Source organism: Euwallacea similis, chromosome 9 (assembly GCF_039881205.1).
Source record: "Euwallacea similis isolate ESF13 chromosome 9, ESF131.1, whole genome shotgun sequence".
Classification (NCBI taxonomy): Eukaryota; Metazoa; Arthropoda; class Insecta; order Coleoptera; family Curculionidae; genus Euwallacea; species Euwallacea similis.
The window spans coordinates 2,500,762-2,789,119 of record NC_089617.1 but is presented as its reverse complement, the minus strand read 5'-3'; the positions used below and the strand labels follow the sequence as shown (position 1 = coordinate 2,789,119).

The window sequence follows — 288,358 nt, the reverse complement described above, 5'->3', positions numbered from 1 at the left end:
ATCTGGAAACAGGCTATGGTCCAGTAGAAAGAAGGGGTGGTAGAAGACATCCCGAAAAATATGAGGAGGAAAAAATCTGTTAAAGATTTTATTGAAAAACTGCAACCTGTTGAGCCCCACCACTGCAGACACAAGTCAACAAGAAAATATCTTCCTTGAGAACTAAGCATCCGAAAATTTTGGAAATTGTACTGTACCTCCGTTGATCCAAATCTTGTAGTAAAGTATAACTACTTTCGACAGATTTTTATTTGTGAGCTCAATCTTAGTTTTAAATGCCCCAGTGCCGATATTTGCTGTGAATGGCAGTACCTGAAAGAAAGAATAAAGAGCAAATTGTTGGAGGAAGAAAAAATCAACTCATGGTTGCGCTGAGAGTGCACAAGTTAAAAGCAAACTGCTTCACTGAAATGATTCAACGGGAATCACCAAACGCAATAAAGTTTTCCTTTGATTATCAAAAGAACATGATTTCACCAAAAATTCCAGTTCAAGAAGTCTATTATTTAAGGCAAATGTACTGCTACAACTTTACCATTTGTAGTGGGGGCTCAAAATCTGCACAGACACGCGATATTGTACGAGTATATACATGGTTGGAAAATGAAAGACCTAAGGGATTCAATTAAATAAGTTCTGTGCTAAACCATCACTTAAGGACATAATTTTAGCGACAACGATGGAGTAATTGAACTGTTTTGTGATGGATGCCCCGGACAAAACAAACATTCGACTCTCCATGGCATATTAGGGTTCTGGTTACGGACGCAATCACCACCTAATATTATTGAAGTAAAAATAATGTTTCCGGTAGTTGGACACTGTTACTTGTCGCCAAATCGCGCGTTTGGAAGAATCAAAAAGGAAGTTCGTAGAAGAAAAGTGATAGTCAAACCAGAAGATTATCACTTGCTATTTGAAGAACAAGGAACGTTTCAAAAACTAAGCGATGCCTAGTGTGTTGTGAGTGATTGGAAAAGTGAATCATTCCGTGTTACGAGAAATACTTCCAGTTGGAATTTTAAACTGTCCCACTGTAAAAGAATATCGCTGAAGAAAACCATCAAAGGTGATATTGTCGTTAAAGAAGTGCATTACTAGTCGGATCTATCGACCTACAAAAGTTTACTGAAAAACGACTAGTCTTACAATAATACACAATCGGAACGTTTACCGTTGGGATTCCTATCAAAAAAGAAAAAAATACCGACGTTGAAAATCTACTAAGTAAGCATTATATAAGGATGGTATATTCGAAGAGGAAGGACTTCATTTCAAGAATTTGAGTTTTTTTTACCATTTTTACTTTTTTACGAAAATGTGATTTTGATGAGTTCCTGAATAGGCTTTTATATTTTTATTATTATTAAAATATAACATTTTGTTTATAATAATTTTATTTTAGCCTAATATTAATACTGAATAAAATGTTTATTATTATTATAATTCCGTTCCTCTTTTATAATAAAATGGCTTTGTTTAATATGATTTTCGTAACTTTTATAAAATAATATAAATATCCAAGTTCGGATGCAAAACCACTAATATTTGCATCTTGCTGCGGCAAACGCCATTTTATCCGAATTACTTTCGTGTTATTTTTCTTTAAAAAGAGAATAATAATTACTATTTCTAGTCAAAGCACATGCAAAATAATTATTCCACTCATTGGACATTTTTTTCGTTAAATAGCGCTTGAAACTTTTGCTAAAACAGTTTTTGTGAATTATATCGAAATTAAGTTTTTGGGATAAGGCGGCTTTTGCAATTTGACGCCTAATTTATTTTCTCCGGAATATAATGGCCTTTAAAATGTTATTCCCCTATTACACATCAGGTCATAATTATTGTGTTCCAGGTACTTAGTATTCAGGAATCATTTTAGGCAAATAATTAGAGCTTCAAATCATTGGTAAATTTTGCTAATCTTCAGATACCTAGAGCTGTCTTCTTCCCTACATACCTGCCAATAACAAAAAATAATCATTTAAATACTTAAATAACCAATATTTTTTTGACATTACAATTTGCTGCTGCGAGAACTGCTGCCGATTTAAATTAAAGAAGTAATTTTGAACTTAAAATGTTTTTCCGGGAGGAGGCGAAAAGATGTAGGATAATTCACCTAGTTTTTAAAATGCAAACGACGCCTTTGGAGTATGTTGGGCAAAGGGCCAAGAATTTCGCCAAGAATTTCCAAGATGTATATAAATGACAACGTTTTAAATAACAAATCGCCCTTTTCGTTCCTAGACATAAACCCTATGTAATTAACTTTAAAATATTCAATGGAAGCTTGAAAGTTCCCGATATAAATTCTGTACTATGTAAGAACTCGAAGTAATAATTAACAGGGCCAATATTTGAAGTACAAGAACCAGTTTTAATCCCTTTGTAGGTAAGAAATGTAATTGGGCTTTGCTTGTAATTAATGAGAAGTAAATTACCCTGAAGATTAAGCTTCGAGTTTTAAATTAAGGAAAAGCTAGACAGAGTTCGCGATTTATTTGAGAGAAATTTATCGTCTGTGAATTATAAAGGGCAAATTCAGTCAAATTAGTACAGAAGACTTGATTTACTAACTTTATGGAAGTCATAATGGATGTAGATGATAAGAAGATACTCATGAATTCCTATTCAAGCAACCAGTTTTGTCATTTCTAGAAATATAACTGTTCAAGGAGATATTTCAGGGTAATTCTTAGAGTCAGCGGGATCCAAGAAACTCTCGGCATAAAGGGTTTCTTCTCATTTTTCCATGGCAATCCAGACCTCTCCTTAAAACGACGGCACAATCAGTGTAGGTATGTTGATATAAGCTACTGGAAAAGTTCTCGTATTTGGGTTTAGGAGCAAGGCGGGTGTCAGGAAAACGAATAGGATACTTTGAGAGGATTTTTCGATTTCGAGGTATACAAGTGATTGGAGTTCTTTCAGAAACTGTCGAAGGATATCTAAGCTAGGATTTAACAATAACAAATTGTGTTAACAAGTGTGGTAGCTTCATATATGCAAAAACCATAGAGGGTTATAAATTGTAAACTAGAGTAATTAGTATTGCACGCTATGAATCAATTTATATTAAACCCATTATCTTTGGAGCAGCTGATGATGACGGGTTACTTCAAGAATCGATTACTCACTAATCGAGAACTATTGTGTTATCCCGAAGAAATCGCACCGATCACAGAGTCTTAAAATAGCTTAACTTGTGAAAGCACAATTTTTCTACGAACATCGTAGAAATGCGAGCTTTCCTCACTTATTTGAGGAAATAGCTTTTTTGCTCGCCAGGAAGGAACATTATTTTACTAATTCATAATGTTCTGGCCGGTAACGGCCCATTTCACGTTATGATGTTACTCAGTACATGTTCAGGACAATTAATAGTACGCAAAATCTCTAGCTACAAAAAGATACTTTTTAGAGAACAAAAGCTTATGGATAACAAAATAAATTTAATTTGTTCACTTGCTGTACGTTTTGCTACAATTTTACCAAAACTGCTATGTGATTTATATTAAAATTGAAGTTAAAAAATCCATCAGAATTCCATTAGCATAACATTAGCCCCCAAAAGGCTGTTATGGTCACGTGAATTTTATTCGAATAAATCAATTCTCTAACTTTCCAAACCGGTTGCCAATATTCAATATGAAAGTTTTTGTTATGAAACTGAGAAAGATTCAAAAACATACTGTTCGCGTTTATTAAACTGTAGTTTACACAGCAAGCAAAATGAGTGGCCTTTTTGCTATATGAAGAACACGCCTTCGTTCTTTAAAAAGCCCCATTTCGTAGAATTGATGTACTATTAAACCCCCCGAAAGACATACTTAGAAAATCCCAACCGAAAATCTGTCGTCATCCGCCAGACTATAAGAGGGTAATTCGAGAATAGAGAGATATTACAAATGGTTTTAATTTGGTTGATCTTATTAAGTCAGCTTTACAATGGTGGGTATGTGCTCGTCTGTGATTTATGATTTACCAACGGACACACAAGATTTATGAAGTTAAATGTGAGAATAATTTATTACAGATGCAGTAATGGTTTACGGTCAATTTAAATCTTTTATCTAGCATCTATCATTTATGAATGTTAGCTTGAGTAGGCTATAGAAAAGAACATAAACCATTTATATGTTGGGTGATTGATAAGTCATAGATATTAATTATTAACGCATACGCATACGCATACGCATACGCATAACATACGCTCACCTTTAGGCATTGCTTATTATTTTCATAAACAAACCGATAGTGCAATTGTCAGTTTTATTTCGACTTTAAAAATCAAACTAAAGGATAGCTGAAATTAAGATAACTCGTCCGTGAGGTGTTCGTGTTTTCGAACCTTTTGGTTTAATTCGTGCCGATTGTTGTATAATATAACAAGAAAATTAAAGTTGACCTTATATCCTTCGAAACAAGAGACGACTATTTAGTTACTCTTTATTTCAAGTTTCTCCGAAAATTTCCAAAGAGGGAAGGTACCTACTTTTTAGTACATTTCTTAACTTATACGCTGACGTCTAGGGAACTCGTGCGGCAATCACCTTAAATATATAGTTTAAATTAGCCAATGTGCCCTATACACCTGCTCTAACGGAGTTGCAAAATCTCTTTTAGTTTCTGAGGTCTGATATATTTAGTACTTATTTTTGGGATTTTAAAAGTATCCTAAATTAGGGTCTCTAAGAACACTTTTTTAAGGATTCAACTCATCAATAGATATCCAGAAAACATATTAAAAACATTTCGAAAATTCTTTAAAAAATTCCAAAATACTGGAGAGGGGCGAGGTACCTATTTATTTTGCTATTTTTCGAATTTTAAACGTAGATATTTCGGGAAGCCGCGCACAGCTATCATTATAAGGACAACGTTATTACTGCAAGGACGCGCAATATCTCTCCAATGGCTGAAAACTCCCTTAACAGTTTTCTTCTTTGCAAAATTTTGTAAAGTCGTCATTAACTTTGATTACCGAAAATGGCGATTTAAACCAATATTTAATCCTTTTTACAGATGCTACTTCATATCCGGTTTCTCTTTAACATTGCAAGTTGAATGATGAAATTTCGATAGAATCTTTGAAGGTAGGAATTAAACCTTGGAAACAGTACCAGGCTGCTTCTCTAATACAAATATTAAAAGCTTTAATTTCCTCTACACGAACTAGGAAACTCAATTTCAAAGAGCGATAAATAGAAAATCCAAAAAGACTTAAATATCATGATAAATATTTCTGTAGGTACCGAGGAAACGTTTGATCCTTCACTAATGAGATAAAGTTCTTTTAAATTACGCTATACTGGTAATAAATTTCAACCCGAGTAATATTTCATGTTTAAATGCATAAGCTTTCGCCGCGAAAAGTTCCTAAAAGAAATTTATAGTATTTTTAGCATCAAAGTTGCCCTTAAGATGGACTTATCGCTAAGTGTAATTAAAAACCTTTCGTGGCAATTAGTCGTCGACCATAATTTATGCCCGGCTTACATGGAACTGTAGGAAGTATAAAGTACAAATTGACTAGAATTATCCAGCACAAAAGCCGAATTATGCAGTGATCAAGGTGAGGTAACACCTCGGAATTAAATCGACGGAAAGGCTTTTAAAAAAGCAGCCGCCCTATTTTCCGGCCCTTGTAGAGCAATTTCCGCGATGAATAATTCACCGACAATTTCAGAATAAAGCCCAGCCCTTTTAACCCAGAGGATAATCGATTATTATATAAAATATTGCCAAGGCTGATTGGAAAACAAAAAAGTTGCTTTCGGAGTGTTTATCGATTACGTCCTGATTACGAAATCCTTTAGGGTGCTAGGATTTTAAACGAGATTTGCTTGTGTGTTGATTTTAAGGGATGAGTGTTTGGGAAACGAGGCTCTTGTAATTAACAATTAGTTCGCTAAATTTCGAAAATTCTTATATGTGTAATCATTTCGAATTAGGGGGTCAATCTATTTCCGGTGCAGAAGAGCTTAGACGACGATATGCCCGAAGAATTCTACAATTTAATTTCTTTCGCTTAAGCGCAAAAAAAGGAATCATCCTTCAAAAAGCTTACATAGGACTGAATGCACTATATAACCATTATAACTCGGTGCTCCGTTTTATATGTCACACAGTATAATAAGATCGATGAAGGCTATGAGTTTTCTCATATTCCCGCAAGATTTCATGCGCCTTCAAACAAAAAGAAAAGAGGAAGTTGGGCGACACGTATTTCTATGTATTGGCTTCGTCAGGAGTGTGCCCAAAGAAGGTACACACACGTATCATGGAACACATAGCCGAAGACATACGGCCATACAGTTTAAAAAAAGGAAAAAAATAAATGGATATGCCATTGACATGGATAAATAAACGGCATAAATTTAACGAAACGTTCGTTGTTTGCCAAAAAAGGTAGAGAACTTGAGCTTCGATAATTCTCAAATTAATGTATTTTGAAGAACCAAACAGACAGAATAAACCTTACACTTTATGGATAACGTATAATAATTTAGAAATTTTGCTAGAAATTAATTAAAATAGGCCTGGGGATCAGGGCAGGATGTAGGAGTGAAAAATGAGGGTGAGATGTATTTACTAGTATGACATTACTAGACATGTGATGAGTTGGATAATATCAACATTACGCGTATGGTTGTAAATGAAATAAATGGAAACCACAGCAGGAATCAGCTCTGCCATTTTGTGGGTTCTCTCAAAATGTTTCCATTTGCTGGACAGGGAATCCAGATACTTCCTTGTTTGAAACTTCCCACGATTGGTTAACCACAGCAAGTGTCCATGACAATTATATTGTAGCTAGTCCGTCCCTGTTGAACCAAACTAGAAATTTATTTGAAATGTACCGTTTCAAGGGATCTTAACTAGAATCCATCACATTAAAAAAATATTAATTTGTGTCCTCTAAGAGCTGACATTTTCTAAGGATGTGGGACTGTAAGACAATGACGTCTAAATAGGAATTTTCCATATAATTCAATGTATTCTTTGCGAAACATGGAGATTTCCCACATACTCTGGGACACCCTGTAGACACACTAAATTTATAAAAGAAGGAGAAATGCTATAACAGGTACTATAAATGCTGAGGCAATTAGAAACGGTTTCGGATCTGAATAGTTTGCAAACGAGTCCATCTTGAGGACAATCTGGTAATGTTTGTTTTTCGAGGAGCATTCGTTGAAGACGACGAATATAATTCATTAGTAATAATAATTAAAATGTAACAGGAGGGGAGACAAAAGTAGTCGTTATATAAAGAGCCGCAATCAACAAGGTCAAATTATCCCATTTCCACCAAAACAAAGACAATTTCGCGCAACTTGGATTAAGGGAACCAGTTTTAATTACACCTTTAATCGTGATTTTGTTCCCTTTTTAGGCTTAAAAATTCATCCCCGTTTGTTTGCATGTTTTTGCCGAGCATTGTCGTCTAAATTACCCCAAGGGAATCGTGCTGTCGGTCGAGTGTCAATCAAGATCAACCGAATAAAGGGGAACAAAGTAATATCAAATGTTTTTATTCACCAAACCGAATAACGTTTAACACGCTTAATGGCGAATAGGAGGATTTGCCGCTTTCTAACCATTTATCATCCGTTTTTGCTTGGGAAATAGCTATTTTAGAGAGTACGCGAAATGTATAAAATACTGCTCGGTGCTTGTTTAAATTCCTGCACAGTAATCGGTGGGATTCTCTTAATACCCTTGTCAAATACCACTGCGAAGGATTATGCGGCGAGGCGGCATGGGGAAGGTTTCTCTTTTGCCTGTTTTCAATGAAAATTGTCCCCAAAATAGGGGCACATTTCCAAATAAAATAAGGATTTTATAACACATAAACTTTCAGGTTTCATAAACTTTTCAAAACCACATCTGAAATCACTTTTATTCAGAGATAAAATAACAGTATACGTGGGAGCTATACAATGGTCACCCTTTGGAGGAAAAATGTTAAAATAACGACACTTTTTGCAATGTTGAAATTAGAAACATTACATTAACGTTATTTTTCTCTATCAACTTATAACGTTACTAAATACCACAAATTTATAATACATATTTTTAAAATTTCTTGTTTTGAACCTCCAGACATCCATTCAATTCTCCTTCGGGACTAATGTCGCACTTTGTTGCAGAATTTTAGTAAGTTTCGGCGTTTGCAACCGTTGGGAGTTGGGTTCTTTTCTTGATGGTTTACTAGTGCTGCTAACTGGCGTTTGAATAGGGTATGAATCCACATTTCTTTATAATAATATTGTGATTTTAGGAATTTATTAAGTAATATGGTAGTAGATTTTCTGAAATGTATGAAATTAAAGGAAATTTGAAAAGCCTCGGTCGGACCTGGACAGCCGGGATTCCTCGCTCGAACCTGGATGGCAAGTATTTTAACAAATTGAAGTGAGATTTAATTATAGTGTTTGTTCGCTATGGAATGTACATTGACTGAATAATAGAGGTGAGAAATTTACCACATGCGTAACAAAATTTGACATGGGCTCAATTTCTAACTTCACTCATTTGTCAAATTCAGCCAATGTCACTATCTATTACATACATATCTACATTATTTATATAGGGGACAACATCAGAGATTTGTAATGAAACAGCGGTTGGACTGGACAGCTGGCCATGGAAATTATTTTCAGATTAGATTTACCCCTTAGGGAGTCCTAATTTTCAGCTCTATTGGTGCCAATCGGCTCTAAAATATGCCAACTAATAAATTTTAACTTTTATGAACGCGTGCTCGACTTATTTTGATTGTTTTATTTTTTCATCTGCAGCTGATTTTGATGGAATAAGGGAAATAATCATCTTCATCAAGAGCCCTCATCATACCACATGCCTGAGAATAACTTTCACTGCATCCATCGCAACATTTGTAAATTTACCTCGAAAACTAAACTGTCATTTATGTCCGAGCAAACAGATTTAAATTTAAATTATATCAATGCGATTTTAAATAATGGATCACATTACATCAGCTTTCACTTCCTCGTCGTAAAATAGATAAAATAAATTGGCGAAGAATCCATCAGAAGGCACTTTCAAGCAAACTAAATTTAGCTCCTAATACCCTTGAATGTTTAAAACTCGTCTTCTCAGTCTTTTTCCTATAATCCGCAGATAAGTTTGTCACTTCTTTTTAGAAAAATCCCGGGATTCATCGAAGTTGATTACCATCTACCGCTCTTAAATTATTGCCTGGCAGCAATGGATGGCCCTGGAATTACGTGTATTGGTTCCGCCCGAAGTTAGTTTGGTTTGATGTGAATTTTATTGAAATACCAAATGAAAACTGGACAAAGTCAAAATTATTTACTGGTGGTAAAATTGACATTATTGGAAAGCTCAATTCATAATAAAAGCCATCTTAAAGGTGATTGGTTATATGTTGACAAGGATTCAATGATTTGAGGCCTATTAAAGCATATTACAACTTAGACACTATGCATTAAGCCTTTCACGTTTGATTTGGTCAAGATCCAATAAAAAGAAACTACAGATGGCGCTGGCAAGATATTTTGCTTCATGCGCACACATATTTGCCGTTAACATTGCCGATTTCTGCCTGCACTTAATTGAACAATTCGTCCTATAAAACTAGCTTAAGAAATACAGCTTGGCAAATGTGCATGTATAGTCCAGAGGTGACAATCTTACGAAAAATATTACGTCCAGCTACATAAACAGTGTTTAATAGTAGAAACTCTATATAAATGTATAATTATGGTAACCACATTCACGTTTAGTTCACTGGGGGGGTTAGGATTTTTTAATAATATGATTTCTTTAATTTCAGCGTCGTAAATATTTTCCCTTTGTAAAATATGTTCCGATTTTTAATTCAGTTTTGTTTCATTATGTAACAAACCACTTAACGAACTTATTTCTACGATTCTCAAAGACAAAACACCAAAGTTACTCCCAAAAAAACAAAGGAGGTAAATTTCTTAATTAATGTCCTCGACGAGAATTTAAAAGAAATTTAATTCAAGAAAACTTTACGGAGAAAAGTCTATTGGTGGGGCAAGAAAGAAAACAAATCGAAAACTTTCGGTTGCAAAGACCAAAACGAAGAAAATGTTTGTTTTGACCGGGAAACTTTTTGAGGGCTTTTATAATTACGGCTACTTAAACTCTAAAATATTTGTTTTTCATGGGGCTTTGTAAATAATATGTAGTGCTGTAGTTAGTCTTAAAAAGGGATGGATCTTGTAATCAACTAGGCCCTTGGTGGCTAATAGGATTTTCCAACTTTAGGGCACTGCCGGCGTCGAAGATAAGGCGAAAACGAAGCTGTAACACTTAAAAAGAAGAGTGTTTAAGGTATCCGTCAAGAATTCAGTAAGATGTGTTTCTTAGTTAGTTGCTAAGACTAACAGAATTTACTTACCGTCCCAGAACGGTAATTAAATTCCTTCCTCTTCTAGGGTTTTGCTTACATTTTACGGTTCTAAAACAGTAAGTTAAATTTAACAAAAAAACAATATTATCGGTAAAGAAAATGCTTAAAACGTTTACATTCTATATACTTTATAATATTTTTTAAGCTTTCTTGTTGGATCCGAAATAAAATCAAAAACATCCTTCAGCTAAACCATACAGCATTGTGATTTATTATGGAATATATCGAAAATCTTTCGACTAAACCGAAAACGGTAAAAGATAAAGCAATATGTAAACCGGATAAAAGTTTCCTATAAAATTATCTTAAACTTCCCCCATTTAGTTGTTCCGTATCTTTTACAGTTTCCAAGACCCCAATATATGTATGACCAGTTTTGACCACGCTGTATGTTTTTTACAGTTATTATTTACTATAGCTTGATCTTGTCTCGCAAACTATAAAATCTTCTGTTTTCGGATGTAGCTGCTCATCTTCCAAAAATTTGTATATCCTTGATTTATCTATTTGGCATTGGTTCGCAATCTTATAGTGCCTTTCATGCAGCTGTTTCGCTTCCCATTTTGTTTTCTTTATATCTGTCCCATTTTCCAGTGCTACGTGTTCCATTTTGATTAGAGTTAGTGAAGTACAGTTGCTCTATAAGGCACATATGACTTTGTGTAGTGAATGATTTTTATTACGAAAGAATGTTCTAATCGACTTTATTAGTTCGGAGTCATTACATCGTAATTACCATTATAACTATCGTCACTGTTACTATTACTATTATTATTGTTTGTACTACTCCTCACTGTTCCCATTCTGTAACTGACTAATATGCAAAATTGCTAGATAAGGTCAGATCAATAGCAAACGTTAATTGTGTATTGTCGCCTAAATTGGGTCGAAGACAATAGCTGAGAGCCAGTTGAGCGAGCTGCAACTATCGTCCACATCCAGTCTCATCTTATCGACAAAATCTTAGTGGAACTCAACATCCTTAAACCGGAGATAAGTATGCCAGAAAGGGGAAGCCCACGGCAGCGTCTATAAAGGCCAGGGTGCCAGGTGCTCCAGGGGGAAATAATCCGATATTTACACTATCCATTTAAGTTACCTACTAAGCTCATTTAAAAATCCGGTTAACCGTTTAGGATTTTCCAATTTGGGACTAAAATTCGATTAGTTCATTTTCTTTGGTAACGTATATATTTACTTGCTTCTATATAGAATCACTGTCAATTAACTCAAATAAATGGAGGTCCTGCTGATTTAAAAAACATAAATTTCTCCCAAACATGCCGGAAAAATTCCCATAGGAACTGGGGCACGGCAATTACTTTCCAGCAAAAAATCATCCCCTATGGGACACACAACAAAACATAACTCATCGTAAATGCGTCAGCTACCTTTACATCAAAGGCCCTATAGCAGCAAAAGGGAGAGTTTTTGTTGAGATTTATTTATTAAAAGTTCAATATTCGGGAAATAATTCATTCATAGGTTCACTAATATTCTGCCAATTTTAAATGTATGATAAACTGTGTGTCAGCCATTTTCGAGCTCGTCCAATTTCCCCAGAACAGCTTCATTAAACCCCGTAAACCTATTAACACAACACCCGCCAAGATCCATACAACATTCAACACCTAAAACAAATTTCGTGTTGTATCGACCAGACTATAAATCGCCAGTTTTGGATCTGGGCCAATTTCCATACCTTCAACGGCATTGGGGGAAAAATTTGGTTTGCGATTCGGTTAATGGGTCATTGGGGAGATTGGATGTGATGAAATCTCAATCAGCTCTCAATTGTCGATAGAAGATTATAGTGAAGAGTGGGTCGTTCGGAGAATGAGATTTGTGATAAGGATTATTATTGTTTTCGTGAATATGTTTATTAATGGAAACGCGATTTAGAATTTGAAAATCTGGCTTTTACGCTGCATTCAATATGCTTTTTCCCCAGAATTATTAATTCCATTGAAAAAAAAACTGATGAAGATTTGAATCTTCGCTTGGGTTCGCATAAAAATGAGGCCTACGTTTCCTCGTACTTTTTAATTATTGAGCTAAAGTAGATTTTTCATCGTAAAGACTAAGTTGTATTTGCGGAACTTAAAATGGAATAATTTCCTGGAATCGACTATCTGATTGAAAAGTTTAATTTATTTTTCTGGGTAGCGTTAGACCTGAACATACTTATTGTGATTCGGAAACTCATAAATTCATAAAACGAATTAAATCAGGACTTCACCATCTGACCGATTTTTATCGCTTTTTAGTTCATTTTAAAAGGTCTGATCCAGACTAATATCTATCAGAAGTGCTAATGCAATTAAATATTTTGCAACGTATTCGTGGGAATATAATCGTGGAATAAACCTTCAATTAATAAGCTGGATTTACGCTTCACTCCTCATGCAATTAAGTAGCTCGTAGTGGCCTGAGAAACGACTGTATAACTTTACTTCGACACAGGGATGAATTAGACAACTTCAGCGTGTTACTTCGCTTATTCAACAACTCTTGATTTATAATACAGGCCAAGTAGCAGGGTTTGCAGACACAACTACAAAGATGATTAACTATGAACAAGGAATCACGGGGTAATTGATCGAATGTAGTAGTTCGCTCCGTTTACCTGCTAGAGGTACATGAATTTACCGGCTCTTTTCTGATAAACTTCTATGTTAGCTCGAATACAATAGAAAGAATAACATCGAACTAGTTTAAGAATACTATTCGAGCATTCAACACACCGCCTGCGGTAGCACAAATAGGTATAAAAGGTGGATTACCTCTTATACAGTACATGTAAAAAGCATTACAACACGGTTATAACTTTCACAAATCCGATATTTTTTAAAAATGTTTAAACACGTATAATTTTATTTTCAAAAAGTCATTTATAGCATTATTTTCGATGTTCAAATTTTTCACCCCCATCCAGCTACCCCTACCAACCTTTTATTTTCAAATAGAAAGGTACCAATTGTAATATATCAAATGAAAGGTAATTTAATAAAGGATATAACGGTATATTCAGAACTAAAATTGGATCTACAGCTTCCTAAAAAAACAAAAAAAAAAACTCTATATTCAAAAAAATTTTAAAATTTTAATCTTTACTTTCCAGATAGATCATCTATTTCTATTTCACTTCCAAAGAGACTAAAAAAATGACAGTAAGACGTAGAAATTCCAAATCGTTTTCAATGTAAACAATTTTTTAGATACAAAATATTTTGGTTTTCACAGAATTCATTAGTAGATGAATTCAATGGTTAGGCATCTACCATAGTAAAAATTTAAAAAATGGATCGGTTATCTGAGAAGCAAATAGTTGAAATTTTAATCTTTTTGGGATATGGGGATCGCAAGAGACCTTACGGAGAGGTGTGTCTCATACTTAATAAAAAATGTCCTGACCGACTTATTGGTACAAGTGTAATTTGTCGAATTAATAAACAAATTCAACAAACTGGAATTTTGAAAGCTGCTCCAAAATGTGGAAGATCTTGAACAGCTACTGTGTTTTGATGAGATTTTCTTTAGGATATAGATCGGTAGAAGAGGTGCAATAGAATGGCCGCCACGATCTCCAGATCTTACGCCCCTCGTTTTTTTAGGGTTTAACTTAAAAAGTTTCGTTTATAAAAATAAATAATGTAATTTAGATGATTTATATTTTAGAATTCAAACAGAATTAGAATTAATAACAGAAGCAACATTGGATAATTGTATAAAAAAGTTCGAAGAGCGACTGAGTCATTGCCAAATTGTTACTAAAACTCAATTTGAGCATTTATTGTAAGAATTTCAATTTTGTTTGATCTAATAGTGAGTTATTTTATTTTTTATCTAATAATTTAATTGTTTTAAGGAAACTAGTTCAATTTTATTTCTGAGTATATCATTGTATCTGTTATTGAATTACCTTACATTTGATATATTACGATGGGGACCTTTCCATTTGAAAATAAAAAGTTAGTGGGGTAGTTTGATAGGGGTGAAAAATTTGATCATCGAAAATAATGCATAAAATGCTTTTTTGAAAATAAAATTATATGTGTTCAAGCATTTTAAAAAAATATGAGGTTTATGAAGGTTATAAACGTGTTGCAATATTTTTTACAAGCGTTGTATATGTATCTAACAGAGATTGATCTCTGCAATAACCACATCGATTATCGTCCAACTTTTGTACCTATAGACTAATACATGATTCTAGAAGAGGTTCTTTTTGGTAAGTTTACAGCTCTGCTAAATCTAACGTTTGCTTGGTTCGGTAGTCCAGTGAAATTAGAACTTACATCAGAACATTTAAATTCTACAATTCTTATTCCTCTTGATCGACGTTTCTCCAGAAAAACAAACCAAAATCATTCCAATTCTTAGATTGCACAAAATAAACAAGTATTAAAAGACAGCAATAGAGTCTGTGAATGTTCCGCTAAAACCATACACAGGACGACATTGCTAGCCACAATATATCACAAGTTGCAGTGGATAGCTGGTGGATATCATCAGAACGGAGATCTCTTTATCGTTACAGTCGCATCAAGTTACCTAAATATCCGATAATAGACAGTGATCTACTAGCACAACTGCTAAATTATTATACATAATAAATCTTGAGCCAGCTTCAAATACACGCATCACACGTTCCTGAACGATTGTTTGACGTCCTTTCTTAATAAAGCATGAACGAAGCGCCCCTGTTCAATTCTCGAAAACGATTTGTCGTGTAAGTTATCTGTTTCAGTGACACGTTAGAGGCATTTAATTTACTTCCCAATATGTAACTTTATTAGAGCATTCCAGGAAAGGGGATTAGAATTGGGGTGCACATATACTATTTGTCTTGTATAATGGGTTACATATTAGTTTCCATTGCTGGTAAAAAAACTTCCTCAACACGTTTATTTGGATTCCAAAGTCATTTCTCATTGTGAGATGTTTACACAAATTCTTCGATGTAGCTATGTATTATATTTTCAGTATTAATAATGTTTCTCCGTGCTTGAAACGTCTAAAAGAGTTTGAAAAATTAGTATTCACAAAATACTTATTTCCCCCTTCTACCATATGCAGTATATTTCACGACACTAGCGATATGAAAAAGAGTATGCTTCCGCGCATGTCCATTTATAGTTTACTTCGTTTTTAGTGTATTATAAATGGACATGCGCGGAAGCATACACTCCTTCATATCCCTAATGTCGTAAAATATACTATATATTTTAATAATAAGGGAAGAAACATTTTTATAATGTCGATAGTGAACGTAGCTCCTATATGGGCAAGTTTTAACGCCTCGGGTTACCAATTTTGCGGGGCCGGTAGACTTACTCGCCTCCACCTGCAAGGATAAGATAATAACAAAATTCGTCACTGACACTCTGAACATATTGGACGACCCTCTCGGATCTTTCCAATATTACTCTGCCTTTAACATATGTACAAACAAAGACGAGCCTTTTTTCATACGACCCTATGGGATTTATGCAGATTGCTCAATTTCTCACAAAGACTGGTGGAACTGTTGCTCCTCATTCTTCATCAAACCTTTGACTGAACTTAGAGCAGAAGAATTGCGGTCTTTGTTACAGCTCGATGTAATAAATAGCAAAAACTCCCAGCTCTAAAGTTTGTGGCAACAAATTTACACCGAGAACTCTGGAAGAGCCGCATGTTTCCCATGTAAATAGCGCCTCTCCCTTTGTTTAGCCTACACACAAGAAGACCCGGATACTCTTCGCTTCTGTTTGAATATATGTGTAATTAATTTGACTTTCAGACTGGCTGAAAAACATGTTGATGAAATTGTTTTGTAAAGAAAGTTCGCACTCATAAATATCATGTCGTGATTATAAGGATTTTAATTGAGTTTTCAGAAGCTGCAGCAAGGAGGAGATTTAAAGTTACTTGAAATCGGGTTGTTATTAAGACTCTAAAGGCAAACTTTTCGTTCGCTGTTTGTTAAGTTTACTAGAACGAACCATGGATAGTTCCAGTGGGAAACCTTCCAGAGTTTAACACGTCTTATCGTCTAGAAAGATGTTGAGTGGGTCAAAGTTAGGGGGATCTAAATATACTTACTTATTCAATATTTCTTGAACCGAAAGTAGACAGATTGATTATTCCAGTTCTATGCAGTGAATTGCTCGCTTTGAGCAGGAAAATTTGTTGTACGTTTTTTAGCTATAAGGCTTGTAATTATAAACTCATTATTGGTCTGCTTTCAATATTCCTTTTCCCATAAAGATAGTCACTCTTTCCTACGCTGCCAAGATGCTCATTTGCTGAATAGACTAAAAAAAAACCCTGTACGGTATATTAAAGAAAGTTTGGAGATTACTTTGCAAGTCGGTAATTTTCTAATTCAGATATTCTTTAGAACTAAAATAAAAACATCTACCCACCTAGAAATGTAATTTCCCGCTTCGAAATCCCGACTAATAAAAAATATTTACAGGTTCCGGTCATTAGTGGCGGGAACCGCTATGGCACGGTTTTAATACCACTTTCTTACCAAAATGGTGTATCGATTATCACTTTTCTTGGGCGTCTAATCGTGCCATCCTTGTCTTTCAGTCACAGCTTATACAGATTTGAATATCCTTGTTAGCTAGGATGATGGATGTTATGATATTAATTCGACAGGATCCTGAATTGATGTTATATCAGAAATGATATCTTTTTTTGTTCAAAGCTAACAAATTAAGTTGCTATCGTGTATCTGACAATGGGATTTCAAAATAAAGTGATTTAAAAAAAATGACCCCCGAAAGACCCCACTTAATTTGTCGTTGCTACTCTGGTACTAGACGGTAAGAGTAAGGGAATTGCGTTTTAATTTTTATTCAAGTTCAAGCCATCTTATTAATAAATCTTGTGAATATTAAGATTTCCTGCTTGCTAGTCATAACCCCTTTCAGGCGTAAGGCTAACACCAGCTATAATCACTGTTTCTACATTAAATTAGTTACTCGTGATAATAACTACACAAAATGTTCATGTTTTTATATTATTGCTGTTTTTATGAGTTTCGCGTGCACGACATTCCATTGCTCTCCATTTCCAACAACCGAACAAAATCGAAACAACATTCCAGAAGTCATTACGACAAGAAAGTTAGTAGCCAAAAGTTTACATCGAACAAATTCAAAAGGACCCACCCGCATATTTCCGATGTAAATAATACCTTCCCTTTTGTTTCGCCTTGAAACTTGCAGAAGAAGCAATTCATGACTTTGTTCTTGCCTTGCGTTTTGAATATAAAATTAATTCGACTTCCAGACGGGCCGAAAAACATGTTGTTAAAATTTGTAAAGAAAGTTGGATTTGCTTTCATGACGGCAACTCTCGGCTTTTAATTATTGCGTCGGTGATTTGAGGCACATTCAACAAAACAGCTTTAATTAATATTTTGAGGATGGTTTAAAGTAAGTTCAGTACACTTTGCAAAGGGTGTATTCGCTAAGAATAGTAGCGATAAATAATTGTCCATTATGCTAAAACCCTCGACAAGAAAAACGAGGATTTTTCATCGTCGAGAATTTATTCGTCGGTCTGGGCAGAAAACAACGAATTAAACTTTTTCACAAAGCAAATATTTGCCGCTGAAAGTTCCTCGTTCCCATTTGGAGCGAACGAATTATTTTTGTGCTTAGAGGAATTTCCTCAAAGGAATTTAATAATCAAGTGAATAAAAACTTCTGTGGTCTTACATAAGCACCGAAGCTTTAACGAGAAAATGGCCGCCTCACGCTTGAGAAATGTGTTTTTTTAAATCTTAGAAATTTCGATATTTGCCCAATCATTTATTGATAAGTGTGTTAGAATGATGAGCAACAATTTTCATTGCTATGCGTCAGGTACAACTCAGCTATCTCGAAAGAAATGCGTTTTCTATCTCTCACGGATCATAAAATTAATAGTTACTAAGGGAACTTATCATATAATTGTCGAGGGTATTTTTTTCAGTTTAGGTTAATTAGAGCCATACAAAACAAAAGGAGAAGCGTGTTGTCACCAGGAGTAGTCTTACTTTATGACAATGCAGGTCTTCATGTAGCAGTACAAACTAAAATACTGCTTAAGAATTTCGGATAGAAAGTATTTGACCATCCACCGCACAGTCTTGACTTGACACCAAGTGACTTTTACTTGCTCGCTAGAAGGAAAGTATGGTTGGGAAACGGAGGTTCAATACGACCGAGGGATTGAATTGGCTTAGTGCACTGGCGCCAATATCGTATCAAGACAATATGGAAAAACTTGTTCCCCATTACGACAAATGTCTTATTGTCCTTGGTGACTATGTCGAAAAGTAGTTTGGATACATAAGTAACTTTTATGTATAATAAAACATGTATTATTGACCTCATTTGTTTTTCTCAGTTCATCGGAACTTCAAAAAAATAGTCCTTGTATTTCGAAACTAAAAATGGAAATGAATGTGGAAAGAGTTAAACAATAGTTGTGGTACTTCAGACAGAAACGGAAATAGACAAAATAGAAACAGCTGATGACTTAAATAAAGACGAAAGTAAATATTGGTTTAGTTACCAACGTTCTTTGTATTGACGAACATACAAACAACACATATAAACGATAGAAAATCGGTAAGCGTATTTGTAGACATTAACAAGGCATTTAACAGCGGCAGGCACAGTGGGTCTACCATACAAATTCAAATGACAAAATGCGTATTTGATATTATCACAAACCCACTTTAGAGCAAACAACTGGAAGCACGAATTGACGGCATTTTTTCTTAAATGTTTTCTCTTGAATAAAAGTTTCCTTAGAAACCGCCGCTTTCACCCTCCTTTTGTAATGTATACTGCCATAATATATACAGCCACGGCTTACAGCAGAAAAAAACATACAAACAAAACAGCATGCATATTTCAACACATTGACAATGCTGTTTTTATTGTACATAATAAAACGACTGAGAAAGGGGTAGAAAATACTAAACAATACATACAAGCAACGGAGCAAATTGCATTAAGACCAATTACAAAGATAACGTACAAAGATAGGCCCATGCTCGTGCATGTAATAATGGCGGAATAATCAAATGGATGATATGGATAGAGAGTTACAAGAAAATTCAGTCTATAAAACACGTTTTTAATACAAAATAATCAAGCGAATTTATTTCGCAAAACTTTACTAACCCAAAGTCCAATGCGACTGACCAAGCACAACCTGAATAAAGCAAATAGGTGTGAATTCAAGAAAAGGGATAAATGTCGAGGCATATTTGCATATTAAACCAAATACAGCTTGAACGGGGCTATTAAGTTTCAGGCAACTCCTTGGAAAGCAATCAGGAAATAGATTAGTGCAAAGGTGAGCGTTCAGAGCATACAGAAAGTTTACTCAAAGTCTAAAGCATTATTAAATTTGGTTCTGAGAAATTGCCCTCAGTAAATTACTTATATTTTATATCTTTAAGTATGAATATGAAGAGCCAGGAGACACCGCTCAGCCAACAAGAGTTAGTTAAACTCGTGTTGGTTGTTAGCACGAGCTTAACAAACTCGTGTTGGCTGAGTTTGTTAAACTCGGTATAAGTTGCTTCGACGAAATACCGAAAAGTTACAATAATTTAGTTTAGTGCATTATAGAAATTAACAATTTATCCATTTCATAAGCACTGAAAGTACTTCAGTAAAGAGAATTTGAACTTTAGCTTTATTGCTTGACAAATGATTGCACATCGTAATTAGTTAACTTTAGTTTAGGTTAGCTCATAGTTGTTAATGACGGAAACCGACTATCATAAGGAAAATGGGAAATATTTTGTAACTATGTGTGTACCCGACCTTAGTGGTGAAATTTTCCCACTTTTACTCTCTTGAGCATAAGGTAGTGTTTTATGTGTCTGTTCGAAAATAAATAATTTAACACTGTAATATATATATTACAATATATATACAGGGTGTCCCTAAAAGATGTGTACAACGCTCTACCACGTAGAGTACAGTTCAAAATAAGTCGATTTAACTACACTTGCCTTAGTGCCTTAGTTAATAATAACCGAGATACAGGGCGTCAAAGGTGGAAAATTAAATCACATTTTCTTTAATATATTTCTACTGCTTCGAAATAACTTCAGGAAATTTTGTATTTCGGAATTTCTCGGGACCAGAAATCCAAATTTATCGTCGATTTCGTTGTATCTCCTAGGGGGCGCCACAAGTAGCTATTTCAATACATTTAAGTCGCCAATACTTTTTTGTGTCACGGTGTACGTCACTTTGAGTTTCAGAAATGTTTTTCCCACCTTTTTTACTTAAAAAAAGTATACCATGCTAATATCTCTAAAACCAGCCGTTTTCGACAAAATGGCATTCTAAGTTATAAACGCATAAAATATCAAGTCGTAATACATGACATTTAAGGCAGTTGTTGTTATTGCATTGTTTTAAATGGCACTTCGAAAGTTTCAAATCATTTTTTTTCTTTTTTATGTGATTTCCTGATATCTAAATAGTACTAATAGTAGTACGTCATTACAAAATGTCCAATGAAAGGTACAGTAATGCAGAAATGACGGATATGTTGTTAACATACGGGTTTTGTCGAGGAAATGGTCGGAAATCTGTAAGGACATATCATGATATGTTTCCAAACAGACGCATTCCAAACCATCAAACATTTGCAAGAATCGAAAGACGGCTTCGTGAAACAGGCAGTTTGGCTCCTTATATGGTTAATTGTGGACATCCTCGCACTATAAGGACTTCCGCTGCAGAAGAACAAATTTTAGAGCGAATTAATGGAGAACCGTCTATAAGCTGCAGGAGATTGTGCTTAGAACTAAACATATCTAAAAGTGTGATAAATCGTGTTACAAAGGATTACTTGCTACATCCTTACCATTTACAAAAAGTTCAAGAGCTTTTACCAGGAGATATCCAATTACGACTTGATTTTTGTTCTTTCATAAATGACCAGAGAACGCAGGATATGTTTTTCCACAAAAAAATTTTGTTTACAGATGAGGCGTGTTTTACTAGAACTGGAATATCAAATATTCATAATGAACATGTCTATGCCGAGGTAAATCCGCATACAGCCAAAGTACGACACCACCAAAAGGATTTTAGAATCAACGTTTGGGCTGGAATAGTAGATAATTTCATTGTTGGTCCTGTTATTTTACCTGATCGGCTTAATGGAGAAAATTATTTAAATTTTCTGAAAAATACGATGCCAGAATTGCTGGAAGACTTAACTTTAGCTCTGAGGCAAAAAGTATGGTTTATGCACGACGGAGCTCCTCCTCATCATTCTGTTAATGTTCGAGCCTTTTTAAATCAGCAATATCCAAACAGATGGATTGGCAGAGGTAACAACGCTCCAGTACAATGGCCACCACGCTCTCCAGATATGACACCTATGGATTATTTCTTTTGGGGAAGCTTAAAAGAAAAAGTTTATTCGACATCTGTAAATAATAGAGATGATCTGTGGCAAAGGATTCAGCAATGTACAAATGTAATTAGAAATGATAAAGAAGTTTTTCAAAGACTACAACTTAATTTCTTGCATAGAATTAATCTATGCAGGCGTCTAGGTGGCAGTCATTTTGAACCAGTTTTAAGGAAAGTTAATAATAATTAGTTATTTATTATAAATTGTAATTGAACTGTAATTAAACTGTTTTCTTTAAAGAAATTATTTTTAATAACTGATTGTTTCTACTATTAAATGTTTTGTTTATGTTTTATGCGTTTATAACTTAGAATGCCATTTTGTCGAAAACGGCTGGTTTTAGAGATATTAGCATGGTATACTTTTTTTAAGTAAAAAAGGTGGGAAAAACATTTCTGAAACTCAAAGTGACGTACACCGTGACACAAAAAAGTATTGGCGACTTAAATGTATTGAAATAGCTACTTGTGGCGCCCCCTAGGAGATACAACGAAATCGACGATAAATTTGGATTTCTGGTCCCGAGAAATTCCGAAATACAAAATTTCCTGAAGTTATTTCGAAGCAGTAGAAATATATTAAAGAAAATGTGATTTAATTTTCCACCTTTGACGCCCTGTATCTCGGTTATTATTAACTAAGGCACTAAGGCAAGTGTAGTTAAATCGACTTATTTTGAACTGTACTCTACGTGGTAGAGCGTTGTACACATCTTTTAGGGACACCCTGTATATATATATATATACAATAAACACTGTAAGGCTGCTTGGATACAAATTATTTTTTCTGTGACTATGTAAAAAGACCACTACTATCCTATTTCACCCCAATCGAAAACATTATCTACATTTCTAGAAGAGAATATTCCGAACATCAATTTCCATCTCTAAAAATGTAAGTTTGACGGTGAAACGTGATCGCATCCGCCAATCAAGGAAGTATCGTTGTAGCTTATTTAAAAAATTCAAACTCGATGACAGTGACTGAAGCATGACATGAAGCAGAATGACAGATGACAAGCGCTGAATATTTTATAACTTATCTCTGTCTGTTAGATAAGCGTCGAGTAGGAAAAGAATATAGCGGTGCTGTAATTATTTAGCAGTGTGTCTGTCTTGGCTGTCTAGAATAAAATCGTGCGCCATTGAAGCATAGCATGTGCGAGTGCAGTTGGCGTTATTAATAATAATTAAATTGTTCAATAATTTAATTGCAGTTTGTATGTATATGGTCCTAGAAAAAGTATAGTATTTTACTGGTCGAACATCATTTTATTTAATATTTAATTCTGCTTCAACTCGTTTGGTGAACTATTGGTTAAATTTACAGACTTTTGGTTAGTTAAAAATTGTGCCTTTTAAAGCTGATAGTAGGAAAAGTCCATTCAATGTACTCAATGCAATCGTCTACAGTTCGTTAAGTTAAATGTAAACGCCAACTATCTACTTGCATTCGCCTGGAAGCAACGAAATTAGCTTTACACAGTGAAAATGCAAACATCGGCTTGACACAGCAATTTTAAGGTCCAACCAAAGAGAATGGTCATTTACAGGGCACACATGCGGGCTCTTGTTCCTATATACATTTCCGGAAAGCACAACTTTTTAGCTTTTAGATCTTAAGCTAGAAAAGTACCCGCAGTTGACTTTTACATGTACACAAGTTATATACGTAGTACTTTATTTTCAAAAGAAGTTCCATTATTTCTCTTCGTAAAGAAAATTAGGTTCAGACCAAAACAAGTTGAAGTATTGAGGGTCACATTTATAATCGCCGCCCCTAGTATTGCGAATTTCACTCCTCGCCCGTTAGCAGAGAAAATCTTGAATAGCACACCTCACCTCGAGGGGTATTGATTTAAAGAGCTTCAGACTACTCATTCAAAGGTATGAGGAAATTTGAAATCGGTTAATCCATTCACGAATCAGAGGCAAAAATAAAAAATTACTAAAAACTATTTTTTATAAGTTGGGTTAATTGAGTAATGGGGGATGAAATCCACAATTACAAGGGATATCGATTTTAAACATCCCCTCGATGTCTCATTGTTCGACGCCTCAATTGTCGCGTTAGGAAGAAAAGAATTACGGATAGAGGTGGCTACTTTTCAATGAAAGTACCACCGCATGTGTTTATGACCTAAAACATTTTCTTTTTTTTAATAAACTGGATGGCATGCTTGTCACTTTTTTGAGTGATTGGTTGAAATCCCTCTAGGGCGCACGAAATGAGACCAGTTTGCCTTATGTGATATAAGCATTAGGACTTTTTCTTTGCGAAGTAATATTGCGCTCAAGCCCCCCTGGAGAACATGGAAATTTGCAAAATTGAAGCAATATGTTCAGAGTGTCAGTGACAAATCACCAGTATTACTACATTATTTCATAGAGACACATGAATCTCCTCAAGACTCCTCATATTTTATAAACTTATGTATGGTAACCCAATCTTTTAGTCCGTTCATTCAATTCAGAATTACTCTCTTCGACTTTATTATATAAATCGTAGCTTGGAAAGGTTTTTCGCTATAGTCGGTATTATATTTAATGCCCTTGAGGTATTGGAAAAGTTTCTGCATTTCGTGGTAGATCAGATGTCAGGGAAACGAGAGATTTGCGGGGTTTTATATTGGTAAGTTGGCTCTATTTGTGAGAGAAATCGGTATTTTTCAGGTCTGGAGCATCTAACTAACGCCATATCGGTGCTTCTTTTCATATTCGAAAGTTTTTGTCAAGAAAGGAGAAACACGAATTCAGTACCACAGTGCTGAACTTTTCTGAATGGAAAGCGTACTTGGACCACAACAAATTCCCCTATGGCGTCTTGCTGTTTGGTATGTGTTTATTTCAGGCGTAAATATTTCCCTACATCATTACCGATCTGACGTCGCATAAATTCAAATTAACATCAAACAAACTCATGGATTTCCAAACAAACCGTTCGTTGAACGCTCCATAAATTCCATCACTGTGAATTCGAAATTTGTATTTCAGAATTAATCATTTATGAAAATGATTTATCAGTCCAATTACTTCCGTCCAATAGAAATTGTCGCAATTTGAGCCTCCATTCCCAATGGATGTTCACCTTTCAGTCAGTTTAGGTTGTTACTTCGTTTTAATTAACTTTCTCGATTTTTTGGGCTCAATAAAAAATTATTATGTTTTTTCTCATTAAAAGAGTAATCCGGTAACTTGGGAATTATTAACAAGAGGTTTGCGAGTGGTGCTGGAAATTTGAATGGACAGGAAACAAACCATAGTCGTTTGAATTAATTATTTGTACCGCAATTCTCATAAATTTAAAAGTTTAAAATCCACAAAACGTTTTCCATCCGCAATTACATATTCTCTCTTCCCATACCCCGATCCAGATCGTCGTTGTCCAATTTTACCCGGAACATTGTAAAAACCATTGATCAATTGATTTATACTTGAATCGCAAATCAGCATCGATTGAATTTGTTACGCATACAACACCGACAAAATAAAAGCTCATTTTCGTTTCAATTTCATTAGAGACAATGCGATTTGATTGACAAAATTCGGAAAACCAATTTCCGGACAATAATAAAAAGAGATTTGCGAGTAATCATGACATTATTGTCGTCGAGGGGTATTTAATTTTCGTTCGAACTAGTGCTAAAATCAAATTTTTATGATTCAGAAGTCGGCTTAGATTGACAGATTTTTAAGGAAAATTAGGTTAATCAACTTTTCTGAAAACATTCGGCAATGTATCTAGTATAATAAAAATCATTATGTTTGTTCTGTTCAAGTCAGAAATGGAAAATCTTGTTAGCTCTAATTTAAAATGTTCAAATCCTCTCGAAAATGCAGCCAAATCAGAGGCTTAATTAAATAAACTAAGGGATGGCAGGATTGTGTCGTATTTTTTTAATTTTAATTAGGATGCTAATTAATTTGTATCCCTCTCCATCAGAGGACAATGTGGACTAAGTATCCTACAATAAAAAAGTTATTAGTCATTTATGAACTTGGCCATCATATTCCTTTAATACAGAAATTATATTCCAGCAGGATTCAGGGCAGGACTGAAAAATTTTGCAAACCAACTGCAAAACCTCATGCCATATGATCAAATATGACCAATGTTTATCTGATTGTAAATATACAGGGTTGTTTTTATATATGGAACTGAATGATTTTACATACAAACACAAGAGATTCAAGGAAACGTTACAAAATTTATAAAAATACCTTCGCTTCATAGAGGACTTTTTAGGTATAGAGAGTCCTCTGACAATAGAGGGTGTTTCAAAATAAGATGTATCTCTCTAAATTTCATATTTCAATTCCAATTCTCTAACTAATAACTAAATTGCTAGGTTACATAACAATTACGAAACTTAATTCCTATAAGGGGTATTTTGCTTTCAATCTGCGTTCTGTCATGAAGTAGTAAAAATTAATAAAATAAGCCGACTTTTTAAGAAAACATAAAATATATTATTAGCGAATAAACATAAAAGTCTTAAGGACTTAAGGTTTTTTTTTTCGTTTTTTGCAAAGTCCTATTTTTACCATGATCCTTAAGTAGACCTCGTGTATTAAAGTGCTTCAGAGAATACCTTCAAACCTACTAGAGAATCATGATCAAAATGGATAATTTTTTTGACACTTTAAAAAATTATGTAAAAGCAGGTAAGAAATATAAAAAAATGCAATAGATAAAAAAGTTATAAATTCAAACTTTTGTCTAATGAATGTTAGTGGCGTATCAGAAAAAAACTTACGGGAGCAAAAGTTAGCAAACGTTCAGAAAATATCATCCTGTAGATTTTTCAATTGGCTTTAGTCGTCAGTAGACTTCATAAGATGCTTAAAGTACAATCCCAGTAACTGTACCCCAGCAGTTTTCTGCAGGGACAAGGCAAAAAATATAGAGGGCTCGCTGATACCATAAATGATATTCAACAAATACTGTTTGGAGGAATATTTACTCTCTCATGTCTCATGTTGCAAATCTTATGTTTCACGTAAGTCGCGTGTCTGATCTGGTGTGAAATAGATTTAAATTTCTGTTACTGCATTTCAGGTGAGTATAGTCCAAAAAGCAGTGTCTCGGTAGAATTACCTTAATAAAATTAATAGTTTCTTTATGCCTTTAAAAAGACCTATTTACAAACAAGTAGGTACATTCAAACTCTGAAATAACAAACGGTCGACAATCATATACAAATATGAAATGGGAAATGTCTCTATGTTCAATCTTGAACATATACCTCATACACAAACAGAAAATCTTAAGTAAATAAGAGGTAGGTAGATATGTGCGATAGAAATAAAACCATGAATTGCTCGGTATTTTCCGAACTCAGCGATTATGCGGTAATACGTGAGGACGACACAAGAACTTTATCTCCGTAATATAATATCAACATGAAGCGATATTGTCGAAATAATTACCGTATATTGACACACATTGCCTCATTAATTACCAAACGTTGTCAGCTGATGTGTGTTGAACAATTAGTGCCTCTAAAAGGTATCTGTGTAAGAGCACCCTTAGATTTTTCGTGACTTACTCTCCGCTTCGAATCTCCAATAATTTATGGAAGTAAACATTTCGTGTTCCTCTTGTGTATTGTGAATAACTATTTAGGAATTCTTGTCATTTTTCAGGACTTCGATATATTGTTTAGTTAGTGTCCAAAATTTACACAAGTAAGACAGTTTCTTGACACGGGCCAAAAGCGAGTAGCACAATAACTTACGAGTGCAATTTTCACATGTGTTTCACATTATATTTCTTTTACGACTGCGGAAGGTATAAAAGATTTCTTTACAATTCCGTTTAAGTCTGTCCCAATGTTTTAAAAATTGGACCGAAATTGCTCATTATTTTATTTATAAAAAAACTTTTCTCTTTAAATGTTGGTATTGAGTTTGATAGATATCAGAATTTTATACAAATAGCGTTCATTATTTTTAAAAGTATGCCTAAATATATAATTCATAGGTGCCTAAAGTCCTTGCTTCAAGAGCATTGTAAGTCCGTCATGGGCTATTTCAATCCGGAAAGAGAGAATATCATTCGTTGATTAGCCTATAAAAAGTGAACTTGCATACTCCAGTGAGTGTACAAAATGAGCGCAAGTGTTCGTCACTACAAACATTTCTAGTAATTACCTTATCCATAACCAGTTTAATTTAAGGATTTTGTATCAAATCGGCCCTTTTCAGGACCAAAGAAATCGACAGTTTTAGTTTTTGATATGTTCAATCGTAAATTTCTCGAGACCTGTTGCGTTTAAGTATAAGACATGGTAATGAAACACACTTAGAATTTTGCGTAGAATTCAAAAATGAAATAAAAAAAAAGGTGTTTCCATTTGAAAAACAAAGTTGGTGGTAGTACCTGATTTTTGGACTACCCTGTATACATGAATTTATTATCAAAAAACCGTAAGAAAAAATAAAAATCGACGTCCGATAATTTTGGAAGCATATGTTCGACATCTTAGTTATATGGACTGTTCCATCCAAAACTTCCACACTGTATATCCCAAGACCACCTTGTAGTTGGATGTACACATGTACATATAGTATGTGTATTAATTGAAAGTGCTTAGTGTTCCGCTGTTCTATGATGATATAAATTCTTCGACAAATCTCTTACTGAAAGACAAATCTTAGGCTCTCCTAGAGAGAATTTCCTACAATTTGCCCCAGTTCAAAGATAAGAAAATTGCAAGAGCGAGGCCAAGACAGAGGCGACAGTAGTACAAATACCTTTCCATTAGTTTTATATATAACCCCAGTCCAAATAGATTTCACAGGGGGCCCGTTGTAATTGAAAGAATTTCCGGGCAACACTTTTTATAGTCCTCTTGGCTTCCGTCATCTGATGTGCTAAGTACTGTCGTTTATCATTTGATATTTGTGAAAACTAAACTCTCCAAATATCCCTAAACCTCACAACATTTGAATATTTTAACAAGGTTTCAAACATAATTATGCAAATTTTCAAAACTAATTCTCTATCATCAGAACATACGTGACATTAGGGCGTTGCCGAAAATCTAATCAAAAGTCCTTTTTGCTTTGTAAATTCCGATAAAAGCGACTCTCCAAGCAATTTGAATATGTATGATTTCCATAGGGTTTAACTTCCGAGTCTCGTCAGGTGTGTTTAATTTTTATCATTCCAAAGGGGTTGCCTAAATAATGGTTACGAAGGCCAAATTGTCAGTTTGAGACTTCCCTAGACCTAGAGAAAAACCAATGACATGCTTATACATAAAAAGTAGTGTAATACGAAATCTCAACCCTCCAGGCCTTCAAATAACGCTGATACAATCAACGTGTATTTTACCTATTACATATGGATGGCATGTTTGATTACTTATGGAGACGCCCCGGTATAAACTCACAGGACGTTTGCAACGCGCATGGATGACTGACATATTCGACACGATTCGAGATTTTTCTGGAAGTATCTCTATCTAATATATAAAAGAACGAGGCGCAATATGTTCGTTAGTTGAACTCGTCGGATCTTTTCTCCAAAACGGGACACTCTGGACCACACTGGATCGACATCATTCGACGTACAGGGTAATAGAAGCAGGACTACCTCAAAGAGCGGTACTATACCCGTTCATGTACAATATCTACGTGTCAGATCCTCCTAAGACAGAAAAAATACAAAAAAGACAAACACAATGACCATACGCCGACGATACGGCGATACTGGCTAGATTCTGGAACGAGCCAACGCTGGTCAGGTATCTGCAACAGGAAATCACAGATTTGGAGGAATGGTTTTCGAAATGGAAAACCGACATAAATCCAGAAAAGACCCATGTCATCATTTTCAAACAGAAAAGAAAAATCAGCACCGAAAACCAACTGGTGATCAAAAACGAACAGATACCGTGGAGCAACAAGGTCACGCACCTGGGTGTGGACATGGAAGAAAGGCTTACGTCGCAGCAACACGTAGCGAACACAAGGAACAAGGCAAAAATGACAAGGGCAAAACTGTAACCGATGCTAAGGAGGAAGTCTAAGCTGCCCCTTAGGAACAAGATCACGCTCATCAAAACATTCATTCAACCACAGCTAACGTATGCATCAACAGCATGGAGTTATGTATCCAGGGCGCATCAGAAAATTCTTCAGGCAGTGGAAAACATTGCTCTGCGGATGGCTCTGGGTGTACTTTGGTTCGTTAGCAATGAAACGATAAAGAGGGATCTCAATTACAGAACAATGACGGACGTCATCAAAGACCATGCAATCAAGAGGTTCCAAGGAACGGAAACACATCCGAATGAACTGATTAGGAGGACAACAGACTGACTCTGAAAAATGCCATGCCGCACAAGAGATCGAGACATCAGTTGCTGGAAAACGGATGATGAAGGGCATCTACCTTGACAGGACCAAACAAGTGAAAAGAATTGAATCAAGAATAGAAAAAGAGCCAAAAGGTAATCCCGCAATGATGGGAGGAAGGAGGCCAGATAGCCTTTCTGGTACTTCAACTTCATAATTGCGAACAGAAACCAACGAGGAAGACAGCCGAAGAAAAAAGAAGCGTTCAGAAGGACGGAAGAGGGTAGAAGAATCCCCTGTCGGCGGGGTGACTAAAGCCAAAGATCCGAGAAGCTGCTTTGACTAACCTCCCGATAAAGGCACGAAAAAGGCCTAGAGCGATGGGACAGTAAAAAGCGATAGTCCCGCTTGACTCTGTTATCTCACGCCAAACACCAAAAGCGGCACAAAAGCGCGATAGAGAACTCCGGGCACGGGCTCGAAATCCTCTGCAAGCACAGGATTTTTTAATGGGTGAAACATCACACAGGGTGATAGTATGGACTTCAGTACCGTTTTACCGACAAAATTTTTTATCCCCGGGGGTGATGTTCCCCAAAAAAAAAAAAAATATACATGTTCATTAGTTGCGTATGTGCCGCTGTAGTGCATAAAGAATTGAAAGTGTTTTAAGCACTTCAAAGCAATATTAAGACAATTTACGTATTATTAATTGTTGTATTTGGGTTTAAACAAAGTTTGTTGGGTCTCATAGAGTTTGAGAAGGAGTCTCACTTATCATGGAACCCGCGAGAAGTGTAACATAATTATTGAAATCCTGTTTCGAATAGAAAGACAAACTTCTCGAATTGCGAAGTTTCCAGTGCAGGCTTACTTAGTTACCACTTTCCAGTGCAAACAAAACTTCCTTCTCTTATCTACCTGTGCGTTCTCGACAATCTGTGCCATTTCTGTGTTTCTGCAAAGCTGGTATAGAAACGTGCATTCGCTCTGAATTGATGAATAGAAATTGAATGTTTTATCTATGTTATCGCGTTTGTTTTGTTATTATTGTCATTGTATTGATGTTGAATAGCAGATGTTCCCACGTAGCAGGTTTGTTATGTTGGAACTTCAGTAATAAGAGAGAAAAGCTGTGGCGTAGATTTCATTTTAAAGGTTGCTTATTTGAGGCATTGTATGCACGAACTGAAAACGTAGTCTAGATCTAAGATTAAATGTTATTTCACCAATAGATCATCTTCACGTCTGAAAGGCATTTGATATTAAATAAAACATCATAGTTCCTGTTTCCCGACCACACATTTACATATTCCGGGATTTCTTTATTGTCCAAATTCAATGGTGCTTTATGATTTGTTCTGTTGAATGAAAACCTAAAGGCCTTGACAAAACGTGAGATTCCCCTAGAGCAATAGCTTGAATAGGAATAGAGTAGGTGTTTGATTTCCTTTTGAGGTGTGAAGCCGTTCTTTTTAAATTGTAAAAATGGTCCATTTTCCCTTGACAAAACCTCGCTTGAAAAATTCTTATTATAAATTCAGGGCCAAAGTCTCAAAATGATTTTATCATTTTCGTTTTGCCCGTCAGTTCATTTCAACTCGAGTTTTTTCGTTATGAACGTCAACAAAATCTAAGCATTAGATTTCAGGAAATTCTATCCAAAATAATGGAGCATGAATAATCTAAGTCTTACTATATTTTAATAGTTGTATTGTAAGCACTTCTTCACAAGTCAGCATGGAAAAGAAATCTATAAATATCACACTGTTAAATAAATGGGAATATGTATCTCGTATTACTTTTTTCTGTTCATTTTGTCGTAATTTTGCGAAGTTGCATTAGCGGCTGTTAAACCCGTTTAAACTGTTTAGTTAATAAATCTAGGCTCATATCTCCCAGGAGAATTTCTGTACTCGCATATTGAATAGTCGGTTACGAACAAAGTTAAACTTTAAAACCTTTTAATTAAAAAAAAGTAGTTAAACCTTAATTTCGCTGCAATTGATAATCTAATTGTAAGAGCGAAATTTACGAGTGATTTTCTCCCGTCATCGTTGAGCATAGAGTCGCATAAATCAATACAGTCTATTAGGAAATTTATTTTACCTTCCGTACCATCCATTACCGGTGAGAGGCTCACTGTGCTTTTAAGACCAAAACCTGACATGATATCGCAAAAATTGTCAGATTCTCGAGGATTGGGTGTAAATTCGAATCGTACAATTTCTTAGTAGATCTTTTTAAGCTATTATCAACCAAGTTCTTCACTAGTTCAAGACCTTAAATAGGAAAAACTGCGTATATATTTGCTTTAACTTGTTTAAAAGCATTTTTCCTTTACCTATTTTACTTTGAGCAAGATCAGTTTTTGTACGTCCATTACTTGCTTTTACAATATATCTGCTGCTGACTATTATTGCTTAATGCCCTAGTTGAATTTTACTTTTGTTACTAAGTACCAAATCGAGGAAAAATTATATGAAGTTCTTATATTTCTTTCAGTTTTATTACAAAATTAAAACAAGCTAAACACCGTGATTACATGTAATATTAAATTCTTTTTATTACGCATGCATTATAATCGACGATAATAGCACGCTTCAACGTACATAAAAAGGGTCTTTATAAAACGTGTATAGTCGGGAGAGGAACAATTTAGAATATTAAAAAATTCCGCCTTTTCCGCCTTGACGCCTAAATGCGTCAATTAGTTACAATATTGATGCACGCGGAGTGAAAAAATATTGTATAATATTCCTGGATGAGCCTTTAAAGCCCACTTATGTTATAAAATACCATTACGGGCACTTTGACTTATTATTCCCTTTGCGATTTAGACTACCGATCTACATCATCGCCAATACGATCATCGTGCCTGCTTTTGCTAAGCTCACTTTTTACTACCGTATACCCAAAATTTAATTATGTCTTAAAGTTACGACTCACTCATGATGTATTTTTTGATGGATTATGTACGATATGCTATCATGAAATTTTGATTTATAGGTCATTCCTGGATAACTTCGAGGCTTCCCAATGTATTTCTCTTCTTACGGTCTATTCTGGTAAATGAAATACGCTCCTGCAACCATCACGATTACGAGAATCGTAATAATCCGAGGTAGTTTGTGGGCGAGTTGAGCACTATATAAAATAATGACTTCTGTGTCCCCTGTGACTTTTAAACACACCTTGAGCTTCCACTACGTAGGTTTTTATTAGTATTGTTTCAAAGTTATAGCTTGAATTATAGGATCCTGTTTTACAACCAATTTGAATATTTTTCTAAATGAACTGGGAATGTCGCGATTTAATGCAAAAATGATAGCTTTTCAAATGTATAGAGAATTTTATGAGGAATGCAAATGTGAAATAATATGCAAGAGTCCCATCATAAATATTTGCCTCGCTTTTGTGCAACACCCTATGGGGTCTAAACGATTCATTCTAATTTTGGCACTCCAAACGACAGTTTCCTTATCAAAATTGGGGACCTAATGGGATTAATATCGTAGCTAGTTACATAATGAAAGCAGATACCATAACTCATTTAACAAATTGGGCCGCTTGTCACAACGGATGCTTTAGTTCTACCTATATGGGCCGGGCCGCAACATGAATAAGTTTAAGTTGTGGCCTCTTTTTCGATTTAAAAAACCCAAATTCAACTTATTAAAATTCTATACAACTTTCGTACGTATTGCTTTAAGCTCCAACCGAATTTATATCGATTGCATAAGTTCTCTCTATAATCCATTGGCGTTTCTTTAAAAAAATATATTCTGAATTAAGTTTTCAAACTGACAGAGACCAATACGCCTCTGGGCTTAATTAACCCGAAATCGAAACAGCAGAAGCCTTATCTAACTAAGGAAAAGCGGAAAACGCCACGTTTTTCAATTACCGCCCCAGATTAAGCCAGATTTACTGGTAAGTTAAAACGTAATAGCTGTTTCATGTTTTTTTGGGGATCACAACCTTTTAGGGCCTTGAATTAAATATTTACGTCATTCGCAAACCGCCGTGGACAGATTTGATGGTCCCAAATCGATGCTTTGCCCGAGACTATCCCATCATGACTAACGTTATGGGGGCTTTTAGGCAAAATTTGCTGAATGACTTTTGCTTTCTTTTACTTTGTAATGGACAGTCGACACTCCCATGGGAAACGCCATAAATCAGCTTGCTAAAATAGAAGGCTCGTTAAAGAGACAGCCATTAATGGTTCCATGAAAAGATCAGTGTTTGAGTCGAGCTACCTCATTTCGTCTTGATACTGAGGACAGATAAAAGCATAGAAACAGAAATCACGTTTCAAGCAATATAAACAACGAGCTAAAGCCCGGAGATAAAAGCCCCATTAACCAGATTTCAACCCGCTTGAGTTGAAACTGGTATGTAACACACAGAATGCACCGTGAGCCGTAGGGATTTCAGTAGAATGTACTTGTAAACCATTTTTGTGGATTTTAAATGTTTTATTCTATTTACTTCAATATTTTGACTTTATATTAATTTGTAAATGTGTATGTTCTCTACCGTTAAGGCAGATTGTTAAATTTTTTCATTAATATTCAAGAAAAGTTGGTCTAGGAATGTGCAAGTGTTTGAATTTAGATTTTAAATTTGAACACGAAGCGAAGTAGGAAAAAATATCAAAGGACAGAAAATTTTAAATTTTAGTTGCTCGATTCGAAATAATTAATAAAGTGGGTGTTACCATTTTTGTGCACAATTCCGACAGATCAATCCTGTGGAACGCATCTAAAATTACTAGATAAACTTTAGTATATGTCTAAAAACACTCTACAAAGTGGTGAAAATTTGAACTGCGTTATTGCTATTGATAAGATATTTGGGAAACACCCTGTATGTATATTATAACTAATTACATGTAAATTAACATCGTGAATAATTGAACTTGGCATAGGATGTTGTGTTTATGAATTTCTAGTGCCATTTGCTGCACCCATCCATATGCATTATGCAAAACATTACTTTGGTAGAGGAGATCGAAAATTTACTTCGAGAAGAATTCTAAAAAGCGTTGGAGAGCACTAAAGAGAAATCTCTTTTTAGCTGCTTATTCTGTAAAGAAAACGACCACTTTCGTATTTAAAGTTTTTTTATCCTCCAGAATAAACAAGGTATGGAGTTCTGGAGATAAAAAAAAATCACCCTTATACCTTATTATCATGAAAGTGGCAAGTAGCAAGCCCTTCTTGTATTTCGTATTAAAAAATGCAACAAGGAGTAGGTTTAACTTCATGATGAATTAAATGATAACAATCAACGGAATTAATAGATGTAAGTAAAAAGTGAAAAAAATGTCAAATTTTAAAACATCAGTAATTGTGTTTTGAGAGACATTTTTTATTAGCAAAAAGCGGACGTTCTCAAAGTGACAAGGGTACAACGGTGGTTTACCTAAGACAAGTGACTAATTTTACTTAGGAAATGCGAATTTTTTAAAAAGGCTTTCCAGGCAAGGTTGGAACTTTGGGAATAGCTATGCACAAGTTTAAAAAGAAATAATTATGTGACAGTCGCCTTACTGCAGCCTCAATGCCTGGATGATTTTCCTCAACTACAGTATTTTTAAAGGCTCTATTATCATTAATAATTGCTGCTCCGTAAGTAAAAGAAACTCTCGTTATTTCTGTTTCCATTTAATTAAACGCAGAAGAGCGGTTCCTGAAAAGGAATGGCTCTAAGCTCCCATTATATCGGCCCTCTAAATTAACTCGTTTTATCCAGCCAAATATCAATTCTAATGAACGACACCATTAAGAGAAAATGAAAACCTCGAGCTCAGATAAAGGATTGCATTTTTAAATGATATTTTATCACTTAATTAGGGCAATTGCATCAATTTGGCTGCAAATAATTCAGATTGATGAGGGATGCGAGTTCTCCAACCCGACAGAATTTATATTTTGGTATTTTTTGCTCCAATAAAACGCTAATTAATATCGAAACTGAAATTTACAGTTCCGAAGATAATAGGGCGCTTCTTATTAATATTCCAGGAGAGTTTTGAGTGATTAATATCCGTCGATATCTGGCAGCGTGACAGCGTGAATATCCGGTTTAAATTTAAATTGCCATAATAATCATTTATCAGAGGCAACGCCTTCAAACGCTTCGTATGTAAAAGAGCCTACAATGTGCAAAAATTATTCATGCAGTGTATCTACATAGTGTGAGTGATGTGCCCCATTACGAGATGGGGGTATTGAGATGTGTTTCGATGATACGGAGCTGCGGATAGATTCGGGGCTTTGATAGATCTTGTTTATGACAGCCGATGTTGCAGTCTTAAAGTTTGATATTTGTGTACATCCAATTTCCCCTCCCTTTTCAGGAAGGTTTCAGCTAAGTTCAGAATTGATTCGTTCCTTTCTAAGGCAAAATAAAACTAAACGGTAAACGGAACCATATTTTACAGCCAACCTCCAACAAAGTGTGAAAATTTCCGATGTACGAGATAGAAAGTTTCCAGATGTTAATGAAAAAGTTTGCCAGAAAAAGATGAACCATAAAGTAGTTCTTTAGGTTAGCGAGTTTAGACTACGGTTTTTGGGGATATTTAAAATTAAATAGATTCAAATTGTTTTCGAGTCAGTAACAGTGTGACATTGTGACAGTTATTGACACATACAACTAATTTATTTAACATTTTATCGATAGCTACTCAACCAAAGTAATTACGAAATTATCTATCTAATTATTTGAGCATTATTCCAGCAGATATTTGGAAATTAAATCCCGCCGGAAACGAATCTAAAGCGCTTTCCTCTTGCATCCTCTGGCTGATTACTTGAACATTAAATCTCATGAATTACAATAATTTGAGTTAAAGCAAGTAAAATCCTAAATTTCAAATTACGGCATATTTTACTTACGAAAATTGGAGCAGGCGCTTTTAATAATAGTTCAGATCACACCAGGCATTTGATTTCGTTTTTTGAAGTATCAACTCATATTTAATAAAACTGAAATGTAAGGTTGTTTCTTATGAGTTACCTACAAAACAATTATCTTCATCATCATAGAAGTAGATGCCAGAAGGCATATTCCAATTCCGACCTGTACCAAATGTCTCAGCAAAGCAATTAGAGCTGCAACAGCTTCTCGAAACTCACACTTATAGGTTTCCAATATCCGAGAATCCTTGCCTTGATGTATCTCATAATTTACTAAGTATCTGGAGTTTGTATTCAAAGACCACGTTTTGTATCCAAATCTTATCAGATTTCCCTTCAAGAACTATTTGTACGAGTAGCATCCATCATACCTGATCACGTTTTCATCATAAGATATTTCCGTTGTTTAGGTTATCGATAAATGATCTCAGCTTTCAAATTTTAGCGGTGCTGATAATACTAAGCGAAAAAAGCAGATAAATCGCATAAATTGGAAAAAAAACGGTCGACTCGTCACAAATCGGAAATCATAATATTTCGCATATCTCCTTGGGTTTCTCATTAAAAACGTTTTTGCTCGTAAGACTTTGTAACCTGAAATAATTAAAACAGCCAAGAAACATCTAATTTTGTTTTTTGCGGTATTAGGATCAGGACAATTTTCTAAAAATGCATAACGTTGTTTCATCGATTAGGAATTTCATAAGCTCTGCATCAACTGATTTCTTAAAAAGCTAAACTGCTGAAAGTCCAACATATTCCGAGTAGTCACCTACAGAGAATCTACTACGAATATCACCAGATAGATTTCTTTGGATTCATTTGTCTTCTTATTCCGTAGATTAGACACAGATTGTGTTCCAATAAAGACACACACAGACAGTTTTACTCCTGATAGATTATGAATGTTTTCATCGTCATTCTCGTCACCTAAATCTTCGTCTTTTAGCACATTCGATTCAGGAAGTTCAATAAAACTGGCGTCTACATCATCGTTGTATGTAATTTAAAGTGCCTTTTTCGAAATACACCTTTCCTGAAATGTGAGAAGGAGCGTATTTTATGTTACAAAAAGCTCTTTTAAATGCTAAAAGAGTTCTAGTGTTACCGCATGTTAATGTAACTTTGTAAAAAAAATAAGCTACTATGTAACAAAACTATGTATATACAAACAGTGTGGAAATTTTGGATGGAACAGTCCATATAACTAAGATGCCGAAAATATGCGGCCAAAATCCTCGAGCACATGAATTTACCATTAAAAAAAACGCAAGAAAAAATAAAAATCGACGTGTCCGAGTATTTTGGCCGCATATGTTCGGCATCGTAGTTATGTGGACTGTTCCATCCAAAACTTTTACACTGTTTATGTATAAGCCTTATTACAGAAAAGAAAAAACCTCTCTAAGTTGTAGATATCAAACAGAATACTTAATCGAAATCCGCATTAATCGCCGTCCTATAAAACGGTTTTCTCCATCTCCGATCCATGGATTCCTTGACAGTTAGATCCGAACTGAACGTATCTGGCTGTGCCAGGCTAAATAAGTTTAATTTGCTGATCCAACAACCACAGACTGCTCAAAAGAGTCCTTTTTCGTAACTAGAATTTACGCACTATTAAGCCTGCCGATAGGCACAGTAAGTAAAATCACAACCGATAATCTGTCGTTATCTACTGGATTCCAATGAAGTGTATCCTAAGAAATCAATCCTATAGAGGGTGAATGATGAAGTTATCTTTCACGCTCGATAGCATTTGTTGTACTGAAGGGATTAAGATATTTTAAATTTTCTAATGAAACTGAAAGTGAAACAAATCGTGATATACTCAGAACTATTTAGTGCCGCAGCGACAAACTATTACTGAACTTTCACTAAGTTAGTAATGAAATGTTATAAATGGTTCGCTCCTGTTGCAGAGTTTTGTTGTAGAGAAAATTTGCTATAATCATAAACATTTTGAATAGAGATTGAAAAGACCTATCAAATTAGCGGCTCAAGCTGTAGCCGGCAGAAGTTTGCTTTCCTTATTCCCAAATTAAACTTCGTTCAAATACGTGCTTTTCACTTTGAAAATTTTGAAAATAGTTTGTCACAAAATTGAAGCAACTAGCGGTTTCAGTATCACCTTTCATTTAAGGTAAATTTCGTATTTATAAAATTACGACTAAGCTCTTCCCATTACATAATTTACGAATAAAAACAATAGAAAATTCTTTCTGAATTTTTCAATTTATTAGCTTCTAGAAATAACATCTCATCTCACGCAAAGACAAACAACAGCTTTCTTGAGAATATACGAGCCATACATCAATAAATGGGTTACGTTACCCATTGAAATTTGAACAACGTTTCGATAATACAGGGGATAAATGGCGCAATTCTACCGTATATAAATGGAGTTTGCCAAGTAATGTTATAAACTCGTATCCGGTATATTTGGATTCCTTCATGCTTCGTCAGAGAAGGGAAAGAATTTTGCTAAGCGTTTGTCACATTCCAAAAAATGGTTTTTGGATTTTTTTTTTTGAAAGTAAGAGAAAGTCTATATTACTAGAGGTCGTCTCAGACACAACTCCAGGATCGATAATCCAACTTCAGTCTTTGCTCACCAAACTTTGAATTGTTGGTCTTCGAAAGGTGATTTAGTTGGGAAAGTTACCTCTAAAAGTCCTAACAACCTGGCCAATGCCGTTCTTAAGAAGGATTAACAAAGTGAAAAGCCATATACAGGAACTGACATTGCACACGTGTTCAACATAGATAAGTCGCTGTACCAACTTCTAGGGTCTCTGTTGGCTCTATTTATATTGGAGGCCTGAAAAACAGGTGTGACCACGTATTTCTCTTGAGAGTTTAGGTCAAGCATGTGCACGTACTTCTGACCTGTTACCAAAATACCATATTAAACAGTTTTTTAGCAACAAAGCTATTTTTATCTCGTTACTGTTATTGAATCTAACAAGTCGTTATTAAGTCAGAACCTGTTCTCTTCCTCAGCTGCTAACTTCTTTTGATTAAGGATACGTTTAAGTAGCGCTTTTGATGGTTTTCAGCAACTTCCTATTAGTGCTGCGACTTTGAGCCTCAGGAGTGTGGGCACTTTTTTCTTCCTGGCAGGGATTACTCCTGCTAAAGAGGGTCCTGATGAGAGTTTAACAGCCACAATTCAGAACCATTAAGCTGGAAATACTTAAATGATCAGTGGTATCAGATTTATTTTTTCGGAGTCTATTGACTGATCTATTGTTTAGGAAAAGAAAGTGAACGCGTCACGACCGTCAGTGACTTGTTATAATAATTTGTTCAAAAACCCTATGTAGCAAATTAGTGGAAGTTTAAAGAAAAACAAACATAATAATGCAGTATCTACAGGGTGTATAGACAATTTGCTGATCGTTTATTATATAAAAAGTAGGTCTACCGCAGTTAGTAACTGGTTTCATGATTTTTTTAAGAACATCAATTAATTGCTTAAATAACCTGCAGAATTGATTCTGATAGGTCACATAAGATAAATTATAAATAAAATGTTGAATTAAGTGAAAGGGTCCACGGTCAAGGAGAAATAAATTCAGCGCCACTCTGCCAGTGAAGTGGATGATCTAATTTGCAGAACCACTCTTAAGTCCTCACCTGGTTTGGATGAAATACATTGCGAATCTTTCAAGTTCATTAAAGAGCTAATATGCTATCCTGAGCCAGCCATTAAGGATTTCAAAATATACCCGATATTTAAAAATGAGAAGTTTAAATACAGTGTTCTCAGTTACAGATCAATTTGTATACAGACTCGATTGTCAAAGGTTTTATATTTGGATTTTGTAAGGAGGTTTACACATTTTTTGGAGAAACATAATATGCTTGAAGGAAGTCAGCATGGCTTCAGAAGTAAGAAATCAACAAATACAGCAATATTGGATTGACTAGAATTTGTTTATGATGACGTTAGTTGGATAGACGTAACAGTCGATCTTTCTGCAATGTAAGTACAATAAATCATGACCTTGTTTAAGAAACTCGGGTCATATGGTGTCAAGGGTGTGTTTCACAGATAGATTGTATCATATCTCGAAAACCGATGGCAGAAAGTGGGTAAAAATGGTTTTAAATCAAATGAAAGCACAAACCCAATGCGAGTGTCACAGAACTCCATTCTCGGGCCTTCTTTCATAACATATTCATAAACGATATAAAAACAAAATGTATTTTTAACTAGTGGTGATATATGATAATGCAAAACTACCGCTGCAGGAAAGTAATTTGATGCCTCGGGTATGCAATGCGGCATCCTAGAATTTTGCTTCATATTGTAATGAGAATCTCTTTCCCAGGTTTCCAAACAGAACGTACTTCATGTAACATGCAGCAAAAATGCTGGAGCTCATTCATGACTTATTAATAAAAATTGATGCAAAGTCGATAAGTAGTATTCAAACGCTGAAGTTTCTTGGAGTAACTCTAAGCTAAAAACTTTCTTGGGAAGCTCATATTTTCTAACTGAGTTCAAAACTAAGTTCAAGCTATTTTTGGATTAAAAAAACTCCGATACGGCGTCCATAACATCATTATTAAAATAATCTATTATCGCATTATTTTTTCGGATACAATTTTCCCATGTAGAATAAATTTTTATAATAGAACCCAAAATCTTAAGATTAACGGCTGATGTGCCACTTGCAACACCATATAGAGACATACTTAAGACGTACAACATTCTTACATTGCAGAGTTGCTTGTATTTCAATTTCCTGACTGTGATATACAGAATGTTCATATGTCTTATTCTAGGCTCTCTGCTGGTCAAAATTCCCCTGTCTGTAAAATGCATGGACAGAGTACGGAAGCTTTGAATTGACCAATACGCAGTTCTGCGGGTTGAAAATGGAAATCAGAACGTGTCTCTGTGATAAAACATTTTACTTTGTTTGTGAATTTTTTAAGGATTAATTTTTAAATTTTTATCATTTTTTGAGGGAGATAAAAAGCCACAACAACTCAAGCTAAAACGTTTGGTGTAAACATTTTTCATTTAAACGAAAAATGTTTTTGTTTATATGATTTATCTTTTTTTTTTGGTATTATGAATTCGGAGATGGTGCGGCACGTAGTAAATCGTTAATTGCAATCACTTTCTAAGAAACAACAAAGTTTCTATATCGTCGATTTTGACTTGACAATACCAAATACATCAGCTCGATTCATACGAGTACAAATATATGAAAATCATATTTTAACCTTTATTAACTTCTGCAAAACGACTCAAAGGTCGATGTTAAGTGAGATGTAATTTGTCATGACTAACATTTGGAGCTTCATAATTTGGCCCTGAACCAATTATCATGATACGTTTGTCTCCCCAAATATTCTAAGCCTTGAATGGTTTCAGTCTTCCTCTTTGATAAGACTAACGAACAAGTCTCCTGTATTTCCTTGGTAGTATACATGTATTTTCCCTCAGTTAAGTAGCTGACTTCCCCTTTCTTACATGTCAATCATACAAAGATATTTGATATTTAAAGTAAAACGCTCAGATAAACTGTATGAGTATGAAAAGGAAGTTTTAATTAAATTAAACTTTCGATATGTATATTTGTAGAAGATTTGTTAAAAGTTTTAATTGGAAAACTTGTTTTGATTGAACCTTTCATGTTACTTTCCTATTAGGTACGTCTTCCTTTACTTTTTCATTAAACATACTTTTACCTTTGCTTGCTTGAAATTCATTCAATTTTTACTAAACAGTTTTTCCTTATTTGTTGATTTTTTACCTCCAGGCAGCTCCGAAACTAAATATCAACAGTAATATGTAAAATTGCCGGAGATCAAAGCTCAAAAGAGATGTTTGTTGCTCAGGCACAGCATTAACATTTTTATTATTGCTATTTGACTTCAAGTACCTGATACAAGTAAAGGATTCAATAGGAGAATTTCATTCATAATCTATCATGAGTTCTACGTAAAAATAAGGTATTATATTATAGTTTAACAACAATTTTAACTTCAGAAAAATACATCGATCGAAATCTTAACGGAATAAAATTTTTTGTCAGTACTTACTAGTGAAAACTTCTATAACAAATCCGTAACATGTCATTAAATTCATGAAATTCTCCTCCGAACATAACTAATTCATCGAAAATTCTAGATTTGAGAGAAAATTTTAGACCAATATTGATGCAATATGGATTGCATTGCCCTAAAATGTACATATCTATAATTTTCAATGCACTTATTTATTTATCAATTTATCTATAATATTCAATTCAATTATGTTATATTACATCGTGGGCAGTTTGGGATCGAAAGCCATTTGAAGAGTGACATTTGAACTTTCCAAGTGTGTTTATTGAAATCGGTGAGGCAAGAGAGGCCGAAGCAGTAGCATGTCAAAATTCAAATTGTTTTTTTTTAATGCGTTTTCCAAAAGACAAATTAAGCCCCCACGGGTCTTAAACGTGCCGAAACTTTTCCCAGTGGTAGATTTTGGGGATGTGGGTTTCTGATGCTTTTGGGTGGTGTACCGTTTGGTACAAGTACATGAAAGGGAGGTTAAATTTTCGAGCAGAACAGTTTTCTTACTCGGAGATGTAGAGAGACTCACCCTGTAGCACAGAAAAGGGTATTGTCCGGGCTACTTTAACCACTTTTACCAATTACCCGAGGGTGTCTGTTTAAGGAACGCAAATCTAAGTTGAAAATACCGATGTGAAAATCGATTTAATTTTAACCGCGTTTTCTTCGTATAGAGCTCGGTGAAAAAAAATCCTGCTGAGAAATTTCGTGTAGCTCTTATACTAGGTAAGTTATGTAATTGTCAATTTTTCACTTTTAACACGAGTTTGTGATTGTTTCATTGTCTTCTGCTCCATATCGCCCGAACACGACGATCTACAAATTTGAATAAATTTCCCAAGATGTTTCACAAATGATTGCATGAGCTTGTCAGAAATAGAAATAGTTGGATGAAATGTGAAATTATAACGAATTTTTCAATTTTATTTTGCAAAGTCTGTTTTTGTCCTAATTTTTGAATTTGCCACATGCGCTAGAAATGTTCATAAAGGTTCATATAAAACCTTCATATTTTTCTGTACTTAACGGATTTATGAGATTTCATCGAAGAATCGATTAGGAGTAGTATTTCTTATTTTTTAAAAATGCAAAATTTTTCGAAATCACAACCAAAAAATTCATGAGATGGTCGGGATCACTCTAACAATGATCCTGTCGGTTCACTCACGCATCTATATCATTTTCAATGAAATTTCGCTTCCGAAATTCGTTCATATCAATTCATAAAAAATTTACTTTGATCGTTGGTCTTACGAAAATGCGGTCCAAAATCAGATAAAAATTGGACGACGAACCAAAATTGAAAATTTTATGAAGGATTTCCAGGCAAATGCCGTGCCTTTTTCGTTCCAAGCCAATGAACTATAAACCTTTAAGTCTTATTTTTTGTTAAATATTCCTTTTTCAAATTTTTCATTATTGTTCAATGTTTTGGATAAAATTGATTTCTTTTTCCAATTTAAACTTATGGGCATTACGTACTCTCTTCGTTTGGGAAAGACCTGTTGATTGGATAAGGGATAGATTTTAACGGGTGTAATTAGCATAAACCCTGAACTTCTATGATCGAAATTATTATATTAATAGATTTACAGGTCAAATACGACGACTGAGTATGCCAAGCAAACTTCGAAAAGCCGCCCCATGGAATGATACGTACATATGTATATAGATATATCATCTGAAAACGACATAATTTAATACCTTTATCAAGGATTTCAATTATTATAAAAGAGCGGAAACTCGAAATACGAACGGGAAGATTTGTCGTAAGAATTGTTAAATGATATTCACAAATTTATTCCTTATTCCCCGAAAAGAGATTTTTCCGGATCATCCACAATCTTATTATTTTTATCGTTTGAAATGTTTTTTTTTTTAATTCTGTAGAGAATTTCATGAATCGCATTATTCATATAGAAAGAACGAAACAATATACATATACTTCTCCCTTAATAAAATGTAGTACACCATTATTAATTTTTTCCTCATAAATACTAAAATGAAAACTAACATCCGATAATAAGGTACCGGATAGCTGAGCAAATACACTTTGCTTATCGAAGCTTGAAATTTGAATAAATTCCATATGAAATTTTAATTGGAAAATTCTCATCAGGCATCATATTGCCCCAACATTTCTCTGGTGAAAGTTGTATTTAAAATTTTCAACTTTGAGGATATATAATATTTAAGTTCCCACAAAAAGAGGTATTAGTTTGACTTCCGTAGGTTTCGTATTCAACAGGCGTACACAGAGAGGAAATGTATGTCATATAAATAGAAACCACAGAAAACAAATGAGAATCCGGTTGCCCGCAGTTATGAAAAATAAATTTTGAAATAAAAGTGGTACAAAATTTGTTGCGGAAAAACGTGCCCTTTTAGCACAAACTTTAGAAAAGCATCATGTTGTCTTTATCGACTGTAAAAACAAGGAAAGAGAGTTCCATAAGCGAGTAAAATGGAGGTTTCTTGTGTTTTGCACTCCCCGAGGGGAAGTATTGCAGAGTTTTTTAAATTTCTTATACGTGGGTTGCATAGGATCTACTTAATGATCATTAGTTATTTTGAAGGTACAGTTTCTCAAACAAAACTAGTGACTCGTATTTTTGCATTTGAATCAGGAAACCGCAATATTATCTCCTTTAATAAGAAGTTTCTAACGAACAATGAAATTAGAATTAGTTAAGCGCATTTGGGAAACTTCAGGAATACTGATAAGGCACGAAAATAACTGGAGTTTCTTCTCCCCCATCCGTCTCCAAGAGCGATTAATTTAGGTCGATATTTGAAGTTGAGACAGGTTACGTTTCCACTTTACATTTAAATAATTCCCTTTCTTTTCAGTCTGCGAGAAAGGGGGATTATACTGAAGTTTTAATAACTCTAACAAGACATTTTGTCTAAGTTTATGTCATTAGTTTGCTGCAGGGAAAGTGGTCGGAAACTAGAGGGCCCAAATTGACAAAGAGACTGGAACTTACATTCAGAGCAGACGGCAAAACACGTTTAGTTTGAGTTTCTCAGACGTTCTGAAATAAATCAGGCATTATTTGTCTTCGGGAGGGATGATGTATTGCCCTCAATGAAATGTGGATTGGAGTTCTTGTTTCGACACTGCAAGTTATCTGCTTGCTGGGAATCACTTTGTTAAGCGCAATTTGTCCTCAATTAATTAGGTCTGTCCAAAGACACTTTGGTACAATTTAAAATAAATTCTTTTAATGGATAAAAAAGGGAGCCTGGTAAACAGGAAATTGGCAAATTTTCAATGGAAATCGATGTATGGGAGACTGACAATTACAAATTTCAGTGACTTTGCAGTCATCGTTAGAACAGAGCAAACTCATACAATACAAATATGAGAATTTGACATATTTGTCGAGCAAGGGCATTTGCGAAGGCATTTTAAAAATAATTTGTACTTAGATATGATAAAGAATATTCCTTCTTATTTAGTCTTATAGTAACTGTTGAGCTTTTTCGGAAATACCATGGTTTTTTAACACCCTATATTTTGGAAATGAAGGGATTCCTGACATAAGTTTATACGGACTTTATTTCTTATTTTAACCCAAGAAATATTTCCTGAAATCTGTGTCGCGTGTGCAGAAAAAAAACCGTATACGAACACAGTTTTTTTTCCTTGTGTTTCTTATAGACGCAGAAGTTGTATGTCATCTAAAGTAAATTAATATATAAACAGTCCTCCAGGGGTGACGAGGTATCTCTAATGGTAATAACAAAAAAGTCCATTATTAAGCAACTGCTACAGTTAGTGCTGCTCAGCTTTCAGAGTGGAAAGTTTCTAATGAGATTGAAGTTTGCAAAAGTGGTGCCAATTTTCACCATGGGCGATTCAGAGGCGTCTGAAAATTATAGACTGGTTGGTTCGGTTCAATTTTTTCCAGTAGGTTAGCTAGATTTTTTATTTACAATATTAGCGGATAATTGTGGGATAACGTCTTAAAAGTACCCGTAGTACCGAGCACTTTGTACCGGTTTCTATATCGTCTATTATATCTAGTGATCCAGAGATCTCGGACGTGGGATAACTTTTTCTTTTGGTTTTGAGAATGGCAATGGTATTTACATCCTTGTTAGTTTATGCAGTATTTATTATACCAGTTGCAGGGGAATCAAACAATCTAATTAATTTTCTATCTTCCTTTTCGAAAAAAAAGTCCCCTGACGGAGCCTTTTCTTCTTCTTTTTTATTTTGGTAGCCAATGAAAACAGGTACCTCCATTTCGTAACTCGGTCAACCAATAGGACTCGTAATAATGCTGAGTGTTGTAGTCCTACAGATACAGGGGTCAGTTTGAGTACATTAAGAATTTAGTTATTTTCCTGTGATTTATTTATTGTAGAACAACATTAAAAAAAGCTTATATGACTTATTACTTCTTACGACCCTCACTCTTTTTAAAAATTTACATATTTTTCGCCTCAAAGGATAGGTACTCTTAAGTAATCTTTATAGAGATTTTAATTATTCATTATACTGCTCGAATCCTCTGAACAAGGGTTCGTTTTAAATGTTTTTGAATACAACCTAATAAAGTAATGTGGAAAAAACTCCCCCTTGAGAAACCTCTTAACAAACAACTCCAAAGAAAAATAAAAACTCTCGAATAAGGAACAAATTTATTCCTTCAAAATCGCTCGTTGCCGGCCTGGAGGTATTTGGTACGGATTTTAAGAAAATCTCCAGATCAAAAGTTCGAAAATATATTAAAGTTCCAAACTAGTTTCAAATTCTCAATAGACCGTGTACATAATCGCCTCCGGGTCCCAATCCTAGATGTTATTGTGTTCGAAGAGTTTAAATGGGATTTCTACAAACTTCTCTGCATCGGACCCTTTATTTTTAATGACCGTAATGGAAAAGTTGCTTTGAAAAAAATGACACGAAATACATCTCGGATTCGAGCAGGGGAAAAAATGCTTTCCTAATACACTGTCGCAATATATCTCGGCTAAGGTCTACTAAACTCTTTTACGATTAAGAAGGTTATTTGTCACCAATCATCTGATTTATGTTCGTGTGCGATACTGTATCGTAAAAGTCCATTTTCGGAGACCCTTCATCGATTCGACAAATCTTTCTTTAATCGCGGTTTTTACTCTTGTCCTGCTTCAAGATATAATTCACCTCTTCAAGAAATTGCCTAAACTGCAGGTAATAGATTTTAAATAATTTGTCCTGTAGAAGAACAGAGAAAGTGTGCATTAGGTTCTCACCGTTGAAAAAAGAAAAATATTTCGAACTGTCCAGCAGCCCAAAATCGAACTTCGTTTCAAGTCAAGTTAGTACCACTTTTTCGACTTATAACTATCATGTTATTATTCATAAATTACGTGAGTTTTAATTCATAACGCGTTTTGATCAAATATTAAATCAGATTATTACTAGTTGAATAAACCACATAAAACAGTTACGCTCTGTATTCAAACATCTCCTCTAACTGACATCACACCTAAAACTTCATATTCAATTTCAATTCTCTTTTGCAAAGCATGGCACCATTTCAGTTGTAAATAATGTGAGCACTTATCCGTGACTATAGCATATTATACATATAAAGGATGCGATGGACTAATTATGTGAATAGTGAACAATTTCCAAACATATTATGCCCGCGTTCATTTAGGTCTATGAGAGAATATTTGGTGCATTTCATACGAACTTCCCTCCTTTTATACGAAGCAATTTAATGTAGATAAATTGCCAAATGAATGAAGAAAGTTCTTACTGGACCAGGCTCAAGGTGGGGTTTCTCAGGCAACAACTTGTTAGATTTATTTGGGTTTATTATAATTAATGATATGCGAGCTAGCTTAAAATTACATGAAATTCATCGGATTAATTTAATAATTATCTTAATTATGTGCATATTGCACTCTCTAACTAAACTCTGTTAACTATTGATTATTGCAATGTTAGTTTGTGTCGGGGTTAAGTCACAATACTAGTTACCTAACATTAGTTTAAGCAGGAAACATATTATTAATCTGCTTTACGTGGAAATCAGCTAATCACACCAATTTGCATGGCTATAGGCTAATTGGTAACATGAGTGGTGTGATAGTGAGCAAACAATCACCTGCATGATAGGTAAGTTGCATATATAATTAAGTTAAATCCAACTAGGATTTTTGCCATACGCAATAGAGAACTAGATGCACATATTTTCCTCCAAAGAAAAATTCTATTAAATATTTTTACATGGCTTAACTTGGACATATTGCTTAGACTTAGTTCAGTTCGGTAAGAGACTTTGCGTTCCTGGTCCGCAATATTAATGGCAAAGTTGGTAAAGCTTTAACTGCACGCCAACCTCCTTAAACTTCCAAGCTCCGAAGTAATGCGATTGTCCGTTGCGTTTGTGATCTAATAAGTTAATATACTCATAAAAAAAATAATACAGGAGGACGTTTCATGCTTCTCTAAATACATTTCTCTAGAGTTTCTGGGATAACTATTACTCAACGAGATCAAAGGGTTACACCTCAAGAAGCCTCGTCGCGGTTTTATTAAGTTGACGTGTAACCCGTCCAGCAACTGCACTTAGACGAAACGTGACGGGCTCAACAAAGTGGTCCATACGTGGTAAAGTCATTTCTGTGCCTCTGGCCTTTCTGCCATTGACTCATTCATTCAACATCGGAGGACACGTGTGGACTAATACTCTTACCAAAAAAGTCCTTGTGAAATATGGTTTGCATTTAACAATTTGCAAGATTGCGTACTGCTTGCAAATAATAATTTAATTCCGTACTTAGAATAACAAGCATTCTGTCCGCGATTTCTAAAATATTTAAAAATATTTTCTGCAACCAGTTTTAGGAATTTTGTCCGTCCCTTTATAAGAAACAAATCCTGCAATAAAGTCTTTTTTCCCATTAAATCTTTTCTACAGCAGCAGGCACATTCTAAATAAAAATCCTTCAAATCACCTATATTAAATTCTGTCCTTGCTGCCAAAATTCAATTATTGTGACTTTATATGTGATTTTTGTCTGGATTGTGAGAGTAGGAAGCGAATTCCAAGAATGCAGACTCAATGTATATGCTTCATTTTCGGTATGAACAAATTTGATAATATTTCTCGTTTGCATAAAGAAATTGGGCGGTTGAGGATGAGAGAGAGGAGAACTCTTCAGTTTTGTAAAACGTTAATTAAGTTCATTAACAAACTTGATGCTGCTTCATCTCCCAGGAAGGGTCTCATTTTTCGACATAATGTTCATGAGAAAAGTGGCAGCAACTTGAATGACTTGACTGTGCCGAGGAACAGGAGCGCCATGTTTAAGCGAAGATTTTCATATAATGCTGTTCATCGCTTTAATTTGCTTCCTCATGAGTTGAGAAATGCGGGAAGTAGTTCATTCAAGTATATGTAATATATAGTATATATACCTATCGCAGTATGTTGGTTATACATAATGATAATATGTGAAGTACATGTAAAGTGCTATAAATGAACGTCATATTTGAAGATATAAATTCTTAAATTTTCTACAAGGCTAATCTTTTTACAATAAAACTCTCAACTAGATTAGAGGATACTCCATTATGGGATTGTATAGTTACGAAAAGCAAACGATTACTTTCCTACACTCTTAATTGTTTATTGTTATTTCTGGACTTTAGTTTCCGCAAATTAATGGTTAATCGAGCGTTAAACTCCCAAGGCATTCAGGAACGGAATTGAAAAATTAAGGATAGCAACTGGAAAGCATAAGAAACTTCGAACTATATCTTCAATAATTATCAGCTTTAACTGCTGCTTCCATTTGAAAGTTTTAACAGAAATTTCCACACACTTTAACTTGGCAAGATGAAATTGGATGTTTCTCGGGGCTTTGGGACGACGTAATCAAATTTAACTGGGTTGTCTTAGAGTGGCAAAGAAATTCAGTCCCTCTAATAGAAGCAATTTTGTTGTTAAGTAATAAAAAATAGATTTCGCTAAACAATTCTGTAGCAATTTGGCAAAAAATTATTTATGAGAATTTTATTTGCCACTTGTTTTACAACAACGATCAGTTATATCATTATTAAATAACAATAGCAACCGCAATAATTAACATTGTCAACGCTTTCGAGTCAAAAATTATTTAAACGTGTCACAAATATCCATTTCGCTCATGAAGTTCTCCTTCGAGTACACTTCGCGCAATGCAAATTTTAAAGAATGTTAAATCAATATCATTAATGCAATCGGAGTCAGAAAAATCCTTTTTCCTGATCCAAATCTCCAGGCATCCAGATTGCCATTGGTCCACTCATGCTTTTTTCATCTCAAATACCTTTTATGCGCATTACCTTAAACTTCAACAATGATTTTCAGTGCACTTATCAAATTACATATATATAATTAAATGAAATGTTTATTTTGCGCCGGTGCATACTTTGTAAGTTGACTTGTTTTCAGGCGATACATCAAACGTGCATCATGCTCTATTCAATTATGTTAGATATTGTTAAATCCGAGTTTCAAGTATGGTTTTCATTAGTAATTCTCTACAATAACTATCTAGCAAACAAATTCCTTCTAAACTTCTCTTCAACTAAACGAAATAGTTTCCCTAAGAGCAACGTCTAATCTCGAGCACTCACCAGATAGAAGTGTGTCGGAATTTCAAGGAGATATCCTAAATGGGGTGGCTACAGTTAGCAACTTCAGACAATAATCCTTAATAACGCTGTTTACAAATATTCCCTGCTTTTAGTTCGAGCTCTTGAGTTAGCTCGCAGTTTATTTTTGGACTTATTGCTCACACAGAAAATGTAAACTGAAACAACGGAAAATCGTATGTCTTCTCTATAGAAACGCTACACATATTGTCCTGCTGGGTCCGCAGCAAGAGTTACAACCTTTGGATTTCACGAGGTTGTGTGGTTTGGCACGTTTCCATGTCAGTTTTATCAAATATTTTACGGCCGCTTGTTTTGCGGCCATTCGGGAACATTTTATGATGATCTACGATTATGCCAAGGGATTGCATGAATTCTACAAGCGGTAATATAGGAAACTGGATAATTATTGTGAATCGAACAAGTTACGAATACAGATCATTTAACCTTCTTTCCGCTTACTCGAAAAACATCCAATTTTAAACTTCTATTTTTGCGATGATAAATGCGGCCCTAAACATCAATACACCTGTCCTATTCACACCGTGTTCTCAACAAAAACAAACATCAACGATAACACAACTGCAATACGACCTCAAAGCGGCGCTATAATAACTAAATAATTATCACATCACCTCTACTTACTGAGAGCCAACTCAACTGTTTGGCAATCAGTTGATGACTGATTGTCAGCAACGCTACACGCCGCATTGCCGTTGTCAGTTGCGGTCTTCAGTTGTCAAGAACTACTACGTCATGGCGAACGCAAGAGTAAAATAGTTAAATATTTAAATACACCTCTGAAACGGTGACAGGTAAGTTAAATTAGAAAAGACTTATGTATTTTAATGCTCATTAAGAAGTCAAAATTTAAATAGGTATGCTTTATACAATAAGCGGCTATATTTTCGTCGTAGTAAAATAATAGCCGAAGGAAAAATCTGAGAAGATTAAGGTCCATTAGGACATTATGCGTTATTTAAGCTCTGCATTTAATTAATTCAATGTGTCAAGTTTTGTTTACTGATTACTTGGCTATCATATTTCCTCTAAATTGCCTTGAGACTGCTTAAAATTCAAGTCGAGAAAAGTTGGAATTTTGCCATTTGTTCAATCTGAAGAGATTTCTAGAGATCCGGATGACCACTTTTATCCACACCAGGTGTTTTCTGGAGTACTCGCATCTTTCATGTAAGAATTATGGTTATCAGATAATTCGGATGACAGTTTGATTTTATTGTTGTATTTACTCGACTCTGTTGTGCTTTCGAACGAAAATGCTACCCAGCAACAGAAGCTACCAAGGAACAGAAAAAACTTGATGGATGCATATATATGTGGTTTAAAGTCTTAGGAGTTCTCTGTTATATGCCCATACGTTGTGTTGTTTTTTATGAGAATTTCATATGTTACAGGCTCTTAGTCTTAACAAAAGCGGCAACATTTTCTCTTTAATTTATACTGTATCAAGCTTAATCCTACTTCTCGAACCGGAAGAATTTTTTTAAATGACCAAAAAATGGCCAAAAAGGCCAGCTGCAGGAAAGTTTACCATCATTTTCACTTAATGAATCTGTAATATATCAAAAATGCAATTTGAGTGGTCCAGCACAGAGGCCGATATTTCGATGATAATGTTAATTAGAGCTAGCAGATCAGCCATTGACCTAAGAATCATGTCGTTAGCAAACACAATGACACTACTCTTGATGTTCATAAGAATTATTAAATCGATATATATTTAAACGATTTTACCAATTTCTTACTTCTTCCAACAAGATAACACCACCCCTGAAACCCATATCAATTTTTTAATGGATAAATATTTAAACACATCAATTTCTTAGCAATTCCTGGAGGAGCCCCACAGGCGCTAGCAAACCCCTGGATTCTGTAATACACACAGTTATTACCTGTCCTTTGCCGACCGGCTACAAAACAAAACCCAAAGCATGACACCCCTGCTAAATCAATAAGGGACACACTTACCGTCAGTTCTTTATGATTCTCATCAAAAGGGTCAAAAAACAGAAAACTCCATTACGACCGGTTTTATGTATTTCAACCTTACATTCTTTCGAGAATTGGAAGAATAATGAACTTAAATTAACACACCTATAAATTTTAAAATTTTGATAATCAAAAAATGATATTCGTTTTTAGCAATACGATGTTTTTTACTAAAGCTCAATTGTATTCCTTTATATTAAACTTTATCTCCAGTTAAACTGGATTTTAAACTCCAGGTCGAGTTTAAAATTAAAATGTATAACTGAACTTAACTATTGGCTATACCAACACCATTCCGTGGTGTCAAAGACTAAGGCAATAAAGGAATTAGGAGACTGAGAATTATGTTATGAAAGGCGGCTTGAATAACATATAATATTAAGAAACTACTTAAGTATTAAAGCGATGAGGGTTGAGAATTTGCGAGTGACCAAAGTTAGTACTTTCCATTGTTAAATTTGTCCCATTAGAAATGTTTTAAAAGTTAGTTTATATAATTTATCCACTTTACTATTTAAAATCAAACATACAAGGCAAGACATTCAGTTAAATTTTATCGACATTTGTAATCACTGTGCGTTCGGAAGCAAGCCACCCAAGAATTTGATTTCTTTTCAAACTCTTTCATGAACTCTTCTAGGTTTTTAATGGGCTAATTGGTATTAACTTGACGACTGATCACGAATATTAAGTTGTTTCCATCAACTAATATTATTAATAATAAATGGTATATTTCTGGTATCTCCATAGTCGTACAATAATTTTGCCAACATTACTTTGAAATTTAACGCCAACAATTTGCGAAAGGGTAGGTACTTAGCCATAAGTATAGTCGTCTAAAATTAGATGACCGATACGTCCTCAAAACCCCCATCAGAAGCAATAGAACAAAGGGACATCGGACATGAATTAGTTGAGAAAATATTCCAACAGGGCCATTGTAACGAACAACGTTTGCAAAAGGGAGACATATTGTTTCGCCTCTATCGGAGCAATTTACAATATATGCAAAACGCAGAGCGGAACACACTTGCGGCCTGATAAAATTTATGCTGATTTTACGAAATATAACCAACAGAACAATTAATTTCTGGGAGATTATTTATGGGTGCGAAATGCAACATCTGGGAGGCCCACAATTGGGAATAAAGCTAAAAATTTATTACCGGGATTCGTATTTTTAAAATGCAGCCTAAAATGTGGCCTTGATGGGTGATTTGTATTATGTCGCAACTTCAGCTATGTGTTCTACTTTTCCGGTAAAAATTGCCATCGATGATGATTAATGGCAGCATGTACGTCTAGGCAGCCTTATAAATATCCTAGGCGATTAGGGGCAAGAATTTTATATCGAGGTAAAATTGAGGACTTCTGACAGTTATAGAGGTAGAGTCAGATTTCGCTGAGGAAAATTTAACAGGTGATAGAATTCACAAAAATAAAAAGAGAAATTCATTTGGTCTTGTATGAAATAAAGCTTCGCTAATTAAATTGAATCTGAGGTTATTTCGGATTAACCTAAATTTTTATTCAAGCTTATTGACAAAGCAAGAGGCCTTTTAATCATCGTGTCTGTAAATCGTGTTAGCCCTTATGCATTGGTTGATCTATTTTTAATGTTTTAGTACTTGAAAAGTGTATTGGTTACGGTATAATGTAATAATCAAGTTTGTATCCATCTATTGTTGGTTAGATAGAGTGGATGCTTAATAATATAGTTGCAAAGATGAATTATTGCTCTAAGTTCTCTAATACCTCTTACCCTCCAAATGCGACAGACTGCACTCAGTAGTATGATGGTGCTCCTATGGAGGTATTAATATTGAAAATATAATGCGGCTTGTATAGGACTATAGGTAAAAAAATGTGCCTTAGGTTTCGAGTGTCTGGACCATAATATTCATAACTCTCTTCAAATCTCAATGGAGCCATGCACGCTTTTCCAAATTTATCTCGTTATATTTTTTTTCTTGAAATGTTTCTACATAGCTACTCTTTGTGGTAATTGAAGACAATACGTATTTCTTCCAAGAGGAATTAAAAGCTCTAGTTGATAGAAATACAAAACAGGTTCATGGTACCTACTTTCAACCTATTGCTGCAGCTCTTAGAGATAAAGATACCAATTAGAGCAAAACGACTTGTCCCCATTAGCTGATTGCTGAAACTCTACCCAATGACTTATCTTGATCTGTTTACACACTACTCCACGTTGTAATTGTGTAAGTGGGTTTTTCTTACGTAACTTTTGACAGAATTCCATCGCAGGGGTTGGAAAGCCATTAAGAATTAAAAAGTAGCGTTGCATTTCCTAGATTAGTTGAAATTAACTGAACTTGTCCCTTTAGAGACTAAATTCATGGCACAATATCAAACACTCAAATGCCCGATTAACGTTCCTTCCTGTAGAACTGTCATATACAGCATCCGCTAAAATAAACAGTACCGAAGTCTAAAGGGCTGCGAATTGCCGCATATGCATTAATCATAATAATTGGCTTCATCTTAATATAACTGCAATTAATTTTGCAGCGTATCATTGCACTGTAACCGAAAATGGTGCTTTCAATTCGAGATAAAGTTTTTTTAAATAGAGCATTATACCTGTTTACATGGAATTGAACTGAGTAATGGCTCAAGTTTAAAACAGGTATCATAAAAATATCATCCACATTTTAACATGGCAGTAAAATCTCAGTAAAACCGTTTGGGTTTTGTTGAAAACCTGGAAAAGTTGTAAAAAAAGTATTTTCTGCATTTGCAACAATTACTCTTAATAGATGTGGCTAATGACTAGTAAAGCCACTATGCTTATATCTCAATAATGTACTGTTTTTTAATTATAACAAAAAATAAACTTAATTCTTAGTCTCGGTAGTATTTATTTTGGAGCGTACTGTATTTGAATGTGTAACTACCAATAATGACATTCATTAAAGGTGTAATTTCAAACTTTTCCAGCATAATTTAGCGAAGCTTAACTCTATTATAACTGCACTGTTTATACAAAGGTGCATTAAAAACGTATCAATCAATGCAAGCCGCCAACATCAATCCTCTAGGCGATGACGTAAAGACGTTCCATGTTGTTAAATGACCTTTTAAAATACATGCAACGTAATGAAGCCTTAGGTTTTTTCATTTTAGACTCTAGCAAGAGAGGTTTTTGGAATTTGTCAGTAATGATTGAATTTGCTCGTTTTCCCGGAAAACTACCGCGCCCCGCACAAAATGACTTTTGGTTTATCCAGGATGATGCATGTCCAGGTGGGTATCCAGATATACTAGAGGGCGTCATTTTAAAGGAAAAGAATACCTCAGACTTTTAGCACAGAGATATGAATAATTAAGGATTTCGATGGAAATCTTTAAGATGAGGCAAATATTCTTAGGCATTCTCTGACAAATCAATTTATTCTTTCCGTAGCGCTGAAAATGTGGCACATTTTTTCACTGTTCCACATTGCCTCTCGTAGCATGTCGTGTGCAAAATGAAAATTATAGTGTGCTAAATTGCTATAACGGAGACTGTTTGTAATACAGCTACAACGCTTATTTTAGTGCGTTAATAGTGATTGAACACCACCAACCATTGCGATACATAAAAGACGTTAAATCCAAAATATGGTCAGCAATGTTTGTTGTTTCAAGAAATATTTCATCACTCATTTTAAGTTTTTTCTATTATTATTTACAATTTAAAAATTATTTGCGCAACTAACACAGCGTGTGTTGTGGTGGTTGAAATTTCTTGGTTTAAAATTGATTTTAATATTTTGATGACAGAATGCTCTACAGCCACACTAAAAAAATCCATTCTACATGGCGTTTCGCAGAAGGAAAAACAGTTTGATTTTGAACGGAGTGATCATGGATTACTTTTAAGGCAGAAGAAAATGGTATATATGAGAATTTTAGTATTTTATTATATTTTTATATATTATTTCCCTTTTGCCAAAACCTTAAACTTCCTAGGGTGATTTGCAACTGATAGATTGTCGTAAATATGTTACTACCTACTAAATCTTCGAACATCCAACTTTTGCTTAGCCTTGAGTGCGAATTTTAACTTTGCTCCCCGAGATTTGCAGATGGTCGAAGTAATTAAAATCAGAGATATGCTGCTGCACTCAACTCACAAACCCAAGACAATTTTGCATAATTTAGTCTGGCAGATTTTAGCTTGGATTCCTTGCAAAGTAATTGATTAAGGATTCGCAAACTTATGCAAATCCCTGCTGATACCCCTTGCCGTGCAATTATATCGAGTCTAATTGGCGCTTTCAGGACGTTTGCGATTATATTCAGGGTTTCAGTGGTTGGTAGAGTTTTGAGTTTCCATGCATAATCACTCCTTCGGATTTAATCGAACTTTAACAAAGCTGCTGAATGTTAATGGTAAAAACCATTCGCTGTTTATTAGAGGCGCGCAAAATTTAATTTAAGCCAAATTTTCAAAACTTGTTTGGAGTGCATTAGCAGCCGTATTTTAAACGTAGTTCAGAGGTTTATGCAAATGCTCTTAATAAATGACCGCAAATCTAGTTGGTCAAGTAAATTTCTGCCCGGTGTGGTTGGAACATGAGCATTCGTAATCTCCGCAGAGGGCCAGCTCTTATTTTGCTTTAATTATGGGAAACCGTCTGTCGTAACCAGGGCAATTATGCTCATGATAAGTTTCTAGGATGCTATGCGCGATATGCCTGGTAAATATGTGCACGCTGTATATCCTGGGTTCATCGTATATATATTTGAGCGTAGATAAAACCAGAGTCATGAATATGATATTTTCAAGTGTTCAAAAATATCATCACCGAAACTAATAAAAGTTAACGCTCTTATTAGGGTTTCATTCAGGTTAGAGGTAAAGATTTCACCGGAACGACCAGAAGGTCGGCATCCACAAAAAGGACGAGTGCATGATTCAAAAACTACTTTGGCTTTATGCGATATGCTAGATAAATAGCTATTTATGTAACGAGTTAGAAAATGCATAGTTTTATGTAACGAGTGCGGGGCTGTGCGACGCCCCGTTTGCGAGTGAATAATGATAAAGACTGTTTTAATGCACTTTTAAAACTGGCTTATACAGCCCCTTTTAAGGCAAAATTTAATGATATTTCTCTAAGGAAGTACTTTTCAAACATACTATATTATAGCAAAATAGCATCATTCTTCCATGTAGAATGCGTGATTAAATTATGACAATTCCAAGTCGAGATACTCGATATAGCTCGGTTTGCAATGCTTTTCAATACCTTAGCTGTAAGAATGAGTTGTTAAACACTGCGAAATTGAGTAAATAAGGTTATTTGCGTTGATCTCAAACTCAGGAGTTTGGAAAATCGACCCTTAGTGTGTTTTGCAGAAACTTGCCTCTCTCTTCCCGCTAAAATACACTTACTTAACAATAGATATTTTCTAAACGAGAGTAATTTCCAGAAGCACGCTTATTAGCAAGTTAAAGCTAGAAACAGTACTAGTAATTTCATCAATATATTCCTACCTTGAACGGCTTTATGTAGTATATTGTGTATCTACAAGGAAATGTAATGTTTTCTCGGTCGACTATGTAAATTAATAGACGAGGTCCATTTGAAACAAGCATCAGAGCCTGAGAATATGATTTTCTTAGAGGATGTATATTACTATATTTTATTCAGTTCAAAATGAACTTCAAATATGTAAATTTTAAGTATTTATAGATATAATCTTTTCTATTCTATTATTTAACTTAATGGTAGCGTAATGGACATTGTGGGCCACATATGAAGAAAACCTGACGCTACTTCAAACAACGAATTTTGCAATGTCAAAACATACCAGAAAGTTATAACTTATACGGGATTGTAAAAAAAATATTTTGCCAATGAACGTACTTGGCAGTTTTACTAAACTACTTCTAACTTACTAAAAACTTCTAACTCTTAGAAAATAGTTAATATATCATCTTTCGTATCTGGTTCCATGCATGAATAGCCAGAGTATGGTGCAAGATGAGCCAAAAAATGTCCATTCTTTTTAAATATTTTTACATACTCAAATTCCTTTACATGTGATAAAATAGTGCAGCCGAAATAATGTATTTTCGATTTATTTTCTTATTATTTTTTTAATGCATGACATGTATTATAATTTTTTTTAAATATATAAAGAAGTCACTGTTCGTGTATGTAAGGACATATCTAGTAACAGGGTAGAGAAAAAGAATAATAATTAGCAACGGTGTAATATCTTGATAGTGATTATTTATCTAAACATAAAGATAACTCATACTTCGTCTGAACGCAATTGCTTTTGCTTCCTTAAGCATGAAAATGCGGACTACGTCACAATCATATTAGAAAGGTATAAAAAATTAGTCACTCATTTCATACGAAATCATAAAATATATTTTGACATACAGTAAAAAACAATTTAATGATCTATTTCATGCTATTAACGTTCTTTGATGAAATACGTTTATAAAATTCTTTAATGTCAATAGGTCCCTCTTTGTTACCAACGAATCCCATTGCCACTTTTTGAACCGTGATAACCTTCTTAGCAGTAACGGCAACAGGCTTCTTCGGGCTGCTGCATTTGCTAGAACTGCTTGAACTGCTAGAACTTCCAGAACTACTTGAACTACTAGAGCAATTTGAATCGTTTGAGTCCTTCGAATCGCTTGAGTCGCTTGAGTTGCTTGAGTCGCTGGAGTCGCTAGAGTCACTTGAATCGCTTGAGTCGCTAGAATCGTCATCAGGAGTAGTAGTAGTAGGAGTAGTAGTAGAAGGTTTTGTTACAGTAGTATGATGATGCTTCGTCGAGGTTTCTGTCGTGGGTCGCTTAGACGTAGTCGTTGTGTGAGATGTGGTTGTCTTAGGTTTTGAAGTCGTTGGAGTTGTAGATGTATGATGCTTTGTGGTTTTCGTTGGTTTTGAAGTTGTAGATTTATGATGCGTTGTGGTTTTCGTTGGTTTTGAAGTTGTTGGAGTTGTAGATGTATGATGCTTTGTGGTTTTCGTTGGTTTTGAAGTTGTAGATTTATGATGCGTTGTGGTTTTCGTTGGTTTTGAAGTTGTTGGAGTTGTAGATGTATGATGCTTTGTAGTTTTCGTTGGTTTTGAAGTTGTTGTCTCTGGGGCTGCAGTGGTCGTAATAGAAGGTGATGCTGTCGTTGGTTCTGAAGTTGTTGTTGTCTCTGGGGATGCAGTGGTCGTAATAGAAGGTGATGCTGTCGTTGGTTCTGAAGTTGTTGTTGTCTCTGGGGCTGCAGTGGTCGTAATAGAGGGTGATGCTGTCGTTGGTTCTGAAGTTGTTGTTGTCTCTGGGGCTGCAGTGGTCGTAGTAGAGGGTGATGCTGTCGTTGGTTCTGAAGTTGTTGTTGTCTCTGGGGCTGCAGTGGTCGTAATAGAGGGTGATGCTGTCGTTGGTTCTGAAGTTGTTGTTGTCTCTGGGGCTGCAGTGGTCGTAGTAGAGGGTGATGCTGTCGTTGGTTCTGAAGTTGTTGTTATCTCTGGGGATGCAGTGGTCGTAATAGAAGGTGATGCTGTCGTTGGTTCTGAAGTTGTTGTTGTCTCTGGGGCTGCAGTGGTCGTAATAGAGGGTGATGCTGTCGTTGGTTCTGAAGTTGTTGTTGTCTCTGGGGCTGCAGTGGTCGTAGTAGAGGGTGATGCTGTCGTTGGTTCTGAAGTTGTTGTTGTCTCTGGGGCTGCAGTGGTCGTAGTAGAGGGTGATGCTGTCGTTGGTTCTGAAGTTGTTGTGTCTGGGGCTGCAGTGGTCGTAGTAGAGGGTGATGCTGTCGTTGGTTCTGAAGTTGTTGTTGTGTCTGGGGCTGCAGTGGTCGTAGTAGAGGGTGATGCTGTGGTTGGTTCTGAAGTTGTTGTGTCTGGTGCTGCAGTAGTCGTAGTAGAGGGTGTGGTGGTTGATGCAGTGGGAGTCGCCGTTGTCGGTTCAGGTGTAATAGTAGTTGATGATGACCAGGGAGTATCTGTAGTCGACCATCCATGCCCAGTACAATTGGCACGAGTAGGGTCTATACAAACATGGTTAACGGGGTCAAATTCCAATCCAGATGGGCAATTGAACAAATACGGTTCTCCATTGGAGCATTCCCAGAATTTCGAACAGTTGATAGCGGCAAAGTAAGTTGGATCACCCCCATCATTCTGAGGGCAATCCTGAGCTGAAATCCAAAAACTCAAGTTGTAGCCATTCTATAATTTTGATTTTTATCTTCTAATCACGAAACGATGTTCATTAAATAATAGAGATGATTAACATGCATCAAAATGCGTCACTATTTGATATCGTAAGTTCGTCAGCAGCTTGAGAGTCAGTTTATCTTTGCAATAATTGTTATTTTGAAATAATAGATATCGTAGCGGAATATTTTACACAGATTTTTAATTCATTTTTCAACCCGAAATTGTTTGATGAAAGGAAACAAAAAACCTTGAGAACTTTTTAACGTAGAGTTATGTGTTGATAATACTCACGAATTGGTTCATCAGTGTCAAAAATTGGACTTCTGTGGACAACATCTGCAAAAATAAAATTTTATTATTATTTTACTAGTGTTACTAAAAGACATTTGCAAGATCAGAATGGTTATTTATGTAATAAGTGCGTAATGGAAGGTTTTATGACAGGCGTCAGTTTGTAGTCAAGAGAGTTTGTGGCGAGTATATAAATGAATATGTCGAATAAAATCTCATTATGTCCGCCTACTATAAAACATTTTATGTCCGATTTTATGCTAATTCGCTAATAATTTAACTTCAAGTGTGTAACTTTAAGTGATCAGCTGTTAAGAGAAATTTATTTGAATCAATCAATATTTGATCGTTACTAGTTCCACAGTAAATAGACAATATGTTACCTATTTTGTTCTTCTGGGATTAAAACTTTACATAGTTTATCGCATCAAGTTCATAATGAACAGTTTATGGTCCTGAAACAGTATCACTAAGAGCCTTTTATAATAAAATCGGACATAAAATTACTTTTTTGCAGAACTCACATGCATAGGACAATCCTAATGCAAATGCAGTTAAAAATACCAAGCCCTGCTTCATGGTTGAGTATAAGTTGGTTATAAGTCATACTACTCAAATTTGGCAATTATATATAATGCATTTAAAAAAAATTCACCGATATCAATTCTCAGACCGTTATTTACTTGTTATTTCATTTGAAGTGCGTTTTTTCCAATTTCTGTTTGAAGTGTCTGGATCTGATGGATACAGAGTTTTAGATAAAATTAAGTGATGATATAGTTCATTTATCCAAAACTAAAGGTTAATTTGATAATTTTGGGTTCGTGGACAAATCTGTAAGTGCATACAACATTTTTCTGAATCATGAAGGGCAAGGTCGATTAACGGATTCTTCATATTTCTCACTTAATTCACCGATAAATTCAAGATAGAACTCACGGTTCGGCAAATTTTCGCCCTACAAAAAAGAAACGTTTTACACTTGAATGTGTAATCTACAATATTGTTTACTGAAACAGGCGAACCTTAGTTGTTTACTTATGCCCTTACTTGTATATTGATTGTCCCTCGGTTTTTTATCCTTCCAATAAGTATTCATATGGTTGCAATACCCCTGTCTAGGGCTGAAAATGTCAGTTAGTCACTCGAAGGCTTCAAGCTGATTTATAGACTGAAAAATTGAAATGATTTTCTGTGGAGATCACAGGCCATTCTTCCCCGCAATAACTTTTTTCTGAAAAATGATTCTTGACAAAATAATGGTTCTTCAAGAGCCTCTTTCACATAAGATCTAAAGCAATCCTTACCATTCAAAGATCAGAAACCCTCGTACGTGTATATATACGTTCACTAATAAGGAAATCATCAACCTCAATAATGTCACTAAGGCTAGCAATTGAAACCTCAATAAATCCCATTATCAATCATAGTCCTTCAGGAAACCCTTCGAATCCCTCGCAACAAATGAGTTCTCTAAAGCTGAGGCCTGCGTAATTGGAATCTCTATATTCCTTAGGTAAATTCGATTAAAGCGACCGTTCTTGAGTGTTTGGCTTTATAGCTGAATGTGATAAATTCAAGCCACTTCAATAAAATGCTCCCTTTCGATGAAATAAGGGATGAAATGTGTTCACCCAATACATCCATCACATTATCAACAGTAACTTGACAAAACCTGGTTAGTTAAACTAGAGAACAAAATAATTGATTCACTACAAAACAGGCAGCTTCAATTTATCACTAAGAACAACACCCCCAGTCTCTATTTCGATAATTTATACCGGATCGTATTTCCATTGTATGCGGGGCTTCAGCATATCCTGAGGTAAATACGTAACATCAATCAAGCTTTTTGTCTGGATATTATGCAAGGGGAAGACTGACGGGTTTATCAAGGGGATTGTATTGGGTGTCATAAAAATCTGGTTAGGTAAATGGGTTTTTTGTGGTTTGTTTGCTGTCCTTCACACAATTTTAACAAATACAATCTATCGAATAATTTCACACAATTTGGCGCGCATTTTGCAACCCGGCTTGTAATTAAAAATTCAAGTTTTCTTCAACTTCCTTTCATAATTAATCCTGAAACTTTCCATTAAAATTCTCATTCTGGATGGTAAAATGCTTACAGTAATTCAACACTCGAGACTTTTATCCCGGTACTACATCTATATCCACGTAGCAACACCAAGGGGCAATATTTTTCATTAGCGAAATATTTTCAAAAGTTGTGCTATGTAAATACTGTACATCCGACATGAATATCTTGTGACCCGAACTAGAAATGTCTAGAAAAATGTTGAGACTTGATGGGTTTATAATTTACCTCTCCTATGACATATTCCAATTAAAAGACACATATTTTTAAAAAACCCACGCTGAATGTTGCTTCTGTGCGAGCGAGTCTTAATATTTGTCCAATTAAAAACGTCACACAAGTTGGCGGCGAAAATTCGGGCCTTTAAACTCACTGAGTCAGGAATAGTTCCAAATCCTCAAAGTCTCGAGAAATTTCTTTTCTACTGCGAAGTGTAAGTCTGTCTGGCAGTTCAATTATTACTATGTTACTTTAGACACGTCAAACACACCCACTATATCCAAATATCAGTCTAAATTTAACGTGATTGAATGGCAAAAGTGATTCATTTCAGATCTTGGAACTCACTTTAAGGACACTATATATTTTGCTGTCCAGAGAGTACTTAATTAGAAAATATCGTTTTGGGGTGGTATTTGCTTAAAGCAGTGTTTCGGATAATTTTATAATAGGGATTTCTCAATAATTTCACTTAATCTCCATGCACCCAGCAGGAGACAACCTTTTTCTGGAATACCCTGCAGGACGTCTCAGCTTCCAAAACTTTATTCCAGTATACGCAATTAAGGAAAGCTAATTAGCAACTGGTACCTTTCTAGAAAGTTTGCCAAAATTTTGTCTTAATACCACGTCTAAGCAATATTGATTACAGCAATGCTAATTAAAGGATATTTAGGATTAACTTCGGTATTATCCAATAGGAATTAGCGAATTGCTGAAGCTTTAAGCGCCATACACCAAAACTATCCAGGCAGCAGTACAGTGGCTGAGATTGAATCGGAGTTGAAGCAAATGAACAATTTCAGGTCCTGACGTCTAAAGGAAGGTCTTTGGAGCCAATAATGGAACTAGTTCATTATTATTGTTATCATACGCCAGTTCTTGGGAAACATGAATTGCGTTGTTTTGTTCCTTTGCTTGCATTGTTTCTGTTGGAGTCTAATTACTTTAGGAGCGGTGGAGATGGTTTCTTAGAACTTGACTTCGAGGGCTTCAATTAAAAAATATAACTTATTAGAATTTTTATCATGAAGTTGATCAACAACAATGAAACAACTTAAATTTCAATAAAAATTCGTGCACATGGAATGAAATATATTGCATGTGTATACAGCATAAACGTCTCGCCTTATTGATAAGAGTACTTTACAGTCTCATGTTTTGGAACAATTGAAAATATCAGTTTGAAATAAATACATCGAGCCAGATATAGAAAAGTGAAATTACAACAGTAGACGGCAACACCTCGTTTACCACTGGCTACAAGTTTTGCGAAAAAATTGTACATCGCAACTAAAAGCTAATAAATCCAAAATATGACTGGATATATGGAAACACATCTCGCTTGCATTAAGAGGGCAGAAAATCAGGGGCGATAGTGCTTCTAAGTGTAACTATGCAAAACAGAACAAACTAGGAATTGTCGAGGTAGCTGGCAAGTCTCTTTTTGCAGCAATATATTATACTCAATAAGCAAATAAAGTATCAATGAATTAATTTTTTTTATTAGTTTTAAGATGGGTCGTTAGGCAATGCTCTGCTTTGCCTGATATTGATAGCGATATTCATCAATGACCGCATTCAGAGAAGGCAACAGTTCTACAACTGTTAACTTTGCTGAACTCAGCCAATGAAGGTCAATAATAAAAGGAGCACCAGTAATATATATATTGACATGTCTTAGGGTATTTTGTAGATCCAACTGAGGTACAAAAAGTACCTTTTAAGGCGGTTTCTACTCAGATTGTTTCGCAACTTTCTAAGGATAAAAGATTCGGTTTTGGTAGCGATTATACCGCCCCCAAAAGGTCCTACACTGATCTGAAAGGGAAGGTACGATCCAGTTCATTATTGGTCTGGTACTCTTAAACCTAAAATTTTCCTTTTTGGTGTTATTGTTGCTTTAAAAAATAGTAAATCACTGATTATTATTACCCTCATAATAATTGAATGCAATTAAAAAAAATTGGATCTTAAGGCGTTTTAGACTTTACGCCTGGAATTGAGGGACCTTTTCAGTAACTCGATACAAAACTGGATTCGTTCCCGATTTGGAAAATTTGTCGTTCGTTGGTTGAAAGTAACAGTTTCGCACCCCGTTTACAACCCCGTTAACAAGGGTTGGTCGTGTTCCCACGTACTACATGGACGTTTAACGGTTAGCCCCACAAAAGGTCGAACATTCCGGTCAGGACCCAAACTTCGACTTCCACAATTCGGTTCGTTGGCTTCTAGAGAGACGATGAGCTTTCTGGAAAATGCAGCATATGAGTCAATATACGTATGGTTAGCGATCGCTTGTTATAACAACTAAAATTACAGATGTTAGAAAATGGAATGTTCGGTTTTCTATGAAAATAATAAGTACTAAAAAATATCTCCTGTTATTCTGACGTTCTAGAACCACCGGTTTCTTCAATTTATTTTCATTTAGCCTCTATCACGTTATGGCAGTCCTTGATAAAGATCGAGTGGCAAAAGCCACATCGACTTTCATCATAGAACAACATTTCTTTTGTGTTTTATTGGATGAAAACAATCTCCTTTATCCAGAAAAAAATAATCATTTTCCTTTCCTAAGGCTTTACGAACAGCATTTTCCCAAATAGTTATTAATACAGACAATTGTCCTTATTTTGCCACCCGGTTTATGTTGGTTCGTTCTTTGAAGAGTTAGTTCAGGTTAATTCACGTTAACCAAAAATCTTAAATTTTGACAAGGAAAATCAATAAATTTCTATTTGAAGCACCAGATGAAACTATTTTGATGTGCAAGGTAAGTGGATATTTGTTTAAATAGTTAGAAAAATACTATATTATTTATAAAGAGACTCAAGTAAGAATTTTAATCCCATAGCAAAGTTTGCTGTCTGACCACAAAGATCTTCACGTTTCCGGATTGGATGGAGTTGCCTGCGGTCAGGAACTTCACCCATCCCGGCAAAGTTCCTGACCGCAGGGACAGCCGCAGGCAATTCAGCACTTTATACAGGTGCTGAATTTAGTCCAAAGTCATGAATTTCACAGTGAATGAAACAATTCATGCATGACTTCATCTGTTTCACGCAACAAGTATAATACTTACAAAATCATCAAAAAAGTACTAAAATTAGTCCATTTCTTGAGAACTGAAGAAAAGAAAATAACCCGCCCAGTACAGGCCGAGAGAATTCTTCGATAACAAAAGACAAAAAGTGGTTTAAATCGAGAGCTTCACGCCGTTTTTTAGGAACATTTTGAATTTGTGATGTCACATATATTGCTCTAATCGATAGATATGAATTATATGTTAACTATGTTAACTCTGGATACTTATATTGAGGCCCGCGGACTTGGTACCACCAGCCGTGATTACATTATAACAGGTATTATAATCCAGATGTGAAATGGCTAGATGATTTTAAACATCGAATAGTGCATTTAGATGATAAGTGTGTCACGCTAAAAATCAAATTTAGAGATAGTCAGCTGTCTCTATCAGCTACGGCAAGTCTAATCCCTATAGGTGTTCGAGTCAGTCAGGCTATGCACCGCAGTTCAAATAGTCTACTAAAAATACAACGCTAGAACTGACACAACCAGAAATTAAAATTTTATTTCCAAACATTTCTGTTATTGCAAGAAAACCCGTTTAAACCTTCTTCGAGAGTCTCCATCGAAGACGATTACCAAACCGAACACATGCATGGATTCAGAGGGAAACGGTCCAAAATTGACTTGTTACATCAGCAAACAAAATGTTTTTAAATCGTTCCAGAATAAATCGACGATGCGGTAGAATATCGAGGCAATATATTTTATTCGCGATCCAGCGACAGTCGGGAAGCTTTACAAAAACTTCGTTATAGTTTCCGCTGGATTGGATCCATAGATAAGCAGTGATGTATTTTATTCTGGAGGATGTCGTCGATCCAATGGCAAGCAATATTAAAATATTGCCTTTGCCCTCATATCTTAGAAGGAAAGGACTGGCATGTTATACAGAATGTCCTATCAATAGATTGGAACTGATTGAAGAAAATTGCACACAAGAATTGTATAAAAATATGCTGCACATATTCTAAAATTATAGAAAAATTTATAGAAAAGTTATAAAAAAAATTATAGAAAAGTTGTTCAAAAAATATTTAATTCTAAAATTTTGTTATTTTTAATAGAAAATCTATTATTATTATGATCTTGTTTCTATAAACTTTCAGCTTAAAACTTAGATGTCATATCGAGTATACAATTGAGGGTAGACTTCTCTCAAGAAATTGTATCACAAATCTAAATAACAAAACGTTCGTAAACATCTCATTTTCCTCATACGATGTATAAAAATTTAAATCTTTTTTCATTTTTTTAAATTAATTTATTACTCTATATTAATTTAATAAAGAGCTTTTTATCCGCAATTGAACTATCGACTCAACAATATTACTACTAAATATTTTTATCTCATTCTTCAATTGTGCATTTAAATTTACCGAGTCAAAGCAGCGAGTAATTTTCCGAAGCTTGTTAGGATACTTTTCACCAATATGGTTTGAATTATGCAGTCCAACTGCCGGTCTTGAGAACTCTAAACGAAGGATATTTTTAAAACAGGTGTGAAAATCGCTTCGACCATCGTAAGTGATGAAACTCTACAGAATTTAAGAGGTTACGATACACAGATCTTTATTTGTTATTGCATAGTGGTAATCCTCAAATATCTAAATTTAGCAATTCAAATCAATTGGTGATAAGCAAATTCATCGTTGCACAACTTAAAATCCAGCGCTTAGCATCGTATTAGAAGACTTTTCAGCAGCTTTTACCGCCCACGGTCTACTTTATTACAACGCTGATAACGCTTTTTGTGACTAATGTAATTTGAATAGATTTTCCTTTGTCACGTCGCCTCTGCCGCTAAAGTACTTTATGGGATGCCGCTATGAAAAATTGAATGTACCTTCTGCTTTCCTTTCACACACATCCTTCGCCATCGTGTAATGTGGGTGAAAATATTCAATAGGAGGCGGTTTTGTTTGTCGAGGAAGTTGTTCAGAGGTGGTTTTTTAGGTTTGTTACATAAATTATCTCTTCCTCATTCTCAGTTACTTTTTCGAGAGTTTTTCGAGAGAGCTTCCAGCTACAGAAAATAGAGTTGGGAATTCGGTATGTTGGTGGATATTTTAAATTAATAGAGCATCGATGAAATTTGTTCAGTCATCGTTCTGATTGGAAACGAACGAATGCAATATGAGTTCAGACGGCAAACACATACTTTTCATGTACTTTCAATTCAAGATATCTAGGGGTACAGTAGGATGTATTACTTAAAAGGCTGATAAAATAAGAAATTTGCAATACACATTAGACAGTTTGAAAATAATGAGGCCCCAGGATATTAAATTTAATAAATTCAGTAATTTTGATTATCTAAAAATAAGTCACTGCAATCATTGGAAGTTGCTCAAGGCAACGGCTACGTAATAATTTATGTAAAAGCTCTAGAGTGTTTCAAGTTCAGGATTATTAATCCGATATACGAAAAAGAGAAAGAACTCTCCGAGGTTGATCAGTAGAACCATTTTCTTTCCAAAGTCGTTTAAAAACTGCTCACTCCCAAGACATTTTTGAGAAGTTCTTGGTACTTAAAATTCTATTTTTAGTCAAAAGAACTTTTAAACGGATTGCTGGAATATATCGCTTAAGAGTTTGAGCATTTACATTCTTTCTTCGAGTATGAAAACATTTTTTTGAAGAGTTTGTCAATCGATGTTAATTCACTGTTTTACTTTATTTTTACTCGTTTACTTTATTCGTTCCCCCCTGATGAGTCCTCGTTGTGCTGGCCTAGGAACCTATTCTTTCCTTCGGTTTCTAAACAGTCCATGAATCTTTTGGACATATATGACCTAGATATTTTATCGCACACATAGCGATTTGGCTTAGTGATCTTAGGGCGATTGAAAGATATATTCCATTTCGTTGTAAAGATTTTTGGACATTGAAATTCAAATATATAGCCAGTCCGGATATGTATTCCACGTCTTAAGATTGAAATGCAAACTTTGGTTGTCCATATCTTTTCATTTTAGATTGAATCTCAGTTTAAGGTGTGCTCTTTGACATGAAAACACGCACTTTTGCTAATAAGCAAGGAAAATAAATCGTTTCGCGGACGTAAGTTTTTATCGATATTCCGGTCGGTAGAAAATAAGTGGGCAAGGAATCACCTGTTTGCGTGTCCAAGATTTCTTCACATAATAAATGCCGTTGCTGTAGTAGATTAAGCATATAAACGCTAAAGAGCACTTTAAACGGAAAGGAGATCGCAGCTTAAAGCCGCAGATGCAGCTTTAACATAATGGTGACAAAACTGTCATAAAATTCAGGAAGAACTCGGGTGCTTATGGTCGTAACTTTCCCCAGACATAAATTCGCTCTTTACTGAAGGCAATTTGTAGTCATTTACTAAGCATTTATGTGACCTAGTTGGAAAGGCAACACGACCGGCGAACGATCAATCAGGAAAGAACAGTTACTCCCATTCTCAGCCCGACGCCTCATTTATTTTTTTAAGAGATTTAATCCGCGCGTTCCTCTTGTTTTACTTTTTTTGCTCGCGGGAGGGCGCTGCTGTGATAAATCTCATTCCGGTGCGTGACCTCATATTTTCGCTTATGCGGACAAGTTTTTCGGCTTTCGCTTATTACCGGAGGTGCGGACGAAAGCGATGAGTCATGGTGACGGGTCCTCGTTTTCGCAGTTTGAAGGTGTATCGTGCCTTAATGAGTTGTGGAGAAGATGTGGGACTGAATATTCAATGGAAAGTAACGAGTTTTACTCAAATAATTTCCGCTTCAGGAGTGCTTTTAAAAAAAAGTTATTTATCTCGCGTACTGAGGTCCCCACATTAAATTCGACATCCACTTTGACACATTTCATCAATAAATGATGAATTAATATTCAATATAAAACACACGTTCGCACATTTGCTCACGGCGCACTTGACAAAATGGCGACAGAAAAGCGATGTAGCAGCTTAAAGGTATATCGTACTCTATCGAATTATGAGTGAAATGTGAGGCTGAATATTCAATTGAAAGTAACCAGTTTTATCAAAATAAATTCCTGGGCAAAAGTGCTTTGAAACAAATTTTTTTTACTGCATGCAGCTAAATTTAGCCTTAACCTCATTATTCAGTTCGACATATTTTATCTATAAATAATGAATTAAAGTTCGACATACAACTTCATGGTTTTATATTTTTAATGTAATAAATATAAGTAAAGAGAAATTAATATTTCTTGGAAATATATTATCCAACGAGTAAACACGTGTTATTGAATCTATCTCGAAAGATAATATTCTGGTATTGAGCCAGGTGGTGCTTTATCCATTAACTCTGCTTTTATGGTTTTTCCTAGGAAAAGTAAATAGAGGTGGGATAAAGGAACCAACAAGATTTATACAGAAAACCATTGTCACCAGGCACCTCTTCCTGCAGTAGTTATTGAACCAACTTGTTGATTTCCGTCTAATATTTTAACGGAGTTAAACGCGTTAAAATTCCAGGTTTGTCAACGTTGCACGCTCTAGAAGGATTGTGTTTAATTTTATCCACAACAGGCAAATTTATTTACATTTTCAAAGGTAAACCCTTTAATTCGAACAAATGTCTTGTGGTTTTCTCAACGATAATGTTGAATTGGGTTTAAGAAATCCTTTTAGCTATTTTTTCCCAGAAGACGCATTTACCTGGGAAAATGGTTGGCGAATGCCATTTCTCAAGGCTATTTCAGAGGCTTTTAATATGACTAGTTCCTATTTCGCAAAATCGCCTTCCTAGCTCTAAACAATTGGAAACTAAACCTGCTCCATTTCGCTTCACAGAACAAAATTTTATTAGTTCATTTTGCATAATGCTTAATGGTAGTTTTAGGAACATCAAACACTTCTACAGCTTTAATGTACCCTATCTCTGTATTTCTTATTGCTTTAACTACCAACATTATCTTCTCAGCGTTCCATTGTCTATCCCTTTTAATTCCCGGTACATTTATTGTCTGAAAGAAAAAAATAATCAGGTCTCTAATTTCGGATATTCGAAATTGGAAATAGAAATTCTAATTTCGGATATCCGAAATTAAATACCCGCCCCAATCTGAGATTAAGGAACTTAGAGCGCTGAGGTTACGAAGAGAATATTTCTTTTTTTTTAATTAAATGAAATTGTGGAATGGAACGTACAGCACAAACTCTAGATAAACTTACCCCCCAAAAAAAGTTGTTTAGAAATTTGTTCACCTCGAAGCAACAAATATATCCCCAAATCTTATTTATGGAGTAAACCTAATCACTTTAAAAGGAAATTTAATTACAGGCACAAGACACAAAAACAACCCCCAATTGGAAGAGATAAATTTCGTTGTAAGACGTTTTAAAGCGGCCCCTAACAATGCCCGATTTCGGGATAATCGCTCTCGAAAAAAGATCTTAAGCGATTGGTTTTATTTATCGAAAAATCCGTCCCGATATCTTCGGGATAAGGGTTTGTTTGTAAGCGGGAAGATTAATGGACCCAAGCGGATCTTAATTAGTTAAACATATATTTTTGCTTGTTATTAATTGTCTTTCCGGTTGGGCATGCCTCAGTTGTTTACTTTTTGTTCGCTGAAACCCATCACGGGTGTGTGAAGGACTGTATTTCATAATTTTTTGACGTATGATACACAAGTGTTTTTCATTAATTGTATTGTACTGGCTGAATATATAAGGACGTTTAATCTTCTAAAAATAGGAAATAATTTAATAATATAAGGCAACCTCTAGTTTCTCCCTTAATGTTTCATGTAATAGAGCAATAAAAATATATATAGTATATATATATATATACACCAAGTATTCGTCATCCCGCCCTATTTCCTCATACGTGGAAGGCAATTTCGCTCTGAGAAACATATTAAACCCTCAATCTCTCAATAAAATCTCACGCTGTCAAAGCAGGTAAACGTCTGCCTTTAAAATATCTGCCTTGGCGGCTCTTAGATTTCGATTTAGCAAGCCGTCTTTAAACGTGATGTATCTCCTTCTAGCTATTATCCGAAGCAATGACGTTTCTCTATATTGAGACGAAGATGTAATTTAAACGTTTATTGTCAAGTTAATTATGCAGAATGCTCTTGTTGACTAAGGAATCCAAATATGTTAACAGCCATTAGAGAACAATCGCTTAAACTAAACTTTCCACCCAAAGCAAGCGCAGGTAAATCCCTATCCGCCTACAGGCAATGAAAAAAAAGTTTGCCACTGTTTAATTTTCTCAAATCTTTTTTAAGTAAATTATCTTGTAATGAAGATTAAAGCGCTTTTGCTGTGGCCCGGCTTTATTGCGAAAGTTTTACGTCCAAGAAAATGTATTAACTCCCAGTAGACCTATTTTTATTAAACAACACCCCTAATCCTGCGAGATTAGAGAAAAATTTATTACATGCAGCCTGCAGCTGCATAATGAGACAGCAACTTGTCATTTTTTGAAAGAGAATATAGTAGTTTTAGTGGCAAAGTTTTGCATTGAATCAAGAAGATTCGCTGCTTTGGAAAATACGACTAAAACTATCTCCTACCCTGGCTTAAATTAATAGTCGCTTAACGAACAAGTGTATTCATGGCAGCTATAAACAACTGAGATTTAAACGCGCGAGCGTTAAAATTGAAATGAAGATGGTAATGAAAATATAGATTATTAGTCGCTCTTTAATATGTATACGCGTGAGTTACATAGTTCCGTTGACTACTTTGCAAGAAACCTAACAGCAATGACATTATAAATATTCCTAATTTTGTTGAATTTATGGAATTAAAAAATCACTCTATTAACTTTACCTTTGCACTTTCGACAGAAATTGAATACTGAGTTCATTTTGCAGGATAATTTAATGGCAAGTCCACAAAAGAAATGGAGCATTCAAGTAAAAATGGAAAGAGGATGATGGTCAATCCATCAGATTTCTAGTTATTGGCATCATCAAGCATGGGGGCGTACGAAACAGGTTACTTATGTTGACATATGCGTACGTCTTCTTCGGACACGCGTAACATGATGTGGGCATACCTGATAACAAGAGTAAATAAAAACACAAGCAGAGTTGCCTAACATCCCCTTTCAATTTCTACTTTTTGCGAATTTGCTATTAAGTTTTCCTAATTTATATTCATCCCCCCCATACATATACCTTCCGTACAATTTTGGAAATTGATATTCTGATCGATTTAGAATGTCGAAACCTGTACAGCAACAAGCTTTCTTGAAGGCGCTTACTAACCATGACGGTTGGAAGTTTGAGCCATAAAAAGTACAAAAAATGCCATATTTCGAAGGTGATTATCGCGAAAACTGGTACAAAATTGAAAACAATCCAAAACTGCAGTAACGTAAAGAGTGACTTATTTATTAAAAATAGATTGTTTATGTTCAGTTTTATTGCGATGCTCTGAACATATTTCACAAAATGATACTGAAACGTTTCACAAATTATATTCGCAAAACACTCGGAAACTCTTATAATAGGAACTCCACATTCCAACGAACCTCGGCATAGATTCTTTAGGTTAAAAGGCTCAATTTGTACAAGTGCATCTAACCCCCGAGGGAAATTTGCTGTCCGAGATTTCTCTATCTGGTTAAGGATCCTTGTCCTGGTTGCCCCAGCCCTGGTTAATATTCCCCGATGGTCAAACTCCACCAGGCTAATATTGGCGTGAAAGTTAATTTTTTTTAAACTTTAGTAATTTTCCACATAAAATGTAAACAATTTTCTCAGTGAAATTCACCAGCTCTTTCAACTTAAATTTCCAGTTAATATTGGCAAACATGTTGAAACCGAGCATTGCTTCCAGAGTTATGTGAAATAGATTCCAGGTGGAGCGAAATGGGGCAATATTCTAATACGTAGGAAACGTGCTTTCAAAGTATTGGTCGTTTATCGTTCCTTGTGCAAGTATTTTCATTTGTAATGTATGGGTACGTATATAAGGATTTCTTTTCTAAATTTGAAAGCTGCAAGTGCTGGAAAGGAAATATTATCGACCCCAAAACTCGAGGGCGAAAATATCATATTTCTCTTTAAATAATTGTGTCTATGTGATATATTTTCAGCAAATAAAATCCTATCAAATGGCAAGAAAACGTATTTCCCTCATTGAAATGCAGCCGAAGGCTCCATCTACATGCTAAAAATATACAGATTCTCGACAGAAAAAGATGTTCTCATGTTTGACAGGGGTAAATGAGCATACGTTTCATTCGAAGATTGCGGGATGTTTAAAACCTGCGGAAGGAAAAACATTCTTAATGTTTTTAGAATTTTCGAGTGCAATTTTACTAAATCTCATGCATTATGCAACAAATTGCTCAGTCAATGTTTTACGGCCTCAATCCAAGAAATAAATATTTAAATATAGTCGAAACGATGAATTATTACTTCATCGCTTTCGGTCGCTTCGCAACCCTCATTAGGAAGTGCGTCATTACTCCTAATATTTTGCGGTGTGTCAGGGTTTTGGAGATTTTAGATGGAAATAAACCAAGCTTCCACAAGATGTAGCGCAGCTACCGTTTAAGATAGCAAATTGAGACCGATTTAGGTTTTCAGCTTGATTTGGGAGTTTTTAATTAAGTAGGAAACTGTATTTGTATTAGAACGGGTTCTAGGCCTTACCTATAAATACACAATTTTCACTTGCAATTTCACTAATTTAGGAGAGCTACTAATTAAACCTGCGGAATTTCAAGATACTAATTCGAGCAAACGTGGTTTTTGGTAAGTAAACTCTAAATTTTTCAAGGATCGCTTTGTGAATATTAAGGGAATATCGTGTGGTTGTTCTGGTATGCACTAATATGTACATCTGTATAGTCACTTGGTGTGATATAAAAGATATTAAACTAATTCCGTAAAAAAAAAAATAATGATAAATCTAAATGAAGTTTTCCCTGGAAAGAACTGTTTAGTGGCCTGACAAATTAGAAGTAACGCCCCGCTCAATAGGCCCTGAAAGTCGGGTGGATTAAGCGCCTCTGATTTTAACAGATAAAAAATCAGAAATCTCCCAAAGGTGTGAGCCGAAGCTCTTTTCGGGTTCACAGCTATTAAGGCAGAAAGTAAACCTTCGAGAATTCAGTAAAAGGAGGCCAGAAAAATTGCTAAAGATAGTATTTAATTTGTGGCTTTAAGATTTAATCTTATTCAATAGGGAAGAGAACAATACAGAAAAATTGATTACGCAAATAGGTAGTACTAAATAGTAAAAAATCCATGGCAATGAACTGCTCAAATTTTACAAAGCAACATAACATACCTATTCCGCATTTTGATCAGACGATTTTTCCATCAGATCCCGCACATTTACTGGAATTTCAACAGAAAACACAGGTAGCAACCCAACTCTCCATATTTTGGTTCATCCAACAACTCCAAAAATAAGTTAGTTTTTTATCCATTTATTCCATATCGTGGCATTGACTCAAATTTCAAAATCAAATCTCATTTTTTCTTAATTTCTTCAATTATCTGCTTTATTTTGTAGGTGTGTATGTTCAATTTTTGTTATATTGTATATGCGATAGTTGTATTTATGACTAATAGAGGGGCAAATACTTTTTCTCCTTTAGAAGTAAAGGTTCTTTCCCTCATAAAGAGCAAGTGCTGTTTCATTTTTTTCTAAGTCACAGAAAAAAGTACAGTTTTTCTATTTCCTCGAGTCAAATAAATTGTTCGTAGCCTCAAAAGCATTTTTGCCGTCATTTCAAAAAATTTGTAAAATCGATGTGGCCACTCTAAGAAAACTAAAACTAGATGACTGTTCAAGAAAACATCTTATTCAAGTTTCAACTTCACAGGCCTATTCCATTTAAAAGATTATAGGAAATATTTTTACCAATTTTGCTTAACTTCTAAAATAATTGTTATTGGTTTTGTCAAACTTTCCCAAAAACCTGACCAGTTACGTTATTAATAAATTTCCAGAAGTTTCATTATTTAACTTGCTTTCCAACTCAAAAAGTTTCCGATATTGTAACACATGGAAGTCGAATTTGGGATATACCGTACCCATATTTAGGATTTGCTAAATTTGAATTCATATGTAGCTGGGGGGCTCGGCCACGCGTGCTACGTGTGCAGCTGCCCTTGTACGACACGGAAGTCAGTCACATTCTACTTGTCACATATTATCTAATCGAATATAATTTTATTGAGTTATGAGCAATAACTACTTCATCTTTACATTGCTAACCTCTTTTATGTTTAGAAATCTTATTTCGGCTTGGAAGTTTCATCAGAAATCCAATACAGGCCTTTGCCTTTCAGACGGCCCCACATCACTTACGTTCGTGACCTGTAAGAAAAAGAACAACACAAGGCCTAACTTCTTATTATATCAGACGAGCAAACACTTTGTGTAATTTTCCTCTTTTGTTTTCCCCGAAGGCAAGAGCACACAGCTCCGATTCTTTATTTAGTTTTCGGAAAGGGAATGTTTGTTGTTAGACGAATTAAAACCTGTTGATTTATCTAGGAGTGTTAAAGATGAAGAAGCGAAACTATTTCTCAATAAGAAAATGTCTCGTTATTTGAAACTGTTTTGCTCCTAAGGCGCAGAAATCCGGAACTGGAACATCAAAGCCGGATCTATAAAGCGGCCGCTCCTTTATATACTCGCTGGTTCCTTTTTATTCTTTACGATCGTAAAAAGCAATTCAAATCTTGTTTATTTTTTCGAAGACCAAAGAATTTTATCGAACATGGGTTGGCTCAATGAAGAAAACTTCTTCTCTAATGTGGATCAGTTCTTCTGATTTGTTGAGGAATTAATTACAGTTAGGAAAAGGCGACACCATTAAAGCTCTGTGAAATTTCATGCATAATAATAATATACGAATTTAAGATATGTGTAGCTGCTATATGATGATCATCATGTTTATAGGTTTCAAAATGAAATCTTATGAACGTATTTTGAATTTTGTGAACCTTTTCCTTGCAAACATCGATTAGAGTATAGTAGCCTGCACTACAGTAATCCACTTAAGGCAATAAGAGAGAACCAGTCGGTTTTATTTTTGTGTTTATAGGTAGTAAATACTTAAATGCACATAAACTTTAATTTAATCGTTATTGGCCACGATTTTTGCGAGAATTGGCAATTAATTTATTGCTCGTAATTTATTAAGAATTTCAATTTTAACTTTTTTGAGAAGATTTGTTGTGATTCAAGTTTTCCAAATTCGCGGAAACTCACCAGATTGCAAATATTATTATACAATTTTCAAATATTGAAAGCACTACAGCCAATGGAAAATAATACGATATCACGAACGATGTTGTCAATACCTATTGGTTTCGATGTTTGAAAGCTTTATCAACATCAAATTCCGAAATATTCCGAAAGGAAAATGCTTGAAGATGCATGTCCAGTCAAGCAACAGATGCAAAATGATCCTTGATGATATTAAGATTTTTAGATAAATATTTTAAATTCAGATCTACAGCTTCGAAATGATCGCAGTCCAAGGCAGGTTTTTCAGTACTAAAAGAACGTTAACCTCAGTGCTCGAGTGTATTGATTTATATCCGGGGACATTAAATCACCACGCCGAAGTTATTGCGTGTGAGACGCTGTGCCCAGCACGAATTGGCATGCATTTGCATTGTCACGAAAATATAGTGTTGCTCTATAACGTAAAAACCTGTTTTGGTTATTACTAATGTGATAAGCAGCAGCAAATGACGTGAATTTATACTTAGAAATCCCATAAACTCGTAAAAAATAGCGGAATCCAACTCGGAATGGTTTTGGCGCTGAAGAGGATACATTCACTCGTGATATAGCGTTGATTGTCCTTTCATTCCAAATTATTTTCAGCCCTTCTTTTTTTTTGTTGAGCACACCCTAAAAAACGAAAAAAAAGCCCACATGTTTAAGCTCTATCCACTATTCTAGAGGTTATTAGGCGAAAAGCGAGTTTCAAAAGATATATTAGAAAGCAACTTTTTTCCAAAGGAACAGACAACGTGCCTGGGAAAGTTTCCTTTAAGGCTCACAAAGTTTTAGGGCATAATAATAGGGAGGATTGAAAGGAAAAATCTTGTGGGTACATTATTAAGGTAGTCTGAAACTTTTTTATGTTTAGCAGGTCAAAGATATCGTTTGAGCTTGGATAAGTTGAAAGGTTTTGCGTGATTGAACGATGGATATCGCTGATGGATGGTCTGCTGTTTGTGCAATGTGTCATTTGATATTCTGATGTAAAATTTTAATTTTTAGCGCCTTTTAATGATATATAACTAATAATATGGGAGAATTCTAATTATTTTACGTCATGTGAGAATCTCCTAGGGAGATTTGTGCATCGACAGTTGTCTAAAAGTATTAAGATTCCGTCTCCCTTCATTCAAGGCGAGAGGTTTCTTCAGAACTCCCTAAGTTCGGTTTAAAGGAGGTTTGTCACTGAGTAATAAATCCCTTAATGGAGGTGTCCCGCTTTCAAGTGACTCATACTGTATATGGAAATCTACCAATTGTACTGAAAATAATTATCGTCTTGCAAAACATGTTCCAAACATCAGGTTGCAAATCGTCAAAAGAAACAAAACATTTCCGAACATTAACATATAAGGACAAGGGGCCAGCACTAAAACTGACTGACTAAAACCACTGTTAGACTATGGACACATCCTAAGGATAAATTCAACAGAAAAAACTAAACGATGTAGCCAAACAACAGAACAGATTGCGCAAAGATTAATTAAAAAAATAAGACACCTCGAAAACCCGTTACACAACTCATTCAACCAATTACTATACGAACGCACACACATGACAAAAACCCAAAGATTAATATAACTGCAGAAGAACTAGAAGGACAATCCCCACAACTCAACTACATTAAAACCGCTTTGCTTAACAAGCCAGACAAGACAATCCCGCTTCGTCTTTCCGTCGATCGCCCTGTTGGAACACTTCCAGATCTAGATCATAAGTTTGGTTTGTAATAATATTTAGTCTAAGTTAAGAATATGTACCATGGGCAGAAAGTCCAGGTTGATCGATAGCCTTTTTCCGAGAAGATAAAAATTATTGATTTGTTGTTGAAGAAATTGACAAAAAAATAGTTATTTTTATACTAAGGATATCAATGTATACGCTCGCAGCTGAAATGTATTGCATCAGAGCAGTGCGGATTAAAATTTTACATCAATGGCACGAAATTTCATTATTTTGAATATTTTTGCTTCAAACTGTGAGTATCATTGTCGTTGATCCGGGGTACCGGCTTCATTTGTCGTTGTTGATATTTAAACATGTTCCCAAGACGCCTTCTAAAAATGAAGTTAACGGAATTTTTTGTGATTTTTACGCCTTAGGACGTAAAAGTGCCATATTACGTCCGGAAATGGAGGTGTAAAATTGTATTTTATGCCCGGGCGTACAAAAATATTATCTTTTAGCTCCAAAGTACGCTAAGATTAGTTTAAAACGAAGACTTTTGATTAATGCAGGTAGTTAAAGTTGCGGCGCATTGGCCTAAACGAATGTAGCTAATCGTCTAATTTTATACATTTCACAAAATTAAAGTTAATGAACCTCATTGTCTGCTGCACTCTTCAACTTTACACAGTCTGCTGTTTCAATTTATAATTAGATAAATCATCACCCCCGCCGATTTAGAATTCTGTTAAATTCCCAGTGTAGTAGTTAGTTAATTATTGGAAAATGAAATATTGCCTCCAGTCATTACTCTGTTCACTAACGACTTTCGGAATTTCCAGCCATTTTAAATTACAACCACAAGAGATTTCATCATTTCTAAACCTCAAATTAGGTAATTAGGCCGAGCTCAACTCGAAGCTTTTCAGTTTGTAAATAAACAGCCATTTCTCGAAGTTAACACTCGAACCTAAATCGTACGTGCTCAGCCGCCTGAGTAACGAAAAGTGGACATCGCAACCCAATTTACTTGAACGTACCTATGTCGAATCGAAACCGAAAACCGAATACGGTCTTTTGGTTACAACATGGAGCCCTTTACCTTAATTACAAACCGCGAAATGTCTCGGTATGGTCCACACTGGGGTATTACTACATGATTCCACTACGTGGTAATTTTGATGTAGCTACTCGGGTTATTTTCGAGCACGAGATGGGAGAAACGTTCAAAAATGAAAGAATTCAAGAAGAGAAATAAATAGCTTCATAAAATGTGTCGTGCAACTGCTGAATATAGTATTGTGTGTAAATGTCTTTAAAAGGGGGACGGGTGATGTATGGGGCCAGCTTTTGCAGTCGGCACAGTTCGAGAGTTACAGGCAGTTGCTTAGTTTTGTGAGTATAAATTTTAATTTATTTTCTCTCTTTTTGCTGGTGGCCAGTATTTTTTATTTTTATCTAATCTTTTGTTCTCAGACTCCAAACCGTTTTAGAGCACTTCGACACTTTCATAAATCATAGGAATAGTACTACAATAAGTGCAAAGAGAAGCATCGAGAGTTTTTGTGAAATTTGCACAAATGCAAATTAGGTTGAAAAAGACCCCTTACTCTCTCTCGGGTTGGAACCCCATTCTCGTCATTCCCGACTTGGACCCCGCAGATTAAGACTAAGACCTTCGCACCCGGTTTACATGCCTGTTAATCATCATTTGCTCTGTTCCCACATGCCCCCAAACATTAAATTTTAGTCTCTGACAACTCGAGCGTCCTAATTTTTGAACCCAACTTAGAGTAAAGGAAATAAAAAAATCTGATTTATGTAAAAGTTCTCCCTCAGTTTGAGCTGATCTGACACTCTTCGATTTACCCCAGCTGAATTTGTTCAAGGTAGAAATTCTTATTTCGACAAGACTCAAATTCATTTTCATAGAACGTTGCATAGGTAATGCTTGGTAAATATTATGATTTGATTTCAATTGAATTTCAAGCATATTTCGATTTTGAATTAAAAAATATACATAGCAGTTTAAACAACAACAGTTGATACTAATTGAGAAAAATTGTAAAATGACATATAACATTAGCAAAATCTAATTCAATTATGTAAGAGTGATGTTCCAAATCTCTAATTTCTATCGGTTATAACAACTGACAGTGACTGTGTACGTTGGAGTTATTCACCCGGTATTGTGCTATCGTTACCTCGCCACCCACACTTTCAGCAGATTATATTAATAAGGCAATACAAGATTCCTCCCATATTAATTAAATTAAGATTCTAGTCCAACAATCTAGGCAAGGCTAAGCCAGAAATTAGATTTGTCGTGACGATATCACCAAATTTAATTTCGCTATATTACGGAACACGCTTTAGGCAACGAAATGCTTTAGAACCAGAAGGAACTTTGCCTCAAGACCAGGCAAGCAAAAACAGGCATATATGAAGGCAGATAATTTATTAATGCTATAGTTTGATAATTAGTTGGGAAACTCCTCGGTTTGTTTGCTATAGGTTTTACATTTCCTCTTGCTAAAATGTACCCGGGTTGAAGCAGCAGTTTTACCGAGGCCTTGTGTGAAGTTATAGGGGATTCTGTAATGTTGGAGTTTGAAATAATAACAGTGTTTAAAATTTATAGATGAGGATCTGCAGTTAAAGCTAACCTACCGAAGGTTGTGCCTTTGATTTCGCAGTTTGCTCCAACAACTTCCAGAATTGTGTAAGTACACGGCATTAACTTTAAAGCGACCAATGAAAAATATTCTCAAATTTCCCTACTTTCCGGTATTTTGTAAGACAAACATCAGCCCCGCGAGACGTAGATTTCCCAGACATGCACTAATTTCATTAAAATGCCTCACCCGGAAAGCAATTCCGCAATGGCTGCCTTCAAATTCTGATGTCTTTGCCTTATGGCCGTCCGTAAAATAAACTTTACATGGAGAAAATTCGAGCAGGTATTTTGTCAGCAGTTCAGATTTATTGCCCCAAGTTTATATCTTTAGCAAACTGAGAATCTTTTACTTCGTTACGAGGTTGGTTTTAATTGAATCCCCCCGAACGAAATTGATTTGGGTTTATAAGGGAATTTAATTAAGGTCTTAATTTTTCTCTAAGAGGCACTTCTCTGGTAAGTTGGGAAAAAACTGGGTCGCCAGTGACGTATAAAGTTTTTGCTGTTGCTCTTCTTGCGAAGTTGTTATACTTGTAAAGTTTACGAGATGTAGGAGGTTTTGCGGGCTTTTATTTGCTCATGCTAAAGGGATGGAAATTTCACTTAAGTGCCGCTGAGTCGTCCGTGTAAACTTTCATGGCCTTAATCTAAATCCAGCACGAGTGATGGGAAAATCTGGCAGTTTTAACTCTTTTTATTTGATTTTCAAAAAGACTCGATCGCTTCCTGAATTCTGCAACTAGGTTTTTGCTGGCCCTCTCAACTGTTAAATTCACCGTTCAAGTCAAATTCTTTGAAATCAATATTGCCCATGGCCATTCTCCGCGGCACTGCCCGTTCTGGAGTGCAACTGTCCATTTTTCCGAACAGTTTATTCTGCAAGACCTGTTTTATATTTTACAATACTGCCTCCGACATCAGCTTACGTGTCTCAATAAAACTTTTGTCCGGCAGCGGAAATGGAATTTTTCCCTTATCGATCCATCGAAGCCTGCATGGCTATTGAAACAGGGATATATCGTGAGGCTACTTCCTAAAATTATGCCGAAACATATTTTCCAAAGATATCCCTAATAAGACCAGTTCCGTGACAGTGGAGACAAAAATTGACTTTATCTGCCATTTCCGAGTAATATAATTTTATATCTTGCTATTAAAGGACCCGAATTTCTTTGTTATTATATCCCATATTGGACTCAGCTACTATTAGAGTCAATAATGTTGGCAGCAGAGACGCTTCCTGCGCTGAATGTGTTCTTTTACTTATGTCTTAGGTTACAATAGTGCCGTGTTTCAATTCGCATTAAAATAGAAGAGGGCAGTAGGAAAGTTTAAAAAGTTTGAAAACTCTTGTCCGATATCACTCTATTAGCTTCAACTACCCTATTAATAAATATCCTACTAAAAACGTTCTTGAACCTAACGAAAAAGGTTTTGCATCATGGAGGTACATTTCTCTGCATAATAAATCATAAAACCTGATGTAACCACTTTATTTTGTATGATTTAGAAACTCTATTCCTAAGAAAGCACTGTTGCTTGCAAATGGTCGAGATTTTACTACCGTATTATCTTTAATGTACTACCTGATAACTCAGATCTAAGAAAGAACATTACTTCTTTAAAGTAAATTTGGTTTATTAATATTATAATAAGTTACAGATAATAATAGTAAGTTTATAGAAACTTTTTGCTTAAAATAAAATGTACAAATAATACATTGTAGTATATGCATTTCCTCTTGCAACACCCTCTATAAGTAACAAAATTCTCATAGATTGTTTTAAAGGAAAGTAGTCTAAAACTTGTAAGGAATAGTAAGTATATCCCATATTCGTGAATCCATAAACCTCGCCTTCGGCTCGGCCTACCAACTTTTCGCTAGTGCGTAAGATTGTCTATTCCACTCCATGTCTATACTACATCTACTCCATGCGATATTTATTGTTGAAAATTGTATGTCATCTTTTCTTTCACAGAATTCTATAGTAAATTTCAGTAATGAAGAGGTGTTCCAGGAGTCACTCTTGACCATGGAGGACTATTTAACAAACACACATTTATCAATAACCAATAGATGTCTATACTTTTCTCTATTAGCAAGTGCTTTAATGATTTATTTCTTCATCTGCCAAATACAAAATGATGTAACAAGTTACTAAATTTTCACGAAAATTAATTTTCCCAAGAAATTGGACCGTTTTTTTGGATATTGTCCCCTTTTTCGTAAAGCCCTTTTTTATATAATCTGGTACCGACCATTCTCGCATCCTGTTGCTTATCAAAATATTGCTATGCTCTCAATTTCGTTTATAAAAGTGTTTCATTAGCAATAAATGAAGGGCTATTGTTATTATACTTAAGTTGCTAAGAATAAAAACCATTTGTTCAGTAATACCCGTTAGCATGTTTTCCCATCAATTTGCTTAACAGGTGTTTAATAAATTGCTGTTGAAAGAATGGAAGGGATTTAAAGATTGCTTCATGCAAATTGTGAGATTTACAGAGGAAAAAACCAAGACGGATATTTCGCTTTTAGTCTCAGTCAATTTCCATGGATATACAACATTTTAAAGATAGTCTATCTAAGGAAGTGTTAAAGAGCCAATATAGAACACTAAATAAGGAAACTGACTCTGAAAGCCAAAGTCTAAGGTGTCATCTGTATACAGGGCGGTTTCAGAAAGTGATAACGTAAGAATATTGGGAAAGCAACGGCAGTGCATGGTGGATGGGGATTATTTAGAGACGAACTTTATCTAAAGTTTTATTAAAGCTTCGTGTTATTGAAACTTGCAGCTCTTGTGTTAGAGCACCCCGTAACTCCAATTAAAATTAACTACTTAGGGGGATTAAAGTCAGAAAAAAGACGCGCAACGTTGTTCTCTTTGAAATAATGTTCAGATAAACAATTGTGCAAAGGGTGGGATTTTCACAAAAAAAAACGAATATAGTGAATTTTAAATTCATATGACCGCTTCGCCCGTCCCGCAACATGACAAAAGTTGTATAAAATAGCAGCTTTTGTGCTTTAAAAAAAATGGAAAATTATTTCCTTTGATCATTCTATGCTCTGCCTTGAACTCGACATTTTTTACCATTGACCACAGCCTCAGTAAAGCTGTCCTTTATAACATAAAGAAGGGAAATATATGGGGAGGTCCAAAATAGGACCAAACTGCGTCAATCCTGAGGGTTCGTAACGACGGCACATGAAAACGAATTACCCATAACCCCAGATAACGTTTTCCGTGTGCAACCCCGTCGTTTACATGCCTCTGTAGTCCTGTGTGTTTGGTTTTGTGCTCTAACTGAATTTGGCTTTAATGCATTAATAAAAACATCCTCACATTATTGCCAGACTTAATTACTTAACTCAGAGTCGCCGGGGAGCAATAAAGTTTTTTATTATACATTGAAATATCGCATGAGGGACTCGTTTAGTTTCTAATTTTGTCCAATTTCTCTGCACCATTATTCCAATTGGCTGTATTTTTGCTATTTTGATTACAGCACGGAAATGTGCCATTAGTTTATTTTTAATGTTTGAGTGTTGCTGAGCCGCTTACATCATCAAGGATATAGTCAAACAGTCACGTAAATTCTAAAACCGGTAATTGAGTCAATGTATATTATTCTATCGAGAAGAGGAAACCAAAAATACTGGGAGTAGTTACATAGTTAGAACAAAGATTGCTCTAACCTCGTAGAGTGTTACTATACTAGTTCGAAATTTAATCCCTTAGGGCCAGTTTCCGATATAGGGGCTTAAGCAAACACAGCGAAAATTGCATTAAGGTTTGGTATAGTATATTTTATTTCACTAGAGGATTGCGAGCATAGGATATTGAATCTTCTTCTAATATTTATGGAAATAATTGAGGGGGTCTCATTGAAACGTCGGAGGAAATTTTATTTAAAAAACAAGTCTATCGATGAGGGGGATTAATAATCCAGACTACTGTTTTATTAACGTTTTGATAAAGTTGGAAAGTTAATAAGGTTCAATCACTTTTTAATAGAATATCGATGGCAAAACCTGCATACAGGGAATTTTACTACCAACAGCATTGAATCATTAAAGTTAAACTAAAGTGGATGTGAGTCAAATTAAAAAATTTGGCGGAAATGACGTTAAATGTATTATCCACGTCCGCCAATGAACATATTCGTAATGTGAATTGAGTGGGAGAAAATTAGAAGTTTCGCAAAGTATTACGCACGCATAAAATACCATTTTATAACAAGCAGAGAAAATTACTCTTCACATACGGGCGTGATTAATTACGATGACCCGTAGACGAAAACGTCAAATCCACGAGTGCGTTGAGGGGCTTACTAGTTAGTGTGTATAATACTCAGCGATAAATTTTATTACTGGTACGGACATATTTTGTCTAATTTATAATAAAAATGTATTTTTCATCAAAATTTAACCAATAAAAATTGCTAAATGGAGAGTAATTTACGAGTCCCTCGGCAAGGTCCAGTGTTATCTCATAACTATATTACTCAAACCCTGAGGTCTTATATTAAATCACGAGGACCATGGAATTACGGCTCAACCATAACAGTGAGGTGAAAAATGGAAGCAAATTATAATTCATTTAGCGCTCATAGGCGAAGGACTTTTTGCACGGTAATTTGTAAAAAGAATATCCAGAGATCGGGAAAGACAAACAATCGCTAACGGAGATTATAGTTATAGGTCGTTCACTACCTAAAGCATTTGAAGGGAATAAAACCGCTATTTGCAAGTTATCTACTTGCGGCATGTATGCTATTTAGGAGGACAATTTTCTGCTCTTACCTTCCCTATTTAGATCTAATATTATTAGAGGGTTGAAAAAATCGCACCGCAAGCTTGTTGTCCGGCACTGTAGTTTCACCTCCCGGATAATAGATGATGGTATTATAAGCAAATGAGAGATGCGGGTATTCCAACACTTTCATCGCCATCGCCCTAAACTCGCTAAAACGAAATGCACTGAATTTGCAAATAAAACAAGCGAAGGGAATTTCTCCCGGAACGAGATAGACGTCCCACCTACAGCACTGACCTGAATAAAACAGGGTTCTGGATTTCGGGGCTATATCCATTTCCGAGCGAACTCAATCCTGGCGAAGCCAAAAACAACCAAAACTTTTTGCCGCTTCCGCAGCTGCCTTAACGTGAATAAAATATGTTGACTGAGGTCTTTTGTCTTCCTCATTCCCGATGCGTCCAACGCGGATTAAGACGAAGTTCCGCTTCCGCCCCAAGTTTGCATTTGATTTATTGAGTCTATTTTATCCCTCCGGTTAATCCGTAGTCTATTTTCTTGCAAGTGAATTAGCAGCTCACATTGCTGCTTAAACCATGAAAATAAATACAAGAAACCGAACATAGAGCTATAATTCATCAACAACCTTCGATCGGGCAACTGAAAAGATGCGACGCGCCCACTCCCATTGGCGGCACCGGCGGCGGCGGCTCCCTCTACGCTTGAGAGGCGGCAGTGTGGCAGGTGACGGGAACGCGTGAGGACGTCGCGTTTACACAAAGTTTTCCGGCGCAAGTTCTTTTATACGCAGCGGAAGATACGCATGCATTATGCATCAGGAAATTGGCGGCCGCTCGCAGGACGTATGTGTTGAAATGGCGGTACCGCCGCCCAGATTTGTTGCTCATTGATATTGGTAAATGCGACCTTGACGTGCAGTTCTTGGTTTGTTTTGGTGAGATGTGTGACCTGTAGTAAATTTGGTGGCAACGTTACTTTTGCATATCATTGAGGCAATAACTGCCAGTGAACTATTGGATTTTTATTAAAACCAACTTTAAGGAGTTCAAGGTAAAGTGATAATCTTAAATGCGGCAGAAAATAACGTCCAAGATAGTTGTTTCTCTGAGGTGTGGCTGTGCCACACGACAGCTCTAAATTCGTCTTGAAACGAAGTCATTGAACACATTTTAAAGTCTAAAATGCGAATCTTTCGATCATAATAGAAAACCTCAGACCACAGGATTATTGAGCATGTAAATGCACCTCTATATATAGCGTGCGAAGCAGAATCGCACTGTTTAAACGATTTATTACTGTATTAGAATTTACTTGCAGATAAATTTTAAAATTCGGTCTAAGAACAATAAAGACCACTTTAACTAAAGGTCTTCTGTAATTAATAAAAGAAAATTAACTCTATCAATGGTTAGTGATAGGGAATATTATTTTACAGAAATAAAGTGCCTACTTAGAGAACAACCATTTTGTGAGTCATTTGCTCGATATGCTCTATTTTTTATTGTCTACCGAGAACTAATGAATTAAGTAGGTAATAAGTAGGTAATAAGTTAGGATTAAAAATAGTATTTTAAATTGCGTAATATTTCGCTGTTCTAAACTTCCAGAAAAGCAACGAAAGTTACAGAACTCCGCGTCTTAATCTCTGTGAAGAGAGATCCCAGTTTAACAGAATTAACAGATTGTACTTTTGAAGGCACAATATCACTAGAAACAACTGAATACTTAATAAGATTATAATTAAATGGAATAATAGTAATAATATTGAAGAATGCATAAAATTTGGATTTCCCCGAACATGTGCGAAAATGCTAAAACTACAAATTTCCAAGCAGCAATCTAGAGCTGAACTCGAAATGGCGCAACTATTTTCTAAATTTTATACACCTTGCACCTTTTACTATTTACAAAATCTTCGTGGTGGACATCCCCATCTTGGACAAATAGTGTAGAAGACCGACAACAATTGAATAGCGTCTTCATCTCTCGAACAATATGACTTCATTATCATATAAATCGAGAAAAATCTATAAAGGCTTTGAAACTGGTATTTGAACTTCAAAGAGAATATGTGGAATATAAAGCGTTTCTTAAACGCAAATGCAAATGGATGTACATATACAGTGTATTTTTAAATGAGTAACACCTAACAAAGAATTTACGTGGTTGGCACGAGTAGAATTTAAAGTCCTTAATTTTATGAAAAATGTATATGAAAAATTATCTTGAATGCATGAAAATGTTTCTAAAACTGCACTCTTTTTGTAGGCATCAGTAGATGACTTGCAACCAAGCAGTAGCTTGGTTGCAAGTCATGAAAAATAAATCAATATTTCCATGTAATGTTATCCACTGTTATTAAAATAAATTCCTTTTTTTAAGCTAGTTCCTTAATTGTTGTCATTTAAAGTTAGAAGGCTGTGCAATAATACATTTTTTCCTATGAACATGCGCTATAGTAGCTTTACCGCTTGCATTTGTGATCTGAAAGTAGTACTTTATACACGTATCCTATAAAGAGTTTTACCACACGCAAATCAAAATGACATGTGTCAAAACTTTTGGGGGATATTTGACATTGACATGCGTTTGACATTGTCATACATATTTACAGGTACAAGTGCGGAACAAGTTTAGGTTCACATTAATATTTCATTGAATTTACAGAAGGTAATATTGTCAACACACGTGGATTTGTAGGAAAAATACTGTCCTTGACACGTGCGGTAAAGTATTACTTTCCGCACACAAATAAAACATTTACCTTATTTGATGCTTACATTTTATAACGTCTACACGCCCATCGTTGGTGCACTAGCGTATAAAAATTTTATAACTAAATTCATCGATATTCGAATTTATTCTTGAAATTCTGACATTAAGGAAAAAAATGGTTTTGAATTATGAATCGAAATCAATATATTTTAAAAAACTTTCCCCTTTTTTAGATAGAATCGCTGTAAAATCTGTCCAATAAACGTGTTTTTTTTCTAACTAATTCCATGTGTTAATTTTGACTTACCTTTCAAAACCAAATTATATTTTTTGCGTAATTTCTTTTCGTTTCGGTTTATATTTAATTTATATCTCTATTATCTTGCTGTATAAACTGTAAAACACATTTTTTCCTTTCGAACATGTTATAACAGAGGCAGTTATGACTTTTGCACTTACAAATTCTAATGCTCATATTGCCTTATTACCATTAATGTTATCGATGGTGAATTACGAGTATGCAGTCTTGAGTAAATAGGAAAGGCAACGCAAGGTAAGGTAAATATTCGATCTAACCTGAACTCCTACATAAAAGAAAAAATATTAATCTTACAAATATGCAATAGATTATATGCATCCAATACATACATGCATATTTCGCAGAGTTACGTATTATATACTATTTAAAGTGAATCGCAATCTATCACATTCGGTAATTATTGAAACAGAAATGCTGAGATAAATGCCATGCAAACAATTCTGAATCCTTTGACAAAATAATTTATGCAAAGAGAGATTGCACCTCGTAATCGTTATAACCTGTTTCGGCATTTGCATGTCCACGTTTGCCAAAGAAAAATAGGGACTGAAACTACCAGTCATTTTTATTTATGAAACAAAATCGACCAGAGCCCATATTGAGGGCGTCAGAGTACAAAATCGTCAAACAAAAATCCACACATTCTTTTATCTTCTCTATCTCTATCTCTAAAGGCCATGAAGCTCCCTTTCACGCTTTGATATCCCTAAATCTATTACCTCTTTGACATTCCTTGTGCTTGGGGAAGGTTCATGTATGATAACCCAATATTTAAAATTATATATCTATTTCGATTATATAGGGTAATTAAAAATCACTTGAATAAACTTCATCGAGTAATTGCTGGCATTATTTATAATAAACAACGAGCATCTTTACTCGCATGGACCCATGGCATTGTATGCACATATTTTGCAAAAAAAATTGAGTAAAGTTAGTGGGAAGTTTGCAAAAAATAGCAAATGTTCCAGTGTAAATGAAAAGATAATATTGCTTCTATTAATTGACGTCATCAAGTATGTAGGAGCACAAAGTAGGCACACCCACAGCATGCTACGCATTTTCAAAGATAAACGTTTATGCGGGTGGAGTCTGGAAAGGATCAAGGAAAAAGGGAGGATATAAGCATGTATCCGCTAAGCCTTTTTGTGGAAACACCCAAAGTTTTACTCAATAAGAGGGGATGAGTCTGGATGAGAGCTGGCGTAATTAATCTAGCCAGGACTGTTAAACCGTGGAAAAGTTTAATGCCTGCTTATGGTTTTCCCTTTGTCTTCTTTTCATCTTTTCCAGGCGTCCTTCGCATATGCGTACGTCTTCGGTTGATACATACGTAAGATGAAGTGTATGTGCACTTTGCACACACGAATGCCTGATAAATAAGTAGAAATACATGTCTCTGGGTAGTCCAACATCGTCCTTCCATTTCAACATTCAACAACCTATAGAAACTTAAGCATTATTTGAAATTTCATTATTTGAATGTAGTCAGAGAAAAGGTACTGCAGAAGCAATGCCGCATCTGCAGAAAGTGGTTTTACAGTCGCTCTGTCCAAATATGAGACAGTTTTTCATCTATTTATTCCATATATTGACTTTAACTCATATTGCGAAAGGTAACCTAATTTTTTACGTAACTTTTTCAATTATCTGTTTTTCATCTTCAATTATCTCTTTAAAAAACTTCACACGTGCCCCAAGTAGGTGCAAAACTCCCAATGGCTACCAAAAAACCTAAGAAAATGTCGTGCCAGGTCAAGGTTCCAAAAAGGAAGACCCGGACTGACCTTTGAAGATCATCGGAGCCCTCTTCAACGTTTAGCTCTATTTCTCACCAGGAATTTCTCATGAAAATATATTGCAAACGTCGCCAAGTTAAGTTTTTTTTTACGCCGATTATAATTTTTTCGATCTAGTGCTTTCGATCTGCTACTCAGGCGTACCTGTTGGAAACGTCAACATCAGAAATAGCTCTATTTCCCAATTCTTTTGAACATAATTCAATATGGATTTGCCGAACTGCGAGCTAGTTTTAAAAAATGTTCAATTGCGATAAACCGGCTAATAGCATTTAGGCCCACACCATTTTTTTTAATGCAATCAACCATTCTAAAGTGCACCAATTCTACACTAAAGGCGGCACTGTGTTTCCAGTGAAGTCTCCTTCCTTGCACAATGATATATTTCTTACTGTGATGGCTCGACCATGATGGGAATTGGTTCCCTCTTTCTCCACTTATGCTTGGTTTAAGTCAATCTAATTTGTTTATACTCTTGACATCCAAAGAGATTTTGCAGGTCACACTCGTTTCCCAATACCACTTCTGATCTACAGGAGTCGTCCCGAATAAACCTTAATAGTCATATCGTATTCTGTATTTTTTCGTTGTCGTTTATTTATAAAATGGGCGGTTTAGCGTGAAAGTGAAATATAATAAAAATCTATCTAAGACTCACTCCCATACCTCTTTCTGCTGGGATATCGAGATTTCCGTCGGATCCAAATAATCTTATGAATTTTCGACGCTCTGGCATGTTTTGAAACGTTAATCGCCGGGTTTATCGCGATTAATCCCTTGGATTTTTACCGTTTATGGCCAGTTTTATAGGTCACGTAAAACAAATCTGAAAGCTAAACTGAAGGATCATCCACTCAGGAAATACTATTCCTGTCGTCGACATTTACTTACATTTAAGAAGTGCTTACCCAAGCAAAACATTACACGTGACATCCGAGTTATAACATTTGGATCCCATTTTGAGCAAAAAAAGGCGGAGGACTTGTAGCTTAAAAAGGTAGGAAAATTTCTTTTGCATTGTGTATGACGAACTACTTAACGTACATTGAGCAATGATGAAAGTATGCAGGAGAATAATTCGCAATCTTAAAGCTTAACTTAAACTTAAGTTCCATATAGCTTAACAACTTCCTTGAGACAGCAATTCACTTCCAACCAAGACTGATATTAATCACAGATAAGCACTCCAGACCGAGGCCCGCCATACTGAAAATTGTATCCCTAAACTCCTAGTTTCTGCAAACTTCTAGTGAAATCATCTGTAAACTCCTATCTATAAAGTTAGCCGATTTCTCAACTGTTTCGCTGACTGCGACAACAAACCAGGATCGTGCATTGTTCAGCTTATTAGGTGGTTTATTATTATCACATGTTTACGAACAGTTTAACTGAAACTGCTTTAAACATCAAGCACTTTTAAACGGTCTCTCACATAACTCAACAGCGTATTTCTGATTTTTGGGTTGTTTAACGACCCTAAAAATTGTATCATCTATAACCTCCGATCTATAAGCTTAGCCGATTTCTCTACTGTTTCGCTGACTACGACAACAAACCATGATGGGGCATTATTAAGCTTATCAAATGGCTCTGGCACGCCGGCTCCTCCAAATCTGAAGGTTTTTAGTGAAACGAGTATCCCTTTTCATACATAAAGAAGTTATAAAGCTCCTTCGGGAGTGAAATCCAATATCGCGAGCCTTTTAAAGTAGCGGGAGATCGAATTTGCGTCAACACAAGGGAAACTACTTCAGAAAGATTAGTTCCCTAAAATAATGACAGTGAAACTTCCACGGCACGAAATAACTATATTGATCAATTAAAATTTCTCTGCGAGAGAGGGGTGATAAAAAATTTTTGGTGAAGAGCGTGAAAAAGTTCATCAACCTGACGTTTATGACAGATGAAACGTGTCAAAGTCAAAGTCTAATTTGAGACCGATGTTAGTTATAACAGTCATAAAAGAAACTAAGATTTTTTCAAGGCATTTCTGAGCAGGGGCCAGATTTTATAAGAACTAGTGAGAGTTAGAATTATTGTCCAATGAAATCGATTAATGGCGTATTTTGACAAATTGATGTCGCTACAAATTTCATTCTCATTTTCACACCTTCCTATAGCATGAGGCTCTTAGAATTGTTACATTTAGCACGAATAAATGCATTCAAAAAAGTTTAACTTAAGGAGTTTAAGGAGCAGCTGCCATGCAAAAGAGAATCGATTTTCAACATGCGGTGTTATTGTCTCGGGATTACAATCGCAGTGCTTAATTTTATTGGCCTCCAAGGGCTTTTATTGCCTTTTAAAATCGATTAGAAGGAAAAATTAATGTATTCAAGGGAAATTGTTTTCTGCTTGATTAGGGTGTTTATCTACTGCAGTTCCGAGAATTACTTTTCAATACTTTGTCTCCAGCGTTTAATTGACGCAGAGACTTCTTCAATGTGGATTGCTGAGTTCTAACAAGTTTGCTTTGTTAAGGGTTTATTAGATCCGTCTATAACAAGTTTTTCTACTGATATTAAGTTTTCCGTGAAATTTTATGATTACTGAAAATGTAAAAATACGATTTACACATACAAGTCCATGGGACTGTTTGTCTCCTTAACCACGACGACGTCTGCTCTTTTTGGGCAATTTGCCAAGTCCGTGGTACTTTATGACAAAACTTTAACAGAATTTCGCTTCGATTTTTGACATCTAGGGAGAAATCGATGTATTATCCATTTCAAGTTAGACCAGAAATTTAGCATACTGTAAAATTTTATTCGGCTAAAGGGCACTAAAGGTCCGTCTTTTGCAGAAGTCACACTCACAATAAAAAGTAGCTCACGCTACAAAATTTATTTCATGGACCTTCAAATTTTTATTAAGAAATATATTATTTTAAAATCACGTATAATTTTTTACTACTTAGCTTGCTCAAATATAAAACATAACCAGCAGCATCATTTCATGCGTGTTGGAGAAAGAGAAAAATATGATATGTTGCCAAGAAGGAATGCCATATTATGCTTTAAATAAACAACAACATGTAGTAACGAAAACATTTATAAGATTTCAATAGAACCAGTTTATCTCGAAACAGGGCCGTTCCTATTTCTAACATTATCCGTCATACAAAAATAGGTCGTTACATATCTCTATACTAAAGTTACCATAATCAGTTATAAACGCCTTATTTAAGAGCTTTATAACGGTGATCGCGACACTTACGTTTCCAGTATTACGTCAGCTTAAGTTTTATACGTATCTGATATGATTTTTTTGTAAGGTAATTGTAAAATGAAAAGTGTCTGTTGGGATACCACAACTTATTTTAGAAAGTTTAAATGATTTGGCATCCTCAAGTTAATAAAAGAATTACTTGATACAAGGATGCTTCATAATCAATATCACACTTATTTAATAGAAATATAGACAAATCATAACCGAAGAAATTAATTTTCCCAATTTACAAAAATATATCATCTTGCAGATAGATTAACCTAAGGATGTATGATTAATATTTAACTAGGCAATTTAGTTTTACTCTATACTTTTTACTGTAAAATCAACTTCTTCTTTTTCCTAAAAAAATATTTCTGTCTGCCCTTGACCCATACGTTAATAGTCATTAAATTTACCACAGGAAGTTACTATCCGAATTAGTCAAATTAGTTTCTCGCTTGTACTATAATGTCTTTTAATTGGCCACTAATGTCTTTTTAAATACCATTTTGGTTTCTGAGTATTTGACCTAACCGACATGATAGTCCTTCCTTCTAGAAAACATTTCCCTCTGCCCTCGAAACAACCCATAATTGATAGTCTAGAAGGTAAAAGTAAAAAGTTTCCTGAAAACTTCATAAAAGAGTTTCATTTTACAAAACATATATTACATTCACGTTACAATGAAGGTAAAATGCTGAAATTTAGTAGTCGTATTGGCCTTCAGGAAAATCCTACGCACTTTATTAACACATTTTAATAAAACTGAAACGTCATAGTCGATGAGATTATGAACATGCGACGTCAGTTTTAGAAGTAATAAATTATGAGTCTCAATGAAATTGTGACCTAAATTTCCAGTAAATTCAAGTGTCCAATAAGGGCTTTTCTCATCGCAGATAATGACTTCCCTCATCGTAGATTGATATTTAAAGTTTGCTATTAAGGGGACATTTCGTGACTAAATCGTCAGCAAACTGTAGAAAATTTAAATCGAAAATTTGCACATAAATCATTTTGATTTAATTTTTTTGCGATTGAGGTGTCTATTTTAATGTCTAAAAAATTCAGTCATTTAGAAAGATGAAACTGGAGAAGAGAAGAGTTAATTTAAATTTCTAAAAGTACTTTTTATACAGGCGAATAAAGTTGACTAAATCCCAGGACTATTTGGCATTTTTGACCCTACAATACTGACAGCCTGAAGGTATTCTAGGAGTTATATTAAATTTCAGTGTTTAAGTTAAATTATAAATTTACGCCTTTTTGCGTCACTTTATACTACGAGGTAATTTTTAAATTGTTCTATCACCACAACTTCATTAAGATTTTCATTACACTTAGACTGTAAACGTTATCAGTAACCCTAAACAAGCAGTTTAATTACAAAACAAAGAATCTCAGGAAAGTTCGATTTTCTCGTCAGATCGGATTTCCCCCTTGTTAAAGCCAATAAAATTAAACACCACCGTCTTAAACGCGAGAAAATGATACGGCATTAATTTTGAATTGTTTAATAAAACGAGGACTTCATCATAAAAATCTGGTTAAGCAAATTCTTTAATAAGCTACGGATTTTTACGTTGATCCATTCAAAACTGGCACATTTCCTATATTTTTATACCTATAAAACATCATTGTGCTTTCAATAAAAACTGACGTTTTTCTGCTCAAAAGTTTATGCAAAGATAAATGAATGTAAATAAAGTAGTATGGGAATACAGAAATTCTGTCTTAACTGCAGCAATAGAAAGCGCTATAAGGAACGTGCTCGAGACGGTCCTTCCTGTCCTCGAAAAAATCAGTTTTAAAAGTACCTCTGTTTAAGGGATATAATCCTTACGAAGTAGTTTTCCTTGTTCTGACGCAAGTTCTACCCCGAAGCTATATTTAAAGGGTCCATTATATTGGATTTTGGTCTCAGAGGAGCTTATAGTGCTACGTAAGAAAGGAACGTTTGCCTCTAACCCTATATCTTCCAACTTTGCTCACGATTTGGAATAAATACTTTGATGCGGTTATCAATTTACAAAAAGAGGTCTTCGGGACGAATCCCATGGGTTTGCCTGAAGTCAAGAAGGAGGAGACGAGGGGTCGCAGCGATGCGGAGAAAGTGGCGGCTAGATATTTGACCATTAAGTTGTCCCCTGAGGAAGTTTGTAAGGAGTGCTGGCGTTGAAGTTAGCGAAGCAAAGCTCTTTGGACCCATACTTGCAACCCTCAAAAGCTTATCAAGCCCGTAAAACCCATTTTAGTGAAATAGGAGGGGACGACGCCAGCGAGAATTTGAAACGTATTGGCCTTACCAGGCGACCTTCTTGGTGCAAATTTAGTAAATGGCATTATTAATGTGGATAATGAATTGACGAAGAATGTCGAACTTGCAAATGACGGGGAGTGGGCCTAAACTTTTAGAACCTCTGAGACCTCAAAAGACGTCAAGAAGGAGCTAGGTAACATCTTAAAATGATCAATTTTCGCCTCTATTCGATCCTGAGTATGAACAGCGAAGATATGGAGAATATTTTTAGGAAGATTATTTTCTCATGAGAGAGCCTCTTTTAAACGAAAAAAAATTCAGTCTTGCAAATAAGCTGAGCGAAGAGTCTCGGTAAAATGATCAGTATCAAACTAAGTCAGAATCAATAATTGTGTTATAAACTAACTTGAACAACGGAGACGAGAAACTTCCACGGCATTTCACGCTGAAGACAATAAGTTTGCAATAAATAAATTAACAGCAATTCATAAAGTTTTGGAAGTTTGGATACTTTCAACGAAATAAACTTAAGCACTTTGACAAGATAAAATTTATATCCCTGTTGGGTATTTACTAAACAGAAGCTATGAGGGCGCGCGGGATTTACATCAATATTCCAGGAAAAGTTCGAGACCATAATACAGAAATTACTGTTTTTTTTTCACCTGAAGAGACTATATATAACTTAATCCCAATTTCCATTACGTGGGTGTTTGTAATTTCCAATAAAAAATATTTTACCTAACGCTCCATAACTTCAAATCATTTAATTTCTTCAGAAAAAAAGGGATAAGAAAATAAGCAGGAAAGAAGAGGGGAATTAAAACTTATTACACCCAAACTTCAATAAAGTCTGCTTAGAAGAAATAATAATAAAATATTTGGTGAAACCACTCGTTTTTAAAGAGCTCATAATCCTTGATAATCATTAAAACTAGACGTTTTTTAACGTAATTGCTCAATGGTTCTCTTTTGGTATCTCTTTGTAATGGCTGCTATGGAATCAATTCCCCGGAAAGCCTTAAGAAGAAACTGAGGAAGAAACCCAAATAATGTGATGTGAAATGTTTCCTGAAATCTACATCGGAATTCACAACTGTCATGCATATTCTTTAGCTTTAATCTAATTTAAAAGTATTAGCTTTGCTGCCAACGTATCTGAAAAGATCCATTCTAAGAATTTAAAAGGAATAACATCAAAAAGAAGGAGTAAACTCTAAAGACTTTGAGGATTTTCCCCTCTTTCCAGATAACGAGGCAAGCGACAGGTAAAGGTTGACGGCCCCATTTCCAATCATACCTCGTAGAGTGTTTTTATGCCTGGATGGTTCTCATTTCCCCTAAGATTCAGCAATACAAACTTTACATTAAAGGGAAAGTAGCTTGACTTCCTGGTAGTTTTCTTTCAAAAGTTCATGCTCCACTGGGCTTAAAGACCTCAAGTCTGTGTCCGGATTAGGTACGCAATTCCATAGCAAAAAAGGAAAAACCGTCATGAGTCCTTCTCCAGAGTTTGATGCACGAATTCTTTTCATTTCACATAAATCAAATCATATTAAACTTCCTATGCCCCATGGCTTTTGCGCCATATCTCTTTCCCTTCAAATACACGTGCACAACTCAGCCTCGTTATTGCTGTTTATCTGGAAAGCGATAAATTCCTTCTTGTCGAACTTTGTTAGGGTCAGTCTAGCTTAGGGTTTAGATAATACCTCAACTAGGTATATATTTGACAAATTGCTCTAAAATTGCTCTAACAGCCAGGGCTGCTCGTTTAGAAAAGGTCAGGATTTAAACGCTCGAGTTTCTCGTATGGAAATGGATTCGTTGCTTCCGGACTTAATTATCAGAAAGGGATGACCCATGTTATGTGCTCATTTATAGTAATCCAGATACTCTGTCGAAACAATTGGCATTGAAAGGTGGAACAATTCGTTCCTCATGGCCTAGATTGGGGAAATTTTGTCCAATTAACTTCATGGTAGTAAATTAGAGGTCTATTAATTGCCAGGTCCCTAGAATTGTACAATAAAAATGATTGAAAAGTCAAAAAAACCTATACCTGCCAAATACTTGCTTTATATCATCAGAATCAATGCCTCAATTCGGTAGCAGAATCCTCTGTTTGATTTTCTTCTCGCAAAGCTGCAAAACAATAAAACCTTAAAAGCTCCTTTGTAGGAGCGAACTCCTTTGCAGTCTTTGAGAAATTCTCAAACAAAGATTTTTCAGACTTGGTATCGATCCCAAAAGGTGATGGATGTGGAACTGAAAGGCTTTTAAACAGAAAAAATAAGGAAAATGAGTGTTGGTCAGATAGAGAAGTTCAGAGGGGGCTTGGGGGTGAATCAACCTTCAACTGCAGAGATAATCCCTTTCTTAAATGATGTGTGAGGGCTATACCTATAAAGAGTAGTTTAAGCTGAAATCGATGGTACCTTCCAACTATTGCTCAGGAGAATGTTCTATTATGAATACGAAATAACTGCTTCGATCGTGCAGAAGGAAGACCATGGATATGGCAGTTTTGATCGGTTGAGTGCAGGTCATCCATTTAACTAATAATTCATCTACGGTTAAAGAACGTATTCTGCCTCGGCTCCTCGAGCTCTTCAATTACTAGTCGACTTAGAATTCAATTGCTACTGCCTCCTACGTGTTAGGGTAACCTGTTCGGTACTAAATTAGATTTACTGGTATCATCCCAGTTCCTCTCAACTCTGCAAATTGCTTAATGCTATTTTCTTTGATATTAGTTTCAAGATGGTCATATCGTCAGCATAAAATATTCATTATAGTCTAGGAACAGATTGAAAGTGAGTCTGTAGCACTATTTCTTGTGGGACGCTCGCCTCCAGGTCTATGTCTATTGGCCGGTTCAGGATGACCACCTAGAAACTTTCGTTCTCTAAGGAATTGATGTCATTGAACTTACACTCCATCCTCAGACCTCCTTTGGTAACAGCTAAGACTTTTTATTGAATTTTTCGATGATATTTTATTATTATAGGAATCTGATTTTAGCGAGTTTCGAAGTTTCAAATGGGCCAATTCACTTCGCTTCTCAACCGTATTGATGCTGCTCTACTGAATTGTTCCAAATGCTGTTTTCATCGTTTTTTTATCAAACAGGTGTCCATAAAGCTTATCTAAACGTTGAAAGGGCTTGAATGGTACATTTCAAATTAAAAGAATCGGCCGCTGAAATTTACATTGTTGTGGCGCAGTGCATGGATGCCCATATAGAGTGTCCCATAAAAAGTTTTAATTTACATTTTTTCTACTATTTTAATTTACAATTTCAGCACAGTCATAGTTTCCAATATCATCATAGTGTAAACCCACTTGCTTTCTTCCAAATCGTCTAGGTCCCATAGGTTAATAATATTTGTGAGATAGTTTTTGCTCAAAACGACTTCAGAAATGCTCACCTTCAATTTGTACATTATGTCATGTAACGAATTAGCCTCGAAAGAAAAAGGTGCAAAGTTACATTTTCATTGAATGTGGCTATTGAATACTAGCAGAGCAAAAATTCTCGACCAACTGTTTAAACTTCCATAGAACTAACTTTCCAATCCCCTGAACAATATTCCCCATAATTGGTGAAAATTTCACCGGAAGTCCTAATTTAAAGTTAGGAGAAACGAGCCTCTGCTTTGCTATATCTGGATATCCAGTAATTAGCCGAGACCGACCAGTTCCTAAACAAACTTTCGGTTAGAACTCGGACACGTTGGGAATTGTTTCGATTTTGAATGGGCCTTGCAAATGCGATATTTTAAACACCGGTTGGCGAATTAGTTTAGAAATTCGGAAACTAGGTCAGTTTCATCAACAATTTTCGCCTTTAAAATTAAACCCACTATGTTTTACCCAATGTCATGTCTAAATCCATTAAAAAAGAAAACATAAACTACACAATAATGGATGTCACAAGGCGATATCCCCGGGAAACATAAAGTCTTTGCAGGAATTAAGATACTGCGGAGTCTGTTGCAGCTGCGGCTTTATCCGACTTATTCTAGTTTTTCATTTATATGACAAACTCGCTCCTGGTGAGAAGCTTTTAGGCAGTTCTTTATTGCTGGAGAGCCGAGATTCTGTTTCAATAATTTTACCTGGGTATTTTTAAAAGCAAAAAGACATCATAATGTTAAGTGGCTGACAATGTAGATGAGCAACTGCCAGGAAAGAGCTTATAACTCTAAATATTATCAAAAATATGCAGGGGGAAAATATCAAAACTCCATAGATACACTCGATTCAAATACATCGTGAACGCAATTTCTCAAAAAAATCGTCAAAAGTTCTACAGTTTTCAGTTAGGTTGTGAAATGTAAAATTTTCGAAGGGCAATGGAATTGCGATCTCAAGACATGTATTTATTTTAGTGAAACTCTTTAACGTACAAGTGCATAAAATAAAACTCTTTTTGTAATATAAATTGTTTACGTCAGTTGTAGCCAGCGCAACAGAGAAAATATAGCCATGGAAGTTCGGTGGTAGTGTAGCATTTTATCAAATTAATCCCAGTAAAGCGCTAACGTATCGTGACTTCTATTGGAGTATTTTACAGAGTGTAATCAACTTAATCAACTGATTGGTGGATGTCGCGAAGAGTTTTTAATTCAAAGAATTATAGAAAGCTCTTTTTAGACAAAAGAAAACGTTAATTATTCCTCTTGAACGAACAAGAAATGGATTCAAAGTCACTTAAAAAATATCCTCGAAAAGAAATCTAAATAGCCGATTTCCGGCCCTCTACAAGATCGACGAGAAGCAGTGTGAAAGGGATTTGGCTACTTTCATATTTTTATTGAAAATCGAAATAATACGAAATAAATTCACAGCAGTTCAAAGACATCTCTTTGTTACCTAAGGGCCATGAAGCACGATGGCCATCTGCGGCTGCCACTCTTCTCTGTTATGAATGTTGCAGACTTTTATCTCAATCCTAATTATGCAAAGAGGAGAAAATCCCTTTTCTCCTTATTCATATAAACCAGAGAATCCATCAAGGTAATCGTGTTGTTTTCCGGCAACGCTAACTTTACATCGCAGCAGAAACTGATGGAACTTGAAATCTCTGAAGCACACAAACGCCCAGTTTTCAGTGAATGTTTCAGAGGGGCTGTTGAACTCTAGTTGCTTTTTATTCCACAAACTTAAGAGCATGGAATAAAAAACCTCCGGAAATCCTTTGTTTGCGAGTTGCCTTTGAAAGTGTTTGACAATTCGTAAAGAAGGGGGAACTCTCTAATAACGTTCGTATCGTATCGATACCTGATCGTGAATTATTTATTGTCCTTCAGACTCTACGACATTTCAAAACCAATAACTAACTGTCGATACAAAAATAATAAATCAAAAACTTTTCCGATACTTTTTCGGTTTCACAGATTTGTCCCCCTCGATTGAACACAGAAACATAGCCCTAATCATGTTTCAAGCAGAAACGATATAAATTCAGTACAAGGAAATGTGAAGGTCTTTTTCTTGACGACTCCGGCTGAGGAACAAGATAAAAGATGATTATTTGCCTTGTCAGATGGTCCCCCTTTTCTCGGAATATGCTCACTGCATAATAAGGAGATAAAAATTCCTCTTTCGCCCTGTTCGAAATGTAATATGGGAGAACAGACTGTATAATTTAAATGACGAAATTAACATAATATTCGGCGATTTGTTCCATTTTATGTTATTGCATCAGAGGGGAGCATAAGGCATAAAGGAGCGTTTATTGAATTGAAGTGTCTTATTTAGAGTATTAATCACAAGTTTAGGTTACCCTGTATAATGTTCTGTAGGTTGGTAAATCTGTAGAACAGCTGACTTACCATGTCCTCTTGATGTGAGTCGCTTGGTTGGTTTTCTCAAGGTCATAACCTGAACATGTTGCAGACTCCGGTAAGTTAGAATTCAATATAATGTCGAATTACCATTTGGTAATGTATTGTACATTCAGCACATTTTTGAACTTTACCGAATTCTCCATGAAAAATATCATTGTATAAATGGAACCCTCTTAATTGGATATGGTGCAATTCTTCCCGGCAAAGGACCGAAAAAGTTCCATTTTTAATGTACACAGTGGCTCAAAAACCATTAAAGTACCTGAAACAGTTGTGCCTTGCATTTTTTCCTATTAACTTCGTGTAATTGATACGGCTGAAAATAAGTCATCAAGAGTTGCAAATTGGAGAAATTGTTGCTTTACAGAAATGCAGTTATCACTTTTCTACTCTATTTGGAATTGGTCCGATAATCACGCTAACAACCAGCGTCCCGAACCCATTCTAACGCAAAGGGTTTGTAACCTTCATGCTACATATCTGATAATTCATTTCAATGCATTCGACCTTTCAAAATGAAATACCTCCAAGGAAATTTGAAATTAAATTATACACCAAGGTTGTGAAGTGCATTATTATGATCTGAATGTCAAGTTTAAACCCCGAAGCACACATCAGCGCTAAGGGTTCGAACGCGTGAGGATCACAAGTACTTCACAACCGCGGCGTATATACGTTTTTATCGACCACTAGATGCAACTAAATGTTATAAAATTACAATAAACTTTCCCAAATTAAGCACTGATTCAATTCGAGACACAAAAACTCTTGAATTATAACGTTAACGCAGGCGTTTCATTGAACGTTAATTTCCATGGCAACCGCAAATAAAACGAAAATGGGAATAACGCCATTGTGGCCCATAAATTCACTAGGTACACAATAAGCCGTATAAATTGTCACCCGTTTTTAAGTGTTTTACAAAAAGGGCGGGAAAACGTATGTACTTCACACCACAGTAATGGTGTCTTTTGAAACTAGCAATGGTAAAACGTTGTTACCTCGATATCAGCATCAGTATCGGAATCGGAGCTTCAATGACTTTTTTTCCATAAATCGGCCGCAAAATATCCGAAATATGAGCGCTCAAAAATGAGCAAAAAAAGAGCCGTTTCAACTATGTATTTTAATGAGCAGTTTGTAATGACCTGCATTAAAACCTTTATGACCGAATTCATTATAACGAGCGCTTTATGATACTGTTTTGCGGGCATAAGCTGATTGATTCATTATGGTGTTAGTAGAATAAAGCTATATTTTAACACAATAAAGCAGGTAATATATTTTAAGCGGATGAAGGAGGGAAGTTGAATTTACCAATTAGGTAGTGGGAAAAATATATTCATTTTGTAAAAAACTCCATTAAATTAACGTTATTATAAAGACCATTTACATATAACGAAACAATATAGACGAGCCAAACTAATATAAGATAGAACCTAGAACTAAAACGCATCCAAAATTTAACGCTTTGAAAAACAATGAGGCAATTTCCTCCATATTTGTCTAAAGCTTAAACCCAACGACACACAAAACGTTAATGGGATTTTAATTGTTTTAGCTCCTAGCAGTATAAGCTTTTTAAGCCCAAAATAGACTAGATAAGCTTGAAGGGTATTTAAAAGTTAATAGCCATGGCGTTTTTATTCATTAGCCTTTGTAACTAATTTTCCTCTCTATGTTTAAAATATTTTGGGAATTGTTTAGCACAAAACATACTGAAAAATAATAATAAATAACTTTCTGGGAGGTCAGCCGCTAGTTATTTAGAACGACAGATTTGATCGAATATTCACAGGGGATTTTGTTTTTGAATAAAATTCGCAGCGCATTATTGATTTTAAATTCCGAATGGCTCATGGTTTTGAAACAAACGTCGGGTGCTATCGGTTGATAAACGGAAAATAATCCAATTGAAAATTGCTATTGTGCGTGTCAAAAAATCTGAAAATGTTGGGAACAATAAAAAAATGTAAATAAAATAAAATTAAAAAAATATATATTTAGTGCATTGTTGAGTCGTGGAAAAAATTTAATGACATTTTTTGAATGAAAAATGAAAATTAATACACATCCCAAATAGCAACACAGGTCAAATATAAGTAATTACGTGTTGAGCAGATGAGAAATATAGCACCCTTATCGATCCCAGTTTACGAAAAAAACTAGTCATTTCAGATGTAGACAATTTCACATCCTCTCATAAACCACTGAACTAGGACCCTTCAAGTATGACCTATTCGTTAAAAGAACCCGTTTCCTACCTAAACCACAATAACTTTCAAAATCATCAAAATGATTTTATCCACGTTGAATTTAAAGTCGTAAATGCATCCATGTGAGCGTTCTAATCAAGGATGCAACGTGAGACAAGCAGGGGCTCCTATTTTTATTTTCGTGTTATATTCAGAGTTACCAAGAATTCATGTATTGTCCGAATGGAAACTTTCAAAAGTCTTATACAAAACTCCAATTTTAAAGTGACATTGAAGTAACACAATTTATAATAAATGCTCAAACTGTCGTCCGTGGCGTTCTATCCAATTTGCGAGGCGATCTTTAGATACTCGAAAGGAATTTCTTATGAAATTCGAATTTATTTCATTTCAAGTAGCTGACGACGCACACACTGAACTCTTAGCAAACCGATTTTAGGTTGGTTAAGTATGGATGTCGTTTTGAGGATGACATAAATAACTACACTGAGATTTTGTTAGAAATTATTATTAATATTGTGGGAAATTGTTATTGGTATGTTTGTTGGTTGTGGGAGGAGATTTGGTTGATACAGAGTGTCTCAAAAAAGCAATAGGCAAAGCTATAACTCAGTTATTTATGAACGGGATCTTGATGAACTAAAAACCAAATAAAATGATATTTTTCAGACTACTAAGAAATACCAGAGTTAACTTTTTTTTAACATAACTTTTTCTGCTTCAGATATCAACTTCAGAATTTCAATTAAAACTCCATATTTTTTTAGATTTTTTGATAGAAAATATTTTTCTAAACTTAATGATGTTTTGAAAGTGAATTTTGAAATTAATGATGTATGATAAATTAATGCTAAAACAATTTTTAACTGAAAAAAAAATTGAAAAATCGAAAAATATGAATTACGTAACCTTTTATATCCTAAATTTGAACATTATGAATTATGTAACAATCTATTAGGTGTACAACTTTGCTTCCGCCGTTTTTTTTCCGAATTTCGCGATTTTATTGTAAAAAACTAATTATACCTTTAGGATCCAAAGTATTGTCCATCGCTGGCCACTACTTTCTCCCATCTTTCGGGCAGCATACGAATCCCGTGTTGAAAAAATTGGACATCTTTTGAAGCGATCCACGATTCTATCCAATTTCTTACTTCTTCATAAGACCGGAAGTGTTGGTCAGCTAGCCCATGTGCCATGGATCGAAACAAGTGATAATCAGAAGGAGCTAGGTCAGGAGAATATGGCGGGTGGGGTAGGACTTCCCATTTCAATGTTTCCAAGTATTTCTTGACCACTTGCGCAACATGGGGTCGAGCATTATCGTGCTGCAAAATCACTTTATCATGTCTCTCGTTGTATTGCAGCCGTTTCTTTTTCAATGCTCGGCTCAAACGCATTAATTGGGTTCGATAAAGAGCACCTGTGATTGTTTCAGTTGGTTGTAACAGCTCATAATATATTACGCCGAGTTGATCCCACCAAATACAGAGCATGATTTTGGAACCATGAATAGACGGTTTGGCCGTCGACGTGGAAGCATGGCCGGGATATCCCCAAGTCTTTTTGCGTTTGGGATTATCGTAATGAACCCATTTCTCGTCCCCAGTCACAATACGATGCAGAAATCCCTTCCGTCTTTGCCTTGCAAGCAACTGTTCACAAGCGAACAGACGCCTGTCAATATCTCTTGGTTTCAACTCGTACGGCACCCAATATCCTTGCTTCTGAATCATTCCCATGTCTTTGAGGCGTTTTGAGATTGTTTGTTGAGTCACTCCCAATGATTGTGCCAATTCTTGTTGACTTTGACACGAGTCTTCGTCAAGTAATGCTTCCAAGTTCGCATCTTGGAAAACCTTCTTTCTTCCACCGCTATGTTGGTCTTCGACGTGAAAATCACCGTTCTTGAAGCGCTGAAACCACTCACGACATGTCCTTTCACTAATAGTGGCTTCCCCATAAGTATCTGAGAGCATTCGATGAGCCTCAGCAGCAGATTTCTTCATATTGAAGCAGAAAAGTAAAACCTCCCGCAAATGACGAGAATTTGGCTCGTACACTGACATTTTCAATTGCGAATAACTTTATGATGAAGACACAAATAGACTAATATTTTTATGAGGTTATGTTAACAGGTGCCCAAGGCTCCTGCATGCCCACATGGGGTTATTTATTTCGATCATTACTTACCGCTACATACATCTATTCAAAAACGGCGGAAGCAAAGTTGTACACCTAATATATTCGTACGGAGCCATCTGCGTTATTGTGGGATCATTTGCATTTCATTATATCTCATCCTATTGTATCATTTTGTACAAAAATGCCTAGCGCCATGGACAAATGTCCCATATGATACCCAACAGGAAGGGACAAGATAGTCGCTCTTAACTATTGGAATCATGTGCAAAAAAGAGACGTGTGGAACGTGACTCACGCTCTCAAAAATGGAATAAAATCAGTATGATAGGTACACGCAGTAGTAACAGTAGTACCATGGTTGAGGAGTAAAGCGTATACTTGTGACGCTGTGAGATATTTAATTTTCCCAAGCTTAAATACATTTTAAAAACTTTACAATTTGTTTTTTAAAACTCAGCATACACTCTATGTTCGGAGATTTAAAAAAACCTCCGGATATGTTTGGATATACACAGTAGTGGCTCCTATACTTTCTGCTCCAAAAATGTTCGAAATTATATTCGGATATTGTTAAAACCAGTTCAAGTGGAAACTTAGGAATTGTGCAAGTGGGAGAAGGACCGCATAAGGTTTAGCATGTCTGCGACAAAGGCCAACGAAGTGGGTTGCGCGGCCAGCGGTTGACGTGCGCAGAGTAGTTCCGGTATTTACCGGATCCCTCATAATTTCAAAATGTTTACTCATAATAAGTTCTATTGATGGATTAAATTTGTCTCGAATTTTTATTTATTTTTAAGTGATTGCACATTTCCCCATTATAGCATAACTTAGTTACGTCCCTAATGAATATGATGCTCTAAATTCGCTGATATATGTTTATGATCTGTTGGTCGGTCTGAGCCGGCAACACTGGCCCTTCGAAGTTTGTTTAACATTTAAAACAATGTTCAGTACTGATCGACTGTTACATGGGGGATGTTAAAAGCCTCAGTTAGTTCCATCGAAATAATACGTAAGTACGCACATTTATGCACGTTTTAATTTCTTATCGTTGTTTGATTTTGCCCCGTCTTAAGAAAAACGAACCTATTTTCTGCAATCAACTAACCGAGCAAAATTCCAATAAAAGCGAAGAAATTCTAAAGCACAAAATCTGAATTATTGTAGCAAATCCTCGAACAAACCAACTACTTGTGCCAAGCGATATCCCAATCTGTTATAAAATGCACGTCGTATATTTCCGAATGTTTCAATGGGAATATTCCTAATCGGGTCTGTAATTTTTGCACGAAGTTCATTACTTTTCAATTTGAATGTTTTCTTCAATAGATAATGACATTTTAATAAACTACTAGATTTACTGCTCGTTAATAGACGACACAAAATTGAATGATATCGGAAAATAAAACAAATTGACCAGTGCAGGTAAAGTATGTGAGGAATTTTGATTTTACCGCACAGAGTTATCATGTTTTGTTTTTTTTTTCATTTATTTACATTGCTGCTTTTTATTCCCATAGTTTTTAAAATTTTCATAGCCTAGAAGGCAATCAAATCTGACTCCGCCCACTTCATTGTTGGTCATTGTCGGAGGCATATTAAAACTTATGCGGTCTCTCTTCCACTTGCACAATTCCTTTGTTTCCACTTGAACTGATTTTACTTCTATAAAAAATTGCTTTGTTTAGAAGATTTTTTCAAAGGAGAAGGTCGTAAAATTTCCAAGAAATTGATTGTCTAAGTTTCATCTCTACATAACTTCATATCTCAGTTATTATAAGCAATCATGTGAAAAATCGGAAACGCCCTCTAATGGCATTTCGCTCCAAAAAAATCCCTACAGAATTGAGATTTTTATCCCTTTTATTTGGGTCGCCTTTATTCGATAGAGAGTATCCCTCTCATATTTCTAACGGTTAAAACACAATTAAATTTCCTCTAAAACGATGTATTGTGTTCCTATACCTAAACGGTTATATTTCACTAATAAATGTTGTTTTATGTATCGTCTCTAAACATTGTTTGTGAGGATGCTGCAAAAGAAATATGTTATTCAACATTGTTATGCAACAATATATATTTTTTTATTGTGTTTGGAAAGACCTCAGACACAAGCAAAGGTGGAATTGCGCACTGTGCTCAGTTACAAGCAGCCTAAAACCACAATATGTGTGCAAAATCGGAAAAGATTTTTGGAGGTTGGAAAAATAATATTCATCCCCAGAGTGCCAATTGAAATTTAAACACATTTTCGATATTGTGACTGAAAATACATAAAATCCAATATCGCAAAATAAAATTTAATAAGCGCTGGCCAACATATGAACTGAGGTATTACTGCCTCATATTTGGCTGAATTTTTATATTTTTTTTCAATGAAAACAACTTCAATATTCCATGTCGATTTTTAAGTAAAAAATTTATGGTCACTAAAAATGAAAACTGAAGCTTCAATAGGTATTAGAACGTTGTAATAGTGCAAATAATCAGAGGCACAATTGTGAATAGTCAGAGTTTTGACTGAAAGCAGGAGGGTATTCTAGAGAAATACAATGAGTTTTCAAAGCTCTGTTTTTTTCTCATTAATATCTGCAGATATACAAGAAAAGCTTTATCTTTTTTGTGATTAATTCTAGATAAAAGATACAAAGTCACATAAATTTATTTTCTGACAAATTCTATCGCAATAAAATTTCTGTCCAGGATCTATTACTGAAGTTATAACCGTTACTTAATAACGAAATACCTGATTTTACTATAGTTCATTATTACTATCATAACATAGACAAGCGCAGCTACACACTGCAACAACAGCATCACTAATATGAAAAGCCGGATTTAGAAAATAAATTATATATAAAAGAAGTAATTTTACTGTATTGATCGAGGAGTAAATAAACACTAACTTCTCGTATGATATACAAAATACGACTTTAATCCAATAGTGTGCACTTTAACTTGGCGTATTTCCAGCGATTCTTCGGACGTTCAATAAGGGAGATATAAAACCCTTTCGGTAACAGCTATTGGAATTGTTTTTAAAGATATTTCTTGAATACATTGACATACATTGAAATGCATTAACGTATATTCGTTTTTGTGGAATTAAACTAGTTTTCGAGACAGACTCTCACAATTACACTAAAATATGAAATAGCTGTTTATAGAATCAGTTGAGGAGTTCTGGAGCTGAATAAATCCATTTAAAAAAAAATCATTTAGCGAGAGATATCCACAGCTGGTGCAACAAAATGTAGACTTATTCGGATTTATCGGTCCTAAAAAATCCTCAAATACCAAAATTTGCTCCATTACTGTCAATACACAAGAGATAATTTTAAAAAAAATTAAATTACTTTGAAGTCCCGTATTTCGAAAAACATCAACTTTTGATTTAGAACAAGTTGGATTAAACTGTTGAAATCAGGAATCTGTGGTAGACTTTGGTACAAGTCACTTAACAATTCCGTGTATATTTATTTCTAACCGTTATCATATGTTTGAACCATCATTTCAAAGGCATAATGTCCTATCCTCTTTGATGTGGTAACGTGAATTGATAAATCTGACCCTTTGGATTTTGGCTAAGAATTTTTTTTTTAGTTGTCCTTGCGTGATGACACGCGCGCAGGAAATTGCCACCAATTGTATCTAATATTTCAGCTAAATATCTGAGAAACGACCAAAGATACACATACAAATAAGTATTGACATTTTTGTTAAATCAAGAGAAACAGGTCATTTAATTTCTTTAAAAATGTACAGGTGAATCTATTTAAAAAAAAAAGTAAAGTAGCATCATTTCGATGGACTTAAGATGTCCATTTGTTTATTCTACCAGCAGATTTTGACTATTTCCAGTAGGATGGATAATAAGGAAAATAGGTATTGGTGCTAATACACAGGGTAAGTCGTAACGGAACCGACACAAAACAGGTGCGTGTAGGGGATCTCAAAATACGACGATTTGCTGAATTTTTTCTATGGTTGATAGTTGAGGAGATATTCATCTTCGACGTTGGCTTATAAATTTCTAAAAAATATCATATTTCAATAGTGAGTTATCACAACGCAACCAAATTTGAAACATATTTTATTCTTATCAATATCTTTAATTAATAGAAATGAGAAATCGATAGATACTTAATAAGGATTGAATTAGGGTAAGGTAAAATCTAAAAGAGTTGGGATTTTTATCCGTAAAGCAACTAATAAACAAACAATGTTATTTAATAGCAAAACTAATTCTAAAACGCTTCAAAATTTGTCGAAAATCTTATCATTTCTGATAAAATCGCAGTTTTGTGAGATGGAACCAAACCAAATTTAAAGGGATTTAAAGAGATTGCGAATCAGGAACGATGCGGTTTTTGACTGGTAAGCTATTTGTAATTTGCCAAAGAGTTGCAAGTGACAGTTATCCTAAATGTGGCATTACATCATTACATTACGTTACATTTGATCGGTAATCCCTTTAAATTCCTTTAAATTTGATTTGGTTCTATTTCACAAAACTGCGATTTTATCAAAAATGGTAAGGTTTTCGACAAATTTTGAAGGGGAATAAAAGTTTTAGAATAAATTTTACTAGAAAACGGTATTTTTCGTTTGTTAGTTGCCTTACAGATAAAAAAATCTCAACTCTTTTATCCCTTACCTTATCGCTAATCCCAGCCTCATTGAGTATTTATCGATTTCTCATTTCCACCAATTAAAGATATTAATAAGAATAAAACATGTGCCAAATTTGATTGCGTTGTGATAACACATTACTGAAATATGCCGTTTTTTAGAAATTTATAAGCCAACATTGAAGGTTAATATCTGCTCGATTATCAACCGTAGAAAAAAAAATTCAACAAATCGTCATATTTTGAGATCTCCTACCTAGACTTGGTCCATGTCGGTTCCGTTCCGACTCACCCTGTAGAGAATCACCCTGCCCCTTGATATAAATATCATATACTTTTATATTTATCAATGGGCTGTTAAGTTAAAATTGTATTCAGCTGTAATTAGTTTTAAATAATACTAATCCGTTACATAAATGAAGCAATAAAATTATACAATTTGGCCAGAAAGTCCCGGCTTCCCCGAGTAAGCCTCTTAGAAGCCACAAAAACACAATACATTCGAATCTACAGAATGTCCCTAAAAAGTATGACAGCCACCAACTGTATATTGCAATTTTTAATTGTACATACATTCACATGTGCTGCTTTTTTACAGCTCTTAAGAAAGCTTACGCCTCCTCTATTCAACATTTTGTTCTATTTAGTCTCATTTTCCATATAATAAAGGAGCCCGGGACGCAGTGATTAATATATTAAGCGCCTTTCTCGAACTGTGCAGGCATTTCATTATTTATCTCTCACACTCAAGCAATAATAAATTGCCAGCATATCCGAACACAATGTGTAATTTAATATTCATGCAAAATTAATAAGTACCTAATATTAAATACTCAATGACTAATGTATTGAATCTGAGAAGATTAAGGCCTATTAGGACTTTATGCCTCATTCCAGCTCTGCATTTAATTAACTCGAGCACCCCAAAAATCGATTTTGATCCTATTACATCTCCTCAGTTTGGTTCACCTCGAGTCAATTAAACACAGGTAGAGTTTGGTAATGTCTACGGCAAGTTTGTTGAGCTTAGAGGAAAATATTTTACCAGCCCCGTCTGCGGGATCCTTTTTACTGTATCCCTACCAAATCTTCAAACGTAAGCAGCAGGACTTAGTGCATAGAGCCGACCTGTAACCGAGTACCGTAAAGATGAATGCAAATATTCGAAGAAAAAATGTGCGATGATTAAAGTCGTTTACGCCCTTCCAATCAATGGCAAGTACGTTAGGTCCACATAATGTCATAATAAGCCTTGATCTTCTCAATTTTTTTTTCACTACTATTTGCACTGATCTTCATTACTCTTGGCTATAAGTCGGCTCTACGCACTTATTCCTGCTGGTTACACCCGAAGATTTGGTTGAGATTCAGCAAAAAGGACGCGCCAGATGGTACTGGTGCAATATTTTCCTTCAGATCCAACATACTTACTGTGGACATTACCGATCTCTGCAAACGCTTATTTGATTCGAGATAAACCGAATTAACCAGATTGGAAACAATCGGAGGTGATCTTTGGGGTGCTCGAGTTAATTAAATGCAAAGCTGGAATCAGATTTAAAGTGATAATAGGCGTTAATCATTTCAGGCTTTTTAAAACCTATTTATGTTCATTTTAATGTACTGAAGCTTTTAAAAGTCCCTCCAAATACTTATCAACTCATTTCATATAGTAAATAAGTTTTGTGCTGGTGAACGAAGAACAAAGAGGACGCCAATCAAAACTTTTTGGCACTTTTCCCCCGAGCTGCTACATTAAATTCTCCCTGGGGCCTTTAAAAGAGAAGCAAACAATCTTTCGCAGACATGCTTCCATGTTAGAAAGGACAAATTTTATAAGTCCTCTACGCAAAAACCCCCTGTCTTATTTATATTTTATCCCTACCTCTTAAAACAAAGTAAAACGTTGGCTGTTGTAATATACCAAACGAATGAAAATGGATTTTTTTAAGAAAAACAATCTGAGCGCAGGTTTTCCATAGTGTTTTTTTCGCTAGTTCGTATTGACTTTCAATATGACGCGCCATATTATAGGCCATCATCTTCTTCGATATTCGGGTTTGGTCTCATGAATGCACTTAACTTTGGCATATTTCCAGTGTTCCCTTGGAAAGTCGATAAGCGAGACGTAAAGCTCCCTCGGCGGCAGTTATTGGAATTGTTTCAAAAGATATTTTCGGTATGAGTCATATTTTAAACTCGATTGAAATGAATACGTAGTTTATGGTGGAAGAAGAATTCCGGTATCTAAGATTTATCGAACGCTAAAAGATAACCTATTGAATGTGTCACTTGAGCAATTAGAAAAGAGACCTTCAATCTGTTCGCTTCCAATGCACTTGATAAGCACTGGATCTCCATCCGAGATGTTGACTTCAAACATATCATCCAAACACGTTTTGGAGCAATCATAGCAAGGAGGGAGCAATCACCTATAACTGTTCTCCCGGTTTCATCGGGACCTGGATCTGGGAAAAAAATTGGGATATGATCCAAAGATTAATAATTCGTTGAACGATTTTACCGGAAATATGCCAAACTTCCAATATTTCTCTCAAAAGCTCCCACGGATTTGGCAAATAAAGCTCTTATTTATCATGAGAAAGGTTCTACTAAACCCCCGTGAGCATCCAATCAAAAAATATTAATACATAAAATATGTATGAGGATGAGTTTCATCAGTCTATTGTGACTCAATCGTTTTTGTTTTACCAAGCTGAGGAAACGATAACTACGCCATCAATCTTGGCAACATCGCGAATAAACTCGGATGAGGAAAGTTTTTATGGATTTCGAAAGCCTTAATAAGTGATGAAGGAACTTGTTAAGGACTCTGGAAGAGACGACGAATAGCTTTCTAAACCGTGTCTTGTTTCCTAGTGTTTTGTCTTAGAGAGAAACTTACATGAACTTTTGTAAAACTAACTTGAAATAGACAAAACACGCTCCTAATACAATTTCAGATTTGTGAATTCACATTAATTTACGTATACAAAATGCACTTTTCCTTAGGCCGACGAATGGGGCATATTTTCATGTAAGTTTAACAGTTGTCGAAAAAATGTCCTGTGAAGCACATTCTAAAATAATTTTCCTCGCTCGTCAGAAAAATTTAATTTCAGCACTAGCCTAATAATATGTCATCCGAGTAACGAATGATAATATTGTTACTTGTAGCACAGAAAATAATCTTAAAAAAATGCGCATGCAGATTGTGTCCGTAATTTATCGTTCGCCTACTCGTAATCTGTTTTTACGTGCCCGTGATTTATTTTTACATGCCCGTAATTTATTTTTACGTGCTTCAAATTATTTTTCACTCCAGTTTATTTCTAGGTACCCCTAGGGATTTTCATGTTATATTTAAACAATTTTGTTTATTATTATATTTTTAAATATTGTTGTGACAATATTTGATCATTGAAACTAAATAAAACTGTTTTTCTTGAAATTATATTACCTTTAGTTCAAACAGTACCTCCCCAGCGAAATCAATGGCCATTCTATTACATGCCATATCTTCGGAAATATATTGCTAAGAAATTCTGGGATTTTCGAGCTCCCAATATGCTGAGGTGATAAATAGGGGACGTATCATCTTCTGTCAGGAATTTAAACCTACCACTTTGGGCTATAAAATATTTATCCATGCCTTTGGGAATCCAGTCATTTTTTTCTAAGTATTTTCTTGTCAATTCATTTGATCTTAAATTAAAGAAGAATTAGATTTATATGTGGCAACAATAACGTTTAAATCTGAGGACTGAAGTCGGATAAGCCGTAATGAAGAAAGTTTTTATGGATCCTCAGTGATTTAATAAATGACAAAGAAACTTGTTAAAAACTTCCGAAGAAAAGCAGAACTGCTTTTTAACTCGTTCACTACTTGCTAAACTTGTTTGCTCTATTTTAGTGGAGCACAGTGAATATAGAAACATACAAGGTTTGGCATACGAAAATGCGCATTACTATTAACTGTTTTATTTACTTACTGAATTTATACCATAAAAAATTTATTGTTAAATTAATAGTCATATAATTCTAAAATTAGATGACGCTTGCTTAAGACGAATCCTATTTACACCATATGTGAATTTGCAAATTCATGCATTAATGAAAAACCGTGCATTAACGGGGGCCATTAGTGAATGATTTTGTATACATGGAACTGTTGGATTAACAGTCAGTCGAGAGAAAATCTATTGTCGAATCCCTAAAACCCAGTATATTTCACTTCAGAGAGCTGTGATGTGTACCAAATTGAGTTTAATTAACTCCAGTGGTTTGTAAAATTGCTTAAGGCTGTAGGTCGGAAATTAACATTTTTCCCTTATTTTAAAAATCTCTCTTAGTTTGAGTTTAGCCTCTTTAATTTTATGAAGAGGTTTATATGGTCTATCGTCGTTTAAAGAGGAAATACTTCTTAAAGAACTGGATAGAAATAATACCTGCTGTATTAACATTAAACATAAACTTGTCCCTCAAAATTCCTGGAATGTACACAGCGTTCCGCAAATAGCCAGCAAGAGGGAGAAATTTCTGATGGATTAGCCGCAAACCAGGAATGAAACTTTTATAACCCGAAGAATGCCACATCCTCATTGTTGTCATTGTTCCAGGTAGACATGCTGTGATATATGGGTCATATATACCATTGCATTGTTCCTTTTAGTTATTGGAAAACTACTTCATTAAAAGACTCATTTCGTTCTACTTCAAATGTAATATTATTGTGAAGAAAATAATTCCACCCTGCACTTTACTTAATCATATAAATCAGAAGATATTTTTCGAACATTACGAGTCGGATGGTTGCATGTCTATGGTTACTATGATATCTCATTTTCTCCTATTAACTCACGTTTCGACGAATTGAAACTACAAATGGAAGCAACTCTTAAGCGACATAAAATTAATGGGAGGCAATCAAACCATTCAAAAACAAAAAAAGGAAAAAAACCAGTTAGTTAAGTATTCGATGTCATGAAAGAAATTTAAACAAAATTCTTACTCTATGTGCTCACAAAAAATGTAATGTATTTGCAAAGCATGCAATATTTCAATTTCGCAGTAAACGAGTTCCGTTATATTCAAATTTAAAAATTGCAGAATGATTTGGCATTATTACAATTACTTGCAAATGTATCGTATTCGCTGGGGTAGAAAGGAGCTAACTTATTGGTAAGTAGCACAAATAATTTTTCTTAACCTGTGCTAATCGAAAAAATGAACTTTTTCGCAACTGACGTGGTAATAGTGTATTTCTATTATCATGAGAAAAAATTCAAATTTTCATCATACTTCATCCTAACCGAAAACATCATTTTTCTCTATAGACGGGAATATTCCATAACGTAAAATTTTATCTCTAGAGACGAAAAAACATGAGAGTTCGCTCACACGCCTCAATTGATAAATTGTTCTATCAATGACAGAAAATGTTATTTTCGACACTCGTTAAAAAATATACTAGGTGTGTCTCGAAAAACGGGCCATACCATTGCAAAAAAACTCAATTAGACGTTGAAATATCAACACTATGTGTTGAATAAATTAATATGGGGAGCCACCCTGTACGTTATTATATCACCCTGTACATAATAATGCACACTCAAATATTTCTACAATCTGTAACAAATATTTCCAGGTGGAATGATTTACCAACAACACTATGCACTTGAAGTGAGGCGAATTGATGCAATGGTAATGGGTTTGTTATTACACATTCAGTGGTTTTGTTGTTGCACAATTTACAGGCCAATATACAGCCAGAACTGACAAAATACAAACTTGAATTCAATTTTCATCAACTATCAATCAACGATTAGATTACAGTTCCGAATTATTTACCAGTCATGAAAGCCTGGCAATGGATTTATATAGTTATGAGAAATTACGAACGATTGTAGTGGACAGGAGCTTGATGTTATCTATTGACTTTAAACTGAATTTTGAATTCAATTTCATTGAATGATCATTGAATCCGCTGTACAGGTTGTCCCGGATATAAATACAGTAAATGTAGAGGCAATTGGGCTTTGACCCAAATATAAAAAAAGTCAATATAACCGTGGAGCCGCAAAATCTTTATTGCTGAGACACGGGTTGTTAAAGTTTATATTAACGATGCAAAATCGCAAATTTATTAAAAGTGGCTTGAAATATTTTAATGAAGATTCGTAACTATTGGCGTCTATGAAATATGCATATTTTTTTAAGAGAAAAATATTTTTTTACTTCCAGCACCAGTGTAAACTTTTTTCTATGGCAGGTTTAAGAGTTCTGAAAGATGAACCACAGTTAATCACAATTTATAGTTGTGTGACTCACATTTTACCATAGTGTGCGTAAAAATTAGCAAATTTATTAATGCATTGTTTCATGTTGGTTTTGGCTCACATTTAAAAACTAAATCTCATTTTAAATTCCTTCCATTATCTGCTTTATTTTGTGGCTATTTACGCTCAATTTCATTCTCTATTTACTTGTAATAATATATTGTAACTGGTTGGTGTACTTACGCCCATATATAAACGATAAAAATCCAAACTTAAACTATTTTTGATGGAAAATAAATCTTTTATTCAATTTTAGACCCAAATGAACTGTTATAAATTTAAAATCGATTTTCTCAAGTTAACTAGGAATAAGATATTTTGGGAGCCGGATTAAGTAAAGTGACGTTTTTATTCCCAAAGATGATATATTTATAATTTCACTTCTTTTCAGTTTTTTTGCAATGCAGTTAACGAAAAAATGCTAACTAATACATACATAAATGAGCGATTAATAATCTCAACCTCTATTAATAATCCAGATATTGTAACGTTCGCGTTCCCTACGCTCAAGGCATTACAATACCCCGATTATTGATAGCCGTCATTAATAAACTTCTTCGATAAATAACCATTTTAAACAAGTTGACATCCCTGGAAGAAAAAATATAGCTCTAATGAGTCAACCATTAAAAATATTGTCAATGTCTTTCATGACATTATACGGCGACGATATATCAAAATATGACATATTTCCCGTCGCCAACTGAGAGGGAATTAAACATTGGATGGATAATAGTTAGACCTTTAAGTTCACAATGACGATCTATTGGCAATATTTTACTTACTAAAATTTCAAAATATCTGTTAAATATAAAATTTATTTTATCGCTTGTAATTTGCTAAAAAGGTTACTGTTCCAAGATAAGTATTTTCAAGTGTAGGGAGGACAAAAACTCAATTTTCAGAACAATTTCTTGTGAACATCATTGTTTCGAAGCACCAACATCTATCTAGAAGATCTAATACATCTATACAGAGATTTCCGATATTGCCTTTTTACGTTGAGACCAAAAATATATATTTCTGTATAAACACGTATTGAAGATTCGGTTATATATTTTTTTAGATTTTGAAGTAAAGGCATAATGGTCTTCTCATAAATATGGAGAGAAGATAAATAATTATCAGTATTAAACTACGCCACAAACAAATCTGAAAAAAGTAATCCTGAAAATACCGTCGTAAGTTTACCATAATCTTCCAAAGACCATTACCATTTGTATACCTCACACGTAGGATCTCCTGTATATTTACTATTGGCACTACTGAAGAGTAATCTACTGCATTCCCTCGGATTTAAGTTGTTTTCTGCTGCTTCCGGTGCACAACAAAATGCTCTCAGATTAAGTTGACAAACTAGTCCCGCAAATAAAATTTAAACAAAATTCTAGACGAACTGCGGAAGCGAGGAAATGCATTTAAATCATTTACAGCTTCTCGCTTTTGTAAAATGTTTGTCTCAACGAGCAGGACCATGAAATGCATGTTTTAGCATAGCAAAAGATTAATCCTAAATTTAAGGCGTAATCTTTTAAGGCGCCAAAGCTTAATGTTGTGTCTAGCGGATAAAGGGTTGCTCCTGGCGAAGGATGTTTTTTACGTTAACTCGAATAAGACATAGGTATTAAAATCGCCCTTTTTGGTTAGCGTTGATTGTTTGTTTCGATTGGCACTGGCAGCAATAACAAGTCAACAATTTATAATTCATATCGAGTGTGAAACCAATTGCAAAAATTTTAATAACATGAAAACAACAACGTGCTTAAAATAGAGATTTTTTGGGGATAACTGCTGCCCTTGAGAAGCAATAAAACGATAAAACTTCCACTAAAAATCTGGATCGACCCTCACACATTCAAAAACAGGTCCAACCGACCGTGTTCCAAGGTCAGCGAGAGCGGATCAACTTGTCGGTTTTCCACAAACTAATGACACGGACTTTCTCAACCGACGGGTGGGAAAACACGATTTCCTAATTTTCTTTTACGACCGTCCTAAGCCTCGAACGCATAAATTCAATACTTTAGTGCACGAAAAATGCAATTTCTGCGTTCTTTTGTTGGATATTAGTTTTCCGTAACAACATGTTTCGACAATTTTTCTTTTCTTCCTTTATTAGCATCTTTAATTGTTCATTCGAACAGGGAGTCCTAACCTAGAAATAAATAATTCACATCAGCTCCGACTTAATCTGCTAAGCTATTCATGGCACTGCGTCCCAACGTACTTTACTATAAATAGAGTGCGGCCTTAAACTCTCGGCTAGGCAAATCCCCGGACAATTTCGCGGAGATATCCTCGCCATGTTTGTTGTTTAATCCTCAACATTAGGCTTTTGGTGATATTTGCATGAGCTAGGGAAATTCGATTATCCAAAGAGGACTTAAGTAAAACGGATTTTAATAAAGCACAACACTTATACCTGTAAATTTGTGCTTCTACTTGTCTGTTTTTAAGGTTTTTGATAATACGAAGTAAGTATTTTGGCGCGTGAATTTGTGTAGTAGACCACTGTGCCAGGCGCTATTCAATACCTTGCTAAGGTCCATAAATAAGCTTGCTGATCTCCTGCCGTGATTTTCATTCAAATGGTGAATACAAAGGGTGGGTGAAAGTCTCAGTATACAGCCAAACTGATATATTGGTGTATGTTTTTCGAACAGTTCCTGAAGTCTGTCGTTTATTAGGTGCTCAAAATTTGTCTTAGCACTGGGAGAAGTGTTATAGATCGATAGTTTTGTGATTGCGTAATACCCGTTTTTTGGAATATATATTATTCTTCCTTTTTTCCATGCCTCTGGAATTGTGTTATTTATAACACAGTTATTCCGCTGATTTATGGGGGTAGTCTAGAGTGAACGTCTAAAAATAAGAACGTTTTCAACATTTTTTTTTCCAAAAAGTATTGCATATAATTGGGCAAACTTTCTTCCCTGGAAAGGTGTGTTAGTACAGCAGAATTACTTTTTTGTAATTTAAAAATACATATTTATTTATAAAGCTGCTTTCACATTGATAAAAAAATATTAGTTCTGATGACGCAGGTAATTCCGGTCTTCCTAGATATCGGAAATAGGAAATCGAAAGAGATTCTTGATGTGTATCACTGACACTATCGTCCGTATCAAAATGTTTAAATTTTATTTTAAATTAACAAGATGGCGACATTTTTGCAAAAGTCAAAAGAAAGATACGTTTTCTTGCGCTATATGTGAGGCAAAATTATGCGCTTGAATCAAAATTTTAATATGATTGAGGTACGGATGATAGCCATAAATATACTGAATATTGTATTAAATTTTGAAATCAATATATTCAGTCGTTTTTGAGTAATCACCTGCGCCAGGTGCAAAAATGTCATTTTAAGAAAAACTCGTTTAAAGTTTGCAGGTGAAAAACTCATAAAAAACTGAACTTTTACGACTAATCAGCAATGCCAGAACCATACATAAGTCCCTCCTCTGTATCATAAAAATCATCTTCAAGTATTCTGACCTCTTTTCTGGCGGTACGAGCTTCTTTCGAGGCGTCAGAGCTGGTCTGCTCTGTGAACACACTGGTAATTGTACTCACGGACGAAACTCAAGCTTCCTGGATCAAATACGAATCTCATTGTCTCGAAAATCTTCAAAATGGGTGCATAGTCTATGTTAAGTACGCAGACAGCAGTCCGAGTGACAATTTCTAAGATGTTCTTGCCGCAAAATATGTGTTTAAATGCCGAAAATCAAACGCAAGAGTTGAAACTCTCGTTGTTGTTTTGCGTGTTGAAAACTAAACATCTCTCGAGAAAATCATATTGATTCAAACCTCCATATATTGGCATTAAAACCTGTTGAGTTTCTTTATCGAAAGCAGATGGATGAGAATTTGTAGTTCCTTTGACTTTATGCTTTTGCTATTTACACCACAAATTTTCACCTTAAGGACAAAAGTGATGCTGAGGAGGTTTTTCGTCCGTAGAAACTTTATGATAACAAGCTATATTGCTCTGCTATATTGCTCTGCGCATGCTCTTTACTAAATCAGGATATCATCGAATCGCTAATCCGTAATACAACAATAAATCTTGCATTAATTTGTTGGTTAAAGTCGCAGTTTTCGGCTCAAATTTCGATTGAGCCTTTTTGTTTGCTTTGCTTTCTGATTCTTATTTTCAAACTGTCTCTGTGCTTTTGTCAGTAACGAAAACTGTTTTTTAGTTTTTTTTACCCTCCCATACATCCTTTTTTTACGTGTAACACACATTCTCTTTTTTCGCAACAAAGTTATCACCATAAGAAGCACAAGTACATTTTATAAAGTTTTTGTGTCCCCGTCACCGATGTAAAAGGCATATTTTATACTGTGATTTTGCAGTAATTGTTGAAACATTTCAATGTTCAAGTTCAATTTCAAATCTACTTCTATTTTGCCAGCACTACCATGATGATTTACTTAACACTTTACCTCGTGAGTCGTACCAAGTACCGTACTCTTCTGTATCTTTTCTGCTATTCCATGCATGGCATACATGACAGAAACTTGATGATTAATTCAAAAATATAACTTTCCATATGATCACACTGTAGAAGGATATTTAAATAGACATGTGCAGAAAAAACCTCAATGTATACCCTATTTGTTTACTCCAATTTCTAGCCCGGTTTTAGTGCCCCTACTTTGAAGCGTTATCAGTCAAGAAGGAAGGAATCGAAAAAGGAAAAATTTTATGACAAGAAACTACCAAAAAACGTAAAAAAAAAATAATTTTTTTTTGACCTGTCGCACTAAACTACTCCCTCAGTATGAGTTCGCGAGTTTCTCTAATTCAGCACTGTAGAATTTTATTTTTTATTTCCTAGATGCGATGTTCTTGGTGTGTGCTGTTGTGTGTTGATGGTATTCCGTGTCTGTCATTAGTTTGGATGTATGGTCCAAGGAGTTGTTATAATAGTTGTGCTACAAATTGCTCACCAAATTCCAAACACGCTCATCAACTTGAGGGTTTGTCGAAAGGCTGAAGGCCCTCTGAAATCGCCCGGCAAATACATCAGGTTCATGTGTGCCTATAATATAAGTATAACGATTTATTCCATCTTCAGTCATTGTACTAATTGTATTTATTTCATTTGTACTGGGTTGTTTTTTTTTTAAATTTTGTGCCAGTACAATTCTTCTTTACCTTTAGTATTATTTATTCTATCGACATTGGTCTATCAATGTCTGTATGTTTCTTTTAGGGTTGTTAAGTACTATTAGTACTTCATTATCTTGTCTGTGAGTGTGTGTAGTCTGTATAGTTCTTTTGTATTTTTTATTAGTCTGAATATAAAGTTGGGCAAGCTATGTTGGTAAACAGTATTCTTCACTCGAGCGAAAGCTCTTTTTAGTGCCAATGACATGATTGATGATTCACGTCTGTTGTATGTTTTTTATGGAGATGAGTTGGGTACAGTCATATATGTACATGTGCATCTAGATATGTGTCGTCTGACCTTGCCCGCGTCAGGCTTGTTGAAATTTAGTTTTTTAGGATTTTCATAATTTTCCCTTATAGGAGATGAAAGTTAAAGGTCACAACCATACGATCTGATCCAAGTTCGACGGTCAAGCTTACGTTGTTTTTCTTATTTGCAAAATCCTTGTAAGAAGCAAGACGATCGGTGTTGAGTCTCAGTTTTGGGCATCAAAACTGTTAGAGGCGTATGTTGCTTTATAAAGTTCAACTTTTCTAAAAATAATTCTTTACTCAGTATATTTTGTCCTAGTTAGAGAACGGATGATTGAATTTTCCGTCGACATCCTGAAGATAAAAAATGGCACTAGGCCTGAAAGACTACACGCATATTCTTTTATTCTTACTTTCGCTTTTTAATAAAAGCATGTTGTGTTATGAAATAGGAGTGCAGCAGATTATGAGTGGTAACGTTGCACGCACAAGAAGTAAAACTGTACGCTCTATTTTTTGTGTAAGAACTGCGCTTTTTGAATGATAAAAGGGGTCCATCAGCTTCAATGTTCTATTGCAGCAGTATGCCATGCATTTATGAGAAATTGCAGAGATTTAAGATACTTATAATAGGTTCTCAAAAAACTGGAAAGTTAATATTAACTCGTACAAAGCATTCTTAAATCGCCCATTATTTGTCTGATAAAGGTCAAATAACACTCGTTTAATAAAAAATTAAACTAACTTAATTTAAATACATTCAAAAGTACCAAATGTAAGTAAAACCTTGAAAACACATTTTCCATTAATAAATTAGGTCAAGTTAAAAAAAATAAAAAGTGCCAATAGTCGCCCAGAGCTCATTTCAATGTACTGGCGGAACTTTAAGGAAAAATAAACGTTTGCAGCCCTTCTGTGAAGGTCTTTCAATTTCCTTTTAAATTAGGGACTTGTTATTGCTTTGGATATTCCTTTATCCCATCTCCCATCTAAAACTAACAGAATCTTGCTTGCCTTCTCCGAATTTCCAGCGTTGCTTCTCGTTTATTCCGGCCAATTTGTTTTCCCATGCGACTTTTATATAACAGCATTTTCTCGGTTATTTAATATATAACAGCATTTTCTCGCTTATTTAATACGCCTGCAGATTTCAGTTTGAGAGTATTTCTTTTGAAGACCGGCCCGGATAAATCTTCAAAAAAGCTTTGATATTTTGGCAAAGAACTAGCTTCTGTACCACGTTAAGTGACAACATTGTTTGTATTCATTCTGTGCTCCTCGCATAAAAGAGGCAAAACTTTATTAAAAGCTGATACGAAGTTCATTATTTAAGAGAACTTTAAAGGAGTAACAAAGGTTTCAAATTTAAATTCCCATCCCGTACAAAGCCACACCTTACCTGAAACGGAATTCTGTGCTTTTGGCATGTTTCCAGTAATTCCCTGAAGGTTCAATAAACGGGATATATGCGGTATCGTCCTCAGTTATTGGAATTGTCCCAATAGATCTTATGGGTATGTGCCATGTTAAATTCAATATAGGTAGTTACGTTGATAATATATCACCTGAGTGAAAATACTGTAAAACTGGGATTTCTCATCTTGATCAAACGAATTTATCGCTGTAGCATTAGTGGCAATCAATGTAAACTTTATTACCTAGCCAGGTCAATACTGAGCTATATATGTGGCATTATTCATACTCATTTAACACACTCAATAACGGTGTTTCTTAAAGTTAACAGTAGAAAAAGGCTCTTACACACGTCTACTATACAATAATTTTTGTTATGCATGCATCAAAATTACAACTAATTAATGCTTTTGTTCCTTAAGAGGTCTTATGTGAAATTTAAGTTCCTAATATTATTTTCATACCAACCACACATGCATCATAAAAATCGTTTTATGGACGCCGCAGTGTGCTGTAACCGTCAATTATCATGCAAGCACAATAAAAGTGAATTTTACAAACCAGTATTTGAAAATAATTTTTTATTAAGCATGCATCACATTCAACGATTATAGCATGCTGTACCGTGCATAAAACGGTCTTTATGGTGCACGTAGATTGGCTACGGAAAGAATATTAGAAATATCAATTCCCGCATGTTTAAACACAATATTTGAATGTGTTTTGAATTTGTCAAAGTTATAGCACTTCTCGACGTCTAAAAGCTTCAATTAGTTCCGGTGCTTGATGCACGAGTAATAAAAAAATACCAGATTGGCTCTGTCAATGGTTCTTTTTAGATATAATTTACACTTTCTTTCTCTATGGAATGAATAGTAAATTATGTGCTGTTTCGTAAGATACTTTTTCTAACGCAAAATGATTACGGCTACTTTACCGCACTGGCAGCAGTTTGATTGTGAGCTCTATTACCGTGCACCTTTGATTGTTTTTTCTCTGTTGCATTGGCTAGGTCCGATACACACCTGTTTTGCCCACACTCATTTATTACTACTCTGATGTATACTTGAATGAAATCGCTAGTAATTATTATTTTTATGAGACTTTTTCTTACTTTTAATATTTTTTAAATATCACGAAAAGTAACAAAGACTCTATTAAAAGTTTAACGATTTCACGAACATTCTCCTAAGTAACTTTTAGTTGGCTTATTAGAAAATTATGAAATTTTGTGTGTGCATTCACCCTACAAGGACCTTTAAAAAAGTCAAATTCAATTTTGCTGTGGAATATCTACATTTGAAAACGAAAAATAATTTACGTGGAATTTTCTATCGACAGTCTGCCAATATACCACGCAGCACACGGTACAAAAAATTGCAATTTTTTCTATAACTATTGATTTTAAAATTACAAGAAGATAATTATTGGTTGGTAGGGGGATAACAATAACCACTTACCTCTTACCTAATTACCTCTATTTCACTCAGAATTTCATTCATCTATCAAATTTGCTATTTCAATAATAAATACTAATACCTTATTGTTACGATTAATCACTTAGCGGCTCTATTGGATAATTTCTCTAATCGCCTTAGCAATGTTGCCCCGAACTGAAATATTATATTTTGATCTTCTAGCTGCATTGTTTCTGAATCATGAAATTATTTTCTCAAATGCAATTCGTTGCACTCGGGGAATTTAAACTGAAAAATTTTCCATATTTTTCGTTTGCATTTACAAATCCCTCAGAATATTTGAGCTGCCATTTTATTAAGATAAATGAATACATTTGAGAAATTTTAATGCGATCGTTAATGCAAAATCAAGTCCCAAATTTATCACCTGCAGGCGTTTGACCTCAACTAAAAGGCCAACTTCAAAACAACTGTGTGCACTTCAAGATTTCTAAACAAAGTTTAGAATATTTTTCCCTAACTTTGAGCCCTGGGGTGGTAAACGAAAATAAAACTCGCTAAAGGTCCCATCAGAAAACTATTCACGATCGTCAAATACACTTGAAAATGGAAAAGTTCCTGCCACCTTGCGGTGCATAAAGTTGGAGAAGAATTCCAAGAATATTTCCAACAGTTGCATTTTGGTAATGTCTGCCAAATTCAGTTGATGGACGATAGATTCCGGATCCGCATTAAAATGAAATATTACGGTTGTTTCGGTTGTACATATTTATTCAGTGTTGCATACAGTGTGGCCCAAATTGGGCCTACACGCCATTTTGTCAGGCCGTTGTTTATGTTAGTTCCCTTGTTGATGATGTTGACGAATCCTTGTTAAATTATTAAAGTCTATATATTAAAGGATTGTCTCAATGAATTTGGACTTTGCGAGGACATGTGTAGGACACCCGCTCCATTGGAACAATACTACATTATTTATTCATTCCTGGGAACCCTAAGGAATTTTAATGCCATTTTCTGAATTTTCTCTAATTCTCTTGAGCTGGAAAAGTAAACTAATTAAACACTTTTTTATACAGAAAAGTGCTAAAGCTTCAGATTAACTTAAGAAAGCTGGTGAAAATTAGTCATCTGAACTAAAGGACTCTATTTATAATTTAGGAGCGTTCAAAATAGTTTCAACGGATTTCACTGGAATTTCCAGGACATAGGTTTTTGAGATATGGCCGCAGCATATCATTAATTGCATAATTCCACAGGTTTGTATATTAATATACCTACTAATATAATATTCGTAAATATGCAACCCAGCTTAATATTCTAAAATTTTAAAATTTCATTTATAAAGCATATCGATGAAACAATTTTATTATTGATACTATGACCAGAGAACGTATAACTTTGATTTAATACTAAATTTATTACTCCGAACATTTCCAATTTTATAGAATTCGTTACGAGTGCAATCAAAAATCGCAATACTTGTCCTGTTCATCAGTACATATGAACCCATTTAGGGGGAAATTAATACTAAACAAAACATATCTGGATTAAATTGATATTAATATCTACGTAATTAGTCGCCCATACAACGGCTGCATGAAAATTTAACACATTAACCATTTTTCCAGTTTGTCGATTTATAATCATTTCGTTGGCGACTATTATTTCTCATTAAAACGTTACTGATTAAACTGGGATAATAATTTATCGGCTATAGCTAATTAAACATGAAATTCTCTAAACGTCAACTGTGATTTTGGAAAATACAGCGCTTGATTATTATTTGCCCATGAGTAATTAATAGCCTCTGGAACAAACTCTTCGCTACCAATCTAATAATATGATGACAGGTATTTTAAACAACAACAATGGGAGATATGTCAAAGATTTTTTTTTAAATTTCGAACGTGAATAATGACACTATCATACATGCTCGATGGTGTATGTTTCTTATCTTACACTAAACAATGCCACCCCGGCTACAAAACATTTGACGCCGATGTCCTTCTTATGGGTTATATTGCATCAAATATTTTTGAGCAAAACACAGAAGAATGTGCAAGTTTTGGACACCTCCTAGTTTTAATAAAAATATGTGCAGTCGAAGGGAATTATATAAACACCATTATTACCACTCATTATAGTTTAAGATAATCCATTTTTGTGAGCCTTCATTTATAAATTGGACGAATTACATATTTCCTTTGTGCTTTGAGATTTAAAAGGAATTCAAAACAGTCGGAAGCGGCAGCATATCCTTTGAAGTTTACCAACTTTACGCATTACGTTAATATTTCCGCGGCAAAAGCAGCGGCACAGGCTGTCGGCTTAAACACTCCATTAGTAATAAACACGAAATATACCAAAATACCACAAATATGCCTCTTTCCGGGATAGACCTATTAAAATTTCTATATGGAGAACTGCCGTCAGAATATTTAACAGGCGTTTAATATAGAGTTTCGGTAGACCTTAAAGATCGTATTAATCATTTGGTGATTTGAAGGCTAATCGGTTAAAAATATTACTTAAAGTTAATCATGTGTAAGTCAGTTAAATCCTGGTGAATCGGAAAACAGGAAAACCTTTGGAAAGTTTAAAAAATTAATTTCATTCTGACCTATTTATACACTGAGATTTGATGTCGAAGAGTAACAAGAATGGTTCCTTATAACGTAATTATTCAAAGGAGATGTTTAATACATATTTGAAAAGCACGAATATTCATGGGTAGAAAAGTATAGTATTGTGCTCATGTGTAATGATCATCCATTCAGGAAAAGGGCGCGCTCCATCGGGGACGATAGCTTTTATTATTTGCTTATCTAATATTTTTCCAAAATAGAATAATTATAATTTTGTCATAAATAGTAGTGAAAATAAATTGTATATAACCCACGGCTGTGAAAATTACCTACACTATTCATTTTATTTCAATTGCTTAAAATCTCGGAGTAGATAGCAATTTATTTACGAGGTTGGTAACGAGTAAACCAGGCAATTTCCTTATGCAAAATGAAATGAGTTTACCAACGTAAATCGACTCAATAAATCTTAAAAAACTTAAAGCAGTTCACCGCATTCATTAGACGATTCATTCCTGGTTCATAAAAATGTCGAATTACTCTAAAACAGGACGAAATTTGAAATAACCAGATATCAAAAACATTTAGGAACGCAGAATCTATTAGCTAAAAATGGATATGTTAAATATTTATTCAAGAAAAAGTTAGAATGTTAAGTTGAGATTTTGAAAACTGCAACTCATTGGGCAGGCAAATAGCGTCGTGTAATGACCTATGACCGTCTGGTGAGTGCCAAAAAGCACCAACCCCGCAACGGCCCTGGCCTGGGATTCTGGGTCCACGATGCAATTTGAACATTCCTCAACATGGGAACGTACTCTCCTGTAATTGAGTTAGTGGAAATTCTTCGACTTCGTTGAATAAATGTTGCCTTAATTTTTAATAGCAGAAACAGTGTTGGTATTCGAGTCGACAAAAATATAATAGATAAAAAGTAATAATTTATTTAGAACACATTACCTTAAGTTTAAATAGTTCTAAAGTAGCAAAACAACAATGGGACATAATATTTATATGAGAACTTCCATTTAGAAGATGGTAATTTATTTACATAGAAAACAAATAATACTTGCTGGCAAAACAAACCACTGAAATGAGCGAACGAAAAAGGACTTTGCGGAATTGAATTGAATATTTACCCGAATAGGGCTTTGTTTGTGTTGGCTCGCAATTGTTACAGAAACATTTTTCATTGTTTGTTTTTGTTTTAATAATGACCTGTTAGAAGTGAGGCTTTTCAATACAGTAAGAACTCCGAATAACAGTACTTCGTCATTTTTACGCATTGACGAATATTAATTATAATGACTCTATTTCAGCCAGTTGCTGTTGTGCCCCATTCCTTATTCATTGATGCAGGTTAGAATAACCAATGGACCTATAGAAGTGACATTCGTCCAATTGAGACTATAGGAATATTTCCCAATAAATCCGCTTATACCTCGGCTGAAGTATATTAAGTAAAATCTAGGGCGCATTAAATAACCTAGAAAATGTTATTATATAAAAGTCGTATGAGGAAACAAATTGGCCAGAATAAACGAGAAGCAACGCTGAAAATGCGGTGGAAAAGAGGATTCTGTTAGTTTTGGATGAGATTTGGGATAAAGGAAAATCCAGAGCAATAACCATCCACTAATTTAAGAGGAAATTGAAAGCAAGTCAGAAGGAGATTGTAAATTTGCAGTTTATTTTCTGAAGGTATATAAAAATTGTTTGTTCACGACCACTTCATTATAAAGCAATATTCATTTTGCTGACTGAAGCTAAACAGCGGCTTATAGCATCGGAGCGAATAATAAGGGATCTGCAGGATATAAAGTCTTTATTCCCGCTAGCCATATCAGTTACGCATGTTGCCGTCGCAACCCGTTCGTCCATTATGGCGCAGAATAATATCGAGATCTTAGCCGGTATTGTTTGATTTGGCAAGCTACACAAACTCGAGTTTCAAATTTTAATAATTTCCAAGATTCGAAATTTCTAACGGTCGATTCCTCGACCCAAAACATTGAAAGAATTTGTATGAACTTTGACCGAAAAATGTCCTTTGGCCGAGTTACAAAAACAAACGTTTCACTTTGCGACTGATTGAGAACAGGAGTTTTCAGAATGTTACACACATTCTACAAATTACACTCCATACATTCGACCTAAATATTCATTTTTCTTGTCTTCATTATGATTGAAAAGGTTTAAATTATAAAGAGGAAATTAGAGAAAACACCACTTGAGGGAGAACAACTCTCTACACTTGTTTACCTAGTTTGAAAACAAAGATTCAATGGGTACATGTCAGGCGAAGCAAAAAGAAAAACTAGTGAGTACAAATTAGAAATAACAACAATTATATGCCACTTAACTTGAGAGATCCCTATTAAATTTCTAGCAGGCAAGACTTGTCTCCTCCATCGTCTTACAGCGACACTCGGCAATTCTCAAAGTGTCTCGACTAAATTATTCATCCTGAAGCTTTCAAAACTAATTAATGAAATAACTGCGCAGTTTGAATCTTAAGTTGTCTCTGTCTTCGGAATAATTAATCCCAAACTAAGAGCTTATTATTCTTTATTGTGTTTCCCACTAACAAAGTTATTAAAGCCTGTTGAAATTGGGTTTTAGGTGCAGCCATGGTTTACGACTGCTACTGGCAAGCTGTCCTCCTGGTATGGATATCGCCCTCCATCTTGGCTTACTCTACAGGATCTAGTAAGTACTCTTAATTAATCATAATTACAATACAAAGGGCAAAATTACGTGGATAGGGAAACTAACGCAATCCAATCGATATCTTAATGAATTTGCCATTACAAGGGAACTGAATCGCAATTGATGCATCGTGTATATTATGGATAATTGACATCTGCTCTGTTGCTTTAGCACAGAGATGCGAATTCGTATTTAATTGGCTTTCGAGTACATTTGCGTGATTCAGCTTTATATGTGAATTAGAGGTGTTATAGAAGCGTTCCTCGAGCTGTTTTATATGAGAGCAGTTTCTATATGAACCAAAGTAGTAATTGCAGATTCCCTGCATAGCAGTTTTTCCGAAAAAACATCCACCGAAAGCAAGTCATTAAAAGCCGATTAATCTGAACAGTCTATTGAATTAAATACTCCAACTTTTTGGTAAAATTTAAAGACATGCACTGGGGCCCTGGTTAAATGACAGGTTAGTTCAAGTTTGAAGTGAGACAAGGGGGAAAAGGATAAATCCCACACTTCCCAGTCGCCAGAAAACCAAATCGGCTATCTAGGAAAATTTTACCTCGTAAAAAAAAGGGTTAGTTCAGGTTAGAGCTACTTACGTCACTTCGTTCAAAAATCTATTTCTTGCAAAATCAGCTAAGGATCCCAATTATCGAACTGTTAATTTTTTGGATGTTATACAGGATGATAGGAACTTTTAAATAATAGTTAAATAGTAAAATGCAACTATTTGTATCTTCTTTTAGTTTTCTACGAAAAAGGCTTGAAGGTATCATGTAGAGGCACAGTATATCATAACAACGAATTGAAAATACTTAATTTTATCAAAGATTCAAATTTTAACATTCCTTAGAGAAACGGCTCTCAGTTAATTATACACTTCAACAAAAGGATTTTGAAGGACGTACCCGATATTTAAATCGGGAGACGCAAGCCGAAGGTACATTTAATTATTCTCCTAAAGTGACAAAAATGCTGGTGAATTTAATTTGATAGCCGTTTTCGTTTTCAACACTTTTTATTATGTAATTTTACAACAGGCTTAGACTTAATTCATTTTCCATCCATTTTGTATCTTGGATCCTCCAGGCTCGAAATTCATCCGTAAAACTTCAAAATCTGGGAAGCATTACTGTCTCAGGAAATTGGAGCAGACTGCTAGTAATTCCCAATTTGTAAAGAAAAACTGCTCTGATTTAATCGCTAAAGTTTTTTAAACTCCACCGAGTTTCAAATTTTTTAATAAAGTTTTAAATAAAGTTTGTCAAGTGTTCTAACGCGAATACGGTAATTATATATTGAAATTTAAACGGCATTTGGCAAAAAAGTGTCTTCATTAGAGAGTTTCAAAGAGGGAATAAATTTATTACATTTTTCTGTCATATTTCACTAATCCTTTCAATCAATTTATCATCATTCTGAGTCTTATTTCAGTATAATATTTTATTTTTGTCCAGAGTTCTATGAAAATATAGTTATGTCATCTCTGCTTGTAAAGATGTGATAAAGCGTAGTAATCCCTTCAATGGAACAAATGCTTTCAAGTGTATTGATGAATTTATCATTCACGCTCGATAGCACTTGTTTCTTAGAATACACTCCATCAGTATGCGAATTACTATTATGTTAAAATTCCCGTATACATAGCAATAATCAGAGTATTTAGTGATCTCTAATTCCAAATCTCAGTAAACTTAAAATTTTAATTCGGATTTAAAGATAATGCAGCATTCGTGCAAGGCCAAAATACATTTTGTAGTTAATTTTTTACTGACTTAAAGCTGATTAAAACAGTTAGAAGCTCTACTCGAAATGAACTGTCTGTAACTCATTCAAGCCTTAAAAGTAAATCAGGAGACCAGAAAGCCCTTAGAAAAGGAAAAAGAGTTGATTTAATTGTGGCTTATTTAGTACGTAATGTTTCAAGAGGATTTTTAGTTAATTTGCGGAAAGTATGCATATTTAATAGCGTACAAGGTATAGTATTGCACTCACATATAATGAACGTCGTGAGAGTCCTCATTATATGCTTATCCAATAATTACTGTTCTATTATAGTTATCATTGACTGCCTTTAGCCTATCCTTTGCCGATCAAATTGGGCAGTACATTCACATGTGTGGTGCTAAATGCAAAAGTGAATTTACAGGGTAATTATGTGTTAAATATCATGTTAGCCAGAGACAATATATCGGATTTATAACTAAATTAAATGGTCTCAGAGGTAGCAAACTGAAGACATTTCTTTCTCTATTACGTCCTCCCTCAGGCCTGTTGATTTTGTCAGGAGGTCATCAGGAAAAAATTTAAATTATTCTCCAAAATATGGGAATGCACGTTTGGGCATGTTATGTGTGTGCCTCCCGCATTGGTTATATTCATGTATTCATGTATGTTATATACACCCTAATATAGGTCGAAACATCGGTTGTTTATCAACCCTAAAGCGGTTTGAATTTTGCCCAAACCCGATAACACAAATAATACAATAACGATGGTTATTTACCTAATAAGTGAGGAGAGTGACACTTCACCGCACACTGATTACAGTTGATCGAACGCAAATCGGTGTTCTGCTAGTAATCGCGTGTAGTAATAGAGTTTTGCTCAACGGATAATGAAAATGACATTTTTTGTCACCGAAAAAACCGTTTACTAATCGTAGTTGACGCGAAATACAGTTCGTTAATGTCCTCGAATTAGAGATAATACGATGAGTAAAACACATAATTTTTCTACGACCATACATGATACAAAGGGCTATTAAATTATTAACCAACATAATAGTTATTAACACGTTAACCGCCACGAAGCCCAAATCATGGGTTTCACTTTTTCTGTCAAATCGGCTCCGAATCCCAAACGTTGGGTTTCATTTTCAAAGTGTGTTTTTACTGATTTTTGGCTTTTTTATAATACAAGTCAAATATATATAACAGTAATGTAATCAAAAAATCATTTTAAAGCAAAGTTTCGTTTTGGGCCCCATCGACTAAAAATTCAAATGTACGGTGGGCGGTTAACGTGTTAACATCCCTAACTGTATTTGCACAGCCTGTGCTCAGTTTTGTTATAGGCAGCCAAGTGTACACGAAATAAGGCTGTCGACTATATCGAGCTTTTCCTCTGCGTTTTTATACGATATTTATACCCGGCAGTTTAAGTAAAACTTCCATTAGCAAAAAAAATAACTCCCTTTTCAACAGCCTTCTCCCGTTACTTTATTTCCCATCAATTGCCGGTTTATTTGCCAGAGTATCAAATAATGCAGTATAATTTTCTACAAATGTTCCTGAATAACAGAGGTCAAACGTTTAATGATGATGGAATGAGCTCATTGTGAACAGTTATTAAATATTTTAGACGCTTCAAAATAAATCCGGGAAGATTAAGCCCTATAACGACTTTATGCTCTCTTCCAGCTTTGTGTTTAATTAACCCGAGCACCCCAAAGACTGGTTTCGGTCCTTTAGATCTCGTCAGTTCGTTTCGTCAAGAGAATTTAATCCAGGCAGGAATCGGCAATATCAACGGCAAGTATGTTGGGCCTGCAGGAAAACATTCTCGCCGCGCCATCTGCCGTACCCTTTTTGCTGCATCTCGCCCAACTCGTCGAGTGTAAGCAGCAGGACTTAGTGCACATGGCCGACCAATAGCCAAGAGCCATGAAACTGAATGCACATAGTCGTAGGAAAGCTCTGAAATAGGAAAAATCTGAGACATAAAGTTGTAATAGGCCTTAATCTTCTCAGATTTGTCCCACGGCTATTTCCATTCATGTGCATTGCTCGTGGCTATACGTCGGCCCTGTGCATTAAGTCCTGCTGCTTATATCGAAGATTTAGTGGAAATGCAGTAAAAAGGAGACGGCAGATGGCGGTGATAGGATATTTTCCTGAAGGTCCAACATACTTGCTGTTAACATTGCCGATTTCCGCCTGCGTTTAACTGACTCAGTTTTCCAGATTTTTCTTTTTAAAATTTCCGAACCGCTGTCGAACGGACCAATGAATAGAAATTTCTCATGTGGCAATGCGGTATCGAGGACCAACGTCTGCCATTGCTTAATTAGATATGCTAATTAGCTTTTGAGCACCTTTGCGTGATTGAGCTTTAAATACAGATTATAGATAACCTGGAGGTGTTCCTGCTACCGCACCAGCAACAATTATAAACTCACCTTAATAAAACATAATTCCAGCAGCCTTTCCATCTAGGTCAAACCTAATTAATAATAGTTCCGCATAAGCTGGCTTTATACAGTGGCGTAAAATTCGCCTCAGTAACCAATCACAACACAGTCTGTTCCCGATATTTCGAGGCAATTAAGTGCATACACGACCCTTCCTGATCATCAATTAATATCCCCCATCGTGTGGGCTTCATTACGATAATGTTACGTACGGTGTATCGGCAAATCCATCATGGCTGAATGATAACTTACTGGTACTTTATGTGTTGCCGATTAGTAAATTACAAGGGTTTTTGTATTGGGGCTGTCAAAGACCCAGTATTGATGAATGGGGCTATTTTCGGACCGGATTTTTTGTCGGATGTTGGTGCAAGATTGTTAGGCATTTGTTTTGGGGCTGCGCTTTATTCTGATCAGTAAAAGTCAATTTTGAGGAAACGGTACTTAGTAACACCATATCGTTCTTTACATTTAACGCATTTCAACATAGACATGATATCCGGATCTTAATGAACGGCGGCCGATAAGAATTCTTAACAGACGCTCTCATCGAGGCAAAAAACGCCCACATAAATATGAATTCTTATCAGGTGATTTGCAGCTCAACTAACAATTCTCGGACTGCTCGGCGAGATTGGTTATTAGAATTCGGGAAAATCTCGGTTTCCTATTTGTGTGCGAAAAAGCGCAGTTTCCTGCGTCTGAATCCAAAAAGTGGGTAAAGTGCAATTTTCTTGTAGAATTGCCGTTGACAGTTACCTTCACGCACTGGCTACCTGAATGTAACTGTGACATCTGTTCATGAAATAAAGTATCTGAAGTCGCAATTTACTGATACAAAAAATGAAAAAAGAAAAAGTGTCCGTGCCGTACTTGAGGGTTTGCCCTAACCCGAACTCCGCTTCGTGTTGCTCGTGCAACAATGATTGCGCACTTACCGGACTGTTAGGAAAATCATTATTTGGAAAATATCAAGTAACTAACTCATAAGTTTTCTCAAAAAGAAGTGTTTCTGCACTTCGCTAGTTTCGGTGATTCCCCTACTAATAATTAACGAAACAACTCATCCTGTAACGAGTTAATATGCTAAGAGACGTTTCCAAGTCAATTTCTACAGCCAATTTCACATTGTCAATAACAACTCGGGAAAGAAACCCCATAAATTCTGGAATTCATTTTAAACCTGCTGGAAAATTCCTAAAGGCTTTTATTGTTTTCATGCAAACAGTGCTTGTTTTTTCCTTAAGATTTCGAGCACGTTCTTGATTAATTTATTAGCTTGGAAGGCAACTTTCATTAATAAGGTATGACCTTAATTTCTCTCTGACAATGCGAGTTTTTGAAGGGATTCGTGCAATAAAGCCTAATGACATATTGTTGACGGTGAAATTCTGTTTGATGGTAAATGTTACAGAAAATGTAAACAGCCCAGAAAGGTACTAGACTGGTAAAGTCTTTCCGATTCGCAATTCCAAACGTTTGAAATTGAAATAGGCTCGCTTTCAACAAGCATATAACGGCACTGAAAAGATCGATGGATGTAAACACTAACATAGAAATTTCATTGGGTTGGAATGGAATTGCAATGAGAGTTTACTTTAGTTTTGCGCATTTGAGACAGGCGCGACAATTTATTTTGCGCAGCAAAAACGTGAAAAGACTGTAATTATCCAAATATACTTCTAGAGGCATGAGCTTGTGAATGGAGGAAGAGATGCGTAAAATAGGAGTTTGGCAAACTCCCATGAGTAGATACTTTCGCATGAACGAACATTAAAAAAAAAAACGATACTAATTAATAATTAAATTACCAATTATTCCCATGTGTGTGCTCGTATGGAGGCAAACCATGTATTAATGTTAACACTACACTGAGCGGAAGTGCAATGTTCAACAATCTATCCAGCTTAATTAGCGTAGATGTAATATCCGGTTAACAATGTCATGTCGAACATAAGGGTATTAAATGTTTTTGCTATAAATAACAAGTATTACATAATGTTTATTGATTCATAAAATTTGCTCTAAAAGTCATAAATTAGTTTAAATTCTAATTTTTTGCGTGTACCTTTAGGGTCTGTTATCAAAGCAAATAAATAAACAAGACATCTACGAGTGTATGAAAAAACTCCAATTTTGCCTTCAATTTTATGAAATAAATCGAAAAAACGGGGCAAAAAATAAATAAGACTTCTATAAAAGTAATTGTTTTTTTATTTAGTTACACGTACAGGGTGCACCACTTTTTTGTAATAGACTTATAATAATATATTCTACGTCGAAAAATGCTCTTTTAACCAGATACAAGGAGTGTTAAATTTTAAAGGTCGATTCCATAGCTCCTTCAGTTCTTGAGATATTCAAATGAGATTTCGTACCCACATATCACTATTCACAATCTAGATATAGAATTAGAATATATATAATATAGAATATAAAATTATATATATAATATACAATATAGAATTTTAATCTATAAGCGGTCGCGAAAATATACAGGGTGGGACTTTTCCGAGCGTTGACGAGACTCCTCCCTATTCCCTTAAATTTTCTCTGATTCTTCACGGACGATCCATACCATTAATTTTTGAATTCCCTGTTTCATTTAGTTTTTTCATTACTTTTCCTTTTTTCATTCAACATTCATTTATTTAATTCGAGCATTTTAGTCCGAAGTAGTTACGTAGGTTCAAGAATAACTGATAGAATAATCGGTATCTACCATAATTTCCCTACTGTATTCGAGCTCGGAAACTTAGATAAAAGAAGGTGGAATTTGGGTCAAAATAGTTGAGAAATCGCGTGCATTGAATCACACTCATGTAAATAATTCATTACCATTCTCGAATATGAAAAAATGCAACCTGATAAAAGAAACCGCAATAGCACAGGTTGTCTGTGGTACACGATGGAAAAGTTACAGGGGGAGTTCGCCTGAAGACCCTGTATATTCTTACAACACTAACTAAGGAGGGATGTGTATGAATTTTGCGCTTAATGTCTCAAAAACTGAGGAAACAATACATTATAGAAACAATACATTAAACGAGTCTGAAAGTTTAACGCTCTGTATGTTAGTAATAGTAAAGAAGCTTTTACAGAATACGGAATACACTGTGCCCAATATAAGAAGGGCCAGCATAGGGATCTCGTAAATGGTAATAGATACAGACTTGAGAAGATTAAGTCCTATTACAACTTTATGCTCCATTCCTGCTCTGTGTTTAATTAACTCGAGCACCCCGAATGCCAGTTTGGATACTATTAAATCTAGTCAGTTCGGTTCATCATGTTGGTCTTGCGGGAAAATATTCTGCTAGAGGCATCCGCAGTGTCTTTTTATGTCCAAGTAACATCTTCAACAATCATCAAAAATTACTCAAGTAACATCTCTTTCGACAATGTATATAAATTGATAGACGTGAAGCAGCCAAGGCTGACCAGTATTAGAGATCGAAAATATAATTTTCCACGTCATGCAGATCTACTTTTACTGCAATTCAAGATTCGTTTCAAATATGAAAATTTTAAACATCTACTGTACAGCCAGACGTACGGGAATACTTTCCCGGTCTGTTATTTACCCTGGTGTTAACTCATATTCCCGGCCGCATATATGAGCAAAACCCAGTCTCACCTGAAACAACTTTATGAAGCTAAAATACGGCAGAAGGTTGCCGCGTCTGCCGAGATTGCAGAAAAACCTATTTTTCTGTGAAGTATTTTCCAGGACTGTGCTTTTTCATTTTTTGCAATTTTCCAGTACAGCTTTGCAAATTCGAAAGTGCAAATTGATTTCATATTAGTCCTTCACCAAGTATTAATATAAATTAGATAAACAAAACGATCAGTCTAATGAATTTAATAAATCCCGATTTTGGGACGACCTAACACTGAATATTGGAATTTGATGTTATAGTTCGTAAGGTCTTAATGGACATACAACATATGGGAATGAAATTGTTTAACAGCAAATAATTTTAAAAATGTATATATACATATATATATATATACAGGGTGGGCCACGAGTAACGCCTCGGAATCTCATGACAAAGCCAAGAGATTTTTTAACTGTTTCTTTTTTGAAATGTATACAGACTAACTAGAGCTACATTTTAAAATTATTTTCAAAGTATACAGAGTGTCCCAAACACATGTAATTGATCAAAGTTGCATTTTTTTAAATGGGATCCCCTGTATATTATATAATTTTTGAACTCAACCATTAAAATAAAATTAAGTTGTATTAAGGTTTATGGTATCTAACTCTAGCAGTTTTTGAAATAATTCAGTTTTTGTCAAGATGCAAGATAATTTTCAACACCCAATCTCTCATCCCATATTTAAGTTTTTAAAACAAAATTTTAATAGGAAGCCGTCAAGGGACCAAATTTTATACTGTAAGTTTCAAAAAGTCGGCGAATTGTACAGGGTGTTCTAAAAATAGCGCCAAATTCGTTCAACTTTTAACTGTTAATAATAATAATAACTGTCATGAGATTCCGAGGCGTTACTCGTGGCCCACCCTGTATATATATATCTGTGAGTGACTTTATCCTTAAAAGCCGGCGGCCGTTAAGCAGTCTTAAAAGCAGTTAATAGCATTCTATGTGCTCTTTTATGGTGTGTCACACAAGTAAACAACATTAGCTTGTAACGAAATATCAAACAATTACCGCTTAAATAAACCTCGAGGTAATCCAACGCTGCTGACACGACAAAAAAAATTGAATCCACTGAAAACTGTTTTCAAATAACAAATAGTTCATGTTATGGATAATGGATAATTTGCTGTAATTTAGTGGTTTACATGGCCAACGATAATTATCGGCACACATAATGCTTGCCAAGAAACTACCTAGAGGAAACTACACTTTGTCCTAGGCACATAAATTCTAATAAAATATCTGTAAGATATATGTAGGTACAATAGAGAATTTGTAATGATATGATGAACCTGAACTAACTAAAACGAATACGGAATCTTACAATAAATCCATTACTAAAGTTTTTTAAAAATCCTATTTAGGGTGCAATTATTCGAAGCGCAGCAACCTAAGCTTACTTGTGGCAACAAGGGCCTTCTTTGTGCAGCAGACATTGTTTAGGGATTAAAGCGAAATGCCAGTGTTGGCTGCGTTTCGTAAAATATTGTTATTGCCTTGAATTTACATAATTTCTGCTGCTTTGCACCTTTGTTCTGTTTTAAAATGCTTTATTTCGGTTGAACATTATTTTAATTCTGGATAGCGGGTTCGAACGGCATTGAGTCGGGAGGATGGATTTCATAGGGCTGCTGCAGACTGTTTTAACGTGGAAATAAACTTTTATTGCATAGTTAATCTTTCATGTGCTCAAAATGACCGAATTTGCTCTTGTTTAAGGAATAATTGGATTAAATGTAACGACAATTTGAGAATGGTATTTCGGACGTTTTGCATTTCATCTGCCGACAGTCTGACGAAACAAACAATGAATTTGCAATTTTCAGCTCACATAAAACCTTTATTGAGTTTTCACCAATCTATAATTCGCTTTTAACTATCATTCCAGTGCCAATGTGATTACACTTTAAAAAACCAAAACTCCGACATGCATACAAATGGCATTTTTTTTCTCACTGTTCGAATCTGCTAATTATTGATGATGCCACCACCAATGCCGGTATTTTCGAACGATATTTATAATTTGTTGTGTCGACAAAGATTTTTTCAAAAAAGCCATTATAATGAATTATGATATTTTTTTATGACTGTAAGGATGTTGTATTGTTGGCGACTCAAAAATTATTTTTAAAATCCCTCGATTTTCGTACACTTTAGAATTTTTTAGGAGAATAACGAAATAACTTTATTTCCCACCCGGTGAAACTTCTTAGTTTCAAGTAGGAAGTTCCTTTTATTTTTCGCACATCGATGCAGTCGTTGCAAAATATCATATACAACCTATATAAAAGTATTCTTCCCCTACCTTGCCCTCCTCGTTATTCCCTACTCGTATGGGCTTGCTTCACTCGTTTGCGGCTCGTGAGCCAAGGTTCTATTCATACAAGTAACACTTCGTGCTTGTTGCATAATATAATAGTTTCTACATTTAAATAGAAACATCTTTTTATTCTTTCATAATCATTTTCAGTGCTTCTGCTTCTGCAGTATTACTCGTTAAGGAAGGAATTATTCAGAATGTAGAGGAACCAGATCTTGTGAATTCAATTTAATAATGTAATTTTAACTGCTGATTGCTTCCCTCACTACACTAACAACCAATTAGATGTTCGGAAAATTTCAAATTTAACCAACGAGAGCTATATTACACTGATAAAAACCTTTCCACCTTTTTTGAGCGAGTTTGATGTTAATCGAAGCAGAATTTAGACACATGTAATTAATTGCCTGGTGTTTTACTCATCGTTAGTCATAAACGTATCCATATTAAGATAGATTATATGTTATGGGGCAATTTAATTTAATGGAATTACACTGAAAAAACTACAAGTCAGTTTAGGAAATAAGAAATTTATATACACCTGGCTTCCACGTTTTATCACGTAAAATCTGTATAGGTAAATTTTTCGCAAATATTTGCCTTTGGGCAAATGGTGTCGACTAAATAATTCTTAGGAAAAATCCCCTCGACCTGCGGTGTTGAGATTTTATCATCGAATTAGTTAGCCTCAGCCATTTTCCAGGCAAAAGTTTGCAAACCTATGCAGATTTTGTCCGATAAAACTTCAAAGTCTCGGGATATAATCTATGATTAGGTACCTAAATGGTTTAAATAAATACCGAATTGTTTCCAGATTTGTCGTCCAATTTCACCAATAATAAATACATTCATGTCAGCTTTAAAGTTAAAACTCTCGTCGTGTCAAGCGATAATACCGTTTTCATTCGTTTAACATTCGTTCAAACTGTCGCTCAGTGTGATATTTAATAATAAATGTATTTAATTAAACTTCCCGACCGAATAAATAAACAGGGCACAAATAGAGACATAATTTTGGAATAGAGATTATTAATTAATATGAAACAGATTTAATATAACAAATATTGCATATGTATGATTTTTATGTTATAGCACGAATATTTTGGTGAATTAAAATAGGCTTGAACACAATACCCTTATAAATAATTTTACATTTAAATAATTAATTACATGCGTGTATCACTAGCTAGGATAGGGAACTTTTATAAAAACCTTACAAAATTGTAAATTTACCCTTGGGCACGGACACATTAAGAGGCTCATTGCATGCGAAAAAACCGTCCCAGGACAACTCAGCTAGCATGGAGTATTTTCATATTTTGAAAAAAGCAGTATCTACAGAAAATATATTAGCATATAGGGACACATGAGGTTCAACTGTTAAACTCGTACCACTCTTTGAATTTTGCAAGCCCGTATTCACATTTCGGAGGAGATGCGGGCCCTTATGCCCATGATAGAGTTACGGTGGTGTAACAAAAACAAATATCCAAGCTTAAATGGGGAAGCGCGAAGTTATACAGGGTATTTAGTTAGTCCATATACAACGTGTTAATTTGAAAACGAACCGATCCTTATGGAAAATATGTAAATATACAAAAACACGTCGATCTTATTTTTAAGGGAAACGTTCTTTAAGTATGTTTTCTATTAATTTGCATGCGCCCTCTAGCAGGGATGGAGATAATCCCTAAAATCTTAAATGGGAAGAGAGGTTGAGTTATACCTCATTTGAAAGGTCTTTCAATTATTTTTCTAAATATGCCTGTTTTTTTATTCAAAGTTTTTTGAAAAATCATGTCCAAATCATAAACAAACTTGAGATCAACTGTAGACTGTGTATTGTTGAAAAATTGTTTATTAATGTTTTAAGTGTTCAAAATGCTGTCCATTCTCTTTTAAACAGTAATAAAGTCTGTTTTCAAACTCTACACTAAGATTCGCATAAACTTTTACATGAATTTCCCTATTCCCTTCCCAATCTTAAAGCTGGCTGTCATAAACAACAGATTAGTGTTCTGGTTTTTATTTGTTTATTTGTAAATACATTTGTTTAAATATTCGACTCATAGAAAAAACACAAAGAATAAGACTGTTCTATTAAAAAAGAACGATAGAATTCTAGAGTCTTTTTATTAAATTATTGTTTATTAGTGTAAATTTTATTTCGCCAGTTAAAGGCTGGTAATAGCGTTTTACAAAAAGATATTCTTCATTTTTAACAAGATGAAGCTCCACAATACTATTTTCTTTCTGTTAGGCAGTGGTTACAAGGTAGATTTTCTGGAAAATAGATTGGTCGCAGAGGACCATTTGAGTGGCCACCGCCATTGCCCGATTTAACATCTCTGGATTTCTTTCTCTGAGGGCATTTTTTAAATCTGTTGTTTATAAAACTCAACTTCAAGATTTGGAAAAATTGAAGGGAAGAATTATAGCTACATGTAGGAAAATTCAAGTAGAAATTTTTGCGAATGTTAAAGTGAAGTTCACACTTTATTATTGTTTAGAAAACAATGGACAGCATTTTGACAGCATTTTGGCTCAAGACATTAATAAAACATTTTTCTCAATGTACAGTCTACAGTTGATCGTAAGCTTGTTTATGGTTTGGACATGACTTTTCAAAAACCATTCAATAAAAAAAAACAGGCACATTTGGAACGGCAATTGAAAAACCTTTCAAATGAGGTATAATTCAACCCCCCTTCTCATTTAAGATTTTAGTGCATGCAATTTAACAGAAAACCGACTTAAAGAATATTCCCTTTAAAAACAAACTTGACGTGTTTTTGCATATTTACATATTTTCTATGAGGATCGAAATATCGAGGGTGGTTCGTTTTCAAATTGACACACTGTATATTTATACTTACAATTACTCATAATTTACAGAAGGTATTGGTTTTGGAGATTTTTCACTTGCATACATATTAAATTCTAATACACATAGGACACTTATTATTTTCCTTTGGTAATTCCTTGCGTCCGAGCCGTCGTATATGAGCCTTCATCCTATGATCGGCGGAAAATGCTTTGCCGTCAAACCGTCAGATGTTGTGTTGGTGTGACATGGAGGTTAGAGCAATCAAACACTCCAAGCATACAACGGTTCACAGAAGCGGTTAATATCCTCAAACCTTCGACGCGCCCTGCTTGGAAAGCAAACACAACCTACGGGCATTAGCCCTAGAGGTCAGAACTTTAGGCTCTGCCTATCTAGATTTCCAGGGTGGACCATGAAGAGTACAGTGGACGATCCAGAAACGTTGTCGTTAAAACAAAAGATACTGAGAGATCCTAAAGAGACACAACGATTTTGTTAAAAAAAAATCCGTGGGCTGGTAATTTATAGGCAACAACCTAAAGTAACCTCAACTGACTCCAAAAAATATTTTGTTAACATTGATGGTGTAATAGAAGTAAACACTGGCCAAAGATTATATACAGGGTGTCCCAGATAAGGATGAACAGCATGGGGATCTTGGAAACGGTAATAGATACAAAATGGTTTAAATTGGGAAAAAGTTGGGCAATTTAAAGCAAATTAATAATCTGTTTTTATATCGACGAAATTCCGAATGGTTACGAAGATATCCGGAAAAAAACGAATTTGGCGGTTTTCGTTTTTTGCAAATAACTCTTATACGGTTATAGTTAGAGGAATAAAAGTTTTACATTATTAAAGCACTTTTTTGAGAACTGTTTAGCAGTGTTGCCAGTTTTCTTGTTACATCCTTACTTTCGGAGAAAAATGAGTAAACTTTTGATTTTCATATGGGCGTGATATCAATTATTTATATTTTCAAAATCGTCATAAAATTCCCTTTTCAGCCATGCATTACATTTAATATTTTTCTCAGAAACTCTATGAGTTATAGCCATTAAAGCATTTTTTGATAAGCATACCTATGCCTGGAAAATAATGGTGGTTTATTTGAACATTTGTTATAATTTGAGATTTTGATTCGATCCAAGTTTAGCCGCATTGTTGTTATTAAATACATAATTTGAAACAATTATTTTTTTAATTTTAGGGTGATACCAGTAATATATTTATACTTTTAAATAATGTTGACGTTTCCACAGCATTCATTTATTTAATGTGCACCATTACTATAAGTCAAAATCATGGCCTACTTATCAAAAAATGCTTTAATGGCTATAACTCATAGAGTTTCTGAGAAAAATATTAAATGTAATGCATGGCTGAAAAGGGAATTTTATGACGATTTTGAAAATATAAATAATTGATATCACGCCCATATGAAAATCAAAAGTTTACTCATTTTTCTCCGAAAGTAAGGATGTAACAAGAAAACTGGCAACACTGCTAAACAGTTCTCAAAAAAGTGCTTTAATAATGTAAAACTTTTATTCCTCTAACTATAACCGTATAAGAGTTATTTGCAAAAAACGAAAACCGCCAAATTCGTTTTTTTCCGGATATCTTCGTAACCATTCGGAATTTCGTCGATATAAAAACAGATTATTAATTTGCTTTAAATTGCCTAACTTTTTCCCAATTTAAACCATTTTGTATCTATTACCGTTTCCGAGATCCCCATGCTGTTCATCCTTATCTGGGACACCCTGTATAATGTTAAACTTTCCCAAACTGTTTACACGAGCAAATGATAAAGCTAAGAAGTAGATTTATTTGAGCAAATAAATATTCCGTTTACACATCCTTTGTCAGTTTATTTTTGAAAATTATATGAGATAAACGCGCCCTAAAATGTTCCATTTTTTTTAGAAGCATCTATTCAAAACTCACAAAGCAGGCAAACACATCAAATCGCTTAAATTAGGAATACCCTCGATTTACAACACATTCAATAACTTATATACATTAAATAATGCCATTACCTAAGTGCTTTATTCCTATGACAACAAGGAAAGCAAACAATGAAGAACATTACGGAGCAATCTTGACAAATTACAAAAAAAAAACTTTACCATAGTATTTATCCTAAATTATATATAGAATTAACATGAATGAGAAGCTCTTAAAGAAATAGCCCCTTTTATTTAAAATTGGCTCCCCAGCATTTTGTACTAACTGGAATGGTTGTTGCTGGACACCCTCCATGAGTTTTATGGCATTATTTCTAAGTTTCTGTGAAATTGGATAATAAATAAGGAGCTCTATCTTACAGGTTTATCAGTAATGCCCTTTTTATTTTAAAGAGCATTAAATAAAATATTCATATTTTTTCATTATTATTGGACGATCTATACTCATTTAATGTTTATCGACTTCAACTAATAGTAAGCAGCAATATTGCATTACCACACGCCATGCGGTAATCTTAGTTGACCAACGCCATTTAATTTTTAAAATTAATGTGAATACCAATATAAAGCTTGTTTATTTATTCATACAATCAAGTCATCAATAAAATATACAATTCAAATTTATTTCCTGCGAGTTTCGAGATCTCCAATGCTAGTCCTGAGTTATTACTAAGAGTATTATTTATAATATAGATACTATGTAAATGAAAAAATTAAAAAGTGAACGACTAACTACCACTTATTGGATTTCTTGCTTGTGTCAATCACGAACCAATTTAGGGGAGAAAATTATAACTCTTAAAAAAAAATCCCAACTTATTAGTCAACAAAGCCCTTCATTATTTCCTCGCTAACGCATTTCGCATTAATCGTAAAATAATGAATCTTACTTTTTAATATTCCCTTATTTCACTTTGCAATTTCGTTACTTCACGTTAATAAACCCTAGAAAAATATTGGCAAGCCCTAATTTGACGTGATTTTATAATGCGATAACTACTATTATTATAATGCGACATTTACTAACATTTCGAAGGTAGGAAACTTGAAATACGCATTATAAATAATGCTTTTTTTAATTTAAAGAAAAAACGCCAATAGCTGAATACATTATGTAACTAGTTACGAAATGAATCCCTTTCAGTTACCAGTTTCCATTAAAAAAAACTCTCAATTTTCAATTTTAATTTACTAGGTTTATAGCTTGATTGGAACCTCAAACAATGCAGCACAGACTATTAAAACGTTAAATTAAAATTTAATTTAATCGATTCAATATTTAACATTAGGAAAAGTTAAGATTGAATATTAAACTCTTAACTTCCATAATTCAACAACAATATCAACTCTTTTGTCGATTAATATATTTTAAAATTTGGATCATATCAAAGCAAAGCTGGACATTTTTGAAGTGCTTAAAACCGAATTATAAATCTTTATTTAATATCGAAACTTCATGTCTAAGCTTGAAAACACAATTGCATTTAATAATCATATAATATTTAGGTTGTTTGTAGTGACAAACTCAAAATTGATTTCACCTTTACAATGTTTTGTATGGAACTATTATTGAAATTATGAGTTTACGTTAACTTTCAAAGTTTAGCCTTATGATTTCAATAATTATTCCTGCCAATGGACAAAGGAGTTCTTTGATGTAGTCAAATTTAAAATTTATAAGTTTCAATTAAGACTGGATTTCCGAATGCACGTGTATTATTGGCATAAGCGAGGATATACTGGATGTTAGAAATTAGAGGATTCATAACAGTTTTTTAGACATAGAGGGCTGAAAGAAGAAGATTACGCTCTCAACTGAAGTGTAAGGTTTGTTCAGTCAAAAATATAAGCACTATTGCGACCCACAGTATGTCCAATGTTTTGAGCACAAGTGATATTTTTTAACTTTTTTTTATCAATTCTCTACGTGCAAGTAGAATAATATTATGTCTATACAGTTTTTTTATTAAAACCGGTTAAAAATTAACTAGGCGTTATTTTTCCCTTACGACCCATTGCCAAGAGCGACGGGCGTTAGCGTAATTTTACTACCCGTTACCTCCAGACATGGGCCGTAAAAACATAACACCCATTGGTCCGAAACTCATTGTTTGTGTCAAGGAATCTAAGATGTAAACAAACAGCTTCGATTCCTTTGTTCGTTAAATTGATATTTGTATTTCTGCATAGTCAACGAAAAAACCCCTGCAGTTTAATTGAATAGAAGATTTATTTTCAGCGAGAAATAGTTTAAGATTGGAATTTTTCGTATTCATGCAAGAATAGATACAATGAATATGAAGCTGGTAATAAAATTACAAAATGGAATTGTAATTGTAATGGAATTTGCTTGCAAACTTCTCTTTTCTGATTTTATTGCTTACTTCATATTATTGCTAACGTGAACGCTAAAAATTCCAAATTTAAACAACCGGCAGGGCTTTCTAACAATTAGCGGTCGCTCAATTTTTTCTATCTGTAGAGCGCTTCAGTTATAATTTGCATCCTATCAGGGGGTGAAATAAATATGTCGACACCCGCTTCTGGTATAGCCGGAATTACATCTAACAAATCCCTACAGAACTCTAATACTCGCTCCTGCCATAGGCCATAGAGATTTTTGGATTAAGAAAGTTCGAGCAGTAGGTGCTTTTCATTCTCAATTTTTCCAATAATTGAAACATTTCTCCACATGCACCATTTGTAAGAATTAATATTATTACGGTTATTAAAAGAAAACTTTTAGCCATCCTACCGAATTTAATTAAAAAGCCTTTTCATTCAGGAAGCTAATGATGTCATTGCAAATAAAAGCATTAACCCTTTCGTGGTTGTTTAAAACTCCTTAGCCTCCACAAACAATCAACAAAGCTTTATCGATAATTTGCCGTAATTTCCTGATTACTTGCTAGAAAGGAAATTATGGGCACACAAGCTGCTTCTCATAGATTACACTTTTATACTTTTCTTGATCACAATAATAATTTTTAATAAAACCTTAATATATCTAAGCGGTTTAAATGACTCTCACCTTTCGAATTTAAAGCCGGAAGTGGTTTTAGTGGACGAGGAAGATACTATTGTCGAATCAATAGATCTTGCAAAGCGTGAGCCTGGTAACGGGGGCTCTTTCATGTTCCTCCTCCATTATGCAGTGTTATTAGACGTGGGGAGCTGAACCATATTTCTTACAGGTTTAAGATATATGTCCCAAGTATTAGTTTTAAATAATGCAATGAATATGAAGGAGAAAACAAAACTAAATAATGAAATTTCGTAAGCCGATCTGTTTTAGGTTGATTCCATTGATTGCAAATAATTATTACACGTAAATAGAGATTTAAACTGAGCATAAATGGTGCAGTGGCCTTTACTTCTTTATTATGTTATACGAATTATTTTCAATTAAGAGAAAATAGCGTTATATGAACATTCCTAGAATTGCCCATGAATTTCTCTATATATCAGTTGATTTAAAAAGTATCGAAAATAAATAGGAAACAACAATATCAAAGTAGTCTAACTTTCTGCAGCGATATCCAAGAGAAGTTGACAATTTGAAAAGTATTAAACTTTACAAATCGCTAGAGGGTCAGGGATCATCGAGGTGACCCATTTTTAACACGATGACCTTCGTAACTGTTGCAAGTTAATACTTGAACTTTAAAGTAAAATTTTGTGGTTTAAGATCTCGGTAGTTTTCTTTAAACATTTTTATCTCCAAAGTAAATGCGCACGTAACAATACAATCATCATTTCGTCCACGAAGCAACACAAATAAATTTCCCCCATACCGAACTACACGAGCAAATAAAGAACAAACAACCCAAATCCATTTTCCGACCACTCCCAAACAGCCACACACAATTCAATATCCAACTTCAGCTAGTGTGGAGCACTATTAAACTTCCGAAACACTGTTCTGAAAACCGCTTCATTTTACTCGGTTCCTGCAGGATATTTAAATTCTGTTTCGCTCTCTTTCTTTAAAGGCCCTGCACAGGTTGAAATTAAAGATATGAATTGCAAAGAAAGCTGCACACTTTCGAAGCAGTAATTAGTTCGTTATAGTGCACCAAGGCCATAAAATGTAGTAAATAGACGTAGAGAGAATTTACTCAAATTATTTGAAGAATAATATCCTGTACAAGACTAGAGCGTGAAATTGCATATTTTACAGCAGGCTCACAACAAAAGCAATATTTATGACCGGACATTAGTTCATTTGCGAAAAGGTCCGTTATTGTAAATGAGCCATCGCGAAAACAACTGGCGGACCTTTTTAAATTTTACATATTAATCTAGCGGAGAAACGAGAGAGACATTAAATCAAGCCGCAAGTAATTATTTTTATTACGTCTCATAAATTTTTCGCCTTGCAAATGGCCCATTTGCATCCTGGGTGATATAACTCTGGAAACCCTCATTTTTCCTTGATAAGATTAGCAACGACTCTCGTGTGGGAATTTTTTGAAAAGCTGTGCAATACCATTTTTGGCACGCAAAATTGATACTAACAATTAATTGTATCAAAATCATAATAATTTGGTTGCTTAAATCCAGATTCTACATGCACCAGTAGATATCTATAGATTAGATCACTCATTCTTTTCTTGTGGTATGATCAATGAGTTCCAGGCTCACAAAATTCATACCTTGTAGACGGTCGGCCCAGTCACATATGGATTATTTATTAATCAACGCCAATGCATAACAGAAATAGTTCTCCCGTTGAGGTCTGATATTCTGAATGACATTATCTCACATCTACACCCCTCTAGCTCCCATATCTTCTAAATACCAAACTGAAATATCTCACCATCCAGCGGTTTCCTGTGGGAATTAACTTTCCAATCCTTTGGAGAAGCTTGCGCCCGAAAGTTCTTGACGTGTATTAAACGTCTAAAACGAATTTGCATATAAACAATGAATGCCGAGGGATTGCATCAATTTACGAGCGATGAATTTAGTGGAAAAATTTTTGATGCCTGAATTTTCATCATTATTTTGTAATAAACCGGAATACAAACAACGGTCTGTTTGTTTTAATGAAGAGTCACAATTAGACAGAGCCATCGTTGTTTGTACAGGTGTATGCACATCAGCCTGCCAAATAAAAATTATTACTGAGTCATAAATTGCAATAATATGGGCACGAGATCCGAAATTGCCGCATGGTCAGCACATTTGGACATGATTAATGTCAAAAGAGAGCGAAACTGCGTTTTTCTAGCCCTATGGTCGATGCATGAGAAAAAATTCTGTATGATCAGATTTTTTTTAGTCATTTTATATACTGCGAGGAAACAAATATCTCTTTTTTTGGATCACGTTAATGAGAATTCAAATTTGTATAGTACATCATTAATTAAAGTAGTTGTAGGGTAGTAACGATTGAATGAACATCGAAAAACATGTTCAGGAACGATCGAAATTCCCTCTGGTGCAATTCGTTAGCACCATTCTACGAACTAAGTCCGTATTTCAAAAATTAAAACTTTCCGCCCGAAGGCATTAAATTGATTAATTATTTTCTTCAACCCGATGAATAAATTAAATTAAATTAAAAACCCGCGGGCTTGATAAAGCCTTGATAATTACTCGCAATCCATTAGCATTTCGGCTTCGCTCCTTGGCAGAAATTTATCGAATTCCTGGCCGATCCAGAGTTCCGCCAAAGAGGTAAAATATCCACCAAAGTTACCGGAAACTCTCCATTTGCTCAGATGTGCCGACCCGGATGGAGAGAAGCTTTAAAAACGACACAAGTAGTCGCAATAAATCATCTTTTGCGAGCTCTTAAGTGTGTTCGGTTTAGTGCCGGCTTTATTATCATAGAAATAGGAATGCATTGTCATGAATTTTAGTCTCTGACACCTTAAAGTGTTGGCTTTTATTGGGAAAATGTCTGCGGTAGTCAGCGAATGCTAAGCTGTAAAATTGCTCGTTTCTTGATTTATTATCAAGTTTATGAAAGGGGTTGACGTTAAGTGCTAATGTTCACTCAAAGACTATGTATGACACGAAAAAAATAGATGCTTCATAATCCAACTTCAGCTTTCAGATTTGTTCCATAAGTGGCCTACAAAAAATAGTCGTTATTACACAAATCCAAATAAAACTTTATAGGCGTTAGCCTGCCGGGCTTAGCTATTGTTTTCAGGACAATAGAGCTCTATCTGCTGTAAAAGTAGGGCAATACTAGAACATTCATTTATACGACTCTCTACATCTGGATCAATGTAATGTATTGTCGTGAACTAAAATTAAACTTTAATTTGCCATAGAATAGGAAAAGGAAGACCAAATATCAAAAAATTAAATCCTTAAAACCCATCGAAAAAATACACAATCAGACCGCTTTTTCGGCTTAGATCCATAAGTGACTTTAAAGCCACAAAAATAGCCCTAAAAAGTTTCAGACTATCGACCCTCAGAGCATTGCCAATGCCTTTGGAAAAGGGCATAAGAGACCCCCAGATGCATATAAGCCCTCCGAATCCAAAACGGAGGACCGCAATCCTTAAAAATGGTTAGAGTGGCGATGATAAATTGCTTTTGCGGCTCTGTGGGGTTGTTGGATATTGCTGGAACTTGTTCCAGGCGTGACAGTGTCTGGATGTCTTTATGGAAGGGGTAATAAATAGTTTTATTTGTGTAGAGTTTGGTAAATAAGTTTTACAGTCAGGGGTTGTGAGGGTTGTTTGGGATTCGGATGGGGTTTTGTCCAGTTATGTTGAATTTTAAGATTTATCTTTCAGGCTAAAAGAGGTGGTGCTGAGGAGACAAATGATATTTTTTACTCGTGATATAACAGACGGGTTACCTTATTAATATTAATTATGAAATGGAATTTTCTAATAAATTATCCTCATTCGTGCAGTGCATACATAACATAGAAAAAAACCACAAGGTCCTTTGTGAAAAGCCATGCATTTTTCGTCTCATAGAGTTGGATTAAAAGGAGAATTTTTGTAATTATTAATCAGGCTCTACTCATGGGAGATTTTTTTGTTAAAAAATGTAAAGCGATATTTAGGGTGATGAGAAATACAAGAATAGCAAAAAGTTGGCATGTGTCCTCTATCATGTACTTATTTCTTTTCCAACGTATTTTGACCCTTGATTTTGGCGAAGAATTCCCGCCACGTTCTCCCCAACTTCCAGCCAGACTTACACTAAGTGCAGAAATAAATGTTTAATATCCTAACAGGGGATGTGTACCTACTGATTGAAAATATCGACACGTCTAAAAATCCCATATTATTCGTTTTTTTGCTTTATGCAAATTTGTCGTAAATTAAGATTTTAAAGAGACATTAGTTTTCATTTTCAAATAGAATCTAAGCTTTTAATGTGAAATATGGCGCCAATACCAAATAGTATCAGAATGGAGAAAACATTTGAGCTTTGAACCACTTATGCAAAACAATTTTATAAATATTTTTGAATTATTTTGTACGTTAAGTTCCTGAAATTTTCGATGAGTCAATGAAATCCACCCTACTTCAGTATTATCTTAGACTCCTATGCTTTCTGCTAGCAATCTGAGAAAACCGTAGCTCTTATTTTTAAACTATTTTCGTTACGCTCATTTTGAAACCACCTGGGAAGACAACATATCTTTTGCACAACGTACATTTTGTACTGCCTTGGGAGTATGACTAAATTTGCATGTGCCTGCAAGGGACTATCTATTATTTTATATAGCGATGAGGAAATTGCATTTCCTAACTTCCAGTATCTTTATATTACTTAGTTATATTACTTAGTACAATTAATACCTTGGTAAATCATTTAGGAACATAATGTCAAATGACAAGAAATTTTAACGAATTCACCTTTCATTGCTTACTATCATTCAAGGTGTTGTTATTCTATTAGAATAAGCGACAGACACGCAATTTAGTAATAATTTTCTTTTTCGAATGCAAATTTTGTAGACAATATTTTTTTAAGAAATTAACCAATCTGTTATGTATATGGGATTGTATTTCATAACAATCCGCTATGCATGACACGTCATCCGTTATCCCTTCAAAGTCTTCAGACGGTTACATGCGATATAACGGATGAATTTGGAGCCCTAACAAAACTTAAAAAGATCTGCATTTATTAGAGCTACAAAGTCACGTGCTCTGGCAGTTCAGCACAATAACATGATCGTTCTCTTTGCTACTAAACTTATATCCTAATGATGCATTTCCTTCCCGGAGGTATAACTTCCAGAACGTGGCCGCTTCAAAGAGATAAATCATACCAGCAGCCCCGCTAAGCTATTTCAAATTAGCTTCCTATTTCATTGAAGTTTCAAAATTCGGTTTAAAACTTAGTTCCCAGGCTCAGCTTTAATGTGAGCAATGCATCAATGCAGTTATTCGAACTTATTTCGCCGTTAGACACTTCTTCGAGGAACTTTAATGCGACGCTTTTTGTTAAATTTAATTGCGGACGTTATAACTGAGGTTCCATTATCTCGGGAACGTAAAGAATCCTTCTGGATCGGTTATAATGTAGTTCGTGTTGTATTTTCAATCAGAGGCGGTTCGATAATGGAAGCAATGGAGCGAGGCCGGAGCAAGTTCCCTCGATACTGATTACAATTGCGAAGCCGAGGCAATTCGGAACAAAAGAGAGGAATAAAGTGAATTAACCCTTGCGGAGGAGCACGAGATTCGCCCTCGAGGAAGAAATAATATTATTGCTCAAAATTTTACGGGAAAACCTTATGCAGTTTCAAATTAAACGAATATATGCGAGCGAGCTTCTGGAGAATTTCACCTGTAATTTGAATCGGGATTAGCATTTGCAAAGGCTGAATTTATTCCCGTTAATATTTCACTTTGTCTGAAAGTTTTATTGTGGCAGATAAAAATGAGATATGTGTGCGCGTATTTTCAATATCATAAATTTTATTTCTGTTGTTTCCACAGACAAAAATTAAATGAGAAATAAAAAATAAGAATTGGAGAGAGTGATAAAGACCATAATTATCAAACGACATATCGAACATTTTGATGCATTAAAAAATAATACAAAGCAGTCAGATAACTTGCTTCATAAACAAAATATTGTCAGTTGCAGGAAGAATCTCGTCATATACACATTTTGGTCCAGTCGCATAGCAGAGGTGCGTAAAACTTACGACATGCCACATCATTTTTAGCAGTGCTGCCTGGCTTGAAGGCATATGGCTCAAATCAATTGAGTTTAAACGGACATTGTATTAGGCCTCCTGTGTTGCAACGTTCGTAAACATCGTTAGGCAATATTTCTCCAAGCAATATCTATTACTGCATATCCAGGCATTACTGAATATGCAACCGTGTGTAAATTAACACATCATTCAAATATCGGCAAAAGAAAATGAAGCGTTTGATAGCCATGTAATATATTTTGTGGACCAGGAACTATGGAACCAATAGTTCCAACTGAAACTATGAATCAACGCCGGCAAAACAAGACCAAGTTTTGGGTCGCTATCATGTTATGCATTTTGTGGTCCAGGAACCATATAATCAAAATCCCCCAAACTGAAACTAAGAATCGACGCAAAAAAAAGGAAACCAAGCTTTTGGTGGCTACCGTATTATATATTTTGTGAATCTAAAAACGGATGAGAACATAAAACATTCACTGCATTCACTAAATTAAGAACGTGAAGCGCTAAAGTCCTGAAATCCTTCACTATTGGAATCAATTTCAATAACAATTGAGATATGGAAGGAAAAATTAAAAGAGACGTTCCATCTCTAATACAATTCGCCGTCTTCATTTCTGTGTTGGGACGTCTTCTCCAATAACTTTTCTCGCTTCGAAATGGAAAAAATAAAACAAAAGGGCCGGGATTGTGAATGCGAATTGATTTATCAGCGCGGCGTTGGCAAAAAGTCAGCGTCAGATGGCGACTGGTAATTTCGAGCGAATGTTAGTGACGGGCTTCTTTTAGCTTTAGACAAAGGAGGGATTTTTATCGCCTAGGACTAAGCTTGTGATTAAACTATGAATGATTTCTCCACTTTGAGCAAAAAAATATGTTTGAATATCTTAGTTATCAAACTCCATTTCCGCACGGAAATTCGGAGTTATCCTTCATTCGAACGACAACTTTGGATTCACTTGATGTTTACCATCACTGCAAACCGATAGTTTGAGTAGTTTGAATTGATATCTGCAGGAACTCATGCAATATTCAAAGCACGGCGAGTAGAAGGAAATGTAATTTACTCTCCCATAAAGTTTTGTGTGGAGCAGGTTTTGCCTTATTTACTCAATGTGCCGTTGACTATCATAGTTTACTCGATTTAATAATAAAATAAAAAATAGGTCATTTTTTGACTATAGAATTTATATTTCACGCGTTCTCTTCTGGCTCATTTTGCCACTAATTCCTCTAATATGTTGCAAATCTTACCAGCAAATTCCATTCTCTCCGCTTTTGTCTTCACTTTTCATTCATATTTCACATTTTTTTAACACAAATTTTTAATAGTAATTCCATGAAGAAATATAGATCCATACGTATAATGCAAATATTTGTGAGCCGATATTTTCCTTCTAGGGTTAAAAACGACGATCTGAGCCTGTTCCTCAGCAAATCCTAATATTAAATTAGGTCCGGAATACGAGTCAGTGAGTAACCACATACCACACCCACGAAGTATAAAACTGGATATATTGAATCAAGTTAAGTCGGGAAGGATCCATAAAATAGTGGAAGAAGATATTTAAATGGCAGTTATTGGACGAATTGGAATTTATTTTTCTGGAAAGGCTCGATTGCGCGTTGAATGAAAGGAAAGGTAAATTGAACTTACCTAAAGAGTGTACGGAAACTTAGTTGGCAAGACCTTTGAATATTAATGCATCTTTAGTTTGCCAGAAAGAGCTCCTTTAATTTCTGAAACAGCGACTTGAAATTTTGTCCATATATTATTCTCTCATGTCAACAATCTTGATTTACCCCACCAATAAACTGAGGAAAAAATAAAAATTGCTTTCCAAAATTCCAGGTTATTTCGAATACCTCTGAAAATCGTCTGCTTTTCCCATATTTACCGAGATCCCCTTAGTTCAACTTTAGGAACTGACTCCCTGTATTTTAGGGCTACTCAGAATTTTTCAAATTTTCGTGGTGGCATTTAATTTTGCCCGGTACCACGTTAAGCAACTTTAACCTGGACAATTTAGTCGATCTGGTATCTCTAGAGTAACCCCAGTATTCGCGTTCATCGTGTAAACAACTAACCGTTGTCCGGTTTAGAAACTGAACAAATCTTCCATTATTTCATCCACGGTTTGATGCCACCTGGACTAATGCCTTACAATTTATATTTAAATCCCACTACAAGGACGTCCATTAGTTTCCGCATTGGAAACCCGATTAAAAATTTAACTGAAGGCCTCGTTTTGGTCGCCTGTCGAACCAGACCTAGCCACAACAAATGGCACTTCAGGGAGCTCGAGCTTTTTAAGTGCTTTATAGTGCCAAAGATATATTGTCCGGATTTATTGTAGTTTTCTAACGCCTTCCTGGGATTTGCTGCAAGGTCGCTCGAGCAATTTGTCCTGCTCCGGAGCTTTTAATAAAGCTTGTTGAATCAGGTAATATAGTTTCGTAAATTTGCTACTATATCCCGGTTCGAAAGCGTGTAATGTTAGCTAAATAGCTGATTGTGTTTAATGAGCTTTTGCGAAGTTTATGCATTTTATGTAGTGATAATAAAGCTTATATTCAGCAGGGGTGCGCTTAGCACAGCTGCGCTGAATAAATTTAAACCTATTTTATGAAGTTAAGATAAATCAGTGCAAATTTACGCAACACGTTGCAAATATCGCATCAATTATGCCAACTGTGGCACTAAGTTTCTATTATCTGTTACAGGGAGAGCTCTAAATATAGCTATGGCCATCTTTTTAATCCAATCAGCTCGGCACCAGCCGCAACACTGTAAATAAATGCCAGTCAAAATCAGCTTCGGAACAATACAAAGGAAAACAACCGTCCAACTCTTTCCCATGCTAATTCAGTTGCGCCTGGCTGGACTGACACAAATTAAATCCCCGCAACTTCGCAAAAGTCCCTGTTAACGAGTATAAAAGCAGCTGCAGCAGCTGCATTTTAATTTTCAATCCGAGTCTAAACTTTTCTCTTTAACGAAGTTTATTCAAGCCATAGCAGTAATTAAATTAAAGACGTGGAAACCCGTTTGAAGCTGATTATATTCTCACGAAAAAACCTACAACTTCTCCTGCCTGCGTTTCGCTGCCAAAGAACGGCCTCATTAGCTTCAGCTTTAAGGCGGGGCCCCTCCCTGGATCTTTTTTTTTTATTATTATTTTTACGCTACTGAGGCGTGATATTAATCTTGGCATATTCGTCATGGACTCGAAAATTATCTCGGAAAAAGGGCGTTAGGGTCGTTTTTCTTTCGGGAAAGTTCGCGTGACGTTGCGATAATCTCGGAGGAAATAACGCTTTGAGCCTCAGAGGTGGTTGAAATACTATCTTTGGCCCGTCTCTGTATACGGCAGGTCCCTGGGGTGTAATGCGGCTACGCGACGATAATTAATTCATAACAACGGCTAAGTTTCACATTTTTGAAACCACAGTGCTTTGCACGAAATTCAGCTTTAGATGGTGATTATTAACGTAATCGAAGTTTTTGCTTTTTTTTGTGGTAAATTTATTATGAGAAATTTGCGGCGCAGCAGCTTGGAACGGAGACCAACGAAGAACTTTGAGAGAATCTTAAAACTGTTCCGTGCCTTTAATGTGGTTGAATTAGTGCCGGGCATAACGTCGGCTATATTAGAGTAATTAGTCAAACTTGCTTAATTTGATGAGCCCTTTAAAATATGCCGCTGTTTTGTTAAATAGCGCCCAAGAAGTTTGTAAAATAAAAAGAATACTTTGAAATACTTGAAAATATATTAAACCTAATATGAAATACATTTTAATAACATACGGAAAGCTAAGCCAAATTCAGATACGAGCACATTCTTCGAAAATCTAAATACGGTCCTTTCGTTCTGAAGTTGTTGCATCTCCTTAAGAGTTAAACATTTGGTCTTTAATATCTTTTCAGTAAATCTTGCGCTGTTAAAATACACACTGGCAGGCCGACATAGTGATTCACAATATATAAAATTGGATTTCCTGAGATTACTTTTCTCATTAACCCGTCACTATACCTTTGATCCCTTATTAAAGAGCACAAACAAGGGTTTAGTTATTAGCGCAGCAAATTAAAGCCAACCACTAAACTTAGGAACTCTCGTCATATGAAAATACATTCCAACAGGAAGACGAGTGAGGGCCAAATTATTAATATGCTTTTACCTTTAACATCAAGCCAATCACTAAACGAACAAATACCTGAGCTCCGTTTGAACGTTCCTATTGAAGTTCAATTGATGCAATCGAAGGTTACAGCACATTAATAGCTTGGTCCTAAACGGGTTAAGTGCAGAAGCTATACAAGTAACTTGATTTAGATACTTGAGCCAGCAGCTAACCCACGTAACATTGACAGACTCGTAATTGAAAATTTTAGATAGATATCAGAATGGTGGCAGCGTATGAATGAATCCTAAAATTAGCGAAATTATTAACGGTAAATCCACGGACAAGAGCTCTCAAAGATTTTATAGGAAATATGTAGAGTGGCATTGAAAATGTGCAACGCATAGTACCATATGATAGGGCATATAAAAAAAATAAAAAATGCACACATGTCGCAAACGATGTGTAGGGCGGCAGAGTTGCGAAGAATTTTTGAAGAAAAAGTCCTACGCCACTGCTTGAAATTGAAAAACCACCCCATTTTTGTTACAATTTTTTAAAATTTGGTACTGCGTTTATACTGCGTATAAGTAAAACCAGTTTAAGTGGAAATTGTGCAAGTGGGAGAAGAATCGCATAAGATTTAGTATGTCTATGACAAAGACCAACGAAGTGCGCTGCGCGGCTAGCGGTTGACGTGCGTAGTATAGTTCCGGTATTTACCGGATCTCTCAGTTTTAGAATTTTTACTCGTAATAAATTCTAATGACGGATTAAATTCATTTCCAAATTTTATTTATTTATAAATTATTGCACATTTCCCGTTATAGCATAATTTAACTACGTCGCTAATGAATATTATGATCTAAATTCGCTGATATATGTTTATGATCTGTTGGTCGGTCTGAGCCGACAACACTGGCCCTTCGGGATTTGTTTAACATTTAAAACGATGTTCAGTACTGATCGACTGTTACATGGGGGATGTTAAAGGCCTCAGTTAATTCCATCGAAATAATACGTAAGTACGCACATTTATGCACGTTTTAATTTCTTATCGCTGTTTGATTTTGTTCCGTCTTAAGAAAAACGGACATATTTTCTGCAGTCAACTAACCGAGCCAATTTCTAATAAAAACAAAGAAATTCTAAAGCGCAAAATCTGAATTATTTTAGCAGATTCTCAAACAAACAACCTCCTTGTGCCAACCAGTATCTCAATCTCTCATAAAATGCACGCCGTATATTTCCGAATGTTTCAATGGGGATATTCCTAATCGTATCCGCAATCTGCGCACGAAGTTTCTCCAAATTTAGTACTTCCAGAATAATACTACTTAATGATTTGAATTTTTTTCTCCAATAAATAGTGAGATTTTAATAAACTACTGGATTCGCTGCTCGTTAATGGAGGACACAAAATAAAATAATATCGGAAAATAAATCAAATTGATCAGTATAGCTAAAACATGTGAGGAATTTCGATTTTATGCGCAGTTATCATGCTTTCGGTTTTTTTTCGTTTATTTACATTATTGTTTTTTACTCTCATAGTTTTAAAATTTTCCTTAGTATATCAATAAAAATATGGGGAATATTGCCTGATGTGTTTAAAAATATATCATTTTAGCAAAAAAAGATCGATAAAACTGTCTGCTTATGATTAATAAAAAAGAGATTCATCTAGTCCTGTGACCGACAAACAGGTACTTAGTTTGAAAGCTCATTGCTTTTAATATGTGCCTATCAAAACTAATAAAGTCTACGTAAACTTAGAGTAAAAGGAATTCTAACGCACACACGCATCCTAATGATTTAATGGATAATAACTTTTCGCGATGCGTAAAACGCAATTAAGGGCGCGAAGTACTAACTGGGCGAAGTGCCATAATTGCAAGCTCTGGGAAATGGAAAATAATTTTGTAATTTTAGTTATTTTATTCATAAATATTCGATTCGTTAATTTGATTTCGGAAAAAAATAGTCAGCGATGCACTACAACAAAAGGGTTAAGGTGGGTGAAAATATGCCTGATCCCAACCATTCTGCAGATTCTAGTAATCACGTGATCCCTCTAATGAACTGGACTTAATAAAATATCTTCTTTTTAAAATTTGAATTAAGTATGTCAAAAACTTGCAGAGCTATAAGCAACGTTTAATAACATTACTGAAACTTGACACTCTCTACATAAAAAACTATCAATTTCCATTATAAAAGGAAAATTTTTGCAGAAAAAAAATACACGCGTCTCCCCAAGCCGACTTCTTGCAGCCCTACCAGGCCCTGGAATTAATAAACGACTCGAAGTCAGAGAAATATGCCGGCTATTCGTTAAGGCTCTCAATAAACCGATAACACCCCGGTTAATAAAATGGAGGGCCATCATCCCAGTCCTTTCCTTAATTACCAAGGGACTTCTAATATAATGGCCGGAATCACTCTCGACTTCGAAGCATCTTAGACAAATGGTCGAAATTAAGGCAAATCGTCCTTAACGTTAACCGAAATATAATTTCTCTGAAGCGGGCACTTAAGGAAAAATTTCCTGTTCCTTGACCATCTATCAACGCGAGTGATGACGCAGAGAGGACCACTGTTTATGGCCACATCAGGCCCAGAAAGGGAGCAAGCGGTGGCGTGATTTACTAGGGACCAGTAAATCACTTCATTGCTAGATCCCACTGGTTAATCTGTAATTTCAATAGGACACCAGACTTAATTAACAGGTGGTCAGATAGTTGTGACAAATTCGTCAAAATCAACTTCAAAACGCACATTATAGCATTTCGGCTACATGAAGCACCTAAACCTGTTTCTGCGCCATCAGATTATTAACAGTAATTTTATGAAAACGCCAGAGGAAACATTCTGTGAAGAAGAGTATTCTAGTAAGTTTGTAGTTCCCCAGCTTCACACAGTGGCCCTTACTGGTTCAGCTTTAGAGGATAAATGTGAGGATCTTAAAGTTCAACTGGCCAACATACAGCTGGAAGAATCTGAGAATTTCGAGCAACATAAAGAGGTGAGTTTCGGGAGATGCACAGTCAAATTTGAAAAACTCCCCTTGATGAATCGTTGATTTTCCAGCTCATGGAATCATACAACCTCCTTGAGGCCATCTTGGAACATCTGCTTAATCACATTGAATATACAGTATTGGAGATTAAATCTGCAACTCGCATGTGCTCTTTGCTAAACATGTATTTGGTACCTAAGCGATGTATCGACGAGAAAATATCCAGCACCTTGAAAAAATTGACGGAGACTTACCCATCCACAACCTTGAACGGGCTCAAAGGAAAGCTTTTAACGACCTTGAATGATGACAATGGCGAGATAAAAAGGCTTCAAGGCGAGGTTTTGGAAAAACAAAGAAATTACAGTTTGGCGTTGAAGAATTTTAAGATAATCTTGGAAATTTTGAACGTAAACGATAACTCGTTAAGAAAACTTCAGCAGCAATTTGACGAAGTTTTAATGGATTATCAACACTGCCGTTGCATTGTCGACCATGCACTCCCGTTTGCCATTGCCCAGAGGACTGAAGTTTTAGCGGATTGTTTGATTTCCCTAGGAGCCGAATTTGATATACTCACTGATAGGCGCCGAGCTCTAGGCTCGTTGTTCAGCTATGTAGGAAAGAAACTTAGTAAGAATGAATATATTATGGCGAAGAGGCAAGTTCTTAGTCCGAGGTCTAACGACGATGACTGAAACTCGAGCAGAACAAAATTACAGTGCACTTGGAAAGTAAGATAACTAGGTTTTGTTGGAATTAAATATGCCCCAAATGACTGGCATGTGGTTTGGATTTTTCAATATCAAGCTGTGGACGTGAACTATTTATCTTTGAGCAATAGTTCACAGGAAAATTCATTGAAAAAACTGAAACTACTAATAACAAAATAATAGAAAAAGAGAGAGAGAAAGAGGGAGAGAGCGAGAGAAAATGGAAGAAAACAAGAACAAGAGAGAAGGAGAGGAGGAAAAACAGATGGTTCGCTCTTTCTTTCTTTGTTTTGAAACTTTTCTCAAATGCCACTTCTTGACTTTTTTGCCCTTTCTTTCCTTCACTTTATCTTCGTTACTTCTTCCTTCATTTCGCAACTCTTGTCAAATACCACTTTTTGACTTTTTTATAAATAAAAATTTTGAAAAGTAATTTAGCAAGCTCGAAAAATTATTGTGTATCATGGTTGGATATATCTTTGAAAGCTGATACTGGTTAGTGAAAACCATTTTCCGCTATCTGTACCTGTTGATAGATATGATGGATGGGATGATCGTTGAGTGAAAAGTGGAAAAAACCGCCTGTAGAAAGGAAATGCTGAATAACATTGACAGCGTCCTTTTTAAAAAATTGATTGCCAAACTTTTTTAAGCCACCCTCTATTTTGCTCCACTTTTACGATTTAGGTAGACAGTTATTACTCCCTGAAGATTTTGCACACATTTCGTCCTAATGAATGTAATATTTAGTAATATTTACGAGATGCATATTCTGATAGCGCGGTTCGTGATTTCGAACGTGAATACTTATAAAACCCATGAAACAACTGGTAAAATCCTTGATAAAAGCCATAATACGTCGTAATAAAAATCTCCTTTCTAAACAATATTGCAAAAATTGCTTAAAAAGCGATGGGAACTCACACGTAGCCAACATCAGGCCAAACAAAAAATTCTAACAATTTGGCACTCACACGTTGAAAGCCTGCCGAGAGGAATTTTAAACAAAACGAGTTCTCGTTCCCGTTTTTAACCCTGTAAATGGCGCCTGCTGATGCGGCCATTCGAAATTTGATGATTTATTAAATCTGACTTTGTACCGTGTAAAAGCATAAATTTATGCCCAATCCATTATAGGAAAGAGGGATTTTTCGGTAATTACTATTGCAAAAATTGCTTTAAATGGAAGTAACTCGCTACAATAAAATTATATTGGTCCGCGTACCGACGATCGCGAGGATCCTGTTAGTCAAAGAAGTAATATTATTACGGAATATTTTATGCAGTAACCGTATGAAACTTCAAATTAAATTGGTTATATGCAGGAAGCTTCTGCGAAATTTACTGTCAGATTCTGATGATATCACTATAAATGACCTGAATTTTGCTTGGAATTTACGTATTTCAGATGAAAGTAGGATGGATTTTCCCTAGACAGTTATAAAGAATGCTGGTAAAGGACGTGTTTTCCGAACTTGCTAAGAAAGATTGGAAACCAGCGAGATTTTATCGTGCACAAACAGTGCACCAGCAGAACCCTATGTTGAACAAAAATATATCGATTATTAAACAGGTAAAATGCACGACTCAGAGGACCTTAACGTGCAGATTTTCAATTACCTACCTACTAATTACCTATTAATTACCTACAGAACTGAACACCACTTTACTATATCCTCCAAAGAAATGAACAATTTCTGAATCGGTGCATCCTAGTGGACAACTGCAAAACCTCTGAGAATGGTTTTTAAATTATAAAATGCACCAGAAAGCTGAGATGGTTTTGGGATTGGAAAACCATTAGAGATACAAAATCTGCAAAATGCAGGCCACTCTGTGCCTTTACGAGAGGAGTACTAAACTTTTTTGAGCCGTTTTTATTTAATCAAAAAAAAAAAGGCGGGAATAGAAAGTACTAAACGGACTCTAAAAGCAAACGGATTAGCACAAAAACTGTAATAAAAATGTTCAAGCCCACCAGAGAGGCCAATACAATGGAAAAACTAAACAATATACACAAACAACAAAACAGATTGATTACAAAGATAAGGCATCCCGATAATCCTCTACGCAATCCATTCTACATGAACGCACTGACGTGGCGAGAATAACTGACACACCACTGGAAATTCAGACAAAATGGAAAGACAGTTCTCACATTGCATGATTCTGAACCATCTTTATCTTACAAGTCCTTTTCGCTTTATATAACGCACACCTGGAAAATATTCATTTGTTAGTACGACGAACAAATTTGGTTTCAATTGAATGGATGTCCAGGTCATAATGGCAAGCAACTACGTGACTAAATGAAAATTATCCGGGAAGATGAATTGGACGCTATGATCCCATAAGATGGCTTCTCGCAGCCCAGATCTAACACTTCTGGATTTTTAAGTTTACGGTTACTTATCCCTAAAAAGAGGGATGTTTTGAACAGTTTATGTGATACCAACATTGAATAGTGATATTATCTGGCCATTAATCTTCAGTTTTTTGTTGTTGTTTTGATTGGTTGTTGCCTGTTGTAACACCCTAAATATTTTTGAGGCTAATGCTTATCTGGAGTTATCAATCAAACAACTTTTCTGCTTCTATCATCGACTTCGTTCCCATGGCCCCTCGTTAAACAGATTAAGAAATAAAACCGCCGAGGCGCCTCTCTGTCCTCCAAACCCGATTTTACCGACCCTTTTATTGAGCCGACAGTGAAAGCTAATTTACGCCCTTATTTAAAACAAGAACTATTGCCGGCCGCAAAATTTGATGTCACGCTGGGTCCTATTTCGCTTTATGTCCGTGTATATTGTGTTTCAGGTGAGAGGAGCAAATACGAGTCTCTCAGGGTTTGTTTGTGTAAAAGCTCGAGCTGGAACGCCATTTTGTTTGGTGCATTTGCGAAGGACGAGCGGGCGCCTTGGGAAATAGCTGGAAACCGCTCCGCAGTTCGCTTTTGTTAGAACTCGCACCTCTTTGGATGTTGTGCGGGATTTGAGATTCGGAGGTTTAGGAAAGTTTTCCTGGGATCGCCTTACAACCAAAGTCGAGGAAGTTTATATAATATTAATAGACCATGATAGTTGTTGTAAGTTTTGCTTCTATTTTTTATTCTGTCTGCTGCGTTTAGTGCCAATTACTCACTCTCGGCACACATCGCAAAGATATTGATTGTGAGGTTGGTGCGGACGATACGTTACTGTCTATGCCTAATCCTCAACGCTGACAAAGCACTTTTCGCGGCAAGAGGTTTAATTACATTTCATTGATGTGTCAGCCTCAATTTACGATCAATAATATCATCCTCCGTTTAACAAAGCTTTCGTGCAATTCTGAGAGCGGGTGACATTTTCTTCTCTCTGGGTACGCATTATTATTAGGAAGCTCTCATCCGCCATGCTCAAAAATGCCGGTTATTGCAACGACTGCGGCCATTTATTCGGGTCAAATTTCCGATCTGGCAATTTTCATGTTCCAATAACAAGTTTCCTTGTTTTACAATGTCGTAAAACTTTGGTAATATCGTTTTAACGATTTCTCTATTTATAGGCCCCTTTCGGACTTTCAGTGCTATAAAACCTGCATATCAACTTCCAATTATAATTAGAATGAAATAAAATTGAATCCATAACTTTTGGATGCAAACTATGTGCACTTTGCTGTACAAAATAATTAATATTCCGGTAATGTACTATATTCGAGTGCTTTTGCGCTGCATTCCACCAGCAAACATGCACTTGTTCGAGTTGTATGAAGCAATGCTTCGATATCAAAGTACCTTTATCTAATTAAAATGTATGTACCACGAATGAGCACAGTTTTTATCCCTGGTATCGATAAAAGTCCTTTGAATGGAGCGATTTCTAAACAGAATTAAACATTATTGTATCGGCCAACTGGAAATGTTGCCCTCGTCTGCACTCGTTTGAAAATGGTTATTTTCAAACGAGTGAGCAAAGTTATGTACGCTACTTTCTTTGCACGAAGGCTGCCAAGCAGAGGTCAGATATCACTTTCGGCAAGAGTTTTGCTTCAAACATTTTCTGTCCTCAGTTACATTTTTGATTTTAGTGCACGTATTTTTTTCAAAGCTGAACGCAGTAAGTTGAAGTTCAATATTTTAGCAAAAAGGCAGGCGCAAGTAGCCCACAGTGTCCCGTTTCTTCGGTTCAGTATATTTAAATTTGTGAAAATTTACTAGATACTAATGAATAACTCAGCACGCCGAAATAGCCCATATTATCTTCATAAGCCATTTTTGACTTAAAATGAGCTCGGAAATAGGTCCTTTAAATTTAAACAGTAAGTTATGTTACACAATGTACGTATATTTCGCGACGCCGGTTCCAAAGCATTACACTTCACCTTATGTTTCAACTCCGCTTTTTTAACCCTTAACTGAAGACATTATTCGAGACAAAACCGAATTGCTATCATTTATACACCTAAACATGACATGACCCTCGACACGTAATTTATCATATTTTGGGGTAACCGGATATACACTGCATCAAAACCTCTGTCAGCATGAATAAGCGACAATGCGGGAAAATGGGTCAACTTCATATATTTTTAAAACCTTCATATACTTTTAAAATGTAATTTTTTTATGCCTTTTATGCCCGCCCCTGAAGAAAAGCACGATGATAAAGAACGATGAATTACCACGTGGAAAATTCATTTTTAGGAAAAATGAAATGAAAATAGTTTCATAAAGCAACACATTGTCACACCAGTTCAAGTTCCAAAGCGACGATAAACGACGAGATTTGCAATTGACGTGTGCGGAGATGAGTCTTGTCGTGTATCTCATACCATTTTTCCTATTGAGCTGGATTTTTAGCTTTATAATAAATATAAAGCAAAGATCTTCTCAAAGTCACCCTAAAATTGTGGAAATTGGACAGATTCAATATTGTCCGCTTCGACGGTTTTGAAGGAAGAAATTTGTGATATTCAAGAATCGGTACGGAAAGGAGCTTCACTTCCACACTGTTTCGAGGTCATAATAGTGCTGAAAAGTCCACATTTTAACCAGAAAATGAAAAAGTATCTTTTATGATATCATCAAAATTTGAAAATATTTTCAATTAGTATTAAAACTACATCATTTTTTATCAGAAAACTTGTATCTCTGTGTGTGTGGCATTCACGGAAACTACATGCACATGTGTACTGGCCAAGCTACACAAGCGGAGTGCATACATTCACTCTCTTTATCTCGTTATCGCTCCAAAACAAGATTAAACCTGTACCTAATTCTGAATGCAACACATGGAAAGCTAAAATTAGCCTTGGGCCTTTAAGAATTTATGATGGTGCAGTTGGCCCAGTTTCGCCGGATGTCGTTTAATCACGTTGACAAAGGTTTAGATGCAACGCACCCCCAGGATGCCCTAAAATATGATAAATTCGGTATGAAGGATTACGTCATATTTGAGGTTGACGCTTTGCTATCTTATAGCAAGTAGTTGGCTACAATAGTACGTAAGCGGACATTTGACGCAGGTCTCTAGTAAATTGGCATACCGATTTGGATTTTTTACATAAAAACGGCAGCTGTAGTCTTCAAAATAGCGTTGAGTCGCCATCTTGAAAGCTACAGCTGAAATTTTGACAGTAAAACGACAGTTTTAGTCTTCAAAATGACGACCATTTTGTTACTATTAATGCGATAAGGTGTACATTTGGAAGGCTAATTTATACAAGTCTCAGAAAGCTATGGTACCCATTTATATTGGGGCTGAGAGTTGGCAAGTAAAATACGCGAAAATTATGTTAGAATGTTAGCCCTCTAGCAATTCCTTCCTGACGTGATATTTAAGCGCTACATACTCCCCATGTTATTAATATCAATGTCTTGTTAGAGCGCCCGAGAATGTTAAAAAGGTTACGTTTTTATGGAAATCTGTGTGCAAACAATATTAATGAATGTTTAACTATATTACAGATTGTTCTTACTAAATCTTTTAGCGCTGCGCTCGTCTTCACCTTAAAAACCTTACAATATATATACTACTTTGCACCTCAGGCATAAGAAACGCGACAGTCGCAAACAACTCGGAAACAGTCTTGAGAGACAATAAAATATATGATAGATGAAGCTCAATTTTCTTCCCGGGTACATGACACGAAAGGTGCAACAACAACTACAATTCGAGCCAGTAAATTCAAGCCTCCCTTTTAGCAGCTTGGTAATAGTAGAGCGAGAACCTCATTTACATTCATTACTTAGCAGGATATATCACATTCGCTAGATAAACGTCAGCTAATTAGCACCATCGGGGTGTGCAATTTACCTGGGAAATTAATCACTCTGTAAGTAAGCCCTTTGTGATGTGTGTACGTGTTTTTATGATAAAAGCGCGTTTTGTCTCGACGGGTGTCACTCACACTCGAAATATTGTTCCAAATTAATTAAATAATGTAGTGGCGTAGTCAAACCCTTCGTCTGGCGAGACCAAAATTTTCAAATCGTATGAGTTAAATTACGAAAAGCACAATAGCTCAATTTCGACACAAGAATTCATAAAGACCTTTCTAAGAGATATAACTACAGTTTAAGGACGGAAGTCCTCAATTAAGCCATGGAGTCGATATGTCAACCCATCAGATGTAAATAGAAACCCTCAAAAGCCTCGAATTATTCCTCAAAATCTCAATTCAATTCAGGAAATCTAAAACAGAACTTGTTACATTTTCTGTTAGTTCTGGACAAGGGAGGTAGAAACATAGCGGTTGCTTTATGACATGCGAATCCACATCTCGGCATTGAAAATAATTGAACTGTAAACACTGAAACTTTACTATTGACACAGATTCATCAAACGGTATTAATCTGAAATGATGTAGGCAAACATTAAACGAAAATTTACATACCAAACTGTGTTTGTCCAGCAAAGCAGCAGATGAATGGAATGAACCATTAAATGGGATCGAGGAATAAAATTGTTATTTACCTAATAAATACGGAAAGTTATAGTTTACCGCACGCTGATTGCAGTTAACCCAAAGATGCAAAGCAGAACTCAGACAGCTTTCGAGTATGGTAAAGATACTTTCTCACCTGGGAAGTAAAACATTTTTCTTAATAAGTTGTTACCTTTTGTAAGTTTAATTAAATCTTAACGTGCGGTAATATGAGCGGTAAAAATTTTTACCGCACACATGTCCTATGTATAAAGTGCTCCATTTTTAATTAGCCAGTAGACCCGCATTGGAAAGTTGTTACATCTTCTCCTTTGCTTGAATTGCATTATTTCGGCGTCTATTCTAATAGGTTTCATATCCACCGTAAAACCAAAAAATCTGTTATAGCGACTCGACGCATACACGCAAGACTGTGGTGTAGCAACCCGTAAAATAATTTTCTCGGGCCCTTACGGAAAAGATGTATTTTTGGTGCAATTAACCAACAGGAAAACGACAAATTTGAGAATCATATGATGAAAAAACGGTTCGTTACTACTAAATAAAAAACTCAGGTAATCATTCCTGTCACCCTGGGCTATTAAAAAAATGGAAGGAAGTAAGTTTTACGCTTTTAATTATTTTGAACTTTATTAGTATTGACAGTAGCCGAGAGCAAAATAGTATAATTTCAATATGAAATCTGTCTTTTGCAAGACGAGATGGCCTAGTGGTTTGAAAAATTATCAACGCTGGAAACGTTTTCTGAACCTTCGAATCAAGCGCAGGCACTTTAATGGAAAGCAGAAATAATGGAGAAGACTTTGTGAATTTTAATATGAAAATAAATCTGCCTATTTACGAAGAAAAATATATTTCTATGGGGCACGTTCATGTCTGTATATAAACACAATTATATTCAAATTCATTAAACAAACTACTGAAATCTCTTCGGTTCCTAGAACGGCGCTTCAAATAATTTGATTCGGATAAAATTCTATTATTGGATCCTATAAAACATTTAAGTATTTAACCCCAATAGAATTAAGTATGCCATTTCCATCGAAATTTACCTCCAAATATCGTGTGAACAGTCACTATCATTGCCCTGAATAGGTACAAGGGCGACGAAAAGGGCTACCCTTGGAATAATAATGCTGCTTCCGCACGAATATGGACCCTTTATTACTGAAACTTTAATGATGTGATAATCACCCCCCCAAATTTCTTGCCAAACTTTCACACCGGTAGTTGCGTCTGGATCGTCTGATGAAATAAAACCTCAGCCTAGTTTTTTAATTTTTCCATTTCCATTCCAGTTTCAGTAAGGACCATTTTGAAATCAAATTTCTCAAGGGTGTAAACAACTGACGTAGTATTTAATTAAAAAATGGTAATTCCGATTCTTCATCTATTTAAATGAAAGAGCGAGAACTTTTTAGTTCCTAACACGCAAGGTTGGGTGTAATCATAATTTATGAAGTGTTGATTATTGGGCTTCCTTAGTGTTAATCCGGCTTTCACCACCTGACAACGAAGGCTAGAATTAACTCCTCGAAAAGACGTAAATAAAAAAGTAGATAGAGGTAAAAATGAACATCAGAATAGCATGGGATATTAAGCATTCTTAGTTTGGTAGATAAGTGCATTTTAACTTGGGTCACCCATCATTCCAAACGAAATCTATTATCTCTTAACCTCCGTGGCGTAAGCCTGTCTAACCCTGAGTTTCTAATTGAACCAATCAAAAAAGCAAAAACTGCATTAAAACGTATCAACTGCACAACAATTTTACGACAAAACTTCAATTTTCACTAGAAATGAACTAAATAGGAACTACTTTACTGTACTTTAGGTACCAGTCCTTTGTAAAGCAATTCTGAAAAAAAATTATTCCACTTTGAGTACAAATGCCTAAACAATTTCACAAATGATTAGGTAATACAAGGACAATGTAAATCAGTAAAAGCCTCATTTCTCCCGTAATGACCAATATTATCATGTGTTGCGTTACTTTGGTAAACTCGAGCCATACGCTTTGTGACATCACACCTCTGAGAGAGCATTTCGCTGATTTATCAAGATTTTTCTTTTGAGTTCTACCCGTAAATTTTTTTTATGTTTTGTCAGATTCTACGCACGTGATTAAATGAACATATCTCATAATATTACAACCTTTGAAATTATTTTTTTGAGAACATTCCTATTACCCAACGAGTAGCGAAACGACGATATTCGACTGGTGTGATAATGCTGCCTAAGAAAGCTGCCTTATTTTCTTTAAGAATTCCATTCGCCTCTTATTCCATGTAAAACGTATTATAACATTATTTAGCAATCAAGGTCAATGTTAGTTCAATTAAAAAAATTTAAGAAACTAATGATATTTAGGTAAATATTATTTTTTCCCGTATCGCATAAGTAGTGGCGTTAAAAACCGGGATCTCTCTTGGTAAATATATCGACTGAGACTGAGAATTTCGGGATTTCGAGAAATATTGAAACGGCCGCATTTTTTTTCGACATAAGGCTTACAGATCCATAACACATTGACATCAAATAAAAAAAGGCTAATATTACATGCATATTCGTAGCGCACACTTAAACTCGTCTAAGCATCAATTTCATGTTTACAATAAGCGGCTTTGGACTTATGCAAACACTTAACTAAGATATGAAAACTTTAACATTCTTGTGTGTGTAAGACGGCCTACGCTCCAGTTTAAACAAGGGGCATGTAAGAGAGACCAAAGGCAAACAACTTTAGAAAACTTACTCAACGAAAATGTGAAGGAAAACTAGAGACTGGGGCAGAAGGCGGAATTTAAGTTTCTCTACTGAACAAAGGGACGAAACTTAACAAAGGATTTGGCGAGAGCTTAGGAAGAGTTTTACTTAAATATGTATTCAAATTTGGTCTAAATAATTGCTGAATTTAAACATCAGAAACATGAGGCATTCTTGAGAGTTAATGGTTGTGAGTTAATAGTTGAATCGTGACTGATATTACCCAAAAAAATGTGGCATGGAGCTTTGAATCAATATTTAATAAACTTGATTGTATTGAACTAATTTTTTATGTGGTAGAAGATATTAACGAAACACGTGTTATCAACTACCATTGGATCAAATATTAAAATATCTACTGTGCTCGGATATTTCCATATAATTCTTGCTTTGGCGTTGATCCTGGTCAACAAGTATAATGAGTAATTAAAAGAACTCACTTCATTACATGTTTTAAACATTTTCATTTCCACTCTTTTCCGAAATTCTTATTTTTATTACCTCTGGCATAATACTGACTTTCCAGCAAATTGCGAAAGCGGTAGCATTAAAAACCAGATACCCTGCTGACTTTCAAATCTCATTTATGAGGCAAATATATTGCAGAAGATTAAAGAAACCTGACGGAAAAGAATATTAAAAATGCTCAACCAATTTCGTTCTGTATTCCAAGATCAAGTGGAATATATATAATCTCTCATACATTTCGTGCCCGATGATTTAATCGCTGGAGTTTTCAGTTATGGAGCTAAAACTGTTAGAATTCATTAGACTTTGGTTATTGCTTTGTTGCGAGAAGCAAAAAATGCGAAGGTGGCAATAAATAAAGTCACATAAATCCTAAGCAATATTTAGAAACAATAGTTTCATATATTTCTCGTACTTTTAGAGGTGGCATGTTATGGGCTTTGCTATTTTCTGAGTGGCGGACTCTAGCACGTTATAATCCTCTAACGCACAGCTGAAGGATATTGCAAATTTTCTAACTCTCATTCATTAAGTGTTATGGATGTTTTCATAGATGGCTGCGGGGAAAACGAATTATGGTCAACAAATTCAGCAGTCAAGAGGTTTCGTGGAGTAGTATTATAATAAAATAGGTCACAGGGGACAACTGAAACAGTAATAATAGAAGGATGGGTCAGAATTAATTTTAAAGAAACAAAATGAAAAACCATTTTGGTGTATAATTTCTAGGGACGCTTCTGATTATTCTGGTACTTTTATCGACTTTCAAAGTATTTGAGACGCTAACTATTACAATATTACAGGCATGCAATCAATTGGATCACTCACGTTTTACTGAATTCTTCTAAATCTCAATCTCATAAATTAAACCTAAATGTTTATAAAATTAATTAAGCATTATTTGCATCAGTAAGTAAATAGCTAATTCCAGCCTTCGATTAATAATGTTAATATAACATTATGATAACACATAATAGGAATTATGTTAAAATAATATGTTAAACTCTGCACCATACATATATTTTTTTGTTTGTTTGACGTCAGACCCGGATCATAAAATTATTATCATACCGTTATGAGTTATGAAGCAAAATAATTTTATCTGCTAACCTTTCAGTGAGCAACCTACATGATCAACAACTTTAGCTGCAAATGTTTCGGAATTAATTAAGTGATTATCATCTCATTCCGATGAATGAATATCAACACAATGGCTTTCTATCTACCGCCCAAAAGGATATTGTGGCATATTAAATGCTTTATTACTGGAATTTGTGGGGGACGCAATGGTCATCGTGACCGCATGTTAAATCATAAACTAGTGTTAACTAATAGGGCTTTCTATTAGGTAAATTTACCACAAAATTGGTATTTCACTGTTCAAAGCAAAAAAATATATTTTGGGGTCCATATCACTTTAGCCCAACAAAAAGTTAATCATTTCTTTTGTGAAAAAATAACTTCTTTGATATTGTAATATGTGATTCCTTGCAAAAAATTGCGGATTTTTTTCTTTTTTCTTTTATTATTTTTTATATAAGTATCTGCAGTATCAGCAAGCGTTCGGGATCGTGAAGTGAATTGGGGTAAAACAAATCAAAAACATAGTTGAATAATGAATAAATCATGTAATCAAACTAACCTAACCTAACCATAACCAAACCCACCAAACCCTAAACTAACCCAACTAAACCATTCTTCCACAAATGAAAACAATTTTTTTTTAAATTTTTAATTACTATTCAGTATTCAATAAATTCAATATTCAATTCAATTCTAATATTCAATAATTTTGAATATTGAATGATGATTAAAAATTATTTTTTATTTTTTTATTGTTTTCATTTGTGCAAGAATGATTTGATTTGATTAGTTTAGGGTTTGGTGGGTTTGGTCATAGTTAGGTTAGGTTAGATTAGTTTCATTACATAATTTATTCATTATTCAACTATGTTTTTGATTTATTTTATCCTACCCAGCACCCCAATTCACTCTACGGTCCCGAGAGCTTGCAGATACTGCAAACACTTATATGAAAAATAATGAAAAAAAAAAGAAAAAAATCCGCATTTTTTTACAATCACGAAGTACAATATCAAAGAAGTCATTTTTTCAAAAAAGAAATGATTAATTTTTGTTGGTCTAAAGTGATATGAACCCATATTTTAAACTATGTCGTAGCTGCATCTTTGTGATACATTTCTAATGTTTTTTAATGTAGGTATCAAAAAGAAACCAAATATGAACACACGTAAGGATGTATGACTCTATCCACCATTCTCACTAGGTTACCTTAACTATCTATTCACATGACAGAATTATGGTCGTCTGCAGCAGCCGTAGAATATCTTAGAAAAGTAAAAGGAAACCTTTGGCTGTTTAAATTCGCAGAACAGCTTTATATACCTATTAGTAAACTAGTAAACAGTTCACAAACCTTAATTGTTAATTTCCAAACCTTAGGCATCTTAATTGCCAAAAACAAAGGTTGTAATAATTATTACACTAACCTAGTCCACAGCGGAGGGTTGGAACAAATTTATTATTTAGTTTGGGTTGGGCATAAGTTTATTAGCTTAATTGTGGCCCAGATTAAACCCACAGTAAAAAATAAATATTAATTCAATAAAGTGTAATACCTGAAAGTTCTTGTCATTATTTAAATGTTGCCGAATTACTTGTTCCTTCATTAATGTGTAAATTGAAGTTTTGCGCTTGCAAAAGAGAACATAAAATAGTAAGTTTACGAAGAGTTAAACTTTTTCGCTTTAAGCGTCGACATGAATTTTACCGCTTCCATAACGCGAGCAACAAATTTAACACCTGGCTCGCGTTTTGTTGCATGTTGTGTATGTAATTGGTAATTAATTAGTTTGCTTTTGAAATGTCATCGTATTTGTTTAATATTTAACGTTTTCATTTATTTCTGTCCGTTTCGTTCAATTCCATATTATTTTCAAAATGGGCAACAACTCAATTTAAGTTAGTGGTCTTTTTTCTGCGAAAAAACACGATATTTCCAGTGAACCTGCGACCAGAGAGGTAGTTGGGTCAGGTTTGTGACCGCAAATTTCAGTAAGAGCATGTAAACATTTTTAGTTACTCGGTTGAAGGAGTGATATATTATGCGAGAGACCTATTCGACCGTGCTTATTTTTAACGTATCAGAGAGCTTCTTTTGAAGTCCTGTTAGAGAGAAAACACCTAGTAATGAAACCTTTTAATACACCTACTAATTTGAATTTTTTGTCAGATCAATATTTTTGTTATTCCCAAATGTACGACAACCTACCCATATACCTCAATATTTAACAATTTTAGAAAAAACTACTTCTGATTTGATCGACAGTGGCCCTAACCTTGCATTTGGTGGCACATACTGTATTTTTGGGCGTTTTTAGATCCGGGAGATCACTTTATCTACGACAGGAGCATATTATAGGATCCTTTTTATTACACTGGAGTATTTCTATGAAATTTTAAAACTGACGTATTAAGAAGCATTTATTTTAATAAATCTTATTAGGAAAAAACTGCTGAATCTGATTTTTTTCTGTTTGTCGGTTGTTGCTAGTTAGTTCCAGTAAGTATTTCCACCCAAATTCCCGAGATATCATATCACAAGCTGATAAAGTAGTTAGTATTCATCAAGGTAAGTCAAGAGCCCCAAAAACTATAAATTCCCCTATATATCCCCTCCCCCCCAAACCAACACCTCATCCTCAATCAATTCCCAGGCGCGTTCATGTGTTCAGCTTGCCAAATTCCAATAAAGTTAAAACCGAATTTGTGTTTGCTGCCTGATGGAACCCCTTGATGGCTGTAACGTAAACATATTTACTTCACCTGGCTGTAATGTCCCTGATTCCGGTGTTTCGGAGCTGTCTATCTGTACGTTAATTAATTATTGCCTAAGAGGTAGATATTCGAAGTACCAGGTAATGTCTATGGTCGCAATTTAATGAAGATAAATGCAAATAGTGTTAGGAAAAATCTGAGAAGATTAAGGTCCATCACGATTTTTGGCCTCATTCGAGCTTTGCGGTTAATTAACTCGACCACCCGAACGACCGGTTTCGACCTTATTGGATCTAGTCAGTCCAATTCATCTCGTGTCAATTTAAATACAGGCAGAAATCGGCAGGATCAACGGCAAGTACGATAGGCCTGCACGAAAATATGATGACATTTAATATTGCCGATTTCTGCCGGAATTTAGTTGACTCAAGATGAACTAAACTGACAAGATCTAAGAGGATCAGTTCTTGGAATGTTCAAATTTTTAATTAAACGCAGAGCTGAAATGAGACATAAAGTTGTAAGAGTCTTTAATTTTCTCAGATTTCCTCTACGACTATTTGCACTCATCTTTATTACTCTTGGCTGTAGGCCAGCAAAAAGGACACAGCAGATGGCGCTGGTAAGATATTTGCCTGCAAGGTCAACATACTTGCCGGTGACATTACAGATTTTTGCCTGCTTTTACTTGCATAGACGAGACCTGAGAGGATCGAAATCGGTTTTTGAATCAGTTTAGCTTATTGAACGCAGAGCTGGAATGAGGCATAAAGTCGTAGCAGACTTTAATCTTTTCAGGTCATAACTCAAGCATAGGACACTTTTATTCCTCAAATTCTGTAGATCTGAAACAAGACAATTTATCAGCCTCTGTGCGAAAACATTATCCCAAACACAACGTGCACTATTCGGAAAAATAAATGCATCCAGAACGCGAACGTACCTTCATTGTAAAAGCTCTGCGCCATTATGGTATTGATTAGCTGACGTTTATCTGGCAAATGCGATCTATCTCGGTGAGTTATGAATAGAAATCACGTCGCTCGTTCTCTATTATAAAACGGGTTCTGAAGGGTGCTTCGGATTTATTTGCCTGAGCAGTAATTTGGCCTCTTATGGAGCCAAAGTGCCTTGTCATCGACAGAAAACTTCTGGGGCTTTATACAGAAAGGAGCGACTGGTTTGCTCATAAATTTGCAATATTTATTCATGACGAGAAAGAAGCGACTCCCAAGTGACATTACAAAAAAAAAATTAAAACTGCTTCCCTGTCAATGTAATGGAAAATTCAGTATACCTCTTTAAAAGTTCTAATTCTGGCGTTTCAATTCGCCGTTGCGGAACGCCTAACAAGGTTCACATCATTAGCAAACTCGTGCCCCTCATCACTTTCATAATTGAAAACAATATAGTAGTTTCATAGCCAATCAAAATGTGTTACCTTTATATCTTAACAGGTTTCATGTAATTTGTCAGCATGTAAATTACTCCAAACACATAAACCGAGACCCTCGAATTCGTGAAGTTTCTGTGGTCTCAATACATGCCTTCCATATCTTATGTAATATGCAACGAAGTTGCAGAAGCAGGAGGGAGTTGGTTTAGTTTCCTGCAGAGCCTTGTGGACTTTGTTTGCATTATTTGGCAGATTTGCCGTGTGGAGAGTAGTCAAATGCATTGTCAGCTTGGGGGCATGTTACGGGAACATTCAACACACAACGAAATCTAAAATTTAGATTGGTGATAGAATTTTCGAAGTAGTTCCTTTCCTCATTATACAAGAAGATCCTCCGGGAGCTGCATCGAGCTATTATAGATTAACTATAAATTGTTAAATACTAAAAAGATGGCACGATGTCAAAGTTGATGGGAGCAGCACTCCAAAAATATTTTTAAGATGATAACACTTTCTGATATATTCTGTATATATAAGGTGTCTAATGAACATCGGTGCAAATTAGCATAACGTGCCAGCAGATAAAAGAATAGCGAGATTCAGCTAAATATGTTTGATAAAAAAGAGCAGGAATCGAACCCGAGTTAAGATGTAGCTGAGTTGTTGGTAGGGACATATTTCCCCATTTGACTAATACAATAGCGTAAATAGTATATGTATAGTAATTTATCTAGTTAAAATGATTCGCAGAAAATCGTGTCGCCGCGTCGGGTTTACCAACATCCTCTTTCCTTTCCTGTTGAACGCTTGTTTCCTACTGCAGACATCCCACGAACTTTAACTTACGTTTAGTATAAAGTCCAATATAGACTTTCTCGAAAGTTTGAGCATCTAGTCTGGACTTCTTATTGATCATTGAAGTGGTAAATCCAACAAATTTACATAAAACCTTCTCGCTATAAATACACGTCTTAACAAGACTATGCTAGCAGGATTGTACAGACAGGTCCGTACTAGAAGGACAGTATTAAGAAACCATGAATGGTCTTTTAACTTTTCCAGCTCCCCAGGCCAGCAACCCCTGCAAAACGTTGACTTTCCTTAATGAGCATAAAAACCCACCCTCACCACTCTAATTCCCAAAGATAAGTATCGTTTTTGTCCGGACCTTCGTCTCCTTACCTGACATAAATTTTGTATGTTTAAACTGAATCCAATTATTCTCAGCTAACTAACCCGCAAAGTTAGCTATTCAAGAAGGATGATTTTTAGGAAGCTCTCTGAAATTCATCACGCCTTAAACCTACGATTACTTTTAATTAAAAAAGTTAACCAATTTAGGGGCAGGCATGTGGAATTTATTGAGGGCACGTTTTAAACTTTGACGTTTAGGTGCTGAACGGGTTGAGAGTTACGTTTAGGCCTTTAATTGTATTGAGCGAAAAAAGCGTGCAAAATATCAATTTGAGAGTTGACGCTGTTTGCATCAAACCGGTATTATCGGCATTGGAAATCTCCTGTCCTTAATCGCTTTAAGTTTGTATAATATATATTGTAATTACTATTTTTAGTGTTGGTTTTAGCCATTTAGACGTTCTTAATAGAACACAGAGGAATAAATATTTTTCACTGTTATAACCGCCCTATTTACAACAACAAATAAAACACATGAAAATTTCATCCTCTCGCTATTCCCCGTCACATGTTAATTCGCAAACATAATTTACAAGCAACTGTATGTACAATTGCGAATAATTATCGAAATAACAGGATCGAGCACTCAGACGTAAAGGGATCCTAATATGTTTGCTTTGAGCGTGTTAGAATTTGTGCAGGTAGGAAGCGCAAATTCCGCTTTAACTCCATTATTGAAACGTATTTGCTAATTGATTAAACATTACCGTGTTGATGGATATTGTGGTGATCAACAAGAGTTTTTTTTTTAAGTTGTAGCAAGACGAAATTAGTAAATTTTCCTCTTTTCCTAACCACAAATTTGTTTCTTCCAGGGCGAAAAGTCCAAGATGAATACTCGGACAAGAAACAACTGTGGCACCCCAATTTCGAAGACTACAGCCGAGCAGAAGCCTCAGTGGGTTACGACAACAACACAATCACCAACGTAACTGTGCAGTTAGGGGCTACTGCGTACCTGCACTGCAGAGTCAGGAGTTCCGTGGACAGAGCTTTAGGGGGAGGTGACGTAAGTATCAAAGATAAACTTGAATATTCCTTGGGTTAATATCCGAGCTAGCTCTAGCCTTCGGCTTTTGGGTTGATCGTTAAAGTTCTCAACATGTAAGTGGCTCTCCAAAGTCCACGAAATTGGATCCATCAATAACTTAAGGGCGATTTAATGCCTTTGTAGTTAAACTACAAATCTCCCAACAATCGATACCAACATTGTGGGCCTTGGGGGAGCTCCCATGTTCAAAATAAATAGCGTTCTCATGGAAATGTGATTTGGTTACCGAATAAAAAGCGGATTTTCAATTTGCGCATCAGTTGTTGTATATGGTGTGTGTTTTAATTATCGCCGTGTTACACATTGTCGATGAGTTCGTTTGTTTGTTTTCCTTTTTGTACGATAATAAACGCATTCAGCATTCAGTTAGAATTGACACCGGGGAACACTGATGAACGTTTTGGCATTAATAATATTTTGTAGAGGTAAAAATGATTGTTATTAATTAGTTCTGAATATGGTATATCTCAAAATCTCGTGGAAAATAAATGAAAGCCCCTGAATTGACGCTATTTAACCTTAAGAAATTGAAGTTTTTCACTCGGGATAACGCTGGCACTAAAATCTTGAAAATGCTAAAAAGAAAAATACATATGTAATTTATCCAGACAAGAGGGATATAAAATTAGACATATTTGCACCTGACGAATCGTAGTGAAAAACTGATACTATATTTCACAAAATCATATAGAATAGTCCGCACCTAACGAGCCACAGTTCACCAATATATTCTTTCTTCAGAAAATCTCCAACATTGCCTAGACCTCAAGCAATTTTTGAGATATTTTCGTAAAATTTTTACATTAACATACTAATTTAAATTACCCTCACTATTTTTAATTATTTAATTATTAAAATTTACAGGATGATACTTCCCACACGATCGAACATCACAGGTCATTTCTTCTCCAAAACGCTATTTTCGATCCGCACCATTGAGATCTCGATTATCTTAAGAAATACAAGAGCCCCGCTTAACGAGTCGAAACTTTCTAGTTGCGTATATGCAGGGTGTCAAAGTTTCGCTCATATCTAACATGAGGACAGTAAATTAAAATTGCCTTACTAAATGAATTAATTAATTATTGAAATCTACATGATGATATTTTCAATGGGTCCAACAAAATTTCATTTTTCCAAGCTTGTTTGTAGTTCGCCACTGAAAATTTGCGTTTTAATTTAAAAACTTTTTAAAGTGTTTTGCAATATTTTATATTTACCAAGATTTCTGCATCAGTTTTTCGATACCCGCCATTGGGATGTCGGTTATCTGAAGACAAACGAGGTCCATTAATTTAGGGCAAAGTTGAGCTGTTTAAGGCTTGAGATGGTCAACAATCCGACGATTTGGCAACTGCACTGCTTACACGAAACATTTAATACTACACAGATAGTGCAACCCAAAATACACACGCTGATAATATTTTGGCTGCTATAAGTACCTCTGTTATTTGGTTAAAGCAAAAAAAAATAATCGGACTTAAATTATGTTTGTATGTTCTAGGTGGTTATATTCAAATGAGGAATGCCGCAATCAAATTGCTTAAATAAAATTAGTATACGTACTTCACCAAGAAAACATATTCACAAAGAAACCTCCAAATTACCCAACAAAAAAATGATGACGGGCACATGCACACATCAAATGGAAAATTTATCGATGTTAAATCTTGAATAAGTATATGTTCAAGATTTAACATCGATAAATTTTCCATTACACTGGTTACTAAATTTTTTCCTAGAAATGAAAGAAAATATTACTGTGCCCTGAACTCTAAAGCGACTGAGGCCCACAAAGAAACATGAATATAGGTCCTATATTGACTGTGGATGCCTCACTTCGGGCCATGGAAAAACAGAGATAATACCGGGGAGCGATGATGACCACCAAACTAATACACCACTATTAACTTTTTCAAATGTTATTCTTATTTTTCATATTAATAATAGTAATAAATTTCGCTAGTTCATCTGATTGCGTTTAAGTATACTGTATGTTTTAATTTATAATAATCGCTGACTCCGCATTAGCGATCACACGGAAGGAAGCTCAAACCGAGTTCAAGAAAATGATGGTTTGACTGTCACAAATAGAAAATATTGATAAAATATGAGACAATAAAATTAGAACATAGCACGTAGCACAATGAATTACTCGGTGTTTTCCAAATTCGGCGATTAGACAGAAACTTATAAAGGTGACATGAGAATTATTTTCATAGGAGGCAACAAACACTATCGACAAAAAGTGGAGAAATGATTCAAAATTATCAATAACTCTACAAAAAATGATACAAAGATTTAATTGGCCTGTAAATAAAATTGATTTCAACTTATAAACAATATTCCTGTATATGAATATTTATTTTTGAAATTTTTGGTAAGAGATCATTGATAAATTCGATGGACGAAAAATAGAGAAACATTTATTAATAACCTTTTTATATTTACAACAACTAGTATCTAATTGCGTATCCTTTATTTTTGATCATGTCAATGTATTTACATCTCATCGACTTAATCAGGTCATCAATGTATTCGGGAGTTATAGAAACCCAGCCTTCTTTCAATATAGAGAGAGAACAGTTCGTCTCGATTTTTAAATTTTCCTGGATATTGGCGTAACTGTCTATCTAACTGATTGAATGGGTTCTTGATGGGGTTTAAATCGGGACTCTGCGCTGGCCATTTCAAAACACAAATTCCGTTTTCTGCAATCCAATGTTTAACGACCCAGCAGTATACTTCGGGTCGTTATTATGTTGAAATGATCAGCGCAAAGGCATATTTACCTTCGCAAATAGATACATTTGATTCTGCAGTATATCCAGATACTGAAATCGAGCCATGTTTCTTTGTATTCTAATCAAAAGGCTAACACGACACTCACGAAAACCCAAAAAATATCCTCACATCATAACATTTCCTCCCCCGTATTTTCTTGTTGGTAATGTGTATTTAGGTCTAACCACACTGTTTTGGCCATCTCACCCACTTCACTACATCTGATCCGAACAAGTTGAACTTGCTTTCATCTGAGAATAACACAATCCTCTATTTAGGAATATTCCAGTCAAGATGGTCTTTTGCAAATTTAAGTGTCGCGGCGCGGTTCTTGACGAAAATAAGAGGAAGGTTCGCTAAACGTCTTCTATAAAGCCCCGTGCCTCTCAAGCGATAGAGAATACTACAAACTGAAAGCGATATTTCTGGAAATTTTTTCTTCATTGTGGAAGATCCAAATGGATTTGCTAAGACGAATCTTTTCATTAGTGTGTTTTCAGCGGAGGTTGTTTTTTTCAGTTTTCCTAGGGCTTTTCACTGTTCCATAACGTTTAAAAGATGAAATAATTTTACTTATCATATATCAATTGAGATTAAATTGTCCGGTAATTGAAACCTGCTTTTCACCGCTATTGATTTTTTCTATATTTTTTTATTTAATATCTTCTGATAAAGCACGTCCGCGCAGCATTTTCAGTACTATTCTGTATAAAAATTGTGGAGAATTGTTCTAATAAATTGCAATTATAAAAATGTTTCTCTATTTTTTACCGCTCCGAATTTATCAGTTATTTCTCTCTTGGCAAAAAAAAATAAATATTCATGTACAGGAATATTGTTTACAAGTTGAAATAAATTTTTTACACTGAACGATTAAGTTTTTATATTATTTTTTGCAGAATTATTGATAATTTTGAATTGTTTCTCCACTTTTTACCGATAGTGTATGTCAACATAGAGCAGGATATTATCGGAATAATTGTCGTATTTGCTAGATATTGCGCAGTTATCTACAACATGTCTTCTCTATTACGATAAGCGGTGTCACTATTGCTATCTTGACGGACCACTTTTCAGAAACACCTGGTGCGCATAGATAATTTATTTTACCCCACTTTGCAAAAATCGCTTTTTTCTCCCGATTTCTGCCTTTTCGTGCCTCGCCTCACTGCAAAATTAAAAAACATCATGTATGAACCTCATTAGGACATCCTATTTTGTCATGTTGGACCTCGCCTCGCTCGATCCGCAGAATCCCACTCGTTACGCAAACCTCCGCGTTTCTTAACTTGTCACATAAATAACTATCACAATTGAATAGTGTTTTTCTATCATAGTTCCGTTCTAAAATGATTTTACGCAAAAAAGATGGTAAACTGTTCTCACGCGTACTGAATTAAAAACGGCCTCTAGTTAGGTATGAACCTGCACTGCATGTTGATAACCCCCACTTCGAGTGCTCAGAATTTTAAAATTGTTTGGAAATATCAATTTCATCAGCACACCAGCTGTCACCTTTTATTTGATTTATTGGTCAATTTTGTGATATCACTAGGCGATGCCTGGGACAGAATGCTAATATCGCCGATAAAGTCCTCAACAACTTTTTTTTATTAATTATACCCGATGCTCGGCAAGGAGAAAACTTACAGAAGCGCACTTAGCAATGGAAAATTAGAGAAGTCATCAATTATCACCCGTAAACAACTTCTTCCAAGAACAGTTTCTTCGCCTGCATACCATTAGGGCTGTTTTACAGAAACCCCATCAATCATGCACCGTTCAACCCCAAAGGCTAATATTGTAATTATGCCTTCCCGATACAATATCAGGAACACGTTTCTCGCCCAATTTAGCCTGATCGATTTCCATTGTTTGACAACCGCCCCCCTGAGTGATCGTAAAATGCACGTAGAAAGAAACTTGTCCGATCATAAAGATCTTTAACTTTAGCCTTATTTATGAAGTCGTTAAACATGGCGGCATGGCAACGTTTAATCGATTTTCCCTTTAATATTAAATTCGACTAAAAACATGACAATGGTGTAGTTTTGTAAGAGAGATAGGATATTTGCCTATTTTTGTTGAGAACGAAAATAAACTATATTTTCGACACTGTTGGTTGCGGCTGTTGTATAGATACATCCGAGCGGTTTAGGATTATTTTCTATTAGAGGCGAAAATAGAACGCGCGTTTGCCTAAATATTGAATTCCTATTTTGGGTTTGCCATTCATGAAATTTAATATTGAGCTGTGCGTTATTGGAATTCAATTTCACCGAATGCGTGTTGTTATTTTATGTTCATCAAATAATAAATGCACACAAATACCCGGTACATGTTTGAGGTCCAAGCGTTCGCGCGGGGACCTGTACAATGAGACCCGACATTTTAAATAACATTTTTCGCTATATTGACTTTGACCCACTATGCAAAGCCAAATCTAATTTTTTGCTTCGTTTCTTCCGTTATCTGCTTTATTTCCTGGCTATTTACGCTCAATTTCGTTCTCTATCTACGTGTGATAATCAGTTGCATTCAGTGGAGTGACCGTAAAACAGATTTGCTTGCCAATTTCGCAATTTCATTACTTACTTCATATTCATCGCATCTACTTCTGCGTAAATGCGGAAAATTCGAACCTAAAGTATTTATCGCTGAAAATACGCTTTATTATACTCGAGCAAAAATTCAATAATGCTTTGAGTTACTGTTATTTTTATTATGGGCGAATTAGTAATTTGGCATAATGAAGAATATGCAAATAAATACTTTATCACCATTAAAAAGTTTATAAAACATCCAAAGTTGTTTTTACATTGCCTTTATGAAATATAAAAGATTGAGGTATTTGGAAAAAGTTTTCATGCAAGCCCATCCCGCTGAAAAGTTTTAATCTGTATAGAGGCGAGTGAATGTAACTTTCCGACTTTCCGATGTTAAGTTTAAGGTTCTTTACCTCTTATTTGCCGTGAAGGAGGAGATTGCAATAAAGGTCTTGTCGGATATACTGTAGTAAGTTTTAGTACTTGATTAGCTACAGACACTGATAGATCGTAAAGCTTCGAGAGAAGAATAAAAATCATCTATTCTTTTCTGCCTGAAAAATGGTTTGCCCCGAAAATACTTGTCAAAAAAGTGAATAACATTTTTCGATCATATTTTTCGCTCACTTTCATTAAAAAAACTAGCAATAGGCGTTGAACCATTTCCTATGTATCATCAAAGATCTGACTGACAACAGATCGAAATAGAATTTATTCAAGAGATTCCTTTGATATTTCAACATTTCCTTGGAGCTTTTTTTCAACGATCACCCGTCATCAATATCCATAAAAAGGAGTGCATTTCTGAAGTGATGGTAAAGCTGATTTACAAGTGAGTAAAATATAATCATTTTTTTACTTCATAGTTACGATTTTTTAAGCAAATCGTAAAAATTAACTTGCCCAAATGAATGGATTTAAACGACGTTAAAGTGTTTTTAAGATTAATTTAAAAATCTACTAAAACAACTATCGAAGATTGATTCCTACCACCTGTAGATTTTAATAGAGAGCGACTATCCAAGGATTTAAAAACGAAAACAATTAATTCTTTTATTTCCTTGTAACTTATTTTTAAACGTTTTTTACTTATTTTAGTTTTTCCTTCATGTCCCAATTACTCCTTGTATATTTTCATAAAATTTTAAAGTGCACGACACTTTTTGTCTATCCCTGTAAATATACCAATGGCGTTTTTTTAAGTACAACTTTTAAGCGTGAGACCATGGCTTTTGTAAAATACCAATAATAACGAACAATAATGGCAAAAAAGACTCTTTGAAGTTGTAGCAAATTGTTAAAGTTTCCAAATTATGCTTGAAGACTTCTCCACTAGGACAAAATCAAAAATAAACAGTAATAGGAGCACGTTCGATGGTTATTTTAGCAGATTTTCGTCCTCATCATTTCCTTTCAATATCAAAAGTATTCTATATATATCATCAATCACAATCGGCTAAATCAATCCAAATGTCTTCTTTCAGGATACCGATTGGAATGTATTTCGGGCACAATGTCGGAATTACTATTATTACAAAAAAAAAACATTGAAAATGTCACATTTTTCTTAGCTTTTGTAAGATTTTTATGAGGAAGGAGGATAAATGATGCTGAATAATCCGCATGTGGTTTTCGACAATCTGTTATTTTAAGCAAACAACCAACAAAGGCGTCATGGATAGATAAACCTGAAAAAGCTGCAGATACTTATACATTACAGTAACAGATCGTTTAGATCCATTCTAGTCCCCATATATCATCGTGCACTTTGAAGAAAAATGCACGTCTTTCTCTATCTCCTATCAGGTAACATCTCAATTTCCCATACAAACATCGAAATTTGCCTACCCTGTACACATCTTGAGGCTATGGCACTTTCCCAAGATTTAATTTATTTTACATCATATATTAAAAGCATTTTCCTTACCGTTGCAGCTGTAGGTAGCAGTCATATCAACGAGAACCTGTTTGAAGCAATAAAATTCCAGGACCAAGTCGAGACTTGCTATTTAATTTATATAGCCCCAACCAAAGCACCAATAAAATGTAAACTTGGTATACTGGTACACGTACAATATTCCATCTGAACGAACTTTTATAAAAGAACCATTCTCGTGCGCCCTGAAGAACACAGGCAAGAAAACAATAAACCTAAAGTCAATTCGGCAAATCCAATAAAGTCTTTATTGCAATAACCTATACCTGCAGGCAAGCAAAAGCCAAACAGCCTTAGAGCTTATCTGCAATGAGTTGAAAAGTGCACTTTTATCCAACTTGATTACGATAAACATTGCTTCCATATCTAAGAAAAAGTGGAAAAAGTATTTCTTAGATTTATCAAACGCTACAGCGGTAAATGGAGGTTTACCGTACAAGGGGAAAAATGCCCTCTTCCACCTCCTAACCATATAAAGCTGTTTATGTGATCAGCGGAATTTTGCGGGACGAGTGGAAAATATTTTTTCTGCAACTGTTGGTACTCTCGGATTAAATGTGAAAAAATTAAAACTTAAAGATTTCTCCATGTCCCGAAAATGACAGTGAGTGAAATAGGTCCTTTGCGCGCTGTTACTTTTACTTTCCCCACGCTGCCATGGCAACGTAATGGTGATATTGAAACATTCGTGCGCAAAACTTGTCATATTTCGATGGTTGTAGAAAAATAACGCATTTTATCAAAACGGTCCAACTTTTTAACGGATTTCATGGTATTATTCTAAAAATCCACTATTTTACTACAATGGAAATTGTTAATTATCCTCCCAGGACAAATACATTTCCCGCTCTAAATGACTCTCCAGAGCCTTAAAAGTAATAATTTATTCTTTATTTCAGCAAGTCTCCTGGATAAGGAGGAGGGACTGGCACATTCTCTCTTCGGGTGTGTTCACGTACACGAATGACGAACGGTTTCAAATCCTCCACGCGGAAGGTTCGGATGATTGGACTCTCCAAATAAAGTACGTTCAGAAGCGGGATAACGGAACGTACGAATGCCAAGTAAGTTGATTTATTTCCCCCTTACGATCCAGTTTCGTATTTCTTTAAAATGTGTAATTGCATATGAAGTGAGGGCATTCATTTTCCCATCAAACCGGAGGTGCTTCGCAGAGCATCAGCGGGAACATGACGAGTAAAAAAATGTTGATTGCTTGCCATTAACTGTTATTAATAATAATGACGTTTCGTGACTTGAGGTAAACACTTTATACGTTTTCAATGGTGTAATACTTTTCAAAGCAACCGTATGTCATTAATCATGTTACAAGGGAAATTGGAACGAAGTGTTCATCAATAATAAATATTGTTGATAATGTTTCGCATCAGCTTCGGCAAGGAATATACTTTGTCATTATTAATAGCTAATTTGTTTGGGCCGGGATTATAACAAACAATATTTATTATTAATTAACGTTGAATGGAAGGTACTTGCAGTAGTGATTAAACCGCGAATCGTTTAGGTTCGACTCGAAAATTATTAATAAACTACTTTCCAAACGAGACATGCATACTAATTATTGAAATTTAATAGGTACCTCTATTGCTGAAACTGAGAGAAACAGAAAATTACCGAAAATATAGTCACTTTAAGGAGATGAACAACCGAAACTGCTCAACGTGTAGCGAAGCGAACGAGGAGCTTCCATAAAGTGTGATATTTCTGGGTCGGCTACCATTGTGCCACTCCAAACTTTAAGTGGTCTGTCCGTTCGGTTTATGAAACTTTTTTTGTCACTTAAGTTCCTTTTTGTACGTGTATCCGTTTTGAGAAATTTGTTAGAATAAGATAGAAAACACAATATTCGCCACTATTGAGAAACCAATATAAGAACGACCGGTAACTCGACTCAAAAGTGAAAAACTTCGTATATTGCCTGTTATTCTCTCAAGTAGCTCGAAAACTGATATCTTACAGATACAGGAGAAATGCGCGAGCAATGCAACTTTGTAAGTTTAACGAGAATTTAAAGTTTTAGGAAATTATGGTTTAGCGTCCTGCCACAAACATCGAGTAAAATTAGTGTTGCATGTGTTGGGACCTTGAAAACTGTAAGAGGTACATAAACGGTTAAAGGGGCAAAGTTTTAGATTATTTTATAAGAAAATCATATCCGCTTTAAAAATTGCTCGATCTTTTACCGTTTTCCAGAAAAATGGGAAAACATCGTGGAAAATCCATATTGAACTTCATTCAATAGTTTGGTTACATACTGAAACTAGTTTTGGAAGTACGTTTTGTTGGGGCGCTTTTTTATCTAGAATACCTAGATACCATGAAGTATCAAGAAATAATCTATCGTCACTAGTTTTCGAGATATGTAGTGGTAACTTCGTAAATTGTCGTGGACACCGTATCGGTTTCTCTTACCTTGTGCATTCGAATATGTTGTCAATTCATAATTCGACAGTTTCGTAATAAGAACAAACAGCAAAATAGGTTCTGAACAACCCAATTTAAAATACCAGCATTCGAACCTATTGTGGTATTGAGTTATTCGAGAAGAATTAGAATATTGAGTAGTTTATCCAATAAATGAAACTGTTTGAAAAACTGTCATGCACAGCATGATGCATTTAAATTTGTTTTTTGCATTTAATCATGTTGCATATGACGTGTATCAATAATTGGATGTGTAAATAATATTGTAGACCGATGGGTAGTCATTATAACATGAATATTTAGCGTTCATGTTTTTCGCTTTAAATTTAACAGTTTTTCTATTTTAAAATTCGCTTGCTTTTTGCTATTTACCTCAATTGCCCGAGAATTTAAAACTCTGTGCTGATCTGCAACGCAAATAAATATGAGTCCTTGAAATAAAAATATATTCTAATTCCCATTCCGCAGTAAGATTTTTTTTGTTAAAGGACTGTGCGAGAACCAAATGGGGACGTAACATTACATCCAATAATTCCTTTAGCACAAAACATGTCCCGTTATGTCTTGTGACTTACCCACTAATTTTCATTCTATCGTGAATTTGTTCTAACGGATCTTTCATATTATTTAAGGCAAAATTCCTCATTTCAGGGAACAATGTAATGTGTCGAAAGAAGGAAAATGGGTGTGCTCATTTAGTCCACCAATGTAATTTGGAGCCTGAGAAATATCTGATGTCTGTCGTCTGGAAACTGTAGACTGACAAAATCACTTTCTCGGGACTGAGGAAAGGTAGACCGGTGACCATTTAACAAAATCCAACAAAAACGTAATGAACCGCACACGTCAGTTAAGTAAAGATTAATCTTTAGAGGAAACAAAGATGGGACCAAGGTGTGCGTCGCAACCCTGACTTGATGCTGAGGAATTTCGACTTTCCGAGAAGAAAAACAAAAGAATTCCCGGGAAATTGGATAGATGTCCGTACACAGACATCTGCGGTATTTTTCGAATAAACACTCGTGTTCGCCCTGGGTGTGTTTTGTTTCTTTTCCGAGTGTTTTCCTTTCGGATACTGATCTAACCACCATTGAACGACTAAATATTTAAGCACCCTCAAAACTATTTGCGTTTAATCTGCCAATTTGAATGACAAAGTGTGGCGCAAATGAATCGTTAAATTATGGATCGCATTGTGCTCCAAATGGCAACTCCAACCATTGTTGCCTGGGATTATATTTTAGCTTTGTTTGCCGCTGATGATAATTTTAGTTGCTAATTTTGAGTCGCAGCTACGTTATGGCTTATGGCGTAACACTGTGAAAAGGGGATCAATTAAAATAATATCACGCTTTCTCAGTCCCGAATAACCGTGGCATAAAGTACATTTTCGGCATAATAAGGCAACCAACCAAAGGAACGTCTCTCTATGTCGTCTTAGAATACGTAAAAGGCGGAGATTTACATAACGTAATTGTGGCTTCCAAAGGGAATCGTGACAGTTTTCTAGATGACGTTTCTGTTTTGCTTATGTATTTACCATAAATTTGATTTAAAATTTTTGTCCAAGGCGTTGTTTGTTCAACCAGCAAGCAATTGAAAATTTCGCATTTGCAGGTACATGAGAAAAATATCTCTGACTGGTACAATTTAATTCGCCACTAAAAAATTTCATTTTTCCTGACGGTAAGTCTTGACCAGAAAACGAGTCTGTAGTCGCTGAATCAAATTACGGATTTCCGTAAGTTGACGACATAAGTTTTGCGGGCCAGGAAAAGGATGAAATGGGTCACTTTTGTACTGTCATCAGTTAAAATACAGAAAGTACAGAAATTACAGAAACGCCCCGTATATTTTTTCGATGTTTTTAAACTAGGGTTCAAACGGATGGTTTCTACTAACACACGTGTTTCTATATCCAAGAATTTTGGGAAAAAAAACTAAATATGAGAGACAAGGGAATCTGCAAAAAAATCCCTCATTCGTGGTTTCTGAAACCAAATCGTAAAATCTATTTAAGAGAGCTTCTATAATTTTCTATCTTAAATATTGAGATGAAAATAATAATTACAAGATCAGCAACCGTCAGACCTAATCACCGTCTATCTAAGCAATCTTCTCGACTAAGACAAGCCAATTAAGATAAAGTCCTGCACGTAGCAGGACTGAGAAAGAGGGGATCCCTGTTAGCGAAATCATAACGAGGGTGAGCAAAAACAACCAAATTTAATCTGCGAATCTGGCGAGTTTCAAACGACCTTTGAATATTTAAGTCTATCAAATTTGCATAGCTTATATAGGACTTGACATTTTCACAGTTGATGGAAGCGCAATTTCATTTTTTGGCAATCGAGGATAATGACTTATTATCGAAAATTAAAAAACGTAATTATTCAACTGTTTTTTTCCCTTTCATATTTTGAATTTATGCAAAATAATTTTATGTCAACAAGTGTCCTGATCATGACGATATTATTCGTCGACACGGAAAATTTTACGAGCCAAAATGTCAAAGAGCTTTTGGAGACTTATTAATCTCGGTGGCTGTTTTCAATCAATTTTATTAACCTTTGGCATTTCGGACCGTCGAAATTAGACCGCAATGTAACCAGATTCCGTCGTCTGAGCCGCCGGAATGTGTCGCACAAAGCGATCCGGCGGATCGCAATTTCCTCATAAAATATTCGTTATCTCTGTTGATGCGGGTATTTGTCTTCTACTAATAACAATCGGAATTATAAATGACAATGGCTAACAACCAGTGCCGAATTGCGTCATTAGTTGCATTGTCAGTACGGCTTAATGTCGTACAATGTAACTAATTTCCATGCTGACCCGTCGGGCCCCTATTATTGATGAATTAGCTTTAGTCTTTTGGTGGGTTATTAATTATCTTGCTTTTCACAGATTTCCAGCAGCCAAGGAATCGTGTCGCACTTTGCCAATTTGCAAATAGTCGTTCCCGAGGCCACCATCCAAGGTAGCAGATCTGGGGAGCATCACGTGGACGTCGGAAGCATAATAGATCTGGTCTGCACAATCGATAAGGTAAGGCAAGATCTCCCTGGCCAGCAGAATGGTCGGCTTGATAACTTGAATGAAATTACCATAACGCAGATTTCGAGCAGATATGCCACACGGCATCTCGGGAACTGTAAGAGGTAGAAAAATGGTTGAATGGGAAAAGTCGAAGAGAATTTAATGACCAGTTTGATGTTGCTTTAATAACGATTCAATTTTTTCTCGTTTTTGAGTTATTTTCAAAATATTAAAAACTTTGTGTTTTACTCTCGTAATTTTTTCGAAAACGTTTTTTTTTAATAACACAAAGTCGTTTTCAAGCGTTTTTGGGATTACAAGAAAATAGGCAATATCGTTCCTGACCAATCTAGCTTCAAAAGGAAAATTTTTTTCATAAGGCACCGTAAAACGCTGCTGATTCTCTTTCCTCAGATCCATTTTGACAAATATTTTCATGTGATTCTAGCCAAAGTTTTGAAGTAGAAAGTACACAGATTCAGACGAGGAAAACACTTTGGTTGAAACTTTACTCGGAAAAGATAGTTATCAATGGTCTAATAATTCGGTAACAAAAGAAGAGACCGGGTTGTTCAAGGAACAGTTAAAAATGTTACCGATCTCGCTGGTGCATTTGTGTTATTTTTTTTAAAAGATACCCTTTCTGAAATTATTTTTAATACAAATGGAAAATAAGTCCAGAGTGCAAGCACAACCACAATTTCCATGTCTGAATTGAAGGCTTTAGTCGGACTTTTCAAGTTACAAGCTGCTTTAATCTTTCAACTGAAATTATTTTCAATGCACCATATTCGTCATACAGATATCGAGCATCAGTAAGTGGAATAAGTTTCTGTTTTTGTTTTTAGACAAAGTCCAGAGCATGAGAGTTTTCGGGAGCTGTTATTGCATAAGACAATACCTTGGTTTCCTATAAACCAATAGCAAATATATATATATATATATATATATATATTTGCTATTGGCCATGAAATCATCTCAAATACGTCAAAACCGAAAAAAATCCAGGTCTGTAATAACACTAAAGGAGCCCCAGACCCTTTCGATCGGACGAGCCAGAACGTGTGTTCTTAGAGAAAGGCAAAACGATGGGTGCTTACTATGTTCCATAACATGATAAACATTTTTTGTATCAGTTCTAAACGTTGAAGAAGAAAAAGGAACAGACCGAGAACAATACGGAAAACGGACATACTGCAGCCTGCGCAATTAATCTAAAACAGGAATAACAAAAATATTGCAGAAAATGTTGCAGGCCACTTCGTAGAGAATACCGAACAAAATTTAGTTTTGAATGTATTAATTACAACATTTTAAAGAGTTTATAAACAAATATTTTTTGTTTTCGCTCCACTAATTTACTTGTTTTTAAATAATTAAGGCGTAGCAAGAACCCCGCTACCCACCCACGTAAAATTTACATATTGCTGGCGTAAACGTGGAATAAAATAACGTTGGAATTCGAGGGTTAATAACGAAAATACAAATTGGTAGGGTCTTAATTTTTCCGCATATTTTAATTAAAACGCCATTTTATGTGCATATTTTGCGAAGATTTCGTGCCTTTTCAAGCGGTTATTTTAAGATTTTTTATGCATATAAATCCGCACATCATTCATCAATAATAAAATTATACAGCGAATCTCGGATAACAAGTCAACAACCACCTGCAATCTCTCCAGGTCCTCGAACCGAGAGTAACTTAAAGGTGACTTTAAGCCTGAAGATTACTCAAATTTTACATGCAAAGGTGTCAGTTCAAGAGACGCCTAGACTTAGACTATTTTAGTGGCCTTGCAGGGACGTGGGGGGTAAGTAGCATGAAGAGCAAGAAAAGCTCTTCCACCTCCCACATGCGAATGACTCTGAGAGTTAAGCTTCAGTTAGCGGGCGCTTTAAAGCACTAAATGGCCGACAATAAGGGAAATAAAAACATGGGATACTAAATATTTATCAAGTTGACGTGGTTAAAAGTTTATTGTCGCAATAAAACTTGTATACAGGAGGCGGAAGCCTATAAAGGCATATCGGGGGATCGTTACTACTTCAACGACGCACGTGCAGTCCGATTTAAGGATAAGAGGTTTATGTGAGGGATAATAAACTTGCATATTGCTCAATTTGCAGGATGGTTTGTTTCCTGTTACTGAACTGAAATATTACCATTGAGATGTTCCGCTTTGAAACTCGGTCGATGGTGGTAGAAAGTCCAGCAGGCCTCTATTATCAAGGAGTATGGAGCTCAAGTTAAGGGCTCGACTGCCGGCAGGAAATAGAGTAATATCTTAATGAGTTTCATTTTGTCTGTTACAAACATCAATTTCAAATTAACAGCTTGGTTCCTTTTTGCAGCCATCTCTCTTACCCGGATTTAATTAATTTATAGTGCATTAAAATGAGAATTTCGTAAGATAGCGCGTTGGAGCACGAGATCAAGTACGCAAAACAGTGGCCTTATAAAACGTTTGCCTGTATTGCAGTATTTTTTATATTGAAATTGAATAGTCACGATGATCACAAAAAATAATTATAAATTTGAGGAATCTATCAATTTTAAGGTGGCTAGAAATTAAGTTGATTCCAGGGCAGAAAAGTAGCGAACATTCCTGCATGCTCTTTTACTCTTCCTTAAATTTCCTATTTAAATAATTTACATCAATTGCAGCCGGCGCAACAGAGAAAAACAACCATAACACCACAATATTATAACGCATAACCGTGCAATCATCTGGCAGTACAGCAGTCATAACCGATAACCGTTTCGAATTGGAAAATGGGAAAAACGCGGGGAAAAAATAGAAAACCCTTACTTTTGTCCTGTTTGGGGATAATTGTGCCCTATGCTTGGAATGGATGCGAAATCGATGCCGAAACGCAAATCGAACGCTATTATTATCCATTATTGGATACCGCGAAATGCAACAGCAATTAAGTTCTAGATTTGAGAAAATGAAAAGATGTTAGTTTGATCCCATTAATACTTAAGATCATTCATCTCAAAAACTCATTTTTTGAGTTATTCAAGAACAGGCCGCTAAATGTTCATTTATTATTGCTCTTAGGTACTAACTGATCTTCACATAAACATTGATAGATCAACTTCTTCTTCAACCTCAGTCACCTGGTTTTTTCCTGTAAAATGACATGTGCGCACCCAGGTAGTTCCAAGTGTAGTTCTTTAAATAAATCAATATTAATATCAAGTAGATATGAACTTAAATTTTACGTAAGGAGTGGTTCGGTTCTACCTTCGGACTAGGTACCTACAGAAAAACTTACTTGCCAGTGATGTGTTTTACAAAATAGTTACTAATTAAATAAATATTTTTTTAATTGGCACATTTGAGAAAAGTGTTTTTACATGGTAATTATCGTTTAGTTTCGTTTTTCTCGTATCCCTTCACCTTTTAATATTTGGTTTATCATAACTCGATACATAGACTCAGGTAAGGGTATTCAATAATAATTCGAACGTATGAATTTTCATACAATAATTATTTCCAAATAGCCTCAGGAAGGAAAGAGGAAATGAGGTAACGTCGGCAAAATTAATTTAAATTTCAATAAATATAGATGTAATGTAATTCATTCGTTCAACAATTTTAATGACCGGCTCAAATAATTAAATTAATGAAGAGAATGTTATTGAAATATATCGAAAAATGTACGCCCCGATATTTATGCAATTTTATTGTTAAATAAAAATTTACGTTGACCAATTTGCTATAAAAATTTGCCGTGACTACCTACACTCAATAATAAAAATCTTTGCCAGAAAAGGATTTGAACAACACAGAGAAAATCCCTTGCAATTGAAGGACCTCCAATTAATTAAATAATCTTTTGATTTTATTATTCTGCGAAGTTGCGAAAATCTGAAAACATTTTATGATGTCTGGCCTCAACGTTCATCAATTCAAGCAGACATGAGGCAATTATGATATTACAGGTTTATTAATGATGCAACACTAACTCGAAAACTCTTCCCCTTCATCACTCTGTATAATACTCCAACCCAGCCAGAGAAATATTCTGTTTCGGGAACTTAAAATGGCTCCTTTAAAAGTTTTCTACACAATGGCTTTTGTTGCGAAAAACTGGTATAACAAACAAAACTCCCCAAGGAGGTTTTGCAAAGCTACATCCTGCGATATAAACTTTCAGGGATTTGCTTGAACCTAAATATCCGGGGACTAAAAAATAACCAACTTCCTGCGGACAGAACTAATAAATTATTAATCTACAACTACTCCCATTATTTAATAATGGCTACTTAAACAAAACTTTTAAATGACTTCCTTTCTTCGATAAATTGCAGTATACGTTCGTTTTATATGATCATGAGGAACTTCTTTCTGATAACGTTTAGACGTTCCATTAACCGTCTTTATGGTGGTATTGATGAGGAAATTTCCTGAGGTTTCTTATGTGTTATGTTGCCTATTTTTCTTTCTTTCTCGAAAAATTTAATAATGTTTCTAGTGTTCTTGAAAAATTACTGTTTATATTAGTTTTCCAACAGCAAATCCTTAATATAGCTACACAAACTAAAAAAACAAATATTTCTCTCATAACACCCTAAAGCACAGTTTTGTCTAATGGTTTTATTTTCAACTTGCGCGATGTATCTCAGAAAATATGGCAAAATCTATAATAGTTATTTGATTAAAACAGAAAGCGCTTCTTTACAGCGTGTTGTTCGCAGTTTTACTGGACACATGTTAGGGGCCCCAGTTTGGCATTACTCGTCAGAATTTTTGACATTTGCGTCAGACAACTTTAATTTGAGGTCAAATTTTACCACACGTGTGTGGTAATTTTTTTTGCTGCACAAGTGTGTCAACTCGAAAATGCTTGCACTGCACTCTCATATGAAAAAAAAAATTTACAGCTTTACTGAAGGCATAATACAAATCTTAAATTAAGTATGAACAACAAATTATTGGCAACCATACTTGTCCTCGTTCCAGCGATGATTCCGAAAATGTAAAAGATATTAAATCCACGCTAATAAGAGGCGGTTAAGAAAGTGGGGGTTTCGTTCGTGCAAAGTAGAGTTAAACGCTGGAAAGAAAGTTTACCCATAACACAAATGAACAGGTGATTCCCAATAAGAACAACTCGACACTAAATGGGTAATGGGCTAAGTTTGCTCCAAGATTTCCAGAAGTTTTGCCAGAAATCGCGTTAAGATTTGTTTGAATGGAAAAGAGCAAAGATGTAAGTTAGTTGTTAGCATTAGGCGACGTGACCCGTTTTAGTCTTCCGGGGTTCAATTTAAACTATGAGAGATAGAAAAAAATAATATGTAAAATGGACAATGCCGCTAACATCTAATCATAAAAATTTTGAAGTTATACACTCATGAAAGGTAATTATTAGAAGCAGCTCAAGAGGACCTGAGGCAGCTCTTGGATGAATTCATTAGCTACTACTTGTTCGTCAGATTTTGATAGTAATAGGCCTTAACGACCTGGCGATCATGCTGATAATACTTCAAATCCGAGTATCATTTTACAGGGACTCGCGCTTAAGTCGGTGAAAATAAGGGCGTATTCCCACGTTCGCCTTCCCACCGCTCAGTTTGCGGTCTCAAGTCCCATTCACGCAATATTATATTTTATTTAATTGCAGCTTTTGAGTTCGTTGTCTCTAATTAGTGCATACAATGTGGCCCAAATTGAGCCTACGTATGTTCTCCAAAAAGGTTTTGGTTTTGAGATATCAAAACTATATATATAAGCTTTCTGGAAACTAGAGCATTTGCGGATCTATTGGCCACGGATTGTCTATTGGAACAACCTCAATTTGCAAGTTGCAAAATGAAAAGTTCCGTCCTTTTTTGTGGCAATACTTCCAATGAAACGACATTTCTGTAGAAACAGGTATGTACAAGAGAATAGCGTGACAGTTATTGTTCTCTAACGGTTGTGCTTCGAACAATAACATTAACATATTTTCACTGTAACAAGGAAAATGCTGACATTTTTCAAAGTTTTGCAGTATTGTTTCGTAAATAGGAATCGGAAAATAGTTTCGCAATCTCTTAGGACAACTTTCCGGTCCTGTCTGGCCAACTGTTACTTTCAGGTAGAAAAATTGAACGGGAAGTGAATAATTTGTGCCATATTGAAAAAAAATTGCACATTCCCGTGCCTCATCGATTTATAATTTCGCCGCAAATCCGAGTGAAAATTATTTTGGCAATTTCCATTCGAACTAATATTTTGACACGAATTTATCACTCCGGCAATGCAAAATTTTTCCACCAAACTAAAATTCAGTCCATTCAACCATAAAAACCAGCCTCTAGAGCCATTTAAAAAAAAGCCAGACGTAACATCAGCCGGAGGCCCCCTGGGACATGTTTCCCGCATTCAACGTTTTGTAATGAAAAGTGTTCCATTTGCGGGGACTTTTTATTAGAGGCGTTCGAAGTTTTACAGTGGTTTTCTTTAAAAAGCTCCAGGTTTTACGGAGAAACGTGTAATGTGCGTGACGGAACTAACAATGCACCCTTTCTGGATAAAAGAAGAAGGTCTTTTTTCAGTTTAAAACCTGCAAAAGCCGTGAAAGGATTAGTGCTTGGCTCAAAGCTTCATCGTTATTTTTGCAGAGTCCTACCCCTCCACAATACGTTTTTTGGTACCACAACGACCGCATGATCAACTACGACACCGCAAGAGGAGGCATCTCGGTGGAAACTGTTCCAGGACCACCAAGGACGGAATCCAGACTCACGATTCGGAACACGAACGACGCAGATTCAGGAAATTACACGTGTTCAGCCTCAAACACTGATTCAGCATCGATCTATGTTTTCGTTTCAGAAGGTTGGTATATCTATGTTTCTCAGTATTATAATATTTATAGCCGTTTCGATGCGAGCTTGTTATCATAACAATAGCGGCATAAAGGAAATGTAAACTTTGCAAGTTGCAGTGCTTCCGGGAGTTGCTGGTATTTTGATTCAGCTGAGCTGGAAATAATGGTTTCGTTTAAGTTTATGTGCCAATGAATAATGGATCATTTAGAAGATTGGAGAGCTAAAAAAACATTTAGTATTATCCTGAATTCCAGAACTTTCCAATCGTGAAACTATTTATCACAGTGATTAAGGAAGGGATCTGTATTAGAAAAACCTGGAAAACTTTTTAAAAATTAGACCGGAATAATCCGTCAGCTATGACAATGGTCAAACGTGCTAAAGAAGCGCCTGCAGGCTCAGAGGTCTCGAAAAACCCGAAATTAATTTATATCGTTGAATCCCATATTCCCTCCGAAACGGACACGTGGTCATTTAATAAAAGCGGAAATACTGCCTTACCCACGTCACAACGAAACATCAGCATTATTTCATAATTTAATGTCTGTGTAGCGAATTTGCTAGCTGACCTCCGTTTATTGCCAAGCAGCAGCATAAATAATGACTCTTGTCATGTTCACAATGCTGCTTAGTGTAAAAAGTTTGGGTAAATTCCTTGCTAACTTTTTGCGCCATTTATTTGTCTTGATCTTCAGCAATGAAAATAAGATTGTGATACCTTTTTGATTTCACTGATTAGCGCTGACTAGGGCTGACCAGTTTCTATACAGCAAGGAAGGGGTATCGGGGCCTGAGAAAGTAGTGATTTCCTAACTAAAAGTCGCTTATGCAAAGCGTTATACATTTTATGAATTATTCAACGAAATTATTATTACACCAAACACCTTTAAGAAATCTGTACGCGTACACGTGCGGTAAAAACTTTCAGTGTCAATGTCAAACGTCCACAAAAGTTTCTGCCACTGACGCACACTACTTTGATTTGCGTGCCGTAAAACGTGAGGTAAAATGCTACTTTCAGCTGGCGAATGCTTGCGGTGAAGCCACTTTACCGCACGCAAGTAAAAAACATTATTATTGACAACAATATGTCGCAACTGCTTCGGAGACGTAAAAATTGCTTGGAAATGATTCGTTTTGTTCAGTTTTTGTACAGAACCAAAGCAAATAAAAGGACTAAACGAGCCAAAGGCCAACGGAGCACGGTATTTACCAGCAACTGTCGAAGGATAGACCCCGCAGTGTAAAAATAACCGAGCTCCGATAGAGGTATTTATCTTGTATTTACCAATAATCATCTAGCTCGAATAGCTCTAGGTTATCTGAGGTCAACGAGAATGATACTTACAATTTGTAAAACGAATGGAAATCCATGTACTTTCGTAACTATTTAATCGCCCCCTCAAACGGAAGGTTATTTCTCAAAAAAAAATCTCAATATATCAATATTGTGTTAATACATAAGTTGGTAAATTTCAAAAACAATTTAATATTGATATATAGGGTGATCAATTTAAGAAAATGGCTGACGTCACTGCTGGTGAGTGACGTCGCTGCTTGGTGGTATTTGCCTAGAAAGGTAAATAATATTTGCTCGCAGGGACTATTTGTTGTGTTACATAAACCAAACATCAGAATGTTCTAACTTCTTTCGTTCACCTAGAATTTACCCATTATCCCCATGCACCCCTGTATTTAAAGTACGTGTTAAATCAAAAGAATCTTCAAAGTTAATAATACAGAATGATGATGCGCTGTTGCATCAATAAACTACACACTTCCGACGATTGTAATCTATCAAATTTCTCCAAAAGAGTAAAATAGAACATTAGAACTTCACACCGACCATTTGAAAGCCCAAAATCTCGCGTGTCGTGGAACCTTTCGTGCCTGGTCGGACATTTTTCAGGGAAATTCCCAAATTAACACGCAGTGTCATTGCCGAGATAGGGAACTTCATTTAGGGCTGGAAAGTAGGGCCGGCCAAAGATAATGTAAATGGACATTATAAAGAACGAATAAAAGCCGTCTGACAGTTTTATTCCTACGGGGAGCCTCCGTCTTATTAGCATGTCAGAAAAGGTGTGTAGCAAGAATGGTTTGCGGTGGATTCGGTTAAGAAGTATATAAAATATCAAAGGACACAAATTGATCGTCTAGAGAACTGAAAGTAGGCAAGTTGGTGCACCTCATTAATATCAATTTAAAAGCCCCCTCTGGCAGTTTTAAAATTGATATACTTTAATAGCCATTTAAAACGCGTATAATTTTACTAAGTAGAGAAATTTATGAGCCGTTAATTTGGCAAGGGCTTCTATCTAAGTATCTAATGCAGTTTTAGACGAGTAATGCAACGTTAATGCCACAAGAATTTAACAAATTCCCTTTCAAGCCATTTTTTCAGAATATTTCTACCAGGTCACAAATTAAATTAGAGGTTAAGAGGACACCGATGTTCTCTCTGCCGCTTTGAATTAAAACATGGAATTTCAGTTACACCACCCAACGGACAACTGTTTTACACTTTTCTAGGCCACAGCCGTCATGTCAGTGGACACAACTTTGCCAGCGGACACGCTCGATCTTGTTTCGAACTCGTTGTTAGTTACATAACCGATGTCCTTCGTGCCGCTCTAAATTAAACCATGGAATTTCAGTTGCACCACGTAGCTGACAGCTGTTTTATACTTTTCTACATCATAGCGATCATGGCAGCGGACGCAACTTTGTCAACTAACACGCCTTCTTCTTCTTATTTCAAACTCGTTGCTAGTCACATACTGCCGCTGGCTATTTTTCAGAACAAATAGGGTATATAGTTACTATAACACCGGCCGAACCTTGCTGGCTTAGGCATCGAACTGAAATTATGAGAATAGTTTGCATCAATAATGTCTGAATTGCTTCCTCTCTGAGATGCCGGGTTTTAAAATATGAATTTCTCTCCCTTTTTCCTTGAGTTAGGTTACTTTTTAACGTCCTGTATCTCAGATAGAAAGCATCTCATTATAGAAGCGCAGCCAAAAGCTTTAAAATAGATTGAAAAAGGTTTTCAACAAGAAACCTCTGTATATGGGCCGTTTAGACAAATCAAATAGATTAATTAACAACGAAAAGTCAAAAATATAAATGCTTAGGGACCTCCAAAGAACTTGCATAGAGAACACCAGAATAAGTACGTAATAACGTAATTTCGAGCTTACTGGTGCAGTTCAAATAACAGCGCGAGGTAATTTACGAAACAATTTTAAAACTCACATTATTGGGAAATTCACGTCCCTGATCACTCTATACGTTAATTCTGCATTGAAATTATTAGCAGCCCATGATATGCATTGAAATTCAGCAAAACGCTGAAAAATACCTTCACTTCAAAGCACTTTGCACAAACCTCCCATAGGAAATAATCGTTCAGCAAACCGGAGGTAACAAATTGATTTTTCGTTAGAAGCGCCTAGCAAAACGAGCAGGATTTCGCTGAAAGAGGGAAAACTGATTGCTGGTCATTCACCGACAGCTGTTAACCAGGGATTTAATGGAGTTTTAAGTGAGAGCTTCAACCCAATAGCACTAATATAAACGAGTTTTCATACTATCATGCTTTTATCCAGTACCACACGGGGATACTAAAAGCCCCTCAGAACATTGCTTTTTCTTCGGGTGGAGCCACTGAGCCGCTGAACTCACAATTCTTTTTACCTTAATGTTTCACACAAAGGAATCCTTTTCCCTTCGGTCCCCAGTCATAAATATTGTATTATTAGCTTCCTGCCACGTTTTATTTCCCATGCAGGAGGAAAAAATTCGACTTTCCGACCCTTGAAGGTCTCCTTCACAGCTTTTCCGCCCGAATTAATATTAATTAGGCTATAAAGAGTTTTACTGGCTAACTAACTCAATTAAAATAACCTAATTAAGTAGAGAATAACAATTAAACGTTTCTCGTCAACACGGTCTGATGTTAATTAAAGGTGTTGGGCTGGTCCGTATTTTACGTTGGTCTGTCTTGAGGCAATAAAGGCGCCTTTATTAGGATACTAATGTTCATTTTGTTTTGAGACTAATTTAGGGTATTCAAGCGTAAAATATTTAGGCAGATACAAACACATTTTAGTGTGTTGACAATGTTGCCCTTACTGAGATCAAGGTACATATTTTAGTCAGGTTAGATGCAGTTCTGACGAACTTTTAGAAAGAACAATAGATTTAACTTTTTTAAGAAGTTCTCTTTTGCTTGATATACAGTGTTTTGCAGAAACATTAATGTAAATGAGTATCGAAATCGTGTAAACGAATAAAAAAATAAAGTGATTCTCCACGATGCAACATTTCCAAGGAGAGGCATGTTTAACGGAAGAACAGCCATTATTGCAGCACATCAAATCTTCATTTAATGAGAGAACATCATTTTCAACATGGATTTTCGCTTAATGTGTGGTGTGAGTTTTTGGGAGATTTGATTTTGGAACCGTTTGAACGTCCAACAAAACTAAATAGGGAAAGATACTTGAGCCTTTTAAGAAACAACTTACTTTTAGTTTTGAAGGATGTTTCTTCAGCATTAAGACAATGTTTTTGCCTCATGCCAGATGACACTGGTCCTCATTACCTCCAAGAAAATTATTGAATATTAATTTCTACATAAATTAATTGGTCGGAGTGGTGACCATCTGGGGCCAGCACGGAGTCCCGACCTAAACCCATCATATTTATTTTTTAGGTGGTGTTTTGAAGTCATTTGTATAGCAAATCCGCACCTACCAGAAAAGAGAAGTGGTGGAGTAATATTTAAAAAGGTGGAAATACAATCAGAAAAGATAACCAAACCCTATTTAAAGTGCGGCAAAATTTTGCTTCAGAACTAACGATATTATTAACTTCATCAGATAAGATACATCTTAACAATATTTAACTGCACGGTTTTTTAATGAATTTATCTTACCCAAAAATCCTCTGGGAGCAATTACAAGTATGCAAATAAAAAACTATAAGATTTATTCCTAATTTACAGAATCAAAAAAATTACTTTGATACTGTGTACAATGAAAAGACAACTTTTGTATGATGTAAGACACGTTTAGTCGTCTCTATTTTTTTACCCTTTAGCATTCACTACTCATTTGTACCACTATTTCTGAGCCACCTTGTATAAAAACATAAATATTGTGATTCTGGAACCAACTTCACTTTCGAGTCTTCCATAGATTATTTCATTATAAAAAATAAACTTTCAAAAATTATTCATATTTTCATCTTCTTTAATTAAGCTATTGGTTGATCCTATGAAATATATCATGGAAAATCTTTATCAGTACGAGTCGAAACCTAAATTCACCACGAAGTCGGTACATGTTCTCGTCTAACACGCACCCCACAAGCAAAATTTATCGTGAAAGAGAACATGGAAAGCCACGGAATAAAATTCCTACAAACAAAAGGCGCTTTCATGCCGGCTTTTGCTTATTTTTGCCCACGCTCTGTTTTTCTCAACATGCATGTTTTCTTTACTTTTGCTAAAGTATGTATTTCATTTTCTAATGTCGGGCAGTCACAACTTTGGCAAAGTTTATGTGCGAAATGAAAAGGAGACAAAAAGGTGCCTGGCCGCTTCGGTAATTCGGTAATTATACTTCTATCGCTTCATCGACTAGCTATGCAGCTGAACTAACCTGAGTGCTATGCTATAAGTCGCAATTAGCAAGTTAATCTAGTGAACTATTCAGCTGCACGACACCGATGGAACTTTCCAAAACTGCGAAACTTAGTAATCATAGATCGGTTTCCATCGCTTGATCGCCTCGTCCCAACAACGTTTGTTGCTAATATGTTAGAGGGAAGGTTTAAGCGACCGCAACGTTATAATTTATACAAAAGGTCCTAGAGCCAATGCGCTACATTCAGGCCGAGACAATCTTGGCAGATGCGCACTAGCGCGCAACTCAATAAACCGTGAGAAAAGGAGAGAAAGAGAGTGAAAAGAAAGAGATCGTTGATTGCAAAAAAGCTGGATAAAAAGAGCAATTTAATGAATTATTAGCTTTAAAGCATTTTGATTTGCAGAAATCATGTACACAGTAAAACACAAAAAGCTGACATGACATTTATCCGAGGCGGACGTGTCGTTCTGGCACGAACACGACCGACTGGCATACTAATCCACCACGAAAGCCCAATTTCTATTTATAAACGAGTTATTCGGGACCGTTTTATTTAACAGTTGGAGTTTTCCATTTCGTCCTCGGCACGAAACGTGAAAAATCACGTCATTTATTAAACGGCCCGAACCCCTATCAGCGGCCACTCCAAACCTCCTTTCGGACGCATCTGATAGGGAAATCTTTCCTGACCTTTGGGGCGCCCTAATAGAAAATAAAGTGAGGAGGAATTTTCTCTCAAAGATTTGCCGTTTTTGTTCATGAAAATTACCAACAGTTTGGTACCCTGCAGAGGTGGTCATTATATTTATAAGAAAAAGGTCGTTTCGGGGTTTAGACGATACAATTTGAGGTGGTCAAATGAACATCATAAAAATAAATGAGGGTTACCCCTCTGGTTTCATTTGGCGCGGATGTCTAATTACTGGCCGGGGTTTTGATTAGGGAGGGAATGATTATTTCTGTGGGGTCGTTAAAACAATACGTTTCAGGCACAGAAACATTTTAATTTGCAAGCGAAATAATATGCAGTTGCGTGATAAACAGGGATTCTTTAAAACCCAGAATGTCAAATGATACTGCGAATGATATGGTGTGTCTGGCCTTGATAGGAAAATGAAAAGATTGCATTTTTTAATGGAAATACAAGCAATTCCTGGAAATTTCGCCATTTACGCAGCGAATGGAGCAAAACGAGTTTACACTGGCTATGCATATTCAAATTAATTTTTTTTAATTTTCAAAAAATGTAGATGCGTAGCGAAGCTTCTTGTGCCAGACCTGGAGAAGCAACAATTTTGTTCTTTTTTTCAGCTTTTATTTAACTTATTAGCAAATAAGTATATAAAATTCCCCGCAATATACATGAAGGAGCTCCTCCTCCTCAGAGTGTCATTCAGCAATAAAGAAATATGGACTAGCCCTAGCAGATAATGCCGTCACCTAGAGGATTATAAGTAAACGAAAACCTTGATCTTGCCACAATCCTTAATAATAACCATAGCTCGAAAAAAATATTCTGTTCGAAGACGAGACTTCCGAAAGTCTCGATTTACTGCGTTGGTCTCGGTATCGGTCTCGCGCATCAAGACCGAGAAGGTCTTGGTGCGCGAAGTCTATCAATCGACGAAATTCTAGCCTCGATCCCCGACTAACATAAGACTAATCTCGTGGTCTCGCGAAGCTCAAATTTGACTATCTGCGGCTGCGCGATTAATCAACGCGACAGCCAACGCCAACTGAGATCGCGATAGTGTGTTCCAAATTAGTCGAAGAGCGAACCCTGGCAAGATGGGGAACTTAAATGGCCAGTGGGAATATTCCTTATTATTCATACCTAAATGATGCTTAGCATGAGTCTACAAGCTCAGTATTGGCTTAGCTTACAGACACAAAATCTATCTTGTTTTCTTGCTATCTATCACCGTTTACAGCGTAAATCCAACGGAAAAAGAGCGTAGAGCAGGGATTTGAAAACGCTTCGTTTATTTTTTTTCAAAATTTACTCAAAAACTCGAGGCAAAGGTAGTTGGGCCAACGTCGACCCCTATCAAGATTGTCTAAAACGTCCCAGGCGCCTGGGCTAAATCGGTTTAAGTTTACGAGGGACTTATCCCTCTTGCATAAAACATTTCTCCATAAATTCCATAACTTTTTAAATAAATGAATTTCCAAATAAAACACTCCTGTACAAAATATTTTTGCATTTCAGGAGATAATGTAGACGCCATCCTGATGAGGAAATCGGGCACCATATGCGCAGCCAGCCAGCTCTTTCTACTACTTTTTCCGGTATTATTTCTGACGCCCCTACGATAGAAATCTCCTGACAATTCTACCATGCTGAGGCCTCCTCAGGCTGAATCTCGAAGAAACGACTTTAAAGAGTGTTATGTACATAATATATTTAGTAAAAGACATCTGTTCTAGGATGTGGCAAAAAGTGACAATTAAGTGAGAGGAATCAGCGTTTTCTTGTAAATCTTGTAAACTACTTTAACCTTGTTTCCCTATTTTATTAGATGTTTAAGTCCACTTTGAGCTAAACGCAATTTTAAATTCCACTTCCACCATGGTCGACTTAGGAACGCAGTAGCTGAAGCAGAGGGGACGATTATTTCAGTCTCACGTCAAAAACACCTTGTACATTCTACTTTAATTATTATTAAATTTAAGCCAACTTTATGTCCCTTTTTCTGCAATTGGTGTGCGTGTATAACGAGATCTTTAATAACGTAAATTATTAACCAAATAATTAAAATGTATGATAATGAATTAATTAAATGAACTAAGGTAAGGTCTCTTTTAGGTTAAATAAAATAAAAACAACTAAAATTAAGGTGGATCGTATAATCAATTCAATTTACCACACCACATTTTCATCATCGTTAATGATTTTAATATGACTCACACTTAAAAAATGTGACATGTACCTAAATCGTCATTAAAATGTTTGGGTGTTACCTGGAGCCTTCCTCAATGCAGTTTGGTAGTGGTATTTCTGGTAGATAGGTAATATGTAAATAATTACATTGGTTCTAGGGCGCACCCAACGGTCGTGATTTATTAACACATCATCAATACGTAATTTAAATTAAAAACTGCATTGTTTGTTTTACGTTTTAATTTTAAAATATAAAAGTCATGTTTAAGGAGTTGTTTCATTTCCCTTGGGACCATCCACTATACAAGCTTAATTAAAATTTTTATCGCAGGTTAATATCTCAAAAACTGTTTAACATGATTTAAACAGTTTTTGAGATTTTGAGATATTAACGTGAACGTGATATGCTCGGGAACTCCAAGTTTCATCGGGTAATATCTACAAATAGTGAAAAACGTTCTTAACTGGTGGGTCCCATTTTTCATTAATGAACTTTCCGCTTTCTTTTCATTTCATTGTGCGACATTATTCAAGTATCTTGGCGGCTCTTATCCGTCCAGTTTCAATTCCTATATTTAATGAATCCTGGATCTGCCAGTTAAGATTCTATGGAAAGTATAATCATATGAATCCTTTCTGAGCCGTCTCGTGGGTAGGTCCTATATATCAAAATTTCGATTAAATATCTCGAAAACATTCAAAGGTAAAGCGAAATTGGAAAAAGTAATTGAAATTTTCACATATTTACATTGAAAGCTGTTGAATTTCGTATAAGACGAATTTAGCCAAATCGTAATATTTTATGCGATCATGCTATCTAGTAAAGTAAAATGCTAAAGCCATTAAGAGCGATTCAGAGAACTGTTAGTTTCTTTAATATGCAATTTTCAGATGGAACAGGAAAATCATGGCTCCTCCGTCGCTCGAAGCTGTTGATAAAGAATTAAATTTAAGCAGCTAATCTAGTATCTTGATCAATATAATAATTAAATAGTATCCGGGAGCGGATTGCTGCTACCCTGGATCTAAATTCTCCACTTTAAGGAAAATATCCTTTAAAAAATATTCGGCATCTACTGATTACTATTTTTTTAAATTTATTCCTGATTTTTTTTAATTTTCGTGACTACCTGACGACATCCCCCCAATTTTTCTGAACATGACGTACAAAGTGCAACTTATTAAGTTTTTAAATAAACCACACAGAAACACTACTTGCAACATTGCCATATTTCCGGATGTATAACAATAGAAATTCTAAAATTGTATGTTCTAATTTATCCAATATTAGGTTATGTTTTTAGTTTACAAATTCCGCGGATATTTGAAATTAAAATTATTATTTGTATATTCTTCAATTTCAGTTAGTTATATTTTGGTTCTTACTTTAATTTATTTTTAATGTACTTGTTTTCGTGTTTAAGTGCAATTTTTTACAGTCAAATGCTTTAGAACCAAATTAAAATTAAGTATCTAATCGTGCCCCCTATTTACTAAAAGAGTCACTGAGAAAAAATTCTGCTTTGCAGAATGGAAGAACTGGAATCAAGAATTGTATCCTTTAGCTCCTTTTGGAGGGGCAAAATGCCCAACTCTTATACAGACGTGTAGTCCTAGAAAAAATTACTAATGAATCCAGAGTATCCAGGAAAGTCCTAAGTTCAATAAAGTCCCAAGAGAAGACAATGTTTCGAATTAATTACAATTCTATTCATATTCTTCTTGACACAAACTCGCATATAAAGAAATCAGATTTTGCTAGTTTTCCTCCTTAACAATAAACTAGGAATTATTGAATAATACTGACCCGAATGAGAAATTCATTTCAAACATCAAATCAATTGTAGAAGTGCTAGCAGACTTAGACATAGCCACAATCGAAACCAAAATATTAGTCAGAGTTCTTCCTGCCATTCAGATTCGGCTCAGTAATGTATATTCTTATAGTCCTTCATTGTATTTAGCATCTCTAATTATAAAAAGTGTCAATTTTAGATATATTCTGATAATTATTCATTATTTGAAATCATAGAAGACCAAAGTGTCAATACAACTATAAGTGGAAATCTTGAGGTATGCCTTATTTTGACTGCACTTTTTATCCCATACTATTAAAACAATTTAAAATATGCCCATTTTAGACCAGCTTCCAATTGACCGAAATTACTCAGGAGTTATTACATTTAGTTTATATGCAATGCCCCATAGTCCCTACACAAATACAATCTATTTTAAAATCTTTACCCTTGTACATTAAACTTACAGCTGAGCATTGGGACACCAGGTATGTATGTACCTTATACCTAATACATTAACATACCACAGTCGGTGGATGTTTATGATAATCTGGGGATAGTGTCATTCTAAAATTTTGCCCATTAAATTAAATGATCTTGTCAATTAAGAATTTTTACAATAGAGATTTTCCTTGTTTGAATGTAGTACTTTATTAGAATCTAAAATATGTTACCAAGATCCCCATGTTGTTCATTTCTATGTGGGACACTGTATATGTGAGGATCATTTTTTGCAGCTCAGAGGCATATAAAAGCTCATATATAGAAGAACTTTCAAGAATATGTGAAGTTGTTAAACACCTTTATGCAAGCTTTTTAATTCTTCTTGAGCGATGTATATGTATTGAAGACAATACTGAACAACTAAGCTTACTGGGGCAGACACTGATTGCGGTTTGTGAAATGCCAGCTATTCTGAGCAGCATGGATGCCACTAGCATTATATCCAGTTGGAAATGTTTCATAACTGTATCAGCAAAACACTCCTCCTTACTAGAAAGTTATATAAATGTAAGCTGTTGCATTCAATTATTGAGGGATGATTACTGTAGAGTTATGGAATCGTTGGACGGTCAAGTAAGGCTTCATGCAATTGCAGACAGTTCTTTTAGAGTATTGAAGATTTTGTAGGATCCTCAAACATACTGCAAACAGTTAAAAGTGGCTTTATTTTTGGCCAAAATTGCATGCACAACTTTTACTCAATTGACAGAATTATCGGATATCGTTGCATCGGAATTATTAGTGTTCTATGGGAAAGCGTTGAAGTAAGTCCGATTGCTGATTATCTCAATCAAGTGAAGTTGAAATTTCACTTGACTGAGGGAAGTGAGTAGTCATGGCACAGAACATCCTCATCATAGATTAACCCTAAATATTTAGCCCTCAATTATCTTTGTTTTTGAACTACGGTACTCACAAATCTCAATATACTATAGATACGACTTTGAAAACATTTTAGCTTCTCCCCAGAATATTTCGTTTACACGAATTTACCCAATGAAAACATCGAGCTAGAAAGCAAACTTGTTACGGTATTCGACGAGCTTTTGAGACATTTATTAGTGGCCGAAGGTGAAGTTTTTAAGGTGAATTAGGCTCAAAGGTTAAGGCAATTACATTATAACTTAAAACGTTTGTAGCGTCAACTTCAAAGTTATACTAAAATTTTCAAAACCACGGATTACTTGGAGAAGTACTCAAATGGTTTCCTGATTTTAATTAATAAAATTTTGGCTTTTATCTGTGATATTACCTCAGATTGGTCTGGAATTGTGATCAACTTGGCCGAAAGTACTTTCACGCTTTTGTCTCTCTGTAAGTTAGATACCGTTTAGAACAGCCGTGGTTGTGAATGTACATTTATGTGTATTTTAGGCCATAAAATGTTGTTTTCGGAAAGAAAAAACGCAGGAATATTTCAACATTTGATAATAAATCTTAGTGCTGCCATCCTGATTCACGACACTACCATACAAAGTGTTCACATGTTGCTTAAATATTTATTGCTCCAGAACAATTTTTTTGAATCCATATTAGCTTTAGAGATTTTGTCATTAATTTCAAGGTAGTTGAAGTTGTTCTGTAATCTATTCTCTACATCACAAACTAAATTTAAGCAACATAAGCAGCGAAGAAAACCTGACACTTTTAATAAACCTCCTGTATGCTGTATCGGAACTACATTTGGACGTCTTCACTCATAGACCGGATATCGAATTGTTAAAGTGCCTTCTGCATAGATTATTCCAGCAATTGCCAAATGTCTTCAAAGAGCAGGTGGTAAAGCTGTTTAAGCCGGAGCAGTACGTGGAAGTCTGGAAGTTATTGGGATTTCAATATCTGCCCATGGATTTAGCGCAGTCTGCGCTAGAGCCTATTATTTCATCCATGGCAGATTGTGTCGGTTCTTTGGGACATGATGCTGATGAAGAAGTTGTTATCAATATTGTGAGTATTTTTAAAGAAGTTTTTGAGAAGCCCCAGAGTATTTAGTAGGCCTTAACCCCTTGCCGTACACGACCGGAGTTTGTTGCGCAAAATATAATTTAATTTTGATCATTAGTCAAATTCCAAATCGTGTTAACTATAACTATTCATCGATTCGTCTTTAATAAGGCAGAGAGCTCGGCCCTCATCACCGCAGCCCCTTTAGTACATCCAAGAGGCGACGAAATCCTAACTGCGATGGAAAAATTCTGGTCTTTCGACATGACGAATCACATACTAGAGAACAACCTTGTGAAATATTTTATAACAAGAGTATCCGGTCTATCTGCAATGGAAATACATGCAGACGTTGTAAGTCTTATTCCATAAGGATTATGAAGATTACATGAAAAGAAACTTTATTTTCAGATAATTATGAAGTTAAAAAGTATGATAAACAATAAGGCTTACTGGATTAGTATCCTTAAAATATGTCAAATAATATTGTTCAAGCGACATAAAACCTTAGGAGCAATAGGCTTTAAAGACATGGGATCACTTATCAAGTCTGCCACAAAAACCAGCACTCTACTCAAAGAATTATACCTACAAATGCTGAAAAACTTAAATCATTCGCAACCAGATATCTTAAACCAATTATTAGACAGCTGGGAAGCCTCTTTTGCCCATGAAATATTTGAATATCTTGAAAGTTTTAAGAGAAACCCCTTGAACAGTGTTAAAAATTTCGAATACAATGAAAAACAATTTATTCACAAATGTCTAACTTGGAAAGAAAACGTAATGGATTATCCTCATCCAAAGCGATTCAAATTTGAAAATGTTAAAGAGATCGTTGAGGTGGCTAAGAATGTACCGGATATTAGGGCCAACAAAGAGAACTTAACAAGGAATATTAAAAGCATGCCTGTGACGAATATAAATGAAGAGATTGAGGAAGAAAATGAGACTATGTCACAAGTGATCCAAAGGATAAAAGGTGAAGTAAAATGCCTTATAAAGGCCAGTACCAAAGAGAAGTTAACACCAAAAAATGTATCGGATTTGAGAATTATTATGGGTCAGTTATCTTCTTTAATGTAAATTTACATCTAGTAATAAAATCGTATTTATTTAATATGTTGTTTGTTTCATTGGTTTCAAACAAAGCGGAAGAGGGCGTATCAAGCCCTAATTTTTCCTAGAAAAATGGTTGTTAGTTTCGTTCTTTGTTTATTATGAAAATAAGTATAAATTCACGAGTGTATAATGACAGCGATTAATAATTGAACCATTTTTTACTCCAAAGCTGAAGCTAAAAGGCACTATAAATATTAATTATAAAATCACTATAGGAAACGATCGCCAACAGCTTATTCCGAATCGCTATTTTTCTTTACTAAAAGCCGTATTGTTTATTTTTTTGTTACCCCTTTGAAATATAGGCTAAACCTCAAATAAAGACAGGTTAAAATGCAAAAAACTGTATTTAATCCATCAAAAAGTATAAGAATTCCACATCCCAAAAAGGAAAAAATAAATATTTATATCCGAGGTTGGATTATCCCGCTTCAGGTGGATGCTGTTGTTGCTGATAGGTCAATGCCCAATAATACCCTTTCAGGTTTTGTAGTTGTTCATGAGTTCCCATCTATTAATTTGAATAAATTAGAAAAAATACTGAAAAAGTCAATAAAATGGTATAACAACATGGTCCAGATAATGGAACACATTTCTCTGTGGAACGCGAATTTTTAAAGCATGAAATTCAGTCTTTGTACCTCAATAATTTTTCCTTCATTTAACACCAAAATAATATCGGCATTTCTGACTGTGGACAACCGGTGGGCGATTACTATCACAGTCCGTCCTTTTCTCGCGTTATCCAGGGCTGCTTGCACGATCTTTTCGGACTCTGCATCCAGAGCACTAAAAAAATTTTAATCATGAATAACAAAACATAACAGAAAGGATCCAGAAGAACACGATCATGTGTACTGAATTAATCAGTTTGAGACAGTTGAATCTACCCAGTGATTTCCTGTAAGTCGACACTAACCTGGTCGCTTCATCTAATAATAAGATCCTTGGATCTTTAAGCAATGCTCTCGCTATTGCAATGCGTTGCTTTTGGCCACCAGACAAAGTGGCGCCCCGTTCTCCCACCATTGTTTGATAACCATTGGGAAAGCTACCGATAAAATCATCGGCATTGGCAAGCTGAGCAGCTTTCCTCACCTAAAAAAAAAACATACATATTTTTGAAAAGGAAAATTATGCCATTATTGAAATAAACCTCATCATCTGTAGCCTCGGGTTTGCCATATCGAATGTTTTCCAAAATCGTTGTACCAAATAGAACCGGCTCCTGACTAATAAGACCTAAAGCTCTTCTTCTGAGCCACGAAGGGTCTAAACTGCGAATATCGTGGCCATCAATGGTAACCGCCCCTCTGTCTACGTCGTAGAAGCTGTAAAAATAATTTATAAATACGTCACTCATTTTTGGTGAAAAGTTATTTTAAAGTGGAAAAGTCTATATATTATGACTCCAAATTTGCTTGGGTCACCACTAAGTAGGAAGTAAAGGTTATCTCATTGTTTGCCACACAAATGTTCGGTCAGACAATGTGTAATAACTAAATGGATAAACAATTGCTCTTAACTTTGGAGTAAAAAAAAATTATTCAAGTCCTAACTTACCGCTCTAAAAGTGCAACAATAGTCGATTTTCCATTACCAGATGCTCCCACAATGGCCACAGTCTTTCCCGCTTGCACTGTAAGATTGAAATTATCCAAAATAACCTGCAACAATATATTGTATCCTTAAAAATTCTACTGGAATTTTCAAAAAGAAAAAAAAACGTAAAACCAACCTGCTGCTTTCTAGTGGGATAAGCAAAGGTTACATTTTTGAACTCAATATCTCCCTTTAATAGCTGTTCAGAAATAGTCTTCCCACCTTTCAGCTGGACAGATGGCTCCATATTAATATACTGAAATTTTAATAGATCTATTTGTAAAGTCCAAATAATGCAATAAATATTTATTAAAACACCTCAAAAACCCGGCTGCCCGCAGCGAGCCCTTTGATAACACTACCAAATAGAAGAGACACCTGCGCGAGAGATCTTTGAATCGTTTGTGCCGCCATTAAAAATGACATCACCTCCCCCGCAGATAATTGATTAGTAGAGAGCAAATATCCGCCCATGTACAACGTCATCAATACTGTGCTAAAATTGTAGTTAAAGTCGAAATTTTATTCCTTTATTTAAATCAGCACGAACCCATTTAGGAACATGTTGGTCCCTGCTTGGAATATTCCAATTCCGAAGCCTAAAGTCTCATTTAGAACCATGGCCTTCTCAGCCTCATTTAGAAACATATCGCGTTCCTGATCTTCCATTGCAAAAGCCCTCACAGTGCGGATATTGCTGATGGCCTCATCAGCCACTGCAGTGGTCTTCTCGACCTAAAAGCTAAGTTATTTGTCCCGTTTGACTTAACCAGAGGGTGACATACACACAGTCTCCATTATTAGATCAATGTGATTAATGAACTTTGGATCCGTTAGATATGACCAAGTTTGACAATATCAATTGATTTGAATATTAGTTATTAGGGCCAAAAACATAACACCTACATAGGAGTAGGACACTCACCACCCACCTGGGCTTGCGCCCTTCGAGACGTAACCCGTAGAATCGATCCAAATAAGGTTCCAACCCCGATCACTGAAGGAATGCAGAGCAGGGAAATAAAGGTCATATAAGGGGAGATTAATAATAAGGAAACTGAGCACCCGATGATCTGGGCAGCGGCTCGAAGCCCTCCGGATATGGTTTGTTTGAAACTACTCTTGAAATCTTGTATATCTGCCGTAAGTCTATTGAAAACGAAATAATAGATTTTATGTTTAGGGTTTGTGTCTAAAATTTGTATAGTACCTAGTGACAATTTCGCCAGTTCTTTGGGCGTCGAAAAATGCGATGTCTTGTTGCAAAATTGAGGCAAAGAGGTCAGATTTCATGCGATATGCGATTTTCTCTCCTAAATTTGACAGAGTCGAAATGTAGAAGAAAGTGAAGAAACTCTAGAAATCATTTGACCAATAAGCATACTTCAACAAAGCTGAATCAATAATTAGAGTGAATTAGGTACTAATAAATTAATCATTAGGTATTACTAACTTTCAACTTACACATAATTTTTTCTGTAAATTTTATATAAAATTTTGGATCTTTGCAGAATTTTTTCTGTCCTGAAGGAGATAATATAATTATCAAAAGGTTGGTACTTTAAAATTTCATTTCTACCAGCCAGAAACAAATAACCAAGATTTCTTTAATCTATAATCATAGTACTTTCTAGGAGAAAAAGTGCTGGTGAAATAGTGTATTTGTAGCCAGTTGTAATGATTGTCAATAAAATGGTATAACAATAGACTGTATACAAATAAGTTCTATGTAATTTCCTGATTCGTCTAAATAGCTATTTCCATATTTAGTCATTTATGCTAATCATTCTATGAGCTTCTAACAAAAGTTTTTAAATTTGCAACCAAGACTGATTAACACTACAAGTCAATTTGGGAAGTATGCCAAAATTTAACCCCTTCTGAGTAGAAACAATTGGTACTGTACCTGAGCAATATACATAGCAATTAACTTAAATGCTGGTTTCTGTATTTCAGAGATAAACAATTTACTGTCATGTTCGCTACTAAATCTCGCCAATACATTAATTACCCCACCCATAACTTGTGGAATTTCAATGTTTAGGAGAGCAACTGCTAAAGCACCCTAAAAACATTTTAGTTTCTTAGTGCCACAGATTCTTGTACCAACTTGTGATTTACCAATATTGCAGTTACAAAACTCCAAATATGTGGCTTCAAATACAACCAAAACAACTTGTAATCAAACTTTATGTTTGTCCCATCATTAGTTTGATATCCAGCCAACCTTGAATGCCGAGCTTCACAGTATGATCTGTTATTTGTAGTGTTTAAGTACAATTTTATAATTCCACAGCCAGTTACAAATAATCCTAGTTTTGGTAGGATTTTATAATTTTCTTTAGTGTTCATCCGAGGTTTGCTACAGACATTGGAGAACTGTTTCCTTGTAACATCCTTGCAACTATTGATCCAAAAATTAATAGGGTTTCTGGAGAAGTTTCTAAAAAAACTGCAAACTCTTAACTCTTATGTAATGCAGATGTAGGTATATAGGAGAATATTGAAAAAAATGCAGGGGTTTTAAATGTTAAATTATACCCTAAAAATCGATGGGTTGACCGTAAATCTAGAACACATTTCCACAGCATCTTAACTTTTGTGAATTTTACGTTGACTGCGAATTAGCATCGCAAATTAACGCTATAATTAACCAAATTAAATAATACTAAATTACAAAATCTTTATTATTTATTTTGAAGTAAAGAAAAATCGTTTTGAAAATGACAGGTTATGGCATGACATGGAGGAAAAACATTTTAACATGCAAAGATAGGAAGTAAGACATTTGGCAACGTCGAGGTTTGGAAGTTTGGGTTCAATCAATCTTAGGTTTAATTTAAGACTTAGTCTTATGCGTCTGAAATTCCATATCTGAAAAATCTTATTCTTTGAAAAACAATGATTTTAAAATCACCACAGTTCAATTGGGAGCGGCGTATTTTCAGAACAGCTATCTAGCGAAGAAACATACATTTTCAGTGTAGAATAATGAGATGCTTTACTATCTCTTAAGCCGTTAGAGTTAAAAGGTCGGTTAAGGCCAGTTCCTTTTTCCAATTGGTGGCCTGTCGATAACCATAAAATAAACTTTTGGACTATAAAAGACCCATAGATATTATATCGTTCATAAAAATTCATGGCTGTTTAAATTTGCGTGTCAATTTGCAAGTTTCTCAACTTTTTTCTTTGTCTGCATTGGATTGATTTCCATGGAAAAAGGCGCCTAGTGTTGTCCACGACTAGTTCGGCACCGAGCCAAATTGGCGGCCAAAATATAAAAAACGCTCTTTTTATTCGAGTCACGGATTTTTAACTCTCAAGCCCTTTTACCAACTCATTGATACTTAAAACTGCCCCTGACTATTATTCGCTAATTTATTAAGATATCAATTACTTTATAATCAAATGGTCAACAACAGACAAAACCGAGCACAAAACGAAGCTACTTAAATACCATCAAAATGCAGTAGTAAAATTTTTTCAAATCATGATTCCTAATATCCTCCAACCTCATTTTTGCTATCTGAACGTGCCTGCAAGCAATAACTACTCTAAATAACACGAAACTCTGTAGATAAAACCTTGAAAATTTTAGGTCAATGTTAATCCAGTTTTATTTACTTTCAATCCCAAGCATTTTTTATCTGGACCTCGACGGCAGAAGTTCTCCAGTCCAACCTCGACGGTCGGGATTCCCCGGTCGGACCTCTATGACCGGAAGTGAGTCAATATTAATCCAATTGTACTTGCTTTGATTTGACCCAAGTACTCTTAACTTGATTGGTCTGTTTAATCTGGTAGCTCTCCTTCTCGTATTTTTTCACAAACGCACGCAAGTCGAGGAATTTTAAAATATCAATTTTTTTGTGTAATAAAATAATAGAACCAAGATCTGATCATTGATCACATCAGATGACAATTGATCAGGTATCTACCCGTATTTTGACAATTCTTCTAGTGCTATTTTTCTTTCTAACTCCTGCTAAAAGAAACGGGATATCGCGTATTATCAATTAGCTGAAAAACTAGAAATTTATTAAAATGGCCCGACTGAACCTCTCACGCAGACCGAGAAATAGCTATCATCAGTGACTATGAGGAATGATTATTAATTACCGAAAATTTGATTTATTTTTTATAAAATTTATTGCGAGATCGAATTATAATTTATTGTAATTAATTATGTGTAAAACAATTAATATCACAGAAATCAAATATAAATTGTTTATATTATAAGTACTTGCAGATGCTAAGGTGTAGTTGGAGTTTTGGGCCACCCATGAAGCTAATTCTGCCACGTTGGTGTAAACTCCTGGGTACGACTTCCTGGCACAACCCAGTCCGAAACTTACTATTCCTATAAGTTTACCATTTTGTACCAACGGGCCTCCACTATCACCCTATAATAACAAAACATAAAACGATCAAATGAAGTAAGTAGAAAAATTAAGACGAAAATTAGAAAGTAATTGTCTCGAAAATTTTGCGTAAATAATCAAATTAACGTGAAAAAAACGAAAATCTGAATTCTTCCAATAGAGACGTTTTCACACATTTCATTTCTTTTAAAATATAAAGAACTTAATAATAAATAAATAAACAATCAAATAATTTTCAAAATGCATAATTGCTTTTCTAAAGTTTCCCAAAATCCAGACTAGCCAAAACCGCTCTTTTGACTGGTGTAATAGTCGAGAACCCATCACCCCAACCATCAAATTGAGACACATTGTTTACAAGTGTAAAACAAAATTAGTATGTACCTGACATGAATCTTTTCCTCCCTCAGGAAAACCCGCACAAAGCATATTCTTTGTTATTACAATAAGGTCTTTATAGTAGATCTGACATGTAGAGGGGATGACTAAAGGTACAGCAACTTTTCTCAATAATGGTGAAATGGTTCCATTTTCCTGGAACAAAGCTTATCAATCAATACAACCGGTTTACTAATTTTAAAAGCATCAAATAAATAGTCATTATTTCGAAAATTATGAAATTTATGCATGGTGTTTGATTGGTCGATTTTCGACATATGAATTAAGTTATTCGTATATCGAATTCGATTATTGTCATTATACGTTGTTGACAGAGAAGTAAAACAATTGATTTCCAGAGCGCCATCCGATTTTAAGTAACTTAAAACAGCACATGTCTCTTTTGCATCTCTTACAATTTATGAGAAGGGTTGACCATCACAAGAGGTGACCCTGTAAATAATCTTTACGAGACTCAACGCGACCATCAACATGAGAACACGCTGATTATGATTACTATATTAGGTAAGAGGAGGTAATGGCATAAGCAAAATATTATACTGGACACATTTATAACAAAATACGTACGTTTTCAAATCCCCAACCGCTAACAGTAGCCAAGCTTCCCCATTGATATCTATATGTCTCGGACAGTCTGATTAAGGCTACTGTCGGAGACAATTGTAAATGTGACTCGAGCTAGAAAAATAATAACTTAACTTGCAATATTTATAGGGAGTACACACGCAATAATTAAGTTTATTCAGTCCCTACTTCGTCAACAGACAACAAAAATAGGTAGGCCACATTTGCTTATGAAGGTAATGCAGGCCTATGGAAAGACAACAATATTAATTGTCATCCCAATCAAACGGTTACAGTTTCAGAAAAAAATGTTACGGAATTCTCCGCAAGCTTATTGTTCAGATATAAACTAATAGAAACATTACACATGAATTTTAAAATTGTAATTCTCTAAAGTGGCTCAACCAACTTTTCTAAGTGCGGAAACAGGTGTAGCAGACGCGCGTACAAACACGCTGTATTTATATTGTGTTCCTACCCACCACTGCGCACGCATGAGCGCGCGCATGCAATAAAGAAGACTGACGACCCAGTTCTAGTTGCTCAGTCAACGTCGACAAACCTAGGATTACTTCTTTCATTACCTCTTTATCTTTGATAATGCCCACTGTAGATGCGGATGAAACATTAGTGAAAAGATAATAATACACCTTTAAAAATTTGATTGTTAATCATTTTATTTAATTGGGAATTATAGAAAATTATTCAGGCGGCTTACACATTTGGCCATCACTACGATGAAACGTGACTTACCATTAATAATGAAATATCAAAGTCCAATTTGTCTTTATCGTATTTTTCATGCACCAGAACCGATTGAATTCCAACAGATAAGCCCTTGGTTAAATTGCTTCCATAGTTCACAGTATGAACAGGTGATAAATTACTAAATTATTGGTTATATTAGTCATAAAAAAGATTTTATAAGGAACGCATTATTTACCTGGTACCGAAGCAATGAGCAGCGCTTATTACTGTATTGGTGGTAATGAGAGCACCACCACAAAAGTGCATATTATTAAGCTGAATTGAAACTTGATAAGGTCGATTTCTTATGTCTTCGATGTCTCCACCTACGATTTTAGTATCGACCAGTACACTTGAATTATAACCTGCAATTTTTTTAAATTTTGAGCCTCAGAATGCGAAGTCAGAGTAAATATTGCATTAAGTTAATTTTACCTGAGCATCCATTAAGTGCTATCATTGAAAAGTAGAAAACTATAACGAACATTTTGGCACAAGCTATAATAAAACTGAAACAAATTCACAAAGAGGAGGAGTTGACCTAAATTTTCAATGGGAAAAAGTTTAACACTGTAAACGATGTAATTTGATTTGATTGTGATTACTGATAAAGTGTCAACTAATCGCATCATTATTTACATGAGATAAATGTAGACATAACACAAAAGGTAAATGATATAAAAGTTTTAGAAAAAAAATGTCATCTTCACGTGAACAAATTTACATGTATTGTTCTTTTGAAATTTAGTTATACAGAAATCTAACTTCTACAGAAATGGTACAATAAATGAGTGATTTCAGTGAATAACATATCTTAATATTTATATTTTTCCATTATCTGCATTAGGAAAAAAACCAAAAGGAAATGCAGTTTTCATTTGAAGTTTCGGATTTAGAAAGTGCACCCTACATATTAAAGTCAATCGATATACAAAGTAACGACAATGGTACAAAAATTACAGTAACAACAGACAACAATAACAAAAATTTTCATCTAGAAATCAATGAGCAGCATAATCTCTATTGTTTCGTCAGATCTTGACGGCCGGGATTCCCCGGAGGGACCTGGAGGACCGGAGCTCTTGCTAACATTCTTTGGCGTGTTGTTCCTCATTTTTTTGTGTAATTTCTTTCAGATTATTTAAATAAAGAGGGAAAGATTGAATTAGATAATTACCAGGTAGTTATTTTAAGTTCACCGTCAATAACCTGTGTGTGGACGTGCGCCCATGTCTATATCTCCTGTAGATCCACCTTGAACCAGTTGAATGGGCTGTGCCTCCATATTTCTTTGTAATATGTAATTGTTTGTTTTGGGAATTTATTAGATATTGTGGAAATTGATTTTCCAAAATTTATTTGGTTATTTTAATTTGCGATAGTGAGTATTAATTATGAAAGTATTTCATGTCGTTTTTATTTGTTTTTTTTTGGTTATTTTTTAAAGTTGATATTCAATTTTCTTGATAGTCCAGAAAAAATGCTGTAAGATGCATATTTTTTTTGTTTATAAAATTCTCACGGTAAAGCAGAAAAACCAAGTAACCCGCCGACGAAAAAACATCCTTTGCCTCATAGCGCCTTATTTTAAATCATTTTCTCCAGTTAATCGACTATGCAACGCCACGTGAAAACTGCTCTCATGTGTAAAAAATAAACATTACGATGCAGATTTAATTATAAAAACGTCGCGATATCCGACGAGCAGTCATCTTCCCTCATAATATCAGTTATTTTGTGCAACGATTGAAATAGACAGCCTATAATTAATCTTAAGTCCCTGGTTAAATATGAGAGGGAATTACTCGAGAAGTTCTAAGGCGTGAGTGTGGCGACCGCGATAAAACGTCGCATCACGAAGAACCAAAAAATAGTAAGAAAATTACAATAATTTCTTCTTCAAATTTAGAAGTTACCCTATTTACTCTAAGCGGATTGGCACTTCGGTTCGATACTGAAAAGTCCATGTCAAAAATTGAAACCTTCCTAGATGACAGGAAGCGATCACGAGTCAAGAATGGAAGTTCTGATTGGTCAGATGCAAGCAGTCGTGGCCGCATTGAGCTGCATCAAACCAATCACAATGCGCTCAAAATGATGCATTTATGAAAAATCATGCATTAATGGGGGTGATTAATGAATGTATTTGTATACATCAAAGAAACGCGTTAATATTCAGTATGCAAAAGAGGTATTTAAGACCTAGTTCAGAAAGACTTAAATCAACTCTTCTTTTCTATTTTAGTTAAGCCACAGTCAAATGAAGTCATGTACGCGACCAGATGAAGCTATGCGGATCCCGTTAATCTAGAATGTATACAACCGAATACACGTTACTTGGTCGGTCAGTTTCTTCATAGACCTTATTTCGAACGCGCCGCAGAGCGAAGATTTCTTCATTTTGTCGCTGTTGTTTTCCTTTTATAACGCGAAATTGTTAGTGACCAATATCACAAAGAGTGACGATTCTAAGAGCGCCCCTTGAGCTTCATTCCAATAGGGGCAGTGTTCAGTTAGAGTGGTGTGATTCTTAGCAAAATGTTAGAAAAGTGGTTGAAATTTGCGGTAAGTTTCGATGCTGGCAGGGTTAAGTAAACTAGAGCAAGAAAATCTTGACCTAAATGTTTTAATGACCAGACTCAGTGCTTAAATTGCCATAATGGCATTAATGACAATTTAAAATAATGCTTCGACAAATGGAAGTTAATTTTTTAACAAATCTTAATTTCCAATTATGTTAAAATAAACGAAATAGATTTTGCGGGAAAGACACTTTACCGTGATTTTAAAACACATCCCTGTGAATCTGTCGTAAAGTCACTTTACTGTACGTATTTACGAGCTGAAGTTAACATTTTCCACACGGATAAGCGTAATAGTTATTTGTCTACAGCTCTGTGGAAGAAGCATTTACCAGATTGATTCGAGGGCGATAAGTAATATATTATCGCGCATATACAGTAATAATATGTTTCCGAACGGCGTGCGGTCATTAACACATAATGTGACTTTGCCGCACACCATTTCATTTTTTACATTAACGTGGTGACCGCATGGTTGTGAATAAAGTATTGTTTATAATGCGCGTAGCACATTATTATTGCCGCCTTGGAATGATTGCAAAATTCACTCGCGTGTGGTAATAAGCTACTCACTATACATATTACATAACACACTATTATCTAAAAAGTGCAAAAAGTGATACTCTACCTCTTATGATTAAATAAATACACTTCCGCATGTGTTAAGTATTTTTTTTCTACTTGCCGCATACTTAACTGAAAGAATATGTAGGCGATTCCGGTTATCTCATACGAATGTACGGTTCAAATCTAACCCGTGAGATATGAAAACTGACTAATGAAAGCTCGCAATTTTTACAGAGCCACCGCATCTCGTATAAACTCGTACTAGCTGTGCAAGAACTGCTACAGGAAACCGACCAAAGACAGCTCTGTTTGTCATTGACGATTTCATTATCAGGTCAATAAAAAATCAAACTTGAAATGTCAATTTATTTCAAAGTTTACATTTCAATTATGCCGCATATACTCGAATCAATGTATCTTTGCGTGTACGTCGTCAACATACCGCCATAAATATTCATACGATGCAATCAACTGTCATCTCGGTATCGTTGACGAAGTATGTCTCATTGATTATTACTTTGTTAACCAAGAAAATTGTTGCCATCTGGCACACATAATGTTAATATAACATTTTTTCATTTCAGTTGCGTCATGTTTTTACGTTGAGTTTTTATAGTATGCCCAAGAAAATTATCGTAAAAAAATACTTTCTGCGATTGACAACACTGGGACTTGGATGCTAATGAACTAGAAATATGAAAGGAAGCTCAACAGATTTTATCCTTTCTGGCATTTATATTATTTAGGAACATATAGCTACGACGTATGCCTTAAGCCTGTAAGAAATACGTTTCAAATATAACATGTACACACATTCAGTAATACTGCAGATCGGAATAGAAATATTAAAAGGATGTGCTTACTGGGCTTAATATTTTAGGACGAATATGCAAAGAATCATTGACTTGACTATATGTGACTTTTTGAATTTGAATAATAATTTTTTATTATTTTAACCATTGGATATAAGATTCGGGCGCTATTTTCTCGAAAACAGTTATGTTAGATTTAATTACTAAGAAATTGATATAAAATCCGATAATAAGCACATATACAGGATGTTTTATTCGAAATAAGGAAGTTTACCTCACTTTTCATGAAATCGGAAATGGAAATTATATGTACCTCCATATGTACTATTTGAGGACTCCAATTTACTGTCTTCGTTCTTAAAAATTAGTATTTAACATTTTTTCAAAATCTACCAAATACACAATCAGACAGAGGATGGGGCATCTTATCTCAGACACGTTGTACTTCATATTTGGATCGTTCCAGCAAACTTTACTAATATTATGGCTTATTAAGATTTTCAGCCCCCGAGCGTAAAAATCACGTCATGTTCGAGATACATAATCCACAGCCCATTAACACCATGGCCGAAGATGGCATGTGCTAAATTTTACAGAAGCAACGATCGACCAGCGGTAAACCAGTCGGAATTTAGTTTATGTATAAATATGACAAGATCGTTTTTATTTTTATAACAGTTCTTTGTACTCACTTGCGGAGCACCAGGAGAATATTAAACATCACTAACTTTCATGGGTACTTTTATAGAGATTAGATTATTGTTTGATTATAGTTTATGTCGTTATGATCGATTTGACTACGGTCTCTCACTACGAACTCCGGCCCCTAATTAAGATCCAGGGTGAAAAATTAAAATACGACCAATCAGTCATATCAAATGGGATCCTCCTATTAAGCTTGGCATCGTTACTTTTTGTGTTGCCAATAAATAGACTTAATTATTTGAAGCCAAACATTAGACCCTCGATAAAATCTTAACGTGCCAACCCGACAACAGCCCGTTCCGTTAGCTGGCTTTTCGCCAGCTAATGTAACGGCGATTTCCCAGTAATTACACGCCCTATAGATCTATCATGTTTGATGACTCAAAGGCATTTATTTCTTCAAATGTGGGTTCTACGCGGTTCTAAGCGCAAGACGCCCATAAATTACGGAACCGACAGCTATTCGAAGATCTTTTTTTTCAATTAGAATGACAATAATGTCAAGTGACAGATCAAGACTCACAATAAAACAGAGTTCTTATTTATCATTTGAAATTGCTTGAAAAGCAGATGCTGCGCGCAGAACGCCTATAGTTTATAGAACCAACCAATATACAATAGTATGTTAAATGACAGAGGAAACATGTAGCAACCTGTAACTTTTTTACTTATATAAATAAAATTATGAATATTCCAGAGGCTATACTGAGTCCTGTAATAGTGCGTCAGCCTTCGATAGCTCGAAAACTACTACGTTAACCCATTAAAACTACTAGAAATTATATTTTGTTAATTTTTTTTCGAGTATCCACCTATGGCATACAGCGTGAATGAAATTTCTATGCTTATATAGGAAATCGCTGCCCTCGTAACGCAAACTTCTCCATCGGGGATGATGTTCTTCATTATATGCGCGTAGAATAATATCTCTGTTATATTTACAAACTGGTATTATTTTTTCCGTACATCCCATATAACGATATTTGTACAATATAACATACAGGGTGTCTTTTTTAAATGCTTTCCTTATTGCTATTTCCTAAAATTTGGGAAACTAACGATTCATCATTCATGGAACGAGATAAAATTTTGATGACATCTGGCAACTGAACTCTCACGCTCAAATCAAATTTAATATTTAAAATTCATACATTTAATAGAGATTCATGGCGATATAACGCCTATGAAATATATGCATTGGCCATGATATTGACAGCTTTACTTCTCGTGTTAATTGTTAAACTGTTTAATTAAACAGATTACACTTAGAATGCAACGTGTCCTGTGATAGTCGAGGCTTATTCCGTAAACCGTAGCAATAAAATGACCAACTGGAATATGCGCACTTCCAAAAAGTGTCACTGCCGTTCGAATTTTTAACTCACCTAAGATTAAATTTGAATAGCCACCTGGACCAACCACTTTTAATTGTACTTATATTTAAGGCACTTTTAGTTCAAATGATATTCTTGAATTGCTTGACTCTCCCTTAATTTTAAGTACTTAAGAAACTTAAAAATTGGTTTTTGCGAACGGCAACCTCTTTCATTATTATCGAAAATTACTCCGACAAAAATGTAATTGATAATAAATGATGGAAAGTATTAATTTACTTGGAGAAAAAAGCGGTTTGAATATTCATCAAACGTTTCTACATAATGCGAGTTCAATCCGAAATTTCTGCCGCGAAGGCATTAATTTGTCTGCATCTACATAATACTTCACTATTAGTTATGCTTAAGTAACAGCCATCTAGCAATTTAAAAGAAACGCCCATTTTATAGCTCAACATACCGAAACCGTAACTAGATACATTTTAGGAAATCGACTTTTAGCGTGCAACCACTTTTTCGTTACAAGGATATGGTTTTTTGTTTTGTCAAAGTATTGTCCACAGTTTGGACTACAATCAGACCGTATACTTTAAACATTTACGTAACATTTTTTCAACTGATAGCATTAAATTCCACTAGGCGTCCCGCATGATCCAGCGGCATCATTTGGGGCCTATAACCCCAGAAGAAAGCACCAGCTATTGAGTTAGATAAAACCCCTGTTACCAACCTATCTAAGTTATCCCTGGTAACTCCCAAAAAAAATCTGGACCCCTTCCTCTGATAGAAACCCCCACATGCCGGATGTGAATATTCAGAAGATCATGTTATTTACATAATCCGTAACGATAAGTTACTGCCATTGACCTCTAAAACGGGGTCTCATCCAAGGTCAGAAGAATGTAGGTCACCGAGATTACTGCTGGTGGGCAACGTTGTCAGAGGTCGCATTGTCGAAATGGATTTTTCGTGCCACTTAAGAGATGGAACGTGGCTCTACGGTGTTTTAGACGGATATTTTCCATATTATCTAACAGTTTTTTAATCAAGATGATAAGTTGAAGTATCTACAAAGCGCAACACTTGATTACTCACACTCGCAATCAATGAAACTTTCTTGAAAAATTACGGATATCATTAGAATAATTAGCAATGTACAGGATGTCTAAGATAGTAACGTGCAACAAAAGGTTGCTGGCAGTTGCGAGTTTCACATTCAGAAGTTGCGCGTTCAAGGGGGTAGTTTCAAATGATTGACAAGCAACTAATCGAATATTGATTGACATTAAATGTGGTCATAATGGCGAACTTAAACACAATTTAACAAATTAATCTATATTAAATGTCAGTATTGATAGCAACTGACCGAAAATTTATTGATATTAAGTTTGTTCAAAATGGTGGACTTACAGCATGGCAATATATCGTGGCCACCTGCAAAGTTAGATGGAGGGTTCGGTCAGTTGGAATGTTGGTGATGGGCCATGCTATAGACACGGGGGTTTTTCCTAGACTAGCAAGTTAGTCAAAAAAATTATATTTCTCAAAACCTAAAACATCACAGTTTCGAACGGTCTGACAGCCAATTTTACGAAAAAAATGAATTTTTTTATTGATAATTTAATATAAAAAAATGAGGTTCGATAAATACTAGCATAGAACGGTTTCGGTCGAAGCTTGCAAGGGATATATGGAATAAATTTCTTTTGCTTTTCCGCAATTAAGCCGGAAGGTTAAACCGGCGCCCTTTTTCCAGGTACTTTGTATGTACCTCATAAAAGCTACGTCATCGGAACAATCGACCGGCATCGAAGACCCTCCCGAGGGTTATTATGCATTCGTAGAATCGCCAAATGCAGAACCACCTCGGGTACGACCTCCACCATATACTTTTGTACCTATTGACTGCAAAGAAGACCTAAATCGATCTCCCCATGCCTCACTGTTCAACCTCTGTGGAGATTTGAACAAAGGCACCATCCCAAGGAATCCCATGAGACAAAACGTACTGGAATCACCCTACCCTTTGTATGTAAAATTTTATTGCAGTGCTTTGATCTTGTATTAATTTTCAATAATCTTTAGCGATCTAATAAGAAATATGACTTTGAAGTACCTCAGCCGTACGTTACCGATTTTGAAGGGCGACGAAACTTTACCAAAGGTGGCTCAGCTCCAAGATGACCTTCTTTCCCAAAACTCGTAAGTGCCCATCGAAGATAGCAAGATATTTTTCGATCTTTGCAAAATTTATCTCCAGCATTAGCCCCTCCGAAGCAAACGACAGGAATGATAGAGTGAAACGTTCGCCAGTAGCAGGAAACGTTAGCTCTTCCAATGGAACCTCTAATTTAGAGTCAGAGACAGACAGGCAGTCCAGAAAATTTTGCGATCAAGGAGGGATTTTTTGCACCCTGTATAATGTAATAAATGGGGAAAGCAATAGCAGTCCAAAAGTGGCCTCATCACAGCATTTGCCTCTGGAAAGGAGGGATGAAAATACGCCCCAAAGATACGAGGGTCCTCCTACGCCTTGCCCCGCAAAGGTCGAGTATGCAACACCAGTATTTGCCAAAAATTACCAGGGAACTTGGAGATATGTAGTGCAGATTCCTTATGAAGGTTATTTTACCCAGACTGTTGAGGTTACTAGGTAAGTACCAACCCTCAGATTTCCATGAAAGATTTTACCAATAACCGTACTAATAGAGGCCCCACCTCCTTGCACTCAATGCTATTTAGGTATTACATTATTACCGATTTAAAAATGGTATGAAAAGATCCTAGATTTCATTATACTTTCATTTACTACGAGTTGCGCGCGCAACGCTAAGGAAATAAGCTTATTTCTCACAGCTTCATAATGTTATTCACAACAATGAGGCAAAAAAAAACACTCGTCCATTTATGGACCGGCTCAGAAGCTCGTTCGGCCATAAATCGATTCATCTCACAAAACCGTATAAAAGCCAAACAAAACCTTACCTTACCTTTACCTTACTTATTACACATGGGTAGAATACGTTCCTACATCAGCGGCTTGGACTTGCATAACACCCTGTAGATATATTTGCCTTAAATAATTGACGGAATCGCCCTCTCAAAGCACTTTGAAACGGCTAATTCTGGCCTGGCTGAAAGCTTCAAATGCGTAATCTAGAAAAAATGGATGTAGCGTTGTTATTTACAATTGCGTGAGCCCTTTTTAGCAAATTAATCTATGTAGCGAGTGTCAGGTCACCACGACATCTTACCTCTAATATATTCCTCCATTGCGCCGACGCCTGAAGTATCTCTGGCGAAAAAAATGACGTCATAGGGGTATCACACGAGATCAAATAGAAAATAATCGTATTTCGGTTTAATAGATCATAAAATGTGTTGAAAATCGTCACATTGATCAATGGTTTCGTGCTACGAGATTTTAGGCATGGATTCGTGTGCTGATTTCGCAAATTAAATATTCTGGTTGCGAGGTTTTTATCCCCAGTTTTAGTAGTCCAAGAAAGTACTGTGTAATCGGCATCTCCAACACTATTTAGGATTAGGACCTCAAGGAGATTTTTGCGGTTTTAAGACTGTGTGATTTTACATGAATATGGAAATTAGGAATAATACATTGCGGTCTTCCATTCCAAAAGTAGGTCTAATATTGGTGGAAGTTTTAGTTCATTGTGCATCACATTATGGATGTCTGAAAGCGTTAATCGACCAAGAATATTAGATAAATACATTCACTTCCTATCTTACACATAGAGCGGAACATGGTCAAAAGCGGAAATGTGAAACCATGTAACGCTCTCGTTTGATTGGTTTAAAATGGATTTTCAGGTTACGTTCTGTGCCGCTTTTAGGTACTTTTCCGCTGCACTGACGGCGACCTAAATGTTTAATTTTTAAGTGCCTGACATGAAAATATTCTTCGGCAAACGAGACATTCCGCCTAGATCGAACGTGAGCGTCAAAAGAAATGGACTACAAACAAAATATTCCAGGTCGCACTGCAGAATTTCATACTTCTCGTTAAAAAAGTTAAAAACTGGTTAAAATTAGTATTCTAGTATGGATTCCACAGGCTTAAATTGTTATTTGAATTTGCCCAATTTGGGACAAAACAGGGGATTTCACGTAAATTAAAAAGCTGCCGTGGGTGCATAAAAAGCGTTCGAAACTATTCGTTTGAACTGTCAATATATAATAATAATAATCGTAATAATAAAGATAACAGTAAAAATAATAACAGTAATAATAATAATGCTAATAACAATAATAATGATACCTACCAACAGCCTGATAGTACTCCTCTTACAAATGTGTCTTTTTTAACAGTTTTAATCCGGTGCATTCTTTTATCTCTAATGGCATTGAGTTCAATAATTTTTTGCATTGATAATAGGCTCCTTTCTGATACACAGTTAGTCGATGTGCCTGGTATTTATAATTTAAAGTTCTGGTCGACTATAGACTTTTTTAGTACGTACTTGCTAGTTCCATACATAACAAGCCCATTTCTAATGATACTTTCTAAATTTACATAATAAACAATTTTCCTAACATCAAACTGAATATATTTGCAAATTATTCTCATTGTGTAACATATCGACTTTAGCCTACTTACTACGCACTGTACATGGTATTCCCACGACATACAACTATCGATTATCATTCCTAAAAATGTTCCTTTTTCGTGTATTGAAAATTTTGTTGCATGCAGTTCTATATTACTTACCTCATTCAATGGAGAACTTTTCAATATTTTGAAGAGCACGATATTGGTCTTCGTTCCATGTAATACTATCCTACTTTTTGCTAGCATTTTTTCCTTCATGAGATGAAAATTCTCAAGACACCTAAGCTGGTCTTCTAGCATCCTCTTGGGGTGGGATTTACCCGGATATTTTATCATCCGCCGCATCCAGTCTTATGTTGGCGAAAATCATCGTAGACAAGTGTCGTCCCAGATATCTACTCATCAAAACACCTCGGATTTCCCTGAACCGTCGCAAGGTATTACTTCGGAATACCCCACCACCATTCAGATTTCACTTTGCCAGTTTTCCTCTTCTCCTCCTATTTTCTCCCCATTATCCTGCTCAGCAAGCTGTGCGTTATGGCATTGAAGTACTTCTCTTCAGCCAACATTCCTCTATGTTGTTGATTGTTATTGCCATTTTACACACGATACATGCCTCGGATCTGGTATTCTAGAAATTAAGGCATTCAAACACGGTATGGTGTGCTGTGTCCCTCTACAGGCAAATCAGCAAATTTCTGCTCTTTGACTCTTGCCAATCCAACTCGCATAGACACCAAATATGCCATGATCCATCAGAGTTTGGATCGTGAAATGTTCCATCTTCCCGAAATTTCATTTGATCCATCCCCTGGCGTCGGGGATAAACGTTTTCCTCCACTCGTTCGATCCTCCTCCGAGTTCCTCCTTTGCCTCCGCTTTGCACTCCTTACCTTCTTTGCAAATTTTTACTCTTTTCAGCACTGCAGGTTCAATTGAGAGGACGTCAGCAATCACTTGGGTTGATAATAAGTCTTGGTATTCCAACTTCAACCCCGTATGTTATTCACCCATTATCAGCCTTATAACGTTAAGAACTATAACCATTTTTAAGTTCATTAATACTGAAGATCCCATGAAGAGATTCAAATTTAGGATCCACTATATATTTTTTTCTCAGCGTTAAATTCTCTTCTACATCTATTACAGGTGTCTGCAGTCGAGGTGTCACTACCTCGATGGCGGTTGTTTAGCCTCTCCTAGGTGGTCCAGTTTATTAGTGGCTGAAATCTATTATCCAGATACTATCTTGAGCAGCAGTGATACGGTGAATCCACAAAGGAACCCCGTGCCGGGTTCTCAACCACCTCCAGTGCAAGATTTCCAGGTAAATAAAGGCTGTTATTTCGACGCGAAAAAACGTTAAACTGTTTTAATGCAACAATAGTGAACATTTTAACATACTGCTAGCAATTGCTGCATAGATTTCTGACAGTACTGCTATGGTTTTTTTCTCTTGTGTTTGCTACTATGTTTGAAAAAATAATGTACAGAAATGTTGAATATTTTCCCTGCTTGCGTGCGGAAAAATCGCCTTATAACTGGCAGAAAATTTCATTTTAATCAGTGCAAGCAAAAAGAACGCAAATTAACTCTCAGAGGCATTCGACATAGAACACGCTTTTACAAGAAAAATATCAGTAATTGACATATTCTTTACCCTAGAACTACCAACAGTACCTTCAAAAAAGAGCAGGTCTGCAGCCTGGCCTTCAAGAACCAGGTACCACAACTAGGCCGACCCATTGCGATGGCGTAGACGCACTCGGATGTTTTCAAGTGAGGCTCTACTACGACTGGTTCTTAATTCCAGGTTCTTGCAAATGTTGGAGACCTGACTATTTCAATAAGTATGTGAGGAGGAAATCTCCAGGTTCTGCTGATATTTGAAGGAGACGACTTGATTTTTAAGACTGATTGCTGCAATAATTTGTAATTTATTTTATTTGAGGAAGATAAACTAGGACTAAGAGAAATATTTAAGGACCACATCAATAAACCATACTTATGTATAATAAAATTACATTAAAAAAATAGCCTATACATTTCCGCGGTGAAAAACGGCAATGTTATGATTGTTAGGTTAATTCTGTCCCTTCTCAATATATACCTTGTTGTTTTATGCCTGTTTATTGTGCGAGTACATATACTTAAGTATCGTGAATAATTACGATCATGGAGAATATTTATTTTAAGAAAAAAAGAGAAAAAACTTAACGAATACATGAAATTTTAATTCTTGAGAGTTGTCTGCTGCGTGTTCGCATGTATCGTATCGCATTTTCACAAGACATTTTACGTGTTGGTCCGAAGCATACGTGTGAAAGTAGCGAAACGTTTGGTTTTAGCCCCTGGTATTTCATGGACTAAAATGTGAAAAACTCAGCTATTATTTATATTCTCTATTAAAATTCCGATATCGTTTGTTGCAGTTATAGGAGAAAACGTATAATCAAAATTCGAAGTGTGCCGAAGTCTCTTGTAAACTCTTCAAAATATGCAACTCTACGCCTTGATTTAATATGTTCCAGGTATTAGCTAAAGTTTTCAGTCGAATTCCAATACGTTTTGAGCTAGTCTCGATTAGTTCCATGATCTTCTTGGGCCATTCCCAACAAACCTGTCAAGAAATCACCCCGGTTCTTCCGGCGGGTTCCCCGGCACATCAAGGAACCATCCGGACGAATCTTGTTCGAAGGAGTTGCCAAATCTCCATAACCAATTAAATTAAAATTTTAATATTCTGGGTAAACACCTATTTGAATTCTAATTGGTATTAAGGTGGCACAAGAATTGGTACGTATCCTGTCCATACATCGGAAATTAATTTTCAATTGGTTTCACAGATTTTAACTATTTCAGGTATTTAATAAACACTCTGTGTATAACGTAATATTTTTTCCATTATATTTTGACTTCATTTTTCACTTTTACAACTATTTACATAAGAATACTTATTAATGGCTTTCTGACACAGCGCCTTTATGTCCCTTTGGTTGGATATTTCCGCTTCTCTCATAATCCTCTTCAAATCCACCACTCGTTTGTGTTTTGTCGCCAAAAAATATGCAGTTTTTAGTTGTTTGGCCTCAATATACGCTGAAATCTATTTTTAAAAAAATAGGTGGCTACTGGTAATTTATTTAAAATAATCAACAATTTATACCTTCGCACTTCTATCACAAATCAATTTTATCAGTTCTTCAATGCTTGATTCGGAAATGATATCGTTTTTGAGAGTTGCCACGGCGAATATAAGTATTTCGTCGCAAATTTCGTTAGTTGTGGGATGTTCAACTCCTCCGTGGTCTTGTATACATGCCACCAGTTCTGTTATGTGGCTGAACTGGTGATTTTGGGCAAAGTATTTTGTGGCTTCCTTATAAACTTTGATAAGTCTTAGTTTAAATTCATTGCCGATTCTGAGAATTTGGAAAAACAAAGTAATATACATTTTAAAGAGCATTATGGGTGTGACTGAGAGTACTCACTTTAAGGCCAAATCGAATCCTTTTTTCAGAGAATCCGAGCAAACCAGACAAAGAATGGCAATGTACGTTCTTTGAGATTCAGAACCAAAGAGCGTTGGGAGGGCAACATTTTCCTTTAGAACATTATCTGCAAAACAAACATTTTTGTATAGGAAGCATTAGTTCAATGTTCAGATACCTTAACCATGAATTCTACTCAAAAACTAGCAGATAAGTCAGTTTTGTATTCGCCCAAATTCACTTAGTTTGAACTGTGTTTTAGTTAGGTCGTGTATAAATATTAGAAAAAAAGGAGAACATCTTGAGGCACTCCACATGGTGTAATAAATTTTCCCGACAATGGCCGTTCAATCGGTACTGGCCGCAGAAATAACTGGAGACCCAAGTAAACAGAGATCAAGAAATGCTGTAAAATCCCAACTTAGCTCGCAATACATGATCAATAATGCCAAACGCCTTTTTGAAATCAAAATAAAATTTACTTGGAAACCAACGTCAACAGACGATCATAAAAAAATCTAGATCTACTTGTATCTTCTATGTATATAACAATAGATAGAAGAACATCTCTTTTTCACAAAGTTAAGTTTGTGACGCAACATCTACTAGATTAATAACAAAGTCTATAGTATTTTCAACGCTTCACAATTGCTACCGCATAACCACGTCAAATCTTCAAATTCATGGTTTACCGAAACTTAAAATTTAAGAATTTTATCATTGGCTGTTTATTCCAGCGTATTCCGGAGGATAATATATTTTCTTATTATTCCTACTCGATAGCTTTTGTTTCATATTATTCACGCTAAATATTAGGCTCGCTTTCACTAAAACCGCAAAGGCCTTATTATTCAGATACATTTTTCAGACAAATAAATTATTTATCATAATTCTGTTGAAGCCGAAATCTTCTGAATTGCACGTCTTTGCCAACAATCGGCAAAATTTATAGAGGAGAGCGTGATTTTTTATGTCGTATACTCGTCGACTCCTTTGAAATAAATGAAAATAATTAACTGACCCAACAAGACAATTATTATTTAAGAAGGTATCAGCAAGTCTACGACGAAGCAACTTCTAAAGTTCTTACCTGCATGTGGGTAAATATCCAAAAATACCTGAACTGGAAATAAACCATTCTTTTCTTGGTCAGAAAAGAAATGCGCTACTTGTAACTGCATCATTATTGTAATGGTATGCTTTTCAATATTTTCAGGGGCCATCTTTTTCACCAATGGACTAGCAATGCTAGTTTCTTCGAATGCAGGTTCAACCTCCGTCGATGTAACTACATAAATAAAAAATCTTAATTTATAATTAAATTCTGCATACAAGTGGCAACTGCAGCCTAGGGAAGAAGAATTGATCACGACGTGACACACTGCATCTTGCAAATTTCTCTCGCATTCTTTTGTACATAGATACAAAACTTCAGATTTACCTGTTACAATGTCGAAGGTTGACACAACTTACCTGGTGAAACGGTGATCCATTGCTCTTGTTCCTTAGCCTGAACCAAATGTTTAAGAGATTCTTTCAAATGATAACTGTTATTAAACAAATCAGTAAACGAAGACACATTTTCCTCATAAAACTTAACGCAAGTCATCGCTGCTCTCACGTAATCGCCCATATACAACTGCAACTGGTAGAGGCTATTCAACAAGTTTTGTTTCGCCATGTGGCTGCAGATTTTTATCAGATGATCCTTCGATTAAAAACAGAAAATTTGTTAGTTCCGATTGCGGAGCTTCTAAAGCCCCTTTGTGGTGTATTTGGATCGACTCTATTTAGGGAATTTTGTCATTTTTTATCGATGAAGACAATGCAATTTTTCGCATATTGATTGTCAGATTTCGGACATGAACATGTGAGACTCCGATTTTACTCTCCTCGTTTGTGGTCAGTTGGTCAGTAATCATCCATGTTCGAGCTTTCAATTTTTTGCTTTTTTACAGATTGGCAATACACGGATGGATCATTAACAAATTAAAAATACTACACGTCATATGGTAACCATTGGCGCAAATATACTTTATCCGAAAGTTGACAGTTTCGGAATTACACTACTCTCCGCGTCGCATATAAAAGACGCTATATACGCCCATTTCATTTCATAGTTAATACCTTTTCACCCTGTATGTCTAATATGAAATTTGATTGAAACTCTGAAAGAACAATAATTTTTCTATGAATTATGTATTTTTGTTTCATTTCATTATGTCGACTTGCAACAGTCTCGAGCGGAGAAATACCACTTTTAGCTCTTATTAAACAAAGAGCTACTATTTTGCTGTGTGTATAAGCCGATCCAAACATCGTAAACGGGCTTTAAAATTGTTCACTTACTTTCCAAATGGTCAATGTGGGGTCCATTTCAGCCATACGAGCCTGCAGCAGCATCACTGCTCCTCCTCTTAAACACTTCATGTAAATATGAATGAAGGCATCAAGTGACAGTTGCTTTTTAAGTATACACTCAGCAGCATTTCCAAACTGGCCGTACTTAATATGGAACTCTACTAAACTTACTGCGGTTCCATATTTGGTCAGATAATAGACGCACTCATCGTAAATCACTGGCTCCAATATGGTCTTCCCAGGACTGGACGACTTTTTGGTGGGAGGATAATATCCACACTCAATGTTCTTCAAGTTTTTCAATTTATTCATTATGAAAACTGCACTCTCTGGTTGAGGGCCTGACATGATGCTTTGATTCAACGTCATCACAGATGAACCTAAAAGTCGCTGATGGTCCATAACGAGTTGCTCATTAATGATTTCTTTCTTTGACTCCAAGATCTTAATGATTTCAGTCAATAATGGAGGATTTTTAATAACTTTTAGGGAATCTAAGTCACAGGAAACCGAGTCCCTAATAAGATTTTTATCAAAACATTTGCCAAATATCTCCCTGGCGATGGCTAAGTTGCCTGCTTTCAGGCAGCTTATACCCCAAGCCGCAAACACTCCTAAAAGGCGCGAATCAGGAAATACTTCCTTTGGGTTCCAAACAGAATCTCTACCTGACTTATCGATACCAGCCTTAGTTGAAACCTCTAAGGCTAGGCTCCATTGCTCTGTCTCCAATAATTTGTCGATCAATCTCATAAGAGATATAGAGTCGATAAATGTGGCATTGCCTGAGATGGGCAGAAAATTTAAGCAACCCCTTTCAGCGAATAAGTCGAGAAGTTCGGCTTGCCTGAGGATTCTCTCTGCTGCGGTTGTGTCTACTTGAGAATTGTTATCGTGTGCAGCCATCTTAGATGCCAGGGCTAAAGACCTTTCGAAGAGTAGGTGATGTTAAATAACAGTGGTAGTTTGTAGTATGATTTCTCTACTTAAGCATTCTGATGACGAGTCTGTAGTCGATTTCCTGTAGGGGTTCTTGGTTAGGGATAAGAAGTTTGAGGAGTATATCGCACTGATCTAGCAAAAATCTGAAATCAATTCATTATCTCACTCATAAAATAGACACATTGAAACGAGACACATTGACATGTAAACTGCTAACCGAATTAAGGCAATACTGCAATTTTTTCTGCATAATCGCAAAGACGTATTAGCTCTAATCCCACCGACTTAATATTACCTGGAATATTCATCACATTTCGAGTGAAACTTCATCAATGAGAGACATAAGGATACACTGGGCGCAAATTCGTAGGAAAATTCCTCTCGGACTATTCTGTTATGTTCTGCATCACTTGTAAGCATCCAATAGTCATCTAGAAGCGACTCCGTGGACATCGAATCGTCGCTGACATCACTGAATATTTGCATGAAGCAATCGTTGCAAACGCGAACGGTAATATCGCCATAAGTTGGCACCTAAAGCAATGCAATTTTAATCAGTAAAGGAGTAAGTCTGCACAAACTTATTGTTAAGAGAGTTTTGCAAACCAGGTGTCCGATTAATAGCATTTTTCTATTTCGGAGCGGTGACGAGTACTTTATCGTACTGAGAACAGTTTGATAATGGTAACATTACTTTACCGCCGTGGTTACTTAAGAAGGGAAGGGGTGTCGTAAAAATGCAGGTCCTAAATGAACAAGTTCAGAAGTTCCTTCAGCTTAGTACTCCACCCACCGCATAAATCCCGTTTGACCGTGGTCATGTTATTAATCGAATTCCCGGAATATTTCATAATTAATTGATAATAATCATTACAATCATGCGTTTTTTAGAACAGCCCGAACATATTATCCTTCCGCAACGTCTACAATGGTGCCTGCGATTGAACATGGAGAAGAATGTGTTTTGACAGCACGGGCACTCTATCACGTCACAGTTTTTCGTCCATTCACATCGTTTTGGAACTTCTTCGGGCATCAAGAAACCTTCAACAGAAAGGATGTGAATGATAATTATTGTTGGTACAGGTCAATTAAAACTGCGTCACTGTTGAACCATGAAAGAAGATGTTCATCACCAGGAAATTTTTGTTTAAGAAATGTAAATTTCCAACTCTTGCATTGCATATCAAGAAAAATATGTCGAGAAATTTATTTGCCTATATAAAATTGCTTTAACAGTCACTCTTTTCCGTTATTCTACACTGCACAGTTTTTAAAATTTTTATTTGCGAAAAACGAAAATCGGAATATCCGATTTATATAAGATACGAAGTTAAGAAAGCAACTGTTAACGTATGAGTGCGGCATATCTTAACGTATGAGTGTTGGTGTGAAATATTGCCTTCGCCTGCAACTCGTGTGCAATGTTTCATGCTCGCGGGGTAGTTAGATGAACAAAGATAGAATCGGTAAACAATGAAAAATGGTCTTAGCTATAAGACAGAAGAATAGAAGATAGGGTTCCAATACATTGCACTACAGTAGTTGTTCTGGCAATAGGCGAATGTTCGTACTTTCCTACCACCTGAAGAACATTTTTGAAAAATACCTTTATTATCAGGATCAAGTTGTATAGAATCCAACGACTGTAACAACTTATGCTCTGGAGTCCGAAGTAACCTCGGTTCCGGCTGTGCTATCACCCGAAAATCCAAGCTCTTTTCAGCATATGTTCTCAGCAGCCCATCAACCATATCAACTGTGAGCAGGTTTTCTTCACATTCTTCATTACACCTCTGGATGCTTGACTTAATAATTGGCCATGCCAAACCCAATTTATCTAGCATAGTATTCATAATAAGAACTTCGATAATACTCAGCGGGTCTCTAATTAAAAACAAAAGCTGCTGATCGAAATCACTATGGTTGAACACCGACAGAATGCCTAAACTCAGAGAAATCTGCGGTAAATCTTCAATTTCGTATGAATGCTCCTTGAGATATTCAGTAATGAACTGTAGTTGCTGGATATCTTTAAGAACTTTCACTAGATTCGCGCATAATCTTATTGCTTGGTTTTCTGGTAAAAGTGATAAAAGTTGTGCGATGGAGGTGGTGTCGAATGCCACATCGAACGCCAATTCCAGAATTGCCTCGTCTATGCTGGCAATTAAGGTGGTGCTAACATCATGAAGTTGTATGAAATCTATAATTGTATCGACCTGCAAAATATCCAAATTCAATGCGAATATTATTACGATTGAGGCGTAAATAGTTATTAACTAAACTCCAAAATAAGCTCCCACGGGTGAACCCTAGCGATTCACCGGACACTATTTGCATTTTGGCAATCGTAACTTCCAAACGGTTTGAGTTATGGCGAAATGGCTCTTATACTCTTAGATTGTAAAGACAAATCGGAACAAAATAGGACCTATGTTTACAAGAATAATTCACATTAAAATGCCTTTTTATCGCCAGTCCTGGACAGAAAATCTGAGACACTCTGTACATTCTTAGCTTGCCATTAAACAGGACAAATCTGACTACTTTCATTGCTATATCAGCAGGTTTAATCGTATTTATGCCCTTAAAACTACATACTCTAACAATGAAAAGTCCAATAGCATTTTCCATGCATTAGGGCAATGCGAAGGTATCCTTAATAAAAAAGAATACTACAATACTATGGATTCAAAATGGAGCAACGAAGTACCTTATTGGCTAATTGGTATGGGGGATGTTTATATTTTACAGTTTTGTTAATTTCACAAATTATAAAAAAAGCGTCAAACATGTAAATCACAATAATGAAATTAGGTACCTCTTTAGTACTAAGTAACAGCTTCTGCAATAGCTCTTTAGGCTTAAGCGCGCACATCTCGTACAAACTCGTCGAATTATCAATGCCGACTAATGTCATGATCTGAAAATAATTTCGCCTTCAGATCTTACTACTACCCAATCAAAATATACACTTACTCTCTTACTATGCTCAATATGCTTCAGCCACATCACCAATTCTACCAGCCTCCGATCTACAGTATTCAAATCAAACCTGGTTAATTCGTACTTAAGACTGTTTATACAGAAATCTTCAGGCCAGACCTTCATGTAATCTAGTATCATATTAATTCTTATAGCTTTATCGTGAATCTTCATGACATACTTATAATATTCACATTCAACCCCATCTCTCACCAAGTTCACGAGGAGCATATCGCGCAGCTCTTTAAAATGCCTATTTTTCCTCAACTGTTTATCTGATATACTTTCAATGACCAGGTATAAATGCTTCCAATTGGTAGACTTCAATTTGTCCTCTTCAATTTCTTCAGCTGCATCAAAAATGCATCGAGAACCGCTGGAGTGTGTCGAATCTATATCAACACGCTTCCCAATTTCCGAATACACGAAGTCATGAACCTGTTGGAAGTGGATTTCGTTTTGAAGACCCGTCATGATCTCATTATATTTGAAGATAGGTTGCAAGTTCTGAATTCTTGGAAGTCGCAGATAATTGATGAAGTTTTGGATTCTCGATACACCAATCTCCAGTTCAACTTCCTTCACTTTATGCATCTCGATTAGCAGCAGTGCTATAAGCCAGTTTCTTCGTTTTATGTAGTTTATAACAGCCGGGTTAGGGGGGTACAAAATGTTCTCTGGATAAAGTTCTTCTTTGGTTATGCGCTCATGAGAGTGTAGGTTGATGGTGGGGAAACAATTACCAGCCACGTGATACAAGAAATCCAGCTTCAGCTTGCTGAAATATTTTTCATACTCGGTGGGCTCTAAGTTTTTTTCAAACAGTAAATGCCCCATGAGTTCCGATCTGTTGTAGAATAAAAGGTTGAAGAATGAGCAATTTTTGCCCTTGGAAATCAGATCTGATGCGTCGACTTCGATATAGAGTACTTCCGAAAAAGCTTGGAGATAGTTGAAGAGCTTTTGGAGGTACTTTACTCGTTCGGCATCTTCACTCACTGCTGCTGCTTCATTCAAGCAGCTACTGCTAAACAAACTATTAAAAACTGCGTGGGATGAGTGATCTTTGCTGAAGTTTCCCGCCATTTCTTCCACATACAAACTTTGGCAGAATCGCGTATACAAGTTTTGTAATGATTGATAACAGCCGTCCATTGTTTTGATTTTTGCGTGAAAATCTATTTGAGGGTTCAGTAATATTGAAGACAAAGGCCCGCTTTTACTTTCTCCAGCTTCATTCAAGAGAACAATCAACACTCTAGCAAATTTTGATAAACCGGTGTCAGATCCACTTAACGTGTCATAGCTCGAAGACAAATGGAGCAGTACTTTAGAATCCTCACATGTATCAACTTGCGAAATTGATAAATCCAGCATATACATGAATAGTTCTCGATCGGATTGGTAGTTCTCTAAGAAGGGGTAGAGTTCGGTGTTTTCGAGAAATACCTTTTCCGATTCAATGTTTCGAGCTGAAGATTGATACAAGAAAAATTCCTCAGCAAACCTCTCAAAATGCAGTTTCATACTGGGAGATGTTACACCGGAAGCATCTTTGACATCTTTCAGCTTAACTGCTCTCAAGAAATTATATTTCAACTCTTTCAACTTTTCAGTGAAGATAATTTCTTTGGCGAGAGGAGTGTTTTCCAAGTTGAATATCTAAAATACAAAAATTGGTTATTAGCGAATATGCCAGTGATCACTTTTTTATTAAAAATCTATCGGAATTCAGATTCGCTTTTGAAGACATTTTAATTACTTCTAATATGTCCAACGCAATAATCGCTATGAGAATCGCTCGTCTGGATGAGCAGGCACTTATACATAGTAGACGTTAGATAAGCGACTATGTGGCGCTACTCGGTAGCGCGACACATCGTCTGTTTCCAAGAGCCGTAATGTAAATATCTTGTTGTTAGTATCTTGTTGTTAGTAACACCTACCTGGTGGCAATGTCAAATAATCAATCAACACAATTAAAATAACATTTAACGATGAACCACATAGTAATATTAATTCTTTACTTGATGGCAACAAGAACAGTGGGCAGTATTTGGGTTCCAGAATACGAAGTGAACTTACAACAGGATGAAGAATTTGTAATACCGGAAACATTGGAGTTGTCTGATGTTGAGGATATCTATGAGGAGGAGGAACTTATTCGTGACCACGAAAGAAAAGCTCTGAACCTCCCTGACGAGAGTCTCAATTCTGATAGATATTACAGATTACACAGTATGTCAAGAAACAAAAATTTTAAGAAAGAAGATGATGTAAAATTAGCAAGAGGAGGTGAACTGAAGCAAAATTTTCCAGAGTTTGGCCTAGCAAGGCCAGAACCTTGGATTGCTGGATTTGTAGATGAAACAGACAATATTATAAAGGTATTTTTCTATCTCGAGATTAAAATTCACATAGGTTTTCCTGCACTTTCCTTCTGACAATTGTTTCTCCTTTCGGCACCGTTCCTCAAAGTTTGTTCTTTGATATTGATAATACATGCAGGGTCTAACAGACTGCCCTATTGCCCTTATTTTGCAAAACTTAAAGTTTTACCATGCAAGTTGTAAAAAATCAAGAGGACTATCATCTAAAAATATTTTCGACCATACAAGGTGTTGCGTAAAGGCGGCGCACAATTATATTGTAATTTATTTTTTCAAAAGGAACCCCTATTTATTATTATATATTTGGATTCCTCATAAAATTCTCTAGACATTATAGTTATTAGCTTTGCCTTATATTGCACCATTACTAGCTTGTTTGCAAAAATAATTGAACTAATAGAATCCTCTGATAGGTGCCATAACTTCAAATTACATCAACAATGTATGAATATTTTTTAAAACTGACGCAGTAGAAGTTAAAGGTATGCGGAAAATTCGTATGGGGTGTAGAAATCATTACCTATATACAAGGAACTTTTTCTACAGACTTCGGAAAATTCAATTTTTTAAAATTATTTTTATATCTTATCTATTTTTTATGAGACAAACCTGTATCTACATATGTAGCTAATTCTAATTTGCTAAGATTTTGTCCTTCAACAGTGATTAACGCGTCTTTATGCCTATTACCTTCAATTCATTTCCATTCTTTTTAGCCAAAACGGGAAATTTTAAATATAAAAAAAAGTTTTGTTGCACTTTTGGTAGGAATTAAAGTGCGATGGACGAATGTTTGAAGTGCTCGGTATCCAATTACCAAACTCACTGTATATAGCTCTAATCTTAATAAAGCGGATTTTGGCATTAGTGCACAATATTATAGAATTTCCTTGTAAAATTCTACATGTTGGAAAATAAATGCATAACAATCCAGGGTAATATTCGCTTTGTGTATCTAAAAAGTACACACTTTCGGTCCATGTCTGTGCACTTCTGGATAGCCTTGGTGTAGCTCTTGTGTTACAAATGGGCAGTAGAAATAAAGTTCTATTTTTTTTAATACTTTTTATTGGTAGATAATGTTACATAAACAAGAAACAATAAAATAGCCTTAAAGTATATATACAATATACGTAATAAATTACATACAATTATGATATTTATGTTCGATTTGATTGGAAGGCGCCCTATAAATACCGCTTTGTGGCCGTAAACTGATTCGTTACGACACAGCAGGCCTTAATCTGCGTGCAATCTCTTCATATCCAAAAAAAGTCTCACAGGTTGCCAAAACTGCATCTCTCTACCCTTATTATTAATGGAAATACTCGGCAAGTATCCAAAAATAAACACCCTGTATACAGGCTCAGTTTTCTTCTATGCTCAGTAAAGGGATCTCAACAAATATCGAAGTTACTAGGTTAAATGGGCTAACATTTGCAGCGGGAGTTATTATTTAAATCCATTTTTGTTTTTTTTTTGTAAAATTCCATGGCTCACTAGATATTTGGAGAAAACAAATGAACCAGTTTCTTTTAATCCATCGAGCCGCGTTATATAAAGGTACATTAAAACTTCTAAATTTTGTTCTGCCTCCTACGCTTTTTTTACAACTGCCTCTTGTACATTCTGTTAAAGTCCTACATTTTCTCAGACATTTACAGAATGAAGACACAATATACTTCGCCGATGAGGCCAGATCAGCGAATTTTACGGACGTTGAATTGATAAAACGTGAAGTAAAAAATGAAAAAAATGATAGCGATTACGATTATGAAAGCCTGAAGTCCCAGTACGACGAATCAATGAAGATAGAGGAAACTCGAGAAGATACCGCAAAGTATAAAGAAATAAAAGAAGAAGAATCACCAAATGAAGCCGTAAAGAATTTGTTTAAAGTTGCAGCTCAAAATTGTACCGACGAGGAGAATAGAAATCTCGGTAACGAATGGTTTAAACTTTACTGGAAAATGAATCATTCAGCAGTTTCTCCATACAGGTATCGGAGATGTAAAATGTTTCCTGATGACGTCAAGCCAGATGTATTTAAACAAAGACGCAAAACATTATGTCATCAAGAAGGTGCTTCTCACTGTCACTATATGGGCTTTGGTCTATGTTGTCATAGCTGTTCCCCTCTGGTGTCAATATGGTAGATTGCCCAATTTACTTTTTATCTGTAAAAAGGTACGCCATGGCATAACCATTTTCCCCCGGTGATCCCCTTTGGCGCAAGAGAGTGTATTGTGTTGAATATCATGGAAGGTCGATTTTTTTTTTGACGTTGTTGACAGCACCATCGTTCAAAAAGTCAGAGTTATTGTTTGTGTAGCAGCAAAGTCTATATTGCTCCACCATTGTAAGACTTTGACAAATCGTAAAACTTTGTTCTGACACGACTCTGACAAGACTTCAAATCCCTGACAATTGAGGAACCGCCCCAAGATGATAAACAAAACCTGTCAAAATCAAGTTTTAAAATTTTCTATACAGGGTGTCCCAATTCGAGTATTAACTTGGGGATCTTGAAAGTTAAGGCAAGATACAAAGTCGGTTAAATAGAGACGAAATAGTGCCTTTATGAGAGGAGTGCTTTACCAGCTTAATTTTTATAAAAGTCCGATTACTTCCGGAGATGCCCAGAAAAATAATTCAATTTGCTATTGCCATGTCATTTTTTCCCTGAGTTAAATTAACGAGATAAATAAAAATGAAGGTCACTTTTTCAGGATGGGGTTGTTGCTGCTGCCGATTCAAATTTTGCAACCCAAGGATTGAGATTGATGAAGTAAAAACATTTTGTGTCAACAACCCACCTGGAATATATTACGAAGAAGGAACCTTGAGGAGGTACCAACCAACGATCTATGAAATATATGCCCATCGAGAATTAGAGAAGTTAATTGAACAACTTTAAACTGATTAAGAAGTTACTTATACTGATGAAACTACTACTAGCTTAGCGGTATGTACTACATGCTTACTTATATTGTTTTCATTTTGCAAAAAACTACCGCTCCTGGCAATATAAATTATTTACGTAAATATTAAGGAACATTGAATATATGCATTCTTGAGTAGATAATAAATTCAATATTCCTACATAACCGAGCACACTTGCACCTATTCATTTTAAACTATACTTGTTGACCATAGGTGACGTTAGTACGCGTCAGCTATGGAGCCACCACCATAGGCAACCAGCCTTCCAGACAGTTAAAACAACCAACAATGCAATCAGCTGTCTGCACCACGATTACTTAATGTGTCATGCCAATTAATCAGTTGCATCACATTTTACCTATAACCTACCGGAACAGCCGAAATTCAGGATTTAATTACAAGGTGGACCACTAAGGTAAGTGAGGTAAGATATTGATTGATTTTGAGAAAATTGTAACTGGAAAAGATCTGAAAATTTAGCTTAATATGAGAGTCTATGGAGAGCACATAATTAAGCCATTTACAATAAGAAAATTGTCATCTATTTCTGGTCTAATCAAAAGTGCCACTACCTTGAAAATATTTTAGTTCTATGTCTCCAATCAACTTTCACATTGAGTCAAATTTCCAAAATCCTTAATGAATCAATATATACCTTGCCAACCTCAGTGGAAGTGGGACACCCTGTATAACTGAAATAACTATTTCTCTAGTAATAACTGTTTATTTGCACTACTATCTAATTAGGTAAGAGACATTTTTACTTACCTTTAGTACTTGATATGTCCGATCAAAATCTTCATTTTTGAGACAAAGCTTAATGAGGCTCTCAGGAGGTGCCAACATGTAATGCATTAGTTGCGCCTCTATTTTGCACGCTTTAACGACACTAACTATCAAATCAAGCCTCCAGGCAGCATCACTAACCACCTTATGCAACTCTTTCAATTTTTCAAGGTTTACTGAATCATGTTCAAATGCATTACTAAACTGTATCTTCTTAATAAGATGTCTGGCAATATTTAAAGTAAGTCTAACTTCATTTTCATTGCAAACATAAGCATCCTCTGAGGTGCCCTCATTTAGAACATGTGTATTGATATCATTTTGTACATCCCTTCTTTTCATAAATAGGGATGTTAAGATTAACTGAAGCAGTTCAATTTGCACGTTATGATTTTTTAATGTTAGATATTTAGTTTGTATTTGTTCAATTATTTCATTTGCATTAAAGTCCTGATAGTTGCTGTATAAAATCAACTGATAAAATTTCAGCAATATTGCAAATGACAATAACATTTCATTTTGAACATTCAGGTCTTCATTTAAACAATATGTCTTGGAACCAAGTAATCTGGCAAACAATTCTTGAAGATAGTCACAATAATTCTCCATAGCTAGGTACTGAGATATAGTTGCTAAAACACAGTTTTGACTAGCATAGTGAAGGAACTGGTTTATATTCAAATAATGGCAGATCTTATCTTGGCACCAAGTATACAAGTTCAAGAAATTTCTGACACATTGAATGCAATAAATCCAAAAATCATCTACACCACCAGTTGGACAACATTTTAGCATTTCGTTCAATGGCGGCCTATTAGACTTTTCATCCCGTTCATTTGTAATTTGGATTAAGTTTACAAATAAAAGTTTATCACACACTGCCTTTGTTAGGACTTCCAATGTGATCGGCCAATTGCTGATTAGATAGCCAAACCAGTGCTTTCTTGTATAAACTGTGTAATTATAAAAAATGTTGGGATCTTCAATTGCTTTCTTTATATTAAAAGATTGCAGTTTCGTCTTTTCCCAATCATGACATTTCTCTAGTAGGTGGATATTCTCATTTATGAGCAAGGACAAATAGAGGGTGGTCTTAGATATGAATTGTTTCTCCATTAATTCAAATACTTTGGGGATAATTTGATGTGTAATCGTTCTGTTATCATTCCTTGAACTAACAGAAGAGAAATTTTTGTAAAACTTATCTCTCCTGGATGCGCAGTTTTTTTGCTCAAGATCTTCAAGTAATAATCTCATGTTCTTTCAATTGCTAGGTATGCGTGGGCATATGTAAATAAACAATAAATTTTAAATTATATAACCCCTAAACCAATCCAATAAACACTATTTTCACACATCCACGCTCTTCTTCGTAAAACTTCACAACAACAAACAGAACAAGTAACGTACGATGATTGGTTCACGCACGGATTGGCTAAGGTCATTGGTTGGGTATCAATCAGTTGTTTCCTTTTCTGTCACTTTTAAGGGGCTTTCATTTCATTAAACGCGTAATGCTTGAACAAGATAGAACAGCAATGCGATTCCAATTCGTGACCGAACAGCAAAGGTATCGACCCTCGAGGCCACCTAGATACAGTAGAAATGTAAAAGATCAAAAGAACTTACTTCTTTTGAAGTTTAGTAATATTGTGCAAACTGGAGAATGTTTGAATCGTTAGCTTGAATTAGGACGATGGCGTATTGTAGGGCAGAATGAGGCTTCTAAAATATCTATGCTGTCTTCTAGACCCAAATAGTCTTTATTTACCCAAAAAAACTGCTATTGGAACTACTCTCTGGAAGCAAATCCCTGAGGCCGGATTGTACAGTCCAAATTTAAACCCGACTTGAAGTTAAGCTCCAGGTTTGACGTATATCCCATTTATTATCTGTCATAATCTTGGATTTAAACTGAAGGTACACAACTGGGTTTAATTGTTTGTACCTAGACTTATTCTCTATATTTGCTAGAGCTTTTCATAGCCGTGCAAAGTCTTGGTATGGGCGATTTGAGGGGTCGAAGACCACTTTCTTTTTGAGATAAATTACCTGGGATCTTTTGAAATGTGAGGCTTCTGACTTTTTGAGAACGAAGATCACCAGATGACACGTTTGCTTCACCGACTCGAACCGGATGCACTAGCACTAAGCATAGAAAGCCCGACAGTGAGTACGAAGTACTGTGAACGCACCCCAAAATAAAAAAAAGAATGTCGAAAGTCTTGCAGCTTCCCGGCTTGCAGTATTGTGAGTTGTGGTTGTGTTATGCGTCTTGTGGTTTCACGTATAGGCGAAGCTACCTGAATTTAATTTGAAATATTAATTTTATTGAATCACAGTTAACTAAAATATGTATAGGTTGCTTGCTTTTGTTGCTTTGGGTGTAGTTTCGTAAAGTAGGTCACTGAAAACATACAAACAAGGACGAGTGTGACAAAAAGTAAGAAGTAACTTACTAAAGCAACGGGTGATCATTAAAAAAAACCTTACAGCAGGTGCTGAACCCCAAAAATTGGGCTTTAATTAAGCCATTTTCTGTTTACCTTCAAACATCTGATTGACAACAAATAACATAAAACATCTGATTGACCACAGAAAAAAAAAGACATTTCAAGGCCTACTTGACTTTTCTTATGATCACCCTTTATTATGCTTTATCACAACAAAAAAGGTCCAAATCTCATATCGTGGGTTTCATTGAACATTCTTCATCTTTCTTAATAGTTTCAACCAGAAATTTGAAATTCCCCAACCATGACAGCAATAAACTCCAATGCTCAGCTAAGATACCTATTGGAATGGTTTGATGAATGGAGTGAACTACAAAAATCTGACTTCTTGTTGATTTTAGCTGAGAATTATGCTCATAAATCATATGTTAATGGGATTGTTAGCAGTATTTCTAATATGAATTGCAGGGAGAAACCAATGTCTTTATTCGAATGCAGGGTATGTATTTGCTCTAATGAAAATAAAAAATATGTCAGTAAGTAGAAAGGTAAGTGTCAGCTTATATGATAGTAAGAGTGTCATGAATCCATTGCAAACTGACAAACATTTAAGGTTCTTGATAAGATGCCAAATAAAATTTTCAACAATATTTTATATACTTACTTAACCCATTAGCAGTTGCTCAACTGACTAATAGACTGGCTCATCTAGTTTTGTGTTCTATAAAGTGTAGCAAGAGATACATTGATGAATGACCCATGGTCTAGTACATTCACTAATTAGTATTCTGGACATGTAGTTGTCAAGAAATTATTATTATATGAGCAATAGTGCATTTGGGTCTCTCAGACTGGGGTTATACATATTTCCCAACCATGACATTAACCAATAGACAATGAATCTTGCTATAAAACTTTTATAAATTAAATTCTAATATTAAAGAAAGTTGTTTCTCTTTTATACTGTTAACTAGACATAACTAAGTCTATATAATTTTTTTTCAGATTAAGTTGTTTAGAGAATGGTATTCACAATGGAACCTTGAAATGAAAGAAAACTTCTTAAAGAAATTGGAGGAAATAGACCCTGGTTTTATGCAGAATTTGAATGCAGAAATAGAGGAAAAAGACTCACAGGCCAATAATGGGATTAATTGTATTGATGACAATAGTCACAGTGATAATCCTTTGCCTGAATAGTAGATATGGGGTCCTATACAAATTATGGCATTTAAAATTTTTCTAGCCAAGTGGCAGAACAATCACACATCACAAAAATATTCCATTGTATGTATGTACTCCTTTAACTAAAATATTATTAGTTAATAAGTACCTAAGTAAAGTTCGTACTGATTAGTCACAAAGGCATGATGATTATTTCTTAAATTGGTGAGGCGCTAATTAATTTAATTTTAATATATTTTGAGAAATATACACTGATAATCTTTATATCAACAAATATAAAATTTCAATTTAATTTGCAGTATTATTTTAAATACCTCCCCTTTTTCACATTTTTTCCTTTCAGTTGACATAGATTTTCATAGGAACCATAACTAATACAATGGTGATGATGATAACATAAAGTGTAGCCAAAATTAGACCTGTATGTGTACCTTGAAAACTGAAAGATAGAAAAATGGTAAAACGTGAAATTATGGCTAGTTCGCTGCCGTTTTCAAAACGATTCCAAGTTTATTTTTGAACCAAAAAGATTTGACATCTTTGAACTTATTTTCATATGATAACAATCTAGGACTAAATACAAAGATTACACAGTATATGAAGGAGTACATGAACTACCCCACTTTGGTAAATCAGAACTTGTATGTATTAACAAAAGGAATACATTGATCAAAAGCAATTAAATAATTCTTAGTGAAACCAAGATTGAAAAAGTATGATTGAACAATTTTGTTTTAAAATGCATAATATAATGTGTATTAATATTTTCAATAAAATCTATTCTTAATATGTTGAAGGACAATACAATATTTATATTCTATACATTTGAAGCAGACTGTTCATTTTTCCTTTTATTTTATTTGGCAATAACACCTCACACATAAGTGGGGGTTGCTATAGTAGTACAATTACTTGCTATTCTCAGTTAAATCTACATATAACATTCACTGGTTATGGAGGACTGAGATGAAAACTCTTGCTGACATTTTGGTGACTAACAAATAATTGGTTTTGTGCTAAAAATGGAACTTTTTTACAAAACAGCAGCTAATGTGAAAAAATAATTTTCCATTCAAAAAACTGATAATCTTTTGATGTTAATGGTGTCCAGTCTTACAATATCTGCCTATATAACATATTGTATGGATAATACAACATTGGTAAGTATTCTGCTAAAATCTATACTGTGTAACTTTGGATGCTGGATGACACCTTGGTAGAATTTTTAAGCCACAAAAATCGATGTTACTGTTTTTCAACACCTCGAATGCAATAATTTAAGACAAACTTATTTTTTCTTTTTTCCTTTATTTTGAAAACCTTGTTTAGACTTCCTTTCTGACTGCATTTCCTTCAACTTCATGGTGAGCTTAGTTTGAACCTCATTGTGTTTATCTTTAGTAAGTTTTGGTTCAGGATGTAAATACTCCCTCCTTTCTTCTCGTTTAATAGCTTCACCACACCCATGGACTTCTGGCAAACCATGGGTAGAGCAAAAGCGCCCCTTGCAAAACTTGCAGTCTATCGCAAAGAGGTTGATTTTGGTTTTGCATTTTGTGTACGTGCAAACGTTGTCCAGGGCTTTAACATTTTCAATTGCTTCATCCACTTTCTTTGATGTAGTGGCTTCTTGGAGTTCTTTTTGCTTGTTTTTGACGTGAGTATTTTCGGTCCTAGTTTGAGTTATTGAAGACATTTGGGTTTGTAGCAGTATCTTTTACTGGTGTATTAGTTAGTTAAATTGTAAGGTGCATAAACTAAAATGTGTATAATATATAATACAGGTATCAGACTGGTTTTTTGAGGTTATGAGATGCGCAGAGGTCACATCGATATATTTGTATCGATACAGTTTTGTATATATCTACCGAAAAGAATATCGATATATTTCGATTAATAGATGGACTCAAGACAAAAATATCATCAATTTAGACGAGTTATAGCTAATGATTTGTCTGTCTCTATGTACGGAATTTAAAGGAGGACCTTTTGGAGGTATGAGATGAATTAAGTTAATCTACCCAATTGTTTATAAAATTGTAATTAACTTTAAAAACTTTTAAAATTAAATCTTCATTTGCTGATAGGCCTTTGCTAAAAGCTATTTATTCTCTTTTATGAAGAAATCGGAAGTATATCGAACATTTTGAAATATCGACATATTTGTTCTGATACAGGCATGTCAAACATGACAGAATGACGTCACATAGGAATTAACACATGGTGTCTTCCCGTTTAAAAAATATAAGGAGGACATAAGACATCCAGTCCTTCTATATCGGTGCCATGAAGAGTAAAAATAAAAATTTGCAATTATGAAAGTGATACGTGCATGAAAGTTAAAGATTGTGGGGGAACTTCAACTCATCATCAGATGATCATCTGCTCAGAAAGTAGAGGGGAGATTGTCACTTTCAAATATTTAGAAAGTGGAATGCCGAGTAAATCCGACATTCCGTAACAACTATTATCGTGGTTCATATCATCGTGTCGTGTCGCGGTCCTTGACAAAGCCGCATCATGAATTCCTGGCCTGAAGACGTCGGGATTATAGCATTGGAAGTCTATTTCCCTTACCAATACGTAGACCAAACTGAGTTAGAGCAATATGATGGTGCATCTGCTGGAAAATATACAATTGGCTTGGGCCAGCGGCGAATGGGCTTTTGCGGTGACCGCGAAGACATCCACTCATTGGCCCTAACTGTGGTGGAAAACTTATTGAGGAGGTACAACATTAAGCCCCACGAAATTGGCCGTATTGACGTAGGAACTGAAACAATTGTTGATAAATCAAAAAGCGTAAAATCCGTACTGATGCAACTCTTCGAGCCCCATGGTGTAACTGACATTGAAGGACTTGACACTACAAATGCCTGCTTTGGAGGGACTGCAGCCCTTTTAAATGCTGTGAACTGGATTGAGTCATCTTCGTGGAATGGCAGGTACGCTTTGGTTGTTTGTGGAGACATTGCAGTATATGCAAAGAGTGCTGCCAGGCCTACAGGAGGATGTGGAGCTGTTGCTATGCTTGTAGGGTCCAATGCACCCTTAGTCTTTGATAGGGGTGTGAGAGGCTTTTTCTGTAAGCATGCATATGATTTTTACAAGCCAGATTTGACTTCTGAATATCCTGTAGTGGATGGAAAGCTTTCAGTTCAGTGTTACTTTGAAGCTTTGGATAAGTGTTATCAGTTGTATTGTAAGAATGGTGAGAAGAAATGGCAGAAGGATGTTAATGTTGACTCTTTCGATGGAATTCTATTCCACACGCCTTATTGTAAAATAGTTCAAAAATCAGTAGGTAGGCTAGTGTTAAATGATTTCATCCGCCTTCCCAATGACAAACGTTTAGCTCTTAATCCAGATTTAGCCAAGTTTGCTGAAGTCAATTTGACCAAAACATATTTTGACCGTGATGTAGAAAAAGCATTTTTATCTGCCAGCAGTGACACATTTGATAAGAAAACCAAGCCCTCTCTTCACTTGGCTGCAAACATTGGCAACATGTACACTGCCTCCTTATACGGAGGTCTGGCCTCATTTTTAATTTCAAAAGACCCTAAAGATTTGATTGGAAACAAAATAGGTTTATTCTCTTATGGCTCAGGATTGGCCTCCTGCTTTTACTCTCTACAAATCAAAGATTCTTCTGCGTTATACACTTTGATAAATAATCTTAGTCACGTAAATCCTTTGTTGGAGAAACGAGTTAAAGTGGCTCCAGAAAAGTTTGAGGCTACCTTGGAGTTGAGAAAACATAGTGCACATCGAGCTCCCTATGAGCCAAAATCAGATGTTAGTCATTTTTTCCCAGGGACTTATTATTTAAGTAAAATAGATGAGCAACACAGGAGGTATTATGATAAAGTGTTTCAAAGCTGCATGAGTAATGGGCATACATGATAGGAAAGTATTTTCTTTAGTATTTTGTAGAGGTGGATATAAAACGGGGCTATCCAGGCTTTTATGATAAAAATTGGGACAAGTAAAAGTTTTTTCTTTTGGTGATAAATACAGTATCTAAGTATTGGGTGGCACTGAAAGATGGTTCTCCCTTGTAAGTTTTTTCTTTTTAAATTTAGTAGGCTGTGAATCAGACTTTCATAACTTTAGTGACTTCGATCTATTGGCCTTAAATACAGTTTACTGTCATATACCTAACTAACTTGAAAATCCATCACAGAGACACCCGGTATATATTTATTGCTACAGCTACTTAGCTGAAGGTCTTATCGGTTACACGTATTAAGTTTTCAACTTTATGTTAGGACCTCTTCTATCCCTTTAATAGCACTAAAACTTGGAAGGTGGAAACTTAACATTCTTAGATTTTAGCATATTAAGATTAGGCTAAAATAACCGAGATATTCGCCTTAAAATGAATTTTCTAAATACGAACACGGAAATGTTGCTAATTAATAAAATGGATTTCAAAGCCGATATTTCACTGTTATTTTTGGTCTAATAACAACTTTAATTGATTAAACCTGAGGAACTATTTGTGTTTCAAGCGAGGTTTCAGGTTTATTGTTGAAGTGGTAGATTTAACATGCGGTTGAAATTTAACAAGTGAAATCCTATAGGCCACATCAGAAAAACGCAATGTATTCATATTTGTTTAGGCTTCAGTAAGAATACCATACCAAAGTGAGCATTGATATTTTATGTAGGTAGGACACTTTACAAACTTCATTATTTTGCAACGGAAACTATAATTAAAATTGAGTTCTCTATCTTCATATATAATTTTATAATCATTCAGATATAACATTACTTGAATCATTTATCTTTATTATAAAAATTCATTGCAAATTCAAGTGCGTTTATAGAGTAAGTTAATATTTGATGTTTTCTGAATAGACCAATTATTCTAACAAAGTCGCAGTTTTAATGTAGTGAGAGAGATATCTACATATTATCTACAGGAAAGGATCTCATTTCAGTATTTCCTACTAAAAGAGGGTAATGAGAGATTGAGGTACCCACCTACTAGAATAAAGTTCTGGAATTTATAATTCAGCAAGCATGTGCCAGTTTTAATTAGGTACCTACCTACTTATTTGTCAGTATACCTACTTATTATAGTATTGATAAGTGTATCAATCAGAATTATTGTTTCTTTATTTATAGGACCGACACAGTTGTGAACCTTCTACAGTTGAGTTGTTATATTTGTTAGTTGCTTTATATATACATGTTTATTAAATATTAAAATACATAAAAATTTTGTTTCTGTTGTAATTTTTACAATTTTTCTAGTATCTATTAGGTGCCCTCGGTAATACCAAATTGGGATTTTCAAAACTTATTTCTTAACTACCTTCATTTGACATCTTTAGAGTTTTTATTGTAATAAATTAAATTCATTTAAATGCCCTTTAAACCTAAGATTATGGGACAAAAAAACATAAAAACGTTCCCCAAAAGTGTTTTAAAAATTCGAGTAAACATTACTAGACAAAAAGGTACCTGCATTTAATAAGCAGTGAAGCATACGTAAGTATGTGTACGTAGTTGGATACTTACAAATATCTACTACAAAGCTCAGATTATTTGATTTTCTTCACATGGATTTCAGGTAAAGGTGTTGCAATAAGAAGAACTGTCCCTAAAAGTAGTAAATTATTTAGTTAATGTTACGCGGTTACGTTACCTACTAATTAAATGATTAATATTGGCGCAAGATAACAAACGCATTACTAAAATCCTTTACACATAAACTTATTAATCAGTCAGTGTATACAGTGAAAGTGAAACGAAGAAAGCTCCAAGCAGTTAGGTGAAAGTTATATCATGCGATTGTAAGATGTTGTAAATTAGCTATCACAGACCAACTGGTATTTTAAAGGTTTTTAGTAAGGACATACCTATTTATTTAGTACAATTTCATAAGCTCATTTTCATTTTTCTCATTTGGGATTACAATTCCGACTATCCTAATAAGACGGTGAAATTGACTGGCTGAAATTATGCACGAAAGCTAGAATCCATATCGATGAGCGAAAAGCGACATTGAGGCAAACGATATAAAAAGTTATAAGCATATGGATGATATAAATAAATACATTAATTCATTTGTGTGATCTCTAAGAAGTATTTTTATGTACTTAGTTAGGGAAGACTATTCATATAGGAAGTTGAAATGGAATCAGAAGAGCCAGACTTACCAGTGGGCTTGATTCTGACGAATATAGTATCATTCAGCTTGACTACTTCTTGGATTATTTCAGAATCATAGACGTCCTTAAGCAGAAATAAAAAAAAGAACATAAAAATATACATAGCACAATCTGATTTTGGGAAATAAAAAAATCTAAAATGATCACAGAAAATATATACTTAAATATTAGTAAAGTTAATGAAAAGAAATGAAACAGATTTCTAAGAATGTGTAGAAAAACATGGAATCTATAAGGTTTGTTTGTTCAGTCATCAATTTTCTCTGTAACAAATTGTCTTAGTTTCCTATATGCTCGACATATTTTACTTTAAAATACATTAGTTGCTTTTGTGTTCTCTATATTTAGTTTTAACGTATATTAATTTTTTTTTGTTCAACTCATCCATTTATAAATAGACCTAATTGCAAGCTCGCACAGCCACAAAAGAAGCTTTCTACATTACGTACTTATTACACAAATAACTATTCTAAAAAGTGATCCACCTCGTATCGAATTTGAAGTTCAAAATTTCCCAGTCTTTTGCTGTAAATTTAATGGCATTTTACGAAATACGTGTAGCTTATACAAGTACTTAAATTTATATTTTTTTGTTAATTAGTACTCGTGTTAAGTTAACCAAGGTATGTAGTCCGAACTTAATTGTAACACGTGTGTTTACAATGATAGAAAATTTAAAAACCATATTAAGTTATAGTCGAACTTGCAGATTGGTTAGATTAGAAATTCCGGTTAAAGGCTATCTTATCTACTGTTCTTGAATATAAAGTATTTTCTAAATAAAGACTGTAAGCTCGCATTCAACTGCGCTCAATAGACAACTTCTAATAAGTTTACAAAGTGATTATCATATCAATTGCCGTTGAATATAGCAAATGAATACAGTATGAATAATTAAGTATCACATTAACACACCAAAAGTTTGACTGTATTTCTTCTAACCGATGACATGGCCGTCATTAATAATTAGCGCTATGGAAAACTTAAAAAACGGAAGGATTAATTAAATCTTACCTTCAAAACATACCCAGCAGTGTTTTTCAGCCCTAAATCAGTTAGGGTGAAGTTAACTCGATATGGATAGCCATCTACACGATGGCTCAATAACCCGATGGCGTAGGTCTTTTGGCCATCTATCACTGGACTAATTGGTCTTGTCCAAAAGTCGATTCGGTCTTTCTGCATCAAAAAATCAGAATCAATATGTTTTATGTACCGATACCTCCAATTCGAAATAATACCGTCAGAATAAATCTACCCTGCACTCCTAACGAGTCTTGATTAATGTCAATGACATCTTTGTTCAATAAAAGTTCTCGATAGGGCGTTTCAATTGTTCTCAAATCAACGGACATCATCAATGGGGCGGCCAATATCGCCCAAATGGCCATCTGGGCTTTCGACTGCTCATAACTCAAACCGTAGTTTCCTATTAGTAGCTGAATCAAAGGAATTAGTATTATATTGATAGGTACTATACTGTATAATATTTGCTTAAACCTTATAATGTAGGATCTTTAAGCTTATATCCTATTCCAACTTATTAAAAATCTTGGGTCGCCATGGAAATTACGTTATTTTTATGGCACATCCTCGCATGGTCCAAAAATACATTAATTTCATGTTCTTTTGAAATTGTAATAAGCTACACCAAATTCACACTTATACAATGTTGGGAGTACAAAAAACTTGTGCAACACAAGTTGTTTGTTTTCAGGAGAACCGTAATTTATCAAGATAAATTAGATATATATACATATATGGATAAAATTCGTAATTATTTCGAATAAATCAACTAACTTTTCCATTTCTTGCTTTTTTTTGTGTGTCGTTTTGTTTTCAACACTAATATTAAGTGGCTAACTTTGTCCCCATCTTATAACTTGTATACACAAATTGTTCTATTATTCCTTCACAGTAGAACACCCTGTACACGTAGATAGAATAGGTTCTTTACCATATCAGGATCGTTCCAGTGTCCCCGTCCAGCATATTTGGCAATTCTATCTTGATTATCACTGAAAAATCTAAGAATACTGGTCACGTTGTCCCAACAATCGTCGATATCATCCCAATTCCTCCAGAGATTACATACCTCCGCCATTTTGTCATAATTCGGCTTCAAAATGAAAGGAAACTCATTAAGCGTAAAATCATTGTTAAGCCTGCCACCCTACATGAATTCCTTTGGGTTCCATATAAGCTGGCCAACTGCAAGAGTATACAATTGGACGTCCAGTTTCATTGAGATATCTCGACATCAGCGAATAACCTGCATAAAAAGTTATTCACGCACATTACTCTTTTTCATGTTAAATTCCTCCCACCAGCTTCCATCGTGAAGATGTCAGAATTACATCCATCTAACTTTAAGTAATCTACGCCCCAATCGGCGAAGGTCTGCGCATCCAATTGCAAGTACTCAAGGCTCCCTGGATATCCGGCGCAGGTTAAAGTACCATAATCGCCATAAATGCCAAATTTTAAACCTTTCCCGTGAATCTACAAAAATAACCGCTGCATTTCCTTTAACACTTTTTAACTTAAAAGTTTATTACATAATCGGCCAACGATTTAATGCCGCTGGGAAACCTTTTCGGGTCCGGCTGCAGTCTGCCTTTACTATCTCGTTCCTTGCTCGCCCAACAATCGTCTATGATAACGTATTCGTAACCTGCATCTTTGAACCCGTCAGAGACGATATGGTCTGCCATGTCTTTGAAGAGATCTTCTCTGAAAATGGTTCGTCTCTATTTTTGTATCAAATAACTATGTTTCAAGTTTGCAACTTTACATAGAGATTCGAAATATATTGTGCGCGCGAGTTTTCCCTTTTATAAGAAAACACTGGCAGGAATGATTTTAAAGTTTTTAATGAAAAGATATATAATAATTGCTTAGTAATAAAGCCCTGACTCGGACACCTCGTTAAGATGGAATGAATGCAACTTGGGTCGAGCCTAAGGAGAGAAAAAATAAGAAAAACAAACAAGGGGGAGACAGTGCCCAATTTCACCGGGTGAACCGAAATACACCCGCGGTCTTAAATAATATAAATTAACAAACATCCAGAAATTTATGGGATTTGAAAAAATATACGAGAGCCGTAAGATCTATCGGTTCTAGAGTTTATACATACATCATTATGTTTAGCTTACCGTATACAGTCATTAGGATATGCATCGCAATCTATTATACATCGGAACCTCTGCCAATGCAGCCATCCCATGGGCGGAGTTAAGGCCAATCCATTATCCAAGGACTGAGTGGATTTGATCGTCAAAACAAGGACCACAATTAACACAGATTTGCAGACGCCCATTATTCTATAATTTAATTACGAATAATTAGAAAATATAAAATTTTATTAAGCGACAAAAGAAAGGAATTACTATTAATAAAATGAATGACTCTTGTGAGAGAACATTCCGGTAACGGGTTTATTTTGAACCGGCTTCTTAAGGCGCCTGAACTAAACTGATTAGAAGTTACATTAATATTTAATCAGGTTTGCTTTGCTACGAGGCTGTTATTTTTAAAACAACATTATTATGGTATAAATGCCTTTGGTTATTCAGTAATAATATAGTACTGACTTTAGTATAATTTCAATTATGGATCTAGGTACTGTGATATCGCGGGTGACACTGTTACCGACACTATTAATCTAAGAATTGTTATGCTACACCGATACTAAACACTTTGAAACTGATATTATTAATTTTTACTATATTTGCCTTAAGACGCAATTTTTGTCGGATTTTCAAAGGTCCTTGGTAATGTCTGACCAAGCTGAAATATCGGCCTCCTTAAGTTTTTGTACTTTTTCGCATACATAGTATTGTGCTTAACAACAAATAAAAATACTTAACCCATGGAGATTTAACCTCGTATGGCGACCAAATAATATATAAGAAGTTCATTATCATCTAAAACAGTTACGACGGATAAAAATATAGAGTGAGCAAAAAGACATCAATTAAATAATCATTTAGTAATTTAAAAAATACGGATCTTTTGCATTAGATGTGCAGGATGTCTAATTATAAACGCCCTCTTTTGACTTTTGAATATTTGATTTTCGAAAAAAACCTTTATATAAAATATAGAAAGTAAAAGAATAGAACACACAATATTTGGAATATACAGAGTATCCTAAAAAAGTGTGGAAACCGAATTTTTTAAATGGAAGTCTCTATATTGTAATTTGGGGTTAATGAGGTCTTGTGGGCTCAAACAAAATCTGAACTCGTCACTGAATAAAATATTTACTCAATTAACCGTAAACTATCCAGTTTAACTGAGCAACTACTGTAAAGTTTCTGGCTTATGTATAAAATGAAACTCCGTAAACAGATTCGTACAACAACGAGATTTATGCTAAGAAACGTGGGTTCTTGCAATACATTTTATAGATTTATTGGCAAACAGTAGGTATCTCGTATCATACTCGCTTTTAGTTTTCCTACCAGAAACATTAAATATTTGAGTTCAAATATATCAAATTAGATATATAGGTAAAAGAGGAATTTTCATAAATAAAACAAAGGCCCTTTGAATAGGTAATTACAAATTATTTATATTTACAACGGTCTCATCAATAGAAGTACAGCACCTGTAATGAATAGAAAAAAAATGGTATAAGCATCTAAGTTGGCTATTAAAAATATCATGGCGACGTCATCCTGTCCTCCTTTGTAAAAACGTCAACGGTTTTTTCCGAATTGTAATAATGTGAATACGACATTATGAACACCTCATTTACATTAAGGTGAATAAAACGATCTGGTAGAATCAACTATTGATCGCTAGTTGGGATTCGTTAGATTTGGGGCAAATTTCAGACAGCATAATACGCTAGACTGAAATAAAACAATGATTGGTTTAGATGCTAGTGAGTCGTATTGTCACGTTGCTCTATGGCGGTATTATAATTTTTCAGTTTATGTTTGATAAGACTTTTTCGTCACCATTTAATAGAGATGCAAGTCCAAACCTAACAAGTTATATAATTACCTGAAGGAGGAACTCGTACGGTTATATTTTCATCTTTTAAAATATCTCGGTTCAATTCACTAGCTTCATTAAAGACGTCCTAAAAGATTACTTTCAAAGTGTTTTTGACTAATGGTTATTTAAATACCTACAATAACATTATATTGCTCAGGTGTATCTGTCACAATATTACTAATAGTGATGTTAAAAGGGTAATAATAGCCGTCGGTTCGATTGCTAACGACACCTATGGCGAGACCCCGAGCATCCGCCGTTCCTTGCAACTTTTTGTACCATAACATGATATTGTTCGTCTGGAAATGAAGAATTTTAACATTATTTAAATGCCATTTGTTTTGGTATCCAATACAATAATGAAGTGGACAAGGAACTTGATATTTGACCAATTCTAGTACGAAATTAAGAATTATAAAACAATATTATAAAAGGAAAACCTAATTAAAGAATTAAGATAAGGAAGTGAAAGCAATTATATTCAGAGATGTTCTACCACAAAAAGTCGCAACTTTCTGCTGATAGTGTCTCTTTTTTCAAGACCCTCCTATTATTTGTTTTCTCAAGGCACAATCTACCTATAGAACATAACAGATAAAATATTAATCATTACCTTGGACAGCACCACTCCTGGATATCCAAAAGGGTCCTGATTAATGCTTATGGCATTCTGGTTCAAAAGGATATCCTTAAATTCCTGTCGAATGGTGTCTAAATCTACTGACATTATCAATGGGGCAGCCAGCATTGACCAAATGGTCATTTGACTTTTGCTCTGTTCCAAACTTAGGCCAAAGTTCCCTATAATAAGCTGCAAAAGTTCATATTAATTAATTAAATAGTGATAGATCTGATGAATTTGATTAGATAGCTCTTCATGCGACAGTCTGTGACGTGCCAATACGCGCGCAGCTAGTAAGACTAAAAAATCGTTTTGTATTACAAAGTATGCGTTTCCCACGGCTATTGACACGTCTAAAATTTCATTATATCTCAAGCGGTTTTGGAAAAATCTAATTTTTACTGTTTTTTTTAATGAAAAATCAACATCCTGTAGATCGGTAACGAAGCGTTTGCGAACCTTTGTTTATAGGAACTTTTTTTTATAAAACGACCTGAGCAATTACGCCTTTAAATATTGCCGTATCTTTTTAAACACCCTGTATATTATGAACCTACCATATCGGGGTCATTCCAGTGGCCAGGACCAACGAACTTTGTTAAAAATTCTTGATTATTTATAAACCAAGTAGTAATATCTCTTACACCCTCCCATTGATCCTGGATATCATCATAATTTCGCCATAAGTTGCAATATTCGACTGCCAGAGAATAATTTGCCTTAAAGAAAGTTATGGAAATTTCAGTCTAGAACATTTCTTAAAACATTTCATATAGTTGATATGTATGCTATTGTTAAGCTAATTAAAATCTAAAATTACCTCAAGGCCTTGGTATGCAGGAAAACTACATGAAAACACTATTGGCCGCCCTGTAGCGTTTAAGTATTGAGACATCTGCACGTAACCTGGAATAATTTATCAATACAATATGAAATTATTTCGAATTTTAGTTTACACGACGTACGACAGTGAGAAATATTGATCTTGTTCTTTAATGTGCAATAATATACGAATTACCTTCTTCTATGGTCTCTGTCTCAACATAACACCCATCCAATTTTAGGTAATCTACACCCCATTCGGCAAAAGTCTGGGCATCGACCTCCAAATATCCGAGACTCCCCGGATAACCACCACAAGTGTAATTTCCATAATCGCCGTAAATCCCTAACTTTAAACCTAAATCGTGAACCTATAAAAATTATTTTAGACCTTAATGGGAGAAATGATAAATCATACATAGTCAGCTAATGCTGCAATTCCATTAGGAAATCTTTCGCGATCTGCCTGCAACCGTCCATTTTCATCCCTAGTCTTCTCTGCCCAACAGTCGTCAATTATAATGTATTCGTAGCCAGCTGACAGATATCCATCTTTTACTAATCTGTCAGCAGTTCGTTTAAACAGGGCTTCGCTAAAATTCAATTTTCGGCGTTACATCCCACCAAAATCATCACCAGATTTACTTGATGCATTCATTTGGATAGGTTTCACAGTCAACCAGACATCTAAATCGCTCCCAACTTAGCCATCCCATAGGTGGGGTCAACGCTAGCCCATTATCAAGACCATCTGAGTAGAATATGTAGTAGATCAGGAACAAAATGGGAACAGTCCAAACTTGCATGGCTAGAAACTACTTGACAAAAATGTTATAAATTTATGGAATGGTATGGAAAACCATCTAACAATAGGTATAATAAGGAAATAATTTTTGTTTTTATATTTCTATTTATATAGAAACCCCAATAAATTAGATTATCTGTGCACTTGCTAAAGTGGGTTAATGGTAGGTTATTTTGACTTAACTACGTAAATTTGATATTGGTTAAGTAGCAACTGCCATGGTTTAAAATGCAGGTGCCTTCTTCATCTATCTGATAATGCCGTAGAAAGGGAGCTATAAGTTTTTTAATTATGTTAACCAAGTTTCTGAATAAGTTAATACAGAATTTTCCATAAAAAGTAATACTTAATATAATGGATATTTAAACTTTCTTTACATATATATATATAAAGAAATGCATCTAGATGTTAATAATAAGAAATTGTTAGTTGTTTGTCCATACGTCTATACAATGTACCAAGCTATTATAAAAAGATATTACTTACCTATCTTTAATGATATCTAAAAGTGAAGCTGCTGTACAAATCACTAAAATCACTACCATTACTATAAAGTAGATGATAACTTTTCATTTTACAAATCAAATCAAAAACAATAAAGTTAAAATCACACAAATTATCAACTAATATTCCAATATGTTTGTGATCAGTAAAATTCTCATAGTATAAAGTGCACGTCTTATCACTCTTGTGTATTGAGGACAATTAAAGTAGCACTTAAAGATCAGTACTATGCAACATTTAGTATAGGCGCCCCTCATAGAGTCATATATCCGATTTGGTAATTAATTAGTAACTTTTTGTTTTTTAAAAAGGGGTAGTCAGGTTATTTCAAAATTTCTTAAAAATTTGATGGGACACCTCTCATAAGCAGATAAATATATTGGTATCATGGGTGTCTGATTGTGACATCTTTCAGTATATATGCAATTTATTACACTTTACATACATACATGAATAGACTTATGAATTGATTGCCTACAGGGTGGTACTTTTTCTGGAATCAAGATTTGACAAATATTTAATGTAAAACAATATATTCAACTACTATTACATGCAGTACTCTAGATTCCAATTGGGCTAGGGTTTCCCAGAAAATTGGTTCCCTAATATAGTTGCCACTATAAAATATTGCTCGTTCATTTTATTTGAATACAGGTTTTTAGGTACTAGTAGAAAGACTATCATCAATGTTGGAAATTATTATTTACAACATTTTACATCTCCTATATTAAGGCATCGCTTTCCCAGGAAAGCATAGCTTAAAAAGATAGATATATAGGCAGTACATACCAGCAATCCCACCTTGTACCGGGAGATCCTGGGAGAAATTCCGGATTTTCAAGGCAAATAGTTTGGACATGAAGAGACACGATTTTTTCTGCATTTTTCACCACAATTTCATTTACGAACTTTTTCTTTCTGTATTATAAACTATTTATTTAAAATAATTAATAGCATTCATAAACATAAACAAAACAAAGAATAAGTAGGGTTAGGATTCCGATGGATGGAAACCTATATTTCTGAAGCAGTGAAGGTGCAACATTGGATGGAATGCTATTTGGAACAAAACATAGACATTTGTATCTTAAATTTATTATTTATAATATAATAATGCTTTAAGAATCAACTTTAGTTAAGCACCAAATCGAATTCTGCAATTTTCACGGTTTTAACGTTGTTTTCTTCATGTAATTGCATAATTCCTATTTCAGCCATAATGTTTACAAGTGTTTCAGAACTCTTATTGTATTATTCAAGTTTCTGAGCTACTCATAAAGAATAATCTAGACATACCGGAATGAACTAGTGTTTCACCTCTTGTTAAATGTAAATTATTATATCCCCTTGTGTAATTCATTCATGGGAATTATACATGTTGCCATGTTTAGTTTCACGGCATGTGTACAACAGTCGGCCGTAGCAAAAGCCAAGTAAGAGGGAGATAATCCCCAAAGTTTGTTTGCAATTCGTTCTTTTAATTTATCTTCATTCATTTTATCCATTTGTATGTTATCATTTATCATTTTACGTCTTCCCTCCAACTCGTACGGTTGAGGCCGGCTCTTTCGCTGAGTAAAAAATTTCTTATAAATTTCAATGGTAACGATTTCACAGCACACAGTATCAGTGCGTGTGTTTCTATCGACATCGACCAACGTAATCCAACGTTTTAATAGGGCGCATTTAATTCATAAACCAAGAGTGTTTGATCTAATAGAAATTCGAGTTTAAGAGCCTTTTTCTAGTTATTTCTTGTTTAAGAGCTCTTTTCTACTTAGACGAATTATGTGATAATGTTATATCGTGGCAAGAACAAAAAGGAATTTTATTTGGCTTCCCTTCTGTATGATTCTATCGAATACAAGCACATAGAGTAAGTAATAAGCGCAGTCGGCCAGTAGATAGTTTGGTTTTTGATTATTTCACCTAGGAGTTCCCATTAATAAAGGAATCACATTGTAGAGTTTGTTCCAACAGAGGTTGAAAACCAATTCTGGATTCTCAGAAATACATGCAGGTGTTCCTGACTGGAACTGCTCATATTTCTTATGATCCAGAATCAGTTACCTGTTTGTTGGAACAGATCTTATTTTTATTTAAATTCAAAATAGGAAATTATGGAAATTTAGGGTCATTGAAACTTTTTCATTTTTTCCAGTCTTAAGACTTGCCAAAAAGGAACAAAGATATGCAGAAACACTCCATGACATAATCTTTGGTGTTCACTTACTAAAGGTCAAATTACATAGATCAACAAAAATTTTTAAATTTTTATGTCTGTGCTTTAATAGTAATTTTCTGATTTCTTATTAAGAAAAGAATTTACTTATGTCTTTGTTACAGTGATTTATAGATGAATTTTTCACTTTAAATGCACGTTAAGACAAGTGTTTAAGGTTTGATGGGAGTGCACATGCGAAATTTCGCGGTTTAGTACATAATTATTGAACTCCTGCAAGTTCTTGCAATACAATATATGATAAGGGCTTTAGAGGGCCATTATGCACTTAAGGAAAACATCCTCTAAGGTGAAGAAAGATTTATGAACAATCATAATTCAATACCTCTTTTTTTACAATTGAACTTTTTAATAATTTGTTTATATTTATAAATTCAAATTTAGCCCCTATATTTGCCATACTATTTGCTACATTGTTACATATAATAAAGATGAGGAACATCAGGTGGAAAAATAGAAACTTTGCATGGGCATTTGTGAGAGTTTGGGTACCTGTGACAACAAGCTTGAAGTTAAAGTTAATGGCACATTCCATAAGCATATGGTTTTTGAAAAAACTATGAGTTTGAGAGTCCACATTCGTTTTGTTCCTACCTGATATAAACACCTGTCTTGGATGCTTAGAAATGATCTACAAATAGTAGGAACATCTCCTTTTTTTATGGAAATAGCTTAATATGTATGGCTCCAAAATGATGGTTAGCTAATGAGGTAGACAAAATATCTCCTTAAACCCAATGTATCATTTCAAATTTCAGTAACTTTACCAGGAAGATATCTTCCATGGAATTGGAGAAATTGCTTAATGCTCTGCTTCAATTTCATCATTTCTATGGGAATTATCTTGTTAGTACAGTTACTAAATTACATATATGTATATTAAAACTTTTTCCTAAAATTAATTCAAAGTTGCAACAGTAACAGACTTTGACTTCTGGGACATTTATTTGAATTTTTTATGAGTATTAAAGGTGGATTAATATTGGCAGATATTGGACCTAATTATTGTACATAAATCCGTCCTTGCTATATTTTAATTAAAACAATGATCACATGTATTCATAAATTGCTAACGTATGGACAGGTGCAAGCAGGAACCATGAGCAGTTTTATTGTTAATTAACACAAGTCCTACAATTTACATCCCTCAAATGATTTAAATCTCTACGCATTCTTTCCATTTGGAGGGTAAAATAATGATATTTCCTTATTGTTAGTGAGGACATCTTATAGATTACTACAATAAGTCATGGTTAGTCAACGTGATAAGAATTTACTATAAATGAATAAGAATTGTAACCTTATCAGAAAGTGAGTAAGTTATTTTTAGGTTTTTCGGTAGTTTTGAACTCAAGAAATCGTAGCAATATTAACATATTCTCTCGCACCTTTCATCACTCTTAAATATTCCCCAATGTTGACTTAGGTTAATGGTAGGAAGGTGAGGTCTGAAGAGGACATTTATGATTAATTTTAAAATCCTGCGCGGTGATCCTACACCCACAGGATGCTTAAGTGGTACAAATGACATTCAATCACTGGACTAGCCATCGATTTAATAGGGTTCGTTGCTTAAAATAGAAAGCTTATTGGTCAATATTTTATCTTCAAAATTGCACTGTTAAAAGGACTATTTTTCTTAGAATCATTTCGTTTTTTTTTACAGATCCGTCCTATCCCTTTTAACGGAAAAGGGAGCAGACCCGAATTTGGTGTTGCCCAAGAAGGGAATTTCACCATTCCACTTGGTTATTGGCTGCGATTCCTACGAATTCGCTCGGGATGTTATCAACGTTATTTTGCAAAACGGTGGAAACCCCAATGTGAGGTAAGGTGATTTATGGTTTTTGCTTATGCAAAACGTTGAAACGTTTTGTCCATATATTAAAAAAAATATATTCTGGCTCTTGTTAAAATGCAAATATTTTTTAACGATTATAAACGCAAATGGGCAGTAAATTCTATGCCACACCAACATTTGTGCGTACTTGATTATCAGTGATTTTTTCGGACCCGGCATGACTCGTTTGATGAAAAAAGGAAGAAACAATTATCAATTGTGTTAGCAATAAATGTATGCTATAAACTTGATTACACAATGGCCAATATTGTTTATTTGTTTTATAATAATCTTAATTGGTTTGTTTAACGGAGAACCAGCTAAATCCGGATGGTAATTCGAACTTTGCTGGAAAGAAAAGAATGTCACTGCACTAATAAATTAATTGCCCCTTTAGCGTTAAACTCGGGAGAGTGTTAATTTTCCAGTCGCTGTCCTGTTATTTTTCGACGATAGTTATATTTAGCTTTGCGATCGTAATCCTCTTGACAACGGTGCTGATTACAAGAAAAATAAATTGTTGTTTTTGCGATATTGTCTTCCTAAATTGTTGCGTTATCAGCACACTCGAGAATTATTATTAAATGCAGGCGCCGGGATCAAATGATTTACAGAAGTACGCGCTATGTCTGCTCTCTGTGACGTTAAAACTAATAGTAAACAACTTTATGGAGTAATATTAATATCAATTAGTGAACGTAAGGAGCGATGAATCAAACATCGTTAAGTACAGTGTGGCAGCTATGAGGCTGGCAACTAGCCGGAAATAAGGAAAATAATAACAAAAATGACCATGATTATATTTCGATATCGATCAGAATCAGGGACGACTCCGTTAGCTGATAACATTACAAGTAACGTTCCCTCTTATAGGTCAGACGACGGTCTAACTCCAATCCACATAGCTGCGGCATGGGGACGCTCAGAATTTTTAGAACTGCTCCTCAAGAATGGCGGTGACCCAGAAGTAGGAGACGTCACTCGTAAGACTCCTTTTCACTATGCAGCTGAAGAGGGCTTCACTGACTGTCTCAATCTGCTTAAGGCCTATTTACCCACCAAAAGGGAATTCATTAGGAGAGACGAAGACAATAATAATTGCTGTTTAGTTTTAGGTAAGTCGATGCAATGCGTGAAGAAGGATGAGGTCCAGTCGGAATGGCAGACAAATGATTTTTATCGGTTTTTTAGTGCTGAGAGTAAAGGTTGGGGTTAAGCGGCTTATCGCTATTTCCTTGAACGTAAAGATAAAATTGCTGCGAAAAAATGTGTTGGTCCCAAACGCCATAAGCTGGTTTTTATTTGCTAATAATAATATTGGTAATGAGGAAGCGATAAAGCTTTGGACAATATTATTCCCTAGATGGAAAAGAAACAACACATTTTTAGGTAAATATTTGTTTGGTTAATTCTAATCATTTGTATCTGGAACCTTCGGTCTGTGCAGCGCAAGACGTTAAGAACATTTCATAATGTGTGCAACGCAATATGTATCTACAAATTAATTAATAAAAGTTAGGACGTGCAATTAAACCCTCAAATTTCGTCGTTTCCACTAGTTCAAAGTCTCGAAAAAAAAAACAGCTTTCCACATTGTACGAAACAAATTTGGAACATTAAATTAATTTCGCCATGGGTTACATATCAATGAAAATGAGGAAGAATTGGGGTTAAAATTCGATTAGAATTAGACAATTAGATGGACATGTTTTATAAACATGAACCCTATTTGTATGTGGTAGCAATTGTCGATGTTAATGCGTACGATGTCAGATGTTATCTTTGTCAAAATTATTTTAGTATTATCAGTCAATGATAATAAGGCGCCAGTTTGTCAAGACCTAGCCAAAATCAGCATTAATGATGTATGTATTCAATAGCCGATAACATCAATTAACTTGTTGCAATGCTTTTTTTCTCTTTTCTAGACATAATTTCGTCCTCACTTTACTGATATTTAAACCTTTTTCAAAGTTTAGGTAGTGATTCAGTGGTAACTACTGTATCCATGTTAATACACTCACCCCAATCGAGAACGCATATCGTGAGTTTCTTTTTAAGGCGAAATTAGAATTTTAATAGTTTTATTAGAATTGCCGCTAGGAAGATTGGCGCAAGTACGAGTTGAAGTCGTAATTTTGCCACTTCGCAGCAGTGCTTAAAAAATCCAGTTATTTTTGGAAAATTGGTATCTCCCTGCAACTATCTCTTCTCCTCCCATAGCTATTCGCATACCGGGGAAAATTATAACGGCATCTTTTCTGGCGTTGAAACTAACGTATTTGTCACCATTCCTCTAAATTTAAAATAGTAAAAATAAAACACAAGAAAGAGGTTTATTTGAATAACAGTTAACAAAGTCGATTACTAAAAATGGAATTTTAAAAATTAATTCTTCGAATTTACTTCCATTTGCAGCCAAGCAGTACCCCCTTAATTACTGCTTTTTAGGTGCTTTGCAAGCTCTTTTAACTAATTGACAAATTAGCACAAACCCTGCCGTTTCTTCCGTACTACGGTTCAAATCTTACTTTCATGGCTGTAACTCTAACAAAACAGCGCCTAAAATAGGGTTAAATATTTAACACATAAAATTCTATGTTCCTGGTTAAAAAAATGCAGTGTAGATAAATACTCTGTTTATCAACAAATATGACTAAAGACTACGTCACATCCGAAATATTGCACTGGAAATAGGGTGATGTAACTTATAACAAAATTAAATAATTACCGGGAGACTTCGATGTTTAGCGTAGTTTCATGATGCAATTTTATAGTACTCATTGACTGAGGCCACATGCATACGACAGACCGTGAATTGATATGAGTTTGGTTGAGGGGGCTCGTGTAGATAACTCTACTGACAGCTAACCTGACACCTGATCATTGATAGCTTATGAGGTTTAATCGCGCATACGTAAAGGCGATTGGCGAAGGTTTTGTTATAGCTGTTCATAACATTTTTGTGTTTTTATAAATGTTCGATTCCGGCTATTGTCAAGTATCAGAACGATCCCTCTCCCTCTCCATTTACGAATCATATCATTAAACACTTGCTCCTATGATGTCCACTGTGAGTCCATAAAACATGCTTAAGTCTAAGTATAGCTTAAATCGACCTTTCACCTTACCAGAACTATCAATTTAAGTCACGCTTACGCTTAAGGGTAGGGACCATCCTGACAATTATCGATAGATCTAGGTCTAAAAAATTTTTCAAATAAATACTAAAAATATAATAATTTAATTGGAAGCAATTAATGCCTATCGGTGGATTTTTTGGCATTCTATTAATAACCACTAATCAGTACAAACAAAACAATTTGAAAATAATCGTTTAAGTTTCTTAGGCACGTTTTGCAATTCTTCATGTTTCAGGGTTATTTAGGACACAACAAGTATACAACTGTACTCAGCTACAAAGCAGTCGATTTCCTCATGGCATCTGAATATAATGTTGGTTCAGTCAATTGCTTGGAATTTCTCAAAATCCAAATGAGCATATTCAACAAGGTGGCCCTTACAACGAATGAAAAAATAACAAAGACTTAATTAATAAAGTGAAGCGCACAAAGAATCAATAAAACCTAACCCACATCTTCATCACGCATATATCTTTAATTCATGATCCCCACGCTCTCGTGCACAAAGGCTAATCTGACATAATTCAACTGCAATGAACTCGATTATTTTATTAATAGTCTTCATAGCTTGTTTAACCTCATCACCCGAACAATAATTATTCAAGTGTTGAACGTGATTTTTTCCTCGTCGTTTTTATTAATGCTCATTTATTGATAAATGCGTATTTACGGATCGACGATATTATTCTAGATAGTTCCTCATTAGTCTCAGGCCGAAAGTTAATAATATGCGGATTTGTGAACGCTCGAGAAGGCGATTCTTACGTCAATGAGCAAAGATCATTTGTTTGCCTAGGTCATCCTCTTTTATTATTCTTTCTTTAACTGCTTTTTTCCTACTCAGATAAAATTATTGTAAACACCGGTGCTCTGATCGGCGAATATTATATCGCCGAAGACGATCCTGGGCTACGCAGTATTACTACAGATCACAACTCCCAACATCACCTGAACTTGCTTCCACATACCAACACTACAGAGTACATCATTAACTGGGTCTCCGGTCAGCAAAGCCAAAATGTCACCACGAACAGCGACAGCAGCATAGCTGAGAGCATAACTGATGGCTTAGGAACTCAGTCTAGCTTCGAGTGTTCTGACGAATCTTTAGGTGAATCTGATGACGAAAGGGAAATAAAGCGATTTGATCCTAAGCTTATCACCTTTAGAAAGGTAGGATGTAGCTTGGTTAAAGCATAATCAGGTTGATGATTGCAAAAAGATACAAAGCTTTGCCAATTAAATTAATCAAAAATAGTTAATCAACAATATTCCCATACTATAATTAAACTAGTTTCTTGCTCGCCTTATACTGTGTTCTGTAATAGGTCTATAGGAAGACGCGCAGGAAGAGCAGTAGCCCTAAGAATAAATCGACGTCTCTTGATGTGTCAAACAGTATCTCCAAATCTCTCCTCAACGAAACCTTCTACAGTGATGCTCGAGATTTTAGCAGCTTTAAAGAATACTCCAAAGAAAGCGGAGTCGTAACTATACCGAACTCCTCCATAAGCACTCTGTCGGAAAAGTTCATTCCGAATGTCTCTCGGAAGCAGGATAAAAGCAGTGACTATTTTACGTGTTCCCACATCAGTATTAACTCTTTGGAGAAGAACATTTTCGAACTGACCGACGATCTCACCACTTTAAGTGTGAATGTGCAGAATGACAACGCCGTGAAGACGGGTGAGAACTCTGATGATGGGGCGAGTGCCGAAGCAGAGTGTAGTTTTGTTAGCGTTTCGGAAGTATACAAGTACATTGACGCTGAGGAAGGGGTAGTTTTGTACGAAAGAAGGTTCCTGAAAAGCTCTAGGTGAGTACTTTTATGCAAACAATAAGATTAGCGTTAAGCGAGATTAGATAAAATTACAATTTACATTAGATATGAAATTACCTGACTGGTTATTATATTATAGTCTTTCGGTAATTTATTGATAAAGTGCTTTTATTAAAACATGGGCAGCTTGTATATGAGATTATGTTCGTCGAGCCTAAATGAAAGGCCAACTAAGAATATACGGAATAATGACAGGTTAGTTAGTTTTCGATGTTTCGGATGTTGCTGCGCAAGCAGTACCACAGGTAAAAGGGGTAATATTTCCCTGAAAATATATTGGTCTGAACTAGTTTTTTACATGTTGATAAAATCCATCCAATTATTATTTAATTTACAGTGGATATGCCAAGAGTGTCAAGTCTTCGAACGTGTCTTGTCTCTCATCGTTGCCTCCTTCTTTCGAGTATGATGACAACAATTTAAGACGGGAATTAAGACAGCTAGGATATAATCCGGGGCCTATAACCGACACTACCAAGAGCCTTTACCTGAAAAAGTTGCATCAACTTAAAAAACATCCGGAGATCGCAAAGACTTATTCTACCAAGGCAAACAAAAAAAGTAAGAATTTTTTTCCAGTTAATATGATAATTACGCTGTCAATTTTACGCTTATGAAAACCCGAGCAGCAAGTGCATTAGAGCGACGATTTTGACCGACGCTCAATTCTGGCAATGAAAATCTCAATTGACAATATTGGGAAACACTTTATATTATGACACTGGCATTTTTGTAAAGTCAATATTTTTTTTTTACACAGTGATCACTTTTTTGATGTCAAATCATTTCATGTTTGAGAACATTACTTAAAATGAAGAAATTTTGAATTAGTTTTTCTAAGCCTCTTTCACGAAATGCCTCCCATCATCGTTTATAAAAGTTGCCTGTAGTTATTGCAATTTATTTTCTTTTAGTATACTCAGTGGAGTTGGAAAAATGCCTCAGAAATCTAGACTGGTGCACCGAATTATCGTTTAAAAATCTCGAAACGCAGTTAGAACAACAATTCAGCTCCCCCAACCCCACTGTTAAATGGAGAGAGGGCATGACCAAATCGTCATTCACATATCTCCTTTTAGATCCTCGATTGACGAAGAATTTGCCTCATCGCGCGGAAACTTTATCCCCCTTAGAAATATGGCAAACCTTTTTGTCCTCCATATTTTACGTGGGAAAAGGAAAGCGCTCCAGACCGTATCAACATCTGTACGACGCCGTCGGCATCTGGAAAAAGCAAGAAACGATCAATAACAATCAAAAATTACAGAAAATTCTGGACATTTGGACGAGTGATAGCGGTGTAATTTGTCTGCACGTGTTTATGAACATTATACCCGTCGAGGCGTATACGAGAGAGGCCGCAATGATCAGTGCAATAACTTTGTCGAATTTGACGAACATTAAAGGGGGTGAGTTTTACGGAATTACAGCGACGTGGCCCCAAAGGCAAAAAAAGATGTTGGGGGTTTATTTGTTGCATAAGGCAATGATGATATTCTTGCACGAAGGCGAGAGACAGTTATATCCTACAGATATAAATTAAGTCGATAGCATCGGATCTCATGAATAATGTCTTTTTTTAATTTAAGTTTAAAAAGAAAGTAAATTCATTTAGCTGTTAATTTCATGGCCTGGGGACGTAGAGTAGACGTCCTATAGCTGTTTTTGAAACTGGGTTTACAGACTTTTAAAATCTTAAATGCATCTAATTCTGTCAAACAGGTGGATGATTTTTAAGAAATACAATTTCATTTTTTATATGACCTGGCGTGATATACATATTGTGTTTCATAGTACGTAGAACCATGCTGTTATTCACCGAGAGACTATATATTTTATATAAAAACAAAGATATAGATATGTTTCTATGTTATTTTTATTAGACTTAAAAAATGTGATGTTCACAAATATTAATTAGAGAATACAGATTTAATTAAAGTGTAATTTTGATTTTTATGGAACTTCTAGACAAATATACTTTATTATTTAAATTTGATGTATTTCTATTTATTCATCAATTTTGTCTAATATAATTTTCAATTACCTTATAACACTCACGGTTGTTCGCAATTACCCAAAATATAGTACGCGGCAAAAATGTGGAACAAATTTATTTATAATCCAGGTAGTGACCTGGAAAACATGCTGAGCCGTTTATTTTTGAATGGCTGTATTTAGAAAAAATTAAACATGCAGAGTAGACCAAAAATTAGATATGATGTTCAAGTTTATTTTTCCAAATGGAAAACTTAATTTTTTATTTCCTGTTGGATTCGAGTTTTTCTTCTTCCGTTTACCTGCACCTACGTATTTTTGATACACGATGATTTTTGGTAGGTAGTTTTGTTTTCTCAGTGAGTTGTCTTGATGTGTCGTATTTTAAATTGTTTTCTGTAAGAAAATTTTGGTTTGCTGTATGGAATAATTCTTATGGGGGCAACCATGACTAAGCTTGTTGCACTGTTGCCTTTATTGTGTCAATGCTTATACTCAGTGGTCCGTTCATTGACAATGTTAGTACCATAGTGCAGATGGAGAGGTGTCTCTTAACTTCAGTTTAGAAGTGACATTTTTCTCAAACGTCAAAGACGAAATCACAACAAAACATTTTAATTTTGCAGTAAATTAATTCCTATTTTTGAATTAAAATCTACATATGTGGAGAAAACATTGAATGTAGGTATCATTAAAGTAAGTTTTGTCGTTCTTAGAAATCACAAAATATTTAAAAACCGTTTTTGTGGTATGACAACTAATATTAATGTGTAATCCATTGAATGTCCATCTACTCCTTTCGTATCCATCTGGAATACTTATGATTTATTTTAGAATTTTGCGTACATGCAAGGAATATTCTGACTAGATAGGTATAATAACGAAGTAGATCTATTTGCTTTGAGAACTGAATTTACAATTTCGGTAAAATTATATTTTTCTGCCCCAAATTTTTTTTGTTATCGATTGTGTAATATTTGGAAATTTCAATGTAGGTGGGCGCACTATTGGGGAAGAGTAACAATTTATAAAATAAAATTGTAATATTATGTCGGGTTTAAATTCTACCTGAAGTTAAACATAAGGTTCTCACAGATAATCAATGGGATATAAGAACATCAACTATAAAGCTTAAACTTCAGTTTGAATTCAAACTTTGCCTATACAATCTAGCATAACTAGCTCCTTATTGAAGGGGACTTACACATTAACTGCCAATAGCAGTGCCAATAACAGTTAGTGTGTGTCCAATGTATATATCACCTCTGATTTAAATTTGCCAAAAAAAACAACTACATATCATTTTTATTTAGATGAACAAACAACCACAAACTGCCCCTGACTGTACAAGTCGGTGTCAATCCAGTCAACATGGAGACTCTATCACTGCTGCTATCACCAAGAGATCTGTCACTGATAGTGACTTATCATCATACTTAACTTATACTTGTTGCTGTTGTGAGTCTGTTAAAGATTCAGTTGGAAGAACAGCTCTACATGTTGCTGCTGCTTGTGGCAGATCTAACCTAGTGTCATGGCTTGTCAATAATCGTCATGCCAATATTAATATGAAAGATAAGGAATCTGGATATACTGCTTTGCACAGAAGCATATTTTATGGGAAAATTGAAACTGCTGTTGAGTTAATTAAGCTAGGTAACTTAATATTCAAATTTCCATGGGGTGCCTCATAGTGAGCATGATTTGAGCTTAGATTCTTTTTTCCTTTTGAACAATTATGAAGCACACCATGGACATAAATTGAACTATCAATTGAGCTACTAACATTCAAATTTAGGAGCAAATGGGACATTGCAAGATGCAAACAGCCTGACTTATCTTGAGCATGCAATGATGGATAGGTTTTGTCCTCCAGATTTGAAGTTTTCTAGTGGAGAACTTTTCACTTGGGGGGCAAATTCTAACAATTCTCTAGGTTCGCAGCTACCGCGAACAGTACCTGAAAGTATGGATATTTTCCATAAAGAATATTCAAATGAAAATGTACGGCAAGTTCTCATTGGTCAATTTCACAGTGTGATTCTTACAGAATCTGGTAAATTACTTATAACTACATCACAATGGCCCTGAAAGTAAATAATTGATTACTAGGTTCGGTTTATAGTTGTGGCCATGGACAAGGTGGAAGGTTGGGTTTGGGAGTGCAACATTCTGAGGTGATTCCTAAACCAATTAAGTTTCCTGTCGCTATGAATGTGCCTCATTTCAGTGAAAAAATACAAATTATTAGCTGCAGTATAGCCAGGGATCACAGTATATTTTTGGCATCAAGTGGGGAGGTATATCATAAAAAAAATCTATTTATTAAATCTCATGACTAATATCCAAGGTGTAAAGATAAAATTAATAATATGTTATCAATTTTAACTGTAGGCTAATTCCTATAGAAACGTTCAAATTGAGCCTGGGAAGTGCTAAGATTCTTGATTTCTATGGAAATTACCTTAAGCTTAAAGTTAACATCATATCACAAATCCTAAACGGACTTATTGATTAATAATCTGAATTTACAGTTTTACTTAATGTCTAACTATTCCCAAATTTTTAGCTATATTCCTGCGGATTAAACAAACACAGGGTTCTAGGCATTGCACCGCCTCCAGCCGAATTACTAGTCCCTAAAATACTAAAGCATTTAGCTGATAATTCTTCACATGTAGGTACTGGCAACTATCATTCCTTAGTTTGGAACAAATCTGGTAACAACTATTACATTACTTAGAAGAAAGGATAAAGTTATGCATACCTTGATTGCGTTATAGGAATTTATACGTGGGGTCTTAATGCAGGTCAGTTGGGCCATCAACTTGTAAATCCTTCAGATAAATATATTTTAACTTCTAAAAAAGTTACTTGCATTAGTTCCAAGGAGAATACCATCAAGTTGGTATGCGCCAGCACTGGAGCCACTGTTGTCTATACTGAAAAGGGGGATGTTTATATCCTTCATGAGTACCAGTGCAGGAAAATAGCTTCCAGGTAATGTTAAGTCATTGCGAAAGTGTAATTAGAGATAATAAGAGTGATCTAATTTGTATACAAATATTTTTCAGTTCAATAATTAATTTAAGAGTGACAAATAGCCATTTCAATTGATTTTTGGGGAACCAAATTGATCTGTCAATATGTTATTACTTTGTATAAATTGAAAAATTCAGATTCGTTTATTTATATAAATAAGGGGCATCTTATTCAGAGTAACAGCCCCTACAACTTTTGTATTTACACTATTTCCCTAAAATCAATAATAACTCCTTAACTAACAATATTGTTTTACAATTTTTTTTTATTCACTCAATTTCCATCAGCTTAATAATTTTACCTAGATCGGGTTAACATGTAAGTTTCTTTTTTCGGTGAGAAAGAGTTTTCAATTCTTTACCTTCACTTATTTGAACAGAATTTAATTTTTAATTACTTTTTAGACAGCTGAATTTGGTAGAAATAGCTGTGATCGGTGGAAACTTAAATCATTCTTTAGATCCAGAACTGTCAAATAAAAATAGAGAATTAAAAGTTGCCGCTCTGACCAACACTGGCAGTTTATTTTTGTGGCAGGAATCTGACGCCATCCTACGCAGATGCATTTTCTCCATTAACAGATCTCTGAATATCATTCAAGTCGGTCTCAATATAAACAACGTCCTATTTGTTACCAAAGATGGAGAAGCGTATAAAGGCGAAGCTAGGCCAAGGAAGAGAAAGGCTGCGGATAAGGAAAAATCTGATAAGACTTTCAAGAGCGATTTTCATAAATTTATAGACAAGGATGAGTGCATTTCTGTTAAACTTGAGAGAATTCCACGAGTTCATAGAGCCGTTTGGATTCAAAGTGATCCAAAGGGACACAATTATGGGATTGTTCAGGTAGGTGACATTGGAAGACAGTTATTGAAACTTTTGAAAAATAGCGGCAAATCTCCTTGGGTTGACGTTATAAAACACTTTATTTCAGGACCGGCCTTACAAATATTTCACCCCATACGACATTACCGCATCCACCATGTCGGAAAATATGAGCGACCTCTTAACAACAGCCGATGGCTGTGACGGCATCACTGATATAGAAATTAATATTTCTGGGAGACTATTTCCCGCTCACAAATACGTTTTAGCTTCGCGAAGTCAATATTTCCTGAATTTATTCAATAAAAACCATAACTCGATAATGGAGTTTAAGGGATATCAACCAATTATATTCGAGGAATTTTTAAAATACATTTACACAGGCAATAGTGAGCTCCTCGAATTGGGCGATTTGAAAAATGAAGCACTTCTGCATTTGTGCCTGAAACCCTTACAAGAAAATGATAAAGAAAATGACGCGATTGTCGAGTGTGAAGATGGAAGTAATCGGTCCGCTTTCGAGTATTATTCGAGAATGAAAGATCAGTCCACGAACAACGTGAAAAAGTTGGAGAACCCTGTAAGAATGCTGCATGAAATGGCCAAGCGATTTGAAGTGGTCGAGTTGCAAAAAATTTTGAGCAATTTAGACATGGTTAAGTGCAGTGTGAGAGTTAAAAAAGGCGGAAAGGAAGTTAAGAAATCTCCGATTATTTTTAATAAGAGTGCGTGTCCTGAGTTGTATGATGTGGAAATTATTTGCAAGGATAATAAAGTGTTGAAAGCTCATAAATGCATTTTATCAGCCAGATTGGATTATTTTGGGAATATGTTTTCGATCAGGTGGGGAGGGGTAAGTAATTGGACAATTTTTGTCTCTATACAATTTCAAATATGCAAAAACGTTTATCAAATTCGACGTCCAATATTTTCCTCAAATATAAATTCTTATTAAAATATTTTTCACGCATTGAAAAACGTCGCTTAATATTACAACATATTCACAACGTAAAACAATTTAATGGCAGTTCTTGAGAAAGTCAATAAATTGACGGTCATGTGTGTTCTAAATATACAGCGAATCTTTAAGACGATATTCCTGGTGTGAAAATAAGAAAACAAGTTCATATAAACATATAGACCCTGTAGACATACTTCTGTGGAATGCGAAATTTATTATCAAAAGATCAAATTTTTAGGATGTAACCTCGAAGATGACCATGCCCTACTCTAAATCGGTCGTAGACGCCTTGCTTGAATTTATTTATACCGACTCCTTGGACCGCTTAGACGAGAAGGACATGGATCAACTGTTCAAAATCATAATTCTCGCAGATCAGTTTTTCGTCGACAGGCTGAAAGAGCAATGTGAAAATATCTTATCCAATTTACTTACCATCAAAAACGCCGTACAGCTACTGGCACTTGCCGATGCATACAATGCAGACAATTTAAAAGCGAATTGTTTTGAATTTATGCAGCAAAACATGATATCGTTCTTAGAATTGAGACTTCTTGATGATCTTAATGCCCCACTATTAAAAGAACTCTCGGACTTTTATCAAATCAGAAGAAGCTTAGACTGCAGAGTCATCACTCCTTACTCCACTGCAATTTCAGATGAGGAGATCACGATGATTAGCTCGATGTATCCTATGGATATTACAGAGAAAAAAGATAAGAATAACGGCAAACAGAAGATGCCTAATTCTAGTAAGAAGCGGTCTCGAACGCATAAAAGCAGCACCTCTGAAAAAATTCTGTCAGAGTCCTTTGAAAAAGAAGTTGCTCAGTTTGCCAATAATAACGCTTCGATATCGAAATTTTCTTCGAAACGAGCAGAAGGGAGTCTGTTGGAAAATTCCATACCTGCTCGAGTGAAGTCAATAGTAGTAGTCAATAATTTAGGCTTATGTGAAGGAGAATTCGAGGAAGATTTCACGCCGCTGCAAAGGACGTCGGATTACGGAAGCCCAAACGCATCTTTCGGGGATTTTCCGCTGCTGAACAGTCCTCCAAAACAATTGGGATTTTATAGTAAACCCCAACATAAGTTGGAAACCAAGGCGAAAGTGGTTAAATTATCACAGAAACAACGAAAGAGACTGTCTTCCGAGAGCAGTAATATTGTTCTTGCAAGTTCTCCGAATCTAGCAGGTATACGTTTAAATTCAAGATCAAATTTGTTTTATTATTAGTGCCGATAAAGTAGTACAGTTCAACGGCTATAAGGGGATAAGTTCATTTCAGAAAGCCCCAAAAATCCGTGGAAAATCCTTCAAGATCCGGTTTCGCCAGTAAATTCACCTCCTACCGATAACTTTGAAACCATCATCTCAAATGAGCGAAAACAGAAAGAAAATTTGGTTAAGATAACCAGTAAGCAGTTGGTTTATACTCAGGTAAATACCCCGAAACATTTCGAAGTACTACTAACATATTCGTATACTTTGGGATTTCAGATTGAAGATAAGGCCATTGATGAATTGAAGAAATTTTATAATGTGGATAATATAGAAGACGAAATTATAACCATTGAACGAGTATCAATGGGTGCAGTGGCGTTACCAGTGTGGGTGCCGAAAACTAAATAATTATCGTCGGCGATTTATGTGATATTACTTTTAAGATATGGGAACATGTTGTCTATGATTTTATGTAGATTGCTAATGGATAAGTGAGTAAATGTTTTAAAATACTTGTTAAACATAGAATGAATAAATGTGAAGTCGATCGATTTATCGTGGCAATAAAAATTATTTTCTGTTTACGGGCGGAGAAGCACACTTTCACAGGTTCTATGATATATAGGGTGTTTCTGAAATGAGTGTACAGCGTTTAACCAAAAACTCCTGAACTAAAAATAACGTGATCTACGCAAATCTACCTATATCCAATGTTGCTTTGTTTTGTCGCTACAGGGCGTCAAAATTTTCAAATTAATATCGTTTTTTCGAAATAATTGCTAAACCCATTTATCGATTTTTACTAATTTTGAAATTAAGAGTTACTACATAACTTGGAGTGCATTGACGTGAACGAGATCTTCTTTTAATGCGTAGAAATATTAAAAGTTGCGTTTCAATACTAGCGAAAGTTTGATGATTCGGAATTCTGCAGCACACGAAAAAAATCCAATGTTACTTAATTCCTGAAAAAAAATTCAATATTAATTCCTGAGAAAAATCCAATATTAATTCCTAAAAAGAATTCAATATTAATTCTTGAGAAAAATCTTCCAAACAGTTAGTTTCGACTTCAAGCAGAAGCGTGCATAGTTGAGGGCTAAAACACAAAAGAATTCAATATTAATTCGTGAAAAAAATCTTCAAAACAGAGTTTCGAATTAATTTCGATTTGAGGCGGAGGCGTACACAGTCGATTTCGATACACTTCGATACAGCTCAAGTTGCGATGTCGTTCTTCAGCCACATCCAAAGATGGTCTTAAGTATTTGCCAGAAAAGCTAAAATCGCAAATAGTTTCGACTTTTAACTAAAATTCTAATTATGTCGTTCTCATTGACCTGACAAAACTTAATTGTGAACCACAAAAAACAAAAATCAGAACTCACCCCCGAGCACCTAAGGAATGAGTCAGAATCACGTCAGCAACATCCCCTTACAAAATGAGAGTTAAACACTACTCACTTTCACTCATTACGTCATGAATATACTAATGCCGTAGTTCAAGCGTCTTTAGAATAAAAGAAAACTCGATTATCCTGATTATTTGTGCAGCAGCATTACGAACGTTTTGTTCATCGTCGCGCTAACATTCGACTGAATCATCTACGAAGTGATATCGGTACAAAAATGTACAAAAAATTTACCACCTGTTTTTTTGTAAAGCAACAGCTGATCGGTCTTCGAAACGATACGCGATAAGAAGTAACATGCGATGTTTCCAGATTTAGTAAAATGGGGGAAAAGTTGCGAATTCAAGGCAGCAGTTTCATTATGCAAATATACCTCGACAGAATAAAAAATACATTTCCTAATGAAAAGAGAACTTGATCGAAAAATCAGTAAGAGGTTTTTTGAAAACATTACTAATTTAGAATTTCATATATCGTGTTCATAATTGATATGTATATATATAATAAATATAAAACCACTACCACTCTTAACATTTTGTCTCGGTCTATTAAAACTTAACAATTTGGAGGGCTGAATGATATATGTGACCTAATAAATTTAATTCTCTTATGAACAATCGCTAGGAGCATCGTGTTGTGATGTGCAGGGGCAGTGTCGCCTCCACCAAATTGTCCAGAATTCGTAATTTTATTAATAACACATTTATGGATAAAGTACTCGACACTTTAAAAGACTTTGGACATCGCTAGAGTTGCCTCCGAAAAGACCAGAATTGACAAATAATTTCGGATCAAACCAGATGCGTACACAGTTGACAATTAAAGAAAAAAGAGCATTAAATTTCGTTTCCTAAATTATAATTAAAAATCTTGGAGCTATGTTGACCGTGGATACCACTATTGAGGCCGTGGATCCTTGGAAAGGTACTTCTCGGACCTTCATTTTCGGCACTAAAAAATCGGAAAAATTAGGGACTAAAATGATGTCATATTTTGGAAAGTAAGAAGGATATTGCTAAACAATTTTCGTTTCAAGCTAATTCGATAATTAGTTTATTCCATATTTCCAATATCTTGGGTGTCGTGCTGCCACTCGGCTGAATCGTTTAAGGGTCGATATCGGTACGAAAACGCACAAAAAACTTTACAATCTGTCTTTTGCAAACGTGATAGTCATAAAACCAATACAGAAAATATAATTAAACGATGTGAAATTGGGTAAAATGATTAAACACCGATCACTTACCGCGAATAAACCTTCTGTAATTATGACCCGTTTGGAATACTGAAGACAAAAACTGTCATTCCTTGGCCATTGAAAAAAAGAGATTTCAGTTTTGATTTTTTTTCAACACAGCATACATTGCACTGACCGGATTCATGTCATCCTATGTCTTTTTTTCAATAGGCAAAAGTTTTACTTTGATTCAATTTGAACTTCTTGACTCAATGATCGTGCAGCTTCAAAGACCCAATCACAAATGAGACGGTATTTCTGGAAATGACAAATAAAATCGAATTTTAAAAGTGCAATTTTTACCTGTTTTCAATCGAGAAACGGCGTTCCATTGCAAACAAAAATAAACAATGAAAAAATTCATATTCTACATAGATCTTTTAATTGATAAACATTTGCTTCAGTGATTAATACATTTTTTCTTCTGATGGTAAATAAATTGATTACAACAATTTTCGTAATCATAAAATATGTTTGAATTAAAAAAATCTTAGTTTCAACGCTATCAAAACACTAATAGGAAAAATGATTTTAAAATGATCAAAGACGCTTATCTTGATAACGCAATAGTTAAATGTAACAAATGAGATATCAAAATGTAAAGAATGAAAAACTCATTAAAATTAATAGCATGTCTCATTCAAGTAGGCAACTCTTTCAA

The 288,358-nt window shown here is 35.2% G+C and overlaps 16 protein-coding genes across 20 annotated transcripts; 9 read left to right on the top strand and 7 right to left on the bottom strand.

The window, feature by feature from the left end:
* Window positions 1–60,226: 60,226 nt before the first annotated feature.
* On the bottom strand, window positions 60,227–62,927 carry LOC136410830 (mucin-2-like). Its single transcript, XM_066393184.1, has 3 exons — window positions 62,852–62,927; window positions 62,328–62,372; window positions 60,227–62,014 (listed from the first exon to the last, which is right to left on the bottom strand). Exons 1-3 carry the CDS (start codon window positions 62,904–62,906, stop codon window positions 60,273–60,275), a joined length of 1,842 nt encoding a protein of 613 aa, XP_066249281.1. The 5' UTR covers window positions 62,907–62,927; the 3' UTR covers window positions 60,227–60,272.
* Window positions 62,928–88,772: 25,845 nt separating this feature from the next.
* On the top strand, window positions 88,773–211,086 carry dpr12 (defective proboscis extension response 12). The gene is made up of 7 exons (XM_066393292.1): window positions 88,773–89,116; window positions 133,027–133,113; window positions 182,469–182,662; window positions 190,870–191,034; window positions 195,323–195,463; window positions 202,071–202,287; window positions 210,147–211,086. The coding sequence occupies exons 2-7, from the start codon at window positions 133,035–133,037 to the stop codon at window positions 210,251–210,253; spliced, it is 903 nt and encodes a 300-aa protein (XP_066249389.1). The 5' UTR covers window positions 88,773–89,116; window positions 133,027–133,034; the 3' UTR covers window positions 210,254–211,086.
* LOC136411014 (uncharacterized) lies at window positions 164,170–165,185 on the top strand. Its single transcript, XM_066393420.1, has 2 exons — window positions 164,170–164,397; window positions 164,463–165,185. The coding sequence occupies exons 1-2, from the start codon at window positions 164,170–164,172 to the stop codon at window positions 165,087–165,089; spliced, it is 855 nt and encodes a 284-aa protein (XP_066249517.1). The 3' UTR covers window positions 165,090–165,185.
* A 1,161-nt stretch (window positions 211,087–212,247) lies between the features above and the next one.
* On the top strand, window positions 212,248–216,155 carry LOC136410994 (uncharacterized). The gene is made up of 12 exons (XM_066393393.1): window positions 212,248–212,372; window positions 212,605–212,751; window positions 212,814–212,891; window positions 212,960–213,102; window positions 213,352–213,691; window positions 213,746–213,882; window positions 214,077–214,203; window positions 214,258–214,432; window positions 214,493–214,682; window positions 214,735–215,065; window positions 215,234–215,416; window positions 215,474–216,155. The coding sequence occupies exons 1-12, from the start codon at window positions 212,349–212,351 to the stop codon at window positions 216,146–216,148; spliced, it is 2,550 nt and encodes an 849-aa protein (XP_066249490.1). The 5' UTR covers window positions 212,248–212,348; the 3' UTR covers window positions 216,149–216,155.
* A 402-nt stretch (window positions 216,156–216,557) lies between these two features.
* LOC136410918 (mitochondrial potassium channel ATP-binding subunit-like) lies at window positions 216,558–220,467 on the bottom strand. 2 transcript variants are annotated; one of them, XM_066393283.1, is made up of 13 exons: window positions 220,328–220,467; window positions 219,908–220,229; window positions 219,693–219,851; window positions 218,997–219,142; window positions 218,719–218,935; window positions 218,337–218,521; window positions 218,105–218,282; window positions 217,923–218,042; window positions 217,748–217,851; window positions 217,341–217,515; window positions 217,104–217,282; window positions 216,826–216,973; window positions 216,558–216,695 (listed from the first exon to the last, which is right to left on the bottom strand). In XM_066393283.1, exons 1-13 carry the CDS (start codon window positions 220,375–220,377, stop codon window positions 216,606–216,608), a joined length of 2,073 nt encoding a protein of 690 aa, XP_066249380.1. In that variant the 5' UTR covers window positions 220,378–220,467; the 3' UTR covers window positions 216,558–216,605. The 2 variants fall into 2 exon arrangements, with proteins under 2 accessions (XP_066249380.1, XP_066249379.1); XM_066393282.1 differs by having other exon boundaries at window positions 219,908–220,238; window positions 220,328–220,458.
* A 1,445-nt stretch (window positions 220,468–221,912) lies between these two features.
* On the bottom strand, window positions 221,913–224,454 carry LOC136410907 (trypsin 3A1-like). Its single transcript, XM_066393272.1, has 6 exons — window positions 224,314–224,454; window positions 224,075–224,243; window positions 223,885–224,017; window positions 223,135–223,245; window positions 222,553–222,702; window positions 221,913–222,189 (listed from the first exon to the last, which is right to left on the bottom strand). Exons 1-6 carry the CDS (start codon window positions 224,363–224,365, stop codon window positions 221,950–221,952), a joined length of 855 nt encoding a protein of 284 aa, XP_066249369.1. The 5' UTR covers window positions 224,366–224,454; the 3' UTR covers window positions 221,913–221,949.
* A 1,347-nt stretch (window positions 224,455–225,801) lies between these two features.
* spz6 (Spaetzle domain-containing protein 6) lies at window positions 225,802–236,573 on the top strand. Its single transcript, XM_066393271.1, has 6 exons — window positions 225,802–226,443; window positions 231,635–231,906; window positions 231,964–232,080; window positions 232,139–232,531; window positions 235,601–235,778; window positions 236,117–236,573. The coding sequence occupies exons 1-6, from the start codon at window positions 226,417–226,419 to the stop codon at window positions 236,339–236,341; spliced, it is 1,212 nt and encodes a 403-aa protein (XP_066249368.1). The 5' UTR covers window positions 225,802–226,416; the 3' UTR covers window positions 236,342–236,573.
* Window positions 236,574–237,280: 707 nt separating this feature from the next.
* Window positions 237,281–251,610, bottom strand: Sptz (Spastizin). The gene is made up of 14 exons (XM_066393279.1): window positions 250,335–251,610; window positions 244,228–245,895; window positions 244,070–244,171; window positions 242,855–243,467; window positions 242,120–242,289; window positions 241,541–241,779; window positions 241,290–241,388; window positions 240,972–241,231; window positions 240,292–240,917; window positions 239,416–239,650; window positions 239,033–239,230; window positions 237,943–238,069; window positions 237,618–237,873; window positions 237,281–237,557 (listed from the first exon to the last, which is right to left on the bottom strand). The coding sequence occupies exons 1-14, from the start codon at window positions 251,607–251,609 to the stop codon at window positions 237,369–237,371; spliced, it is 6,057 nt and encodes a 2,018-aa protein (XP_066249376.1). The 5' UTR covers window position 251,610; the 3' UTR covers window positions 237,281–237,368.
* Window positions 246,239–249,681, top strand: LOC136410922 (uncharacterized). Of its 2 annotated transcripts, XM_066393290.1 has the most exons (4): window positions 246,239–246,620; window positions 248,288–248,564; window positions 248,623–248,775; window positions 249,353–249,681. In XM_066393290.1, the coding sequence occupies exons 1-4, from the start codon at window positions 246,264–246,266 to the stop codon at window positions 249,538–249,540; spliced, it is 975 nt and encodes a 324-aa protein (XP_066249387.1). In that variant the 5' UTR covers window positions 246,239–246,263; the 3' UTR covers window positions 249,541–249,681. The 2 variants fall into 2 exon arrangements, with proteins under 2 accessions (XP_066249387.1, XP_066249388.1); XM_066393291.1 differs by lacking the exon at window positions 248,623–248,775.
* A 1,499-nt stretch (window positions 251,611–253,109) lies between the features above and the next one.
* Window positions 253,110–254,005, top strand: LOC136411046 (uncharacterized protein C14orf119). Its single transcript, XM_066393451.1, has 2 exons — window positions 253,110–253,304; window positions 253,811–254,005. The coding sequence occupies exons 1-2, from the start codon at window positions 253,110–253,112 to the stop codon at window positions 254,003–254,005; spliced, it is 390 nt and encodes a 129-aa protein (XP_066249548.1).
* Window positions 254,006–255,278: 1,273 nt separating this feature from the next.
* Window positions 255,279–255,686, bottom strand: LOC136411045 (DNA-binding protein SMUBP-2). Its single transcript, XM_066393450.1, has one exon. The coding sequence runs from the start codon at window positions 255,684–255,686 to the stop codon at window positions 255,279–255,281; it is 408 nt and encodes a 135-aa protein (XP_066249547.1).
* Window positions 255,687–256,231: 545 nt separating this feature from the next.
* Hmgs (hydroxymethylglutaryl-CoA synthase) lies at window positions 256,232–259,219 on the top strand. Its single transcript, XM_066393284.1, has one exon. It carries the CDS (start codon window positions 256,511–256,513, stop codon window positions 257,894–257,896), a length of 1,386 nt encoding a protein of 461 aa, XP_066249381.1. The 5' UTR covers window positions 256,232–256,510; the 3' UTR covers window positions 257,897–259,219.
* A 49-nt stretch (window positions 259,220–259,268) lies between these two features.
* On the bottom strand, window positions 259,269–268,872 carry LOC136410920 (alpha-N-acetylgalactosaminidase-like). 2 transcript variants are annotated; one of them, XM_066393286.1, is made up of 10 exons: window positions 268,725–268,872; window positions 263,331–263,498; window positions 262,731–262,905; window positions 262,500–262,674; window positions 262,350–262,444; window positions 262,130–262,291; window positions 261,414–261,611; window positions 261,187–261,351; window positions 260,161–260,236; window positions 259,269–259,601 (listed from the first exon to the last, which is right to left on the bottom strand). In XM_066393286.1, exons 2-10 carry the CDS (start codon window positions 263,492–263,494, stop codon window positions 259,543–259,545), a joined length of 1,269 nt encoding a protein of 422 aa, XP_066249383.1. In that variant the 5' UTR covers window positions 263,495–263,498; window positions 268,725–268,872; the 3' UTR covers window positions 259,269–259,542. The 2 variants fall into 2 exon arrangements, with proteins under 2 accessions (XP_066249383.1, XP_066249382.1); XM_066393285.1 differs by lacking the exon at window positions 268,725–268,872 and having other exon boundaries at window positions 263,331–263,557.
* Window positions 264,729–268,058, bottom strand: LOC136410921 (alpha-N-acetylgalactosaminidase-like). Of its 2 annotated transcripts, none has more exons than XM_066393287.1 (10): window positions 267,918–268,058; window positions 267,272–267,441; window positions 267,045–267,219; window positions 266,823–266,997; window positions 266,625–266,710; window positions 266,362–266,523; window positions 265,796–265,993; window positions 265,320–265,481; window positions 265,189–265,267; window positions 264,729–264,787 (listed from the first exon to the last, which is right to left on the bottom strand). In XM_066393287.1, exons 2-10 carry the CDS (start codon window positions 267,430–267,432, stop codon window positions 264,756–264,758), a joined length of 1,230 nt encoding a protein of 409 aa, XP_066249384.1. In that variant the 5' UTR covers window positions 267,433–267,441; window positions 267,918–268,058; the 3' UTR covers window positions 264,729–264,755. The 2 variants fall into 2 exon arrangements, with proteins under 2 accessions (XP_066249384.1, XP_066249385.1); XM_066393288.1 differs by lacking the exon at window positions 264,729–264,787 and adding an exon at window positions 265,015–265,034 and having other exon boundaries at window positions 267,918–268,057.
* A 507-nt stretch (window positions 268,873–269,379) lies between the features above and the next one.
* Window positions 269,380–278,991, top strand: LOC136410917 (ankyrin repeat and LEM domain-containing protein 1-like). The gene is made up of 7 exons (XM_066393281.1): window positions 269,380–269,811; window positions 271,844–272,005; window positions 272,891–273,132; window positions 276,005–276,333; window positions 276,489–276,976; window positions 277,338–277,561; window positions 277,915–278,991. Exons 1-7 carry the CDS (start codon window positions 269,732–269,734, stop codon window positions 278,541–278,543), a joined length of 2,154 nt encoding a protein of 717 aa, XP_066249378.1. The 5' UTR covers window positions 269,380–269,731; the 3' UTR covers window positions 278,544–278,991.
* A 578-nt stretch (window positions 278,992–279,569) lies between these two features.
* LOC136410736 (inhibitor of Bruton tyrosine kinase) lies at window positions 279,570–285,589 on the top strand. The gene is made up of 11 exons (XM_066393036.1): window positions 279,570–279,691; window positions 280,309–280,651; window positions 280,794–281,051; window positions 281,108–281,295; window positions 281,565–281,715; window positions 281,779–281,995; window positions 282,442–282,883; window positions 282,972–283,715; window positions 284,062–285,019; window positions 285,113–285,264; window positions 285,325–285,589. Exons 2-11 carry the CDS (start codon window positions 280,309–280,311, stop codon window positions 285,454–285,456), a joined length of 3,585 nt encoding a protein of 1,194 aa, XP_066249133.1. The 5' UTR covers window positions 279,570–279,691; the 3' UTR covers window positions 285,457–285,589.
* Window positions 285,590–288,358: the final 2,769 nt, after the last annotated feature.

Coding starts and splice junctions, on each gene's coding strand:
- LOC136410830 (XM_066393184.1), bottom strand. CDS start 62,906: ATGAAGCAGGGCTTGGTATTTTTAACTGCATTTGCATTAGGATTGTCC. Junction 62,373..62,851: donor ATTAGGATTGTCCTATGCAT/GTGAGTTCTGCA, acceptor TTATTTTTGCAG/ATGTTGTCCACAGAAGTCCA. Junction 62,015..62,327: donor TGACACTGATGAACCAATTC/GTGAGTATTATC, acceptor TTTGGATTTCAG/CTCAGGATTGCCCTCAGAAT.
- dpr12 (XM_066393292.1), top strand. CDS start 133,035: ATGGTTTACGACTGCTACTGGCAAGCTGTCCTCCTGGTATGGATATCG. Junction 182,663..190,869: donor GAGCTTTAGGGGGAGGTGAC/GTAAGTATCAAA, acceptor TCTTTATTTCAG/CAAGTCTCCTGGATAAGGAG. Junction 202,288..210,146: donor CTATGTTTTCGTTTCAGAAG/GTTGGTATATCT, acceptor TTTGCATTTCAG/GAGATAATGTAGACGCCATC.
- LOC136411014 (XM_066393420.1), top strand. CDS start 164,170: ATGAAGCACCTAAACCTGTTTCTGCGCCATCAGATTATTAACAGTAAT. Junction 164,398..164,462: donor ATTTCGAGCAACATAAAGAG/GTGAGTTTCGGG, acceptor TTGATTTTCCAG/CTCATGGAATCATACAACCT.
- LOC136410994 (XM_066393393.1), top strand. CDS start 212,349: ATGGAAGAACTGGAATCAAGAATT. Junction 213,692..213,745: donor TGGAATCGTTGGACGGTCAA/GTAAGGCTTCAT, acceptor AAGATTTTGTAG/GATCCTCAAACATACTGCAA. Junction 215,417..215,473: donor TGGAAATACATGCAGACGTT/GTAAGTCTTATT, acceptor CTTTATTTTCAG/ATAATTATGAAGTTAAAAAG.
- LOC136410918 (XM_066393282.1), bottom strand. CDS start 220,377: ATGCTGTGGAAATGTGTTCTAGATTTACGGTCAACCCATCGATTTTTA. Junction 218,283..218,336: donor ACCAACATGTTCCTAAATGG/GTTCGTGCTGAT, acceptor CTACAATTTTAG/CACAGTATTGATGACGTTGT. Junction 218,043..218,104: donor CGGGCAGCCGGGTTTTTGAG/GTGTTTTAATAA, acceptor TTAAAATTTCAG/TATATTAATATGGAGCCATC.
- LOC136410907 (XM_066393272.1), bottom strand. CDS start 224,365: ATGTTCGTTATAGTTTTCTACTTTTCAATGATAGCACTTAATGGATGC. Junction 223,246..223,884: donor TTGATATTTCATTATTAATG/GTAAGTCACGTT, acceptor TTATTTTTCTAG/CTCGAGTCACATTTACAATT. Junction 222,703..223,134: donor GCGGTTGGGGATTTGAAAAC/GTACGTATTTTG, acceptor GCTTTGTTCCAG/GAAAATGGAACCATTTCACC.
- spz6 (XM_066393271.1), top strand. CDS start 226,417: ATGTTAGAAAAGTGGTTGAAATTTGCG. Junction 226,444..231,634: donor AAAAGTGGTTGAAATTTGCG/GTAAGTTTCGAT, acceptor CCCTTTTTCCAG/GTACTTTGTATGTACCTCAT. Junction 232,081..232,138: donor GACCTTCTTTCCCAAAACTC/GTAAGTGCCCAT, acceptor ATTTATCTCCAG/CATTAGCCCCTCCGAAGCAA.
- LOC136410922 (XM_066393290.1), top strand. CDS start 246,264: ATGGCAACAAGAACAGTGGGCAGTATTTGGGTTCCAGAATACGAAGTG. Junction 248,565..248,622: donor CGAGGAGAATAGAAATCTCG/GTAACGAATGGT, acceptor TTCTCCATACAG/GTATCGGAGATGTAAAATGT. Junction 248,776..249,352: donor TCCCCTCTGGTGTCAATATG/GTAGATTGCCCA, acceptor TCACTTTTTCAG/GATGGGGTTGTTGCTGCTGC.
- Sptz (XM_066393279.1), bottom strand. CDS start 251,609: ATGAGATTATTACTTGAAGATCTTGAGCAAAAAAACTGCGCATCCAGG. Junction 243,468..244,069: donor TGTTACTTAGTACTAAAGAG/GTACCTAATTTC, acceptor GATATTTTGCAG/GTCGATACAATTATAGATTT. Junction 241,389..241,540: donor AAATGTGATGAATATTCCAG/GTAATATTAAGT, acceptor AATTGATTTCAG/ATTTTTGCTAGATCAGTGCG.
- LOC136411046 (XM_066393451.1), top strand. CDS start 253,110: ATGACAGCAATAAACTCCAATGCTCAGCTAAGATACCTATTGGAATGG. Junction 253,305..253,810: donor TGTCTTTATTCGAATGCAGG/GTATGTATTTGC, acceptor ATTTTTTTTCAG/ATTAAGTTGTTTAGAGAATG.
- LOC136411045 (XM_066393450.1), bottom strand. CDS start 255,686: ATGTCTTCAATAACTCAAACTAGGACCGAAAATACTCACGTCAAAAAC.
- Hmgs (XM_066393284.1), top strand. CDS start 256,511: ATGAATTCCTGGCCTGAAGACGTCGGGATTATAGCATTGGAAGTCTAT.
- LOC136410920 (XM_066393286.1), bottom strand. CDS start 263,494: ATGGGCGTCTGCAAATCTGTGTTAATTGTGGTCCTTGTTTTGACGATC. Junction 262,906..263,330: donor TATCCTAATGACTGTATACG/GTAAGCTAAACA, acceptor AACCATTTTCAG/AGAAGATCTCTTCAAAGACA. Junction 259,602..260,160: donor CGTCAGAATCAAGCCCACTG/GTAAGTCTGGCT, acceptor TACTACTTTTAG/GGACAGTTCTTCTTATTGCA.
- LOC136410921 (XM_066393287.1), bottom strand. CDS start 267,432: ATGCAAGTTTGGACTGTTCCCATTTTGTTCCTGATCTACTACATATTC. Junction 266,524..266,624: donor CTGCATACCAAGGCCTTGAG/GTAATTTTAGAT, acceptor ACTTTCTTTAAG/GCAAATTATTCTCTGGCAGT. Junction 265,268..265,319: donor CTGAGCAATATAATGTTATT/GTAGGTATTTAA, acceptor GTAATCTTTTAG/GACGTCTTTAATGAAGCTAG.
- LOC136410917 (XM_066393281.1), top strand. CDS start 269,732: ATGTTATATCGTGGCAAGAACAAAAAGGAATTTTATTTGGCTTCCCTT. Junction 273,133..276,004: donor TAATTGCTGTTTAGTTTTAG/GTAAGTCGATGC, acceptor TTTCCTACTCAG/ATAAAATTATTGTAAACACC. Junction 276,977..277,337: donor AGGTTCCTGAAAAGCTCTAG/GTGAGTACTTTT, acceptor TTTAATTTACAG/TGGATATGCCAAGAGTGTCA.
- LOC136410736 (XM_066393036.1), top strand. CDS start 280,309: ATGAACAAACAACCACAAACTGCCCCTGACTGTACAAGTCGGTGTCAA. Junction 280,652..280,793: donor TGTTGAGTTAATTAAGCTAG/GTAACTTAATAT, acceptor ATTCAAATTTAG/GAGCAAATGGGACATTGCAA. Junction 282,884..282,971: donor ACAATTATGGGATTGTTCAG/GTAGGTGACATT, acceptor ACTTTATTTCAG/GACCGGCCTTACAAATATTT.